The sequence below is a fragment of the Macaca fascicularis genome, chromosome 19 (genome assembly GCF_037993035.2).
Source record: "Macaca fascicularis isolate 582-1 chromosome 19, T2T-MFA8v1.1".
NCBI classification, from domain to species: Eukaryota; Metazoa; Chordata; class Mammalia; order Primates; family Cercopithecidae; genus Macaca; species Macaca fascicularis.
This window is the reverse complement of record NC_088393.1, coordinates 18372820-18619902: the sequence shown is the minus strand read 5'-3', so window position 1 is coordinate 18619902 and position 247083 is coordinate 18372820. Positions and strand designations below refer to the sequence as shown.

The following is a 247083-nucleotide window of genomic DNA, read 5'->3' as shown; positions in this document are numbered from 1 at the left end:
TGAGGTCAAGAGTTCGAGACCAGCCTGGCCAACCAATGTGATGAAACCCCGTCTCTACTAAAAAATACAAAAACTAGCAGGGTGTGGTGGTGGACGCCTGTAATTCCAACTACTCAAGAGGCTGAGGCAGGAGAATTGAATCCAAGAGGCAGAGGTTGCAGTGAGTCGAGATTGCATCCCTGCACTCCAGTCTGGGTGACAGAGCAAGACTCTGTCTCAAAAAAAAAAAAAAAAAAAAAAAAAAAAAAAAAAAAAAAGAGAAGAAAAGAAAGAAAAAGAAATCCGTAATAGAAATGCTAGAAGGTTAGAAGGTTTCAGTCATGTCCCCAAAAGGCTCCAGTCTGGGTGAGACAGAGGACAGAGGAGGATAAGGACATCCCCAGCCCTGCGGGTTCAGGGACAGGAGGGAGGTGGGGGCAATAGGGGCTCCCAGAGGGGGCAACCTGGCAGGAGGAGGGGCAGAGGGAGTGACAGCAGGGGTTTGGGCCGCTGTGGAGCCAGAGGCAGGGGGAAATGGGACGTCAGGGGCAGAGGTCTTTAGTGGATGACTGGCTTTGAGAGCTTCTGGGTCGTCATGTTTAGAAGGGGTGGAGTCCAGGTGAAGAGGGCAAGAACCACACCCCAGGGGAACAGGAGCTCCCCAGGGAGGTCCCACACCCTGAAGCCCCACCTACGCCTCGCCCCTGCACAGTCCCGCACTCCGCCAGCAGGGGGCGCACGCCCAGGTGCAAGGAGCTGGCACCTGGGCACACGCCTGGCCACACACCTGTGCAGAGCCGGTGGCAGGCCCTCCCGGCACAGGAATGGCGTGCCCCCAGCTGCCGCCACTTCTGCTTTTGGTGCTGGTGCTGCCACTAAAAGCCGATGCGAGTAACACTAGCAGTACTCCCTACACAGGTAAGAGTTGGTAAAAGGGAGGCTCAGCTTCCAGAAAGCAGAAGGGTGGGGGTGGGGGACGCACAGCCCAGTCACACACCTGGCTTCTGGACCCCTCCCTCAGGCCACGCTGGTCCGCCAGCACTCCGGGGAAGGCTGGCCTTTCCCCCAGAAACAAACGGAGCAGCTGTGAGGACAGATGAGGCACCGCTGCTCCCAAGCCCTGGGGCTGTGGGTTCTGCAACTCCAGTGAGCCCTGAACCGGCTGGAGGCTACAGACGGCCTCACACCTACTTTGAGGCTCCTTTTCAAATCTATTCCTTTTAGCCTATCCGCAAAGGGAGAATGGCGGAGACCTCAGGGCCGTGGGTGTTCCAGGGAACAGGGACTCACTTCCTGGTTGTCAAACATCTGTGGTTCCCATGAGAAGTTCTTCTGGGTGTCTGACTTAATTCCCTCTTGCTGTGCTATAAGACAGTGCCTAGGATGGAGGGGAGGAGCCTTGAACTTCTTGCATTCCCTTTTTCTGCCCTTTACCTGCCACTGTGTCGTCACTCTCTCTGACTGGTGTCCTACCCCCCAGACCTGTAATAGCAGAGCAGAGGCCACCATGGCTGAAATGCTCATTGTAGGGAACGGTTTCATTCAGAAGGCACCACTTGTATTCCCATTTCACAGCTCAGGAAACTGAGGCTCAGTCCAGCTTCTCCCAGACTCAGGTTAGAACTGGTTGACTTGGCTCCTGTGAGCCTCCCAGTCTAGGAGTCTCTGGGAAAAGCAAACACCCAGCACAGTGCCTAGAAACAGCTTTATTTTTACCTTCTGGTCAACTCTTCAGCAGCTCACCAGTGCCTACTCAGTGCCAGGCACTCAGCAGGGCTTGTGTCCTCCAACTCTTCCTTTTTTAAGTCCACAGCTTTTCCTCAGTTCACTAAGCACTCAGCTCCCCAGAATTCTGACTTGGCTTGGAGTCCACTATGGCCTCTGAATCTTCTTCATTTCAGCAGAAACAGAGGACGCAGTTCCTTGAGGGGCCTTCTGCCCACCTCCCCAGTCACCTCAGGCCAGACCCTCTGCTATTCTGAGCCTCAGTTTCTCATCTGTCAAATGGGAATGAAGTCCAGCCCGAGTTCCATGCCTCTTCTAGACTCAGCTGTCATCCCCACAGGTCCTGGGGGGCTACATAGAGATCCGGGGAGGGCAGCATGTGGACCCAGCACCCTCTCAGGGCCAGTGTTGAGTGTTACTTCCGCATTTTTGCTGCCTGGGGTGAGTCAAGGAGGAAGCACCAAGTTTGGCCCAGAGCAGAGTGGATGGGTGGGGCAGAGAGTTGATGAATGAACTTGTACACACCTAAGAGGCCTAGATACCTGGAACTGGGTGCGAAGTCATTGTGGGAGGTGGCTCATGAACTATTTACCCGCCCTCGGCCTGGTCCCTGGACTCCATGCCTGGGATGGGATGGGAGCCAGGAAGTGGTTGGACTACCATGCGGGAGGGTGGGTTCCAGAGACATGTTCCCAGTGCCTGTGTCTTTGTGTCTGCCATCAAAGTTGAGGTTAGCCTAGGGGTACCTGGGGGAAATTAGGGCTGATCCTCTCTGAGCTCATAGGTAGATCTTTATAGTTGAGTGTCACAGTACGCCCACTAGGTTGCTATTCTATTGTGGTTTTTTTTTTTTTTGAGACGGAGTCTTGCTCTGTCACCCAGGCTGGAGTGCAGTGGTGCCATCTCCGCTCACTGAAAGCTCTGCCTCCTGAGTTCACTCCATTCTCCTGCCTCAGCCTCCCGAGTAGCTGGGACTACAGGTGCCCGCCACCACGCCTGGCTAATTTTTTGTATTTTTAGTAGAGACAGGAGTTTCACCATGTTAGCCAGGATGGTCTTGATCTCCTGACCTTGTGATCTGCCCACCTCAGCCTCCCAAAGCGCTCGGATTACAGGTGTGAGCCACTGCACCCGGCCTTTTTTTTTTTTTTTTAAAGAGATGGGGTCTTGCTCTGTTGCCCAGACTGGAGTTCAGCAGCATGATCATGGCTTACTGCAGCCTTGAACTCCTGGACTCAAGCGATCCTCCTACTTCAACCTCCTGAGTAGCTAGGACTAGGCATGTACTACCATGCCTGGCTAATTTTTGTTTTATTTTTTTGTAGAGACAGGGTCTCGTTATGTCTCCCAGGCGGGAGTGCAGTGGTGCAATCATGGTGCACTACAGCCTTGAATTCCTGGGGTCAGGAGATCCTCCCGCCTCAGCCTCTCCAGTAGCTGGGAGCACCTGGCTTGTGTACACCCACTACGAACCTGACTGATGAACTGTCAGAGGCACCAACTCCACATGATTTCCATTTTACAGAAAAGAAAACTGAGTCCCAGAAAATGTAAAGGAGCTGCCCAGCGCTGCCTGGGATGCAGTCACTGCCCATATCCAAAGGGCTTCTAGAGATCTGAGCCAAGAGGAACGCTGATCTGCCCTTGAACCCGGGCTGTGGGACTTCAGACAAGGAGCATGAATTTGAGGGGGAGCCTCAGTATCCCACTGAGCGCTCACATGGTGTCCTAAATCTTTCAGGTCTCCCTATGACCTGGGCAAATAAATGAATTAAAAATAAAAATAAAAAGACTGGGCACGATTGCTTATGCCTGTAATCCCAGCACTTTGGGAGGCCAAGGCAGGTGAATCACCTGAGTTCAGGAGTTCGAGACCAATCTGGCCAGCACAGTGAAACTAAAAATGCAAAAGTTAGCCAGGCGTGGAGGCTGAGGCAGGAGCATTGCTTGTACCCAGGAGGTGGAAGTTGCAGTGAGCCGAGATCGCGTCACTGCTCTCCAGTCTGGGTGACAGAGCGAGACTCCATCTCAAAAGAGAAAAAAGAAAAAAAGAGAGAGAGAGAGACTCGCTATGTTGCCCAGGCTGGTCTCTAATTCCTGGGTTCAAGTGATGCTCTCACCTTGACATCTCAACTTGCTGGAATTACAGGCGTGAGCCACCGCGCCTGGCTTCCAATGATGTTTTTCTTTTTCAGGTACGACCTCAGAGAACAGTATGGAGACATCATCTCTCAGCTCTCTGACTTCTTCTCCCTTCACCCCCAACACCCTCAGTTCGGGGGAACCCCCCAAAACCTACTCCAGCCCCCTGAGTTTGGAGACAGGCTCCATCACCCACCTCAGCCCCTCAAGTTCAGGGGCAACCCCTCCCATCCAGTCCAGCCCGGGTTCCACAGAGTCAAGGATGATTCCCTCCTCCTCACAACCAGAGACAACCACGCACCCTAGTTCTGGTTTCCCCAATGCAGAGCTCACCCCCTCTTCCCATTCCACCCTCCCCAGTTCCGAATCCCTGACCCCGCACTGGAGCCCCACTTCCCACAGCCCCGGAACAGAGCCCTTGACCTCCACTGACCAGACCTTGGAGCCCCCTGGCCCAGGTAAGTATTAAGAGATTTGGGTGTTTGTAGGGAGGTGGCGGGTGTAACAGACTGCAGTTTGGGAACTGACCACTAGGGGGAGGTACAGCCCCGAGAATGCTTTAGGAAGGGCTTGCTATCTCTGCTCCATTGTCTAAAGCCCTTCACGCTCTGAGCATTTATTAAGTGCCTGGTGTATGTCGGGGCTGGGCACGCAGCGATGGGCAAAGAGAGAAACTAATACTTGCTGTGGTGGAGAGACAGGTTATACATTATGTATTTGGGCCTGGGCAAAATAGCAGGACTTTGTCTCTACAAAAAAATCTAAAAATGGCTGGGCGCGGTGGCTCACCCCCGTAATCCCAACACTTTGGGAGGCCAAGGAGGGTATATCACGAGATCAAGAGTTCAAGACCAGCCTGGCTTGGTGAAACCCCGTCTCTACTAAAACTACAAAAATTAGCCAGGCGCGGTGGCAGACGCCTGTAATCTCAGCTACTTGGGAGGTTGAGGCAGGAGAATCGCTTGAATTCAGGCGGCAGAGGCTGCAGTGAGCTGAAATCGCGCCACTGCACTCTAGCCTGGGCTGCAGAGCGAGACTCCGTCTCAATAAATACATAAATAAATATAAAAACAAACGAATAAACAAATGGCTTGGCGTGGTGCCTCACATCTGTAATCCCAGCACTTTGGGAGACCAAGGCAGGCGGATCACCTGAGGTCAGGATTTCAAGACCAGCCTGGCCAACATGGTGAAACCCCATTTCTACTAAAAATACAAAAATTAGCCAGGCATGGTGGCGGGTGCCTGTAATCCAGGCTACTTGGGAGGCTGAGGCAGGAAAATTGTTTGAACCCAGGAGATGGAGGTTGGAGTGAGCCAACATTGCACCACTGCACTCCATCCTGGGAGACAGAGCAAGACTCCGTCTTGGAGGGAAAAAAACAAAAACAAAAAACAAACTCCGTCTCAAAAATAAATAAATAAATAAATAAAATAAAATTTAAAAATTAGGCTGGGCTCAGTGGCTCACACGTGTAATCCCAGCACTTTGGGAGGCCGAGGCGGATGGATCACCTGAGTCAATGAGTTCAAGACCAGCCTGGGCAACATGGCAAAACCTCATCTCTACTAAATATACAAAAATTAGCTGGATGGTAGTCTCAGCTCCTGGGAGGCTGAGGTAGGAGGATCACTAGATCCTGGGAGATGGAGGTTGCAGTACACTGAGATAACGCCACTGCACTCTAGCCTGTGTGACAGAGCAAGACCCTGTCTCAATTAAAAAAAAAAAAAAAGGGTCAGGCATGGTGGTGCATGCCTGTAATCCTTGCTACTCGGGAGGCTGAGGTGGGAGTATCACTTGAGCCCAGGAGATCGAGGCTGCAGTGAGCTGTGATCGCACTACTGCACTCTAACCTGGGTGACAGAGTGAGACCCTGTCTCTAAAATAAATGATTAAAAAGTGGCAGCCTCAACTGGAAAGGGAAGAGAGTTCAGCTTCCTGAGAACAGATTTAAAAGGCTCTGGGGCCGGGCGCGGTGGCTCAAGCCTGTAATCCCAGCACTTTGGGAGGCCGAGACGGGCGGATCACAAGGTCAGGAGATCGAGACCATCCTGGTTAACACGGTGAAACCCCGTCTCTACTAAAAAAATACAAAAAACTAGCCGGGCGAGGTGGCAGGCGCCTGTAGTCCCAGCTACTCGGGAGGCCGAGGCAGGAGAATGGCGTGAACCCGGGAGGCGGAGCTTGCAGTGAGCTGAGATCCGGCCACTGCACTCCAGCCTGGGTGACAGAGCGAGACTCCGTCTCAAAAAAAAAATAAAAATAAAATAAAAATAAAAATAAAAAAAATAAAAGGCTCTGGGCCCTGGTGGGTGTCTTAGGCTTGGGGGCAATAGGGCCCAGGGCTGACTCTGAGCTCCTTCCCGCAGCTCCAGGTGACACTGGGCCCCCTGAGTTACACAGGAACCCGGGTGTGGTGGTGGTCGTGTGTTTGCTGGTGTCTCTTTTGCTCATCGGGTCTGTGGTCACGGCTGTGAGGTTCTGTCACCGGGATGAGTCCACATTCGAGAAGCTGGACGAGGTGTCCATGGTAAGGTAGGGGCTGGGCTGGGGGCTCAGCCCTGGGGCCAAGGTAGGGTTGGGGGAGCTGCCCTCCCAAGCAGGACCAGCCTGGGCTGTAGAGCCCATTGGTGTCTGAATGCCTCCCTGTGTGTTCCTTCCTCAGGGATCCATGAATGACAGATTGTCCTTTGCCCACCACCTCCAGGAGTGAGCCCTGAGGAGCCAACAGAGATGTGGGCGTGGATGGGGCTGGGGTGCCTGGGGAGGAGCAGAACCTGAGGAAATAAACCCCCTACCATTCATCCAAGGCCTCCTGAGTTATGGATTCGTGTGACAAACATTAGCTGAGCACCTACTATGTGCTGGGCTCTGTGCTGGAGTCACAGTGGGGACCATGTCTTTACTCTCAGGGGAGCCACAGACTCAAGGCAGGGACAGATAAGAATCAGGAGATCACTTGGCTGAGCGTGGTGGTTCACACCTGTATGCCAGCACTTTGGGAGGCTGAGGCAGGCAGATCTCCTGACCTCAGGAGTTTGAGACTAGCCTGGATAACATGGTGAAACTCTGTCTCTACTAAAAATACAAAAATTAGCTGAGTATGGTGGCAGGTGCCTGTAATCCCAGCTACTCAGGAGGCTGAGGCAGAGAATCGCTTCAACCCCAGGAGGCAGAGGTTGCAGTGAGCTGAGATCACCCCACTGCACTCCAGCCTGGGCAACAGAGCAAGACTCCATCTAAAAAAATAAAAAGAAGAAGAATCAGGAGATCACATGAGATCTTTGCAGGTGGCACAGAAGGCCATGGAGTCACAGACTGAGACTGTGGCCAAACCACAAGGGCTGCGGTGGCCAAACCACAAGGGTTGTGGTGTCCAGGTTTGCTGAGAAGGTAGGGAGGCCTCTTTGAGGAGGTAACTTTTTTTTTTCTTCGAGATGGGATCTTGCTCTGTTGCCCAGGCTGGAGTGCAATGGTGCAATCTCGGCTTACTGCAGCCTCAACCTCCCAGGCTCAAGTGATCCTCCTGCCTCAGCCTCCTGAGTAGCTGGGACTACAGGGGGACAGTATGCCTGGCTAATTAAAAAAAAAAAAAAATTGGGGCCAGGTGTGGTGGCTTATGCCTGTAATCCTGGTACTTTGGAAGGCCAGGTAGGTGGATCATTTGAGGTCAGGAGTTCAAGACCAGCCTGGCCAACATGGTGAAACCCCATCTTTACTAAAAACACAAAAATTGCCTGGTGTGGTGGTGGGCGCCTGTAATCCCAGCTACTAGGGAGGATGAGGCAGGAGAATTGCTTGAGCCTGGGAGGCAGAGGTTGCGGTGAGCCGAGATTGCACTGCTGCACTCCAGTCGAGGCAACAGAGTAAGACTCTGTCTCAAAACAAACAAACAAAACTTGGAAGCTGGGCATGGTGGCTTACCACTGTAATCCCAGTACTTTGAGAAGCTGAGGTGGGCAAATTGCTTGACCTTGGTAGTTTGAGATCAGATGGGGCAATGTGGCAGAACTCCATCTCTTTCTCTTTTTTTCTTTCTTTCTTTCTTTTTTTTTTTGAGATGAAGTCTCGCTGTCGCACCCAGGCTGGAGTGCAATGGCGCAATCTCGGCTCACTGCAAGCTCCGCCTCCTGGGTTCACGCCATTTTCCTGCCTCAGCCTCCCAAGAAGCTGGGACTACAGGTGCCTGTCACCACATTCAGCTAATTTTTTTGTATTTTTAGTAGAGACGGGGTTTCACCATGTTCGCCAGGATGGTCTCAATCTCCTGACCTCGTGATCCGCCTGCCTCGGCCTCCCAAAGTGCTATGATTACAGGCGTGAGCCACCGCGCCCGGCCTCTTTTTTTCTTTTTTGAGAGTTTCCCTCTGTCACCTAGGCTGGAGTGCAGTAGTGCAATCTTGGCTCACTGTAGCCTCTGACTCCTGGGTTCAAGCCATTCTTTTTTTTTTTTTTTTTTTTGAGACGGAGTCTCGCTCTGTCGCCCAGGCTGGAGTACAGTGGCGCAATCTCGGCTCACTGCAAGCTCCACCTCCCAGGTTCATGCCATTCTCCTGCCTCAGCCTCCCGAGTAGCTGGGACTACAGGCGCCTGCCACCACTCCCGGCTAATTTTTTGTATTTTTTTTAGTAGAGACGGGGTTTCACCATGGTCTCGATCTCCTGACCTCGTGATCCGCCCATCTCGGCCTCCCAAAGTGCTGGGATTACAGGCGTGGGCCACCATGCCCGGCCTTTTTTTCTTTTCTTTTTTTAATGAGACGGAGTCTCACTCTTGTTGCCCACGCTGGAGTGCAGTGGCGCGATCTCGGCTCACTGCAACCTCTGCCTCCCGGGTTCAAACGGTTCTCCTGCCTCAGCCTCCCAAGTAGCTGGGATTACAGGCACCTGCCACCACACCCAGCTAATTTTTTTGTATTTTTAGTAGAAACGGGGTTTCACCATGTTGGTCAGGCTGGTCTCAAACTCCAGACCTCAGGTGACCCATCCACCTTGGCCTCCCAAAGTGCTGGGATTACAGGCATGAGCCACAGCGCCTGGCCCCAAGTCATTCTTGTGCCTCAGCCTCCTGAGTAGCTGGGACTACAGGTATGCGCCACCATGCCCAGTTAATTTTTGTATTTTTACCGTATTAGCCAGGCTAATATGGTAACGTGGTCTTGAACTCCTGGCCTCAAGTGATTCACCCATCTCAGCCTCCCAAAGTGTTGGGATTACAGGCGTGAGCCACTGTGCCCACGCCCTGTCCAGACTTTTTTATCAGAAGGGGGACACGGAGGCTCAGTGCTGGGTGTCAGTTGTGTGCCTTGTCCTGGGAGGTGCCCCCAAGCCGTCTCCCCGACTCCAGCCTGGAGCTGCCCCCGAAATGGACATTCAGAGAGGCCACGGGGTCCAGGTCACCCAGCACAGAGGGGCAAACGCTGGCTTGAGGCTGGGTCATGCTTTGATATCTTTGGAGGGGAGACGCTGTCGGGGCCTCCTGGGCAGCTGGCGATGCTGGGGAAACATTAACTCACAGCAGCTCTGGAGGCCAACAGTCCCACACATCAGCCCCTTTCCCCTGGCCACAGCCCCCTCCCACCTCCCACCCCACCCATCACCCTCCTGGGGGCCCCATTTCTAGCTGCATCTGCAGCCCCAACAGTTTGTGGATAGGGGGTCAACCAGAGAGGGTCTTTGGTCTGCCTTGGGCGGCACAGTGCAGTGGGCAGCTTTCGTGGAGCCCCCAAGCTCCCTAGGTTACACTCCACGGGCTCTGCTTGGAAGCACATATACTAGACCCTAAGTTGATAAAATCCCCCCATTCCCAGAGCTGCTGGTCCCCTACCACCGTCTTCCTTTGCGCACCCCCCGCCGTCATATGCAAACACATGAACAATTAAACTTAACACCTCTCAGGCGGGGCGCGGTGGCTCACACCTGTAATTCCAGCACTTTGGGAGGCTGAGGCGGGTAGATCACAAGGTCAGGAGTTCGAGACCAGCCTGACTAATATGGTGAAACTCCATCTCTACTAAAAAAAAAAAGAAAATACAAAAATTAGCTGGGCGTGGTGGCAGGCACCTGTAATCTCAGCTACTCAGGAGGCTGAGGCAGGAGAATCACATGAACCTGGGGGGCAGAGCTTGCAGTCAGCCAAGATCGTGCCACTGCACTCCAGCCTGGGTGACAGAGTGAGACTGTCTCAAAATAAATAAATAAATAAATAAACTAAACACCTCTTACCCAGCCTCCTTACTCCTACGCCTCCCTTCCCTCCTTTCCCACCTCCTTCCTCTGCCCTCCCCCACCCCTCCCCCTCCACACCCGGTGACCCTCTTGGCCACTCTCTCTTGCCCCCTCAGGCCCTCTTGGACACTCTGCCCTCCACCCACTGGGAGCCTCACCCAAGGAAAGTGTGTGGGTTATGTCCTGGCCTGGTGCCCAGACAGTTAAGGGGCTCCGCTGAGTGGGTGTTGGGGGAGCCTTGGACCTCCCTCTTGGCCAGGTCAGGTTCTCCTCTCCTTCCCTCACTCCCCGGGAGGTCATGGGACCCAGCAGTGGTGGTGAGTGCCAGACCTACCCGGGCCTTGTGTAGCAAGCTTATGTGAGCTTGAGGGGTTCTCAGGAGAGGGGCCGGGGTCTCGTAATCCCCCTGAAGCCATCAAAGCCGCTCTGGGAGTTGAATGTGTCTCCCATGGGTCTGGGGCCAGGAGACCTTGTTTCGCCGGTCCTGATGCCCCCACCCAGGCTGCTGAACCTGGACGGGTGTGGGGAGGGGCTTTGGGTACCTGGCTGCTGTCCCTGGATAGGGATCACAGCAAGGTCCGGGTGGGTTCCTCACGCTGGTGCCTGTGGTGTGGTCCATGCCGCCTTGATTTAATGTCCTTGGGATTCAAGGGAGGGTGCAGAGAGTGTGGGAGTGAGCTGCTGTCTAGGGGAGCTAGACTAGGGAATGTCCCACAGGGCCGTACCTGGGCTCCCAGGGGTCTGGAGGTCTCACAACCATCTCCGCAGGGCCAGAGACGCCGGCAGCATGAGGCACAGCCGGACAGCACTCTCCTTTCTGCCGAGCAAGGTGAGTAGTGGGTAGGGGTGGCCCAGGCCATGGGGGAGGAGATCCCAGAGACCCACTACTCAGAAACACCCAGAGCTGGCCAGGCGCGGTGGCTCACGCCTGCAATCCTAGCACTTTGGGAGACCAAGGCAGGCAGATAACTTGAGGTCAGGAGTTCAAGACCAACCTGACCAACATGGAGGAACCCCATCTCTACTAGACATACAAAAAGATTAGCCGGGCATGGTGGCTCATGCCTGTAGTCCAGCTACTGGGAGGCTGAGGCAGGAGAATCGCTTGAACCTGGGAGGTGGAGGTTGCGGTGAGCCAAGATCGTGCCACTGCACTCCAGCCTGGGAGACAGAGCAAGACTCCGTCCCATGCCCCCACCCCACCAAAAAAGGAAACATGTAGAGCTGCTTGGGGACCAACTCACAGGGGCCCACTGAAGCCCAGAGAGGGCCACCAGGGAATTGGGGACCTGATCCAAGTGTCCAGCCCAGCGCTGTGGCCACTGCTTTTGGGAGCAGGAGACCCCTTGTGCCTAGACACAAGGTTTTGACTCACCCAAGAAAAGGGGACCTGGCTACCCCCAGGCCAGGGCAGTGGGTTATGAGGCCACAACTTCGGATCACGGCCAATGCCCCTATTCTGGGAAACTGAGCCAAGAGAAAAACCCTGCAGGGGCTGGATTCAAATTCCAGGTCTGTCACCTGAGTGGCTGGTAACCTCTCTAGGACTCAGTGGTTTCTGTTGTTGTTTTGTTTTGTTTTTTAGACAGGGTCTCACTCTGTCGCCCAGGCTGGAGTGCAGTGATGTGATCTCTGCTCTCTGCAACCTCCGCTTCCCGGGTTTAAGTGATTCTCCTCCCTCAGCTTCCTGAGTAGCTGGAGTTACAGGCACAAGTCTCCACGCCCAGCTGATTTTTGTAGTTTTAGTAGAGACGGGTTTCTCCATGTTGGCCAGGCTGGTCTTGAACCCCTGACCTTAAGTGATCCACTCACTTCGGCCTCCCAAAGTGCTGGGATTACAGGCATAAGCCACCACACCTGGCCAGAACTCAGCGCTTTTTTGTGTTAAAAAACTGGGCTAGGCCGGGCGCGGTGGCTCAAGCCTGTAATCCCAGCACTTTGGGAGGCCGAGGCGGGTGGATCACGAGGTCAGGAGATCGAGACTATCCTGGCTAACACGGTGAAACCCCATCTCTACTAAAAATACAAAAAATTAGCCGGGCGTGGTGGCGGGCGCCTGTAGTCCCAGCTACTTGGGAGGCTGAGGCAGGAGAATGGCGTGAACCAAGGGGGCGGAGCTTGCAGTGAGCCGAGATCGCGCCACTGCACTCCAGCCTGGGAGACACAGCGAGACTCCGTCTCAAAAAAAAAAAAAAAAAGAAAAAAACTGGGCGAACATTGTGTGGAATGAGGGTGCTCAGGGTGAGCCTCAGGTAGGGCAGGCAAGGCTGCATATGCCTTAATGTTTATTTATCCACACTCCAGCCATCTGCAGAAGAGGAGAGGAAAAGGGCAGTCTGGGCGCGGTGGCTCACACCTGTAATCTCAGTGCTTTGGGAGGCTGAGGCAGGCGGATCATTTGAGCCCAGGAGTTCAAGACCATCCTAGGTAACATAGTAAGCCCGTATCGCTACAAAAAAAAAAAAAAAAAAAAAAGAAAGAAAGAAAAAAATTAGCCAGGCATGGTGGTGTATGCCTGAGGTCCCGGTTACTTGGGAGGCTGAGGTAGGAGGACTGTTTGAGCATGGGAGGTCGAGGCTGCAGTGAACTGTGATCATGCCACTGCACTCCAGCCTGGGAGACTAAATGAGATCCTGTCTCAAAAACAAACAAACAAACAAAAAAAGGCCAGACGGAGTGGCTCATGCCTGTAATCTCGGCACTTTGGGAGGCCAAGGCAGGCGGATTGCCAGATTGCTTGAGGTCGGGAGTTTGAGACCAGCCTGGCCAACATAGCAAAACCCCATCTCTACTAAAAGTACAAAACTTAGCCAGGTGTGGTAGCAGGTGCCTGCAATCCCAGCTACTCAGGAGGCTGAGGCAGGAGAATTACTTGAACCTGGGAGGCAGAGGAAGTGAGAGGCCCCAAAATGACAGGGCTCATGAGACAGATGTTAAGCCAAGAAAAAAGAGAAAATGTGGGGGTGGGTGAGGGCTCATGAGACTGCCCAGGCTGGGCAGGAAGGACTTCTCTGGGGAGTTGACATTTTAGCTGAAGAATGGATAAAAGCAAGCAACCAGCCATTTCAAGAACTGGGGGAAGGATGTTCCTGGCAGAGGGCACAGTATGTGCAAAGGCCCTGAGGCAGGTTTAAGGAACTGTGAAGGAGGCTGGTGGGTGAGGCACGGTGAGCCAAGGGAAATGGAGGGAGGTGAGAGTTGGTGGTAGGCAGGGGCCAGGACACACTAGGTCCTGGGGGTTGAGCGAAGGGGGTGTGGATTTTGTTCTAGGGGTGCTAGGAGCTACAGGAGGGTTGGGAACAGGCAAGGGACAGATTTAGGGTGTTTCTTAGAGGAGGAACTTGGGGTCAAGGCCAGGGGCAGCATGCTGCGGAGTCCCGCTGATGGTGGAGCTCTAGGCCACGCGCTGTGGCTCACGCTTGTAATCCAAGCACTTTGGAAGGCTGAGGCGGGTGGATCATCTGAGATCAAGAGTTCAAGACCAGCCTGGCCAACGTGGTGAAACCCCATCTCTACTAAAAATACAAAAATTAGCCTGGCGTGGTGGCGGGTGCCTGTAATCCCAGCTACTTGGGAGGCTGAGGCAGGAGGATCACTTGAACCCGGGAGGCAGAGGTTGCAGTGAACCAAGATCACGTCACTGCACTCCAGCCTGATGACAGAATAAGACTCTGTCTCAAAGAAAAGAAAAGAAAAGAAAAGAAACTAGCTGGGCATGGTGGCGGGTGCCTGTAATCCCACCTACTCGGGAGGCTGAGGCAGTAGAATCGTTTGAACCTGGGAGGTGAAGTTTGCAGTGAGCTGAAATTGCGCCACTGCACTCCAGCCTGGGCGACACAGCGAGACTCCGTCTCAAAAAAATAATGATAATAATAAATAAATAAAGTAAGGACCTTCCGATGGCCTCTCCCACACTCAGCTCACAGCATCAGTCATTTCGCCTGCACATGGCACCCGCTGTGTGCCAGGCCCCATGCTGAGTGTGTAGGACACAGAACTGAAGTGACAGGTCCCGAAATGACAGGGCTCATGAGGCAAGAAAAGAAGAAAATGCGGGGGTGGCTGAGCGCTCATGAGACTGCTGGAGCTGGGCAGGAGGGCCTTCTCCGGGGAGTTGACATTTTAGCTGAAGTATGAATAAGAACAAGCAGTTAGCCATTTCAACAGCGGGGGGAAGGGTGTTCCTGGCAGATGGCGCAGCACGTGCAAAGGCCCCGAGGCAGGTTTAAGAAACAGCAAAGAAGCCAGGCACAGTGGCTTACACATGGAATCCCAGCACTTTGGGAGGCTGAGGTGGGTGGATCACCTGAGGACAGCAGTTAGAGACCAGCCTCGCCAACATGGAGAAACGCTCTCTCTACTAAAAATACAAAAAATAAGCTGGGTGTTGTGACAGGCACCTGTAATCCTAGCTACTTGGGAGGCTGAAGCAGGAGAATTGGTTGAACCCAGGAGGTGGAGGTTGCAGTGAGCCAAGATTGTGCCCCTGCACTCCAGCCTGGGCAACAAAGCTAGACTCTGTCTAAAACAAACAAACAAAACACCAACAACAAGCTGGGCGCGGTGGCTTATGCTTGTAATCCCAACACTTTGGGAGGCCGAGGCAGGTGGATCATGAGGTCAAGAGATCGAGACCATCCTGGCCAACATGGTGAAACCGTGTCTCTACTACAAATACAAAAAATTAGCAGTGCATGGTGGCGCATGCCTGCAGTCCCAGCTACTCGGGAGGCTGAGGCAGGAAGGTCACCTGAACTTGTGAGGCAGAGGTTGCATTGAACCAATATCGCGCCACTGCACTCCAGCCTGGGCAACAGAGCGAGACTCCATCTCAACAGAAAAAGAAAAAGAAAAAAAAAGGCTGGTCACTCTGGCTCATGCCTGTAATCCCAGCAGTGTGGGAGGCTGGGCAGGTGGATCACCTGAGGTCGTGAGTTTGAGACCAGCCCGACCAACATGGAGAAACCCCATCTCTACTAACAATACAAAATTACCTGGGTGTGGTAGTGCATGACTGTAATCCCAGCTATTCGGGAGGCTGAGGCAGGAGGATCGCTTGAATCCGGGAGGTGGAGGTTGTGGTGAGCCAAGATTGCATCATTGTACTCCAGGCTGGGTGACAAGAGCGAAACTCTGTCTCAAAAAACAAAACAAAACAAACAAACAAAAAACCAAAATAACAACGACAAAAAACAACAAAAGGGAGCTCTCAGCTGGGGGTGGTGGTGCCTGCCTATAATCTCAGAACTTTGGGAGGCTGAGGTGGGAGGATTGCTTGAGCCCAGGGGGCCCAGGCTGCAGTGAGCTGTGACTGCGCCACTGCACTCCAGCCTGGGTGACAGAGTGAGACTTTGTCTCAAAAATAAAAAATGAGGCCCGGCGCAGTGGCTCAAGCCTGTAATCCCAGCACTTTGGGAGGCCGAGACAGGCGGATCACGAGGTCAGGAGATCGAGACCATCCTGGCTAACACGGTGAAACCCCGTCTCTACTAAAAAATACAAAAAAACTAGCTGGGCGAGGTGGTGGGCGCCTGTAGTCCTGGCTACTCGAGAGGCTGAGGCAGGAGAATGGCGTAAACCCGGGAGACGGAGCTTGCAGTGAGCTGAGATCCGGCCACTGCACTCCAGCCTGGGCGACAGAGCGAGACTCTGTCTCAAAAAAATAAATAAATAAATAAATAAAAAATAAAAATAAAAATAAAAAATAAAAAATGAAAAATCAGGAGTGGCAGGTTGATGTGTGCTGCAGCCGAGACCAGAGGACAACCCCCTATTCCCCATCCCTGGTTCCTGGGAGACCCATCCTTACCCCCACCCCACTCCAGATGGGGGAGGGATAGCCAGCTGGGTCCCAGGAATCAGGGCTCTCGGGAGCAGCCCCACATCTCACCAACAGCCAGATGCTGGCAACTGCCCCCAGACCTGTTAGGTCTATTTCACCTTCAAATGAGCCAAGTCCCCCATAATTCCAGATCCAAACATTCAGCTGCCTCCACTGGCACCCTCTGGGACTCGTGATGCTCCAGCGAAATTGGAACCCACCCACAGCCTGGTGATTTCCCCTCAATTTTCCCCATGCAAGTAATGGCAGCCCCATTCCCCAGGTAACTGTGTGACTCCTGGCTTTCTGAAAAACAAATAATCATGCTTAATAATCACCAGTCACGGCTGGGTGTGGTGGCTCACGCCTGTAATCCTAGCACTTTGGGAGGCCTAGGTGGGTGGATCACCTGATGTCAGGAGTTTGAGACCAGCCTGGCTAACATGGCAAAATCCCATCTCTACTAAAAATACAAAAATTAATTGGGCATGGTGGTGGGCGCCTGTAATCCCAGCTACTTGGGAGACGGAGGCAGGAGAATTGCTTGAAAATGAGAGGCAGAGGTTGCAGTGAGATTGCGCCATTACTCTCCAGCCTGGACGACAACAGCGAAACTCTGTCTCAAAAAAAAAAAAAAAAAAAAATCACCAGACACCCTTGAATCTTCTGTTTCTCACACCCTGTGACTATGACCTGTCCTTCAGCCCCCAAAACATATCTCAGATCCACTCACAGGCCCCGCTCTGGTCCATATCTCACCTGGACACTGTTCTAGCCTCTGCCCCAGGGACAGGCCCTGCTCCCCAAGTCGGCCACAGGAGGTTTCCTATAATCCCCAAGTAAATCACATTCCTCAAAGCCTCAACATTCTCCCAGAATCAAATCCCAAGTCCTCACCCAGCCCCTGAAGCAACGAACTTCCCTCCACTCTGGCCCTTGGCTCACAGCTGCCATTCTTTTTTTTTTTTTTTGAGATGAAAGTCTTGCTCTGTGGCCCAGGCTGGAGTGCAGCGGTGCAATCTTGGCTCACTGTAACCTCTACTTCCCTGATTCAAGCAATTCCCCTGCATCAGCCTCCCGAGTAGCTGGGATTACAGCCCCATGCCACCACACCTGGCTACTTTGTATTTTTAGTAGAGACAGGGTTTCACCATGCTAGCCAGGTTGGTCTCGAACTCCTGACCTCAGGCAATCCACCCGCCTCAGCCTCCCAAAATGCTGGGATTACAGATGTGAGCCACTGGGCCTGGCTCTTTTTTTTTTTTTTTTTTTTTTTTGAGATGGAGTCTCCCTTTGTCACCCAGGCTGGAGTGCAATGGTGCAGTCTCGGCTCACTGTAGCCTCCGCCTCCCAGTCTTAAACAATTATCTTGCCTCAGCCTCCCGAGTAGCTGGGCTTACAGGCACGCAACACCATACCCAGGTAATTTTTGTATTTTTATAGAGACAGGGGTTTCATCATGTTGGCCAGGCTGGTCTCGAACTCCTGACCTCAGGCAATCTGCCCGCCTCAGCCTCCCAAAGTGCTGGGATTACAGGCATGAGCCACTGCACCTGGTTTACCAACTCCTGTTCCTTAAATCTACCAACTTTTTGCCACTTCCGGGCCTTCGCAAGTGCTGTTCCTTCTGCCTGTTATTCTTTTCCCCTAACTTTCTCCTGGCTGGCTCATTCTCCTCTTTCAGGTCTTGCCTCAAAGTCACCTGCTCAGAAAATTCCCTAACTCATGCCAGCAACATTATCCACTCCCTCATTCCCAGGCCCTTGTCCAGTTTTCTTTTCTTTCTAACACGAGGTGAATTATTTTTTTACATTTGTTCAATGAATACATGAACAAATAGAAATGTGTGCAGGGAGTTCTCCCATCTGGAACCTTGTTTTCCCAGCAGGAAAATGGGCAGACAAGCTCGGCTTCCATGGCTCAAGCCTGGAATCCCAGCACGTTGGGAGGCTGAGGCTTGTGGATCACTTGAGCCCAGGGTTTCAAGACCAGCCTGGGCAGCATAGTGAGATCCTGTCTCTACAAATAATACAAAAATTACCTGGGAGTTGTGGTGTGTGCCTGTAGTCTCAGTTACTTGGGAGGCTGAGGTTGGAGGATCCTTGAGCTTGGGAGGTCGAAGCTGCAGTGAGTTAAGACTGCACCACTGCATACTCCAGCCTGGGTGACAGAGAAAGACCCTGTCTTGGCTGGGCGCGGTGGCTCATGCCTGTAATCCCAGCACTTTGGGAGGCCGAGGCAGGCGGATCATGAGGTTAGGAGATCGAGACCATCGTGGCTAACACGGTGAAACCATGTCTCTACTAAAAATACAAAAAAATTAGCTGGGTGTGGTGGCGGGTGCGTGTAGTCCCAGCTACTCGGGAGGCTGAGGCAGGAGAATGGTGTGAACCCGGGAGGCGGAGCTTACAGTGAGCTGAGATTGCGCCACTGCCCTCCAGCCTGGGAGACACAGAGACTCCATCTCAAGAAAGAAAGAAAGAAAGAGAGAGAGAGAGAGAGAGAGAGAAAGAGGAAGGAAGGAACGGGAAGGAAGGAAGGAAGGAAGGAAGGAAGGAAGGAAGGAAGGAAGGAAGGAAGGAAGGAAGGAAGGAAGGAAGGAGAGAGAAAGGAAAATGAGCAGCTGACATCTCAGGGGCCTCCCATCTGGGAGGTGCTAACTGTTCCCTCACACTCCACCGTCTTCCTTCCCGACACACCCTCCCAGCTACCAGAGCACTTACATTTCTGCCTTCAAATTCAGGTGCCCCTGGGAGAGGGTGGGGACGAATTGTGCTCAGATGTGGGGACCAGTCCTAGAAGGATGAGGTCTGAGCGGGACTCAAGCCCCCAGCTGTATGACTCCCAGCAAGCAGGTCATTTTCTCTCCAAGCTTTGATGTCTTCCTCCGCAACACAAGAGTCAGAGGATCCCCTACTCATAGGCAAGGAAATGAGTTATGCTGCATCCCCTACACACACAGAAGTTCAAGTTCAACTCACATCCATTCTCCTCACCCTCTTCCTCCCACCCCGCTTTGCCCTGGCTCTGGTCCTGATTAGTGGCATGGTCTTGGACCTCAGTTTCCCCATTTTTTTTGAGACCTAGTCTTGCTCCGTCACCAGGCTGGAGTGCAGTGGCATGATCTGGGCTCACTGCAACCTCTACCTCCCGGTTTCAAGCAATTCTCCTGTCTCAGCCTCCCGAATAGCTGGGACTACAGGTGCGCACCACCAGCCCAGCTAATTTTTGTATTTTCAGTAGAGATGGGGTTTCAGCATGTTGGCTGGTCTCGATCTCTTGACCTCGTGATCCACCCACTTCAGCCTCCCAAAGTGCTGAAGTTCTGGGATTATAGGCGTGAACCACCGTGCCCAGCCCCATTTTTTTTTTTTTTTTTTTTTGACAGAGTTTCCCTCTGTAACCCAGGCTGAAGAGCGGTGGTGCAATCATAGCTCACTGCAGTCTCAACCTCCTGGGCTCAAGCGATCCTCCTGCTTCAGCCTCCTTGGGAGCTGGAACTACAGGCACATGTACCACTACACCTGGCTAATTTTTTTTTTTTTGAGACGGAGTCTTGCTCTGTCGCCCAGGCTGGAGTGCAGTGGCCGGATCTCAGCTCACTGCAAGCTCTGCCTCCCGGGTTCAAGCCATTCTCCTGCCTCAGCTTCCCGAGTAGCTGGGACTACAGGCGCCCGCCACCTCGCCCGGCTAGTTTTTTGTATTTTTTAGTAGAGACGGGGTTTCACCGTGTTAGGCAGGATGGTCTCGATCTCCTGACGTTGTGATCCACCCGTCTCGGCCTCCCAAAGTGCTGGGATTACAGGCTTGAGCCACCGCGCCCGGCTACACCTGGCTAATTTTAAAAATGTTTTGTAGGGACAGGGTGCCCAGGCTGGTTTTTGAACTCACTTTTGGCCTCAGCCTCACAAAGTGCTGGGACTACAGGCATTAGCCACCACGTCTGGCAGTTTCCCAGCTTTTTGATTTTTATTTTTACTTTTTTATTTTTTGAGATGGGGACTACGTGCCTGTGGTCCCAGCTACTCGGGAGGCTGAGGCAGGAGAGTCACTTGAACCCAGTAGGCAGAGGTTGCAGTGAGTGGAGACCACACCATTGCACTCCAGCCTGAGTGCTGTTGCCCAGATCTGGTGCCCAGATCGTTCCACTGCAACCTCCACCTCCTGGGTTCAAACAATTCTTCCTCAGCCTCCCAAGTAGCTGGGATTACAGGTGCAAAGCGCCATGCTTGGCTAATTTTTGTATTTTTAGTAGAGACAGGGTTTTGCCATGTTGGTCAGGCTGGTCTTGAACTCCTGACCTTAAGCGATCTGCCTGCCTCAGCCTCCCAAAGTGCTGGGATTACAGGCGTGAGCCACCGCACCTGGCCAGTTTCCCAGTTTTAATGCTCAGTCTGGTGGTGGAGATAGGCTCATTGGTGAGGCTCAGGAGTACAGCAGGGGAAGGCTGGGCCATCTCTTTGAACCCCAACTCTCCCCATCTCCACATTTGTCTTCTCTGATTCCCTTACCCCAAAGCTGTGAGTTCCAGTTTCGTGCCCCATTCTGGGGTCAGCACTGCGGACAGCACACAGCCTGTGTCTGGCGCACGTGGGTCCCATTGTTCTATCATCAACACCTCTGAGGTATCATACCCCTTTCATCTCCATTTCCCAGATGCTCAAACTGAGGCCCCCTTGCCCTAGACCACGTGGCCTGGATTGAACCCAGATCTGTTGCGCTGAAGAGCTCACTCCCAAAGCATCTGTTCAGCCTGATTCTGCCTGTTCTTAAAATGTATCCAGCATTTATCCAGAGCCTGCTGGGAAACAGCATCTCATTTAATTTCTCATTCAGTCCTTCCTTCAAGGAACTCGGCACTGAAGCTCAGAATTGCATTTAGTTATGAACTGCAACCCTGGGCTCTAGTTTCTTAACCTCTGAGCCTTCATTTCCTCTTTCGTTAAATGGAAATAATGGTGCTAAATGGCTTCATTATGCCTTCATGAGCCCATCCACCTACTATTGGAACCGCATTTATATAGAGTGATTGTGCAGAAAATGTTAGCCATTAGTACTATCGTTATTATTCATTTGCTTATTTACTGCATGTTTTACTGTTTTACTTTTTTTTTTTTTTTGAGACAGAGTCTTGCTCTGTCACCCAGGCTGGAGTGAATGGTGTGGTCTCCGCTCACTGCAACCTCCACCTCCCGGGTTCAAGTGATTCTCCTGCCTCAGCCTCTTGAGTTGCTGGGACTACAGGTACGTGCCACTACACCCAGCTAACTTTCATATTTTTAGTAGAGACAGGGTTTCACTATGTTGGCCAGGCTGGTCTCGAACTCCTGACCTCGTGATCCACCTGGCTTGGCCTCCCAAAGTGTTGGGATTACAGGCATAAGCCACCGTGCCCAGCCTTACTTTTATATTTTAATAAATAAGATATTGGGATCTCAAATGTAAGAAAAAAATTAATGTATGATAGAATATCATTATGGTGCATAGCATTATAATAAATAGCATTATATAGCATATGTTATAAAAATAAACATACTCTTTTATTTATTTTTATTTTTAGAGACAGGGTCTCAGCTGGGCACAGTGGCTCATGCCTGTAATCCCCACACTTTGGGAGGCTAAGGTGGGCAGATCACTTGAGGTCAGGAGTTCGAGACCAGCCTGGCCAACACTGTGAAAACCCCTCTCTAATAAAAATACAAAAAAATTAGCCAGGCCTGGTGGCAGGCACCTATAATCCCAGCTACTCAGGAGGCTGAGGCAGGAGAATCACTTGAACCCGGGAGGCGGAGGTTGCAGTAAGGCAAGATTGTTCCAGTGCACTCCAATGTGGTTGACAGAGTGAGACTCCATCTCAAAGAAAAAGAGAGAGAGAGAGAGAGAGAGAGAGAGAGAGAGAGAGAGAGAGAGATGCAGGGTCTCACTCTGCCACCCAAACTAAAGTACAGTGGCATGATCTTGTCTCACTACAGCCTTGACCTTCTGGGCTGAAGCAGTCCTCCCACCTCAGCCTCCTGAGTAGCTGAGGTTACAGGCATACACCACAATGCCTGGCTAATCTTGTTTATTTTTTGTAGAGATAGGGTCTCACTATGTTACTCAGGCTTGTCAAGGACTCCTGGAGTCAAACGACCCTTTCAAAGTATTGGGATTACTGGCGTGAGCCACCGTGCCCTACTGAGCATGCTATTATTAGTTAATAAATAAATATTTCTGCAATGTCCACTGTGGACCAGGCCCTTTTTTTTTTTTTTTTTTTTTTTTTTTTTGAGACGGAGTCTCACTCTGTCACCCAGGCTGGAGTGCAGGGGCCCGATCTCGGCTCACTACAATCTCCACCTCCCGGATTCATGCCATTCTCCTGCCTCAGCCTCTCGCGTTGCTGGGACCACAGGCGCCCGCCACCACGCCTGGCTAATGTTTTTGTATTTTTAGTAGAGATGGCGTTTCACCGTGTTAGCCAGGATGGTCTCAATCTCCTGACCTCGTGATCTACCTGCCTCGGCCTCCCAAAGTGCTGAGATTACAGGCGTGAGCCACCGCGCCCAGCTGGACCAGGCACTATTTATTTATTTATATCTTTTATTTTTATTTTTATTTATTTATTTAGTGTTTTGAGATGGAGTTTCGCTCTTGTTGCCCAGACTGGAGTGCAATGGCATGATCTCAACTCACCGCAACCTCTGCCTCTGAGGTTCAAGCTATTCTCCTGCCTCAGCCTCCCTAGTAGCTGGGATTATAGGCATGTGCCACCACGCCTAGCCAATTTTGTATTTTTAGTAAAGACAGTATTTCTCCATGTTGGTCAGGCTGGTCTAGAACTCCCGACCTCAGGTGATCCACTCGCCTCGGCCTCCCAAAGTGCTGGGATTACATGTGTGAGCCACCACGCCTGGCCTATTTTTTTATATTTGAGATGGAATTTCGCTCTTGTTGCCCAGGCTGGAGTGCAATGGCACAGTCTCTGCTCCGCCTCCCAGGTTCAAACGATTCTTCTGCTTCAGCCTCTTGAGTAGCTGGAATTACAGGCATGCACCACCACGCCCAGCTAATGTATTTTTCGTAGAGGTGGGGTTTCTCCATGTTGGTCAAGCTGGTCTCAAACTCCCGAACTCAGGTGATCCACCTGCCTTGGTCTCCCAAAGTGCTGGGATTACAGGCATGAGCCACACAGCACCTGGCCTGGACTAGGCACTATTTATATACCCCCACGTTTGAGATCCCTACTTCACGGATGAGGAAACTGAGACTCAGAGACGTTAAGTTCCCTCAGGAGAGTGGGATTGAGACACAGCTCTCTAGGCCAGTTCAGGTGTCTGGGTGAGGGCATTTCAGGGTCCTAGAGAGGTCCCGTGACCAAGAACTTGCTCACGTCTTTCTGGTTTCTTCCAGTGGATCTGGGAGTTGGTGGATTCTGGCTTGGCCCCTTTGAGCCTCCGTTGGTGGTGGTATCATCCGGAGAGGCTTCTCGGGGACCCCATTGCTGCCATCGCTGCCGAGTCGCCTTGTGCCACCTGGAGAAGTCGAGCCCGGTACCCATGTGGTGTTCACCACCAAGGCTCAAGGGACAGAGAAAAGACAGAGTGGTCCCAGGTAGGTGAGAAGGCTGATGGGGATTAAAGGGGCCGGCCCCAGGAGAGGAAGAGCAGTTCGTCCATCTGAACCCTTCTTGACCTCATCCAGAAAGCATTTATTAAGTTAGCACCCACTGTGTGCCAGGCCCTGTACTGGGCACACAGTAGGCACACAGCCATGCACAAGGAGGTGCCCATAGGCTGATGGTGGAGACAGATCATACCAGAGACAGGACAAAGTCATCATGCCGTGATGGAGAAGACCAGAGGAGCCCAGAGGAGGCTCCTGACCCCGCATGGAGGGGGCTCAGGGAGGACTACCTGGAGGAAGAGGCATTTAAACTTAGCCTGAGGGCCTGGGTGTGGTGGCTGATGCCTGTAATCCCAGCACTTTGGGAGGCCGAGGCCGGTCCATCACTTGAGATCAGGAGTTCGAGACCAGCCTGGCCAACATGGTGAAACCCTGTCTCTACTAAAAATACAAAAATTAGTTGTGGTGCACACCTGTAGTCCCAGCTACTCAGGAGCAGAATTGTTTGAACCCGGGAGGTGGAGGTTGCAGTGAGCCAAGATTGCACCACTGCACTCCAGCCTGGGTGACAGAGCAAGACACCATCTTAAAAAAATAAAAACAGACTGGGCGTGGTGACTCACACCTGTAATCCCAGCACTTTGGGAGGCCGAGGCGAGTGGATCATGAAGTCAGGAGATCGAGACCATCCTCGCTAACACGGTGAAACCCCGTTTCTACTAAAAATACAAAAAAATTAGCCAGGTATGATGGCGGGTGCCTGTAGTCCCAGCTACTCGGGATACTGAGACAGGAGAATGGCATGAACCAGGGAGGCGGAGCTTGCAATGAGCTGAGATCGCACCACTGCACTCCAGCCTGAGCAGCCGAGCAAGACTCTGTCTCAAAACAAACAAAACAAAACAAAACAAACAAACAAACAAAAAAACAGTAAAACAAATCCTTAGCCTGAGGGATGAAGAGAAGTCAACCAGTGGGAGTGCAGGGAAGGGCATTCCAAGCAGAAGTAAAGCCTCAGACTCAAGAGGATCAGGAGTGTGAGGAGCTGAAAACAGATCAGTGTGGCTGGAGGGTGGGAGGGGAGCCCCGGGAAGTGGGCAGGAGCTGAAACCACACACAAGACCTCATGGGGTACCCTGGAGAGTAAGAGGTGTGTTTTCCAGAGAGACAGTTGGTCAATATTGGCATTTTAAAAATTCCCTGTGGTTGCTGTCGGGGAACATTGACTGTCAGGGATAGGAGCGGAAGGAGACCAAGGAGACTAGGAAGGAGCCTTGGGCAGGAGATACTGGTGCTTGGACCAGGGTGGGAGCCATGGGCTGGAGAGAAGTGAGGAGATTTGGATGACATTTACAAAGTAGACACACCACCAGGGCTGGGTGCGGTGGCTCACGCCTGTAATCCCAGCACTTTTGGAGGCCGAGGCGGGTGGATTTCCTGAGGTCAGGAGCTCGAGACCAGCCTGGACAACATGGTGAAACTGTGTCTCTACTAAAAATACAAAAATTAGCTGGGTGTGGTCATGGGTGCTTGTAATCCCAGCTGCTTGGGAGACTGAGGCAGGATAATCACTTGAACCTGGGAGGCAGAGGTTGCAGTGAGCCGAGATTGCACCATTGCACTCCAGCCTGGGCAACACAGACTCTGTGTCAAACAAACAAACCAACTAGATACACCAGTTGTTGGTGGATGCTAGCAGGAGCTGGGGAGAGGGGGCATTGGTATGCACAGCTCCTGGTCTCAGACTCTTTATATCTGGCATCACTTTTAGTCCTCGCAATGATGCCGAGAGTCACAGACACCATTATTATCCCTCTTTTCCAGAATATTAAAAAAAAAAAAAAAGGCTTTGGGTGGGGAAGTGACAGAGCCAGCCAGTGACCATGTACCTCACCAGTGAGCCAAGTTGTCTCCCACAGTCAGTTCTTGGGGGTGGTGTAGGGGTGGAGAACAGGGACTGAACCACAGAAGCATAAAACAGAGAGGGAGTCATTTGTCATGCGTCACACAGCAAGACATGATGGTACTGGGCTTGAATTCAGTCTTTCTGACATCCTGGTCTAAACATTTTCCTTTTCTCCAGGCTGGGGACATGGCTGGGGTCACTGGGAGATGGTCTCCATGGGGAAGACCCTGTAGAGTGCTTCTGAGACTTCCAAAATCATCGAGGCTCTTCCCAAATCTGCTGCAGTAAGTGGCACCCTAATGGCCCCAAATTACTCCTTGCCCAAGCCCAGACCCCACAGGAGGCCTCCACCGAGTCATGACCCTGGGACTATGAAATCTTACCTCTTTCTGCACCACACTCACCGGCCCAGCCCTGCTGCTGTTCGTGCCTACTTCAGTTAACTATGATGGAAAATGTTCTTACCCATCCTTGCACTTCCCAGGAAATTACCCCTGAGACTAAGATGCCTGGTGGGTGGGGACTTGAGTTTCCAGAACTGGGAGGGAGGGGCAGGCCTGGGGTTTGAGGGCAGGAATCGTGGCTGTGAGGTGGGGCCTGGGACTTTCTCAGGGCGAATGAGATCCTGCCATTTCCGCTGAGGGTCTGAGTGTTGCTGCGGCTTTAAAAGCATGAGAGTCTCAGAGATACTCCTGCCTGTCCTGAGCTTCCACAAAAGGTGGGTTTTCTGCCAGTCCTCCCCCAACTGAGCTGCACCATGGCTTTGGGGTGGGGAGGGTCTTAGAAGCAGAACTAGAATATTTCTTAGAGAGACCTGACTTCCCCTCTTTGCCCATCCCTACTGGTAGCTGTTTGGAGCTCCAGCCAGAGGTAGCCTCTGTGTGCCCATCCCAGACATGGGAGGCCCCGTCACAGCCTTGCCAATTTCCCTGTCCTTCTCAGATCCCTGCCTGGCATGGGTGGGGGTTTTAGGGCTCCAAAGAGACCCCTTCTGGGGCTGAACCGCGGAGCCTACCTTCATGGGCTTGGCAGAAAGACCGCTATCTGTACGTACCTCCAAAGACCAGACCCTTGACTCTGCTTCCAGACTCCTTGTTGCCATTGTTGCTGGGGAAGGTTGAGGGCCCGTCACTGCTCAGGTTTCAGCACCTCCTGGGCGGATGACGCCCTGGTCTGGGGGGTGCTTCTGAACCCCTATCTCCCTCCCCTTCCCTCAGCACCATCAGGTCGCGGACAGCTCCTCGCCGTCTCATCCACCCACAGCCCCTAAAGCTACCTTTTTCTCTTTCAGCACGGTGCGAGGGACAGCGTCTCGGCCCTGGGGGTCTCCTGAGACCCTGTCTCCCTGCTCTCCATTTAGCAGCGATCAGTGGACAATTTCTGTCTTCTCCACTCCAAGTCCTTGTCTTGGTTCTTTCCCATGCAGCGCTAGAGGGAACGGCAGACGGTTCTCAGGGCTGGGGTGGGGGGTCTCTTCAGCCCCTAGCTTCAACACCCCTCGCCACGTTATTTTTCCCTGTTCTACCCTTCAGCACCATCTGGGCATCGACAGCTCCTCGGCTTCGGCCCCACCTTGAGCCCCCGTTCCACCTTCTCCCGATTCAGCACCTCCGGCGCGGACAGCTCCTCGCTGTCGCCTCCACTCCCGGCCCTGGGCCGGACCCGAGAGCAGACGCTCCTCGGCGCCCGCTCACGGGGACGACTCCTGCTCCCTGCTATCCCAAACCCCTTTCTCTGGCCATGGAGACCCTGGGGGTCAGCGAAGGGGCAGAGGTGTGCAGCAGGTTGAGTCGCTCTCGCGGCCGCCACAGCATGACCAGAGCCCCAAAGCACCTGTGGCGGCAACCCCGGCGCCCCATCCGCATCCAACAGCGCTTCTATTCGGATCCGGACAAGTCCGCGGGCCGCCGCGAGCGGGACCTGAGCCCGCGGCCAGGGCTGGGGAAGTCGCGGCTTTCCTGGCCCATTTCCTCCTGCAGGCGGTAGGTGGCCGGGGCACGGGCCTCCTGCAGCGCGGGGGAGGGGCGCGCGGGGCCTGGCGGGAGTGGGGGAGGGTCCTTGCTTCTCCAGGGGGCGGGGGTCTCTGCTGCTTGGTTGAGGCTGGCGCTTGGAAGGAAAAAGCTATTTCTACGTAGGGGTGGAGCTGAGGGTGCTGGTGTCATCATGGCTTGTGGGTCTGTGTGACCGGGTGTGCCCACGTGCGGTTGGGACCGAAAGACTCTGTGCGTGTGTGTGCGCGCGCGCTCGCGCGTGAGACTGGGGTGACCAGATGTGTTTGGGGTGCTCCTGTGCCTACATGCTTGGATATGATTCCATGTGTCCCAGGTAGTTGTGGGTGTGCCGGTGTGTCTCCCCTTGTGGTGCCTGTTGGTGTGTGACTGACTGTGACTGTCCTTGCGCTAACACGGCTGGGGGTCCGAAGGTTTTCAGGATTGTGGAATGTCCACAGGCCTGTGGGGGAGGTTTGTGATCACCTCAAGCACCCGAGGTAACCCTAGGGTGCTTGGATATAAACACACACACACACACACGTTTTGATTTTTGAGACAGAGTCTCATTCTGTCGCCCAGGTAGAAGTGCAGTGTCTTGATCACGGCTCACTGCAACCTCTGCCTCCCAGGCTCAAGCTATCCTCCCACCTCAGTCTCCAGTAGCTGGGACTACAGGGGCATATTACCACGCCTGGCTAATTTTTGTATTTTTTGCTAGAGATGGGGTTTTGCCATGTTGCCCAAGCTGGTCTTGAATTCTTGGCCTCAAGTGATCCTCCTGCCTTAGTCTCTCAAAGTACTAGGATTACATGTGTAAACCACTGCACTCAGCCTATTTCATATATTATAGATATATAAGGGCCAGGGCAGGCTGCCACCAGTGTTGCGGGGAGGAGCCTCCTCTTGCTACCTCCTCCGCCCCCGCTCCATCACCCCACCCGGCTCCCCTGTAGGAGGAAGGGAAGTCCCTTGGGAAGCTTGTGCACCGGAGGTTTCTTTCGTTTAAGGAGGGGCTGCTTCTCCTGTTTTGTGTAAGCTGAGTGGGGTGGGGTTAGGACAGAGACAGAAGAAGAGACTCATGGAAAAATAATGTAGAATCCTCAGGAGACCTGACATAAGGGTCTCCAGCTACCAGGTGGAGGCTCCAGGGCCAGGGAGGAGGGTCCAGGAACTCCAAGCCCTCCTTAGGTTGGAGGGAGAGCCAAGTCAGTGGGACCAGCGTCCCAGGTTTCAGTCCAGGCTGGGTGGCCTTGAAAGTGTTGCTTCCCCACCCTGGAGCTTGGCTTTCTCGCGTTCTGGTGCATAGATCCCCTAGGGGCCACTGGCTTCTGACTCCATCAGCAAGCCTGGCTTCTCGCCCCCAGCCTGGCCCTCCAGCATCTTGGGAGGCATCTCAGGTAGATGGTTCCCACAGCCCAGAGGGGTTGGAGCTGTTCTCAGGTGACCCAGGAGCCCCTTCTCCCGCCCCGGCTTCTAGCTCCTGCTGCCCCATCCCTTCTGGTGACTCATGATTTTCCATTTTCAAGAAAGAACAAACAGAGCCTTGGTATGAGCTCTTCTGGGGGAAGCCCCCGCTTGGCTCTGGGAGGCAGGAGCGGTGGATTGGGTGTCCCTGTGCACGTGTGTGTGTGCACACACATGTCGTTCTGCGCATCATGTGCACTGCAGTCACACATATGTGGGTGTGCATGCATGTGGCCCACTGTGCTTCTCTGTGCTGATATGCGAAGGGTTCACCCCAGGGGGAAGCCCAGAGAAACTGAGTTCAAGGCCAGGCCCCAAGGCCAACCTGCTGTGTGGTGTTGAGCAAGCGGTGGTGCCTCCCAGAGCCTCAGCGTCCTCATCAGTGAGATGAACATTCTGCGCCTGAGCCTGGTACACATTGGGTCCCCAGCTTGTGGCTCTTTTCACAACCCTAGAAACTGTTGGAGGACTGTGCTTCCCCAGAGCCTCAGATGGATCACAGGGGTATGGGAGGGTCCAAGCATTTCGTTCAGAAGGCATTTAAGCACTTAATGGGTGGAAGGCCCTGTGTTGGAGACACAACCATGGACAAGAAGCTGTGTCCCCTAAGGCTTATGGTGGAGACACTCACACCAAGTGGAGAAGGCACAGGGTGATGGAGAAAGATCAGAGAACAAGCACAGAGGAGGCTCCAGACTCAGCAGTGGGGTGGGAGTCAGGGAGGACTGCTTGGGATAAGTAACATTTAAGCTTAGCCTGCAGGAGAAAAGAGGTCAGCCAGGGTGAGTGCAAGAAGGGCGTTCTAAGTAGAAGGAAAAGAATGTGCAAAGCCTCAGACTCAAAAAGATCAGGTGTGTGAGGAGCTGAAAACGTATCACTGTGGCTGGAGGATGGAAGGAGAGGCTCTCTGTTTATGCTACAAGCATTTATTTATTTATTTATTATTTTTTAGACGGCGTCTCTCACTCTGTTGCCCAGGCTGGGTGCAGTGGCACAACCTTGCCTCACTGCAACCTCTGCCTCCTGGGTTCAAGCGAGTCTCCTACCTCAGCCTCCCCAGTAGCTGGGATTACAGGTGTTCACCACCACACCTGGCTAATATTTGTATTTTTAGTAGAGACAACATTTCACCATGTTGGCCAGACTGGTCTCAGACTCTTGATCTCAAGTGATCCACACACCTTGGCCTCCCAGAGTGTGGGATTACAGGCAAGAGCCACCACATCTGGCCGCTACAAGCGTTTATTGAGCATCTACTAAGTGCCAAGTACTGAGAGAACAGCAGGGAACAAAGCAGACCTGGCCTTGCTCTCCAGGGACTCACAGGCAAATAATCATGACAATAAATGTGAAGTTGTACCCATGGCTGGAGGGTGCTCTGAGGCACTTACCTGGCTAGTCAGGGAGGACTTCTCGGAGGAGGTGACTCTCTGACTGTAACCCAAAAGACAAAGCATCAGCAGGCGGCAAGCATTTCAGGTAAGCGCCATGGGGTGGAAATAAGCCTGGCTGATTCAGGCAACAGTGAGGAGTGGGGAGAGACTGGAACAGCGTAAGCCTAGAGAAGTGAGGCGGGAATGGGCCACATGGGACCTCTGGGGAGGTGTGAATTCAGATCTGAGGGCAATGGGGGATCATGGGAGGGTCCGGAGCAAAGGAGTGTGTGATTTGACTCATGTGAGCATCTACACATGCGACTTGGCCCCCACCCTCCTCGTTCTGCTTGACTTCTCCATGGGGACTTGGGCAAGTTATCTTCCCTCTCCACGTCTCAGTTTACTTATCTGTAAAATGGGCAAAAACACCCATTAAAAAAACTCTCTGGGGCCACCTGGTGGCCGTGGGGAAAAGTGCCTGCCCAGAGAAGGGACATTCAAATGGGGGAAATTGAGGCAGTAGCGTGCTAAAGGCATCAGAGTGGGCGTGGTGGCTCACACCTGTAATCCCAGTACTTTGGGAGACTGAGGTGGGAGGATCACCTGAGGTCAGGAGTTCAAGACCAGCCTGGCCAACATGGTGAAACCCTGTCTCTACTATAAATACGAAAATTAGCTCCGCATGGCAGCAGATGCCTGTAATCCCGGCTACTCAGGAAGTTGAGGCAGAAGAACCGCTTGAACCTGGGAGGCAGAGGTTACAGTGAGCCAAGATCGCGCCACTGAACTCCACCCTGGGTGACAGAGTGAAACTGTGTCTCAAAAAAGTAAGGCCAGGGACAGTGGCTCACACCTGTAATCCCAGCACTTTGGGAGTCCGAGGCAGGTGGATCACTTGAAGTCAGGAGTTCAAGACCAGCATGACCAACATGGTGAAACCCCATCTCTACTAAATACCAAAAAAAAAAAAAAAAAAAAAAAAAAAAAAAAAAAATTTAGCTGGGCATGGTGGCACATGCCTGTAATCCCAGCTACTTGGGAGGCTAAGGCAAGAGAATTGCTTGAGCCCAGGAAGTGGAGGTTTCAGTGAGCCGAGATTGCCCCATTGCACTCCAGCCTGGGCAACAGGAGTAAAACTCTGTCTCAAAAATAATAATAATAATAAATTAAATTAAATTAAAAATAAAAATAGGCCGGGTGCGGTGGCTCAAGCCTGTAATCCCAGCTCTTTGGGAGGCCGAGAAGGGTGGATCACGAGGTCAGGAGATCGAGACCATCCTGGCTAACACGGTGAAACCCCGTCTTTACTAAAAAAATACAAAAAAGTAGCCGGGCGCGGTGGCGGGCGCCTGTAGTCCCAGCTACTCGGGAGGCTGAGGCAGGAGAATGTCGTAAACTCGGGAGGCAGAGCTTGCAGTGAGCCGAAATCTGGCCACTGCACTCCAGCCTGGGCAACAGAGCGAGACTCCGTCTCAAAAAAAAAAAAAATAAAATAAAATAAAATAAAAAAATAAAAAAATAAAAATAAAGGCACCAGAGACTACTGGGCACCTCTACAGGTCATGCAGTCATGCAGGGATGGAGTCAGGATGGGGGTGCTTCTGTCCAAACCTCTTTCAGCTTTTGTCCCTTACCCAGCGGGGCTTGGAGAGCCTCCCAGGGTCAGGTAGGAGCCAGACTCTGAATGCTGAGTTCTGGCTCTGTGGCCACCCCTTGCTGTGACTCTTTCTCCATCCAAACAGCTATTAATTAACACCTTCTTGTTAGCACTGTTAATAAAATATTTAAAATTAAATCTATGAATGAAACATTAATAGTAAAACTATTGATAAAATATTAATGTACGAGTCGTCCCTGGGACTACAGTGGGGATGAAGTGAGTTAAGACATCCAGTGCGGGAGAACCCAGGCTGGGAAGAACAGCGCCTGTCCGGGTTCAAATGACCCCAGTCTTGCACCTTATGGCTGTGTGTCCTTGGGCAAATGACTGTGCCTCTCTATGCCTCAGTAGCCCCATCCTCGAAATGGGAACAGTAGTCCACATTTTGCAGGTTTCGTCTGAAAATCCAATGATTTTTCCCTTCACTGCTGTTGGCTGAGTGCTGCACGTTTTTGAGGCACTCAGTTTATATCATTTTGTTTAGTCTTAGCCTCCTATTTTATATCTGTGACTTTGGGGGAGGGGCTGAATCTCTGTGCCTTGGTTTCTCCTTGGGGACATGTAACTATTGTCACGTCTCTCACAGTGGCGGGGAGGTGGTGTCAAGACTGCTCAGACCTTGGCTCCAGTGTCCCCACTAGGACAATCCTAGCAGCCTCTGTCCCCTAGGGATGGCTATAATTAGGTCTGGCCCCAGCAGCCACGATGGTATTTTTGTCTTGGGGACAGCGAGGTCTGGTTCCCACCAGGTGTCTGGTTGCAAGGCTGTGGGGGTTAGGGGGGCTTCCTGGCCAGATACCTGAGGCTCTCTGTCTTTCTGGGCTGTGTGTCTCCTCCTCTGAGCCTCTGTTTTCTCATCTGTAGAATGGGGAGAATCTCATGTATCTGGCCTTAGCATGGTTGCCTCAGGATCTCCTATAGGAGCCCTGATCAATGGGCTTCTCTAGGACTGCCAGAAACGTGGGTACCATGTCTGGGGACACCAAGACTGAGGCAGCCCCCCCAGGGGGAAGGCCCAGGCTGAGAGCCAGAGGTCATTCCACAGCAAGGGGCATGGTCAGGCCTCAGTTGCTGGGAGGTCCCTTGGGCCTCTGCCCGTGAATGGTTGTTTCTAGGTCCCTCCTCCTTGTGTGACACATGCTAAGCCTTGGTTTCCTTTTCTGTAGAGTGGAACAGGGCCAGCCTGACTCTAGCATTCCAATGGTAGAGCACCTGGTACAGACTCTGGGAATCCTCCCAGACACTGACCAGAGGCCCCCCCAAGTCCTGGGACAGTGAGGTCCTCCCAGGGCAGGGGTGTGCGGCTGAGGCTTCACAGGACGGAAGACTTGGCAGAGGTGGTGTGCGGATGTTTGTCTAGGAGGAGACAGCAGGAGAGGCAAAGGCATCCAGAGACAGGGCCTGGGGAATGTCAGAGCAGGTGGGGGATCACGTGGGGACTCGTGTGGAGGGGTGCTGGGAGAGGGGACCTGAGTTTGAGTCTCGCTGCCCTGCAACAAAGACCCATGCCTGTGACCGCTTCCATGGAAGCCTCAGTTTCCCCACTTGGCAAAGGATTAAGGGTTTGTAGTTTCTGGTGGGCCGTTGGGTGGCACTGGGCCTCAGTTTCTCCATCTGGAAAATGGGTAGAGGAGGATTAGAAACATTGAGTGGGATCGGACATTGGCAAACTCTATACCTTGGTGACAACCTCATAATGGAAGGTAGGGCAGCTGTTTCTCTGGGCACCTTGCTTTCTGACTCCCTCATTCTACACTTTTTAGCAGTTATTGGCCCAGCAAGCTGCACTAACCAGGGGCATGCAGAGGAAGGCTGAGTAAGATCCAGGCTCTGAGATCTTAGGGGCAGCCCCCCTAAAGAAGTGCAGTTGGGCCAGGCGCAATGGCTCACACCTGTAAGCCCAGCACTTTGCGAGGCTGAGGCAGAAGGATCACTTGAGTCCGGGAGTTCGAGACCAGCCTGGGCAACATAAGGAGACCCCCCCCATCTCTCCAGAAAATACATTAACCCGGGCGTAGTGGTGTGCATCTGTAGTCTCAGCTACTCGGGAGGCTGAGGTAGGAGGATCCCTTGAGCCCAGGAGGTTGAGGCTGCAGTGAGCTAGGACTGTGCCACTGCACTCCAACTTAGGCAACACATGGAGATCCTGTCTCAAAAAAAAAAAAAAAAAAAAAAAGAAAAGAAAAAGAAAGGAGCGGAGAGTTGCGTCTGACTCTGTGCCTCGGTTTCCCCGTTTGTCTCGGGGGTCGTCAGGGAGCCGCCCGTCGCGAGGCGGGGCGGATGCGCCCTTTGCCCCCTCCCCGCTGGGCCCCGCCCCCGCAGCTGTCCAGAAAAGGTCCCGCGCAGCCGGCGCTCGGTCCAGCCTCCACGCGGTCCTGGCGATGCAGGGCCCCCCCGCGCCCGCCCCGGCCCCGGGGCCCAGCTCCCCTCGGGGATCCCCGCGCGGCTCCCCCGGGCTCTTCAGGAAGCTTTTGGTGAATCAGAGCATCCGCCTGCAGCGGCGTTTCACGGTGGCCCATCCGCTGTGGTGAGGCGGGACAGAGGGCCTGGCGGGGTCACCGGGACGCCCGGTGTGGAGGTGGGAAGGGCAGGGACAGGGACAAGGGCAGGGACAGCTGGGGCCAGGGCCGGAGTCAGGGCATGGACGCTCTGCCTCTCCCTCGCTTTCTCTGTATCTCTCTCCCCCTACCCTACCCTACTTTTGTCTCGCAGTTGGTGACTCTGTCTATCTCTGTCTCTGTCTGTCTCCACCCGCCGCCTGGATATAGGCCCAGGGGACCAGCCGTCTGTCTCCTTCCAGCTGTGAGGCCCAGAGTGGGACGGGCTGAGGCTCACGTCTCCTCCTGACCCTCGCCGGCCTAGGGCAGGCAGGCTGTGCGTCCTGGCAATGGGAGGAAGGGGAAGGGGCACTTCTCCCCTTGGCGCCCCCTTCCACCACCATTCCGTCCCAGTGCCAGCAAAGAGATGCCCTGGGGGCCTCACAATGAACTCTGGGTGTCCACGGAGGAAGACCTGAATTGAGGGGGTTTTCGAGGCAGGGCGTTCGGGAGTCCCAGGATGAGCGCGCGCCCGTGCCCCGCAGCTGCTTGCGCTGCATCCTCGAAGCACTCGGTCCACCCCTCCTCTGGGTTCAAATCCCTGCCTTTCCAGAAACGACTGTGACCTCGTGGGGAGGGGTGGGGGCGAGGCTGGGGTCCGGAGTGGGGCTTGTGGGCGCCGACTGTGACTGGCATCCTGCGCTCGGTCCGCGCCGAATTGGCACCCACTTGGTAAGTCTGGCATCCAAAGGCTGAGAGGGGAGGGAGGTCCCTCTGCAAGGTCATAGCTGGGGTTGGAGGGAGAAGGCATGATCGTGGTTCCTGGTGGTTTCATTTCAGCCAGGGAGTGGGGGAGTGGGGGTTCTGTGTCCTGGAGAGCGACCTCGGGGCACCGAACACGAGGGAAGCACGGTCACTTCTGAAGGCGCTGGAGAGAGCGCAAGGACGTCGAGGACGCGTCACGGGTACCCAGAAGTGAGGATGAACGAGGGCGGGCCCCGCGCAGGCCGGACCCGAACCCAAGTCCGAGCCTCTCAGGCTCAGTTTACCCCCCTGGCCAATGGGCAGCCGCGCCGTTCCCACAGCCGGGGGGCCCTACCCCCGCGCCGCCCGCGTCATGGAACCACAGCCTGACCCCGCCGCTCCTGGCTAAGTTTAGAGCAGAAAGAAAAACAGCCTCCCCCGCCCCAAGAAAACTCGGGCCCAGCTCTTAACCCTCTGCGCCCGGGATCCGGATTTGCACACCCTGTGGCCGCTCCTGGCCTCAGTTTCCCTATTTGTCCATAGACGCGCTTTTCTGGAACCCTTGGGGAGAGGCGAGAGGGGTAGGGGGCCGCAACCCGCATGCCTGCCCCTCGAGGGGCAGATTTGGGGTATCCGCCGCCTCCAGCCCTCCCCTAAGAGCGTCTCCCATTGCGCCACAGCGCCCACGGCGCACCCCAAACCGGCCAGGGAAGGGTTAAGAAGCCCCGCCCCTTCGGCTGGCCGGGGGATCATCCCAGTCCCGCTAAACCCGCTGGAGTCGGACGGAACTGGCCGAGCGCGGCCGGTCTTAGTCGGAGATGCCCGAACTAGCCCCCGTGTAGCCGGACGTGACCGAACATGCCCGACCCGGCCCGAGCGTCACCCGGACTTGTTCGAAGCAGACCGAGCGTAACCGGACTTAGACGAACAAGATCGAACTTATCCGAACTCTCCCGCGCTTAATCGGACGTAGCCGAATTCTCCCGAACTCATCAAACAAACTCTTCGGGACGAAGTCCACTTCGATGTGATCAGACCCAATTCAGACCCGGTCATACTTGACCAAATGCTGCCGAATCCCTCACCTCTACCCAGATCTGAGCCTACGCGGGGGTGCTGACCCAGCCCGTGGACGGGGATAGGGTGACCTTTGACCCAAAAGTCATGGCCGGGACCAGCTGGACGCTGGCCCTCGGCCGGGAGCTGCGAGTCTCGGGCGGTCCCCGTTGTCTTCCTGTCGGTGCTGCTTCCGCCCGCCCTTCTTGAAAACCCTACCCCCAGATCACCACCTTCTCTTGGGCCTCAGTACTTGCCCTACGCCCTTTCTCTGACCTGTGACCCCAAAGAGGAGGGGCTAGAGGGTGTGGCCAGAGGGAAAGACAGGGTTTGAGGATAGAACGGGACAAGTAGTGTGGAGAAGGAGGAGAGTGCTCCGGGCAGAGGGCACGGCCTGTGCAAAGACCCGGAGGTGCAAGAGAACAGGCGGAAGGTTCAGGCTGAAGATGAAGTGGAGGAGTGGGGGAGCCTAGGGCAGGACCTGGTTAACTGGGGGCGTGGTCGACGGCCGTGGGGCGGAGCCTTATGGGCTGAGGGTGGAGCCTGGAACGCTGGGGGCGTGGCAGGTGGCCAAGGGTGTGGTCAAGTTGGCTGGGAGTAGGGTCTCTCTAGACTAAGGCGCACGCAGGAGCTAGGCAGAACCCCGGCCTTCTCCAGGTAGAAGAGTCCAAGAAGCTGTTTCCAGTCCACGTGTTCACCATGTGAGCTAGATCTCAGTTTGTCCCTTTGCAATATGGTCATCCTGTCGCAGTCGTTGGATGTTCGGTTGTAACTCCCTCAAAGAGCTCTTGGGCGGTGGCTCACGCCTGTAATCCCTGCACTTTGGGAGGCCGAGGCGGGCGGATCATGAGGTCAGGAGATCGAGACCATCCTGGCTAACACGGTGAAACCCCGTCTCTACTAAAATACAAAAAAATTAGCCGGGTGCGGTGGCGGGCGCCTGTAGTCCCAGCTACTCGGGAGGCTGAGGCAGGAGAATGGCGTGAACCCAGGAGGCGGAGCTTGCAGTGAGCCGAGATCCTGCCACTGCACTCCAGCCTGGGCGACCGAGTGAAGACTCCGCCTCAAAAAAAAAAAAAAAAGAGCTCTTGGGGATGGGCTACATTACGCACATGTTAGAAACAGGGGAGGCCGGGTGCAGTGGCTCATGCCTGTAATCTCAGTACTTTGGAAGGCCCAGGCAGGCAGATCACGAGGTCAGGAGTTCAAGAGCAGCCTGGCCAACATGATGAAACCCCATGTCTAGTAAAAATACAAAAATTAGCCGGGCGTGGTGGTGCGCACCTGTAATCCCAGCTACTTGGGAGGCTGAGGCAAGAGAATTGCGTGAACCCGAGAGGCGGAGGTTACAGTGAGCTGCGATTGTGCCCCCACTGCACTCCAGCGTGGATAACTGCACTCCAGCTCTGGCAACAGAGTGATACTTCATCTCAAAAACCCCCCAAAAAACAGAATGAAAAGAAACAGGGGAAGCCTGGTGCAGTGGCTCACTCCTGTAATCCCAGCACTTTGGGAGGCGGAGGTGGCAGGATTATTTGAGGCCAGAAGTTCAAGACCAGCCTGGGCAAAATAGTGAGACCTGGTCTCTACAAAAAATTTAAAAATTACCCGGGTGTTGGGGCGTGCTCCTGTAGTCTCAGCTACTCAGGAGGTTGAGGCTGGAGGATGGCTTGAGCTTAGGAGATTGAGGCTGCAGTGAGCTAGGATCATACCACTGCACTGCAGCCTGGGTGACAGAGTTGGGCCCTGTCAAAAAAAAAAAAAAAAAGAAAAGGAAAGAAAAGAAAGAAAGAAAGAAAGAGCGAGAGAGAGAGAGAAAGAAAGAATGAGAAAGAGAAAAAAGAAAGAGAGAAAAATAAAAGACACAGGGTGGTTGAGGTCCAGAGAAAGTCAGTACCTGTCTATGACCACACAGCCACTTTGAGGAAGATCTGGAACTGAGGTCCTGGAGTCCAGTGTAGACTCGAAGACCAAAGTGTGAGGGGTGCAGTTTCCTGAGGGTGCAGCTGGGGTCAGGTGAACAAGCTGGAAACCACACTTGCCTGACTGCCAAGTAGCCTCAGGGAGGATGCACCAGACAAGGTGGCCACGACCCGGCACCCAATTGTCATGACCCTCGTCTCTGACCATGTCTTCTCTCCTTTCAGCTTTGACCTGGAAAATGGGCTCTCATGCGGGAGGAGGGCCCTGGACCCTCAGTCCAGCCCTGGGCTGGGCCGGGTCATGCAGGCTCCAGTCCCGCACACCCAGCGGCGCGAGTCCTTCCTGTACCGCTCAGATAGTGACTATGAACTCTCACCCAAGGCCGTGTCTCGGAACTCCTCTGTGGCCAGCGACCTGTGAGTCTGGGGCTGGTGGAATGACACCTCCTCTACGCTCCCTCCTTCCTTTGTTCCTCTATTCAGCAAGTTCCTTCAAGTAGCCATTTAAGGAAGGTTTTGAAGTTCAGGTAGGAGTTTGCCAGGTAGCTCATTTATTCAATCAAGTGTGTAGAGAACTCGGCCTTTTGCTGGGGTGGGGGTGGTAATCCAAAAACATTAAGGTCGGCCGGGCACGGTGGCTCACGCCTGTAATCCCAGCACTTTGGGAGGCCGAGGTCGGCGGATCACTTGAGGTCAGGAGTTCAGGACCAGCCTAGCTAACATGGTGAAACCCCGTCACTATTAAAAAATACAAAAATTAGCCAGGTGTGGTGGTGCGTGCCTGTAGTCCCAGCTACTCAGGAGGCTGAGGCACAAGAATCGCTTGAACCCAGGAGGTGAAGGTTGTAGTGAGCCGAGATGGTACCACTGCACTCCAGCCTGGGCGAAAGAGCAAGACTATGCCTCAAAAAACAAACACATTAAGGCTAATTAGCAGCAAATAAAGAAATACTTTGACCTTCCTAGTGGGCATAATGAAAAGGGAAATACCTCCTTGCCCCTGGGACTCAGTTTCCCCATTTATGAGATGCCGATAAAGTGAGTGAATGGTTGGAGGGGCTGTGGTGGGTCTCAGGGAGAGTCGCATGAAGGGAGCCCAGGGACTAAGAAGGCGCCCGGAGGAGAAGTCCTGAGAACAGGAACCCCTCAGCTGAGGGTATATGGTGTGGGTAAAAGCTGGAAGATGGGAGAGGACTCTTCCTCATGGCACGTCTCCTCGCAGACATGGAGAGGACATGATTGTGACGCCCTTTGCCCAGGTGGGTGTCCCCCGCCCTCTCTGCCCTGACCCCCTCCGGATCTGGCCTCTCCTTCCCACCGCCTACCACCTCCTCCCAACAGGTCCTGGCCAGTCTGCGGACGGTTCGGAGCAACGTGGCGGCCCTTGCCCGCCTGCAATGCCTAGGAGCAGCCAAGTAGGTAGAGGGCGGGGCGGGGCGGGGGCGGGGCCGGCAGAGACAAGGTGGGCGGGGCGGGGCGGGGCAAGCAGACGACGGAGGCGGGGCCTGGCGGAAAGCGGGCTGCAAATTGAGGCTGGGACTCCGGCGCCTAAGGGTGGGCTTGAGGGGCGGGGCCTGGAGGACTTGGGGGCGGAGCGAGATGGGCGGAGCAGCCACGCCTGAGGCTGCTGTACCGCAGGCAGGGACCCGTCGGAAACCCTTCATCCAGCAATCAGCCCCCTCCGCCTGCAGGTAAAGTACCTGTTCCTTCCCTCCCCTGCTGAGGACAGCTGGGAGCTTCCTTTCCGTAGTGACCTCCCCAGTCCATGAGCCCTTAGACTGGGGCTAATTGTAGCCCCGCCCCTGCAAAAACAAACAATAACGCCCTCGGGGATGGACCCCACCACACCCATATTACAGATGAGGAGGCTGAGGCCCAGAGAGCTCATGGTCACACAGCCACTCGGGGGACAGATCTGGAACTTGGGTCCAGGAGTCCTGGGTGGCCCCCGTGGGAACAGTTTCAGGGTCCAGATGCAGAGACGAAAGCGTGAGAGGCGTGGGGTCCCTGAGCGGGGGTGGGGCAGGCCCCTGACTGCCTCGGCTCCCAGAGGACACGGGGCAGAAGCTGGCATTGGAGACGCTAGACGAGCTGGACTGGTGCCTGGATCAGTTGGAGACGCTGCAGACCCGGCACTCGGTGGGGGAGATGGCCTCCAACAAGGTGAGGTGGGGCAGATCGCTGAGCTTACCTGCCTCGGCCCACGGTACCCCATCATCACTGTCTTCACGTTCCGTCCGCCCCAGTTCAAGCGGATCCTAAACCGGGAGTTGACCCACCTGTCCGAAACCAGCCGCTCCGGGAACCAGGTGTCCGAGTACATCTCCCGGACCTTCCTGGGTGAGCTTTGTTGAGTCACTGCCTGGACGATATTATAGGAGTACTAAGAAGAAAGACAAAGAAATATTTCTATTATAGACCTCAGTCCGGGGGAGATACAGCCTGACACAGACACATTCAGCCCCATGAGTCAGGGCTGGATCAGAGAGAGGAACAAGGGGAACTTCCAGGGGCAGGGGACATTAAAGCTAGGGTTTTGAAGCATGAGTAGAAATTTGCCTAGGAGGAGATGGAGGGAACCAGACACCAGCTTGGGAGATGGAAAGGACACTAGGCTGTTAGGGGGGAAATGCTGAGCCCCAGGCACCACGGGGCCATGCCTAGCAGAAGAGTTTACTGAAATCAGCTGTGAACAGAGGAGAGGGGTACCTACAGAGGGGTACAGGGGTACCTCTTGCTACAGGCAAGACGGGATTTTTTTTTTTTTTTTTTTTTTTGATATAGTTTCACTTTGTTGCTCAGGCAGGAGTGCAGTGGTGCAATCTCAGCCACTGCAACCTCTGCCTCCTGGGTTCAAGCAATTCTCCTGCCTCAGCCTCCCGAGTAGCTGGGGTTACAGGTGCCCGCCACCATACCTGGCTAATTTTTGTATTTTTAGTAGTGATGGGGTTTCACCATATTGCTCAGACTGGTCTTGAACTCCTGACCTCAAGTGATCCGCCCACCTCGACCTCCCAAAGCACTGAGATTACAGGTGTGAGCCACCGCATCCGGCCGACAGGGTCTTTACCCCGAACTTACTTTGGTTCCTGTATAAAGGGGAATAGGTTGATTTCCTATTCAGGTTCTGAGGCCAGGCCCCAACAGGTGAAATTGGCTTCTGTAAGCCTCACCCTGGCCCATCTGCAGACCAGCAGACTGAGGTGGAGCTGCCCAAAGTGACCGCTGAGGAGGCCCCGCAACCCATGTCCCGGATCAGTGGCCTACATGGGCTCTGCCATGGTGCCAGCCTCTCCTCAGCCACTGTCCCACGCTTTGGGGTCCAGACTGACCAGGAGGAACAGCTGGCCAAGGTGGGTCCTCAACCACAATGCCAAGATCAAGAAACAGGCAGGCTCTGTCTGCCTGTTTGCCCACCTATATACTGGGCAGTTGGGGCTCACTGTGGAACCTGGGGTGGGAGGATGGAGGCTCTAGAGTCTGGGGAAGTTGGGCTGGGGTTAATTAAGTCCTTCACATCTTAGGAGCTAGAAGACACCAACAGGTGGGGACTTGACGTGTTCAAGGTGGCGGAGCTAAGTGGGAACCGGCCCCTTACAGCTATCATATTCAGCATTTTTCAGGTACCTACCCTGCCCTTGGCTTCCAAGGAAAAACTCCTGGGGTTTCCTTCACCACTTCCTACCCTAGACCTCTGGGACACTCATTTTTGAAATCCTTTCTGACATTTCTGAAGGGGATAATTTGAGCAGGGTATTGAAGGCTGAATAGGAGTTCACGCAGATGAACAGTTCATTGTCCAGAAGCCTCAGCCCTGGCCCCTCGCCCTGAAGAGGAGAGAAATCTGGAGAGAAGAGCTGGACACAGACATCCCCAGTCCTGTAGGGTCAGGGATGGACCACCAAAGAACACAGAGTGGAGGAGTTCAGGAGAGCAGGGAGGGTGTCTCAGAGGAGTGGGTGCTTGAGGCATGGATAGGAGTTCAGAAGAGAGGAGTAGGAACAGCGTGTGCTGCAGCCCCAAGACCAAGGCCCTGAGGCCAGGATCTGTGATGGACCAGGAGCGGGACCTGCTGAAGACATTCCAGATCCCAGCAGACACACTGGCCACCTACCTGCTGATGCTGGAGGGTCACTACCATGCCGATGTGGCCTATCACAACAGCCTACATGCCGCCGATGTGGCCCAGTCCACGCATGTGCTGCTGGCTACACCTGCCCTGGAGGTACTGCGCTAGGACTGCAGGCAGGCGGGCGGGTGCAGGGCCCAGAGAACCCGCCCCTCATCACCTGTGCTCTCTGCCTGCTCAGGCTGTGTTCACAGACTTGGAAATCCTGGCTGCCCTCTTCGCAAGCGCCATCCATGATGTGGACCATCCTGGCGTCTCCAACCAGTTTCTGATTAACACCAGTAAGTAGGAGTGGGAAGTGGGTGCAGGAGGTGAGGCAGACCCCGCCTCCACCCTGTCTACCAGGTGATCTCAGGGGGTTCCCATCTATCCTGAGCCCAGTCTCCCTGTCTATGAAATGACTATCACAGTCTTCCCTCCCTTCAGGGGCTTGGAGCAGGTCTGGGTGCACAGTAGGTGCTCAATAAATGACAGAATAATGATAAGGTCTTTATTTATTTATTTGTTTATTTATTTATTTATTTATTTGAGACGGAGTCTTGCTCAGACGCCCAGGCTGGAGTGCGGCGGCGCGATCTCGGCTCACTGCAAGCTCCGCCTCCCGGGTTCACGCCATTCTCCTGCCTCAGCCTCCCGAGTAGCTGGGACTACAGGCGCCCGCCACCTCGCCCGGCTAATTTTTTTGTATTTTTAGTAGAGACGGGGTTTCACCGTGTTAGCCAGGATGGTCTTGATATCCTGACCTCGTGATCCACCCGCCTCGGCCTCCCAAAATGCTGGGATTACAGGCGTGAGCCACCGCGCCCGGCCTATTTTTTATTTTTTGGGACGGAGTCTCCCTTTGTCACTCAGGTTGGAGTGCAGTGGCGCGATCTCGGCTCACTGCAAGCTCTGCCTCCCGGGTTCACGCCATTCTCCTGCCTCAGCCTCCTGAGTAGCTGGGACTACAGGCGCCGGCCACCGCGCCTGGCTAATTTTTTGTATTTTTAGTAGAGACGGGGTTTCACCGTGATCTCAATCTCCTGACCTTGTGATCTGCCCGCCTTGGCCTCCCAAAGTGCTGGGATTACAGGCGTGAGCCACCGCGCCCGGCCTATTTATTTATTTTTTAAGACAGGGTCTTGCTCTGTCACCCAGGCTGGAGTGCAGTGGTGCGATTTCGGCTCTCTGCAACCTCTACATCCCAGGTTCAAGCGATTCTCTAGCCTCAGACTCCCGGAGTAGCTGGGATTACAGGTGCGCGCTACCATGCCCGGCTAAATTTTGTATTTTTCATAGATACAAGGTTTCGCTATGTTGCCCAGGCTGGTTTCAAACTCCTGGTGTCAAGAGATCTGCCTGCCTCGGCCTCCCAAAGTGCTGGGATTACAGTCATAAGTCACCACGCCTGGCCATTTCCACCAAGATCTTAAAGTTTAGGATCGTATGAGGAATCTGAAAAACTCGGTCGACAGGCAATTATTGGGCACCTTCTGTGTATAAGCCCTGGAATGCTGGGGGTGAGAGTGGAGGCCCCTCACTCAAAGGGCCTAGAGTCCAATTAGACAAAGACTCAGTTGTTTATTTAACCAGCACTGAGGGACTGGGCATCATGGCTCACACCTGTAATCCCAACACTGTGGGAGGCCGAGACGGGAGGATTGCTTGAGTTCAGGAGTTCGAGACCAGCCTGGGCAATACAGTGAGACCCTGTCTCTCCAAAAAATAAAAAAAAAAATTAGCCAAGTGTGGTGGCACACACCTGTAATCCCAATTACTCAGGAGGCTGAGATGGGAGGATCACTTGAGGCCGGGAGGTTGAGGCTGCAGGGAGCCGTGATTGCACCACTGTGCTCCAGCCTGGGTGACAGCAAGACCCTGTCTCTAAAAAAGAAACAAACAAACAAAAAAACATTACTGAGTACTCACTGTCTCTGGCCATAGTGGGTCCGTGAGGAGCCTTCCCAGTCTTGGGTAGGCAGAGCCAAACACAGATACCCCTGGCCCTGCAGTCAGGGAAGGGTCAGGGACATGGATGGTTTCTTACAGGAGGGCATGCTAGAGTTGGGCCTTCAATGCATGGGTAGGAATTTGCTAAGGATTTCCGAAAGCTGCTTTTGGGTAGAGTGGGTGGGGCGGGTGGATCTTGGGGCTCTCAGTCCCATATCCCCGCAGACTCAGAGCTGGCGCTTATGTACAATGATGCTTCCGTGCTGGAGAACCACCACCTGGCTGTGGGCTTCAAGCTGCTGCAGGCAAAGAACTGCGATATCTTCCAGAACCTCAGCACCAAGCAGCGATTGAGTCTGCGCAGGATGGTCATTGACATGGTGAGGCTAGGGCAGTAATAGGGGAGGGAGGGGTAGAGGGGAGGGGGGCATCCTTCTCATCTGCCAACAGCAGGGTGGGGTAATATTAGCATGGCCGGAGGTTCATCCAGACCTAGGCATGTCCTCACTCTGAGTCTGAGCTTCCTCGTCTGTGAAATGGAACAGTGGGGCCAGGAGCGGTGGCTCATGCCTGTAATCCTAGCACTTTGGGAAGCAGAGGCAGGCAGGTCATGAGTTCGAGACCAGCCTGGCCAACATGGTGAAACCTCGTCTCTACTAAAAATACAGAAATTAGCTGGGCGTGGTGGTGCACACCTGTAATCCCAGCTACTTGGCAGGCTGAGGCAGGAGAATTGCTAGAACCCAGGAGGCAGAGGCTGCAGTGAGCTAGTGAGCTGAGATCGTGCCACTGCACTTCAGCGTCAGCAACAGAGTGAGACTCCATCTCAAAAAAAAAAAGGGACAGTAACTGCCCAAACCCCAGGCCCTCTGCTGGGCTCAGCAGATCCTGGCTGTACGCAGGTGATATGGAAACTGTTTCTGGAGTCTCAAGTGCAACTTTGCTGAGCCTTAAATTTGGCCTATCTGGGTTGGGCACCGGCTCACGCCTGTAATCTCAGCATTTTGGGAGGCTGAAACGGGCAGATCACTTGAGGTCAAGAGTTCGAGACCAGCCTGACAAACATGGTGAAACCCCCGTCTCTACTAAAAATACCAAAATTAGCCAGGCGTGGTGGTGGGCACCTGTGATCCCAGTTACTTGGGAGGCTAAGGCAGGAGAGTCGCTTGAACCCAGGAGGTGGAGGTCGCAGTGAGCTGAGATTGCACCACGGCACTCCAGCCTCAGTAACAGAGTGAGACTCTGTCTCAAAAAAAGGAAAAATCATTAAGCAGCCAGGCACGGTGGCTCAGGCCTGTAATCCCAGCACTTTGGGAGGCTGAGGCAGGTGGATCATGAGGTCAAGAGATCAAGACCATCCTGGCCAACATGGTGAAACCCCGTCTCTACTAAAAATACAAAAATTAGCCAGGCGTGGTGGCACGCGCCTGTAATCCCAGATACTCAGGAGGCTGAGTCAGGAGAATCACCTGAACTTGGGAGGTGGAGGTTGCAGTGAGTGGAGATAGCGCCACTGCACTCCAGCCTGGCGACACAGCAAGATTCCGTCTCAAAAAAAAAAAAAAAAAAAAAAAAATTAAGCACATCTGTCCATTTGATTTTTTTTTTTTAAGTAGGGGCACATCAGTAGGTTTTGGGGTCTCATGCCCCATTAATGCACTTAACAAGCATTTATTGAGCACCTATTATGTGCTTGATCTGTGCAAAGACAGTTCCGGCCTTTATGAAATTCATGATCTGTAGGGCAGATGGCCACAGAGGTGGTAGCTGTGACTAGGGACCTGCAGGCAGAGCGGTGAGGAGGGAGGTTCAAGGTGCTTTCAGAGCCCAGACCAGCCAAAGAGATCAGAGAGGGGTTCCTGGAGAGGGAACATTAAAGCCAGGATGTGCAGAATGAGGAAGACTACGGGATGGGGAACTGTGTTCCCAGGGGTGGGAACCACATGTGAGGACTACAGGTGCGCACCTCCATGCCCAGCTAATTTTTGTATTTTTAGTAGAGATGAGGTTTCACCATGTTGGCCAGGCTGGTCTCGAACTCCTGACCTCATGATCCACCCGCCTCGGCCTCCCAAAGTTCTGGGATTACAGGCGTGAGCCACTGCGCCTGGTGGTCATTCTGGTTTTTAAACAGCTGTGCCCAGAGTTAAAAACAGCCCTCCAAGGCTGGGCATGGTGGATCACGCCTGTAATCCCAGCACTTTGGGAGGCCACGGCAGGTGGATCACGAGGTCAGTAGATCGAGACCATCCTGGCTAACATGGTGAAACCCCATCTCTACTAAAAATACAAAAAATTATCTGGGCACAGTGACACGCACCTGTAATCACAGCTACTCGGGAGGCTGAAGCAGGAGAATCACTTGAACCCAGGAGGCAGAGGTTGCAGTGAGCTGAGATCACAACACTGCACTTCAACCTGGGTGACAGAGCAAGACTCCATCTCACAAAAATAAAATAAAATAAAATAAAAAAAATAAATAAAATAAAATAAAATGGAAAGAAAAAAGAAAGAAATAGCTCTCCAGGGCACATGGCAGCCACATGGAAGTTTAAGGGGTATGAAGTCACATCCCTCCCCACAGTGAGCTGCAAACTCCCTTGCAGCTTTGGACAAGGTCCTCCAGCTGCCAGAGGCCCTCAACCTCCTCGGTCTCACCTCCATCTCTCTTGAGCTCACTTCTTCCAGCCACAACCACCCCTTCTAGGTTCCTCTTATGTACGCAACTCTTCCAGTCCCTTTGCACAGACCTCATCCTCCACGCTGTCCTCAGGTACAACTCACCTTAGCACGTAAGCAGCCCTGTGGGATCAGAATTGGGGTTGGAGGAGGCTGGAAGGGTCAACAGAGGCATCCTAGAGGATGGATTATTTGAAAAGGGTTTTGAGGGATGAGTAGGAGTTGGGAAGTGGCATTCCAGGCAGAAGGAAAAATCTGGCTAAAGATCTGGAGACTGTATTGGTTCTAGGGTTTGCTGTGACTCACTGAATGCCTACCTGACCCACCCACCCCACAGGTGGATTTCATTGATTACATTGCCCACCCACTGTGGGAGACCTGGGCTCACAAGTCCCAGACGCACAGGTTTGGTCACCTCCCCCCACACCCTGTCACACATGTAGAATTCATGGCCAACCCAAACAACCTCCCAGAAGGGGCCCCTGACTGAGCCCCTCTTGTCAGCAGGGTTTGCAGTGAATGCAGTTCCATCCTCCCATTTCACAGATGAGTATGCTGAGGCCCAGAAGGCTGATGCTGAGCCGGAGTGGCGTCTGGGAGTTGGGAGTGAGGGTCAGGGTGGGCAGGGTCCTTGCACCTGTCACCTTCCCTTGCCTGCCCCCAGGTGCTGGCCACAGACATGTCCAAACACATGAACCTCCTGGCCGACCTCAAGACCATGGTGGAGACCAAGAAGGTGACAAGCCTCGGCGTCCTCCTCCTGGACAACTATTCCGACCGAATCCAGGTGTGTAGCTGGGCGGGCCCCGGGGCCTCCTTTTTATATTTTGGTTTTACTTTAAAAACAATTTTAGGCCGTGCATGGTGGCTCACGCCTGTAATCCCAGCACTTTGGGAGGCCGAGGCGGGCGGATCACGAGGTCAGGAGATCGAGACCATCCTGGCTAACACGGTGAAACCCCGTCTCTACTAAAAAATACAAAAAAAACTAGCCGGGCGAGGTGGCGGGCGCCTATAGTCCCAGCTACTCGGGAGGCTGAGGCAGGAGAATGGTGTGAACCCGGGAGGCGGAGCTTGCAGTGAGCTGAGATCCGGCCACCGCACTCCAGCCTGGGTGACAGAGCGAGACTCTGTCTCAAAAAAAAAAAAAAAAAAAAAAAAAAAAAAAAAAAATTTTAGCTAGGCCTCTTACACATTTAGTTTGAGTGAAGGCTGAAGGCAGTGGCTCACACCTGTAATCCTAACACTTTGGGAGGTTAAGGCGTGAGGATTGCTTGAGGTCAGGAGTTAGAGGCTGCAGTGAGGTGTGATTGCACCATTGTACTCTGGTCTGGGCAACAGAGTGAGACCCTGTCTCTTAAAAGAAAAAAAAAAAAAAGAAATTAAAAAAAGAAGCCTGTCTCAGAGGCTCACACCTGTAATCCTGGCACTTTGAGAGGCTGAGATGGGTGGATCGCTTGAGCTCAGGAGTTCAAGACCAGCCTGGGCAACACCCTGTCTCTACAAAAATACAAAAATTAGCCGGGCATGGTGGCGCATGCCTATAGTTCCAGTTACTCGGGAGGCTGGGGTGGGAGGATCATTTGAGCCTGGGAGGCAGAGGTTGCAGTGAGCCAAGATCTCGCCACTGCACTCCAGCCAGGGTCACAGAGTGAGATCCCATCTCATTTAAAAAAAAAAAAAATTTGGAGGGGACTCCATTTTCGCAATTCTCATTTAGCTTCATTTATGAAGTGCTGACTGTATGCCAAACTTGAAGAAATGTCAAGAGTCGCATGCCTATGCCTAAACCACTTCTTCAGGTCTCAAGCCTCAGTTTCCCCACCTGTAAGATGAATGTGTCCATGGCACCAAGCCTGTCTGTGGGGGTGCCAGGTCCAGATGTGGCTGGGCCCCTCCAGTGCCCTCCCGAGCCTTGCTCTCTGTAGGTTTTGCAGAATCTGGTGCACTGCGCTGACCTGAGCAACCCCACCAAGCCGCTGCCCCTGTACCGCCAGTGGACAGACCGTATCATGGCCGAGTTCTTCCATCAGGGAGACCGCGAGCGTGAGTCGGGCCTGGACATCAGTCCCATGTGTGACAAGCACACGGCCTCAGTGGAGAAGTCCCAGGTTGGCAGGGGACTGGGCTGAGCCGGTAGACACTGGGAGAGAGTAAAAGGGAGGGGCTGAGCCAAACCCATGAGCCCTGGCTTGGCCCTGGCTGGCTAGCCAGAGAGTGTGTCCTAAGGGTGCTGTCTGGGCCGAGTTAGACCTGGGATCCATTCTCTCTGGGCTTCAGGGAGAGGGACATGCACTTCTGGGATTTGGAAACATCTATTCTGGGTGACATGCGGGACCCTGGAGGGGCTTCCAGTCTGGGGGACATGTACATTCAGCCCTGTGGGGTCAGGGTTGGGGTTGGAGGAGACCAGAAGGGTTAAGGGAGGCATTCTAGACAGTGAGTTATTTGAAAAGGGTTTTGAAGGATGGGTAGGAGTTGGGAAGCGGCATTCCAGGCAGAGGGAACAACTTGGCTAAAGATCTGGAGGTTGGATTGAGTCTAGGGTTCACTGTGACTCACCAAATGCCTACCTGCCCAACCCCCCGCCACAGGTGGGTTTCATTGACTACATTGCCCACCCACTGTGGGAGACTTGGGCTGACCTGGTCCACCCAGACGCACAGGACCTGCTGGACACGCTGGAGGACAATCGAGAGTGGTACCAGAGCAAGATCCCCCGAAGTCCCTCAGACCTCACCAACCCTGAGTGGGGCGGGCCTGACAGATTCCAGTTTGAGCTGACTCTGGAGGAGGCAGAGGAAGAGGATGAGGAGGAGGAAGAGGACGGAAAGAGAGAGCTTTAGACAAAGACGCCTTGAAGTTGCCTGACACTGAACTCCTGTCCCCGGAAGCTGGCCCAGACCCTGGGGACTTACCCCTAGACAACCAGAGGACTTAGGGCCAGCCCTGCGTGAACTGCAGGGGCAATGGATGGTGAATCCCTTTGGCTCTTGGCAGGCAGACTTTCCAGGAAGTGGCTCCATGTGGCTTTTGCTTCACTTTCCCACCCATTGAGGGAGACAATCAAGTTCTTAGTCATAGGTGGCTCTCAGGGTCTAATTGGAGGCACCTGGCTGGGGTCCACTCTGACCCCGGACTTACCTAAAAGAGCTCTCCAAGGGGCAGCCTCTTATAATGCCCTTGGGATCTTTCTCCTGGGCTTCTATCCCTGCGAGGAGAGGTGCTGTCTGCTAGAGCCTCTAGCCCACCCTCTCCAGTGGTCACTCTTGAGCCACATCTGTCACTTAATTATTTCCTTCTTTGTCAAATATGTATTGCCCATCTACTTCATACCAGCTTTATGCCTCTGTAGTAGCCCTGCACAAGGGGTGGGGGAGTCAGGAGACCATCCCAAAGGCATCTCACCATCTTCCCTTACCAAGCAGCTCTCTGCAAGAGCATGGAAATGTGAGTGGGGAAATTTTCAGCACCAAAGCTTCATTCATACCCAATTTTGTTTCTGAAACTGTGGTAGGGGGCAGGAAGAGGAGCAGAAAAGAGGGGCTGGGCAAGGCATGGTGGCTCATGCCTGTAATCCCGGCACTTTGGGAAGCTGAGGTGGGAGGATCACTTGAGCTCAGGAGTTTGAGACCAGCCTGGGCAACATAGCAAGACCCCCATCTCTGAAAAAAAAATTAGCCAGGCATGGCGGTGTGCACCTGTAGTCCCAGCTACTCAGAAGGTTGAGACAAAGAGGATCGCTTGAGCCCAGGAGTTGGAGGCTGAAGAGAGCTATGATTGTATCACTGCACTCCAGCCTGGGCAGCACAGCAAGATCCTGTCTAAAAGAAAAAAAAAAGACTGGGCGCAGTGGTTCACGCCTGTAGTCCCAGCACTTTGGGAGGCCAAGGAGGGTGGATCATGCAGTTGGGAGATCAAGACCATCCTGGCTAACACGGTGAAACGCTGTGTCTACTAAAAATATAAAAAATTAGCCGGGCATTGTGGCGGGCGCCTGTAGTCCCAGCTACTGGGGAGGCTGAGGCAGGAGAATGGCATGAACCCCAGAGGCAGAGCTTGCAGTGAGCTGAGATGGCGCCACTGCACTCCAGCCTGGGCGACAGAGTGACACTCTGTCTCAAAAAATAAATATATAAATAAAAATAAAATTAAAAAAAGAAAAGAGAAGGAAAGGAAAGACAGGGGGGCTCTGAGACTGAGCACGGTGGCCCATGCCTGTAATCCCAGCACTTTGGGAGGCTGAGGTGGGTGGATCACCTGAGGTTAGGAGTTTGAGACCAGTCTGGCCAACATGGTGAAACCCCATCTCTACTAAAAATACAAAAATTAGCTGGGCGTGGTGATGGGCACCCGTAATCTCAGCTACTTGGGAGGCTGAGGCAGGAGAATCGCTTGAACTCAGATGGTGGAGGTTGAAGTGAGCCGAGAGCGTGCCACTGCACTCCAGCCTGGGCAATAGAGCAAGACTCTGTCTCAAAAAAAAAAAAAAAGAAAAAGTCGCCAGGCCAGGTGGCTCACGCCTGCCTGTAATCCTAGCACTTTGGGAGGCTGAGTGGGGGTGGATCGCCTGAGGTCAGGAGTTTGAGATCGGCCTGGCCAACATAGTGAAACTCTGTCTCTACTAAAAATACACAAAATTAGAGGCCAGGCGCGGTGGCTCACACCTGTAATCCCAGAACTTTGGGAGGCTGAGGCGGGTGGATCACGAGGTCAGGAGTTCAAGACCAGCCTGGCCAACACGGTGAAACCCCATCTCTACTAAAAATACAAAAATTAGCTGGGCGTGGTGGTGGGCGCCTGTAATCCCAGCTACTTGAGAGGCTGAGGCAGGAGAATCGTTTGAATCTGGGAGGTGGAGGTTGTGGTGAGCCGAGGTCATGTCATTGCACTCCAGCCTGGGCGACAACAACAAAAAGAGGGGGCTCTGTGCCAACATGTCTCTGAAGATTGATTTAACCTATGCACCAGTTGTTGCTTTAAGTTGCTGTATTTTCTGTCTTCGGTGTCTCTGGATGTAGGAGCCCCCTGCTTTCTCTGTCCTCAGAACTCCATGCTGGGTCCCCCACATGTTTCTCCTTCCCTAGGACAGCAACAAAAACACACAATTTTCCCCTCCCTAGCGGGTCTCCAAGTCTCCTGATTCCTGAAACTGCCTCAGACTCCCCCTAGAGGGAGGGAGGCCCCTGAGGCTTTCTTGCCATCATAGCCCCTTCTGGGCCTCCGTTTCCCCTCTGTAACCTGATCCTAGTACTTGGATAAACTCCGGTTGGGGGTGGGGAGTTGTCTGTTACCTACCTGAAATATCCTAGACATTTGGGGTACTGAGCATTTATCTGGGGTTAAATAAAATCTTTACATCTTAAGACATTCGATTGACCAAATTGAGCGTCCTGGCCATTTCACTGATGGGGAAACTGAGGCACAGAGCGGTCCTCTTGCCAGCACAAAGTCAAGCATCTGGGCGCCCAATATTAGCCAGCGGCGCCCCCTGGTGGCGCGCGTGGGAGACACGGCGGGGCGCCCTTCTCCGCGGTTGGCGGGTGGGTTGGAGGGGTGGCATCCTCCCGCCCTGATGGTCCCACTTAGGGCACCTCGCCGGGAAGAGCTCGTCCTGCTGGTCGGGACTCCGAGCGTACTGGGAACACCATACCCAAGCCTAGGGTTCGATCCCCGCCTCCGGAAGCCTTAGTATCCATCCCTACCCTCTGCCTCCCTCTTCGCGTGCCTGAATATTTATACAAGATGCAGGCGTCATCACAGCCGCCCTCGGCTTCCAGAGCAGCTGGCTTCGTTCGTAAATATTATAACCACTCAGAATTCATCATCATCACAGTTAATGATAAAATTCCATAGTGCCAGAACTAAAAGTCATCCGGGTTCACGAACTTGGTGCATTTCCTTCCAGACTTTTAAAAGGCAGAGATTTAGGGAATTTTTTTCCCAAGATTTTTCCCCCAGTCCCCTTACAAAGTAATACGTGTTCGTTGTAGAAAATTTGGGAATAATGGAAATGTATAAAGAAGGAAATAAAATTCTGCTGTATCTCCACCCATAGATTATCTGCAGTATTTTGCCTTATTTCCCTCCATTTTTTCTACATCTGTTATAAGATATTCATATTTCTTTTCTTTCTTTTCTTTCTTTCTCTCTCTTTTCTTTTTCTTTTTTATTTTTATTTATTTATTTATTTTTTTTGAGACGGAGTCTCGCTCTGCCGCCCAGGCTGGAGTGCTGTGGCCGGATCTCAGCTCACTGCAGGCTCCGCCTCCCGGGTTCACGCAATTCTCCTGCCTCAGCCTCCCCAGTAGCTGGGACTACAGGCGCCCGCCACCTCGCCCGGCTAGTTTTTTGTATTTTTTAGTAGAGACGGGGTTTCACCGTATCAGCCAGGATGGTCTCGATCTCCTGACCTCGTGATCCGCCCGCCTCGGCCTCCCAAAGTGCTGGGATTACAGGCTTGAGCCACCGCGCCCGGCCATTCTTTTTTATTTTTTTAGGTGGAGTATATTTAGTAGAAACGGGGTTTTAGCATGTTGACCAGGCTGGTCTTGAACTTCTGACCTCAGGTGATCCACCCGCTCGGCCTCCCGAAGTGCTGGGATTACAGGCGTGAGCCACCATGCCTGGTCCCCCACTGGGTTTTAAGTTAGTGTCTTCTTCCCCAAGAAGTCGTCCCTGGACCCGTATCTGGGATACTTTTTTTTTTTAATTTTTTTTTTTTTTTTTCTTGAGACAGAGTCTCCCTGTTATCACCCAGGCTGGTGTGCAGTGGTGGTGTGATCTCAGCTCACTGCAACCTCCGCCTCCCTGGTTCATGCGATTCTCATGCCTGAGCCTCCCAAGCAGCCTCCTGGGACAGGCACCAGCACACCAGGCTAATTTTTGTATTTTTAGCAGAGATGGGGTTTCACCATGTTGGCCAGGCTGGTCTCGAACTCCTGACCTCAAGGTCAAGAAGTGATCCTCCTGCCTCGGCCTCCCAAGGTGCTGATATTACAGGTATAAGCCACCGCGCCTGGCCAGATTTTTATTTTTATTTGTCTAGTGTAGACGATAGGGTGGGGCCATGGGGAGGCCTCTGGACTTTCCTCTGAGTGGGGCCGGCCTGGAAGCCCAGCCCCTTCTCCCACCAGCTGTGTCTCTCCTGCCACACAGAAAATGCCCCAAGCCCACAGCCCCTCCTCCAGCTCAACCATTTCTAATTCCAGAGCCCAGTGCTGCTCTGGATAATCAAGGGCTTGCATTCTTTTTAAATTTAAATTAAGTAATTATTTTTTTTCTCTCTTTTTTTTTTTTGAGACAGAGTCTCGCTCTGTCGCCCAGGCTGGAGTGCAGTGGCCGGATCTCAGCTCACTGCAAGCTCCGCCTCCCGGGTTCACGCCATTCTCCTGCCTCAGCCTCCCGAGTAGCTGGGACTACAGACGCCCGCCACCTCGCCCGGCTAGTTTTTTGTATTTTTTAGTAGAGACGGGGTTTCACCGTGTCAGCCAGGATGGTCTCGATCTCCTGACCTCGTGATCCGCCCGTCTCGGCCTCCCAAAGTGCTGGGATTACAGGCTTGAGCCACCGCGCCCGGCCGTAATTAATTTTTTGAGACAGGGTCTCACTCTGTCGTCCAGGCTGGAGTGCAGTGGCGCGATACGGTTTCCTACAGCCTCGACCTCCTGGGCTCAAGTGATCTTCCTACTTCAGCCTCGGGAGTAGCTGGGACCACAAGCACGCGACACCACACCCAGCTGATTTTTAAATTTTTTGTAGAGACGGGGCCTCCCTATGTTACCCAGGCTGGTTTCCAATTCCTGGGCTCAAGCGATCCTCCCGCCTTGGTCTCCCAAAGTGGTGGGATTACAGGCGTGAGCCGCCTCACCCGGCTATTTTTACTTTAAAATACTACGTCAGTGACAGAAGCTTTTGCACATTCTCGTGGCTCACTTTTCTCTTCCTGGGGAAAAAAAGGAAGGAGGTATTTCCGAGAGAACCACCCATGTAGGAAGCGTGCCTTTGGGCGATCAGGGAGCTGAGTAGCCTAAAACCTCCTCCCCTCCAACGAGGCCGCAGGCAAGGGCTTGGAGGAGCTGCCCTGGAACCCCCCACAGAGCACGGACTACCGCGTGGGCGCGGAGGGCGGGGAGAATGGGAGGTGGATTTCTTTTTATTTTCTTTTTTGTTTTTCTGAATTTTCCCAATCTCTCCGCAGTGGATTCGTGATACTTTTATAGTCCGAGTGGGGGAGGAGGGAGCCAACTTGTTACCCTAAAAAGAAAAAAAATAAATTTCCCAAATGCAAACGGTGCGGGGACATGGGGTTGGGCGTCCCAGTACTTCCAGGGCGTTGGGGGCGGGCTGGGGACGGGGTTGGCGGCGGCTGGGCCTCGAGGCGCTAAGTTATTCTGGTCTCTCCGCGCCTCCGCAGCTGGCGAGCTTTTTATAAACAGGACGAGTCACCCCCAACACACACACACTCCAGCCCCGCCTACTGGGAGGTGTGGGGAGAGAATCTAGGGGATCAGGACTCTCCAGGGGGCCACACACCCCTGGAGGGTTTGAAAGCTGGAGTAGAGGGCGCAGGAGACCCAAAGTAGGGGCTGGGGTTTCGGGCTCCTGCCCCCTCCCCAAATTCTGACTTCTTTCCCTGAAGATTTGGAGGAATAAACGATGGACCATCTTAGCTCCCAAAAGGCTCCATTTGCTTTCCCAGGATGGAGGGAGGGGCGTCTCCCAGCCCCCGGGTCTTTGAACCCAAGCATTGAAGGGCTGGAGGCTTCGGCTGGTGCCCTCCCTGTTTCCCGGGGCATTTACCGCAGGCTTTAAGGGGTTTCCAGGACAGGTCGCTTCTCTGTCCCTGCTAAACCTTTTCTTCGAATTTTCCTCTTGATGACGGGGCGCAGGGAGGGGAGGGGTTCCCAGAGAGTCCGTCAGCCCCTTCCTCCTTTTCTGGGAATGGTGGGGAGAGGTGGCTCTCTTGACGTCTACTTCTTTCTTTTCAAACCTCAGAAACGGGGGAGGGGTGGAGTCTTTGCTAGCCCCTCCCTCAGTGGGGGTCTTACGCCTCGGGAATGGGACAGGGGTCCTTCTTGACCCCTGTTTATTCTTTTGTATTATTTTGAACCCCATTTGTGTGAGGGCATAAAACATCTCTTGGGCCTCGGTTTTTCTTTTCTGCAATTGGGAGTCAGGGGCATTTACCAGGTGTCACAGCACCTTGGACAAGACGGTGGCCTCAAGAGTCCCTACCTGGGGTGGGCGCGGGCGGGTAAGGGAACCGCCCCTCGAAGACCGGGGCTCAGCCAAGGCCTCAGCCTCTCGACCCTTCAATCGCCCAGATGCCACCATTGGACAGGAGGAGGGAGTAGACAATCGTTGATTGGCTACTCCGCCCGTCGCTCGAGGGCTTAAGCCAGTGAGAGAACGCTGAGGGGCCCCGCCTCCCCGAGGCGGACGAGAGGCGGAGTCGGCCGCCGCGCCGCTCCCGCCCCTACTGGATGCAAACTCTAGGCCCCGCCCCATTTGCGCGTCAATCTGCGCAGGAGCCCCGCCCCATCTGGCTCCGCGTGCGTCAATGGGCCACATCTCTACGCGTGGCTCCGCCTCCGGATGGCGTCACGGGCTTATCTACATGTGAGGCCCCGCCCCTCCCTTTGCAGGACGTCACCGAGGACTGCAGGGGCCTGAGCCGCTGCCGCCGCCGCCACCGCCACCGCACAGCCAGCCCCACATCAACGCACAGGGGGCCCTGTCACCGCCACCGCCAAAAAAGTCACTGCCGCTAGGGTCGCCGTTGCATCGGTTCAGGGCAAGGTGAGCTCCTGCGCGGCCGGGTGTGCTCAGATTCCAAGCACCTGCATAACCTTCATTTGACTGATGGGTTGACTAGGGTTGAATGAGGGGAAGGATGCGGCGGTCGCGAGGCTAGGAATGGGTAGGGCCTGGGCGCCCCACTCCTGTCTGATCCTCACCTCTAACCCCCCCAACCCCCCTGCTCTGCGGCGGAGGGGGAGGGGAGGCGAGCTCCTTGCGGGAAGCTGTGCGCGCGGGAGGCTTTTGCGTGCGCGTGCGCGTGGTGTGCACACGCGTGTGCGCGCCTGCCTGTGTCAGCAGGTCTGTGTGTACCCTTGCGTGTGTACCTGGATATGCTCGTGTGACCCCGTGGGGGTCTGGGCCTAAGTGTGTGCGTGTTGCATGCGCGTGGAGAAAGACGTGTGGACCGCCTGTGCATGCATGGCCCGTGCATACAAGCACGGGGATCCGTGTCCGTGTGGGTGATGTGCACACCCTGCATGGGTGGAGGGGCCTGTGCTCACGGGTGGTTTGCACATTTCTATAGGCGAGTCGGTGTGCAAACAGGTGTCTACTTTGTCCTGTGCATTCCAGTGCGTTCACACACTCCTGTATGTACGGATGAGCGTGTTTGAGGCTGTGTGCACGTGAGCGTGTGCTTGCCCCGCCTGTATCATGTGATGCAGCGGCCTTGGCCGGAGCTTTCCGGCCTGGAGGTTTGGGGGAAGCGGGGGCTGCAGATGCGCGTCCTCGAGGGACCATGCACGCAGTGCACGTGGGGTATTGCGGCCGGGTTCTGAGGACCATGAAAGATTGATGGGGGGCGGAGCCAGCTGCAGTCATCCCCTCTGGGCTCAGCCCTGGGTTTAGGGTTACAGCCCCACCGGGGGCACAGGCCTTTTGGAGGGGGCTGCTGGAGTGTCCCCATCGGCGACTCTTTGAGCCCCTCCTCCGAAACGTCCAGGATTTCAAGGTCACAGGCTGCCCTCTGCTGGGGGCACCACCAATTAATACTGGGGTTCCTGATGGGATAAGGGTGTTCTCCATATTCTGGCCGTTTTCTGGAGCCCTCACCATCCTCTGCCTGGGCTTGAGCACATGAGGATGGAGAGAGCCCCCCTCACGGCTCTCCTACACCCGGTATCCCCAGATGGCATCCGCCACAGATTCACGCTATGGGCAGAAGGAGTCCTCGGATCAGAACTTCGACTACATGTTCAAGATTCTCATCATCGGCAACAGCAGCGTGGGCAAGACGTCCTTCCTCTTCCGCTATGCTGACGACTCGTTCACGCCTGCCTTCGTCAGCACCGTGGGCATCGACTTCAAGGTCAAGACCATCTATCGCAACGACAAGAGGATCAAGCTGCAGATCTGGGTGGGTCCCAGCTGGAGGGCTCCCGCCCGGCTCCGTCTGATTCCTGTCCTTGGAAAAGCAGCCCCAGCCTTGTCTGTCTCTTTCCTGACTGGAGTCATTCACTTACACACTGGGCATTTATCAGGTGCCCACTATATACCAGGGGCAGAAACAGACAGCAACTGTGTTCTCCCATAAGCGCCTAATCCTTGTCCCTCAGTTTCCCCATCTTCAAGTTCTTCCATGTATGAGGTTTCAGCTGGATCTTGGTCCCCATTCTCTTTTTTTGTTTGTTTTTTGAGACAGGGTGGTCTTACTCTGTCATCTAAGCTGGAATGCAGTTGCGTGATTACGGCTTTCTGCAGCCTCGACTTTCCAGGCTCAAGCCATTCTTCCACCTAAGCCTCTTGAGGAGCTAGGACCACAGGCGCCTACCACCACGCCTGCTAATTTTTTTCTTTTTTGCAGGGTTTGGCTATGTCTGCCCAGGCTGGTCTTGAACTCCTAGGCTCAAGCGATCCTCCCACCTCAGCCTCTCAAAGTACTAGGATTACAGGCATGAGCCGCCCCACCTGGCCTTGTTAGTTTTAAGAGACAGAGCCTCACTCTGTTGCCCAGGCTGGATTTGAACTCCTGGGCTCAAGCAATCCTCCTGCCTTAGCTTCCCTAGTAGCTGGGAGTACAGGCAAGTGTCACTGAGTCTGGCTTCCTTTAGTTTTTAAACCTACAGCTATATTCTCTCTATCTTCGTTTGGCTTGATTTTTCTCCTTGGTCCTTGTCACTTTCCAATATAGGATACATTTACACTATTCTTTTCTCTCTCTCTTTTTTTTTTTTTTTTTTTTTTGAGACGGAGTCATGCTCTGTCGCCCAGGCTGGAGTGCAGTGGCCGGATCTCAGCTCACTGCAAGCTCCGCCTCCCGGGTTCACGCCATTCTCCTGCCTCAGCCTCCCAAGTAGCTGGGACTACAGGCGCCCGCCACTTCGCCCGGCTAGTTTTTTGTATTTTTTAGTAGAGACGGGGTTTCACCGTGTTAGCCAGGATGGTCTCGATCTCCTGACCTCGTGATCCGCCCGTCTCGGCCTCCCAAAGTGCTGGGATTACAGGCTTGAGCCACCGCGCCTGGCCCTCTCTCTTTTTTTTTAAACGGAGTCTCGCTCTGTCGCCCAGGCTGGAGTGCAATGGCATGATCTCTGCTCACTGCAACCTCCGCCTCCTGGGTTCAAGCGATTCTCCTGCCTCAGCCTCCTGAGTAGCTGGGATTACAGGCACCTGCTACCATACCCAACTAATTTTTGTTTTTTTAGTAGAGATGGGGTTTCACCATGTTGGTCAGGCTGGTCTCAAACCCCTGACCTTGTGATCCACCTGCCTCGGACTCCCAGAGTGCTGGGATTACAGGTGTGAGCCACTGCGCCCAGTTTACACCGTTATTTTCTATTTCCCACACTGGGTGTCACTTAGCAAGGGCAGGAATTTCTGCCCATCTTGTTAACAACTGTGTCCCCAGTGTCCAGTTCAGGGTATGGCAAAGATCAGTGCCCAGTCCATGTTTGTTTGTTTGTTTTTTGAGACAGAGTTTTTGCTCTGTCACCCAGGCTGGAGTGCAGTAGCGCAATCTTGGCTCACTGAAACCTCCGCCTCCCGGGTTCAAGCGATTCTCCTGCCTCAGCCTCCTGAGTAGCTGGGATTACAGGGGCTCACCACCACGCCCAGCCAATTTTTTTTTTTTTTTTCAGTAGAGACAGGGTTTCACCATGTTGGCCAGGCTGGTCTCAATCCCTGACCTCAGGTGATCCACCCACCTTGGCCTCCCAAAGTGCTAGGATTACAGGTGTGAGCCACCGCTGCACCTGGCCCCCTGTTTGTTTTTTTGAGACAGGGTTTCACTCTGTCACTAGGCTGAACTGCAGTGGTGCAATCTCACCTTACTACAACCTCTGCCTCCTGGGCTCAAGTAACCCTCTCACCTGAGTCTCCTGAGTAGTTGGGACTACAGGTGTGAGCCACCACACCCTGTTCATTTTTGTATTTTTTGTAGAGTTGGGGTCTCGCTATGTTGCCCAGGCTGGTCTGGAACTCCTGGGTTCAAACCATCTGCCCAACTCAGCCTCCCATAGTGCTGGGATTACAGGTGTGAGCCACAGGACCTGGCACGGTAAATGTTTGTTGAATGACTCTGTAGAATAATGGAGCAATCATATATTCCGAGCACTGGTGACCTAACCTGCTCTTCCTAACACTTTGTGCCTCTGGGCAAGCTCCTACTCCTCCCAGGGGGCTGAACTGGATGATATCAGAGCTCATTTCCTCTCCCAGGGCCTTATGTGTGGGTCTTCTCTGACCTTCATCTCTTCCTCCCTAGGACACAGCAGGGCAAGAGCGGTACCGGACCATCACCACCGCCTACTACCGGGGCGCTATGGGCTTCATTCTCATGTATGACATCACCAATGAGGAGTCCTTCAATGCAGTGCAGGACTGGTGAGTGCATCCCACTTGCTCTTTTTTTTTTTTTTTTTTTTTTTTTTTTTCTTTTCTTTGAGAGAGGGTTTTATTCTGTCACCCAGGCTGGAGTGCAGTGGCATTATCAGGGCTCATTGCAGCCTCGACCTCCTGGGCTCAAGTAATCCTCCTGTCTCAGCCTCCCAAGTAGCTGGGACTACAGGTGCATACCACCACACCTGGCTCATTTTTTGTATTTTTAATTGAGATGGGATTTCGTCATGTTGCCCAGGCTGGTCTTGAACTCCTTGGCTCAAGTGATCTGCCCACCTTGGCCTCCCAAAGTGCTGGGATGATGGTCATGAGCCATCGCTTCTGGCCTTGCACACTCATTCTGGGGCCATTGTCTCTGAGCCAAACTTTCTTCAAAAAATAACAAATAAGGCCGGGCGCGGTGGCTCAAGCCTGTAATCCCAGCACTTTGGGAGGCCGAGACGGGCGGATCACGAGGTCAGGAGATTGAGACCATCCTGGCTAACACAGTGAAACCCCGTCTCTACTAAAAAAAATACAAAAAACTAGCCGGGCGAGGTGGCGGGCGCCTGTAGTCCCAGCTACTCGGGAGGCTGAGGCAGGAGAATGGCGTAAACCCAGGAGGCGGAGCTTGCAGTGAGCTGAGATCCAGCCACAGCACTCCAGCCTGGGCGACAGAGTGAGACTCCGTCTCAACAACAACAACAACAAAAATAACAAATAAAAGGTAGGAGTCTGGGAAGGATTTCAAATGGAAAAGTAAAACTATAACCATGTAGAAAAAAATATCTGCAAGCGCAGGGTGGAGAATATAGAGACTATAAGGAGAGTTGGCATGGCCGGGCGCGGTGGCTCACACCTGTAATCCCAGCACTTTGGGAGACTAAGGCAGGTGGATCACCTGAGGTCAGGAGTTCAAGACCAGCCTGACCAAAATGGAGAAACCCCATCTCTACTAAAAATGCAAACATTAGCGGGGTAGTGCATGCCTGTAATCCCAGCTACTTGGGAGCCTGAGGCAGGAGAATCGCTCAAACCCAGGAGGCAGAGGTTGCAGTGAGCCAAGATTGCGCCATTGCACTCCAGCCTGGGCAACAAGAGCAAAACTCTGTCTCCAAAAAAAAAAAAAAAAAAGGAGAGTTGGCATAGGTTAGAGGTTGCAAACATTTCAATTTTCTGCTCAGAAGTAATAACTGTTTTGTTTTTTTTTCTAGAAATAATAACTTAAAAAAAAATTTCTAGGCTGGGCACAGTGGCTCACACCTGTAATCCCAGCACCTTGGGAGGCCGAGGTGGGTGGATCTTGAGCTCAGGAGTTCTAGACCATCCTGGCCAACATAGTGAAACCCTGTCTCTACTAAAAGCACAAAAAATTACCCAAACGTGGTGGCTCATGCCTGTAGTCCCAGCTATTTGGGAGGGTGAGGCAGAAGAATCACTTGAACCTGGGAGGCAGAGGTTGCAGTGAGCCTAGATCGCACCACTGCACTCCAGCCTAGGCAACAGAGCAAGACTCTATCTCAAAAAAAGAAAATTTCTGGGCTGGGTGGCTCATGCCTATAATTCCAACACTTTGAGAAGTCAAGGCAGACAGATACTCCAGCCTGGGCAACAGAGCCAGACTCTATCTAAAAAAAAAACAACACAAAACACAAAAGCAATAATGGGTCAATGGGGGCTGGAGTGGGGTGAACGAGGGGCACATGGGGGAAAAGCATGGTGGGGAGGATGGAGGGCCAAGCTTCAGGGTCTTTCTCCCTCGGACAAGGACACGGGTTCCACACCAGCCCGTCAGGGTGGAGCTGGGATCCTCCAAGCAATAACCTGTCCCCCTCTGGCTGCATCCTATAGGTCCACCCAGATCAAGACCTACTCGTGGGACAATGCCCAGGTGCTGCTGGTAGGAAACAAGTGTGATATGGAGGATGAGCGGGTGGTGTCATCAGAACGTGGCCGGCAGCTAGCTGACCACCTTGGTGAGTGCCCAGCTGGGCCAGAGACCCACAAGGCTAGAAAAAGGACACTAAGAGAGGGGAGGGCTCACACCCAAGGTCTTACAGCTAAGCCAGGTAATTCACACTTTCTGCAAACTAGCCTTCATCCAGGAGCCATTTGTGTCGGATCTTGAGGGATGTGTAGGAGTTCACCATGCAGAAAGTTTAAGGATTGATTCTGACACTCATTGTCCAACGCTTTGTTGGGTGTTGCTGGGCTCTAGAGGCATCTAGGGAGGCCTCAAGGGACCCCTGAGGTGGAGGGAGGGACCTGGATGAGAGGAGCCCATGAGAGGAGCCAGGCTTCCTGGAGTGGTGGGCAGTGGACTCTAGAGCTTGGAAGAAGGTCTTTCAGGCAGAGGAAGTAGCTTGGGCAAAGGCTTGCGGTGAGAAAGATCCTGTGTGTTTTGGTGATAATTTCACAAGACTGAAACATGAGGGTCAGCTGGAGGAAATGTAGCCGATCAGAGAGGGCCTCAACCATATGCTGAGAGGCTGGGACTCTTTGGAGGGCAATAGGGAGCCACAGAGGGTGTGTGAGCAGGGGGAGGTCACGGCTGGATTTGAGTGTCTGAGGCTTCCAGGGCCAGTCTATGGTGCTGGGCTGGACGCTGCAGGGCATGTCTTGCCAGGTCCTAAGGACAACGAGACACAGTTTTCGGAAGGAAGGGCAGGAGGCCAGGTGCACTGGCTCACGCCTATAATCCCAGCACTTTGAGAGGTGGAGGTGGAGGATTACTTGAGCCCAGGAGGTCGAAACTGCAGTGAGCTATGATCACGCCACCATACTCCATCCTGGGCAACACAGCAAGGCCCTGTCTCAAAAAAAAAAAAAAAAAAAAAAAAAAAAGCAGGAAATGCAGAGCTGACCCAGTTCAACGTTGCTTCTCTGTGGGATTTGTCAGTACCTTCAATAAGCTACTTGGCACTGGGAATCTCCAGTGTTTCCTTTCCTCAGAGAAGCATCTCTGGGAGTTGGCATAGGGCGTGGCCAGGGTCCTCATCTCTGCCTTCCCTGACCACAGGGTTCGAGTTCTTTGAGGCCAGCGCCAAGGACAACATCAACGTCAAGCAGACCTTTGAGCGCCTGGTGGACGTCATCTGCGAGAAGATGTCCGAGTCATTGGACACGGCAGACCCTGCGGTCACAGGCGCCAAGCAGGGCCCACAGCTCAGTGACCAGCAGGTGCCACCTCACCAGGACTGCGCCTGCTGAGAGCCACCCCACCCCCTTTCCCCTCTTTCCCGTCTTCCCCACCTTCCCCCAACTACCTGGGCCTGACCTGGCCCCTACCAGCCATGGGCACAAGACCCCTACTCCTGACTTAGCCCGTCACCCTTATTTATTATTGTAGCTATTTATTTATTTATCGAAGATGTCCCCCAGGGGCCCGGGCTCCCCTGCCCACCCCAAGCCCTGCCCATCCTGTACATATAGCCCTTTCCCCACTCAGCCGTGGTGTCTCGTGGCCCTGTGAACTCACCACTCACCCTCCTGAACCCCCTCGCCTTTTTTTTAAATTCACCCCCAACCACAGTTGTCAGTTGTGAAGAGGGGGCCAGATGACACCCTAGAGCAGGCTGATCGGGCAACGGGAGGTGGCCAGGCCTGCCAGTCCCTCGGCTCTGCCGCGGTGGGCCGAGGCCGCTGTTGGGGGTTTCCCTGTGCGGACCATGGGGGTCAGAGTCTGGCCTGCCGGGCTCCTCTCCCCCAGTTTTCTCTTTTGGTGGGGGGCTGTGCTGTGGGTATTCACCACCCTGGGACCCCTCCCCCTACCCACCAGACCTGTTCTGACCTCATGAGTGTCAAACGTGCCCCCCAGTTCCTTAGGAGATGTCAAGACAACACTACACACACCCAATAAAGCGAATGGACCACGTGTGTTCCTGTGAGCACCGGGCCCTGCCCACCCTGGTTTTGACCATCCACAGCATTTTCTTTTGTTATTTTTATTTTTCAATATAAATAGAGACAGGGTCTTGCTATGTTGCCCAGGCTGGCCTCGAACACCTGGCCTCAAGCAATCCTTCCACCTCAGCCTCTCGAAGGGCTGAGATTACAGGTGTGAGCCACTGCGCCCAGCCAGCAGTTTCAATTACATTACAGAGATAATTTAATGGCATTTCCATAGTTCACGACCAGGGAAGGAAACACAGAGGCTGCCCGGCCCTGCCTGAAACTTTTGGGGGCCGACTCCAGGCCTGAGCCTGCTCTGAGGGGATCGGCCACATCCCCGCCTTAGTCCCAGGACCTGAGGGAGCTCTGGATCGGTGGCTTGGCCCAGAGCCAGGTGGACGGCAGTGTTGAGGGGTTGGGGCTTGGGACTGGTTGGCAGGGTGAGCCCCGTGCTGAGTCCCAAGTGGGACATCTTGGTCACAGGTCGTATGAGGTTCCTGCTGAGAAGGGCTAGGGGATGATCATCCATCTTCACGGGTGTGTTCCAGTTGGGGAAACTGAGTCCCAGAAGTGCGCTTGGGAAGGACGGCTCAGCCCAATGCCCGGGAGCTGGAGTGGCGCTGGGACGTGGCCCAGGACCCGAGCTCGCTGCAGGGGCCCATTCCCCTTCTGGTAGAGGGGATGGTCTGCCAGGAGTCAGTCTTGCATCTAGTCCCGGAGGTGGACAGTTCAGTCTGCTCGGGTGTCCAGGGCCACACAGCCTGGGGATGTCAGAGGAACTGGGCTCTGTCCACACAAGACAAGGCATCTGGTCAGAAGCCTGGCTCATCCCTCCTGGTCCCTCCTAACTGAGCCCTATCCTACCTGCCCTCGGGCCAGACGTCAGCCCTGCTCAACAGACATGGCAGGGACCTGGCTGAGGTCGCATCAGACAGCACAGAAGGGCTGGGTTTTGTTTTTTTTTTTGAAACGGAGTCTCGCTCTGTCACCTAGGCTGGAGTGCAGTGGCATGATCTCGGCTCACTGCAGCCTCTGCCTCCTGGGTTCAAGCGATTCTCCTGCCTCAGCCTCTCAAGTAACTGGGATTACAGGTGGGTACCACTAATTTTTTGTATTTTTAGTAGAGAAGGGGTTTCACCAGATTGCCCAGGCTGCTCTCGAACTCCCAATCTCAGGCAATCCACCCGCTTGGGCCTCCCAAAGCGCTGGGATTATAGGCATGAGCCATGGCGCCCAGCCGGGGCTGGGTCTTAACGGCTAGTGAGGAGCTCTCCACCAGCCCACTGTTGGGTAAAGGTTGCCTGGAGCACAGGGGACTCCCATTCTCCAGGGTGGCTGGCTACACTGCCACTTGTAGCTCACACGTGTAGCCCCCTGGGGAGTCCCCTGGGTGCCTGGTATGCCCTCCACACTCACCCGGTACTTCAAGTACGACAGGTACGTGTCCCAGCCCAGCGTCAGGCCGTTGATGTAGGTGACTCGAAATTGGGGGGGCACGAAGAGGAAGTTCACGAACTGTGCAGCAGGCCACACGCACCAGTCTGCCTGCGGGGAAAGGCGGGGAATGAGGGGCGGGGCCGGAGCTGGGTGGGCGCGGAGCGTCCATGAGGGGGCGAGGCCGGACAGGGGCAAGGGGCGGGTGCTCCCACCTTGTAGAATTCCCAGAACTTCTCCCGCAGCTCCTGGCAGCTCTCACCCACTGTCTGACCCTCCATGCAGCCAAGGCCTGGGAAGGAAACCAAGAAATCAGAGTGTTAGAGGCCAGGAAGTACTGTTGAGATGACAAGATGGGCTGACGATGGAGGGCGCGGGGTTGGGCCCCTGAGAGCCCGCGCCCCCCACCCCGGGCAGAGGGACAGGGACTTTCAGATGGGAAGGACAGAGAATTAGGGTAGCTGGTGTAGGGACAAAACAGAGCAAGTCAGTCCCAGTGAGAGACAGAAGTCATAAACATATAAACACGTGCCCCAAAGGAGACACACCCTGTAGTTGAGTCAGTTGTATTACTTTTCCATCACAGACCAGGAAGCCGGCCTGGGAGGTGGAGAATGAGAGACTCCTCTATTAATACTGCTGTCTTTACCGAGCCTAGGGCTGGCACCGTTGCACCTCATGAAGTCCAGCCTCAATTTCTCTTCGTTCAGGTCTTGGAGCCTTTGCATTAGCTGTTCCCTCTGCCCGCTGGTTCCCTTTTCACGTCTCGACTGAGTGTCATCCCCTTCTTTTTTTTTTTTTTTTTTTTTTTTTGAGACGGAGTCTCGCTCTGTCTCCCAGGCTGGAGTACAGTGGCCGGATCTCAGCTCACTGCAAGCTCCGCCTCCCGGGTTCCCGCCATTCTCCTGCCTCAGCCTCCTGAGTAGCTGGGACTACAGGCGCCCGCCACCTCGCCCGGCTAGTTTTTTGTATTTTTTTAGTAGAGACGGGGTTTCACCGTGTTAGCCAGGATGGTCTCGATCTCCCGACCTCGTGATCCGCCCGTGTCGGCCTCCCAAAGTGCTGGGATTACAGGCTTGAGCCACCGCGCCCGGCCCCCCTTCTTTTTTTTTTGTCTTTTTTTTTTTTTTTTTTTCCTTTTTTTGTGGAGAACAGGGTCTCGCTATATTACCCAGGCAGGTCTCGAACTCCTGGGCTCAAGCTATCCTCCCGCCTCTGCCTCCCTGAGAGCTGGGATTACAGGCGTGAGCCACCGCGCCCGGCCTTTCTTTTTTTTTTTTGTTGTTGTTTTTGTTTTTTGTTTCTTTTTGTCGTCCCCTTCTTTGGGAAATGCTCTCAACCTCCCGCCCAGGACGGCCCCAGCAGATACTGTAGGAGGGACGAGGTCCCTCTTACACTCGCCAGTGTTCACATCGGCCGAATCTGTCCCGTCCCCGCTGTGACCTGGCTCCTAGTTCGGGGCCACCCAAACAGGGGGCACATTGGAAATGCACCTCTGCATCCTTCTTAACACAAAGCTGGCTCCACCCCTCGCCACCTATGAGAGGCAAAGCCTAGGCTTAGGAGGCTCCTTACCCAAGAAGTACCAGACGCCCAGCAAGGGAGAGGCTACCAGCTGATCCACGAGGACCTTCTTGAGGACATTTGGGAAGCCTCGGAGGCCAGACGCAGGGAATAGACGGTCCAGCGACAAGTACCAGTAGTGCAGGAAGGGACCCATGCTGCAGCCCACCGCAAACATGCTCGCTATAAGAGTGTAAGTCAGGGGGCTGGGTTAGGCCGGCAAATTCTCCAGTCCACTCCCTCCCTCCCTGCCTAAGGCCTGGGTAAGCCCAATGCCATCCCGGAGCCTCAGCCTCACCGAGAAAACCGGAAGAGCCCACCCGTGCATTCTTCCACTACAAGCCCCACCAGCAGGCGGGGCTCCAGAGGCTCCTAGGTAGTGGGTAGAGACCCCCGGGGGTTGGGAGGTGATGAAGACCCAGGGCTGCGGGAGACAGACACCCGGAAGAGGCGCGGTCAGGGCAAGGGTCCTGCGGGGGACTGAGGCCACGGGTCAGGGGTCACGGCCAGCAGTCGGGTATCGGGATCAAAGGTCGCCCGGGGTGAAGGGCTAAGTAGCGTGGCGTCCTCACCGGAGCGCCGCGGGTCGAAAACCTGGCCGGGCCGGGCACGGATCTCCCATGACTGGCGCAGGCCATCACCGGCCGCCATGAGCGCGCCGCAGCCCAGCGTGTTGGTGACGAGCAGCGCGCGGCCCTGGAATAGAAGCTGCCCCGCGGATAACAGGCGGCGCAGACGGCGCCAGCCACCCCGCGCCATAGCCCTCGGGAGCCAAGGAATCCGCGCGCCGCTCTGCTCTCGCCGCGCCGACCAGTCGCGAGTCACAGTCGATCCCAAATTGCCCGCCCCTCCGGCATCCCGACCAATGCATAGGGATCTTCAGTCCGCAGGTCCGCCCTGAGCCGCGCCGCGTCCACCATTCGCAGGCAGCCTCGGAGCGCCACATTGCCCGCCCCGAAGCGTATTGACCAATAAAAGGCAGACGTTCTATCCCAAGGTCGATCTCCCAGTGACCGCCCGAGGTTCACGGACCAATCGGAAAAAAGAATTGCGTTACTTCCCGGATGCCGATTGGTAACGCTGCACTCCTGTTGCCCCGCCCCTTTCTGTGCCAGCCTATGGGAAACCGTCGCAGCTACCGAACAGCCCAGTATGGCCCTGGCCAATCGTAGACCGGTGTCACGCGGGCAAATCAGTGACCGTCGTCCCGCCTCCCGCTTTGAGGTTGGACAATCTTAGGAAGTTACAACGCCTTCTGGCCTGGTTGCCTTCCGTATTTCCGGATTCTCCTGGACTTAACCAAAAGGGATGTGATCTGTCACCAGGACAGCTACCGAGGTGGACTCCAATCCTGTAAAACACATTCATGGAACTTGGGGTGGGGTACAGTTCTGCTGCGGCTCAGCCCAGTTGGAGCCCGGTCCAGAAAATGACCTTGGGCCTGACCTTGACTGGTTCTCTTATCTCAGGTTCCGAATAATGATAGTAATTGAAGTGTTAGTCACTGTTCTGGGCATACGATTCACGTTGACTCCTTCCAAGCGAATTTGTGCTCTTGCAGAAACAATTGTATCCTAATTATACCGTTCCGTAGGGAAAAATGATTTTTTTCTTTTCTTTTCTTTTTTTTTTTTGAGACGGAGTCTGGCTCTGTCGTCCAGGCTGGAGTGCAGTCAGTGGCCAGATCTCAGCTCACTGCAAGCTCCGCCTCCCGGGTTTACGCCATTCTCCTGCCTCAGCCTCCTGAGTAGCTGGGACTACAGGCGCCCGCCACCTCGCCTGGCTAGTTTTTGTATTTTTTAGTAGAGACGGGGTTTCACCATGTTAGCCAGGATGGTCTCGATCTCCTGACCTCGTGATTCGCCCGTCTCGGCCTCCCAAAGTGCTGGGATTACAGGCTTGAGCCACTGCGCCTGGCCCATTTTTTTCTTTTCTTCTTTTTTTGAAATGGAGTCTTGCTCTGTCACCCAGGCTGGAGTGTAGTAGCACGATCTCCGCTCACTGCAACCTCCGCCTCCCGGGTTCAAGCGATTCTCGTGTCTCAGCCTCCCAAGCAGCTGAGATTACAGGTGTCGTGCGTGTCCATGTGAAGAGACCACCAAACAGGCTTTGTGTGAGCAACCTGCCTGTTTATTTCACCTGGGTGCAGGCAGGCTGAGTCCGAAAAGAGAGTCAGTGAAGGGAGATAAGGGTGGGGCTGTTTTATAGGATTTGGGTAGGTAAAGGAAAATTACAGTCAAAGGGGGTTTGTTCTCTGGTGGGCAGGAGTGGGGGTCACAAGGTGCTCAGTGGGGGAGCTTTTTGAACCAGGATGAGCCAGGAAAAGGAATTTCATAAGATAATATCATTGCTTAAGGCAAGGACCGGCCATTTTCACTTCTTTTGTGGTGGAATGTCATCAGTTAAGTTGAGGCAGGGCATTTGCACTTCTTTTGTGATCTTCAGTTACTTCAGGCCATCTGGGTGTAGACGTGCAAGACACAGGGGATGCAATGGCTTGGCTTGGGCTCAGAGGCCTGACAACAGGCACGGGCCACCACGACCAGCTAATTTTGTATTTTTGGTCTAGACAGCGGTTTTACCATGTTAGCCAGGCTGGTCTCGAACTCCTGACCTCAAGTGATCCACCCGCCTTAGCCTCCCAAAGTGCTGGGATGACAGGCATGAGCCACCGCAAGTGGCTTGAAAAATGATTTTCAATGGAAACCCCTATGCATTCTCTACTAGAGTAGCAAACTACTGCCTGTGGGTTGTTACCTGTTGAAGGTGTCCAGGTTCTTGGCACCTTGAACAAAGAATTGAACAAAGTGCACAAACAAAGCAAGGAAAGAATGAAGCTTAACAAAAGCAGAGATTTATTGAAAACGAAAGTACACTCCACAGGATGGGAGCCAGTGGAACATAGGGACTCGAGAACTGTTTAGGAATTTTCTGGGGTTTGGCCGGGCGCTGTGGCTCACGCCTATAATCCCAGCACTTTGGGAGGCTGAGGCGGGTGGATCACAAGGTCAGGAGATCTAGACCATCCTGGCTAATACGGTGAAACTCTGTCTCTACTGAAAATACCAAAAAAAAAAAAAAAAAAATTAACCGGGCGTGGTGGCGGACACCTGTGGTCCCAGCTACTCAAGAGGCTGAGGCAGGAGAATGGCGTGAACCCAGGAGGCGGAGGTTGCAGTGAGCCGAGATCATGCCACTGCACTCCAGCCTGGGCAACAGAGTGAGATTCCATCTCAAAAAAAAAAAAAAAAAAAAAACAAGGCTGGCACGGTGGCTCATGCCTGTAATCCCAGCACTTTGGGAGGCCGAGGTGGGCGGATCACAAGGTCAGGAGATTGAGACCATCCTGGCCAACATGGTGAAACCCTTGTCTCTACTATAAATACAAAAATTAGCTGGCTATGGCGTCAGATGCCTGTAATCCCAGCTACTCGGGAGGCTGAGGCAGGAGAATCACTTGAACCTCAGGAGGTGGAAGTTGCAATGAGTCGAGATCACACCACTGCACTCCAGCCTGGTGACAGAGCTAGACTCCATCTCAAAAAAAAAAGAGTAAGAAAAAGAAAAAACCTGATTAACTTCAGGTTACTTTTTTTGGTAAGTGTTAAAGCAGAGGGGACTTCCTTATTGGGCTAACTCAGGTAGACTAAAATCAATTTTTAGGAAAGACAGCCGGGCACAGTGGACCCTGCCTATAATACCAGCACCTTGGGAGGCTAAGGCAGGAGGATTGCTTGAGGCCAGGAGTTCAAGACTAGCCTGGGCAACTGGGCAGAACCTCATCTCTACAAAACAAATATTTTTTTAAAAAATAAAAAACTGATCTGTTTGCGATATGTCTGCTTCCTCAAAGTTTCAGTTTGATTATGTGGCACTTAGCACAAGTGACTCCATTCTTATTTCATCTGGTCTGTTGGCGCCTAGTGCAGGAGCTCAGTCCAAAACAGTGGTCTCCCATAGTTTTGTTTGACATTGATCTGAACATTTGGTAATCTATAAATGGATTACTGGTTGCTGAGAGACACTGGTGGATAAATTAAGAATTTATTGCCTGGGCACGGTGGCTCATGCCTGTAATCCCAGCACTTTGGGAGGCTGAGGCAGGTGGATCACTTGAGGTCAGGAATTTGAGGCCAGTCTGGCCAACATGGCAAAAACCTGTCTCTACGAAAAATACAAAAATTAGCTAGGTGTGGTGGTGCATGTCTGTAATCTGAGCTACTTGGAGGCTGAGGCAGGAGAATCGCTTGAACCTGGGAGGCAGAGGTTGCACTGAGCCGAGATCATGCCATTGCACTCCAGCCTGGGCAACAGAGCAAGATTTCATCTCAACAACAAACAAAAAAAAATTTATTGCTTGGCTGGGCTCAGTGCCTTATGCCTGTAATCCTACCATTTGGGACCTGGACGCGGGAGGATCACTTGAGGTTAGGAGTTGGAGATCAGCCTGGGCAACATGGTAAGACCAGGTAACATGGTAAGACCGGATAACAAAATCATCTGGGTACGGTGGTGCACACCTGTAGTCCCAGCTACTTGGGAGGCTGATGTGGAAGGATCGCTTGAGTCCCAGAGGCTGAGGATTCAGCTGGCTGAGATGGTGACACTGCACTCTGGCCTGGATGACAGAGCGAGACCCTGCCTCAAAAAGTAAAATAAAAAATAAAATTAAGAGAATTTATGGTACTGGGTGCAGTGAGTCATGGCTGTAATTCCAGCACTTTGGGAGGCCGAGGCAGGCGGATGACCTGATGTCAGGAGTTCGAGACCAGCCTGGCCAACAAAGTGAAATCCTGTCTCTACTAAAAATACAAAAATCAGCCAGGCATGATGGCAGGTGCCTGTAATCCCAGCTACTTGGGAGGCTGAGGCGGGAGAATCACTTGAGCCCGGGTGGCAAAGATTGCAGTGAGCCAAGTGTTAGGCAGGGATCTAGACCCGACATGGCAGCGCCACCTGGCATAGCAGGCCCTTTGTTAGAGACTTCCCTTCCTCTTTGAACACACCCGCAGACTTGCATACGTCAGAGGTTCCAGCTGGGCAACCACACTTCCCCATGACCTGCAGCTCACCTGCATTTCACAAGTTCGTAAACAGCAGTTTCGGTTAACAGTTTCCAAAGACCCCTTCCTCATGACCCTTACTCGACTCCTGCCCTAGTAGTTTCAAGACCCCCCAGGCTCTGTTTGTACAACCAGCTTCCCTACCTCTCGGGCTATAAAAAAGACCCTACCCTCCTCCCTCAGAGCGACTTCCTCGGCCCACACCTTTGGACCGAGGAACCTCGCCCACGAGTCCTAATAAAGGCTATTCTCACTGCCATTTGCCTTGTGTCTTCGTTCCCGGTTTGGCTCCAGCCTCAGTTTACCTTTACATTTGGTGCCGAAACCCGGGAGGAGACCCCTCCCCCAGACCCCTGCCGGGTTGGGCAGGCTCTCCTCCCCCTGAGCCAGGACCTTCTTTCCGAGCCAGGAGCCGTTTCACCAAATCCAAGACTCAATTCGATCACTGCTGGGTAAGTTTTCCCCCGTCCTGTAGGCCCCCTCTGGGAAGTCCCTGTCCAAAACACGTGGCCATGTCGGGGGCTCCCTCTGGTCAACTGTGACCTTGGCACCGGGGACAAGGAGACATCCAACCTCCCCGGAAGCTGCCGTACCCCGCACTCCGCGTGGCAGTAGGAGGACGCTCCCATTGCCTCCGGACTGCCTGTCTTAGGACCATGGGAACTACCCAGTCCAAACCAGACCGAAAATCCCCTCTGGGGTGCCTCTTGGCGAATCTCCAGACTTTAAGTCTCAGCCAAGACGTAAAACAAAAGCGGCTCATTTTCTTCTGCACAATAGCATGACCGCAGTGTAAATTGGATGATCAGTCTCAGTGGCCTGCAGAAGGCACTCTAGACTTTAACATCCTCATGGATCTGACCAACTTCTGCAAGAGACTAGGCAAATGGCACGAGATACCCTATGTTCAAGCCTTTTAGGACTTGCGTTCTCGCCCAGATCTCTGTGCCCAATGCTCGTTAGCTCAGGTTCAACTCGCAAAGTTTCTTCCCTTGAGCAAGGAGAGGGATGATTCCTCCTCTTTTTCTGAGCCTCCTGACAACCTATCCCGGCCACCCCTCCGGTCTCCCACCCAACCTCCTCCTTACCCTGACCCACCATTATCCCCGTCCTCGTCAACGCCTCCCCTCCCTTCCACCCCTCCTGTGCCCTTACCAAACCTGACAGATTCTGTCTCCCCTACCTCCACCTCCTCCCCTTCCTCGCCTGTCTCAGCCCATACTTGGTCCAGGACTGACCTCCTGTGTCCCTTGTGAGAGGTGGCAGGTGCCGAAGGAGTAGTCCAGGTCCATGTGCCATTTTCATTGGCAGATTTGTCTAAGGTTGAGGGGCGTGCAGGCTCCTTTTCGGCCAATCCTACTCATTATATCAAAGAGTTCAGGTATCTGTGCCAGGCATATGATCTCACCTGGCATGACCTCCATGTCGTTATGACCTCAACCCTGTCTCCTGAGGAGCAGGAGCGCATCCTAGCGGCAGCCAGGCAGCACACTAACCAGGTTCATTTAACTGACCCCGCGATGCCAGTTGGCACCGAGGCAGTGCCCTCGGCTGAGCCCTACTGGGACTACCAGGTAGGGCAGGCAGGCCGCCGCCACTGAGACATGATGGTTCAGTGCCTTCTTGCTGGCATGCAGGCAGCCTCTAACAAATCAGTCAGCTTTAACAAACTAAAAGAGGTAGTCCAATGTGCAGATGAAAATCCGGCCGTTTTTCTTAACTGGCTGACTGAGGCACTTATTTGGTACACCCGCCTTGACCCTGCCTCCCCTGCAGGAGGAACTGTGTTGGCCTCATATTTCATTTCTCAGTCAGCCCCTGATATCCAAAAAAAATTTTAAAAGGTGGAGGAAGGCCCTCAAACTCCCATCCAGGATTTAGTCAAACTGGCCTTCAAGGTCTACAACTCCAGGGAGGAAGCAGCTGAGGCCCAACGACAGGCCAGGCTAAAACAGAAGGTACAACTCCAAACCCAGGCCTTGGTAGCAGCCCTGAGGTCAGCCAGCTCCAGGAACTCCCAGAAAAGAGGTACTACCCGCACACTTTTGGTGCCTGCTTCAAGTGCGGCAACGATGGCCACTGGGCCAGGCAGTGCCCTAACCAAAGGAGCCAACTCACCCCTGTCCAAACTGTCGGCAGATGGGCCACTGGAAGTCAGACTGCCCTGACCTAAGGATGGTCGCTGCGCCTCCATGTGACGACCCTCCTCCAGGTATTGGAGGCGCCTTCCAGCTCCTCGACACCGATGAAGATTGAAGAGGCCTAGACTCGGGGACCCCTCTCACTCTCGCCGAGCCCAGGGTTATGCCCCAGGTAGCAGGTAAGTCCATCTCCTTCCTTATGGACACGGGGGCTACTTACTCTGTTTTGCCTTCCTTCAGTGGCCCCAGCCACCCCTCCACTGTCACAGTCATAGGAATTGACGGCACTCCCTCCACCTACCGCCAGACTCCTCCTCTGTCTTGCCGCCTGGATGGCTCCCTCTTCTCGCACTCATTTCTTATCATTCCTTCGTGCCCAGTCCCCTTGTTAGGACGAGATCTCCTCTCCAAGCTAGGGGCCTCAGTTCACTTCTGACCCAACCCCTCCCCACACCTCGCATTCCTCTTCCTCCTCTCACCTGACAAACCCCTCCAGGCTGACCCCCCACTCCTGTTTCCAGTCCCCATTAACCCTAAGGTGTGGGACACCTCCACCCCGATCATTGCCCAGCACCACACTCCGGTTCGCATCTGGCTAAAAGACCCTTCCAAGTTCCCCTCTAGACCCCAGTTCCCTATCTCCCTTGAACACCGACAAGGACTAAAACCCATCATTACACGCCTGCTCCGGCAGCACATTCTAGTTCCCGCCAACTCACCATGTAATACTCCTATCCTGCCTGTACGGAAAAGCTCTGGGGCCTATTGCCTCGTACAGGACCTACGCCTCATCAATGAGGCAGTAGTCCCTACCTTTCCAGTTGTTCCTAATCCATATATACTCCTCTCGTGCATTCCCCCTGACACCACTCATTTCACTGTCCTTGACCTGAAGGATGCCTTCTTTACCATCCCTCTACACCCAGACTGCCACTTTCTGTTTGCTTTCACATGGAAGGACCCAGACACTCATGTTTCTTCCCAGCTGACCTGGACTGTCTTGCCTCAAGGGTTCCGAGATAGCCCCCATTTTTTCAGACAAGCACTGGCACGGGACATCCTCCTCTGCCCCCTAACCCATAGCACCCTTCTACAATACTAGATAATCTATTACTATGTAGTCCTTCCTGGGAGTGCTCCCTTGCAGACACTGCTACACTTTTAAATTTTCTAGGTGACCGAGGTTATCGGGTTACCCTGGCTAAGGCTCAACTTTGCACCCCTACTGTCGCCTACCTAGGTATACTCCTCACACCCACTACGAAAAGCCTCACGGCAGATAGAATGAGCCTCATCAAAACTCTCCAGCCTCCTCAGGATGCAGAAGAGATCTTGTCCTTCCTAGGACTGGTAGGGTATTTCAGGCATTGGATTCCCAACTTCGGGGTCTTAGCCAAGCCCCTCTACCAGGCTGCCAAGGAGACACCCATTGGACCGCTGTCCGACCCCTCCTTAGTTGCCAACTCTTTCAAGAAGCTTCAGGACTGTCTCCTTTCTGCCCCTGCTCTCTCTCTCCCCAACCCCCTTCGGGCCTTTCATCTATTCACCGAGGAGTGCCAGAAGATAGCTACTGGCCTCCTAGCCCAGCCGGTTGGATCCACATACCAGGCTGTGGCCTATTTCTCCAAGCAGTTAGATCCCACAGTCCAGGGCTGGCAACCTTGTCTGCGAGTCCTGGCGGCTGCCACAGAACTTACCCAAGAGGCCCTCAAGCTTACCCTAGGGCATCCTCTCACAGTCTACTCTTCTCACCGACTGTCAGATCTCATCACACACGAGTGTCTCAGCCATCTCACTCCATCCCAGCTTCAACAGTTCCACCTGCTATTCATTGAAAACCCTCACATCACTCTCACCACCTCACCCCCTCTAAATCCTGCTACCCTCTTGCCCACTCTAGGATATTATTCCACCCCCGCACATTCCTGCCCAGAAGTTCTCACCACCCTGCCACCCGCCCGCCTTGGTCTTTCCGAACAGCCATTAGAACACCCAGACCGTACCCTGTTCGTAGATGGGAGTTCTGTCTTAACCCCCAATGGACGCCAACAGGCAGCATACGCTGTTGTAACAGCAACCCAAACGGTTGAAACCAGGCCCTTGCCTCTAGGCACCACCTCCCAGAAGGCTGAACTCACTGCCCTTACCCGTGCCTTACTTCTCTCCGAAGGATAGAGGGTTAATATCTATACAGACTCTAAATATGCTTACCCTATTGCACATACTCCCTCTATTCTCTGGCAAGAGCACGGGTTTCTTACCACCAAAGGGACGCCAGTAGTCAATGGACCACATATAAAGAGGTTGCTTGATGCTCTCCAGGCCCCCAAAGAGGTAGCCATCATCCACTGCAAAAGCCATCAGCATTCTAAGGACCCTGTGTTGCAAGGTAACAGCCTAGCTGACTCCACCGCACGGGCCACTGCCCTCACTTCCCCCGCTCCCCGAGCACCTTTACTCTTTCTTTCCCCCACATATTCCCCCGACTACTCTTCCCAGGAACTTCAAACCCTGATGGCCCACCCCAGTGTTACCCAAAACAAGGATGGGTGGGTGTTCATTGACAGCCGAATAGCGCTCCCTCAGACTCAGGCAGTACATATACTAACCGACATACACCGCTCTCGTCACATAGTACCCAAGGCTATGTATAACTTCCTAGAACCCATCTTTCACCTTCCCTCACTGCAGGCCCAAATTAAGAAAGTACATCAGCAATGTGCCACCTGTCCAGCCACTAACCCCCAAGGTAGGCTCAGACACCCAGGGCCTACTCATCAGCTAAGAGGCCACCAGCCAGGAGAAGATTGGCAACTTGATTTTACCCACATGCCCCGACATAAAAAATTTCGCTACCTGCTAACCTTAGCTGACACCTTCTCAGGATGGATTGAGGCTTTCCCCACCACTCGAGAGACTGCAGAAGTCGCGGCAACTATTCTCCTAGAGCACATCGTCCCCAGGTTCGGTCTCCCCATCCAATCAGACAATGGTCCGGCTTTAATTTCCAAACTCACCCAGCAGGTGGCAGCCGCACTCCAGATTACCTGGAAGCTCCACATTCCCTACCATCCGCAATCGTCTGGTAAGGTAGACGTTCCCATCTCCCTAGTCCCCAGCCTCACCCCGTACAGTGAAGCTGAGCTATCCTGTCTACTGTCCCTTGCCCTCCCCCGCCAGGCAAGGGCAGTATTCCTTCCGCTAATAATTGGAGTCTCTTTAGCTGCATCCCTCATGGCCTCTGGCCTTGGAACTGGAGCCTTAACTCATTCTGTCCGATCCTCTCAAGACCTTACGGCCCGATTACAAGTAGCAATCAAAGCTTCGGCAGAATCCCTGGCTTCCCTCCAATGACAGATCACCTCAGTTGCCCAGGTGGCAGCCCAGAATCGCAGGGCACTCGACCTCCTTATGGCTGACAAAGGCGGGACCTGTATGTTCCTTAATGAAGAATGCTGCTACTACATCAATGAGTCAGGACTAGTAGAAACCAAGCTCCTCACTCTAGAAAAAGTCCAAGAAGGACTCCACAAAAACCCTTAGGATTAGAGTCCCCATTCGGGTGGTGGCAGTTGTCCATGGCTGGCTGGGTCATACCCTTCCTAAGCCCCTTACTAATCATTGGCTTCTTTTTTTTTTTTTTTTTTTTTTTTGAGACAGAGTCTCTCTCTGTTGCAAGGTTGGAGTGCAGTGGCACAATCTTGGCTCACTGCAACCTCTGCCTCCCGGGTTCAAATGATTCTCCTGCCTCAGCCTCCTGAGAAGCTGGGCGCCTGCCACCACGCCCAGCTAATTTTTTTTGTATTTTTAGTAGAGACGGGGTTTCACCGTGTTGGCCAGGATGGTCTCGATCTCCTGACCTCGTGATCTGCCTGCCTCGGCCTCCCAAAGTGCTGGGATTACAGGCGTGAGCCACTGCGCCCAGCCATCATTGGCTTCTTACTACTCATAGCTCCCTGTATCCTCCGCTTCATCCAGGACCTCATGAAAGAAGTCTCCCAGGTCACTTTCAATCAGATGCTGCTCCACCCCTATACCCGAGTTCCGACCTCCAAAGAACGCCACGACGACCCATACCAGCAGGAAGCAGCCAGATGAACATGTCGCCCCTTTTTTCTTATTAGAAAGAGGTCAGAATGTTAGGCAGGGATCTAGACCCGACATGGCAGCACCACCTGGTGTAGCAGGCCCTTTGTTCGAGACTTCCCTTCCCCTTTGAACACACCCACAGACTTGCATACATCAGAGGTTTCAGCTGGGCAACCACACTCCCCCATGACCTGCATCTCACCTGCATTTCACAGGTTCGTAAACAGCAATTTCGGTTAACAGTTTCCAAAGACCCCTTCCTCATGACCCTTACTTGACTCCTGCCCTAGTAGTTTAAAGACCCCCCAGGCTCTGTTTGTACAACCAGCTTCCCTACCTCTCGGGCTATAAAAAGCCCCTACCCTCCTCCCTCAGCGCAACTTCCTCGGCCCACACCTTTGGACTGAGGAACCTCGCCCGTGAGTCCTAATAAAGGACTGCCATTTGCCTTGTGTCTTTGTTCCCGGTTCGGCTCCAGCCTCAGTTTACCTTTACACCAAGATCTTGCCGTTACACTCCAGCCTGGGTGACAGAGCCAGGCTCTGTCTCAAAAACAAAAAAACAAAAGAGACTTTATTGCTTTCCAGGAAGAACACCTTTTGATACCTGGCTGTGATTTTTATATGTTTCTGTTGATGGTGTTCAGGACATGTCACCCATAACATGCCATCCTACAACTTTGGCATATTGATATGGAGAATTTTGAGTTAAACACATTTGCAAACAGTAGATGCAAGAAGGGCTCTTATTTATTTATTTATTTATTTTTTTGAGATGGAGTCTCACTCTGTTGCCCAGGCTGGAGTGCAGTGGCACGATCTTGGCTCACTGCAACCTCCACCTCCTGGGTTCAAGTGCTTCTCTTGCCTCAGCCTTCCAAGTAGCTGAGATTACAGCCTTGCACCACCATGGCTGGCTAAATTTTGTATTTCTAGTAGAGACGGAGTTTCACCATGTTGGCCTGGCTGGTCTTGATCCCCTGACCTCAGTTATCTGCCCACCTTAGCCTCCCAAAATTCTAGGATTACAGGCGTGGACCACTGTGGCCGGCCCAGAAGGACTCTGTGATCTTCCCTTTTATTTTCTCTTTATTTTTGAGAAGGAATCTCACTCTGTTGCCCAGGCTGAAGTGTAGTGGCATGATCTCGGCTCACTGCAACCTCCGCCTCCTGGGTTGAAGTGATTCTCCTGCCTCAGCCTCCCAAGTAGCTAGGATTATGGGTGCCCGCCACCATGCCTGGCTAATTTTTGTATTTTTACTAGAGACGGGGTTTCACCATGTTGGCCAGGCTGGTCTTGAACTCCTGACCTCAGGTGATCCCCCAGCCTCCGCTTCACAAAGTACTGGGATTACAGGCATGAGCTACTGTGCCTGGCCAAAATTTTTAAAAAATTAGCCAGACGTGGTGGTGTGCAACTGTAGTCCCAACTACTTGGAAGGCTGAGACAGGAGGATTGCTTGGGCCTAAGAAGTCAAGGCTTCAGTGAGCTGTGATCACGTTACTGCACTCCAGCCTGGGTGACACAGCAAGACCCTGTCTCAAAACAAACACTTCGATCTAGTTACTTTTTTGGGTCTCCATTTTTCTCATGAGGGCTCCCATCTACAGTGAATAAGCTTTGTGTGCTATTGTTTTGTTAATCTGTCAGTCTGAGCCAGACACCAGAGAGAGGAGGAAAACTCTAGTCCTGCTACTGTTTCTGGTGACAAGGATGGGTTACAATTGGCTGGGAAAATCTGCTCCCTCTGAGGTCTGCAGGGGAGAAATCCTGGGACCTGACTAAGCCAATGCAAAGTAAGAATTCAACTGAACCCGGTGGCTCATGCCTGTAATCCCAGCTTTTTGGGAGGCTGAGGTCGGTGGATTACTTGAGGTCAGGAGATCAAGACCAGTCTGGACAACATGGTGAAACCCCATCTCTACCAAAAAATAGCAAAATTAGCTGGGTGTGGTAGTGTGTGCCTGTAGTCCCAGTTACTCAGGAGGCTGAGGCACGAGAATCACTTGAACCTGTGAGGCTGGGGTTGCAGTGAGCTGAGATAGCGCCACTCCACTCCAGCGTGGGCAACAGAGTGAGACTTTGTCTAAAAAAAAAAAAAAAAAAAAAAAAAAAGGCCACGTGGTGGCTCACACCTGTAATCCCCAGCACTTTGGGAGGCTAAGGCAGGCGGATCACGAAGTCAGGAGTTCGAGACCAGCCTGGCCAACATGGTGAAGCCCTGTCTCTATGAGACAGGAGAATCGCTTGAACCTGGGAAACAGCTGCAGTGAGCCGAGAAAGTGCCACTGCACTCCAGCCTGGGCAACAGAGCGAGATTCCATCTCAAAAAAAAAAAGTACGAATTTTTACCAGGCTGGGATTATGGCTCATGCCTGTGATCCCAGCACTTTGGGAGACTGAAGCAGGAGAATCTCTTGAGCTCAGGAGTTTGAGATCAGCCTGGGCAACATAGCAAGACCCCATCCCCACAAAAACTAAAAAAATTAGCTCAGCTTGGTGGTTCATGCCTGTAGTCCCAGCTACTCAGAAGTTTGAGGCAAAGAGGATTCTTGAGCCCAGGATTTGGAGACTGCAGTGATCTATGATTACATCACTGCACTCCAAGCTGGGCAACAGAACACGACTCTGTCTTTCAGGAAAAAGAAAAAAAAAAGGTGCTGTATAACACCACCAGCTCACCCTTGGATTCTTTCCTAGAAGAAGCCAAGAGCCCTCCTGGGCTAAGCCCAAAATTTGGGGCTCCCCTGCAATGGACTGAAACTGTGTTCTCAGAGGGCAATTAGGAAACCAGTTGGCAAGTGAAAAATTTTAATAGTCTTCATAAATGTTAGAACAAAGCTTTCATGATCTGAGTAGATAATCGTAACTCGTTTCATCTGGAGAGACAAATTGGATCTCACTTATTTATTTATTTATTTTTATTTATTTTTATTTTTTTGAGACTGAGTCTCGCTCTGTCCCCCAGGCTGGAGTGCAGTGGCGTGATCTCGGCTCACTGCAAGCTCCGCCTCCCAGGTTCACGCCATTCTCCTGCCTCAGCCTCCCGAGTAGCTAGGACTACAGGTGCCCACCACCACACCTGGCCAATTTTTTGTATTTTTAGTAGAGATGGGGTTTCACCGTGTTAGCCAGGATAGTCTCGATCTCCTGACCCTGTGATCCACCCACCTCGTCCTCCCAAAGTGCTGGGATTACAGGCATGAGCCACCGTGCTGGGCCTTATTTATTTATTTATTTATTTATTTATTTATTTATTTATTTATATTTTTTGAGATTGAGTCTCACTCGGTTACCCAGACTGAGTGCAGTGGCACGATCTCGGCTCCCTGCAACCTCTGCCTCCCGTATTCAAGTGATTCTCCTGCCTCAGCCTCCCGAGTAGCTGGGTTTACAGGCATGTGCCACAACACCTGGCTAGTTTTGTGTTTTTGGTAGCAACAAGTTTTCTCTATGTTGGTCAGGCTGGTCTCGAACTCCCAACCTCAGGTGATCAGCCCTCCTTGACCTCCCAAAGTACTGGGATTATGGGCGTGAACCAATGTGCCTGGCTAATTTTTGTATTTTTAGTAGAGATGGGGCTTCTCCTTGTTGCCAAGGCTGCTCTCGAACTCCCTGGCCTCAAATGATCTGCCCGCCTCAGCCTCTCAAAGTGCTAGGATTACAGGCGTGAGCCACCGTGCCCGGCTCCACCATTTTTTTTAAACTAGTGAGTTTTGTATTATCACACCTGTCTCATAGCTATAATTTTAAAATGAAAGCTCTAAGATATCTGACTGCACCTATTTATGTTTATATGTGTATGTTATAGGTGTGTAACACTTTCTCCCTCTTGATGGAATTCCTAAAGATTAACTTGTGAAGGAGCTCTATTTCATTGACTTTAGAAAACCACATTCGCTTATGTAAATTAAGACTAGTCAAACAGGCTTATGTTATTTTTAGACGTTGAAGATTATAGAAGTGTAAACTGTAAAACTGTAAATTAAACCTGAGAACAATACATGCAATAAAAATGAATTGCTTGGCCAGGTGGTGGCTCAGCTATGTCATCCCAGCACTTTGGGAGGCTGCTGGAGGCGGGTCATTTGAAGCCAGGAGTTCAGGAACAGCCTGGGCAACATGGCAAAACTCCATCTCTGCAAAAAAAACCCAAAAAACAAAAAAAAACCCAAAAATTTACTGTGCGTGCTGGCTCGTGGCTCTCGCCTATAGTCCCAGCTATTCGGGAGGCTGAGGCAGGAGGATCGCCTGAGCCTTGGAGGCGGAGGTTGCAATGAGCCGTGATCACATTACTGCACTCCAGCCAGGCTGACAGAACAAGACCCTGTCTCAAAAAATACATAAATTTGTACAAAGTGAATTGAGGGTGGGCACGGTGGCTCATGCCTGTAATCCCAGCACTCTGGGGGGCCAAGGCGGGCAGATTGCTTGCATCCAGGAGTTTGAGACCAGCCTGGGTAACACAGTGAAAACCTGTCTCTACTAAAAATATAGAAAATTAGCTGAGTGTTGTGGCTCGCACCTGTTGTTCCAGCTACTCGGGAGGCTGAGGTGGGAGGATCACTTGAGCCATGGAGGCAGAGGTTGCAGTGAGCTGTGATGTTACCCCACTGCACTCCAGTCTGGGTGACAGAGTGAGACCCTGTCTGAAAAAAAAAAAAAAAAAAAAAGGTGACTTGCTTAATGGATGTCAAGCCTGACAGTAAATTAATTTTAAAAAGTAAAGGAGAGACCCATATGTGGGTTTGTTTTTTTTCTTTTTTGGTTGCTTGGATGGTTATTTTTTGAGACAAGGTTTTACTCTGTTGCCCAGGCTGGAGTGCAGTGGCATGATCTCAGCTCACTGCAGCCTCCCAGGTTCAAGTGGTTCTCACGCCTCAGTCTCCCAAGTAGCTAGGATTACAGGTGTGAGCCACCATGCTCGGCTAATTTTTTTTTTTTTGGAGATGGAGTTTTGCTCTTGTTGCCCAGGCTCAAGTGCACTGGCGTGATCTCGGCTCACTGCAACCTCTGCCTCCCAAATTCAAGCGATTCTGCTGCCTCAGCCTCCCGAGTAGCTGGGATTAGAGGCACTCGCCACCACATCTGGCGAATGTTGTATTTTTAATGGAGATGGGGTTTCTCCATGTTGGTCAGGCTGGTCTTGAACTCCCGACCTCAGGTGATCCACCTGCCTCAGCCTCCAAAGTCCTGGGATTACAGGTGTGAGCCACCATGCCCGGCCACTTTTTGTGTTTTTTATAGAGATGGGATCTCATTATGTTGGCCAGGCTGGTCTTGAACTCCTGGCCTCCAGTGATCCCCCCCACCATGGCCTCCCAAAGTACTGGGATTACAGGTGTGAGCCATGGTGCTGGGCCCCCTATGTTTAATTTTTTTGGTTCTTTGTTTCTTTGATTTTTGATACTTGATTTGTCAACAAGAAAAGTAACTTAAGATGATGGTGATTTTTTCAATGTTTCTTGACATGTTCATGAGTAATTAAGCATAATTGTTGAACACAAGTTAAATGAAAGTGAGATGAAAGCTTATAAATAAGCTTTTCAACAATAATTATGTTTTATAATATGCCTGCTTAAATATTGTTTTCAAAATCTTTTTGTAAATGTGTACTTTGGGGTGGGGTGCAGTGGCTCACGCCTGTAATCCCAGCACTTTGAGAGGCCAAGGTGGGTGGATCACGAGGTCAGGAGTTCAAGACCAGCCTGGCCAAAATGGTGAAACTCTGTCTCTACTAAAAATATAAAAATCACCTGGGTGTGGTGGCGTGTGCCTATAATCCCAGATACTCGGGAGGCTGAGGCAAGAGTAATACTTGAACCTGGGAGGCAGAGGTTGCAGTGAGCCAAGATCGTGCCACTGCACTCCAGCCTGTAGTCCCAGTGACTTAAGAGGCTGAGGCAGGTGGACTGCTTGAGTCCAGGAGGTCATGGCTGCGGTAAGCTGTGATTGTGCCACTGAACTGCAGCCTGGGCAACAGAGCCAGATCCCGTCGAGTAGGAAAGGAAGAGCTGGGCGCAGTGGCTCACGCCTGTAATCCCAGCACTTTTGGAGGCCAAGGTGGGCAGATCGCTTGACCCCAGGACTTTGAGACCAGTTTGAGCAACATGGCGAAACCCCGTCTCCACTACCAATACAAAAATTAGTCAGGTGTGGCTGGGTGCGGTGGCTCACGCCTGTAATCCCAGCACTTTAGGAGGCCGAGGCGGGTGGATCATGAGGTCAGGAGATCAAGAGCATCCTGGATAACACGGTGAAACTCCATCTCTACTAAAAATACAAAAAATTAGCCGGATGTGGTAGCACCCGCCTGTAGTCCCAGCTACTCTGGTTGAGCCCAGAAGGGAGACGCTTCAGTGAGCTGAGATCGCACCACTGCTTTCCAGCACGGGTGACAGAGCAAGACTCTGTCTCCAGAAAGAAAAAAAAAAAAAAAAGGAAGGAAGGAAAGTGAGGGTGGGGAGACAGAGAAAGAAAGAAGAAATGCTCATTAAATGCCTGATGGCTCGCACCATTTAGAGATCTGACTTAGATAGGTTCCCAACTCCCTCCTAAGCCACCCCCTTCTAAAATGAGACACAAGGGCGGGCACACTGGCTCATGCTTGTAATCCCAGCACTTTGGGAGGCCAAGGTAGACAGATCACTTGAGGTTGGGAGTTCGAGACCAGCCTGGCCAACATGGCGAAACCCCATCTCTACTAAAAATACAAAATTAGCCGGGCATGGTGGCGCATGCCTGTAATCCCAGCTACTCAGGAGGCTGAGGCAAGAGAATTGCTTGAACTCCGGAGGTGGAGGTTGTGGTGAGCCGAGACCACAGTCGCACCATTGCACTCCAGCCTGGGCAAGAATAGCAAAATTCTGTCTCAAAAAAATAAATAAAATAAAATAAAATAAGACACAAGTGTGTAACCAAGCTAACCTATTCTCAGGACAAAGATACTGATTCGACAATATTTGGCATAGTGTGCTTACATTTATTCCTTTCTATTTGTTCTAATCTGTCTTTTTCTACCCCTTCTATGGATATCTTACTTCAGAACTTCTACCCTGAATTTCTGTCCACTACCCACCAATTCAGCCAGGGAATGAGGAAGTTCAGGATATGCCACCTCAAAACATGCCACCTTTGCTACTTGATGATTTTTATTTATTTGTTTATTTATTTTGAGATGGGGGTCTCACTCTGTTGCCCAGGCTGGAGAGCAGTGGCATGATCTCGGCTCACTGCAACCCCTGCCACCTGGGTTCAAGCCATTCTCCCATCTCAGCCTCTGGAGTAGCTGGCATTACAGGTGTGCACCACCACGCCTGACTAACTTTTGTATTTTTTAGTACAGATGGGGTTTCGCCATATTCGCCAGGCTGGTCTCGAACTTCTGACCTCAGGTGATCTGCCTGCCTGGGCCTCCCAAAGTGCTGGGATTACAGGTGAGCCACCGCGTCCAGCCTAATTTTTGTATTTTTAGTGGCTAATTTTTGTATTTTTTAGTAGTGACGGGGTTTCACCATGTTGGCCAGGCTGGTCTTGAACTCCTGACTTCAAGTGATCTACCCACTTCAGCCTCCCAAAGTGCTGGGATTACAGGTGTGAGCCACCATATTCTTTTTCACTTTCCCTGTTCTACTCTTTGGAATCTAGTTACTAAATCCAGTTCACTATCAAGGTGGTTGTAGGGCCGGGCGCACTGGCTCACGTCTATAATCGCAGCACTTCAGGATCCTCAAGAAGGATCCTTGAGCCGAGGAGTTTGCGACCAGCCTGGGCAACACAGCTAGACCCCATCTCAAATTAAAGAGAAACAAAGGTATTTGTAGGGAGTGGAATTAAGCCTCACCTCTTTGAAGGAAGAATATATACATCTATGATTTGACCAGTCCATCAGCAGGAAATAATATAACACTGAACATGCTCTTTCCTTTCTTTTTCTTTTAAGAGGTAGAGTCTTGGCCCGGTGCGGTGGCTCACGCCTGTAATCCCAGCACTTTGGGAGGCCGAGACGGATGGATCATGAGGTCAGGAGTTCGAGACTAACCTGACCAGCATGGAGAAACCCCGTCTTTACTAAAAAGACAAAATTAGCTGGGCGTGGTGGCATGTGTCTGTAATCCCAGCTACTCAGGAGGTTGAGGCAGCAGAATCGCTTGAACCGGAGAGGCAGAGGTTGTGGGGAGCTGAATCACACATTTCCCTTCAGCCTGGGCAACAAGAGCGAAACTCCATCTCAGAAAAAAAAAAAAAAAAAAGAGGCAGAGTCTTGCTCTCTGGCCCAGGCTGCAGTGCAGTGGCGTAATTATGGCTCACTGCAGCCTTGACCTCCTGTGCTCAAGTGATCCTCCTGCCTCAGCCTCCCGAGTACCACAGTTGCTCACTGCCATGCCCCGCTAATTCCTTCTATTTTCATGTTTTGTAAAGACAGGGTCTTGCTCTGATGCCAACCAAAGCTGGTCTCAAACTCCTGTCCTCAAGCAATCCTCCTACCTCGACCTCCCAAAGCACTGCAATTATAGACATGAGCCACCTCGCCTGGCTACAACCAGTCACTTTTTTTTTTTTGAGACGGAGTTTTGCTCTTGTCGCCCAGGCTGGCGTGCAGTGGTGCAATCTCGGCTCACTGCAACCTCTGCCTGCTAGGTTCAAGCAATTCTCCTGCCTCAGCCTCCCGAGTAGCTGGGATTACAGGCATCCGCCACCATGCCCAGCTAGTTTTTCTATTTTCAGTAGAGAGGGGGTTTCGCCAGGCCTGGGGAAGGGGGAATGGCTGACTTATCAAATTAATTACACCATCCAGAAGGGTTTATTAAACTAGTTTTACTTTAGCACCGTTCTTAGTGGAGCAAGATTCGTGATTATGGGGTGGAATTTTGTGTATCTGGTCTTCATGGGATGCATAGAAATTTTCCAGTTGGTGAGAAGCAGGTGCCGAGGGTCCGGATCAGAAAAAAAGGCAGGAAGCCGGGTTCCCACTTGCCTTGCATCAGCTCTCCACAGCGCACCGGCCATCACTTGAAGCAGACACCCCTGAGGGAGTGGGTTGAGGGAGGGCAGATATCCGGCTTCTCACCCTGGAGGGGAAGGCCACAAGTTGGAGTCCCGGAAGCAGACCCTACCCCCACCACTTGAATCCCACTGCTCCCCTCCCAGCTTACCTGGTACAACTGGCAGACGAGGGTCAGGAGCTGGCTCTGATCTTCCAAGGGTTTCTGCACAAAGCAAGACAGAGGTCACACACTCCCAGCAGCTACCCCAACCCATGCACCCTGGTTCCAGCCCAGAAAGGGCTGCACGTGTTCCCAAGTCTGGCCCCCGCCTCCTGCCTCGCGAATCAGTGGCACACCTGTCCCAGCGGGGGTGGCTATCAATGTTTACCACTTCGAATTAATACATACATTTTTTTGCCTGATGGACTCCTACTCACTTTTCAAAACTCCAGCCCCAATGCCCCTTTTCCATATGCAAAGCCATCAAGTTTTGCTCTTGTCGCCCAGGCTGGAGTGCAGTGGCGCGATCTCGGCTCACTGCAAACTCTGTCTGGGCTCCTTTATCCCTGGTCCCTCTGTCTGGTCCATCCCTGACTCCATGGGACTATGAGTGTCAAGCTGAGGGCTAAAAAGATTCTTACCCCATTGACGGTGACCCAGGGCACATATTCGTGCGGTGGCTGAAGAGCATCTGTCCGCTGGGCATTGGCGTGCATGAGCTGCATGCCGCGGTCCCCCGTTGCACACTCCATGATAGTGTCTGGCGACAGCCCTGGGGCGTAGAGCTGCAGGCACTGGGTGGGTGGGGAGCAGGGGGTTGCCTCAGCTTCCTCCCCGTTATCTCAACGGTCCCCCCACCAGCCCTGAGTCAAGCCTGTTTCGTCACTGAGAAGAGGGTTGGCTTCACAGTGATGCGACAATGCCCACAAACAGCAGACGCTCAATACATGCTTGAGTGGAGGCCCCTGAGTCAGGGCTGAGGCTGCTCCTGCCTCCTAGCTCCCTTGTTTTCATCCCTAAGACCAGACCCACTGTCTCTGACCCCCATGGTATCTCACTTTACTCAGGGCCTCCACACAGGCTGATCCCTCTGCCAGGAACACCCTTCCTCCTCCGTCCACTGTCTCCTCAGTGCCCTCTCCTCCTTGCCACTCTCTCAGCCCTGATCTAACCCTGCAGGACTAGGGTATCGCTAGGTGAGGCCTCTTGGGTGACCCGGATTTTTTTTTTTTTTTTTTTTTGAGACGGAGTCTCGCTCTGTCGCCCAGGCTGGAGTGCAGTGGTGCGATCTCGGCTCACTGCAAGCTCTCCGCCTCCCGGGTTGACGGCATTCTTCTGCCTCAGCCTCCCGAGTAGCTGGGACCACAGGCGTCCGCCACCACACTCGGCTAATTTTCTGTATTTTTGGTAGAGACGGGGTTTCACTGTGTTAGCCAGGATGGTCTCGATCTCCTGACCTTGTGATCCGCCTGCCTCGGCCTCCCAAAGTGTTGGGGTTACAGACGTGAGCCACCATGTCTGGCCGGGTGACCCAGATGTTTGATGAATGAATAAATGATTGGAGCCGATGAGTCACTTCTCTGGAAGTCATTCTTCACAATCCCCTGAGGAAGTAGGTGGGGTCTGTCCTATCATCTCCACATCCTATCATCTGTGTCTCTGCACATTCCTGCTCATCCTTCCATGACCAGCTCAGAAATGCCTCCTCCAGTAAGTCCTCCGTGATCACTCATGCTCCTAAGAGACCTGCATTCATTCCCCTGATTCAGAGATGGAAGTTTCAAGAGGGGAGGCTGGGGCCAGGCGTGGTGGCTCACACCTGTAATCCTTTGGGAGGCTGGGACAGGAGGATTACTTGAGGTCAGGAGTTTGAGACCAGCCTGGCCAACATGGTGAACGCTGTCTCTACTAAAAATACAAAAATCAGCCGGGCATGGTGGTGCGCGCCTGTAGTCCCAGCTACTAGGGAAGCTGAGGTGGGAGGATCACTTAAACCGAGGAGACAGTGGTTGCAGTCAGCCAAGATCGCACCACTGCACTCCAGCCTGGGTGACAAAGCAAGACCCTGTTTAAAAAAAAAAAAAAAAAAACGGCCGGGCACAGAGCCAGTAGCTCATGCCTGTAATCCCAGCACTTTGGGAGGCCTAGGCGGGCGGATCACGAGGTCAAGAGTTCAAGACAAGCCTAACCAACATGGTAAAACCCTGTCTCTACTAAAAATACAAAAATTAGCCTGGTATGGTGGCACAGAACTGTAATCCCAGCTACTCAGGAGGCTGAGGCAGGAGAATCACTTGAACCCGGGAGGTGGAGGTTGCAGTGAACCGGGATTGTGCCACTGCACTGCAGCCTGGGTGACAGAGCGAGACTCCGTCTCAAGAAAAAAATAAATAAATAAATAAAATAAAGAAGGGTAGTTGTTTTCTTGGGCTGCACAGACAGCAGTGGTCAAGGCTAAGACTTGAATTTGAGTCTGCCTGGGTGTAGGGAAGGTTACCACCCTTGTCCCCCTCCTCGTGGGGAGTGAGGGGCGTCACTCACTAGTGGCAGACTTTTCTCCATGTCGTCAAACTCTTCCATGCAGACAATGGTCAGGAAGGCTAGATCCATGTCAAGCATATCCAACAGGCAGGCCTGGGGTTTGGAGAGGGGACAGGAGAGGGCATGAAGAGGGCCCAGGGTACCCTGACACCCTCTCGTAATAATCACCAGTACCCACCCAGGAGATAGGGAATAAAGATGTGATTAAATGGGAGCACACGAGGCAGAAGACAAAGCTGGTATCCTCATATTTACCTCCTGTACATCGGACGGTTTTCCCCCACCCCGGTGTGGGGCCCTGGGGATGCTCACCTCCACCTTGTTGAGTTTGCACTCCTCTTCTCCATGCTGGCACTTGAACTCCCATCTGCCGCTGACATTTTGTTCCTACAAGGCAGCAGGGTGAGAGCTGGCTGGCAGGCTGGGTCCCCTGCTCCCCTGCCCACGTGCCTCAGTTTCCCCAGCGCCCATGCACCTGTGCATTTCCGTAGGGCACCAGCGTGACATTGAGGATCTCCATGACCATCAGCCACGTTGGGAAAAGCTCTCGGACCAGGAAGGCGCGGCAGCCACCGCACAGTGCTTCATAGTAGAGGGTCACGTTGACAAGCGGTGCGTTGGACTTCTTGACAGGCCCCCGCAGGTATAGATTGCCCATCTGTGGATTAGGAAGGGGTGTGAGGCAGATGTAGCCCTGGGCAGTTCCCCACTTCTCTGAACCCCACTTGGTATTCTTGTAGAAAGGGGGCTGTCATAGGCAATTCATCTTGCACACCTTCCAGAACTTGCCAGGTGGAATCTTGACTTTGAGACTTTTTTTTTTTTTTTTTTTTGAGACAGCGTCTCTCTCTGTCGCCCAGGCTGGAGTGCACTGGCACCATCTTGGCTCACTGCAAGCTCCGCCTCCCGGGTTCACGCCATTGTCCTGCCTCAGCCTCCCAAGTAGCTGGGACTACAGTCCCGAGTAGCTGGGACTACAGGCGCCGGCCACTACACCCGGTTAATTTTTTTGTATTTTTAGTAGAGACGGGGTTTCACCGTATTAGCCTAGCCAGGATGGTCTCGATCCCCTGACCTCGTGATCCGCCCGCCTCGGCCTCCCAAAGTGCTGGGATTACAGGTGTGAGCCATCGCCTCCGGCCTTGGCCCATGCCCATTTCTTGCCACTCCACCAGGAGACTTTGACTCTGAGCTGAGCAAGGAACCCACGTGAACCCTTTCCAAGTCCGACCAAACAGAGGCGGCACCTAATAGGTGCTGACTTCCGGCTTCAGCTGAGGGGTGGCGGGCGGCCCGTGTCGCTGGATCCCTGAGCAAGTCGCTCAGCTTCTAGGGCATTTGCCTAATAGGTCCCAGAGACACGCAAGCCCTGCCCTGGCTGGAATGAATGCACCAGGGGTAGCAGCAAGAACGCATGCCGGTGGCCCTCGGCCAGCTGCTGAACTTGTGCCCTGGACCATAAAAGGAGACCCCAGCTCCTGCCCCAAAAGTACACAATAGGCGCTCAATGAACCCTTGGGCGGGACGAGGCGGTGGAAGCAACTGCGCGTCTCAGATGCGGGATGCGAAAGCGAAACGGCACGGAGGGACTCTGGCCGCAGTGCCGGGAAATGAACGGGGTTTTTCCAGTCGGGGCCCTGGTCTTCCCCTGTGAAGTCTGGGGAGAAAGAAGGAGCCGCCTGCCCCGACAGGGCGCCTGTCCCCTCCAGTCTGCCCGCCCTGTCGCCGTCCCTACCTTGTAGTTAACTGGCGGCCCATTCCCAAAGATGTCTAACGTTTGCAGAGGGGACGCCTGCACCGCTGCCGTGGGGTCGTCCAGCAGCAGCAGCAGCGGTGGCAGGAACAGCAGAAGTGGCGACAGGGACATCGCTGCGGGGCAAAAGTGTGGCGGCTGGGGCGGCTGCCTGGGAAATGAGCGCCTTTAACCAGGGGGTGGTCCCGCCCCTAACCCGGGCCTGCCTCCCGGTGCCCACGCCCCTGGGCCCCGAGCCAGCGTCCCTCCCTCCTCCACTCCTCCCTCTGGGTGTCCCACCCCCACCCCTGCCAGGTGCTGGGTCCCCAGTCACGAGGTCACTGGGCCCCTTGGCAATCAGCCCTGCCTAGGCATGTGAGCCCTGGCGCAAGAGGACCTTTAGGGGAGGTGAGGTGGGGCCTTTGAGATAGATACAAAGAGGCTGAGAGGAATGGTGGTGTGTCCATGCACTCCTAGACTTTCTGGGGGCGGCTAGGGGACTTGAGGCCTGGGACCCACTCTCAGAGTGGGCCTGTGATCTAACGGGGTGACGTCGGATGGAGGCTGGGGATGGGATGGAGGCTGGGGTGTTGGGGGAGTAACAAATGTTCAGCCCCCTGAGAGTGGGCAAGCCCTGTGTGGCCAGGTTCCCTCCCTCCAGCCTGGCCCGTGACCTCCCTCACGCCCAACCCCCACGTCCTGCCCCTTGATCCTTCCCCCTCAAGCTCCCGACCCCGATGCTCCAGACCCGGCTCCGTGGTCCCGTGGGACTGACTCAGGCTTGACCACAGCCATGCCAGAAAGCAGAAGCTGGCACAGGGGAGCGGCATGTCATTTCTCTAGGGTGCCCCCCCTCCAGTCCCACTTCCGACTTGGGGTGAAGAGAACTGGCCTTCCTTCTTTTCACCATCTAAGGCTTGTGGAGGGTGGGGGGCAACCTGGCCTTCAAGGGGCACCCATGGGGGAAAGCGGGGGCCTGTGCTGTCTGGGATAGGGGTGGGACGGCTTGGAGTCCGTCTGGCTTTGGATTTGAGTGACGGAGCCTTAGCTTTCCCTTCTGTGTAATGGGGAGAAGGATAAGGTTTGGGGAACAAGAGTCACCATGGAGGGCTCAGAGGCAGGTGGGGGGAGAGTTGTCCCAGGTTGGGGCTTCCGGGTGGCATGGTCAGGCCTTGGTGCCTACACAGGACAGTGGCCCCAGCAGTGAAGGCAGAGAGAATAGCCTGGAAAAAAGGCCCAGATGGAGGTTGGAGTGTTGGGGGAATAATTGAGACATTCAGACCCTGCAGGGCCTCACATTCAGGGCAAGACACACCGGATCCTAAGGAAGAAAATGTCCCAAAGACGGCTGGAAGATATAGCTGAGTCCCCAGCTGTGCCCCCTTCTAGCTGTGTGGGAGACCCCGACCACGCACACAGCAGCTGGTTTGGGAGCCGGAGTTTCCCTGAAGTCCCGGGGGCTGGATGGTCCCCAAGCCCATCCCTCAGACAACCAAACCGTTGGCAAAGCCCTTTTCCTTCTCAAAGCCTCCCCAGGACTCACCGCCTCAAGTCTGGTGCTTACCCTATGCCGGGTGGGATTGAAGAAATAACCATAAATATAATCGCTACAATTTTTCCAGTAGTTACCAGCCCAGCCCTATTGGAAGAAATGGTAAATGTAACCCCACAATGTATTGCTGTCTGGCTTGCTGCCAGGCATAGAGTGGGCCCGCAACCCATTTTATCATTGAACCCTCAGAAGCATCCAGTTGGGGCTGCGGGTAGGGGCTGCTGACTCCAGTTGGTAACAAATAAATGGCTGATCAGAGAGGGAAGGCTATCTTGCCAAGGCCACACAGCTAGTGGTTGAGTGTTTTTAGAAGCCACACAGGCAATTCTCTTCCACCCCGCTATGAAGATGGCAACCTTTCTCCTGTGAGAACCTAAGTAGTGAGAGGCACTATCTGGGCTGGAGTTATTTACGGGGTGTCTCCAGACAGGACACATAGCAGGGACAGTACCTGGCAAGGTTGGGGGGCTCTGAGACTAACGGAGGCAGCTCCTGTCCCAAGGTCCCAGCAGTAGACTGGGTCAGAGGGGAGGTTTGTTTACGCACTTGCCCCAGGTTCAGCCTTGTTGGGCCTTGAGAGGTGGCTGTACAGAACAGACAAGAACAGCAAGGCCCCAGGGTTGGGGAGGGCTGAAGGGACAAGGACATGGCAGTGGTGGTGTGGATTCTGGGTGTGATGGGAGGCTGGTAAACAGGAGTCCAGGTCAAAGATGCCATGAGGCCACACGTGGTGGCCCATGTGACTTGGGGAGGCTGAGGCAGGAGGATTGCTGGAGGCCAGGAGTTTGAAACTCACCTGGAAAAGGGTAAGATCTTTTTTTTTTTTTTTGAGACAGAGTCTCACTCTGTCACCCAGGCTGGAGTACAGTGGCACAACCTCGGTGCAGGGCTTGGTGCAGCGTCGACCTCCCAGGTTCAACCGATTCTCCTGTCTCAGCCTCCCAAGTAGCTGAGATTACAGGCACGTGCCACCAAGCCTGGCTAATTTTTTTAATTTTTTAAATTTTTAGTAGAGACCAGGTTTTGCCATGTTGGCCAGGTTGGTCTCAAACTCCTGACCTCAAGTGATCTGCCTACCTCGGCTTTCCCAAGTGCTGGAATTACAGGTGTGAGCTACTGTACTCGGCAAGATCTTGTTTTTTAAAAAATTTAAACACAATTAGCTGGACATGGTGACATGCACCCGTAATCCAGTGACTCAGAAGGCTGAGATGGGAGGACTGCTTGAGGCTGGAAACCAGGAGCTTGAGGCCGTGAGCCATGAGCGAGCCGTGTTCACACAACTGCGCTCCAGCCTGGGTGACAGAGCGAGACCTTGACTCTTTAAAAAGAAACACAAAAAACCCCACAGGGCTTCTGCTCAGCGTCTCCTGGGACCTGGCGGTCTGTGCACGGGAGGGGGTGAGGAGAGATCAGAGAAGAGCCTCCAGTGCTGGATGGAGGTGCTGACGCCTTGAGAACATCAAAGACACGGGAGACCCCTCCCTGTGGCATGGGAGGGTTGTGTCTTTTGACACCACTTGGCAATGAATGAGGAAGCTGTGGATCAGGGAGGGGATATGACTTTTCCAAGGACACAGCTGATGGCTGCGACAGGATTCAAGTTTGGGGGTGGTGGAGGGGAGCAGCTTGGACGCACTTGAGTGGCTGGATGGGGTCTGGGGTCCCCTGAGCAGTCGGGAGCTCAGGATTTGAATCTCTCTCCTGTAGGACCTTGGGCACTGCCTCAACTGCTCCGGGCTTGAGCAGCTAAACTGGGGGAGGGAGGGGTTGTCGGGTCTCAGAGGTGGCTTGGAGTTAAACCCATGGGCCCGACCTGCTGTGACCCCGTAAACACCACGGTCCCCGACACGCAGAGATGGTACTGAAGCCCAGTCACTGACAACAGAATCACCCACGACGTTTGATGTTTTATATCATATCAATAACAACGTACCGTACAAAACCTGCCTCCCAGCTCGCCGGGCAGGCAGTGTGGTGGCCAAGGGCAGCGTAGAAAACCAGGGCTCTTGTCCCAAAAGAGGAGAGGAAAGAGGGTTTTGCAGTCAAGGAAAAACAGAGTCAAAACCCAACATGATCGAAGAGAAGCCCTGAATCTGCATCAGGCGGAAGGGCCGTGGGCAGTGTCGCAACTTGGCCACTGCGGCGGCACCAGTACGGGGAGCTGTGATTCCTAGCGGGGGGGTTGGGACCAGCTCACGAGTTTGTTTATTTATTTTTTTGAGACGGAGGAGTCTCCCTCTGTTGCCCAGGCTGGAGTGCAGTGGCACGATCTCTGCTCACTGCAACCTCCATCTCCCGGGTTCAAGAGATTCTCGCGCCTCAGCCTTCCAAGTAGCTGGGATTACAGGCGCCCGCCACCAAACCCAGCTAATTTTCGTTATTTTAGTAGAGACGGGGTTTCGCCATTTTGGCCAGGCTGGTCTCCAACTCCTGACTTCAAAAGATCCGCCCGCCTTGGCCTCCCAAAGTGCTGGGATTACAGGCGTGAGCCAAAGCGCCCGGCCTGCGAGTTTAATTATTTTTTTAGGGGTGGGGGAACTTCTCGCAGTGGCCCCATTTGTGGGGATAACTCGGTGGCGGGTTTCACTTCGGGGTTTGGAGGGGAAGTTGGAGTCTGTGGGGCGGGTCCCGCCCGGCCCCGAACGTCACGGCCGAGGTTCTCGGAAGCAGCGGAGTGAAGTTCCTTCCTGCCCTGACCCCAGGTCTATGGCTTAAAAATCAGGGTGCCCAGGCTGGGGCCGCGCAGCCCAGGGGCCCTCTGTAAACATGGCAGGTGCAGCCAGAAGGGGCTTCCGGGGCCCCAGGGGACCTGCGGTGGGCAGGGCAGAGGGTCAGGGTGACCAGAGCCATGGAGAGGGCAATGCCCGGGGAACAGGGAGATATGGGGTCGGGGAGGCAGGACCCCCAACATGGAGAAAGACAAGGGCCGAGAGAGAGAGAGAGAGAGAGAGAGAGAGAGAGAGAGAGAGAGAGAGAGAGTAAAGGAGACAGGAGATCTGGAGAATGGGGGAGGGAAGGAGAGAGGGAGGGAAGGAGAGAAGGAAAGAGGGTGAGAGAACCCCAAACAAAAGCCAGAGCCATAGAAATGAAGACCCCTGGATGTGGCTGGTCTGGTCCGTGGCTCCTGCTGCCGCAGCGTCCGGTGCAGACGGGCCCAGGGGCGGCTCCGCTTGGGGGGGGTCCTCGGCGCTCAGCGGGCGGCAGGCGGCGGGCCGGGGCCCGGGGCGCGTACTGGGTGCGCCAGGGTGACGGTGAGCGCGTCGTTGTGCTGCACGAGCGAGGCGTGCTGGTAGTGCAGCACCAGCTCCTTCAGCGACCCGTACAGGTTGTAGGGCTCCGCGAAGCCGAAGCCGGTGGCCGTGCGGTAGATGACGCAGTGCTTGGTGTCTCCGTCCACCCTGTGGGGGCAAAGGAGAGGGCGGGTCGGGAGGCTGGCCTCCCCGCCAAGCTTTCCCCGCCCCAGGGCCGCGTGCTCCCCTGTGCCCGATGACCCCACCAGGGACTCCTCAAGGCCTGGCACGCGTCAGGCATTAAATGAGAGCTCTGGGAGGGACGCGGGGATCCCCAGCGCTACGGTCCACTCACACCACGGAGCAGGCGTAGCAGCCCCGCTGGCTGCTCTCGCGGATGAGGAAGGTGCCATCCCGCTTGCCACTCAGCATCTCCTCTGCCTGCGTGCGGTTGATCTTGCCCACGTACCAAGTGCGTTCCTCGTGGTGCGGAAGATCGTCCTCGTCCTCCATCAGCGCGTACTGGCTGGGGTCGGGGCGTGGCGGGGGATGGTGGGGAGGGCCCTGGTCACTCATCTGCCAACTTCCGAGGCTCCCCAGCTGCCTGGACAACTCTTCCTCCCTGGTGAACTCCTACTCATTCTTCAAAACCCACCCCAATGGCCCCCTCCTCTGGGAAACCCTCCCTGCCTCCTTCCAGGTGGTCACTCACTCCTCAGTCTCATTTTTGATCCCCAGCCACTCGTTGATTTTCTTCTGCCGGGCGCCTTTCTGGGTGAGCCACCTGAGAAGCAACAGGAGAAAGGTGGGCTTGTGCAGCTGTGTGGGTGCTGAGCCCACAGTGGGCCTGTCCTGTGGGAGGCAGGGTCTGGCTGAGAAGAGAGGGTTCTGGGTACAATATCTCCGGTTGCCACAAGAGGGCAGCGCTGACCTGGCTCAGGGCAGCCTGAACCCAGGGTGGCTCCCCCAGCTCTGCTGGGGAACCCTGACCCACACCCCTCATTTTTCTGTTTCTGTTAATGCTTGTGGAGCCCCCCAAGAAGATGCCAGCCCAGGCACCTCATCGTCACCAGAGGCTCACTCCAGCACTGCTGGCCTTTGCACAGGGCAGCTGTAGGTTCTGCAGCTCAGTCTCCCCAGCTGTAAAAGGCAAACTTTACAAAGGGCTTGGAAAGGACCAAATGAACTCATAACAAGCACGGTGCTTAGCATGGCACCTGGCATGCGACAGTGCCTCCCCTGAGGCTCAGGAGGGAGGTGGACACTCTGGCTGAGGTCTTCAGGAGGTTGGTGGGTGGAGGCAGGATTTGAACTGATTTGAACCCAGGACAGGGCTGCCGCAGCCACCCAGCGTGGTAGGATACACAGCAGGCGATTTTTTTTTTTTTTTTTTGAGGCAGAGTGTTGCTTTGTTGCCCAGGCTGAACTGCATTGGCGTAATCTCCGCTCACTGCAAACTCTGCCTCCCAGTTCAAGCGATTCTCCTGCCTCAGCCTCTTGAGTAACTGGGATTACAGGCGCACCCTGCCATGCCTGGCTGGTTTTTGTATTTTTTATTTTAGTAGAGATGGGGTTCCACCATGTTAGCCAGGCTGGCCTCAAACTCCTGGCCTCAAGTGATCCATCCGCCCGCCTTGGCCACCCAAAGTGCTGGGATTATAGGTGTGAGCCATCGCGCCCAGCCCAGCAGGAATTTTTGTAGAAAGCTCCCAGCTTTCCACGAAATGGAATGGGATAGGAGTGACGCTCCCATTGCACACACGTCTAAGCTGAGGCTGACCTATGGGAAAACTTTCAAGAGGCCCAGGAGGAACCGAGTTTTGGACCTGGTGGAGAGGAAGAGGGCTTGTGGAGAGATAAGGTGTCTTGGGGCCCAGGAAGGGCCACTTGGTGGAGAGGGAGAGACTGACACGCCTGGAGAGATCTCCAGGTGCCGCAGCAGTCATGGGGGAGCCGCCACTTACACGAGGTACTGGTCTCGGATCTTACGCAGCTGCATGAGGTCTGGCTTGAGGCTGTTCATGCGCTTGTCGATCTCCCGGTTGTCCGAGGCCTGGGCCCGCAGCTGCTGCTCCAGCTTCGTGCGGCTCTCGTGGATCTCGGCAATGCGGGACTTGAGCCGCTCAGAGTTAAGCAGGATCCTGTGGGAGGGGTGGGGTGGCGCAGAGGCCTCAGGGTTTTATCTCAGCCTCACTGCACCCTCAAACTCCTGGGCTCAGGTGACCCTCCCACCTCAGCCTCCCGAGTAGCTGGGACCACAGGTGTGCACCACCATGTTCAGCTAATAGTTTAATATTTTTTGTAGAGATAGGTTTTGCCGTGTTGCCCAGGCTGGTCTCAAACTCCTGGGCTCAGGCAATCCTCCCACCTTGGCCTCCCAAAGTGCCTGGAGTTGCAGGAATGAGCCACTGCACCTGCTCCAGGATTTTCTCAAGGACCTACTTTGCACCAGACTATGTGCTTCCAGTCTCTGAGCCTAAGCATATGCTCTTTCCTCTGATTCTCTTTCTTACAAAGTCCTATTCATCCTTCAAAACCCATTTCCTTTTTTTTTTTTTTAGAGACAGAGTCTCGCTCTGTCGCCCAGGCTGCAGTGCAGTGGCATGATCTCGCTCACTGCAAGCTCCGCCTCCCGGGTTCACGCCATTCTTCTGCCTCAGCCTCCTGAGTAGCTGGGACTACAGGCGCCCACCACCACGCCCAGCTAATTTTTTTTTTTTTGTATTTTAGTAGAGACGGGGTTTTACCGTGTTAGCCAGAATGGTCTCGATCTCCTGACCTCATGATCCGCCTGCCTCGGCCTCCCAAAGTGCTGGGATTACAGGCGTGAGCCGCCGCGCCCAGCCTAATTTTTGTATTTTTTTTTTTTTTTTTTTTTTGAGACGGAGTCTCGCTCTGTCGCCCAGGCTGGAGTGCAGTGGCCGGATCTCAGCTCACTGCAAGCTCCGCCTCCCGGGTTCGGGCCATTCTCCTGTCTCAGCCTCCTGAGTAGCTGGGACTACAGGCGCCCGCCACCTCGCCCGGCTAGTTTTTTGTATTTTTTAGTAGAGACGGGGTTTCACCGTGTTAGTCAGGATGGTCTCGATCTCCTGACCTAGTGATCCGCCCGTCTCGGCCTCCCAAAGTGCTGGGATTACAGGCTTGAGCCACCGCGCCCGGCCAATTTTTGTATTTTTAATAGAGATAGGATTTCACCATGTTGGCCAGGCAGGTCTCAAACTCCTGACTTCAGGAGATCCACCCACCTCAGCCTCCTAAAGTGCTGGGATTACAGGCCTGAGCCATCGCACCAGGCCCAAAGCCCATTTCAACAGACTACTCTTCACCTCCAGGTGGCTGGTCTCCTTCTACTTCCTTCCCTTCCCCGCTTGTACCACACCAGATCCAGGGTGGGGTGGGGCAGGGCAGAGGCGCCAGACTTACCTCTGCATCTCTTTCTCGTTGCCCTCACGCCGGAAGCGCTCCAGGTATTCCTTGCTGCACTTCTCTTGAGTCTGGCCCTGCTCTTCAAAGATCTTGATAGTCTCATTGAAGGCCTCAATCGCGGTACGCTTCATCTGCAGCTCCTGGAGGAGGGGGCGCAGCTCAGCACCTCCTGGGACTCCCCAAAAGGCCCTCGTGAGGGGTAAAGGCACATCTCAACTCTGATATGGAGACTGCTCAAGTTGGTCCCTCTATTGTAGTGTCATTCTTCTAACTCCTGCTGTACCAAATGAACTCCTATTCAGCCTTCAAAACCCCACCCCCCAAACCCTCTTCTTCTTTACATCCTCCTATAGGTATCCACAAACACCTGGACCTGTTAACACTGCTGGGAATGAATGAGAGATCTAGTTGCTACAGCTCACAGTGCTTCTTGGGGGAGACGCTGCACTAGGACTTTCCTTACATTGTCACATGGACCCTTCCAACAACTCCCAACAAAGTAACAACTATTAACAGGGAAACTGAGGCTCAGGGCCAAAGCCAATTCTGAAGTTACAGTGCTCCTAACTGATCCTGGACAGCTGTCTTGTCCATTTAGAGCCTCAGCTAACACATCAGTAAAAAGGGGACAGAGGCCAGGGCTGGTGGCGATTGCCTGTAATCCTAGCTACTTGGGAAGCTAAAGTGGGAGGATCTCTTGAACCCCGAGGAGTCTGAGGCCAGCCTGGGCAACATGGTGAGACCGCACCTCAAAATTCTTTTTTGTTTGAGATGGAGTCTCGTTCTTGTCACCCAGGCTGGAGCAGTGGTGTGATCTTGGCTTACTGCAACCTCTGCCTCTTGGGTTCAAGTGATTCTCCTGCCTCAGCCTTCCAAGTAGCTGGTATTACAGGTGTGCGCCACCATGCCTGGCTAATTTTTTTTTTTTTTTTTTGAGATGGAGTCTCGCTCTGTCCCAGGTTGGAGTGCAATGGTGTGATCTCGGCTCACTGCAACCTTCACCTCCTGGGTTCAAGCTATTCTCCTGCCTCAGCCTCTCAAGTAGCTGGGATTACAGGTGCATGCCACGATGCCTAATTTTTTGTATTTTTAGTAGAGATGGGGATTCACCATGTTGGCCAGACTGGTCTTGAACTCCTTACCTCATGATCCACCTGCCTCAGCCTCCCAAAGTGCTGGGATTACAGGTGTGAGCCACTGTACCTGGCCCAGCTAATTTTTTTTGTATTTTTGGCAGAGATGGGGTTTCACCATGTTGCCCAGGCTGGTCTCAAACGCCTGACCTCAGATGATCTCCCTGCCTCAGCCTCCCAAAGTGCTGGGATTACAGGCATGAGCCACTGTGCCCGGCCCATCTTTTAATTTTATTAATTTTTTTTTTTTTTTAAACTTTAGGAGGCGGAGGCAGCCAGATCACTTGAGGCCACCAGTTCAAGACCAGCCTGGCCAACACGGTGAAACCCCGTCTCTACTAAAAATACAAAAATTAGCCAGGCATGGTGGCATGTGCCTGTAGTCCCAGATACTCGGGAGGCTGAGGCAGGAGAATCGCTTGAACCAGGGAGGCTGAGGTTGCAGTGAGCCAAGATCATGCCACGGCACTCTAGCCTGGATGATAGAGCAAGACCCTGTTTCAAAAAAATAAATAAAAAAGAGGACAGAAAGAAAACCCTTAGGGTGCTAGGGAGGACTGAGGAATTCCCAGCTGTTCCATCTGAATCTATTCCCTCTTAACTTGCAAAAGAAGCTTATTAGCACAGTCCTGGAGTGACAAAACCTCTCGCTTAATTTTTATTTTATTTTAATTTTTTTAAGAGACAAAGTCTTGCTATGTTACCCAGGCTGGTCTTGAACTCCTAGGCTCAAGCTCAAGCGATCCTCCTGCCTCAGCCTCCTGAGTAGCTGGGATTAGAGGTGCACGCCCTGCACCTGGCATGATTTCATCTTGAATAACATCTTGGTTGAAGGGGACGGAAGTAATCAAGATCCATGGTTCCATTCTGCAGATGGGAAAACTGAGGCCCAGCCAGAGAGAGGCTCATCCTGGACACTCCCCAGGTCCTGGCTCAGCAACTCTTGTGAGGCTGGTTGGGCCCTTCTCATCTGTCCTTTTTTGGTTTTGTAAAAGCTCGTACACTTATTTATTTTTTATTTTAATTATTATTATTATTATTTTTTTTTTTTTGAGATGGAGTCCGGCTCTGTGGCCCAGGCTGGAGTGCAGTGGCACGATCTCGGCTCACTGCAAACTCCACCTCCCGGGTTCACGGCCTTCTCCTGTCTTAGCCTCCTGAGTAGCCGGGACTACAGGCGCCCGCCACCGCACCCGGCTAATTTTTTGTATTTTTTAGTAGAGAGGGGGTTTCACCGTGTTAGCCAGGATGGTCTTGATCTCCTGACCTTGTGATCCGCCTGTCTCGGCCTCCCAAAGTGCTGGGATTACAGGCGTAAGCCACCGCGCCCGGTCTATTATTTTATTTTTATTTATTTATTTTTTTTGAGACAGAGTCTCACTTAGTCGCCCAGGCTGGAGTGCAATGGCGCGATCTCGGCTCACTGCAAGCTCCGCCTCCCGGGTTCACGCCATTCTCCTGCCTCAGCCTCCCGAGTAGCTGGGACTACAGGCGCCCGCCGCCTCGCCCGGCTAATTTTTTGCATTTTTAGTAGAGACGGGGTTTCACCGTGTTAGCCAGGATGGTCTCGATCTCCTGACCTCGTGATCCGCCCGCCTTGGCCTCCCAAAGTGCTGGGATTACAGGCGTGAGCCACCGCGCCCGGCCTATTATTTTTTTTTAGACGGAGTTTTGCTCTTGTCACCCAGGCTGGAGTATAGTGGCATGATCTTGGCTCACTGCAATCTCTGCCTCCCAGGCTCAAGCAATTTTTCCTGCCTCAGCCTCCTGAGTAGCTGGGATTACAGGTGTTCGCCACTACGCCCAGCTAATTTTTGTATTTTTAGTAGAAACAGAGTTTCAACATGTTGGCCAAGTTGGTCTTGAACTCCTGACCTCAGGTATCCATCTCGGCCTCCCAGAGTGCTGGGATTACAGGTGTGAGCCACCTTGCCCAGCCTTGTACACTTAATTCTGTTTTTATTTGTTTTTAGAGACAAGGTCTTCCCCTGTCACCCAGGGTGGACTGCAGTTGTGTGATCACAGCTCACTGCAGCCTCAAACTCCCAGGCTCAAGGGATCCTACCACCTCAGCCTCCTGAGTAGCTGGGAGTAGAAGCGTGCATCACCACACCCAGTTAATTTTTAAATTTTTTTGTAGAGGGGTCTCCCTATGTTGCCTAGAATGATCTTGAACTCCTGGGCTCAAGTGATCCTCCTGTCTCAGCCTCCCAAGTGCACAGATGTGAGCCACTGTGCCTGGCCTTATTTCTATGTTTTTAGAACAGCCCTTGGTGCTAAGTGCCTGCTCTGTGACCTGCAACCGGATGTTCATCCTCAAGGCCTCTGGGGTTGGTCGTCCTGCTCTCGGCCTTGCCACTGCCCCTCTATGCCTTGGTTTCCCTCATGTGCGGGGCCTGGAGTACCTGGGAGGTCCGTGTGTACTCTTCATAGAGCTGGTCATACTCGCGGCTCTTGTCCTGGTACTGCTGGTGATAGACCTTGAGCTGGGCGCCCACCGCCTCCACGCTGTCCTCCTTGACGATCTGGTCCTGGAGATACATGGGGGAATCAGGGGAGATGCATGGCCTGGTTGGGTCTTTCTAGGAAACTGAGGCCTGGGGCCGGCCAAGTGCTACCCTCCCTGGCTCCCAGGTCAGCACGGACCTGCTGGTATTTGGACACAGGGTAGAGGAGCCGTGTGTCCAGCTTGGCGTTGTACTGGGCCAGCGACTCGTGGCGGTAGTGATTGATGAGGTCCACGACGGAGCAGAAGGTGAGTGGCTCTGAGAAGCCGTAGTGCCCATCTCGGTGGAAGACCTTGATCAGTTTATTGTTCCCGCCTTTCCTGGTGTAGGAGAGGGGGTGTTGGCACCCAGTGGGACCCAGCACCTGACCCTCAATCCCCATCCCCCCTTTTTTTTTTGAGACGGAGTCTTGCTCTGTTGTCCAAGCCACAGTGCAGTGGTGCAATCTCGGCTCACTGCAACCTCCGCTCCCGGGTTCAAGCGATTCTCCTGCCTCAGCCTCCCAAGTAGCTGGGATTACAAGCGTCCACCACCATGCCCGGCTAATTTTTTTATTTTTTAGTAGAGACAGGGTTTCACCATGTTGGCCAGGCTGGTCTTAAACTCCTGACCTCAGGTGATCTGCCAGCCTCAGCCTCCCAAAGTGCTGGGATTACAGGTGTGAGCCACCGCATCCAGCTCCCCATCCTTGAAACCGCACATGTCCCATCATCCCTCTGAACTCCCAGTCTCCATGACCTGTGACCCCCGGCTATCCTTGCAGGGACAGGCCCCCACCTGAGGGTCAGCGTGTACTCGCCCTGGATCTTGCTGGAAGCATCTCGGACTAGGAAGGTGCCATCGGGAGTGTCCCGGAGTTTCTCGTTCACCTCCTCCCTGTGGGGACATCCAACATTGGGATTGCTGAGCTACCTGGAGACCCTGATTGACCTGTGACACTTCCTTGGTCCCTGACCCCCTGCCAGCAACCTACCTTGAAATGTCCCCCCAGTACCACTCGGCATCCTGCAGGGAGGGTGGACTCCCTCCATTCGCCAGGCCTGCAGGGGCCAGCTTTGCCTTGGGGGGTTTAGGCGGCAGCGCTGAGGGACAGGAAAACAAATGCATCCTGAGCACTGACTGGATACTGTGGCTGCCTCCCACTGCGACCGGCCTGCTGACACCGGCGGCATCCAGGAATCAGCAATCACGGCCCTCAACGGGAAGAAATGACAGCAATATAGGGGACTCACCTGGAGGCGCAACCTCCTGCTCTTCCAAGTGTTCCTGAAGCAGCTTCTCCACCAGCAGTGCCGGGAAGTCAGGACTGGGCTCACTCCTTAGGGGGAAGGGGAGTGCGGTGAGGGCTGGGTGGGGCCTGTCTGCCCACACATGTGCACAGGCGTTTGCACGCCTGGGGATATATACGAGACGGTATGTGCAGGGGGGAGGAGGAGATGATACAGGCACAAGTGCGAGGCCAGCTCCCTCATAGCTGTATGCAGTAAGTGCTCCATAAATCCTCACACAAAGGCGAGCAAGAGAGTAGTACTGGAGCTACAATGAGCAGAAGGGAAGGTGCAGGCTCCACCCACATGCTTCGGGACTAGGCCCCTTCACCTTCTGTCTCATGACTCAGGAGCCCAGGTGCCCTCTCCGTCATCACAAGAACGCAGCTTCTCACTCACTCTGGACCCCCTCCCCTCCCTTCTTAGGGTCCAGACGCTGCTCACTCTGGCCATGCCCCGCCCACCCCATCCCAAACTCCACCCCTGCTCGCTCCGGCTGCGCCCCGCCCCTCACCCGTCGGGAGCGCCCCCTGGCGGCGGCGAGGACGGCGGCGGCGCGCGCAGCAGCAGCGGCCCAAAGGTGGCGCCCAGGGCCCGGACCGCGGGACCCAGGGCCGGGGCGCGGCGGGCCACGCGGCCCAGGTGCTGGAGCAGGAAGCGCAGCGTGAGCGCGCGGTGCAGCGGCAGCGTCGGTGGCTCCAGCGCCGGCCCCACAGGCCCCGCGGCCTCTGCGGACAGATGGCCAGGGCAGGGTGAGCCGGGCCTGGGCCCTCCCGCCCGCTACAGGTCCCTCCTTCCCCTGGGCTCATCGCCAGGCTCACCCCGCAGGGCTCTGCGCGCCTCAGCCGAGGCCTCGGGGGTCACGAGCGGTGCGGGCAGTGCCAGAAGGAAGCTCTTAATGCCGTCAGCCAAGGCGGTCACGTCCCACTGGTCCACGTCGCTCAGGGTCCAGTCTGCGGGTGCAGTGGGGGGGGGACATGTCCAACTCACGTATACTGCGGCCCCCAGGCTCCCCCCCACCCCGTTGAGGCTCCCCTTCACCTGTACGCGGTGTGGGCAGCTCCGGCCGGTAGTGAGATTCGCTGTCCAGCCCTGGGGGTGAGGGGAACAGGCGAGTCAGCTCTCAAATGCTGCCCCAACCCCCTTGAAGCCTGGGCTGGCCGCTCAAATCCCCTGCAGTCTCGCTTTGCCGCCCAGAGATAAGGGCATGGGAGGGGTGCGGAGGGAGAGCTGTGAGAGGGCACAGCACATGCAGTGGCCTGGTCGTGTTCACCTTCCCATCTTCCCTTAGGAGTCACTCTGTGCCCTAGTCAACACAGAGGCCCAGGGCATCCATGCTCAGCCTGTTTCCATGCAGCATGAGCTTGGAGGCCCTGTGAGGGCATGAGTCGCCTGTCACTAGAGGTAAGCAAGCAGAATCCAGGGGCTGCAGCCAGACTGGAACTCACCTGTCCTTTCAATGGCCTCCACAAGCTTCACCAGAAGAGGGGGCGCCACATCGGGTGGGGAGAACTGTTCAGGCAAGTCGGGGAGTGTGAGGCCTGGTGGGGGAAGAAGGGAGGGTGGCCTGTTGGTGGGGTTCCTGGAAGGAGCCCAGCCCCTCTCTTGGCCGGCTGGACCTCAGCTAGGGCAGTTTGAGGCAGGGCCCAGCTCAGGCAAGTGCCTGGCACCTTGACTGCCATCTGCAGGAGGCTGTAAGACCTTGGGTAGAGGGGCTAGGAGAGGGCAGAGTTGATGGGACACAATTTTCTGGGTTAAAATACCAGGAGTTCACACAACTTCACAGAACAGGTGGACTGCGCTGAATAATGTCCCCAAAAAGGTATGTCCAAGTCCTCATCCCTGGTACCTGTGACCTTATTTGGAAATAGGTCTTTGCAGGTGTAAGGAAAGCAAGGATCTGTACATGAGACCAGCCTGGCATTAGGGTGGGCACTAAACCCACTGGCTGATGTCCTTGTAATAACAGAAAGCCGGCCAGGATGGGGCTCATGCCTGCAATCCCAGCACTTTGGGAGGCCGAGGTGGGTGGATCACCTGAGGCCAGGAGTTCGAACCAGCCTGACCAACATGGCGAACCCCTGTCTCTACTAAAATCAGAAAAATTAGCCGGGCGTGGTGGTGGGTGCCTGTAATCCCAGCTACTCAGGAGGTTGAGGCAGGAGAATCGCTTGAACCCGGGAGGTGGAGGTTACAGTGAGCCAAGACTGCACCACTGCACTCCAGCCTGGGCGACAGAGCAAAACTCTGTTTCAAAAATAAATCAAGGCCGGGCGTGGTGGCTCAAGCCTGTAATCCCAGCACTTTGGGAGGCCGAGATGGGTGGATCACGAGGTCAGGATATCGAGACCAGCCTGGTTAACATGGTGAAACCCCGTCTCTACTAAAAAAAATACAAAAAACTAGCCGGGCGTGGTGGCGGGCGCCTGTAGTCCCAGCTACTCGGGAGGCTGAGGCAGGAGAATGGTGTGAACCCGGCAGGCGGAGCTTGCAGTGAGCTGAGATCCGGCCACTGCACTCCAGCCTGGGCTACAGAGCGAGACTCCGTCTCAAAAATCAATCAATCAATCAATCAATAGGCCGGGCGCGGTGGCTCACGCCTGTAATCCTGGTACTTTGGGAGGCTGAGACCAGCAGGTCACTCGCTTGAGGTTAAGAGTTCAAGACCAGCCGGGCGCGGTGGCTCACGCCTGTAATCCCAGCACTTTGGGAGGCCGAGGCGGGCGGATCACAAGGTCAGGAGATCGAGACCACGGTGAAACCCCGTCTCTACTAAAAATACAAAAAATTAGCCGGGCGCGGTGGCAGGCGCCTGTAGTCCCAGCTACTCAGGAGGCTGAGGCAGGAGAATGGCGTAAACCCAGGAGGCGGAGCTTGCAGTGAGCCGAGATCGCACCACTGCACTCCAGCCTGGGCGACAGAGCGAGACTCCGTCTCAAAAAAAAAAAAAAAAAAAAAGAGTTCAAGACCAGTCTGGCCAACATGGTGAAACCCCATCTCTACTAAAAATACAAAAAAAAAAAAAAAAGCCAGGTGTGGTGGTGCACGCCTGTAATCCCAGCCACTCAGGAGGCTGAAGCAGGTGAATTGCTTGAACCCAGGAGGCGGAGGTTGCAGTGAGCCAAGATCACATCACAGCACTCCAGTCTGGGTGACAGAGTGAGATTCTGTCTCAAAAAAAAAAAAAAAAAGAAAAAGAAAAAGAGAAAGCCAAGGCAGAGATTGGAATAATCAACCCATGCATGAGACGAATGAATGCCTGGAGGCACCAGTAGCTGGAAGGAAGGAAACTTCAGAGGGGGCACGACCCTGATTTTGGACTTCCAGCCTCCAGAAACCTGACAGAATAAGTTTCTGTTGTGGCGGGGTGCAGTGGCTCATGTCTGTAATCTCAACACTTTGGGAGGCCAAGGTGGGAGGATCGTTTGAGTCCAGGAGTTCAAGACCAGCCTGGGCAACAGAGTGAGACCCTATCTCTTAAATAAAAAAAAAGAGGCCAGGAGCGGTGGCTCACTCCTGTAATCCCAGCGCTCTGGGAGGCCGAGGTGAGCATATCACTTGTGGTCAGGAGTTTGAGACCAGTCTGACCAACATGGTGAAACCCTGTCTCTACTAGAAATACAAAAATTAGCCAGGCGTGGTGGCGCGTGCCTGTAATCCCAGCTACTTGGGAGATTGAGGCAGGATAATCAGCATCCGGGAGGTGGAGGTTGCAGTGAGCGGAGATTGTGCCATTGCACTCCAGCCTGGGCGACGAGCGAAACTCCATCTTAAAAACAACAACAACCAAAAAAACGAGGAGGTTGAGGCAAGAGGATAGCTTGGGGCCAGGAGTTCAAGGCTGCAGTGAGCTAGGATTGCGCCACTGCACTCCAACCTGGGTGGCAGAGCAAGAACCAGTCTCAAAAAAAATGAGAGGCAATGTCATTGGCCCACTTTTCTTTTTTTTTTTTTTGAGATGGAGTCTCGCTCTGTCACCCAGGCTGGAGTGCAGTGGCCAGATGTCAGCTCTCTGCAAGCTCCGCCTCCCGGGTTTACGCCATTCTCCTGCCTCAGCCTCCCTAGTAGCTGGGACTACAGGCGCCCGCCACCTCGCCCGGCTAGTTTTTTGTGTTTTTTAGTAGAGACGGGGTTTCACTGTGTTAGCCAGGATGGTCTCGATCTCCTGACCTCATGATCCGCCCGTCTCGGCCTCCCAAAGTGCTGGGATTACAGGCTTGAGCCACCGCGCCCGGCCCCACGTTTCATTTGAAGGAACTGAGGCCCAGAGAGGGCAGGTCCTGTGGCCAAGATTGCACAGCAGGTTGTGGCAGAGCCCAAACCTGCTATATGACTTTCAGTGGCTGCCGCAAAAAAATTACCAAGTAGGTGGCTTCAAACAAGGGAAATGTATTTATTAATTAATTTTGTTTTGTTTTGTTTTGAGATGGAGTCTTGCTCTGTCGCCCAGGCTGGTGTGCAGTGGCATGATCTTGGATCACTGCAAGCTCCATCTCCCGGGTTCAAGCGATTCTTGTGCCTTACCCTCCCAAGTAGCTGGAATTATAGGTGGGTGCCACCATGCCTGGCTAATTTTCGTGTTATTTTAGTAGAGATGGGGTTTCACCATGACCAGGCTGGTCTGGAACTCCTGACCTCAAGTGATCCTCTCACCTTGGCCTCCCAAAGTGTTGGGATTATGGGCGTGAGCCGCTGTGCCCAGCCCGCTTCTCCCTTCTTGATGCAAACAAAAAAGTGGATGAAAGGAAAGAAAAGGAAAATATACCAGCCTGGGTCAGAACAGCTTCCTTCCAAGGACCATGACCCGTTTTCTTAATCATTTTGCTTCTAAAAAATTATTTTCTCCAGAAGTTAAAATTTAGAAAAGAAAGAAAATTACTGCTCCCCTTTTGGAAAACCGAAACCCCTCCCAGCGGGTGCCGGCGGCATCCTGGGCCCAGCCCCCTCCCAGCCCTGGCTTCCCAGCTCTACAGGGCCTTTTGTGTGCAGCATCCCCGCCTCAGCAGCACGCTGTCTGCCACCATTGGACGCTGCTCTGGCCCTCGGCGGGGACGCCCTGGCACACAGCAGGGGCAAGCTGGGGCCTGTGAGGCCTCCCTGAGTGATGGGCCAGGTGGCGCCTCAAGCTGGAGAAAGGCCCAGCTGCAGTGAAAACGCCAAAAAAAAAAAAAGGGACAAGGGGAGAGGAGGTGGGTGACATTCTGGCCGGTGGGTTGGGAAACTCAACCCTGAGAGTGGCCTGGGATCAGTTTGCAGAATGGGGAGGGGGTTCCCATCAGAACTGCATCAGCCCGACTTCATAGGTGAGGAATTGTGGCTCAGAGGGGCTGCAACCTCCCCCGTGGGTGCACAGCCAGGTGGGGCTCAGGTGACTTCACATTTCCGAGGGGTTGGGTCCCAGCATCCCCAGGGACCAGCCCTCCTGTTTCCAGCTGAGGAAACTGAGGCCTCGAGGGGGCGGGTTCTGGCCGAGGTCACATAACCCTGGAAGATTCAGAGGGTGGGGCTGGGCAGCCGCCCCACGTGGGGCCGTGTATGGTGGCTGGACAGAGGCCAGGCAGAGGAGGGAGGTGGCTGTTACCAGGGGGAGAGGCAGATTCTGGCTGGGAGCCCGGACGGGGCCACCTCCTGCTCCTTCAGGCCGAGGCAGGACGCAGATCTGGACCCTAGAGATACCAGATGCCGGAGGCCGGGGCCAGTGTCACACCACCTCGGCACCCCCTATTCCGCCCTGCGCTGAGGGACTCTGATTTGCCTTTGGGCAATGTCACCCTGGGACAAAGCAGACCTGGCACCTCCCGGGGCTTTGGCCTCCCTGGGTGACCAACTGGTTCCAAGTGCAGCATTTGATAGCCAGCCTTGCGCTCAGGCCTCCCGGTCTGCACATAGGGCCTTTTGCTGGGCTGCTGGGAGGGTCAGAGCAGACCCTGCTGGGCATGCAGTACCCCTCCGCCTCCTTCTTGCAACCGAGCCTCAGTTTCCCCGGCCAGAGCCCACACTCCCTGCCCATCAAACAGCAATCACTGAGTGGGCTTGGTGCCTCGATTCTCCACATCTGGCACATCCCTGGCAAGTGGCAATGGCCAAGGGTCTTTGGGGAGGGATGTGGGGTCCTCATACTCCACTGTGTTATGTGGCCTCAGCTGAACAGCCCACATCCCACTCTCCTTGTGGCTTCATTTTGGAAATCAGGGTCTCCAAAGGGGTTCTTCAAGGGACCCTGTCTGCAAAATGCAGGATGAAGCTAGGCTGAGCCTCTGAATCCTACTGAACACTCTCCATTGTCCTCAAAATCAATCCCACCAACTCCTTGAGGCCGGCGCACACTGCCCTCCCCTTCCTCCCTTCGGTCCTTCTGCTGGCCATTCCGGCCATTAGAGTTCTACTCTACAGGCTCTGCCCTCGCTGCCCTCACTGCCTGGAGTCTCCACTCTCGCATCTTTCCATGCAAGCCCCCTTCCTCATGGTATGTGTCACCTCCTAACACACTCTCATCCCTTCTTGAACCAGAAGCTCATGAGGGCAGGACCAGGCCTTGTGTCCACCGCTGAGCCTAGCACTTGACAGTAGCGAAGACATCTGTCAAATGACCAAATGTCCCTTTTCCTCCTTCCTTGGAGATCCCATTGCCTCACTGGACAGAAGAGGAGACCGAGGGTCCAAGGGGACCACCCCCCTTCTCCAGTGCCCCTGATTGCTGCTCACCTGGCTCAGGGGCCCCATCACGGGGCCTGGCGGGCAGTGGGCGGGGGCCCCGTGGGCGAGGGCCAGGCCGGGCCAGGGCCACGGGCCCCAGGAACTCGACGTAGGTGCCAGGGAAGTCACCTCGCTGCCGTGTGCGCTCGTTGAGGCCGGGCATCCAGCCCACGTTCTGTGGGCAGCGCTCGCCACCCTCGGCCACACCCAGTGCCTGCAAGGCCGCCCGGCTCACTACCAGCACATCGCCAGGCAGCAGCTCCAGGTCCTCTGGCCGCTCCCGGCGGAACGGGTACAGAGCGCGGTACTGGAAACCCTCAGGGCCCGCCATGGCCGCGTGGGTGGGGTGGGGTCTGGATGGTTAGGTGGCTGCTTGGAGTCCCACTGGCCCCATTGGCTGGAGCAGGGTTGGGAGGGTCCGCTGGGTTGGCTTGGGGTGCTGGGACCTCTATCTCCAGCAGTCACAGGCGACCACGGGGGCCGCTCATGCCTCGCTTCAAATTATTCCATGACCCTTACAAGGGCCACTCGTCGCTGGGTCCACCATTCGTCAACTGGTGGGAGGGGGTCGGTGGCGTGGTGTCAGGTCACTGGGCCACTGAGTCCTCCATCAGCAGGTGAGGCTGGGGCAGGCCGCTCACGCCCTCACATGGAGGGCCATGGGCGCCCAAGGGTGGCGGCTCTGCTGGCTGCACCAGACGAGGGAGCCAAGGGTGCAGGCTGCCACCATGCTCGGCCCGCCGAGGACGCCGACCTAGGGAGACAGGGATAGGGCAGCGTTAGCCAGGCCAACTCCTCTCACCCCCAACACGGAAATGGGCCCAAATCCTGATTTGGAATTCCCTGAATCACTGAGTGACCCTGAGGTCAGTCCCTCTCAGGGCCTCAGCTTCTCCATGTGTAAAATGGGTCTACTGACAGCCTTCCCTTGGAGCTGCTGGGAGTAGAACTCCCAAGAAACTGCCCCAGGTATACTACATGCTCAGTAAGTCAGTTTTTCTTTTTTTTTTCTTTTTTGAGACAAAGTCTTGCCCTGTCGCCCAGGCTGGAGTGCAGTGGCGTGATCTCAGCTCACTGCAACGTGTCTCCCAGGTTCAAGTGATTCTCTTGCCTCAGCCTCCCAAGTAGCATGCCACCACGCCCAGCTAATTTTTGTATTTTTAGTAGAGATGAGGTTTCACCATGTTGGCCAGGCTGGTCTTGAACTCCTGACCTCAAGTGATCCGCTCGCCTTGGCCTCCCAAAGTGCTGGGATTACAGGCATGAGCCACCTTGCCCAGCCTGTTTTTTTTCAACAGAGGTGGGGTCTTGCTATGTTGCCCAGGTTGGTCCCAAACTCCTGGGCTGAAGTAGTCCTCCCGCCTTTGCCTTCCAAAGTGTTGGGATTGCAGGCGTGAGCCACTGCACCCGGCCAGTAAACAAGCTTTTCATCGCCCCTGTTACAGAAGGGGAAACTGAGGCTCAGAGCAGGGAGGTGTCTAGGGCCGTGCGGTAGGACAGGAGGAAGCCAGGACTTACACCTAGATCTGCCGACTTCAAGGCCCAGTTGGACATGAGGGGGCAGCAGCCAGGTGGCCAGATACCCAGATGGCCAGATACCCAGGGTAGGGAGGACACAATGGGGCCCACTCCGGTTGCTTTGGGAGCTCCATGGAGGGGTCAGGCCAGCTGAACTAAGAGGTAGGGAAGGAAGTCCAGGAAGAGGCCCCTGCACAAGCAAAGGCCTACAGGTGAGTCCAAGCAAATGGACCTCCAGTCTCTGCAGAGGAGGAGTGAGTGGGCTGGCAGGTAGCTCCAGCCTGGGGCCCAGAGGAGGCGCAAAATGCAGATGGGGAGGTGCTTAGAGGGAACCTTAGCCCCAGGGAGGGACAGGGAGCCAGGAGAAGGTGGGGGTACTGCAGCTGAGGAGGAGGGGAGGCTGCCGGCCGCAGGGCATTGATCATTTCCCCAGGAGCCCCAGTCTGGGGAGGCAGAGATGGGCACAAATTCCCAGCCTAGCCCTGCAGGTTCAGACCTCCTGTGATGGACAGGGCTAGGGTGACGGATGGATGTGCTGTTCTGGAGAATGGATCATCACAGTGGATAGGAAGGTGCGCTGGGCATAGGGAACGGCACATGCAAAGGCTTGGCAGCGGGTAAGCTGCTTGTCAAGGATTCAAGGTGGCTATAAGGATAGGTGCTATCCACTAAGGGGCCCGAGTGTCAGGTGGAAGCTCTGAGCATCCTTCAGTCATGGGGAGCCCCAAGAGGTGTCCGCGCAGGGCGGAGGGGCGCCACATTCTCGGGTGCCCAACTTACCCACTCCCAGGTCTCTGTTACCCTCGTTCTACAGGTGGGGAAACTGAGGCCCCGAGAGGGGATGCCCAGGGAACCGCCTGGATCTGCCTGCCAGCCCGCCCCCACACCCCGGTGTGCGCGCCCCGGGAGCAGCGCTCCCCGAATCCGGGAGGCGGGAGGGGCGGGGCAGGCAGGGCTGGGGGCTCCGCGGGTGAAGGCAGGGCCTGCGCGCTCACACAGACGCGCACTTGGGTCTGCATGGACCCGACTACCCGGCTAGGGACCGGAAGTGGGATCGACCTTACCCCCGGCCCTCCTGCACCCTATCCTGCCCCGCACAATGCCTGGGCGCCCCTCGGTACTATTCGAAGCCCCATTCCAGGCAGGGCCTCCCTTCATTTGGGGCCGCAGCTCCAGTCCGGTATCTTGGACGCGGGGAATACCCCTATTCTGCCCCGACCGTCCCAGGGAGGCTGCACCGCTGCGGAACCGAGCCCGAGGCCCCCCCCTTGCCTGCGGCCCCCCCAGTTCCCGCGGGGCCCGACGCAGCCTGGCGCTTGCGTTCTGGCTTCCACCGGGGCCCCGCACTGTCCCCAGGCGCCCCGCGTTTAAGCACACTCCCAGCCGCCCCCGCCACGAGGGCCAGTCAGGACTCACCTGGTCGCGGCCGCCACCGCCGCCGCAGTCGCCGTCACACCAAACCGAGCCCGCCCCGTGGCTCCACCGCGGCCACCGTCGCCGCAGCCGCGGGATCCCCGCCTCTGCCGCCGCCACGGTTCCGAGCGGCCTGGCCCGCCCCCGGCGGAAATGCCCGAGCGTATTCGGGCCGGGCTGGTGAACGGAGGCCGAGGCGGAGTCTGAGGGGAGGGGGCACCCGAGTGTTTCCGGAAGTAACCGAACGTAATCCCGCGGGACTGGTGGACTAGAGGGAGCCCCGAGACAGCCGAGCATTTCCGGAGGTAGCCGAGTGCAATCGGGTCGGCGAAGGCTCCGAGGCTAGGCTCGGCTGAGCTCGGCAGGGCTTAGAGACGCCCGAGCACTTCCGGAAATGGCCGAACATTCTCTCCCGCTGGACTGGCACAACGGAGGCCGATCCCCGAGACCGCCGAGCGTTTCTGGAAATAACCGAATGCGCTCAATGCCCAGTGGAGGCCTTGGGAGTTTAGACTCAGAGGGACCGCCAGCTTATGGAAATTGCTGAAGCATAGATGGTTCCGAGGGCAAATGAGGCGTTCTCAAGCTCAGCAAACAGGGGGCACTGGACTGGGGAAAGGGCCTGCGGCAAAAAGCAGAGGTCCGAGACAGCCAGGGTTGAAGGAGTTTCCATGGCAACCCAGAGCGTCCGGAAACAGCCAACGATCTCGACCCCTACGGGCACTAGAACTTAGCGGACTTGAGCCCAGATGCCAGCTGTTTCCGGAAATAGCCGAACGCTCTCGGAGATGGGGGTGTAGCCAAGAAGATTTGCAAACCGGCTGAGCGCCCCGGAAGTAACGGATTGCTCTAGGGCTGGGCTGCGTTCGGCTACAGGAAGTTTTATGGCAGAGCGCAAGCTAAGACCAGGATAGAAAGGACGCGACGATTGCTTATTTTATTATTATTATTTTTTGAGACGGAGTTTCGCTCTCGTTGCACAGGCTGGAGTGTAGTGGCGCTTTCTCGGCTCGCCGCAACCTCCACCTCCAGAGTTCTAACGATTCTCCTGCCTCAGCCTCCCGAGTAGCTGGGATTACAGGCATGCGCCACCACGCCCGGCTAATTTTGTATTTTTAGTAGAGACGGGGTTTCTCCATGTTGGTCAGGCTGGTTTGGAACTCCTGACGTCAGGTGATCGGCCCGCCTCGGCCTTCCAAAGTGCTGGGATTACAGGCGTGAGCCACTGCGCACCGCCGCTTATTTATTTTATTAACATAGCTCAGGGCGTCCAGGAGGTCGAGGCTGCAGTGTGCCGTGATGGCGCCACTGTACTCCAACCTGGGTTACAGAGCGAGACCTTGTCTCAAAAACATAAAAATAAAAAACATAGGCCGGGAGTGGTGGCTCACGCCTGTAATCCCAGCACTTTGAGAGGCCGAGGCGGGCGGATCACGAGGTCAGGAGATCGAGACCATCCTGGCTAACACGGTGAAACCCCGTCTCTACCGAAAATATAAAAAATTAGTCGGGCGTGGTGGCGGGCGCCTGTAGTCCCAGCTACTCGGGAGGCTGAGGCAGGAGAATGGCGTGAACCCGGGAGGCGGAGCTTGCAGTGAGCAGAGATCGTGCCACTGCACTCCAGCCTGGGCGGCAGAGCGAGACTATGTCTCAAAAAACAAAACAAAACAAAAAAAACATAGCTCAGGGCCCAGATGTCTGGAGGAAGCTTTTAAGGGCAGAGCTATGATGGAGTACTCATAGGTAGCAGGAGGCCACTACCAGCGATGGCATCAGGAAGAATCTCAACAGCAAACGCCCAGGCAGCCCTCAAAACCCACTTGCAATGACTTTAAGCCATGGGTCTATTTCACTCCCCTCCCCTCCCCACTTTTCCCTTCCTCCTTTCTCAGCCTCACAAATCCAGACGTTGGAGCTCATCTTTGTAAATACGGGCTTTTATTCACTGCCAGCTCCAGGATGGAAGGAGGGGGTGAGTCATGCACAGCCTTGGTCTACCCTCCAACACTAGGCAGTGCTGGGCAGGGGACTCAGAAAGGGACGCAGAGTGGGCTGTTGATGTCTGGAAAGCTCCCTCACCAGAGTGCCCAGTGGGTCACACAGCATCATGGGGGATGAGCTGGGGCTGGAGTCGGCTGTATCTGACACCAGACCCTCCATTCAAGCTCCCTTGATGACAACGCCCACAACAGGGTCTGGCTGATGCTCCATTCTGCCACGACTCCTGCTGGGTGATCATTGGACAGGTTTCCGCCCCTCGCTGGGGTCTCAGCTGCTTTGTCTGTAAAACGGAGGTGATGATGCCACCTCCAGCCTTCTCAAGGCTGGCTGAGGGAGAAGCCACGTAAAAGCGCTTGGCACACAGTAGGTGCTTAATAAACAGTCAATGGGATTAGTCTTGTAAACACAAGGAAACTGAGGCACAGAGTGGGAAAGCCATTTTCCCAGAGCCACACAGTGAAGCTGAAATTCAAACTCGAGCCTCAACTGGGTTTTCTTGCTTGAACTTCATCCCAGAGAGGCTCTGACATATGGAGGGAACCCCTAACAGGTGTTTCAGATACATCACGGCCAAGGGCTCACTCTGCTGGGCCTCAAACACACGGCATCTTGTCCAGGGTAGACTAGACAAAGTGAGGCCGAGGCAGAGCCTGAGGGGAGGGGACACCGACTGTTTCCGGAAGTAGCTGAACATAATCCCGCAGGACTGGCATACTGGAGTGTGCCCCGAGACAGCTGAGCATTTCCGGAGGCTGCCTTGGCAGTGCCAGGTGAGGCCTATGCCTTCCTTTATCAGTGCCCACCTTTGGAGCAGATGACCCCTCTGCCCAGATCCGGTGAACACCTATTCATCCATCAAAGCCCCAGCTCCCACATCCCTTCTCCAGGCTGAAGCCAGGGGGATTGGAGGCAGACTCTATATATATAGAGTAGGCACTGCCTGGGGATGGCAGCTATGACGGTGGGAAGTGGCCTTCAGAATCCAGTCCATCGTTGGGATTACATTGTTTTGTGGGTGAGGGGAATCGTTTACAGACACTCCAGGTTGTATCCAAACTGGGCTAGTACAGGTGACTTCAACTCAATCCCCTCAAATGGGTGGGTGTGGGGAAGGGAATGAGACCAGGTAACATAAAACACTTAAAAAGTACAGAAAAACTAGAAAACACACACACAGATGACTTGTCCAAAGTGCTTCCTTCTCAGCCCAGAGGGCAGGGCCTGCAAACAGGGTCCCAGGTGCCTGGGGCAAGACCTGGCGGCCGCCTGCAGGGGGCGGCTCAGTCTGGCTATCGCTTATAAAAAGTAATAAATTAGGCTGGGCCCAGTGGTTCACGCCTGTAATCCCAGCACTTTGGGAGGCCGAGGTGGGCAAATCATGAGGTCAGGAGTTCAAGACCAGCCTGACCAACATGGTGAAACCCCCGTCTGTACTACAAATACAAAAAATTAGCTGGGCATAGTGGCGGGCGCCTGTAATCCCAGCTATTTGGGAGGCTGAGGCAGGAGAATCGCTTGAACCTGGGAGGCGGAGGTTGCAGTGCACCGAGATCACGCCACTGCACTCCAGCCCAGGCAACAGAGTGAGACTCCATCTCAAAAAAAAAAAAAAAAAAAAAAAAAACCGAAAAAAAAAGTAATAAATTAGTTGCAGGGATTTGCTGCTATTTACAAAGCTACCCTTATCCCCCATTCCTGCCCCATCCAGCCCCCTGATTGACACCAGAACACAAGGGAAGTGATATCTCCACCTCCCAGCAAGGACCAAGATGGCTTCTTGCTTTCTGGGTGTCAGGCTGGTGGCTCGGTCCCCATCCAGGCGTGACTTTACAGAAAAAACATTGCACAAGGAAACGTGTGACTTTGAGGCCAGGGAGAGACCTGGCAGGGGGATCAGTCTCTCCCGGTGGGCCCGAGAGCTACTGGCACAGCTTCCTCGCCCTCCACGGCAATCTGTGGCACTGAGGCGGGCAGCCCAGTGGCCTCCTCCTGCGGCTCATCGAAGCTAACCTCCTGCACGGCCTCCTGCTTCTTGAAGGAGTCTCGGCGCTCGGACAGGTGCAGCCGTCGCATGACCACGAGCTCGGCTTCTGGCCCACGACTGCGCCGCCCTGCCTCCCCATCCAGCCGCTCCCCTGTGCCCAGCTTGTCAGCTGACTGGCCTCGGCGCAGCCGCGGGGATCGGGCAGGTGCGGGTGGGTGCCCGGGCAGGGGTGAGGGCGAGCGGGGTGGGGGTGCAGAGATGGGCGGGCAGGCCAGCGGGGAGGGTGGGATGCTGCTGGTGGACTTGCGACGGCCCGTCTTGGGGCGGGGTGGCCCAAGCTTGGCAGCCAGGCCATGCAGGGAGCTGGGGCGGGTGTGGCCGGCAGCAGCTGGGGAGGCGGGGCTGCTGGAGCTCGGGGATGCGCTGGGTGGGGATGCAGTGGTATCTGTGGGTGATAAGTATAGGTCAGGGCTGCTGGCCTCAATGTCCCCAGTCCGGAAGTGGAGCTGTGGGACTGATGAAAACTGCTAAAGCCCACATCCTTCCATGTGGCCACCCATCACGCCTGGTTGTTTTTGTTTTTGAGACAGGGTCTTGCTCTGTTGCCCCGGCTGTAGTGCACTGGCTCAATCATAGCCTCAGCCTCCTGGGCTGAAGCGATCCTCACAACTCAGCCTCCTGAGTAGCTGGGACAACAGGTGTACACCACCATGGCTGGCTAATTTTTTTTTTTTTTAATAGAGTCTCGCTCTGTCACCCAGGCTAGCGTGCAGTGGCGTGATCTTGGCTCACTGCAACCTTCACCTCCCAGGTTCAAGTGATTCTCATACCTCTGTCCCCTAAGTAACTGGGACTACAGGCATGTGCCACCATGCCTGGCTAATTTTTGTATTTTTAGTAGAGTTGGGGTTTCTCCATGTTGGCCAGGCTGGTCTCGAACTCCCGACCTCAAGTGATCCGCCTGCTTTGGCTTCCCAAAGTGCTGGGATTACAGGCGTGAGCCATCATGGCTGGTTCATACCAGACTTTTCTGCCTCCTGCTCAGGGTTGTTTCCTTGGCCTAGCCCTGGTGAACTACTTACCCATCAAAGCCCCAGCTCCTACTCCCCCTCCTCCAGAAAGCCTTCTCTGTATCCCTTCTGGTTTTTTTTCCCTTTTGTTTGAGACGGGGTCTCAGTCTGTTGCCCAGGCTGGTGCAATCATGGCTCACTGCAGCCTTGACCTCCTGGGCTCAAGTGATCCTCCCATCTCAGCCTCCACAGTAGCTGGGACCACAGGTGTGCACCACCACACCCACCTATTTTTTTTTTTTTTGAGACAGAGTCTCGCTCTGTCGCCCAGGCTGGAGTGCAGTGGCCGGATCTCAGCTCACTGCAAGCTCTGCCTCCTGGGTTTATGCCATTCTCCTGCCTCAGCCTCCTCAGTAGCTGGGACTACAGGCGCCCGCCACCTCGCCCGGCTAGTTTTTTGTATTTTTTTGGTAGAGACAGGGTTTCACCATGTTAGCCAGGATGGTCTCGATCTCCTGACCTCGTGATCTGCCTGTCTCAGCCTCCCAAAGTGCTGGGATTATAGGCTTGAGCCACCGCGCCTGGCCTTTTTTTTTTGAGATGGAGTTTCACTCTTGTTGCCCAGGCTGGAGTGTAATGGCACGATCTCAGCTTGCTGCAACCTCTGCCTCCCGGGTTTAAGTGATTCTCCTGCCTCAGCCTCCCTAGTCGCTGGGATTACAGGCATGTGCCACCACACCCAGCTAATTTTGTATTTTTAGTAGAGACAGGGTTTCTCCATGTTGGCCAGGCTGGTCTCGAACTCCCGACCTCAGGTGATCCACCTGCCTCAGCCTCCCAAAGTGCTGGGATTACAGGTGTGAGCTACCGCGCCCGGCCTCACACCCACCTAATTTGTTAATGTTTTGTACAGATGGGGTCTCCCTGTGTTGCCCAGGCTGGTCTCAAACTCCTGAGCTCAGTGATCCTCCTGCCTCGGGCTCCCAAAGTGTTGGGATTACAGGCGTGAGCCTCCGTGCCCAGCCTCTTCTCAGTTTTCCCACCCTCCTGTCTAGTCCCATTTGTCCATGATGTTTCCTCTGCTGGGCACATCCTTCCCTGGCACCTGCACTCATCTCTGAGTACTTCCAGGTTCCCTGCTAGACACCAGGATTCTGGAAGATGTTCCTTCTGGTCATATCTTTCCCTACATCGCGTCATTCCATCCCCCATTCCATCCTCCAAACCCCTTCCTCCCTCCTGGGGCCCACCAGCCCTTGCCCCCAGGGTAGCCGGGGCGGCAGGGGGCGGGTGGGGGGGTGTACCCACCTGCTGGGACATCAGGGGCTGGGCTTCGGCAGGGAGTGGTGGGGCTGGGGGAGAGGCTGTGGGTGGGCGAGCCAGGGAGGCTCTCGCTGGATGACAGTGAGTGGTGGAGTCCGGAGGAGAAGCTGCGGCTGGTGTGAAGCACGGAGGTCTGCTTGGAGATCTTCTTGAAGAGCGACTTCCGCCTGGGGTAAGAAAATTGGAGGCTTCAGAACCCCTGCTCCTGACCAGGCACGGTGGCTCACACCTGTAAGCTACTTAGGGGACTGAGGCAGGAGAGTCGCTTGAACCCGAGAGGTGGAGGTTGCAGTGAGCCAAGATCATACCACTGTACTCCAGCCTGGGCGACAGAGCAAGACTCCATCTCAAAAAAAAAAAAAAAAGAAAAGAAAAAAAGAACCCCTGTCCCCAGGGCGTGCCCCGTGTACCGCTCCCTGGTGGCCACTGGCGCGCACCGGTCCTGGGTCTCCCGCCGACGGCTCCGCTTGCTCCTGCGCGCCATGCGGCCCTTGGCCACATTCTTCCGTGCGGGGCCCACCTTGATGGAGGTGTTCTCCAGGGCCGTGGTCCGCAGGGATATCTTGTTGCCGCTCTGTGGGAGGGATGGTGAGGGGTTGCCTCGGTGCCTCTCCCAGGGCCCAGCACTTGCCAGGCAGCTGCTATGTCCCCTTCACTCTGGGCACCAGCTAGGACCCACCACCCTAACATCCATTCATCTAGCCAGCCAGTGACCTACCCATTATATCTGGTCAAACAATGGCCCAGGGAGCACCACCCCTCCTGCCAAGATCCTTCCCTCTGTAGTCAACGCCCATCAAAGCCTGCCCTCTTCACTCTCCACCCTCCCGGGGTCTGTCACCCACCTAGCTGGTATCCACCCATTAACCACCCCAACATCTCTCCATCCCCCAATCACTCACCTAAGGGCCCATGAGTTATTAGGCCAAAGACACCTGCCCACTGTCCGTCTATCCAATGAACCACCCATGCAGCTGCCCACATGAGAGCCCTCTTTTTTTTTCAGAACCAGGGTCTCACTGTCTCCCAGACTGGAGTGCAGTGTGGCACGATCACGGCTCACTATGGCCTCGACTTCCTGGGCCCAAGCGATGCTCCCACCTCAGGCTCCCAAGTGCCTGGGACTATAGGCGTGTGCCACCATGCCCAGCTCATTTTATTTTTTAATATTTTGCAGAGATGGGGTCTCGCTCTGTTGCCCAGGCTGGTCTCAAAGTCCTGAGCTCAAGCGATCCTCCCACCTTGGCCTCCCAAAGTGCTGGGATTACAGGCATGTGCCACCACGCCCGGCCCTTCCTCCTGTCTTGAGCCCATCTCCTACCTCCAGGCTTCAGGCCAGAGGGAGGAACAGATGTAAGGGTACCCAGGGAGAAAGGAGGGCTTCTTGGAGGAGGAGTTCTGAGGGGTGATGTTGGGGGCTGAAGAAGGACACGTGTTCTGGGGAGAAGGAAGTGGGTGTGCCAGGCCTGGAGTTGACATTGAATGTAGGGTTGTGTGTCTGGGTGGGGAGAACCACAGGGAACCAGCAGCTGTGGCCAAGGGGTGCCGGGGAGCCCTGAGGGTGGGCAGTGGGGGCGCCTCACCTTCAGCAGCAGCTCCACGACGTCCATGTGCACCAGCCCCAGCACCGACTCCCCGTTGATGTGGGTGATGAGGTCCCCGGCCCGCAGGCCAGCCTCCTGGGCGGGGCTTCCATCCTCCACACTCTGGGGGCAGACAGGGGAACAGTGGGGTTAATGGCCTGGGCCCCACATCTGGAGACCCCAGCCCAGGCTGGGTCTGCTGTGAGACCCCAGCAAGCTGCTGCCTCTTGTGTTGCCTCCGTTTCCCTGATCCTGGGGAATTCCTACTCACCCATCAAAGCCCCAGCTCCTATGCCCCCTCCTCCAGAAAGCCCTCTCTGTCTGTTCAGGGAGCAACCAATAAGGAGGGCATGCCCCGATGCCCCTGGGCTGGGGGAGGGAGGATAACACGCCCAGTGCGTCCCCATATGGAGCTGGGAGGTTAATGTCACTTGGGATCTGTGAGCCTCCATCCATCCATCCCTGTCTCTCTCATCCAACCTCCTCCCTACCAACTGACAGGGACCAAGATGAACTTGGTGGCACCAGCTCTGTCTCCCTAATCCTGCCAGGCTCCAAAATGCAGCTCTGAGAAGGGGCGCGACCGGGCAGAGTCAGACTAGAACCCGGGTCCCTGCCATTCCCACTCGGCACTCACCCAGACGACGTGGTGCACAGCGTAGACGTCGCTATCACCCATGTAGACGCGGATTGCCCGCAGGCTGAAGCCGTACTTCTTGCCGGAGCTGTGGATGACGATGGGGGGCCGCAGGTTGCCACACACGGGGGACGGGTCTCGGCTCGGCGAGGAGTCACGGGACGACGGGTTCGAGGACAGAGAGCGCGGGGACAGGGGGCTCATGAGGGGGCCGCCGCTGCCATCATCTGCAGGGGGTTAGGGAGGGGGTCACCCATTCCCTCGCAGGTCTCCCCTGGGGCCCCCTCTTTCCTACCCTGGCCGCTTTGCTATTGCTTCAATGTCCCAAGCATGGTCGCCCCATCAGGCCTTTGCACGTGCAGTGCTCTCTACTGGGAATGCCATCCCCCCAGCTCTCCCTGTGTCCTGTTCCTCCTCCCCTTTCCTGGGGCTCATCCCCAGCCTCCCCTACTCAGGATAGGCTCCCACTCTGTAGGTTAAAATGGGTGCGGACAGACAAAGGTGAGAGTGGGCCTTGGGCATTACCTGCCGTGATGATGAGGGACAGGGCAGAGACAGAGGCCGACTTGGGCACACGGCCCCCACCGCCGCCACCACTGCCACCGCTGGAGGAGGCTCTGGACTTCTCAGGGGCTGGGTCTCTTGGGCCCCCAAGGCGGCGGCCCCGGCCGGCATCCAGAGGCCTCGGTGTGGAGTGTCGGGCGCCGATGCTGTTGCTCCGTAGGCGGGCGTGGCTGAGGGCAGCTGTGTCGGCTAGAGGGTCAGCAGGGTCAGCCGGGAGCCCCTCAAACTCACCACGTGGTCCTAAAGAGACCTTAAGGCCCTTCCTCCCTGGTTGCTATTTACACAGGCCAGACTCCTGGCCTTTGCTCGTGCAGTTCCCTCGTCCCGCACACCATTCCCAAATTATTCTCTATGCAAAAGTCTTCAAGCCCCCTCTTCCAGGAAGCCTTCCTCCACACCCATTTAGACCCTTAGTTCCCCCATCTTGGGAGCTAGGGGTCCCATCCCGACTCTATGAAGCTGGGGGCATTACCCTAGACTGGGGTTCCTTGGAGGCTGGAGATCTCTCTGGGACCCTGGCTTCTCCTCTCTTAAAGCCTTTGTTGGCTCTGGAGAACTCCTACTCATCCTTGAAAACCCATCTCAAATAGCCCCTCCTCTGGGAAACTTCCATGACATCATCCCTCTTACTCAGGGTCCCACTTACCGGAAAGGCTCGAGGGCTTGGGCATCACTGGGGTGGCTGCTGGGGGTGGGTCAGGCTCCCCTAGAATGAAGACAGGCCTCTTGGGGCCTGCAGGGGCCGGGCCTGCCGCCTCATCCTCTGATGAGAAGGCAAACTTGGGCATTGTGTCCAGGCTGATGGTATTCAGGAGAGATGGGCTGGGACCTCGCTCGGGCTGGGACGAAGATGACTGACAGGAGGATCCAGAGGATGTCCAGGACCTCAGCCTGCAGGGAGGAAGAGCCTGGGTCACCCCTGCCAGGCACCTGCACCCAGTATACTCAGCCACCTTTCATGGCCACATCTTAATTCTCAGTCTGCAGTCGGGGCAGTTTGCATAGACAAGTTCCCTCTGTCTGCACTGTCCTCTCTGTCCACCTGGAGACTTCTCAGTCACCTTTTTTTTTTTTTTAAAGACAGGGTCTTGCTCTGTCACCCAGGCTGAAGTGCAGTGGTGCAATGTCAGCTCACTACAACCACTGCCTCCAGGGCTCAAGAGATTCTCCTGCCTCAGCCTCCCAAGTAGCTGGGATTACAGGTGCCTGCCACCACACTGGGCTAATTTTTGTATTTTTAGTAGAGACGGGGTTACACCATATTGGCCAGACTGGTCTTGAATTCCTGAGCTCAAGTGACCCGCCTGCCTCAGGCTCCCAAAAGTGCTGGGATTACAGGTATGAGCCACTGTACCTGGCCTCGTATTCAACTTTTAAAACCCAGCTTCCAGGCTGGCTGCAGTGGCTGACACCTATAATTCCAGCACTTTGGGAGGCTGAGACAGGAGGATTGTTTGAGGCCAGGAGTTTCAGACAGGCCGGGCAACATAAGGAGATTTTATCTCTATAATTTTTTTTTTTTTGAGACAGAGTCTCACTCTGTCGCCCAGGCTGGAGTCCAGTGGCATGATCTTGGCTCACTGTAACCTCCGTCTCCCAGGTTCAAGCAATTCTCGTGCCTCAGCCTCCCAAGTAGCTGGGATTACAGGCGTGCACCACTAAGCCCAGCTAATTTCTTTGTATTTTTAGTAGAGACGGGGTTTCACCATGTTGACCAGGTTGGTCTTGAACTCCTGACCTCAGGTGATCCACCCACCTCGGCCTCCCAAAGTGTTGGGATTACAGGCGTGAGCCACTGCACCCGGCCTACAAAAAATTGTTTAAAAAATTAGCCGGGTGCCGTGGTGCACGCCTGTAGTCCCAGTTACTTGAGAGGATCTCTTGAGCCCAGGAGTTTGAGGCTGCAGTGAGCTATGATCATGGCACTGCACTCCAGTGTGGGAGACAGAGTGAGAACCAGTCTCTTAAAAAAAGAAAAAAAACAAGTCCAGCTTCCAACACCCATCCTCTGGCAGACATTGACTATTTCTGTTGGGTCTGAGCTTTGAAGGATGAACAGGAGTTACTAAGCAAAGGGCATTCTGGACAGAAGGAAAAGTGTGCCTATCAGCATGATGGTGCACAGCTGTTTTATGTTTGCATGGTGAGGAACACAGAGTCAAAGGGAGCAAGGTTGTCAGGGACCTGATAGGTTGGTCAAGATGTTTGACCCTTTTCTACTTGGCCACTAGGAAGCTCCCTTTGCATCAGATTTTGTGTCTCTAACTCCCAGCAGGCTTGGAAGCTGGATCTGCCTACACTTCCCCAGGCCACCTACCGGATGTCAGCACTCAGCCGGCGGCCATAGTCCACCTCGCTGCGCTCCCATCCCTCCTCCCGGTCTTCACTGAAGCTCCTTTCAGCGAAGGTAGGAGTGGGCTGGACGGCCAGGAACTCAGAGCTGCTGTAGACCTGGGAGGCAAGACAAAAGAATGTTAAGCCAGGTGCGGTGGCTCATGCCTATAATCCCAGCACTTTCAGAGGCCCAGCCGGGAGGATCACTTGAGCCCAGGAGTTTGAGACCAGCCTGGGCAACATAGCAAAACCCTGTCTCAAAAAAAGAAAAAAGAAAAAAAGAAAGAAACCCAAACAAAAAAACCAGTAAAAACAAAGGTGGCAAGAAAGCTGGCTTAGACTGGGTGTGGTGGCTCATGCCTGTAATCCTAGCACTTTGGGAGGCTGAGGTGGGTGGATCACTTGAGGTCAGGCGTTCAAGACCAGCCTGGCCAACATGGTGAAACCCGTCTGTTCTAAAAATACAAAAATTAGCTGGGTGTGGTGGCGCATGCCTGTAGTCCCAGCCTCTTGGGAGGGTGAGGCAGGAGAATGGCTTGAACCTGAAAGGCAGAGGTTGCAGTGAGCCGAGATCGTGCCACGGCACTCTAGCCTGGGAGACAGAACGAGACTCTGTTTCAAAAAAAAAAAAAAGCTGGCTTAGTTGAGTGATTCCTACGTGCCAGGTGCTTCAGTATGAGTCACTTCCCTAAATCCTCACTCCCCACATCCCTAAAAGAGCATAGACTTTAGCCCATTGTACAGATGGAAAAACTGAGGCTCAGGGGCCAGGCTACCAGGCTGGGTTTTTGCTGCTGACTAGAAAGTCCTGCCTGGGGCCCAGGCCTAAAGCAGAGTGGAGTGTTTTTTGATCAAATCATAAACAAAGTAGGGAATGTGAGTTAAGCTCATGAGGTTATAAAATAACACCCAGGGCCAGGCTCGGTGGTTCATGCCTTTAATCCCAGGGCTTCGGGAGGCTGAGGTGGGCGGATTGCTTGAGGACAGGAGTTTGAGACCAGCCTGGCCAACATGGTGAAACCCTGTTGCTACTAAAAATACAAAAATTAGCCGGGTGTGGTGGCGTGCACCTGTAATCCCAGCTACTTGGGAGGCTGAGGCAGGAGAATGGCTTGAACCCAGAAGGTGGAGGTTGCAGTGAGCTGAGATTGCACCCTTGCACTCCAGCCTGGGCAAGAGAGAAAGACTCCATCTCAATAAATAGATAAATAAGTAAATAAAATAAAAGAACACCCAGCATGGCACATGTATTCACAAAGTGGAATAGACCCAAACTTGCATCAAAGGATGGGTGGATAAACAATGTGTTCCATCCATACGATGGAATATTACGCAGCCATAAAAAGGAAGCAAACACTGGTCCACACGGCAGCAGGGATGAGCCTTGAGTACACGATGCTGAGTAAGAGAAGCCAGACACAAAAGGCCACATAGTATGAGATCCCATTGATATGAAATGCCTGGAACAGGCAAATCCATAAAGATGGAAGCTGAAGGAGGATGAATGGGGAGTGGTTGCTAATGGCTACAAATTATTTTTTTGGGGGAATCAAATGTTTGAAAGCTAGATAGAGGTGATGGTTGCACAACATTGTGAACGTGCTGAATGCCACGAAATTGTACACTTTATTTTACTTTATTATTATTCTTTTTTGAGACATAGTCTCGCTCTGTCGCCCAGGCTGGAGTGCAGGAGTGTGATCTTAGCTTACTGCAGCCTCCACCTCCAGGGTTCAGGCAATTCTCTTGCCTCAGCCTCCCGAGTAGCTGGGGTTACAGGCACCCACCACCACGCCCAGCTACTTTTTGTGTTTTTAGCCGAGACAGGGCTTCACCATGTTAGTCAGGCTGCTCTCGAACTCCTGACCTCAAGTGATCCACCCACCTCTGAAATTGTACGCTTTAAAATGGCTAAAACAAAAGCATAAAAAAGAAAAAGAAAAAAAAAAAAAAAAAGCCGGGCATGGTGGCTCACGCCTGTAATCTCAGCACTTTGGGAGGCCGAGGTGGGCAGATCATAAGGTCAGGAGATCGAGACCATCCTGACTAACACAGTGAAACCCTGTCTCTACTAAAAATACAAATAAATTAGCCAGGCCTGGTGGCAGGCGCCTGTAGTCCCAGCTACTCAGGAGGCTGAGGCAGGAGAATGGGGTGAACCCGGGAGGCGGAGCTTGCAGTGAGCCGAGATCGCGCCACTGTACTCCAGCCTGGGTGACAGAGCGAGACTCCGTCTCAGGGAAAAAAAAAAAAAAAAAAAAAGGAAAGAAAAAAATGAAACAAAATGGCTAAAATGGTATATTTTGTTATGTGTATTTTACCATACTAAAAAAAAAATAAAAAAAAACAAGGTCGGGCATGATGGCTCATGCCTGTAATCCCAGCGCTTTAGGAGGCCGAGGTGGGCAGATCATGAGGTTAAGAGTTTGAGACCAGCCTGGCCAACATGGTGAAACCCCAATCTCTACTAAAAATACAAAAAATTTACCAGGTGCAGTGGCTCATGCCTGTAATCCCAGCATTTTGGGAGGCCGAGGCAGGAGGATAGCCTGAGGTCAGGAGTTTGAGACCAGCCTGGCCAACATGGTGAAACCCTGTCTGTACTAAAAATACGAAAAATTAGCCGGGCGTGGTGGCAGGTGCCTGTAATCCCAGCTACTCAGGAGGCTGAGGCAGGAGAATTGCTTCAACCCAGGAGGCAGAGGTTGCAGTGAGCCGAGACCGCGCCATTGCACTCCAGCCTGGGCGACACAGCGAGACTCAATCTCAAACAAAACAAAACAAAACAAAAAAGCAATACAATTCCTAGCACTTTGGGAGGCCGAGGTGGGAGGAACACTTAAGCCCAGGAGTTTGAGACCAGCCTGGGCAGCATAGCGAGACCCCATCTCTACAGAACAAAACAAAACAAAACCAAAAAAACAGATATGAAAGCAAATAGACATCATGCAATGTTTCCCGAGCAGTGGCTCCCTCCGGGGCCCAGGCCCACCTTGCTGAACCGGTGGGAGCAGGAGGAGAACTGGGGGATCTCTGTGGATGATTCTTCATCATTGGTTTCGTCGTCCTCGGAGCCCAGGTGGCGGTAACGTTCCGAACGGGCTGTGGGAGGAAGAGGCACGTGCAGCACGCCTGATGCCCAGAGATGATCTCGAGGGCAGTGTGGCGATGTAGGGAGGGCATCTCAGGATAGGGTCACTGCCAGGGCAAAGGCTCTGAGGTAGGACAGTGTCTGGTGTGTTTAAGGACCACAGGAGGCTTGGGGGGCAGAGCAGATATCTGGGGATTAACACCAGCTGTGTCCCTAAAAAGTTGTGGGGCCGGGCGCAGTGGCTCACGCCTGTAATCCCAGCACGTTGGGAGGCCAGGGCGGGTGGATCACTTGAGGTCAGGAGTTCGAGACCAGCCTGGCCAACATGGTGAAACCCCATCTCTACTAAAAATACAAATATTAGCTGGGCAGTAGTGGTACGTGCCTGTAATCCCAGCTACTTGGGAGGCTGAGGCAGGAGAATCGCTTGAGCCTGGGAGGCGGAGGTTGTGGTGAGTCAAAATCGCACCACTGCACTCCAGCCTGGGTGACAGAGTGAGACTCCGTCTCAAAAAATAAATAATTAAAAAGTTGTGGGACCAATTAGCCAAGCATGGTGGCGGGCACCTGTAATCCCAGCTACTCGGGAGGCTGAGGCAGATAATTGCTTGAACCTGGGAGGCAGGTTTCAGTGAGCCGAGATCGCACCACTGCACTCCAGCCTGGGTGACAGAGCCAGACTCTGTCTCAAAAAAAAAAAAGCTGTGGGACCAGGGGTGGGAATTCCTATTTCTGAGCTTCAATGATTCCTTGAGATGGGTCACACAGAATTAAGTAAAATTGTGCATCTCTTTTTTTTTTTTTCTTTTTTGAGGCAGAGTTTTGCTCTTGTTGCCCAGGCTGGAGTACAATGGCACCATCTCAGCTCACCGCAACCTCCACCGCCCGGGTTCAAGCAATTCTCGTGCCTTAGCCTCCCAAATAGCTGGGATTACAGGCGCCCGCCACCATGCCTGCCTAATTTTTTGTATTTTTAGTAGAGATGGAGTTTCTCCATGTTGGTCAGGCTGGTCTTGAACTCCTGACCTCAGGTGATCTGCCCACCTTGACCTCCCAAAGTGCTGGGATTAAAGGCTTGGGCCACCGCACCTGGCCAAAATTGTGCATCTCAAACATAAAGGATGTTCCTCATTTTACAGAAGAGGAAACAGAAGCTCAGAGAAGACCTCTGACACGAAGCAAGTTCTGAAGGAGGGGCCGGACACTGAAGGGCAGGACCACCAAGTGGGGAGAGACAGTCATTCCTCAGAGCTCACCTACAGTGCCCCTGCAGGGACGCCTCCACTAAAGCTGCACGAGGCGCCCTACCCTCCTGGGTGACAGATGGGGCCCCATGCCTGGTCAGGGACGGACACCCAGGAGGCCCAATTTGCTGGGGAACCTCAGACCAAGGGTCTGCCACACTTGGTGCCTTGGTTTCTTCTGAAGCCTGAGGGATGCTGTGGCCTCCTGAGCCCAGACGCACAAGAAATCCAGCCAGGGGGCAGCCGACACATGCCTTAGATTCTTGGAAGGCTCAGAAGGTCGGAAGCTCCAGGTCTAGGGTGAGGTGCCAAGCTCGGGTGGAACGCCTGGCACACAGCCCTCTGCACCCAGGGATTGAAGGATGGCAGAGCCCCCCACCCCCGCCGGGGGGACCCCTCCTTACTGTCAAAGTAGCTGGTATCATCCTCGGCTTCGAGCTGGGGCACGAACTCGGCTTTGTGTCGGAGAAGCCCTGCCCAGTCCAGGGCCAGGAAAAAGGGGTGCTGCTTCACTTCATGGGTGCCACCTGCAGATATGCCCAGCTGAGCCCTGCGGGTCCTCGCCTCACCTGCCACAGGATGCCCACCACCCCCCACTGCCGATGCTGGACACAGGGTGGGGACAACACAGAACCAGAAAAATGGGCTGGGCACAGTGGCTCACGCCTATAATCCCAGCACTTTGGGAGGCCAAGAAGGGAGGATCACCTGAGGTCAGGAGTTCAAGACCAGCCTGGCCAACATGGCAAAACCCCGTCTCTACTAAAAATACAAAAATTAGCTGGGTGTGGTGGCGGGTGCCTGTATTCCCAGCTACTCGGGAGGCTGAGGCAAGAGAATCGCTTCAACCTGGGAGGTGGAGATTGCAGCAATGAGCCAAGATAGCACCACTGCACTCCGACCTGGGCAACGAAGCGAGACTCCATCTCAAAAAATAACAACAACAACAGAAAAAAAGAAAAGAAAAGAAAAAAAAGAATCAGAAAAATGGGAACAAAAATCCGCTGTCATTTAGGAGACAGGAGAGGGACCAAGTCGGGATTCAGACTCAGGCCAGCAGCCAAGCATGGTGGCTCATGCCTGTGATGCCAGTACTTTGGGAGGCTGAGGCAGGCAGATCACTTGAGGTCAGGAGTTTGAGACCAGCCCAGGCAACACGGTGAAATCTCGTCTCTACGAAAAGTACAAAAATTAGCCGGGCACGATGGCACATGCCTATGGTTCCAGCTACTCCAGAAGCTGAGGTAGGAGGATCACTTGAGCCTGGGAGGTGGAGGTTGCAGTGAGCCAAGATTGTGCAACTCCACTCCAGCCTGGGTGACAGAGTGAGATCTAATCTCAGAAAAATAAAAAAATAAAAAAGCACCCAGGCTGCCCAGGTTCCGAAGATTCTGTACTTCTCTCTGCTCCCATCTGGGACCACACCACCTAGAGAAAGCCCAGGGCCTTACGAGGGCCTCCTTCCTGGGCTTCTCCCACTTGTTTCTGATCCACGGAGCAGGTGATGATCCCCAACCTTGGACTCAACCATCTCCCATAGCGAAGCTTCACTCATGAACAGGAGCCACAGTGGCCACGTGACGGGTGGCTGCATGAGTCTCAAAAGGTCCCTTAATGATTAACCAGGTGGCTGGGAAAACTGGGACAGTGGGATCTTCCGGGTTGGGCCTTTGACACAGGTCCTGGTGACTTCACAGCCTCACATACTTATTCAGGCTCAGTGCTCCTTGTGGGCACCAGACCCAGCTACTTCCTATTCTTTCCAAGGTCTTCTGATAGTTCCTGGAGACCTCCTATGTACCCTTCAAAACCCCAGCTGCAAACCCCCTCCTCCATGCAGCTTCCCAAGTAGAACTCTTGTCTACCCCAGGCACTATCCCTCCCCCTGTTTCCTGGGTCCCAGGGCCTGAAGGAGCCACCCACCTGGGTTCTCCCCCACACTACATACCAGTGCCTAGACGGTCCAGTGGGCTCTGCCGGAGCAACCTGGTGATGAGGTCCTGGGCGTCCGCTGGAAGGGCCTCGTCTCCCTCTGGCCACATGATCTCATCTAAAATGAGGGAGGGAGGGAGAAGGCAGGGGTACCCCTTTCTAGTACCATCCACCATTTCCCCTCACTTCACTGTACTCCAAGCCACTGGCCTCCTCTGCCCCTTCAATGTGCCAGGCTCAGTACCCACTGACAGCCTTTGCCATGGCTGTGCCCTGTGCTCAGAGCTACTTTCCCTTTTCTGTCTCTATGGCTTCCTCTCATTCTCAGGTTCTTGCAGGTCTCTGCTCCCATGTCACTTCTTTTTTTTTTATTTTTTGAGATGGAGTCTCGCTCTGTCGCCCAGGCTGGAGTGCAGTGGCACAATCTCAGCTCACTGCAACCTCCGCCTCCTGGGTTCACGTGATTCTCTTGCCTCAGCCTCCCAAGTAGCTGGGATTACAGGTGCCCGCCACTACGCTCGGCTAATTTTTGTATTTTTAGTAGAGATGGGGTTTCATGTTGTCCAGGTCTTGAACTCCTGGCCTTATATGATCCTCCCGCCTCAGCCTCCCAAAGTGCTGGAATTACAGGTGTGAGCCACCATGCCCAGCCTCACATGTCATTTCAGTGAAGACTCCATGACCCCATAATTAATCCAGCCATCCGTCTCACTCAGCACCCCGCCGCCTCCCCACCTGGCATCCAACTCCCTCCCATCTTCCTGCTTCTCTCGCTGACATGCGGGTGGAGGACCACTGCCCAGAGCTCTGGTGGGGCTGCAGCTCAAACCCGGGCCCGTGGAGGAAACGCACCGCTGACCACCTGACCGAAGAGTTCCTCGGGGGTGTCTCCAAAGAAAGGCACGCAGCCCACCAGAAACTCATAGAGGACGACGCCCATGGCCCACCAGTCCACTGGCTTCCCATAGCCCTGGCGGAAGATCACCTCGGGGGCTATGTACTCCGGTGTTCCACACACCTAGGCCAGGCAGAATGGGGAAACTGAGACCAGCCCCCAGCCCGAGAGAGGCCCCAGGAGAGAGGAGGCAGCGTCCCAGGGCTTCCCACCCACCTGCCCACCCACCTGCTTGTCTATGAACTCTCGGGCGTCCTTCTCGATGTGGCCCTCGTAGAGGTTGGTGGCCATGCTCATGAGGCCGATCTTGGACAGGCCAAAGTCCGTGAGCTTGATGTGGCCAAGCGAGGTGATGAGCAGGCTGTGGGCAGGCAAGGAATCTGCTCAGGGCTGGGGAGCCAGGGTGCCTGGCCACTCCTGCCCTAGACCTTGGCTCCACCTGAGATGGGCGGAGCTCTGCCTCCAATTCCTGGGCCCTAGGGATCCTCCTGATCCTCCTGCTCATCCTCCTGATCCTCCTGCTCAGCCTCCCAAGTAGCTGGAACTACAGGTGCACACCACCACACCCAGCTGTGTTTTTTTTTTTTTTTTTTTTTTTTTGTAGATCTGAGGTCTTGCTATGTTGCCCAGGCTGGTCTTGAATTGCTGGCCCCAAGCAATCCTCTCACCTTTGAAAGTGCTGGCATGACAGGTGTGAGCCAGCATGCCTGGTCTCTACTGTGTGTGTGTATATGTGTATGTGTATATATGTGTGTGTGTGTGTGTATGTGTGTATATATGTGTATATATATATATTTTTGGAAATAGCTTTGCTCTGTCGCCCAGGCTGGAGTGCAGTGGCACGATCTCGGCTCACTGCACCCTCCATCTCCCAGGTACAAGTGATTCTTCTGCCTCAGCCTCTCAAGTAGCTAAGGTTACAGACACACGCCACCACACCCGGCTAGCTACTACATATTTTTGTTCATGCATCCATTATCTTAACAAACTAAACACTCTGTAAGCAACCACTGTTTACATCCCCTATTGAAAAATGAACATATCTCGAGCTCCTGATGTATACAAAAGCATTTCCATGCACTTTGTGAATGAATGCATTTTCTTTTTTGGATACAGGGTCTGTCACCTAGGCTGGAAGTGCAGTGGCACAGTTGCAGCTCACTGCAGCCTCAGCCTCCCAGCTCAATCAATTCTCCTGCCTCAGCCTCCTGAGTAGCTGAGACAACAGGCACATGCCACCATGCCTGGCTAGTTGTTCCAAGTCTTGCTTGGTCACCCAGACGGGAGTGCAATGGCATGACCTCAGCTCACTGCAACCTCCACCTCCCAAGTTCAAGTGATTCTCCTGTCTCAGCCTCCCGAGTAGCTGGGATTACAGGCACCCACCATCATGCCCGGCTAATTTTTGTATTTTTGTAGAGACAGGGTTTCACCATATTGGCCAGGTTGGTCTTGAACTCCTCACCTCAGGTGATGCGCCCGCCTCAGCCTCTTGAAGTGTTGATGTTACAGGCATGAGCCACCGGGCCCGGCTGCCGGGTTAGTTTTTACAATTTTCTTGTACAGATGGGGTCTCACTATGTTGCCCAGACTTGTCTCAAAATCCTGGGCTTGGCCGGGCACAGTGGCTCATGCCTGTAATCCCAGCACTTTGGGAGGCCGAGGCGGGTGGATCACAAGGTCATGAGATTGAGACCATCCTAGCCAACATGGTGAAATCCCATCTCTACTAAAAATACAAAAAATTAGCCGGGCGTGGTGGTGGGCGCCTGTAGTCCCAGCTACTTGGGAGGCTGAGGCGGGAGAATGCCGTGAACCCGGGAGGTGGAGCTTGCAGTGAGCCGAGATTGCTCCACTGCATTCCAGCCTGGGTGACACAGCGAGACTCCATCTCAAAAAAATAACAAATAAATAAAATCCTGGGCTCAAGCAGTGCTGCTGCCTCAGCCTCCCAAAGGGTTGGGATTACAGGCATGAGACACAGCACTCAGCCTGGATGAACTTTTTTTTTTTTGAGACAGAGTTTCGCTCTTTTTGCCCAGGCTGGAGCGCAATGGCGCAATCTCAGTTCACCGCAACCTCTGCCTCCCGGGTTCAAGCGATTCTCCTGCCTTAGCCTCCTGAGTAGCTGGGATTACAGCCATGCACCACCATGCCTGGCTAATTTTGTATTTTTAGTCGAGGCAGGGTTTCTCCATGGTGGTCAGGCTGATTTTGAACTCCTGATCTCAGTTGATCCGCCTGCCTCGGCCTCTCAAAGTGCTGGGATTACAGGCGTAAGCCACCGTGCCTGGCGAGGGAACTCATTTTTAAAACTCTCGCGCATGTACAGTATACACTGCTAGTTAGGTTTTCCTGTGGACTTAAATATATAAATGTTTCACTACATCACAGAGTCTTACGCACCAGCTGTATGAAGTCGCGTTTCCGTGCACCTTCTGGGTGCATCTGCCACTTAAAAATACATTCCAGGCCGGGCGCGGTGGCTCAAGCCTGTAATCCCAGCACTTTGGGAGGCCGAGACGGGCGGATCACGAGGTCAGGAGATCGAGACCATCCTGGCGAACATGGTGAAACCCCGTCTCTACTAAAAAATATAAAAAACTAGCCGGGCGTGGTGGCGGGCGCCTGTAGTCCCAGCTACTCGGGAGGCTGAGGCAGGAGAATGGCATGAACCCGGGAGGCGGAGCTTGCAGTGAGCCGAGATCGCGCCACTGTACTCCAGCCTGGGCGACAGAGTGAGACTCCGTCTCAAAAAAAAAAAAAAAAAAAAAAAAATACATTCCAGAGAATTCACTGTGTATAACCATCATTTAATGAACTATGTAGTCAGTACCTCCTGTTTGCGCCAGCTCTGTAAAGAAACAATTCTGGGCCAGGGGTGCTGGCTCATGCCTGTAATCCCAGCACTTTGGGAGGCCAAGGCAGGTGAATTAGCTAAGATCAGGAGTTCGAGACCAGTCTGACCAACATGGCAAAACCCCGTCTCTACTAAAAATACAAAATTAGGCCAGGCACGGTGGCTCACGACTGTAATCCCAGCACTTTGGGAAGCCAAGGCTGGCGGATCACAAGGTCAGGAGATCCAGACCATCCTGGCCAACATGGCGAAACCCCGTCGCTACTAAAAATGCAAAAATTAGCTGGGCCTGGTGGCGCATGCCTGTAATCCCAGCTACTTGGAAGGCTGAGGCAAGAGAATCGCTTGAACCAGGGAGTCTGAGGTTGCAGTGAGCCAAGATCGCACCACGGCACTCCAACCTAGTGACAGAGCAAGACTCCGTCTCAAAAAAAAAAAAAAAAAAATTAGTGGAGTATGGTGGCACATGCCTATAATCCCAGCTACTTGGGAGGCTGAGGCAGGAATACTGCTTGAACCCAGAAGGTAGAGGTTGCGGTGAGCCAAGATTGTGCCACTGTACTCCAGCCTGGGCGACAGAGACTGACCCTGTCTCAAAAAAATAAATAAAAAAATAAATAAAATAAAGTGTTCTGGGCCAGGTACACAGTCATTGCCTAATAACTGTTCTTCTGCCTATTTTGTACACACCTGGTGCCTAACAAGTACATGCCAACCAAGAAATTGTGATATAGAAACCCAACATTAGTGTCTAAGGAGTTATTCATACTTGAGTTCCTTAGAGCATCGAGCACAGGCTCAGGTACACAGCAGGTGCCAAATACATGTCTGTTTTCTAAGCCACTTGCCAACTGCAAAATGCCCTGAAAACATGCAAGGCGCTGTTTTTTTTAGATGGAGTCTCGCTCTGTCGCCCAAGCTGGGGTGCAGTGGCACAATCTTGGCTCACCGCAACCTCCGCCTCCTGGGTTCAAGCAATTCTCCTGTCTCAGCCTCCCGAGTAGCTGGGACTACAGGTGCGCACTACCACTCCCAGCTAATTTTCATATTTTTAGTAGAGACAAAGTTTAACTATGTTGGCCAGGCTGGTCTTGAACTTCTGACCTCAGGTGATCGTCCCGCCTCGGCCTCCCAAAGTGCTGGGATTACAGGTATGAGCCGCTAAGCCTGGGCTACATGCCACGCATGTATGTGAGAAACGTCAGTTCTTGCCTCATATCTCGAGGACACTTGATAAACGGGTATTCCTTTTCCCTGTACACAGGAGGCACTCAATAAATGCAGAGGAGAAAATCATACAGGGGTTTCAAAGCAGGTGGCCCTGTGTCTCCCACTTGCCCATAGAGGGTCTGCCATGCAGTAGGTGCTTACTACATACTAGAATAACATAAACATCCTAAGGCTCTCAGTAAACACGTTCTCTTCCTTGCTTTCCTGCACTAATTTACAGCAGGTGCTCAAGACATGCATGGTCACTGTGTTTACATCTAAGGTCTTGCAAATTGCATAATCCTGTTCTGTGTATGTAGCTGGTGTCTTATAAGTGCATGTTCTCTCCCCTTGTGCTGCAGCAGCTCTGGGTGCGCAGCCCCTTCTCCTATATACAGTGTGTGCATCCTAAGTGCACATCCTCTCCCCTTGATTGGCAGCACCTCCATAAGTGCACCGGCCTTCCCCTGCATACAGCAGACGCCTATTAAGTGTCTCCTCTCCTCTCCTCTGTACACACAAGATGTTCATCATGCGCTCATTCCCTGCCTTCTTGTCAGGAGGTGCCAACAGAGCTCAGGCTTCCAAAGGGTCCTGGGATCCACCTCAGAGGCTCCGCCCCTGATCCTCTCAGGCCCCGCCGTGATCTGCTCTGGCCCCGCCCAGATCCTCTCTGGCCCCGCCCTCCCCCAGGCCCCGCTCATGCTAGCTCAGCTCACTTGTCTGGTTTGAGGTCACGGTGCACGATGCCGTAGTTGTGCAGGTACTCGAGCGCCAACACCGTCTCGGCGAAGTACAGGCGGGCCATGTCCACGGGCAGCGGGCCCATGTTCTTCAAGAGCGTGGCGCAGTCGCCGCCTGGGAGAGGGGCGGATATAGTCATGAGGCCCAGGCCAGCGCCTCGCCCCCGCCCCCAGATTATGCCCAATGGCTACGCATCTTCCTCACTTTACCGCCTGCAAAGCGTCCCCAGTTTGTTCTGTCTCAGCGGAGAGGGTCAGGGCAGAGGAAAGGGGCGGACCCTACCTTCATTTATTATTTATTATTTATTTATTTATTTATTTATTCATTTATTTTTTTTGAGACGGAGTCTCGCTCTGTTGCCCAGGCTGGAGTGCAGTGGCGCGATCTCGGCTCACCGCAACCTCCACCTCCCGGGTTCAAGCGAGTCTCCTGCCTCAGCCTCCAGAGTAGCTGGGATTACAGGCGCACACCACCACACCCAGCTAATTTTTGTATTCTTAGTAGAGAAGGGGTTTCACTATGTTGGCCAGGATGGTCTTGATCTCTTGACCTCGTGATCCACCTGCTTTGGCCTCCCAAAGTGCTGAGATTACAAGCGTGAGCCACCGCGCCCTGCCTTGGCCTCCCAAAGTGCTGAGATTACAAGCGTGAGCCACGGCGCCCAGCCTATTTTTTAAATGTTTATTTATTTTATTGAGACAGAGCCTCACTCTGTCGCCCAGGCTAGAGTGCAGTGGCACAGTGTCGGCCCACTGCAACCTCCGCCTCCAGAGTTCAAGCCAATCTCCTGCTTCAGCCTCCCGAGTAGCTGGGACTATAGGCGTGAAGAGGGGTTTCGCCATGTTGCTCAGGCTGGTCTCGAAGTCCTGACCCAAGGGATCAGCCCACTTCGGCCTCCCAAAGTGCTGGGACTACAGGCGTGAGCCAGCGTGCCAAGCTGAGACCCTGCCTTCTGATTCTCCCCAGCAGGGCAACAAGTACTGCATGGTCTCTTTCCCTGTACACAGCTGGTGTTTCCTAAGTGCAGGTTTGCTCTCTAACCTGGGAGTACTCTGGTAATAGTGCTTTACCTGCCTGAACCATACATCTCCCTGCCTTCACTTCTGGCCTCCAGGCCTCTGCCCATCAGTTCCCCCAACCTAGGATGGCCACCCTCCTCTTGCCTCCAGGGTCCCATCCTCACACACTCCTGTCTGGGCTCCCCCAGCCGTGAACCCCCATCGCTGGGGTCCCTACCCCAGACTGGGGTTCCTGAGGGTTCCCCAAAGCAGGGTGAGATCTCATATAGAGAACAGAACAGACCTCAACTTGGTCTAAAAATTTTCTCCCAGGCATGGAGGGGTGAGCTCCCCATCGCTGGAGGCATGCAAGCCCCAGTGACCGTACCTTCCACATATTCCATGACCATACACAGGTGGCGCCGGGTCTCAAAGGAGCAGAACATGCTGACCACAAAGGGGTTCTCGGCAAAGGTGAGAATGTCACGTTCCACAAAGACCTGCTGGATCTGGTTACGCAGGATCAAGTTCTGTTTGTTGATCTTCTTGATGGCAAAGCGCTGCCGCGTGTCACGGTGCCGCACCAGGTAGACAGCCCTGGGGACAGGGGGCCAGGCTTGCTGGGACCAGAGATCGAGGCCCCAGCAGGCACTGCAGTTCAGCTTGAGCCCAGATCCCAACCTGCCTGGCCTTTGCCTGTGCTGTGCCCTCTGCCTGGGCCACCCTTTCTTCTTACCTGGTCTCCCTCCCAGAGCAGCCACCCTTGGGTTTAAGCTGCCATTGCTGGGGGTCATATAAATGGGCTGCACATGGCCCTTGTATATTGGCCTCTAGGCTGTATGTTTCTTTTATTTTTATTTTATCTTATTTTACGTTTTTAGAGATAGCGCCTCACTCTGTTGCCCAGGCTGGAGCGCAGTCATGAGATCATGGCTCACCATAGTCTTGACCACCCGCCCCACGCAGGCTCAAATGATCCTCCCACATCAGAAGCCTGGCTAATGTTTACATGTTTTGTAAAGATGGCGTCTCGCTATGTTGCAGAGGCTAGTCTCAAACTCCTGGTCTCAAGTGACCTTCCCACCTTGGCCTTCCAAAGTGCTGGGATTATAGGTGAGAGCCACTGCACCTGGCTGCTTGTGTCTTTCTTTCTTTCTCTCTCTCTCTCTCTCTCTCTTTCTTTTTAGACGGTCTCACTCTGTCACCCAGGCTGGAGTGCAGTGGGGCGATCTCGGCTCACTGCAACCTCTGCCTCCTGGGTTCAGGTGATCCTCCAACTTCAGCCTCCCAAGTAGCTGGAATTACAGGCATGTGCCATTATGCCCAGCTAATTATTCTATTTTTAGTAGAGATGGGGTTTTGCCATGTTGCCCAGGCTGGTCTCGAACTCCTAGCCTCAAGCGATCCTCCTACCTCGGCCTCCCAAAGTGCCTCCGCACCCAGTTCAGCTCTTTTAAAAGCCTGCTAGCACCAAGCTCAAATTTTTAACCATCCATTTGTTTTACACACAGCCCAAATAAGCAAAATTTTAGCCACTGAGAGCCTGTTTGCTTTGCAGACTCATGAAACTGCACCCACTATCTCTGAGTCATGGATAAGATGAACTTTGTGGATTTCAAGACCCTAAGCTGCTACCGCCCCGCAGGACTCTGACCCAGAGACTCCGTGCCTGTGCTGTTGAACAACATCACTTAGACACGTAAGCCCTCTCTCTGATTCCCGTCTCCCCGGGGAGTTCCCTTGCCGGCCTCTCCCTCTCGATGGTGACTCCTGGAACCTCAGCCTCCAAAGGGCTTATGCTGTGCGGGACTTCCCTTGTATGCAAGCCTGCCATTCAAAGTAGCACCTAAATAAAACCCACTGCGTGCTACTCCCACTGGGTGGGCATCTATTTCCTTGATCAGCCCCCAAGCTCCTAGAACGCCCTACACCTGGGGCAGGTAAAGGCCTGGCTCGTGGACAGAGCACACGTGAGGCCGTAACCTCACTATGGCGTGCCTCCACTTCCCCCTCCAGGCCTCAGGTGCCCTCTCTGCCAATTCAGGGGTGAATGTGTGAGCCCTGCTAGGGTGGGAGGGGTATGCAGGAGCTGCCTGGGCCTCAACCATCCCCTCAGGCATCTGTGAAATGGGTCTATGCAGGACTCAGGGACTCACCCATAGGCTCCGTTGCTAATGAGTTTGATGGTCTCAAAGTCGCTTTCGCATGGCTTCCTCCGTGACTGGCCGACCAGGGCGCGGCTCTGGGGGACGGGAAGGGCTCAGGGTCCCGTCCCACTGCAGAGCTGGCCAGGCTTCTCCCGCCCCCAATCCCAAACCACTGGTCCTGGTGCCTGATGCTACCTCCTCCCCTGTCCAAACTTCTCCAACTCAGCTTCTGACTTTCTGTCCTTTTTTGCTCACAGCTGTGCCCTCCTCCTGGAAAACTCTTATACATCCTGCAAAACTCACCTTTCCGGTGCCCCTCCAGCACTGCCCCCACCCAACTTCCAAGGCGTGACAGTCCCACCTGCTGTCACCTTGCCTCCAAAGTCACCGATGCTAATTAAGCTACATGCAAGACCTCGGCAAACCCAGCCCTTTCTGCGGGTGCCTGGTCCACTCTGGAAAGAACAAGATGGGCGGGGGCCCCCCAGCCTCTGCTACTCACCTCTGGGGACTCAGGTGCTGGGGGCTGTTCTTCTTCAAGGTGACTCAGTGGCACCATCTCTGCAAGATGAGGGAGGAGCCTCAGCTGGGGCCTCCCCGCCTCACCCTGCATCACCCAGCAATTTCCTGAGGCCTCTAGATTTCTCACCCCCGGCTGGGGATGCGGTGCCTCCTCTTTCCAGCTCCCATGACACTGTCATGAAGCCACACCGGGGAGGCTGGATGAAGCAATGACTGAGGAACCTTCTAGAAGGGCCAGTGGGCTGCCCTGGCTCTGAAGTGCTCAGTTATGATCAAACTCAGGCTCTGAGCCTTGAGCCTGTGAACACGGAATGTGACGCAGGCCCCCTGGGTGTCAGCTCGTAACATCTTCCTCAGCTCAGGATGCAGCCCAGGTGGAGGGTCCAGTATGTTCTTGCCCCAGGCCTTGGCAGAAGGGCAGCCCCTAGCGAATGCCTGGCAAACATGGTCCAGTCACAGACCACATGTGATCTGGCCTTAGGTACACCTGGGTTTGATTCCCTGCTCAGCCTTATCTGCCTGGAGCTTCAGTTTCCCCAGTTTTATTTTTTATTAGTATGATTATTTAATTTAATTTATTTATTTATTAGAGATGGAGTCTCGCTCTGTCACCCAGGCTGGAGTGCAGTAGTGTGATCTCGGCTCACTGCAACCTCCGCCTCTTAGGTTCAAATGATTCTCCTGTCTCAGCCTCCCAAGTTGCTGGGATTACAGGTGTGTGCCACCACGCCCAGCTACTTTTATATTTATATTTTTATTTTTTTGAGACAAAGGCTCGCCCTGTCTGGAATGCAATGTTGCGATCTCGGCTCACTGCAACCTCTGCCTCCAGGGTTCAAATGATTCTCCTGCCTCAGCCTCCCCAGTAGCTGAAATTACAGGCGCACGCCACCACACTTGGCTAATTTTTGTATCTTTAGTAGAGACGGGGTTTCTCCATGTTGGTCAGACTGGTCTCGAACTCGCAACCTCAGGTGATCCGCCCACCTCGGCCTCCCAAAATGCTGGGATTACAGGTATGAGCCACTGTGCCCGGCCTAATTTTTGTATTTTTAGTAGAGACAGGGTTTTACCACGTTGGCCAGGTTCGTCTCAAACTCCTGACCTCAGGTGATCTACCCGCCTTGGCCTCCCAAAGTGCTGGGATTACAGGCGTGAGCTACCGCACCAGGCCAAGTATGATTATTTCAGAGACAGGCTTTGCTCTGTCACCCAGGCCGGAGTGCAGTGGTGCCATCACGACTTACTGCAGCCTCAGCCTCCTAAACTCAAGCGATCCTCCCACCTCAGCCTCTCAAGTAGGTGGGACTACAGGCATTCACCACCACACCTGGCTAATTTTTAAAAATACTTTTTGTAGAGTTGGGGTCTTGCTATGTTGCCCAGGCTGGAGTGCAGTGGTGCAATCATAGCTCGCTGCAGCCTCAAATCCCTGGACTAAAGCAATCTTCCCACTTTAGTCCCGCAAGTAGCTAGGACTACAGGCATGTGCCATCACACCTGGCTAATTGTTTTGTTTTTTTTAATAGAGACAGAGTCTCACTATGTTGCCCAAGCTGGTCTCAAACTCCTGGCTTCAAGTGATCCTCCTGCCTTGGCCTCCCAAAGTGCTGGGATTACAAGTGTGAGCTACCATGCCTGGCTTCCCCAGCTTTAAATGGGGACAGTGGCAGCTCAGTCCCACTCCAGGTATGGTCCAATCTCAGGGTCTCTGCCTATGCTGTTACCCTTGCCTGTTTCACTCTTTCCCTTGGATCTGCAACCTGATCACGTCCTGCCCTCCAGGCCTCAGTTTGAACACTACCTCCTCCCAGAGCCTCCCCTGGCTACTGCTGGACCGGGCTAGGTCCAAGTTTAATGCTACAGCTTTTGCTTCCTCTTATCCTGGCTATTTGTGGAAATGTTGTTTTGTTTTGTTTTGTTTCCCTTTTTGAGACAGGGTCTGGCTTTGTCACCCAGGCTGGAGGACAGTGCTGTGATCATAGCTCACTGCAGTCACAACCTGCCAAGCTCAAGCGATCGTCCCACCTTAGCCTCCTGAGTAGCTGGGACTACAGGCACACACTACTACACCCAGCTACATCTTTTTTTTTTTTTTTTTTTTTTTTTTAAATGTAGGCTCACTCTGTCGCCCAGGCTGGAGTGTAGTGGTGCGATGTTGGCTCACTGCAACCTCTGTCTCCTGAATTCAAGCGATTCTCTTGCCTCAGCCTCCCAAGTAGCTGGGATTTACAGGCACCTGCCACCACACCCGGCTAATACTTGTTTTTAGTAGAGATGGAGTTTCCCCATGTTGGCCAGGCTAGTCTTGAACTCCTGAGCTCAAGTAATCCGCCCACTTCAGTCTCATGAAGTGCTGCGATTATGGGATTACAGGCGTGAGCCACTGCACCTGGCTGGCTGTGGGAGTTTTTTTTTTTGTTTTGTTTTATTTTGAGACAGAGTCCCGCCTGTCGCCTAGGCTGGAATGCAGTGGTGTGATCTCGGCTCACTGCAACCTCCACCTCCAGGGTTCAAATGTTTCTCCTGCCTCAGCCTCCCCAGTAGCTGGGATTACAGGCACACACCACCACACCTGGCTAATTTTTGTATCCTTAGTAGAGACAGGGTTTCACCATGTTGTCCAGGCTGGTCTTGAACTCCTGACCTTGTGATCCACCCACCTTGGCCTCCCAAAAGTGCTAGGATTACAGGCATGAGCCACCGCGCCCGGCCGGCTGTGAGAGTTTTTGACCGTCTTCTTCTATTTTTTTTTTTTTTTTTTTTGAGACAGAGTCTCGCTCTGTCACCCAGGCTGGAGTGCAGTAGCACGATCTCGGCTCACTGCAAGCTCTGCCTCCCGGGTTCATGCCATTCTCCTGCCTCAGCCTCCCGAGTAGCTGGGACTACAGGTGCCCACCACCGTGCCTGGCTAATTTTTTGTATTTTTTTAGTAGAGACGGGGTTTCACCGTGTTAGCCAGGATGGTCTCGATCTCCTGACCTCAGGTGATCCACCCGCCTCGGCCTCCCAAAGTGCTGGGATTACAGGCGTGAGCCACTGCGCCCGGCCCCAACTGTCTTCTTCTTACCTACGGGTTGTCCTGTTTGACTCCAAGTCCACTTTCTGGGCCATAATAAAGGCCACAGAAATTAATAAAGCCATTTGTAAATTTGCAGGACAAAGGGAAGGCCACTGCTAACACTGGTCCCCAGGCTTCCCGGCCATCTTAATGTGGCATTTGAGGACACTGAGGCCCCTGGGCCCCAAAAGATCAGTGGGTCTCAGCAATTCCCACAGGCGACCAAAGAGCAAGGTCACAGAGAGACAAAGAACAGTGTGGTGGTTCTGGAATCGGATGGGCCTGGGTTTGAATCCTGGCTTCATCTGCTCTTTTCTTTTTTTTGAGACAGGTCTCGCTCTGTCGCCCAGGTTGGAGTGCGGTGGTGCGATCTCAGCTCACTGCAACCTCCATCTCCTAAGTTCAAGCAATTCTTGTGCCTCAGCCTCCCGAGTAGCTGGGATTACAGGCATGCGCCACCACACTTAGCTAATTTTTGTATTTTTAGTAGAGAGGGGGTTTCACCATGTTGACCAGGCTGGTCTCGAACTCCTGGCCTCAAGTGATCTGCCCGCCTCAGCCTCCCAAAGTGCTGGTATTAAAGGTGTGAGCCACCGTGCCTGGCCTCCATCCGGCCTTTCCCAGCCTTGGTTTCCTCTTCCCATCCCAGCTTACCCTCCAGGGGGTCCTTGGCCAGGCCCAGCTGCCCAATGATGTACTGTGGAAGGTCAGTCTTAATGCCTTGGCCCTCCCGCGCATGGCCCTCAGCCGCCTCCAGCAGGTGGTAAAACTCCTCAGGGTCAAACTCCTAGGGGCACAGGAGGGCTGGTCACCCGGGGCTTGGTTCCACCTGCAGGCCTCTGCACATGCTGTTCCCTCTGCCTAGAGCACCCTTCCCAGCTCACCCCCTGGGTCTCCGCTCCCGATCCCTCCTCAGGGAAGCCCATGCTAGCCCGACAGCACCCTGCGTTCCTCTCAAAGCCCTACACGATGGCAACTGTCACTTGTATCTCAGCAGGACTGTCGTGGTCCCAATCTCAGTTCTGCCCGGATCCCAAGTTGGCTGTACAAGAATAAACTTACCAGACACTCCAGCAGCCGAGCTGGCCGCGAGATGATGATTAGCAGTTTCCGGACAAGCTGGACAATGAAGCTGACCTCCTCACTGTCCGAGCGCTCATGGGCCTGGGGGAGGTGGGTCGTGGCATCACCCAGAGGTCCTCAGCACCATCTGGCCCGGGGACCCCCTTCGCTCCACGTCCCACTGCATGCAAAACCTCAACATGCGAGAAACCACGCACATCCTGCAGAAGCCGCTCCAGCTTCTCCTGCATCTCTAGGAAGTAGCGGGAGGTGACGAGGTTCTCGCCAGACTTGGCCAGGCAGTCTCGGGCCAGCTCGACGATCTGGTGGTGGATGAAGCCCAAGACGCCATCAGCCAGCGCCAGCCGGGCGCCAGGCGCGTAGGCCGTCAGGAACTCCTGCAGACGGCCCTCCATCTGTGCTGTGGCCTGGGTGGGGTGAGACGGGGCGACCTGGTCAAGGGTGGGGCTGGAGTGACACGCACAGAAGGGGGCAGGAGAGGCATGGTTGGGGAGAGAGGAGATGGGGCGATGGGGGCGATGGGGGCGATGGGGGCGATGGGGTGGGAGGGCTGGGGCAGGAGGAACAACATGTTTCAGTGGAAGGGGAGGGAAAGACAGAAATGAACAGACTGGCAAGGGGGACACAGCCAGGAAGACAGAGTTCCATGGAGGGACAGCAATGTGGAGAGAAGCGCAGGGGCTGGTCCAGCCGCCAGGCGCTGCCCACCTTGGGGAACCTCTCCCGGTACACATGGTTCATCATGACAATCTCATTGTCGAAGGTCCCCGTTGCGCGGCCCGGGCTGAAAGGAAGACAGCTGGCTTGTGATATGGGACCTCAGACCAACCCCAGGGGAGGATGTCGGGGCTCTGAGCCAGGGTTGAGGGACAAGAATCAGAGGCTAGGGTGGAGGAGGAGCCACAACTTGGGCCTCCACACCAGCCCAGGGAGGGGCCGGGGCTAGGGCCAGAGGTCGAGGCCCACCTGAGGCTGCGAGAGCGGGGGCGGAGGCGGGGTGACCGGCCGCCTTCCTCATCAAGCACGTTCTCTGAGCTGCGGAAGTGCTTGGACAGGAAGTGCAGCTCGTCTGGCGTCGGCTGGAAGGGAAGCTGGTGGAGACGTTCCCGGGAGGATGAGCTTGACTGGTAGAGAGTGGTGGGGATTAGAGTCATGAGTTCACTGTCAGTGGTGTGGCCAGGACCCCAGCATCACCCCTCAAGGGCCAGGCTGTCTGCTGGTCATCAGATGGCCATCAGATGGTAACATTCTTTCTCCTGTCTAGTTCCTATGCATCCCTCAAAACCCTAGCTCTGATGCCCCCTCCTCCAGGAAGTCCTCCCTGTCTGTACCCCTGGGCAGCCCCAAGTCCCCCTCTGGCCAGGCCCTGATCCCATAGGCTGGGGATATCTGTATCTCCCCGACTGGGGTCTATTTTGGGGCCAAGGCTGGGTCTTCTCAGGGGACCCTGCATTTTCCAGAATGGGGCATGCATGGAGGAAGTAGCTAGTATGGTTGCTGACCACACAACTACCCAACACCTAGAAGAAAACACACAAAGATGTGTCCCCCCGCAACCCGGCATCTGCCTGTCCGTCTGCCAAGGTGGGGCTATGGGTACCGAGAGGGTGGAGCTGGGTGTGTTGGTTCCATAGCCGGAAGATGGGAGAGACGCGAGGGACCATCTTCTGCCGTCTGCCCTGGAGAGGGGAACAAGAACAGATGGAAGGAAAGCCTGGCCCCTGTGGTTTGTGGGGACTAAGAGCAGACACTGTGGCCAGCCAGCATATTCCGGCCCTGTTGTAGGAAGGATCTCCTGAAAATAACCAAGAACCGAGACGCAGGCTGGCCAAATCCACTGCACGCTCTCTCTCTCTTCAGGTACCTACCTCTTCCAGAAAGCCCCCCGTGACTCCAGCTGCCACTGTGTCCCCTGTCAAAGCTTCAACCTCTGAGCTGTAGCTTCTGGGGCACACATTGGCCACCCCCTACCAAACGGAGGACTCCCCAGGGGCTCAGGGCCAGTCGCCCATTTGCAACCATGCCCTCAGCCTGCAGCGCAGAGCATACACACAGCAGGTGCTTAATGAACGTTGTTGTATGAATAAATAAATGAAATGCAAGCGTCTGGCACATGACAGGCACTCAATCAGCTCTTGTTAAGTGAATGAATGAATGATTTCTTTAGTGAGTTAATGATTCTTAGGGCTATATCCCCCCATGACCACCCACCCCCTGGGCTGGTTGAAATTACCTGTCTGTGCGTGGGATGTGGCTGCAAGATGGCATGCATTTGTCAGGGATGGGAGCCAGAGGGGGAGACCACCACCAGATGGGCCAGGGGAGGGGAAAAGGTGAATGAAATGAATGAGGGGCCAGGTCTAGCCCCCGAGCACGTGCCCCTGCCCAACCCCTGCCCGTGGTGCCCACACTGTCTCCCAAAGCTGGCAATCACTCACCTCCGGGCAAAGGGGAAATTGAGGGCAGAGACAGCCGAGAAATTCCGAGGACTATCCAAGGGGCTGCTGCCTGCTGAGGAGGAGGTGGGAAAACTGAGTCAGCGGGGCAGAGGCAGGACACAGCACCCGCTGGCTGCTCCCACACTCACCCGTTGGGACTGACAGTGGCGACAGGGGGCGGGAGAGGGTCGGGGAGGGCGTTCCTACCACCAAGCTCTTGCGGTTCCCGCTGCGGCAGCTGTGGGGGGAAAAGGGGACAGGGTAGGTGGCTGCCCAGGGCCCTGCACTAAGCCACCTGCCCAGCCTAAATCACACAGGCAGCCCGTTCTGGAGAAGGATGGGATGTTGGACATGGCCACTCCCACTCTGCCCCCAGGTGGGTTCCCCCATGGCCCTTAGCCAGGTCTTTAAGGCCCAGGAGAGAGTCACCCCTTGACTAACATTCCTTATTATTGAAACTACTGCTGGCCAGGCATGGTGGCTCATGCCTATAACCCCAGTGCTTCGGGAGGCCAAGGTGGGAGGATCCTCTGAAGCTAGGAGTTCAAGACCAGCCTGGGCAATATAGCGAGACCTCGTCTCTATACAAAATTTAAAAATTAGCTGGCTGTGGTGATGCACGCCTGTAGTCCCAGCTACTCAGGAGGCTGAGGCAAGAGGATTGCTTGAGCCTCAGGAGGTCAAGGCTGCAGTAAGCCATGATCGTGCCATGGCACTCCAGCCTAGGTGACAGAACAAGGCCCTCTCTCTTAAAAAAACAAAAACAAGGCTGGGCACAGTGGCTCATCCCTGTAATCCCAGTACTTTGGGAGGCCAAGGTGGGTGGATCACCTGAGATCAGGAGTTTGAGACCAGCCTGACCAACACAGAGGAACCCTGTCTCTACTAAAAATACAAAATTAGCTGGGCATGGTGATGCATGCCTGTAATCCCAGCTACTTGGGAGGCTGAGGCAGGAGAATCGCTTGAACCCGAGAGGTGGAGGTTGTGGTGAGCCCAGATCGCACCATCGCACTCCAGCCTGGGCAACAAGAGTGAAACTTCGTCTCAAAAAAACGAAACAAAACAAAACACCCAAAAATTAGACAGGTGTGGTAGTGCACACTTGTAATCCCAGCTACTGAGGAGGTTGGGGCAGAGAATCGCTTGAACCCAGGAGGTGGAGGTTGCGGTGAGTTGAGATAGTGCCATTGCACTCCAGCCTGGGTGACATGAGTGAAACTTCGTCTCAAAAACAGTAACAAAAACAAACACAAACTATTGGCAGTGTTGTTATTAACAGCAATGGCATGAAGTGCTTCTAGCCTGATGGTGGACACTACATATGGCCAGGAGCCCCCGGCCCAGCTTTTCACGGTTCTGTGTTACAGTCCCACCCCCACACCTTTCCCTGTACCATGGCTACTGCCAGCAGCACCAGCAAATCACGTGGACCAACCACACCCTGGAGCCCAGATATGGGCTGAGACACCCCATTCTATACACCCCTCCTGAAGCCCCTGCTCCCATCTCTTGACAACCCTCCTTCTTCCCAAGATGCCCCTAAAATGCCAATGGGACTCAACTAGAAACCCTAAATGCAGTCTCTTTCACAGTCCTGCCTGTTCTGCTGAACTTTTGCCCACATGTTGTCCTCTTTCCATCCCAGTTCCCTTCTGGCCACCAGATACCTGGCCCAGGTCTCTGACACCCTGCCTGGCCTCTTCTCCCACCTGAGCCCTGGCCTCAGCCCACACCTTGACAGAAGGAAGTTGGGAGTGACACCATCTCCCGCCCCACCAGAGCAGTCGCCCGGCAACAGCTCTGTTCCACCAGAGCATCAGCCCACACACCCCAAGCCGCCAACACAGCTCAGCGGTGGGAGAACCTCGCGGGGAGGGAGAGATGAAGTCTCGGGGCCTCTGAGGTGCAGAAATGGGGTCCCAGGCAGAATGCTCAGAGCAGGTCAATGCATGGGAGAACAAGCATACGATCATCAAAGGACACAGGTGACAAGGTGGACAGGGAGAAGAGGCCCAGCCTGTCTACGTCTCCACATATGGCTGCCCCTTGAGCCTCAGTTTCCCCATCTCTACCTTGAAGGATGAAACCTACTACATCCAGTGCTCAGCTCTGGGCCAGACTCGGGTACATACGCTGTTGTCTTTGCCTACACAAGGCTCACAGGGCCTGGCTCACGCTGGGAGGGCAGGCAATGCTTCCTGAGTGAATTACATCCCCAACATGTGCCAAGCCCAACAAGCCCCAGAGTTGGGAGCGACCAGCTGAGCCCATTTCCCAGACTGGGAAACTGAAGCCACAGATGTCAAGAGTCACAGCGATTGTCTCCCAGCCTGAGCTGCAGAAGCAAAAGTGAAACCTGCAGGTTTCTGCAAAACTTCCTGCCAACCCCTCAATGCATGCTCACCTGGCTGTCTCCGCATCCTCTCCCAGCCCCTCACCTGGTTCCTCGCCCCCACACTGCACCGCCAGCACCCTCCCTCCCCGATCCTGCTGTATCACTTGCTGCTTCCAAAAGCATTTGGGAAAAACACTGAGTTGCCCTCCCTCCTGTTCTTGGGCGAGGTCTTCTTGAAAACACGGCCAAGGGTGAGGCCTCAAAGGACAACCAAGCATCATCTGTTCACTTCCCAAGCATCTATGCAGGGCTGACTCTTTGTTCAACTCTTCCTGGAGGAGATCCAGGACCTCGAGAAGTTGTCATTTGAGAACCATCCTCTTGGTACCCAGGACACAACAGAGAGAATGTGGCAGAAAGCAGGGGCCTGAAGCCAGCCTCCTGCACCTCATCCCTCTGGTACCCATATCCCCCCTCCAGTGCTCCCCATGATCTTGGAGGGAAGTTTAAGCCCTGGACTCAGCATTCAAGGTCTTTTGGTAGCTAGTCCCACCACCCAGACTTTGCCCCAGTCCAGCACCAATGAAAAACCCAAGCACAGAGAGGTTAAGGAGCTACTTGAGGTCACACAGCCTGGTAGTGGCTGAGTCGAAATTTGAACCCAGGTCCGGTAGAATCCACAGCCCTCATTTATCCTCTCTGCTTTTCAAAAGAGGAAACTGAGACTCCAAGAGAGATAAGGCTTTGGAGGGGGTTAAACTCAATTATCTGGACTCCTGACACCCCACCCAAATGCCAGCCTCGTGCAGTAAATATTTGCTTCTGAGCCAACATTTCTGCTGAATGGGCCCCCAGGGACAGATCAGCCTCAGTTTTTCCAAGAAGTTTCTCCCTGGTTCTGCACAGCCCTGGACACCTGGGTTCAAATCCTAGCTCAGTCTCAACTCACTCCTGTCTGTAACCACCCCAGCTGCGACGGTGGCGGACAGACACCCCAGTACAGGGAACGAGGGGCGAAAGGAGGGTGCCAGGGACCCCAGGGGACACCTCGATCCACAGGCGTCCTCCCCCCTTCCCACTGCTGCCACAGACAGCCACTCGCCGTGGTCCCCGCCACGCGGCCAGGACACACTTCTGGCAACTCCTGTTTGCTCGGCCGGCCGCCGAGCCTTCGCCGGCGCCGTGCCCCCTACCTCTTGGAGCGCTGCAGCAGCGCGCCTTTGGCCAGGCGGCTGCGATGGCCGGGAGCCGCCACCGCCGTCCAGTAGCTGGGGTCGGACATGCTGCTTCCCTTTGTGCCGCCGCCGCCGCCCGAGGCCGGGAAGGCGCGGGGGCGCAGCCGGCGGCGGCGGGGCGCGAACCTCGGCGGTGGGATCGGCCCCGGGAGCCCGGCGGAGCCGGACAGGGAGGGGGGCGCACAGGGCTGCGGGGTTGGGGGGGCGGCGAGAAGGAAGCGCGCGCCCCCGAGCGCGGCCTGGAACTCCGCCCAGGCGAGTGCGGGGGCGGGGCCGTTGGGGGCGGGGCCTGCCGGAAGGCGGAGCGAGCGACGCGGAAGCGAGGCCCTGGGACCCGCGTGCGGGCGAGTGGGCGGGGCGCTGCCATGGCCGCGGGCGGAGAGGCGGAGCGTTGCTAGGGCCGCGGGCGGCTGAGGCCGGGCGTTGCTACGACCGCGGGCGGCGGGGGCGGGGAGTTGGCAGCACCTTAACCTCGAGCCAGGGATAGGCATTTTGGCTCCTTTCTGCTAAACTGTAAATCTAATTACTCCCTCCTTTTCCTCTCTCCCGGGGCACTGACCCCTTCTCAGTGCGGCACCCAAGACCCACCCAGCGTCCTGGCCTGGCTCATGCTACCACGCCCACCCTGGCCCCACTGCTTGGAATCTAGCTTGGCAAGACAGCGTCCTCTCCTCTGAAAAACCCGCTTTCGTGTCTGTCTGGCTCTGTTTTCCCCAGGTTGGGGACTCCTTGGGGTCCCAGCAGCTCCCAGCACCGGAATGGCACAGAGGGTGTGTTTGGCAAATTGAGTCGGGGCGTCTGACATGCTCTGCTTCTGTGTGGCGGGAAGGGCCATCAGCCCTGCCTCAATTAGGAATAAGCCACCTGATTAAACTCCAGCCTCAGTCTCCTCAACTGTGAAATTGGAGGAAAACTGGACTGACAGTGAGGATTACACAAATCAGATGTAAGGGGGCGCTTCCAAGGGCACCTGGTATATGTTCCATATCTATATATAATTTATAAACGATAGCATCAGGCTAACTTCCAGGCCTCTGTTTCCCCATGCATAACATCCCCCGTATTGAAAATCTGAGACACAGAGCCTGGTACAGGGCTGAGGGTACAGTATGTGTTCACTATGGAAGCCACTATGGAAGCAGAAGTGTCTCCCACTGTAGGGACTGAATTAATGCTTCCTCCTGTCATGACAGCCCAGGCAAGTCAGGGGCAGTGTCATCATGAGGGGTGCCCCTTCCTGGGCCCCAGGACACTTTGGGACCCAGTCCAGGCCCGATGCTGGAGCCCGGGCTTCATATCTAAAGAGACGATTTTTTTTCTTTCTTTTGAGACAGAGTTTCGCTCTACTTGCCCAGGCTGGAATGCAATGGCGCAATCTTAGCTCACTGCAGCCTCTGCCTCCCGGGTTCAAGCGATTCTCCTGCGTCAGCCTCCCAATTAGCTGGGATCACAGGCGTGAGCCACCATACCCAGCCTCCATCCTGCTTTCCCAGCCTTGGTTTAAAACCAGCCTGGGTGAGGCCAAGTGTGGTGGAGTGCAGTGGCGCCATGTCAGCTCACTGCAACCCCTGCCTTCCTGGGTTCAAGCGATTCTCCTGTCTCAGCCTTCCGAGTAGCTGGCATTACAGGTGTGCACCACCACGCCCAGCTAATTTTTTGTATTTTTAGTAGAAACGGAGTTTCACCATGTTGGCCAGGCAACTCAAACTCCTGACCTCAGGTGATCTGCCCGCCTTGGCCTCCCAAAGTGCCAGCATTACAGGTGTGAGCCCCCGTGCCCAGCCAACAGGAAACAATTCAATGAGCAAGATAATTTCGGCTGGGCCTGGTGGCTCATGCCTGTAATCCCAGCACTTTGGGAGGCCAAAGCGGGTGGATCACCTGAGGTCAGGAGTTTGAGATCAGCCTGGCCAACATGGTGAAGTCCAGTCTTACTAAAGATACAAAATTAGCCGGGTGTGGTGGCACGTGCCTATAATCCCAACTACTTGGGAGGCTGAAGCAGGAGAATTGCTTGAACCCAGGAGGTGAAGGTTGCAGTGAGCTGAGGTAGCGCTATTGCACTCCAGCCTGGGCAACACGAGCAAAACTCTATCTCAAAAAAAATAAATAAATAAAAATATGAAAGAAATAGCTGGGCATGGTGGCACGTGCCTGTATTCCCAGGTGCTCAGGAGGCTGAGGCAGGAGAATCACTTGTACCCAGGAGGTGGTGGTTGCAGTGGACTGAGATCTCACCAGTGCACTCCAGCCTGGGTGACAGAGCGAGACTCCGTCTCAAAAAAAAGAAAAAAAAAAAAAAAAAAAAGAAAAAGATAATTTCAAACACCAAGGCTGAGAAGGGAAAAGAAAGGACAGAACACTGCAAGGGGCGACTTTAGCCATAAGGCCTCTCAGAGGAGGTAACACTGCAGCCAGCCAGAAATGGAGGAGGAAGGAGCTGGCTATGCAGAAAGCGTATCCCAGGCAAAGGGCACAGCTCTCTGAGGCAGCACTGAGGGCAAAATGCCAGAGGGGCTGACCACATGAGCGTTGTGGGCTGCAGGGAAGAGTGCAATTTTATTGTAGGAGCAATGGGGAGCCATGGAGGGTGCTTGAGCAGAGAAGGGGTGTGATCTGGACTATGTTTGTAAACCCCCTTGTGTCTGTTATGGGGAGCAGACTGTTGGGGGACAGGAATGAAGGTAGCAGGAGGCCAGTAAGGGGCTGGGACAATGTCTGGGAGGGGAATATTGAAGCTATGGGGAACAATGGGTGGGTTTGGGAGTGTTGAGACAAGGGGAGATGGTGGTTTTGAGACCACCAGAGATGGTAATGAGGATGGGAGTGGTCACCTATGACCCCCAGGTATGCAGCCTAAGCCTCCTGTGGGCTACAGATTCTCCTGAGTCTGGCTGGGGACCCAAGTGGGGATGGGACCACAGTCTCCACTTGCTGTCACTACGTGCTGAGCCACCCCATATGCACGGGGACACACCTTTGCATACACACACACGGCGCTGCCCCCTCGTCCCCAGCCACAGCTACACCCAGTAACACTTACACACCCCCTATTACATACACCCACTGCCCTGACATCTGTAGCAGGGAGAGAACCTTCTCTCATGCTCACTTGGCCTCAGTTTCCCCCTCTGCAAAACAGGGCTGCAGCTGACAATCCAGAGAGCCTGCTGCCACGGTGAAGGCCTTCTATGAAAGGCTGGCTGAGCCACTGATCTCTGGTGTCAGTCCACTGCTCCTCAGATCATGCCCTTGCCCTGCTCACAAACCCTCCATGGCTCCCTATTGCTCTTACAGCAAAACCGCATTCCCGGGTGAATCCCTCTCCCAGGGGTCATATCCTAGCCCTGTCCCTGACAAACTCTGTGACAGTGACATTTGACTCTCCCTGCCTGTGCTCTGACTGTAAATGCCAAAGTCTCAGGTAGATATACAGACACCCCTCTTCACCAGCCCCTTTTTTAGTGGGACTACCCCAGCGCTTCCCACCTGCCCATACATCTGTGCCCCTCCCAGCACCACACTCTATGGCTCCTAGTGCCCTAGGTAGAAAATCCACATTCTTCCTGCCCTTGGCATTTGAGGCTCCAGAAGGAATGTGTGTCTAACGATGCTGTTCCTGCCTGGAACAGCCACTTTGTCTATGAGCGCCCAACTCATCGCCTTCTTCAACACCACCCCCAACCCCCAATGCCATCACCACCACAAGGACAGCCCTCCCAGATACTGCCCATTCATCTAAGCCACATGCATTAACTGAGCACCTGCTGTATACACCCTGGGCCTGCCCTGAGGCTACAACATGACCAGGACAGATAAGGTATGGTCCCAGAGAGGCTGTCAAACCTCTGGGTGAGAAAAATAACTGGATAATCACACAAGACAATATGGAAATTGAATCTCTGGGGTTGGCTATGTGCCGTGGCTCATGCCTGTAATTCCAACACTTTAGGAGGCTGAGATGGGCAGATCGCTTGAACTCAGGAGTTTGAGACCAGTCTGGCCAACATGGTGAAACCCCGTCTCTACTAAAAATACAAAATTGGCCGGGCGCGGTGGCTCACGCCTGTAATCCCAGCACTTTGGGAGGCCAAGGCGGGCGGATCACGAGGTCAGGAGATCGAGACCATCCTGGCTAACACGGTGAAACCCCACTTCTACTACAAATGCAAAAAATTAGCCGGGCGAGGCGGCGGGCGCCTGTAGTCCCAGCTACTCGGGAGGCTGAGACAGGAGAATGGCGTGAACCCGGAAGGTGGAGCTTGCAGTGAGCCGAGATCGCGCCATTGCACTCCAGCCTGGGCAACTAAGCGAGACTCTGTCTCAAAAAAAAAAAAAAAAAAAAAAAAAATTAGCCAGGTGTGGTGGCACATGCCTATAATCCCAGCTACTTGGGAGGCTGAGGCAGGAGAACTGCTTGAACCCAGGAGGTGGAGGTTGCAGTGAGCTGAGATATCGCACTACTGCACTCCAGCCTGGGTGGCAGAGCAAGACTGTCTCAAAAAAAAAAAAAAAAAAGAAACAAAGAAACAAAGAAAATCCCTGAGGTCTGGATAGGGAAATGGACAGGTGTAATGCATGTTATACTCCATGTTTGTGGGGCCTGGAAGGAGGGGGTGGTTGGGGAAGGCTTCCCATCTGAGGCTGAGGCCTTGATGAGGATGTGACGGAATAAAAAAGGAGGGAATGGAGTTCTGGGCAGTGGGGACAGCAGGTGCAAAAGCCCTGAGGCTGGACCAGCCTGCATTCTGGAGGATCAGCCCAGGAAGCCATGTGGCTGGAGCCAAGTGAGCAGTGGGGAGATGGATAGAGTGGAGGCAGGGAAGTTACAAGGCCAAGCACGATGGCTCACGCCTGTAATCCCAGCACTGTGAGAAGCCAAGGCGGGTGGATCACCTGAAGTCAGGAGTTCGAGACCAGCCTGGCCAACATGGTGAAACCCCATCTCTACTAAAAATACAAAAAATTAGCCGGGAGTGGTGGCAGACATCTGTAATCCCAGCTACTCACGAGCCTGAGGCAGGAGAATCACTTGAATCCGGGAGGCGGAGGTTGCAGTGAGCCAAGATCGTGCCACTTCACTGCAGCCTTTGCAACAAGAAGAAAACTCTGTCTCAAACAAACCAATAAAACATCCAAATGTTAGCTGGGTGTGGTGGTGCATGCCTGTAATCCCAGCTACTCAAGAGGGTGAGGCAGGAGACTCGCTTGAACCCAGGAGGCGGAGGTTGCAGTGAGCAGAGATCACACCACTGCATCCCAGCCTGGGCAACAAAGCGAGACTGTCTCACACACAGACACACACACACACACACACACACACAAAAGAGGCAGAGGAGTTGCAGAGGCTGGATCCTGTTGGGACAATTATGAGCTTATTCCTAGGATGCTTGGAACACATGGCAGGCAGGGACCCATTTCCCTGCCAGGGACCCATTCCCCCTGGCAGGCCCAAGGCAATGTGGCTCTGCTGCCCCCTGGTGGTGAGTCAGGTAGCCTGGTGGGCTTTCTCAGCCCCAGACACTTCCTCCTTTCCCTCCCAGTTAAAACTGGTCAAATCTGCTCAGTGGCCTCCAATCCAAGGGTCCCTCCCTTCATCACATCCTCACGTGGGATGGAAGCCAAGGATTTAGACAGAGTCAGATCTGGCCTGAAACCTTCCTAGGATGCTCCCAATAACACATTCTGAGGTCCTGTGCCCCCGTTTTCTTCATAAATGGGGGTGATGGCAGTCTCTGCTTCCCATTGGATGCCTCAACTTGGTCCTGGATGTTGTCCTAGCCACCTCCTTCTCTCTGGCCACTCCATTCCTGGCCCCAGCAGACCTTTCTCCCCTCAAGGCAGCCACAGAGGCTTAAAAAATATTTCGGGGGGGTGCAGAGTGGCTTATGCCTGTAATCCTAGCACTTTTGGAAGCCAAGGCAGGTGGATCACCTGAGGTCAAGAGTTCAAGACCAGCCTGGCCAATATAGTGAAACCCCACCTCTACTAAAAATACAAACATTAGGCCAGGCATGGTGGTTCAGGCTTATAATCCTAGCACTTTGAGAGGCCAAGGCGGGAGAATCACTTGCGGTCAGGAGTTTGAGACCAGCCTAGCCAACATGGTGAAACCCCATCTCTACTGAAAATACAAAAATCAGCTGGGAGTGTTGGCATGTACCTGTAACCCCAGCTACTAGGTAGGCTGAGGCAGGAGAATCACTTGAACCCAGGAGGCGGAGGTTGCAGTGAGCCGAGATGGCACCACTCAACTCCAGCCTGGACAACAGAGCAAGACCCCTTCTCAAACAAATAAATAAACAAACAAAAAATTAGCTGGGCATAGAGGCACACCGGTAGTCTCAGCTACTCGGAGGCTGAAGCAGGAGAATCACTTGAACCCAAGAGGCTGAGGTTGCAGTGAGCCGAGATCGTGCCACTGCAGTCCAACCTGGGCGACAAAGTGAGACTCTGTCTCAAAAAACAAAAACAAAAACCCCACCACTTCAGTCCTGCCACAGGACATTTGCATATGCAGTACCCACTGCCTGGTGCCAATCTTCCTTTAGCTGTGCCCAGGCCTTGGCTCAAACATCACCTCCCCAGGAGGTCCCTGTCTGAATGTATCTTGTTTATCCATTCGTTTTATCACTGAATTCCCCAAGCGGACTGAGAAGCCATTGATGGAGGGACTATGTTTTCTTTATAGCAATGCCTTTAGCGCCTGGATCTCAGTAGGTATCTCATAGTGCTTGGTGCCCGAATGAAGCTACCTCCCTGTTGCCCAGCACGCAAATGTGGGCTCCATATTGTTCTTTCTTCTCCCCATTAAAGGTCTGTGGATGGCCTGCCGTGTGGCTTATACCTGTAATCCCAGCACTTTGGGAGGCTGAGGCAGGTGGATCACTTGAGATCAGGGGTTTGTAACCAGCCTGGCCAGCATGGTGAAACCCCATCTCTACTAAAATACAAAAGTTAGCTGGATGTGGTGGTAGGTGCTTGTAGTCCCAGTTACTTGGGAGGCTACAGCAGGAAAATTGCTTGAACCCGGGAGGTGGAGGTTGCAGTAAGCTGAGATTGCGCCACTGCACTCCAGCCTAGGGGACAGAACAAGACTCTACCTAAAAAAAAAAAAGGCTGTGAAAAGATTTAAGCAGCTCATTCATACTGAAGTGTAAATGGTTGATGGACCACATAATTCTAATAGACACCATTGACCTCACATCTGTCCCTCCCTAAATGTCCCCACTCCAAACCATCAGAGGAGCTCACAAAACTCCCTCCTGTCCTGAAACCTGGCCAGTCACAGAGTCAACCAACTGGCCAGTCAAACCCTCAACAGACCTGGTGGCAAAACTGTCCCTGACGCTTGGCCCCCAGAGGACGGACTGAATCAGAAAAACCGGCATCTCCTCTCTAAGTCTCAGTTTTCTTAATTGGGAAGTGGGGATCAGGAAGGGCTTATGGAGCCCTCAGTCATGCTGGTTCTTTTCTCCCAGCGCCACTTAGGTTAAGCTCAATTCACAGCACTCTCGTTGGTGGCCTCTCAGCCTTGGGTGTGCGTGTGTGTTTAGAGGGAGGAGCTTTCTCCCTGAGGTCACCACCCAGGAGTCCAGGCCGATTCAGCAGGGAGTGCCCTGAGCAGCTTGGGAATCCGGCACCTGTCTTGGGAAAGTCCTTGGGCAACAGCTTAAGTTCTTCCCTTCGCTTGGCCACCTGTCAGATGCTGGCCTGGCTGAAAATGGAATTTTCCCATTAACCCCCTAGAACAGATCGCAGTGCCATTATGCGGAGGGGTAAACTGAGGTCCAGAGAGGTGGTCACCAACCTACAGTACCTTAGGGAGAGTGATGATTCTGGCGGGTTTCCAAGGCTCTGGGGTGCCAGGGCGATGTCTGCGACCCGCCCACTGGTGCTGTCACTTACCTCCAGGGGTGCAGGCCCAAGGAGGGGCTACAGGGGCTGCAGGGGCTGCTGGGACCCAGCAGGGACGGGCTCTGGCTGCTCGGAGACAGACTGCAAAGAAAGAGGCCGGGGACGGTGAACCTGGTGGCCGCCCCTTCGCGTGGCCGAATCCGGATCTCCGGATGGCGGCTGTGGTTCCCTCAGGGAGTAGGGGCCCAAGACCGGGGATTCTGGGTTCAGCTCAGGCCGTGAGGGCGGGGCCAGACCGATGGCCCGGGAGGACTCCCCGGAGGCGGCGGTGCGTTTCTGGGCGACACGAACAGATACGTGGGGGGAGGGTGGTTGTCATCCTGTCCTCCCTGCACCACCCCACACCCCCGCCCTGCCCCACACTCACTCGAGGGTCAGCGCCGGGATGTGCAGCTTGTCCCTACGGGACTTCATGCCGAGGCCGAAGCCGCGTCTGTGCGGCCGGGTATCGACGCCCCCTTGGTGGCCCCCGGAAGCCCTAATCGTGGCGCGATCGGACCGACGGACGGACACACGGACGCAGGGACAGACGCCTGGCGGGTGCGGCGGACTAGACGCGGGGGCTGGGCCGCTGGGGGCCGGGCTGGCTCCGCCTCGGGGCGGGGCTCGGAGCTCCGCACCTGCGCGCAGGCCGAGCCCAGCAGCGAGGGTCGCGCAGCCGGATGGCGGAGCCGCGGGTGCCGCCCCGTCTGCTGCAGGGACGCCGAGGCCGCCGGGTCGGGAGCCCCCGAGCTGCGTCCCGGAAGGGAAGGGCGGTCACTGGCTCCGCGGTCGGCGCGATTGCTCCATGGCCTGACCCCGCCTCTCCCCGCCCTGGCCGGGCCTCAGCCCTTGCCCCAGCCCTGGGGCTCTCTGGGAGCCACGATCTGAGCGCAGTCCGTTCCAGCTCCCCAACCCCGCATCCCGGCCAGCCGCTCGGCACTGAGGTCCTAACCTGCTCGGGTCTCCGCATCCCCGCGCACACTAGAGGCTCTGACCACACCTCCAGTCCCTGGCTTCCAGCTGTTCCCTCTGCCAGGAAGGTCGTCCCCCTCACCCATATATGAGTCCAGCCCCACCAGCCCCTTCTCCGCCAAGCTGTCCCTGCACCGCCACCAGCACCAGGCGCCGCCAGCCCTGTCCTCCCTCTCTCTCAGCGGAAACCCCACGGTCTGGGGGTGTCTGTGTCTCACTCTGGCCCTCTAGAGGCCCCAGTGGACCCAGTGGGGCACAGGGAAGGTGGCAGGGAGTGGACATCCCTTGTGGAGTCTTTGGCTCTGTCCTGCCCCAAAGTCCAGGACTTTACCCTCTGCAGTCCTCATTGATTGACGGTCCACAGCTTGGGCCAACACTGCCCACAGCTTGGGCCAAGGTTGGAAACAGTGCCCGCTCTCAGGGCAATGTCCGAGTCCCCCGGCAACCCCCAACCACTGGGGCCTTCAAGCACCTCCCCACCAACTGCATCATCCCCACTGGAACAGGAGCAGATGGCCTGGGCTTGGGGGCCACTCTGACCCCATTCCCAGGACCTCCTCCTTCTCCTGTCCTTCCACCTCACCTCCACTCACCCCACTCAGCTACCCTTGTCTTCATGCTGTTCTTCTAATGCCAAGTGTGCTGGCACCCCAGAAACTTTGCCCACGCTGTTCCTGCTGCCTGGAATGCCATTCTCCCCAGACTTCCCCCTGCCAGCTCCTCCTCTTCTTCCAGATCTAAGCTCAAGGGTCACTTTCTGCAAGAGGCCACAGATCTTCAGGATAAAACCACCCCCAGCATCTCTGTCTCTTTCTCTGATTAATCTCTCTCCTGCATACAAAACTTCAACCCTTACTCTGAGATTGAATTGTCTGTATCCCCTCTGCCTTCAGCAGGGCCCAATGTACAGTAGGTGCTCAAAAAAATGTTCGTTGAGTGATTCCCACCCCCAACTCAGGCAAAAGCAGCCCCCAAAGATAGGGTGTCCACACTCACACACTTCCAGACCACTAGCTTAAGGTAAACCCCTCCCCACCCCCGGGCTTTGGTTTCTTTCATCTGTAAATGAATGAAGGCATTGAACAAAAATGTTCTCTAAGCTTTGGGGATAAAAAACAGTAACCTAGACTGGGCATGGTGGCTCATGCCTATAATCCCAGCACTTTGGAAGGTTGAGGTAGGCAGATCGCTTGAGTCCAGGAGTTTGAGACCAGCCTGGGCAACAGAGTGAGACCCTGTCTCTACTAAACATACAGATCGGGTGTGGAGGCTCGCGTCTGTAGTCCCAGCTACTCTTAAGGCTGAGGCAGGAGACTCTCTTTTTTTTTTTTTTTTGAGACGGAGTCTTGCTCTGTCGCCCAGGCTGGAGTGCAGTGGCCAGATCTCAGCTCACTGCAAGCTCCGCCTCCCAGGTTCACGCCATTCTCCTGCCTCCACCTCCCGAGTAGCTGGGACTACAGGTGCCCGCCACCACGCCCGGCTAATTTTTTGTATTTTTTAGTAGAGACGGGGTTTCACCGTGTTAGCCAGGATGGTCTCGATCTCCTGACCTCAGGTGATCCGCCCGTCTCGGCCTCCCAAAGTGCTGGGATTACAGGCTTGAGCCACCGCGCCCGGCCAGGAGACTCTCTTAAACCCAGGAGGCAGTCGTCGCAGTGAGCCAAGATCACACTACTGTACTCCAGCCTGGGTGACAGAGCGAGACCCCGTCTCAAAAACAAAACAAAACAAAAAAGCCTACAGGAACACTGATGTGACCCCAAGAGAGATGATTTTTTTATTTTCTTTTTTTTAGACAGAGTCTCACTCTGTCGCCCAGGTTGAAGTACAGCGGCGGTTGCTCGTTTCACTGCAACCTCCACCTCCTGAGTTCAAGCGAATCTCCCGCCTCAGCCTCCTAAGTAGCTGGGATTACAAGCGTGCACTACCATGCCTGGCTCATTTTTTTGTATTTTTAGTAGAGACGGGGTTTCACCATGTTGGCCAGGCCGGTCTCGAACTTCTGGCTTCAAGTGATCCGCCTGCCTCAGCCTTCCAAAGTGCTGGGATTACAGGCGTGAGCCACCATGTCCAGCTGAGAGATGATTTTGTGCTAGTGTTCCCCAAAAGGAAGTGAGTTCCCCATCATGGGAGGCATTCAAGCCAGTTCTAATACACTTCAGTTGAAATTCAACATGCAGACTCTGGATTCCAGACAAGTTTCTCCCGTTCCCAGCTGAGTGCCCTTAAGCTGGTGATGAAACCCCTTTGCACCTCAGCTTCCTCATTTGCAAACTGGCATGGCCTCCCATGTGTGTGGCGAGAGGCCAGGTGCTTGTGAAGCACTTTGCAAACACGAGGGCAAGAATGAACATGAGACGTGTTACTGTAATTATTAAATACATTCACAATTCAGTGGCTGTTGCTGAAATATCCACTTCCAGGACCATCAGGGCCCACCCAGCCCACCAGCCCCAGGTGAACTCACCCACGTCCCCGGCGTGGCAGGCTCAGCTCCTTCTGCAATGAGACAGAAATGGAGAACATTCTCAGAGAGACTAGCCCTCAGAACAGCTGGCCTTTGATGCACCCCCACAATCCCCAATCCCCTGCCCCAACCAATGTGTCTACACACTGGGCTCAGCCCTGCCTCAGGGCCTTTGCACTAGCTGTATGCTCTCTCAGAATGGCCTTCCCTCCCTTCCGGCCCTAATTAACTACAGCTCATACTCCAGGTCTGAACTCAACATCCCTTTTTCCTGGAGGCCCCCCAGATTCACAATTTAATTCCCCACCCGGCTCCTACCATACCTGCATTAAAAATTATTTTAGGCTGGGTACGGTGGTTCACACCTGTGATTTCAGTACTTTGGGAGGCGAAAGCAGGAGGGTTGTTTGAGCCCAGAAGTTTAAGCTAGACTGGGCAACATAGCGAGACTCCATCTCTACAAAAATTTTTTTAAAAATTAGCCAGACTAGGCTGGGTGTGGTGGCTCGTGCCTGTAATTCTGGTATTTTGGGAGGCCAAGGCAGATGGATCACTTGAGTTCAGGAGTTTGAAACTAGCCTGGGCAACATAGTGAAACCCTGTCTCTACAAAAAATAAAAAAATAGGCCGGGCGCAGTGGCTCAAGCCTGTAATCCCAGCACTTTGGGAGGCCGAGACGGGTGGATCACAAGGTCAGGAGATCGAGACCATCCTGGCTAACACGGCGAAACCCTGTCTCTACTAAAAACACAAAAAACTAGCCAGGAGCGGTGGCGGGCGCCTGTAGTCCCAGCTACTTGGGAGGCTGAGGCAGGAGAATGGCGGGAACCCGGGAGGCGGAGCTTGCAGTGAGCTGAGATCCGGCCACTGCACTCCAGCCTGGGCGACAGAGCGAGACTCCGTCTCAAAAAAATAAATAAATAAATAAATAAATAAATAAATAAATAAAAAATAAAGGCCGGGCGCGGGTGGCTCACGCCTGTAATCCCAGCACTTTGGGAGGCCGAGGCGGGCGGATCACAAGGTCAGGAGATCGAGACCACGGTGAAACCCCGTCTCTACTAAAAATACAAAAAATTAGCCGGGCGTGGTTGTGGGCGCCTGTAGTCCCAGCTACTCGGGAGGCTGAGGCAGGAGAATGGCGTGAACTCGGGAGGCGGAGCTTGCAGTGAGCTGAGATCCGGCCGCTGCACTCCAGCCTGGGCGACAGAGCGAGACTCCGTCTCAAAAATAAAAAAAATAAAATAAATAAAATAAAATAAAAAAATAAAAAAATAAAAAGTGAAAATTTAGCTAGTCATGGTGGCTCGAGCTTGTACTCCCAGCTACTTGGGTGGCTGAGGTGGGAGGATTGCTTGAGCCCTGTCTCAAAAAAAAAAAAAAGGCCTGGCCGGCCAGGCGCAGCGGCTCACACCTGTAATCCCAGAGCTTTGGGAGGCCGAGGTGGGTGGATCACCTGAGGTGGGGAGTTCAAGACCAGCCTGGCCAACATGGTGAAACCCCATCTCTACTAAAAATACAAAATTAGCCAGGCATGGTGGTGGGCGCCTGTAATCCCAGCTACTTGGGAGGCTGAGGCAGGAGAATCACTTGAACCTGGGAGGCGGAGGTTGCAGTGAGCCAAGATTGCACCATTGCACTCCAGCCTGGGCAATAAGAGCGAAACTCTGTCTCAAAAATAAATAAATAACTAAATAAATAAATAAATAAATAAATAAATAAATACGAAGGGCTGAGTGCGGTGGCTCACGCCTGTAATCCCAGTACTTTCGGAGGCCAAGGCAGGCAGATCACGAAGTCAAGAGATCGAGACCATCCTGGCCAACATGGTGAAACCCTGTCTCTACTAAAAATACAAAAATTAGCTGGGCGTGGTGTCACACACCTGTAGTCCCAGCTACTCGGGAGGATCTGAACCTGGGAGGCAGAGGTTGCAGTGAGCTGAGATTGTGCCATTGCACTCCAGCCTGACAACAATGCGAGATTCCATCTCAAAAAAGAAAAAAAAAAATTAGCCAGGTATGGTGTCCCACGCCTGTAATCCCAGCTGCTCAGGAGACTGAGGTGGGAGGATTGCTTGACCCCAGGAGTTGGAGGTTGCAGTGAACTATAATAACACCATTGCACTCTAGTCTGGGTGACAGAGCAAGACCCTATGTCTAAAAATAACAATAATAATTTTATTAAAAATTACAAATTAGTTTTATTTATGAAGAAGTATGTCAGTAGTGGCTAAAAACTAATAATCTGTTGAGAAAATAGAGATTCCTGAGTTGTCCTATCCCTGTCCTATCTCAGATGTCCCTCTCCTCCTGGGTCTAGGTCTGAACACCATTCTCTTCTCACTTGCTGCAAAGTCTATGCAGGTTTGAGCCCTGGGTACCAGTGGGGGCGTGGAGAGTACGGCTGACGGGTGACTCCCTTTTGAAGACCGTTTTAGAGCTCAGCAAGCCGATCTGCACTCTCGGTGCCCTCACCACATGCAGGATAGAAAGCCTTGAGCTTGTGTTCCACTGTGACCTCATAGTCCATCCTCAGACATGGTCTGCCCAAGAGGGTTTTGTTTTGTTTTGTTTTTTGAGACAGAGTTTTTCTCTTGTTGCTCAGGCTGGAGTGCAATGACGCAATCTCGGCTCGATACAACCACTGTCTCCCAGGTTCAAGCGATTCTCCTGCCTCAGCCTCCCGAGTAGCTAGGCCTTTTTTTTTTTTTTTTTCCTTTTTTTTAGTAGACACAATGTTTCACCACATTGTTCAGGCTGGTCTCGAACTCCTGACCTCAGGTGATCCACCCACTTTGGCCTCCCAAAATGCTGGGATTACAAAATGCTGGGATTACAGGCATAAGCCACCATGCCCAGCCAAAAAAAGTTTTTTCTGTGGTTGTTTTTTTAGATGGTGTCTCACTCTGTCACCCAGGCTGGACTGCAGTGGTACAATCTTGGCTCACTGAAACCTCTGCCTCTTGGGTTCAAGTGATTCCCCTGACTCAGCCTCCCGAGTAGCTGGGGTTACAGGTGTGCGCCAGCATGCCCGGATAATTTTTGTATATTTAGCAGAGACGAGGTTTCACTATTTTGCCCAGGCTGGCCTCGAACTCCTGACCTCAAGTGATCCACCGGCCTTAGCCTCCCAAAGGGCTAGGATTACAGCGTGAGTCATTGCACCTGGCCAATCAAGAGGATTTTTAAATTCTCAAAATGCCATGTGGCACAAGTTTAGAATCTGGGGACACCCAGACCTGGGTTCAGTTCAATTCTCTGCTTCTTCCTGGCCATGCAAGTTATTTGTATGCCCCCGTGCCTCGGTTTCCCCATCTGTAATCTGGAGATGACATCAGGAGGGTTCTGGGTTAATCACGATCAGCCATTACTATTGCTGCTGTTGTGAGCTGTTGTACTATCGCTGAGTTCAGCAAGGGACTATGGAAGCTATCATAATACCTGATGAATGTCCTTGCATTTACTGAGCCACCTACTGTGAACCACGGGCAGGGGCTGTTTTACTGGCAGAGAAACTTAGGTGCAGAGGAAAGCCGGCTGCCCACATCTCTTAGTGGAGTGAGAGGCAGGAAACTGGGTCTCAGGACACCCTCCCTCCACACACATCAGGGCGGCCACGCTGGGGACACACGACTATTTTTACTTTGGTGGGCTCCAGGCTGCCCACGTCCTGATCTGGGTGTTCGCCATGGCAACCAGTGACGCCATCGGCCCCCACAGCCAATTGGAGGGGGCCGGAAGCTGCTGGGCTGCTGGATGACCCAGCTGGGAGGGCAAGGTCTCCCGGGAGAAGTGGGGAAGGGTTGCAGGGGTGTGGTGTCACCCCAGGCCTGACTTCAGCTGCTCTGCGCTCAGAAAACCAAGCTGTCACGATGGGAGGAGAATAATCTACCACTCGGAGGTCTCCCTGACTGCTTGAATACGTCTGAGGATAACTCACTATGTTGAGTTCAAGCAGTCACAGTGATGGAACCATCACCACCATCATCGTGGCCATTAGGGTCTCGTTCTGGCCCTTCTAATAGCTGTGGGACTTTTTGTTTGTTTGTTTGTTTTTGAGACAGTATCTCGCTGTGTCGCCCAGACTGGAATGCAGTGGTGCAATCTTGGCTCACTGTAACCTCCGCCTCCCAAGTAGCTGGGATTATGGGCATGTGCCACCACACCCAGCTAATTTTTGTATTTTTTGTAGAGATGAGGTTTCACCATGTTGCCCAGGCTGGTCTTGAACTCCTGGTCTCAAGTGATCCACCTGCCTTGGCCTCCCAAAGTGCTGGGATTATAGGCATGAGCCACTGCACCCGCCAGTTGTGGGATCTTATACCACTTCCTCCACTACCCCACGTGAAACAGGGAGGGATTTGAACCCTGGTGGGGGGTCCCACTTGCACCCCATCCAGCACACAGTCCTAGATTCCCAGTTTGCCTCCCCCACTCCTGCACTGTGTGACCCGATGAGTGACTTAACCCCTCTGTGCCTCAGTTTCCTCATTTGGAAAATGGCCCAGTGACATAGGGTCCCTGGAGGAATCAACGAGTAGCAAGCTCAGGGCCTGGTGCTGGGGGAGACTTTGATGGATGGGAGTCAAGACAGTGATCAAGAGGTGAATAATAACCACCCGTTGAGAGTTGTTTCCAAAAGACAAAAAGATGTGAAGATTTTTCTTGTGGTTGTTTTTTTTTTTTGTTTGTTTTTGTTTTTGAGATGAAGTCTTGCCCTGTCGCCCAGCATAGAGTGCAATGGCACGATCTTGGCTCACTGCAACCTCTGCCTCCCGGGTTCAAGCGATTCTCCTGCCTCAGCCTCCCAAGTAGCTGGGATTACAGGTGCCCACCACTACACCTGGCGAATTTCATATTTTTAGTAGAGATGGGATTTCACCATGTTGGCCAGGCTGGTCTTGACCTCCTGACCTCGCGTGGTCCTCCCACCTTGGCCTCCCAAAATGCTGCATTACAGGCATGAGCCACTGTGCCCGGCTTGAAGATGTTTTTTTGAAAGTGGCAGAGAGAGGTGAGGCAAAATCGGCAGCTCCCTGCAAAGGCTCCCGGGGAAGCTGGACTACACGGAACTCTCCTGGCACCATTCCCGGACCCTTCAGTCCCCACACCATCTGCTTCCACCCACAGCCCCCTCTGTGCCTGCTGTTCCCCTGGGAGTGGCTCCTACCCAGAGGAGTGGAGGTTGGGGAGGCCCCGACCCCCTGAAACTGCCCATTAAAGGTAATATTTATGGTATCCCCGTCTGTGCTTGCCCAGGCTGGGGGATGCTGCCTCCCCCACAAGCTTTAGCCCCACCTGAGGAAATTCCAGTTTGGAGAAGACATAGCAGAGCAGGAGCACCTCCATACTGGAGGGATTAAGAGAGAGACCCAAAGTGGCTGGGTGCTGTGGCTCACGCCTGTAATCCCAGAGGCTGAGGCAGGAGGATCACTTAAGATCAAGAGTTTGAGACGGGTGCAGTGGCTCACGCCTGTAATCCTAGCACTTTGGGAGGCCGAGGTGGGTGGATCACAAGGTCAGGAGTTCAAGATCAGCCTAGCCAACATAGTGAAACCCCGTCTCTACTAAAAATACAAAAATTAGCTGGGCGTGGTGGCATGCACCTGTAGTCCCAGCTACTCGGGAGGCTGAGGCAGGAGAATTGCTTGAACCCGGAAGGCGGAGGTTGCAGTAAGCCGAGACCATACCATTGCATTCCAACCTGGGTGACAGAGTGAGACGCCGTCTCAAAAAAAAAAAAAAAAAAAAGTTTGAGGCTATCCTGGCCAACATGGTGAAATACCATCTCTACTAAAAAATACAAAAATTAAATTAGTCAGGTGTGGTGGCATTCGCCTCTAATCCAGCTACTCAGGAGGCTGAGGCAGGGAGAATCACTTGTACCAGGTGACAGAGGCTGCAGTGAGCCGAGATCGCGCCACTGCACTCCAGCCTGGGCGACAGGGCAAGATACTATCTGAAAAAAAAAGAGACTCGAGGCCGGGCGCGGTGGCTCAAGCCTGTAATCCCAGCACTTTGGGAGGCCGAGATGGGCGGATCACGAGGTCAGGAGATCGAGACCATCCTGGCTAACACGGTGAAACCCCGTCTCTACTAAGAAATACAAAAAATAGCCGGGCGAGGTGGCAGTGCCTGTAGTCCCAGCTACTCGGGAGGCTGAGGCCGGAGAATGGCGTGAACCCGGGAGGCAGAGCTTGCAGTGAGCTGAGATCCGGCCACTGCACTCCAGCCTGGGCTACAGAGCGAGACTCCGTCTCAAAAAAAAAAAAAAAAAAAAAAAAAAAAGAGACTCGAAGGGAGAAGAGGGGTTGGAGGCACGCAGAGAGGAGAGCTAAGGGGCTTCCTGGAGTAGAAGGCGTTGGACAAAGCCAGTAGGCACATGGAAAACACCAGTCCATGCCCAGCAAACAGTACGTGCAAACGGAGCACTCGGCCTGCTGGGTACCAAGCCCCGTTGAAAGTTCAATGCCCCTGAAGTGAAATGGGAGAGAAGTCAGCATGGACCACATGGCACAAGCCCCAGGGCTTCCTGGAGGAGGAGGAGGAGGAGGAGGAGGAGGAGGAGGAGGAGGAGGGGGAAAATAAATGGAAGCGGGCCATGAGAAAGCAGGATCACCTTTGAGGGCTGAACCTAAGGGAGCCACCCCAGTAGTGGCAGAGACAAAGTCCAGATACAGGCTCTAACCACCTTCTCTGCCAGGGGATGCTCTGTTTGTGGGACCTGGTGTTTTGAAATTCGGTCATGTGTAAAGCAAAAGTCCAAGTGGGAGATGATAAATGTAATAAGCTAATAGTAGTAGTAGTAATATCAGCTCACGTTACCCGGTGCCTGCACACGTTATGCGTGAGGCTGAGTTTAACCCAAACTGGGAAGGTCTCCACCTCCTCCCTGGACGCAGGGCTGTCGCAAACTGGCCGCCCGCGGACCAGGTCAGATCCTTTTTCAGACCTCTCCCGCACACAGCCAACAGCACGCCCCACATTGTCACCACCGGAGAGGATGCCCTGGGCTATCCGTCTGGACTGGCCAGTCAGCACCCTTCTGTGAATGGACTCTTTGGCCTTTGGCCTCCAGGAAATCTGATTGGCTCTCATCAGCGATCTGCCCCCTGATTGGCTGGGATGCTCCTGGACCATTAACAAGGTTTCCAGTCAAAAAAGACCCCAAACTGCAGCACTTTTCAGGTGCCAGATTGTTTAGAATTTCTCTGGCTTCCTGGTGGGTACTTCCCTCTTTGGGCCTCAGTTTCCTCCTCTGAAAAATGGAACTAATAAAAGCACTGACCACTCGGGCTGTTAGGAGAATTGAATGCATGAGAGGACTTAGCATGTTAATATGAACAGTTATTATCACTTTACTATTATTTTATTATTATTTTAATCTTCTCCCACTTGGACCTTTATTTTTATTCTTGAGATAGGATCTCGTGGTCATGGCTCACTACAGCCTCAAACTCCTGGGCTCAAGAGATCCTTCTTGGCTGGGCACGGTGGCTCACGCCTGTAATTCCAGCACTTTGGGAGGCCAAGGTGGGCGGATCACCTGAGGTCAGGAGTTTGAGACGAGCCTGGCCAACATGTTGAAACCCTGTCTCTACTAAAAATACAAAAATTAGCAGGGCGTGGTGACATGTGCCTGTAATCCCAGCTACTCGGGAGGCTGAGGCAGGGAGAATTACTTGAACCCGGGAGGTTGAGGTTGCAGTGAGCTGAGATTGCTCCACTGGACTCCAGCCTGGGTAACAGAGCAAGATTCCTTCAAAAAAAAAAAAAGAAAAAGAAAAAGAAAAAAGAAAAAAAAGAGAGAGATCCTTGGATCCTTCTGCCTCAGCCTCCTGAGCAGCTGGGACTACAGTCATGAGCCACCACACCTGGTACACTTAGAGTTTCATTCCATGCTCCTTCCTGGCTTCCTGACCTTTTTGATTCCCCGGCTCCTGTTCCTAGCCCTCCAGAGGAGTGTTTCCAGCCCCTCAATATGGGTATGCCCTCTCCTGCTCCAGCACCTTCCATACATAGCTCCCCATCACCCTAGGGGGAAAGTCTAACCGCTTCAAAATCAGCACTGAAGGCCCTGGAAGCGTTAAGTCCTGGCCATCAGCCTCTAGTGCTAAGATATAGGTTCAAGTTCTTGTTTCCCCATATAAACAGGTAAGAAAGGCTACATGACTCTGGGCCTTTGCACGTACTGTGGCCTCTGCCCAAATGCCCTCATTTCGTCGGAATCCGTGCTCATCCCTCCACCTTCGCGGATGGATGCCTGTGCTGGGTTGGTCTGGAGAGGAAGCCGGAACTGCTTGGGTTCAAATCCTGTCTGACTCTGTCACCTACACTTTGTGAAACCCGGACAGTGTCTATGCTTCTCTGAACATCAGTTTCCCCTTTTGTAACATAGAACTTATCATCAGGAAATGTTTGACCCCCCCATGGAACAGGCCCCACTTCCTGACGTCAGCAGCACCCCCATTCGCCTACCCGGAGGCGGTTTCTCTATTTTAAGAGGCTGCGGGCGGGTTGGCATCTAACTGGGGCTGGAGGCGGGGCTGCCCCCCCCCAACACCACGCTGCTCGCCAATCCCGCCCCGCCCCCTCCTTTCCGCCCAAGTCCCCCACTCTTGCCTCTGGCCTCAGTGCTTCCAGTTCTGCCCCACCCCCGCGCGGCCAGAGACCGGGTGTCTCCGATCTGCAGTTCAGCCCGTGCCTTCCCTGACCACTCCCGACCTGGCTTCCCATCACCTGCAGAGTTCGCAGTCCCGCAGCTACCGGTGCGGCTCCAGGTTGGAGACCCGCCGGCCCCATTCCTCTCACCCCCTCAACCCGCCCGGAGCTAACCTCAGTCCACGACGCCCACCACACCTGCTCAGTCCTCCCTGGGTACCAGCTTCTGTCAACCTCTTTCATTTCCCTAAATACCGCCCCCCCGCTGCAATGCCCCGCCACCCTTGACTGCCTCCTCTAACCCAGGGCTCCCAGCAATGTCTGGGTCAGGCGCCTCCTTCACTTGCGGTGAGTCCCTTATCACAACTGACCACTCCGTGGGGTCACCGCTGCTCTGGCGTCTACCTTCCGGAACAGGTTGGGGTTTCTAGGAGGGCAGCTCCAGAGTTGCAGAACACTCTACTGCCTGTCCAGAGCCAGGCATACAGCAGGCGCCCCATAAATGTTCGTTGGGTAAGTGCTGAATCCCAGGTTCCCTACCTGAAAACTTGGTGGCTTCTTAAGGGTGTGGTCTAAGTCCCAGAGGAAAATGGCCAAATCTTAATTCTCGTTTTTCATTTCTTATGACGGGGAAACTGAGGCCCAGAGAAGTCAAGGGGTGGCTGTCCGGGGTCATGTAGCCCGTGTGTGGCTTCAAACTTAGGCTTCTGCTGTCCCCGACGCCGTCCTGATGACACAGCCTCCCAAACATGAACTCGGTAAAAGGAGGACCCTGTGGCCCGTTGGAACACTGAGGCCCGGAGAAGCAAGAGTGCCCTCCCCCCAGGTCACACTGCTGGTTGGCAGCGCCTTGTGCCCTAAGACAGCTGGTTGAGGGCGCAGGATCGAATCCCAGCTAGGCGACCTCTGGAGAGTGGCTTTTTGGGACTAGAACCTCAGTTTCCTTATTCTGACAAATGGGCGCCTGACAGCCCAGGTCGTCGTAGGGCTGAACTGAAGGGGGTACTGCGGTGCAGCGACGACCCAAGGAGGTATTAATACATATGAACTAATATTAATACATCGCTAGTAATAGGACTAAAACAACCATGAACATATGGTGAGTTCTCTGGCTGCTGTTGCTAGCATTATTATTAGAACAGCTGGTGGGGAGGGGCAGAGCCCTCAGCCTCTTCCTCCCACGCCATCGCTTGGAGCCTCTGTTTCCCTAGATGTCCAAGGGGGACACCTTCCCCCTACCCACCAGGAGAAAAAGCACTTTGAGAAGCGGGTGGTCAAAAAGAAGCGATCTGAGCGTTCCCCGCCTTCTGCCTCAGTTTCCCTACAGCCCGCGAAGGCCCCGCCCCCCGCCCCCCCCCCCCCGCACCTTTCAGGCCGCGTCCACTTGGCCGCGCCCTCCGCCTCCCGCCCGCCCGCGCAGGGCCCTCACCTGGAGCCCGCGGCGCCGCAGGAGGCTCGACTCGTCCATGGCCCGGGAGTCCGCGCCGCCAGGCCCGCCCCCGGCCCCGCCTCGGCCTGCCAGGCCCCGCCGCCGGGTGCCATTGGCCGGGCCGGTCAGCTGACGAGGCCTGGCCCCGCCCCTCCCGGGCGCCCGACCACAGGGCCCCGCCCCCACTGGGCGAGTTGGCCCCGCCCCTTCAGCAGAGCCCAGAAGTAAATATTTTACAATGAATCCTCTCAGAAGTAAGGGAGCATCATTCAGCCCCATTTTGCAGATGAAGAAACTGAGGCTAAGAGAGGTTAATCAACGTGCCCAGCGCATTGGCCGGGCGCAGTGGCTCACGCCTGTATTCCAGCACTTTGAGAGGCCGAGGTGGGCAGATCACTTGAGGTCAGGAATGATCTGGCCAACATGGTGAAACCCTGTCTCTACTTAAAAAAAAAAAAAAAAAAAAAAAAATTGCTTGGGCGTGGTGGCGCGCGCCTGTAGTCCCAGCTACTCAGAAGACTGAGGCAGGAGAATCTTTTGAATCCAGGAGGCAGAGGTTACAGTGAGCCGGGATAGCGCCGCTGCACTCCAGCCTGGGTGACAGAGAGAGACTCTATCTCAAAAACAAAAACAAGACAACAACAAAAAAAGTGCCCAGTACACACAACAGAACGGGTTCTAGGGTGAGGCAAGTGAGGATCTCACCCCTGTGCAAAATTTAAGGGGGCCCCAAAAAACTCAGCCATCAAGAGAAATAATATTTTAAAAACATAAAATTAATGAAAACATTTATGATGAACAAAACATCAAAACTTTTATTTTTTATCTTATTTTTAGAGACGGGGATCTCACTATGTTGCCCAGGCTAGTCTTGAACTCCTGGCCTCAAATGATCCTTCTGCCTAGGCCTCCCAAAGTGTTGAGATTATAGGTGTGAGATTATAGGTGTATGGCCAAAACACCAAAACTTTTTTTTTTTAATTTATGAGACGAGTCTCGCCGTGACACCCAGACTAGAGTGCAGTGACATGATCTCGGCAACCCCTGCCTCCTTGGTTTGAGCTATTCTCATGCCTCAGCCTCCCTAGTAGCTGGGACTACAGGTGCCCACCACCACACCAGACTGGCTTGTTTTTTTTTTTGGATTTTTAGTAGAGATGGGGTCTCACCATGTTGGCCAAGCTGGTCTCGAACTCCTGACTTCAGGTGATCCACCCACCTTAGCCTCCCAAAGTGCTGGGATTACAGGCCAAAGAGTTTTAGTGTTTTGCCTGGCCAAAACACTAAAACTCTTAAGACATGATCAGACCCTTGTTCTTGCACCACTCAGCCTCATTTGCCTCCCTTTAATCCTGGCCCTGGTGCCAATAAAACTTTACTTACAAAAACAGGTAGCTGCTGCAGTTGTCAGTTTCTTTTTTGAGGATGATTGCCTTTCTGCCCTAAATGTCTCATAAGCACCACCTCTCGCAGATATTTGAAGATAATTGTTCTACTCCATTTTACAGAAGGGGAAACTGAGGCTGAGAAAAGCCCAAAGTCCCAAAATAGCGCCCACATTAAAAAAAAAAAAAATTTTTTTTTTTGAGACAGGGTCTTGCTCTGTCCCCCAGGCTGGAGTGCTGTGGTGCAATCTTGTCTCACTGCAGCCTCAACCTCCCGGGTTCAAGCGATCTTCCCGCCTCAGCCCCCATATCCCAGCTCCCAGAGTAGGTGGGACCACAGGCGCATGCCACCATGCCCGGCTAATTTTTGCATTTTTTTTTGTAGAGACGGAGTACTGCCATATTTCCCATGCTGGTCTCGAACTCCTGGCCTCAAGTGATGCTCCTGCGTCAGCCTCCCAAAGCGCTGGGACTACAGGCATCAGCCACCGTGCCTGGCTTAGCACCTGCATTTTTTATTTCCCTGCGACTCGCACTTTCTCTGCAGCCGCAGTTGTCTTCAGCTGCCCCACTGTTCAGTTTGGACACTGGAGTATGTTTTCAGGCTCGAAGAGACCCTAGGAAGGATCACTGGGCCCGATTGTCCATGAGGTACTGTAGAGTTGCATCAAGTTATGATGGCCAGATTGAGCAAATAAAAATACAGGATCCCAGGGAAAACTTGTTTTTCTCATATAATTTTAAAAATTGACATAAAATTCACATACCATAAAATCCACGCTTTTAAAGTGTGCAATTCAGTGTTTTAAGCATACTCACCATCACCACGATCTAATTCCAGGACATTTGTATCATCCCCGAAAGAAACCCTGTACCTATTAGCAGCCAGTCCTCATTCCCCCTCCCTCAGTCCCTGGCAACCACCAATCTGCTTCCCGTTCTATGAATTTTCCTGTTCTGGATAGTTCATAAAAATGAAAACATATGGCCGGGCGCGGTGGCTCAAGCCTGTAATCCCAGCACTTTGGGAGGCCGAGGCGGGTGGATCACGAGGTCAGGAGATCAAGACCATCCTGGCTAACACGGTGAAACCCCGTCTCTACTAAAAATACAAAAAACTAGCCGGGCGTGGTGGCGGGCGCCTGTAGTCCCAGCTACTCGGAGGCTGAGGCAGGAGAATAGTGTGAACCTGGGAGGCGGAGCTTGCAGTGAGCCGAGATCGCGCCACTGCACTCCAGCCTGGGTGACACAGCGCGAGACTCCGTCTCAAAAAAAAAAAAAAAAAAAAAAAGAAAACATATAACATGTGGCCTTATGTGTCTGGCTTCTCTCAGCATCATGCTTTCAAGATGTGGCAAATATCAGTACTTCATTCAGTTTCATGGCCAAATAATATTCCATTGCGTATATGTACACGTACATTTTGCTGATCCACTCATTTGTTGGTGGTCACTTGGATTTTTTCACTTTTTGGTAGTTATTCTGAATAGAGCTGCTATGAACTTTGGCGTACAATGTTTTGCATAGATTTTTTTTTTTTTGATATGAAGTGTTGCTCTGATGCCCAGGCTGGAGTGCAGTGGCGCGATCTTGGCTCACTGCAACCTCTGCCTCCCAGGTTCAATTGATTCTCCTGCCTCAGCCTTCTGAGTAACTGGGATTACAGACACCCGCCACCACTCACAGCTAATTTTTGCATTTTTAGTAGAGACGGGGTTTCACCGTGTTGGTCAGGCTGGTCTCGAACTCCTGACCTTCAAGTGATCCACCCACCTTGGCCTCCCAAAGTGCTAGGATTACAGGGTCTTGCTCTTTCGCCTAGGCTGGAGCGTGGAGTAGCTGAGACTACAGGCACACGCCACCATGCCCAGCTAAATTTTTGTAGAGACAGGGTTTCGCCATGTCTCAAACTCCTGGGCTCAAGCGATCCTCCTGCCTTGGCTTCCCGAAGTGCTGGGATTACAGGCATGAGCCACCACTCCCAGCAACTCTATGTTTTAAATTTGTAAAAGACAACCAGGCTGTTTTCCAAAGCAAACACCCAGTTAAATTTAAATTTCCATAAACAATGAATGTTTTTCAGTATAAGTATGCCCCCTTCAGTACTTGGGACATAGTTATATTAAAAAACAATGTGTTGGCCGGGTTTGGTGGCTCATGTCTGTAATCCCAGCACTTTGGGAGGCTGAGGTGGGTGGATCATCTGAGGTCAGGAGTTTGAGACCAGCCTGGGCAACATGGTGAAACCGTGTGGGAACCTGCTGGAGAGAGCCACCAGAGAGGTCTCTACTAAAACTACAAAAATTAACTGGGAGTAATGGGGCACACCTGTAATCCCAGCTACTCGGGAGCCTGAGGCAGGAGAATCACTTGAATCCAGGAGGCAGAGGTTGCAGTGAGCTGAGATAGTGCCACTGTACTCCAGCCTGGGTGACAGAGCGAGACTCTGCCTCAAACAAAACAAAACAACACACAAACCAATATGTTGGTTGTCTGAAATTCCAATTTAACTGGGAATTTAACTTAAATGTTATTTAATGAATAATGACTATAAGCGAGTTTGTTAAATGAATGAATAGATTTTCTCCTGGAAAACTCCTATACAGCCTTCAACACCCTCCTTAGATGACCCCTCAGGGGCATCAGGGTCTCTTGGCCACATAGAGGGAAGCTCCCCACTCCTCAGGCTGAAGGTCCCTGAGAAGGCAGAAACCAATGGGCGTGGGGAAGTCCTGTGTTTTATCTGACAATCCTACACTAAGTGAACTTCAGGCTGTAGCTTGCACACCCCAAGTGATGGGAAGCTCATGTCCTACAATGGCCAATTGTTCTGACTCTGGTCAGCTCTGCCTCAAAGTTCTCCCTTAGTCCAGCCTGGGGTGGACACGTAACCCAGAGTCGTTTATCCACCTCAGCCACTGTGATAGGTTCAAGGTGGACATGTGACCCAAGCTCAGCCTATCAGAGCCCTCCCTGGGGCTTTGAACGGAATCCTGGGGAAAGAGAGGTTCCCTGAACCAGGGTTGGGTTGGGCATGTGGGAACCTGCTGGAGAGAGCCACCAGAGAGGTCTCAAATCCGCTGCTCCTTCTGGAGAACTCCTACACAGAACTGCCTCCCGAACAACCCCTTAATAGGCAAGAAGGACTGCTTACTTAGTGACTGACTGACTGGACTGACTGAATGAATGAATGCAGTTTTTCTATGGTCAACACACACACACACACACACACAGACACATACACACACACACACACATATTTTGAGACAGAGTCTCGCTCCGTTTCCCAGGCTGGGGTGCAGTGGCGCGATCTCGGCTCACTGCAACCTCCGCCTCCAGGATTCAAGCAATTCTCCTGCCTCAGCCTCCGAAGTAGCTGGGATTACAGGCACCCACCACCACACCCGGCTAATTTTCGTATTTTCAGTAGAGACAGAGTTTCACCATGTTTGCCAGGCTGGTCTCAAACTCCTGACCTCAGGCGATCCGTCCGCCTCGGCCTCTCAAAATGCTGGGATTACAGGCGTGAGTCACCACACCCAGCCTAACATCTATATGTTCTTCAAAACCCACTTCAAATTCTCTTTGAGAAGCATCAGAGGACCTTGTATTGAATGAGCAAATACATTTTATTCTTGTGAGTTTCTATGCACCCATCAAAACTCTCCTCACATGTCTCTGTAAGGGATATCGGGAGGTGTGGTGGTTGAATGAATTTTTTTCTTGTTAACCTCCTGTGTCTTCCTTAAAACATCCTCTTATCTGTTCAGGAGCCGTGGCTCATGCCTGTAATCCCAGCACTTTGGGAGGCTGAGGTGGGAGGATCACTTGAGACGAGGAGTTTGAGACCAGCCTAGGCGACATAGTGAGATCACATTTCCTTTTTTCTTTTTTCTGTCTTTCTTTTTTTTTTTTTAGACGGAGTTTTGCTCTTGTCTCCCAGGCTGGAGTTCAGTGGCACAATCTCAGCTCACTGCAACCTCTGCCTACCGGGTTCAAGTGATTCTCCTGCCTCCATCTCCTGAGTAGCTAAGATTACAGGTGCGTGCCATCATGCCTGGCTAATTTTGTATTTTTATTTTATTATTATTATTATTTTAATTTGTACTTTTTTTTTTTTTTTTTTTTTTTGAGATGGAGTCTGGCTCTGTCGCCCAGGCTGGAGTGCAGTGGCCGGATCTCAGCTCACTGCAAGCTCCGCCTCCCGGGTTTACACCATTCTCCTGCCTCAGCCTCCGGAGTAGCTGGGACTACAGGCGCCCGCCACCTCGCCCGGCTAGTTTTTTTGTATTTTTTAGTAGAGACGGGGTTTCACCGTGTTCGCCAGGATGGTCTCAATCTCCTGACCTCGTGATCCGCCCGTCTCGGCCTCCCAAAGTGCTGGGATTACAGGCTTGAGCCACCGCGCCCGGCCTATTTGTACTTTTTTTGAGACAGAGTCTGGCTGTGTCACCCAGGCTGGAGTGCAGTGGCCGGATCTCAGCTAACTGCAAGCTCCGCCTCCTGGGTTGAAGGCATTCTCCTGCCTCAGCCTCCCGAGTAGCTGGGACTACAGGCGACCGCCACCTCGCCCGGCTAGTTTTTTGTATTTTTCAGTAGAGACGGGGTTTCACCGTGTTAGCCAGGATGGTCTCGATCTCCTGACCTCAGGTGATCCGCCTACCTCGGTCTCCCAAAGTGCTGGGATTACAGGCGTGAGCCACTGCTCCCGGCCGTGAGACCACATTTCTACCAAAAACTTAAAAAATAATAATAAAAAAAATTTGGCTGGGCGCGGTGGCTCAAGCCTGTAATCCCAGCACTTTGGGAGGCCGAGAAGGGCGGATCACCAGGTCAGGAGATAGAGACCATCCTGGCTAACACGGTGAAACCCCATCTCTATTAAAAAATACAAAAAACTAGCCGGGCAAGGTGGCAGGCACCTGTAGTCCCAGCTACTCGGGAGGTTGAGGCAGGAGAATGGCGTAAACCCGGGAGGCAGAGCTTGCAGTGAGCCGAGATCCGGCCACTGCACTCCAGCCTGGGCAACAGAGCGAGACTGTCTCAAAAAAAAAAAAAAAATTGAAAATAATAACTGGATGGTTGGGGGTGGTGGCTTATACCTGTAATCCCAGCCCTTTGGGAGGCTGAAGCTGGCAGATCACTTAAGGTCAGGGATTTGAGACCAGCCTGGCCAACACGGTGAAACCCCGTCTCTACTACAAATACAAAAATTAGCTGGGCATGGTGGTACACGTCTATAATCCCAGCTACTAGGAGGCTGAGACAAAAGAATTGCTTAAACCCAGGAGGCAGAGGTTACAGTGAGCTGAAATCGCACCACTGCACTCCAGCCTGGGTGACAGAGCAAGACTCTGTCTCAAAAGTAAAAAGAAAAAGAAAAAGATATAAAAGCAGGGCATGGTGGCATAGGCCTGTGTCTCCACTATATCGGAGGCTGAGGTGGGAGGATAGCTTGAACCTGGGAGGTTGAGGCTGCAGTGAGCTATGATTGTGTCACTGCACTCCAGCCTGGGTAAGAGAGTGAGACCCTGTCTCAAAGAAAAATAATAATTAAACATCCTCAAATGATCCCCCAGAGGCATTAGAAAGTTTGATTGAATGATGAAAATTGTTCTTGTTGATGAGTGATGCCTACGAGTTTGTTAAATGAACAAATGTATTTTCTGCTGGCTAACTCCTATGTATCCTTCAACACCCTCTTTAGATGATCCTCAGCAGCATTAGGGTATCTTGGCCACATGGAGGGACGCTTGGCCCTCCTCCTCCGGCTGAAGGTCTCTCTCCCTGAGAAGAAGGCGGAAGCTGAGGAGGTGGGGAAGTGCTGTGGTTCCTCCCATCATGTTTTCCGGGGCCCCCGTGACTCGATCTTTCCTGTTTCACCCTCCCCCGAGTCTGTGGGGCATCTGAAAGTGGGGCAGCCCTGGGAGCTTATCTCAGATGAACTTCTGGGGCAGCTGGGTGGGGCCATAAGGGGCCCACAGGGCCTCCTGGCAAGCCTAGAGAGGAAGGGAAGGAGGTGGGCATGCCAAGATGTGGCAAGGGGAAGGTGGGATGTGGCGAACTTCAGAGGGAGTGTCAGGTTGTGACTTCAATAAGGGGAGAAATACCACTTCACCTTTGTGTGGGGTACCCCACCAGCTCACACATCTGCCATGGCTCCCTACTGCCCTCGGAGAAAGCCAGGCCCTTTAGCCTGGCACTCGAGGCCCCAGCCTGTCACCCTACAGAACCCCAGATCCACTGTGTCCATCTTGGTGGTCCCCAAAGCACCTCCTCTGGACTTTTGGCTCTGCTGTGGCCCCTGCTAGAGATGCCCTGTAATTCTATAAATACTAGCTCAAGTGTCCTTCCTCCAGGCAGCCCTCCCTGCTCTACTTTAGGGCACCCGGCCTTCATCTGTCCCTGATCCCAAGGGGCTGGGGCGTCTGTGTCCAGCTTTTCACCTCCCCAGCCCTGTATCTCCCTCCCTCGATGTTTTTCCAGCAGCTGCCAGGCAGAGGCCACTGGGGAACAACAATGACTAATCACACTGGCCAGCGGGTGGACAGCGCTCACTGCGAGCCAAGCCCTCCTGCATACTCACAACAGCCCATTTTGCAGGTGGGAAAGATGAGGCCTGGGAGGGCCAAGCTCTGTGGGGGTTGGGGAAGCCCTGAGGCATGGTCTCCACTGTGGAAGGGGCAAAAGTGTACTCCACAAGGGGTGGTTTGAATCCATCTCTTCATCTCCAGCTGGGGCCTCAGGTGGTCTGAGTGCCCCTGGACTCAGTTTCCCAATCTGTGAAATGGGGCAAGTGAGGGACTCTCCGGGAATTGGTGGAGTCGGGAGGGTCTCAGGATGGTCAGGAGGGGGCCGTGACTTTCCTCTGATCTCTACCTGTTTCCTCCACCTTTCTTGTTATTTTTTGACGCAAAAAATAACAAAAATTATTTTTATTTTTTGAGCCCAGCCTGGGCTCTGTGGCCCAGGCTGGAGTGCAGTGGCGCAATTAGAGCTCACTGTACTCCCGACCTCCCTGGCTTAAGCTTCAGTCTTCCAAGTAGCTGGGGCTCCAGGTGCCTGCCACCAGGCCCAGCAAATTATTTTTTGTAGAGATAAGGTCTCACTATGTTGCCCAGGCTGCTCTTGAACTTCTAGCCTACAGTGATCCTCCTGCCTTGGCCTCCCAAAGTGCTGGATTACAGGCATAATCCACCCTGCCTGGGCTCCTCCATCTTTATGTATCTCTCTATCTCTGTCCTTTCTCTGTCTCTGCCCCTCCCCCAGGCCTCACATATCCATCCCCCAGCAGACCCTGGCCTGGGCCCTGGGGCCAGAGAAGGCTGTTCTGTATGGGGTCACAGGGTCCCCGTCCCCAGTGTGCCAGGCCCAGGACACTGAGTCTTTGTCCCCAACTCGCTGACCTCATAGCCTGCTGGGCGCCTGACCCTGGCCAGCTCAGCTGCCCCTAGGGGCCAGGCTTCTTGAAGGAGGGACCTCCTCCCAGGAGGCTGAATTGTGTGGTGCGACCCTGGCCGCTTGGGCCTCAGTTTCCACAGATGCTCACCCCCTAGAAGAGACCCTCCCCCTCTCCCTCCTCAGTGCCCCTGGACTCTAATAATATTTCTTTTTTCTGCAGATGCGTCTCGCATAACCTAAAATTGATCTTTTATTTGTTTTTGAGAAACAGTGTCACTCTCTCACCCAGGCTGGAGTGCAGTGGCGTGATCTTGGCTCACTGCAGCCTCTGTCCCCCTGGTTCAAGCGATTCTCCTGCCTCAGCCTCCCGAGTAGCTAGGATTACAGGCGCCTGCCATCACGCCCGGCTAATTTTTGTATTTTTAGTAGAGACTGAGTTTCACTATGTTGTCCAGGCTGGTCTCGAACTCCTGACCTCAAATGATCCACCTGGCTTGGCCTCCCAAAGTGCTGGGATTGCAGGAGTGAGCCACCGTGCCCAGGCCGGAAATTCATCACTTTAAAGCAAACGATTCAGTGACATTTAGCACATTCACAGTGTTGTGCAACCACCACCTCTATCTGGTTCCAGAACATTTGCATCACCCCAAAAGGAAACCCCGCATACATCACCAGTCACTTCTCACTCCCGCCTCCCCCCAGCCCCTGACAACCGCTCAGCTACTGTCTGCCTCTGTACATTTGCCTATTTTGGATGTTTTATATAAGTGGAATCATACAATGTGTGCCTTTCCTGTCCATCTTCATCCACCCAGCATGATCGGGTTTTTTTGTGTGTGGCTTTTTTTTTTTTTTTTTTTTTTTTTTTTTGATACGGAGTCTCACTCTGTCACCCAGGCTGGAGTGCAGTGGTGTGATCTTGGCTCACTGCAACCTCTGCCTCCCAGGTTCAAGTTTTTCTCTCTGCCTCAACCTCCCAAGTAGTTGGGATTACAGGCACATGCCACCACACCCGGCTAATTTTTGTATTTTTAGTAGAGACAGGATTTCACCTTGTTGACCAGGCTGGTCCTGAACTCCTGACCTCAGGTGATCCGCCCACCCCGGCCTCTCAAAGTGTTGGGATTACAGACGCGAACCACCTCGCCCAGCCCAGCATAATGTTTTTGAGGGTTCATCCACGCGGTAGCTTGGATCAGAGCTTCTCCACTGACATTTAGAGGCTTTGCTGACAGTGGGGAGGGAGGGGCAGGAAATGAAATACTCAGAGGCTAAGAAATGGAACATGGGCGGTGGCTCATGCCTGTAATCCCAGCACTTTGGGAGGCCGAGGTGGACGGATCACGAGGTCAGAAGATCGAGACTATCCTGGCTAACACGGTGAAACCCCGTCTCTACTAAAAAATACAAAAAACTAGCCGGGCGAGATGGCGGGCGCCTGTAGTCCCAGCTACTTGGGAGGCTGAGGCAGGAGAATGGAATGAACCCAGAGGCAGAGCTTGCAGTGAGCCGAGATCACGCCACTGCACTCCAGCCTGGGCGACAGAGCCAGACTCCGTCTCAAAGAAAAAACAAAAAAAGAAATGGAACATGGGGGAAAAACTAAGTTGCATGTCTTAAATTTTTTTTTTCTTTTTCTTTTTTTTTTTAGAGGCAGGATCTTTCTCTGTTACCCAGGCTGTAGTGCAATGGCATGATCATGATTCACTGAAGCCTCAACCTCCTGGGTTCAAGCCATTCTCCCACCTCAGCCTTCCAAGCAGCTGAGAATACAGATGCATGCCACCACGCCTGGCTAAGTTTTTATTTTTATTTTTTTATTTTATTTTATTTTATTTTTTTGAGACGGAGTCTCGCTCTGCCGCCCAGGCTGGAGTGCAGTGACTGGATCTCAGCTCACTGCAAGCTCCGCCTCCCGGGTTCACGCCATTCTCCTGCCTCAGCCTCCCGAGTAGCTGGGACTACAGGTGCCTGCCACTTCGCCCGGCTAGTTTTTCGTATTTTTCAGTAGAGACGGGGTTTCACCGTGTTAGCCAGGATGGTCTTGATCTCCTGACCTCGCGATCCGCCCGTCTCGGCCTCCCAAAGTGCTGGGATTACAGGCTTGAGCCACCGCACCCGGCCGAGTTTTTATTATATCTATATACATATATAGATTTTTTTTTCTTTTCTTTTTTTTTTTTTTTTTTTTTTGAGACATAGTCTTACTCTGTTGCCCAGGCTGGAGTGCAGTGGTGCGATCTCAGCTCACTGCAACCTCCACCTCCTATGTTCAAGCGATTCTCCTGCCTCAGCCTCCTGAGTAGCTGGGATTACAGGTGCCCGCCACCACACCTGGCTAATTATTGTATTTTTAGTAGAGACAGGGTTTCACCATGTTGGTCAGGATGCTCTAGATCCCCTGACCTCGTGATCCACCCACCTCGGCCTCCTCTGCCTTCTGGAATTACAGGCGTGAGCCACTGCGTCTGGCCTTTTTATTTTTTATAGAGGTGGGGTCTTGCCATGTTGTTCTGGCTAGTCCCAAACTCCTGGGTTCAAGTGATACTCCCACCTCAACCTCTTGAAGTGCTGGGATTAGAGGGGTGAGTCCAGGTGCACAAAACTGGAGCTTGGCATATGGGGAGGTGGGCATTTTGGGGGGCCAGTAGCCAGCATGCTGCAAGCTCTTTGTAACAATTTGTTGGAAGGATGAACTCAGGCCATCCAAGAACATTGCCCTCCTTCAGCTCTTGAGTCTCAGACTCAGAAGTTGGCGAGCCACTCGGTGCAGTGGCTCACGCCTGTGATCCCAGCGCTTTGGGAGGCCAAGACGGATGGATCATTTGAACCCAGGAGTTTGAGACCAGCCTGGGCAACATGGCAAAACCCCCTCTCTAAAAAAAAAAAAAAAAAAAAAAAAAAAAAAAAAAGCAAAAATTAGCTGGGCATGGTGGTGCATGCCTGTAGTCCCAGTTCCTGGGGAGGCTGAGGTAGGAGGATGGCCTGAGCCTGGGGAGGTTGATGTTGCAGTGAGCCGTGATTGGGCCACTGCATTCCAGCCTGGGTCACAGATCAAGACTCTATCTCAAAAGAAGGAAAAAAAGAATTTGGCAGCCGGGCACGGTAGCTCACGCCTGTCATCCCAGCACTTTGGGAGGCTGAGGCAGGAGGATCACTTGGGGTCAGGAGTTAGAGACCAGCCTGGCCAGCATGGTGAAACCCCATCTCTACCAAAAATACAAAAATTAACCGGGTGTTGTGCCAGTTGCCTGTAATTCCAGCTACTCGGGAGGCTGAGGCAGGAGAATCGCTTGAACCCGGGAAGTGGAAGTTGCAGTGAGTGGAGATCATGCCACCACACTCCAGCCTGGGTGACAGAGCAGGGCTGCATCTCAAAAAAAAAAAAAAAAAAAAAATCGGCTAGAGAGGGCCAGGGACCTGGTCAAGTGCGTAGAACTACAGGTGGCCCATGGGGCTGGCATCTGGGTGTTCAGTTCAGGTCTGGGGCCAGCAGGGCAGAACCCCTAGAACCCTGACTTGCTCCAAAGGTGAGTCTGTGGCCACCACCATCACCACCACCACGAAGCTGACTTCCTGGGTTTCTCTTTCGCTTTGACTTGCACTAGGGATGGGCTGTGACACTCACTTTTTTTTTTTTTTTTTTTTTTTTTTGGTCTTTTTCCCTTGTTCAGCTTCAATGTGTTCCGGAGTGGGGACGGGGTGGCTGAACCTCGCAGGTGGCAGAGAGGCTCCCCTGGGGCTGTGGGGCTCTGCGTGGATCCAATGGGGCCGCTGGTGACCTGGGTGGTCCCCCTCCTCCTCCTCTTCCTGCGATCCAGGCAGGGTGGTGAGTCCCCCGACCCTGGCACGGCAGCTCGTCTTGCCGGGGGGAGACACGTGTATGTGTGGAGAGCTGTGGGCCTGCTGTGTGGGTTGGTTTCATCTCTCTGTGCCTCAGTCTTTCCTGCTGTCAAATGGGAGATGGGTAGTCATGGCTTCTGGGATCGAACTTAGACATCTTTCCTCCGATCTTGATTTTTCTCTTCTGTGAAATGCACTAAATCTTTTCCACCACCTCCCTGAGTTCAGTGAGAAAAAAAACTAAGGAAGGAATGAATGAAAAGCAAGTATGTATCTAATAGGTATACATGGTATAGTATCTTATGTATGTCGTTTACAATAGATAGACATACATAATATAATGTATACAGTTGTCTCCGTATTTATGGGGCAATGGTTCCAGGACCCTCTGCAGATACCAAAATCCAAGGATGCTTAAGTTCCTGATATAAAATGGTGAAGTATTTGCATATAACCTATGCACATCCTTCCATATACCCTTTTTATTTATTTATTGAGATAGGGTCTCACTCTGTTGCCCAGGCTGGAGTGCAGTGACCTGATCATAGCTCGCTGCATCCTTGACCACCTGGGCTCAAGTGATCCTCCTGCCTTAGCTCCTTGAGCAGCTGGAACTGCAGGCGCACACTACTGTGCCAGGTTAATTTTTTTGGCGCGTACTTTTTACAGAGACAGGGTCCCAGTGGCTGAAGGAGGTCGCTGCCTCCTGGAGAAATGTTATAAATTATTGCCCCAACTGCTAGTGGGCCAAGTGTGCTTGCCTGGGCCAGCCCTGGCAGGCCTCTCCTTGCCATGCACCCTCTACTGTCTCTCCCCATGCTGGCTTCAGACACTGGTGCCACCCCAGGCACACCCCCACTTCTCTCTGCCCTCCAGACTGTTGGTCTTACTGTTCTTTCCTGCTGGGGGGACCTCCTGAGAGTATCTCCCAAATATGCATCTCAACCTCTGAGGACTAAAGGACGGTGGATGAATGGATAGACAGGTGGATGGGTGGGTAAATGATGGATGGATGAATTAATAAATACATGGATGGTTGGATGAATGGATGGATGGACGGATGGATGGATGGATGGATGGATGGATGGATGGATGTGTGGCTGGTTGGATATATCAGTAGGTAGATAAATGGATGGATGGGTGGGTGTATGGATGAATGAATACATGGATGTATGGATGGATAGATGGGTGAGTAGATGGATAGATGGACGGTTGGGTGAATGGATACTGGACGAATGAATGCATGGATGCATGGGTGAATACACGGATGGATGGGTGAATGGGTGGATGGTGGGGTGGATGGATGAATGGATGGATGAATACATGGATGGATGGATGAATGGATGGATAAATGGGTGGATGGTGGGGTGGATGGATGGATTAATACATGGATGGATGGATGGATGGGTGGATGGATGGTGGGGTGGATGAATGAATGGATTAATATGTGGATGGATGGATGGATGGTGGGGTGGATGGATGGATGAATGGGTAGATAGGTAGATGGATGAATGAATACATGGATTGACCGATAGATGGATGGGTAGATGGGTGGATGGATGGATGAATACATGGAGGGATGAATACATGGGTAGATGGGTGGATGGGTGGATGGTGGGGTGGATGGATGGATGGGTAGATGGGTGGATGGATTAATGAATACATGGATGATTGGATAGATGGATGGGTAGATGGGTGAATGGATGGATGAGTACATGGATGTATGGATGGGTAGGTGGGTGGGTGGGTGGGTGGATGGATGGATGGATGGATGGTTGGATGCATGAATTCATGGGTGGATGGATGGGTAGATGGTGGATAGACGAATAAATACATGGATGGATGGGTAGATGGGTGGATGAATACATGGGCAGATGGATGGATGAGTGGTGGTAGGTGGGTGCATAGATGGGAAGGTGGGTGGGAGGGAGAGCTGATGATCACTTGGGTGTAGACCCCAAGGCCGAGCCCTTCTCCCCACACAGTGCAAGGCCAGGGATGTCATTATGTCTTCATTGCCTTTGCAGCTGCCTGCGGAACCAGTGAGTGCTGTTTTCAGGACCCACCATATTCGGATGCAGACTCAGGTTCGGAGCAGTTCCTCATTGTTGGATGAGGATTATGTAGGGCTCTACCTGACCCCATCCACAGCAGCCCTTCCCATGGCCTCTGCCACCCGGCCGAAGACCCAGCCCCGCCTGTGGTCTTGGGAGCCCCCACCCCACTACCTGCTGGCCCATTCTCAACAGGTTCAAGGTGCCCTGGAGCAACCAGCTGCCTCTCTGAACCTCATCACTTCCCTAGCACGGTCTCAGGGCTGGTGTCTATGTCCGTTCAGATTGGTCGGTACATGGGAGAAAGTACCTTTTAAGCATTTTGAAGCCCCCCCCCCAATAAATTATTGGAACATTTATTTTATTTTATTATTTTATTTTTTTATTTGTTTGTTTTTTCTTTTTGAGACGGAGTCTCGCTCTGTCGCCCAGGCTGGAGTGCAATGGCATGATCTGGATCCACTGCAAGCTCTGCCTCCGGGGTTCACGCCATTCTCCTGCCTCAGCCTCCTGAGTAGCTGGGACTACAGATGCCCACCACCACACCCGGCTAATTTTTTTGTATTGTTTTTAGTAGAGACGGGGTTTCACCATGTTAGCCAGGATGGTCTCGATCTCCTGACCTCATGATCCACCCGCCTCAGCCTCCCAAAGTGCTGGGTGCTCACAGGCATGAGCCACCTCGCCTGGCCTATTTATTTATTTTTGAGACAGAGTCTTGTTTTGCTGCCCAGGTGGGAGTGCAGTGGCCTGATTTCAGCTCACTGCAGCCTCCACCTCCCAGGTTCAAGCCATTCTCCGGCCTCAGCCTCCCAAGTAGTTGGGAATACAGGTGCCTGCCACCACAACCAGCTAATTTTTGTATTTTTAGTAGAGACGAGGTTTCACCATGTTGCCCAGGCTGGTCTCGAACTCCTGACCTCAGGTGATCCACCCGCCCCAGTCTCCTAAAGTGCTGGGATTCCAGACATGAGCCATCACGCCCAGACATAGTGTTGGAACATTTATGCTCATAATGCACCCTGCAAAGGGTCTGACACTGAGCAGACACACCGTCCATTCTCTTGTTTGATAACGATTTACTGAGCACCTTCTATGTGCGCACATGGATCTAGACATAGGGGGCTGTGAGCTCAACTGACTTCCCAAGACCACAGCCTAGTGGAAGAGATAGACAACAGGCAAACACATGTCTATACTGCATGTGATGATGTGTTTTGAAGAACCAGAGGAGGGAAGCTGGGGCCCAGGGCACCCCCCCCAAAAAAAAAACAACACCAGAAGGAGGGTGAGGAATAGAGAGGGAGGTGGCAGGACCTCTTTGAGGCCTCTTTGAGGACGAGTTCGAAGGCTGAGGATTCCGAATAGGTTGAGGCGAGAGATGGCGGGAGATGAGGTAGGAAGGACGCAGGGAGGGTTTAGGCTGAGGTGACACTGAAAGATGTAAGCATCACAAAGATTTGTCCTGGGCACAAAGACCCCTCCAGACTCTGGTCTGTTCCCAAGCCTACAGGATGTCTTCCAGGCTCAGCCTCGGGCCCTAGGGACCTGAGCTGCTATCGGATATCCAGCGCTGGTTACGAGTGCTCCTGGCAGTATGAGGGTCCCACAGCTGGGGTCAGCCACTTCCTGCGGTGCTGGTGAGGACCCCTCTACCATTCCTAAACCCTCACCCACCATCCCACTCTTGCTCCAACCCCCTCTGGTGCCCCTACTCTCGGATGCGTGATCTTGGCTGGGTCAACACTCCTTCCTGGGCTTCTGTTTCTCATCTAAGAAGAGAGGGTTGGAGGATTGTGGTGGGGGGTGGTCAGTGAGGGTAGGCATCCCAGGGTGGGTGGCCATGAGGGTCTCTTTAGTCCTTTTTTCTTTACCCTTTCACTTATCCATCCATCCATCTATCCATCTATCCATCCATCCATCCACCCACCCATCCATCCATCCATCCTTCCATCCATCCATCCATCCATCCATCCATCCATCCTTCCATCCATCCATCCTTCCTTCCATCCATCCTTCCATCCATCCATCCATCCATCCATCCATCCATCCATCCATCCATCCATCCCTCCCTCCCTCCCTCCCTCCTTCCATCCATCCATCCATCCATCCATCTACTTACTTGTTTCTTTTTTCTCTTTTTGAGACGGAGTCTTGCTCTGTTGCCCAGGCTGGAGTGCAGTGGCATGATCTCAGCTCATGGCAACCTCTGCCTCCCGAGTTACAGTGATTCTCCTGCCTCAGCCTCCTGAGTAGCTGGGACTGTAGGCACACGCCACCGTGCCTGCTAATTTTTATATTTTTGTATTTTTTAGTAGAGACAGGGTCTCACCATGTTGGCCAGGCTGGTCTTGAACTCCTGCACTCCAGCCTGGGCGACAGAACGTGACTCCATCTCCAAACAAACAAACAAACAAACACCCATAAAATGATGCCGGGATTTGATGCACAAAGTCGGCTGTGGGGTCCACCAGGACCCCAGACTCGGCACTGACACGCTCCTTCCTGCTGCAGCCTTAGCTCTGGGCGCTGTTGCTACTTCGCCACAGGCTCAGCCACCAGGCTGCAGTTCTCCGACCAGGCCGGGGTGTCTGTGCTGCACACCGTCACGCTCTGGGTGGAATCCTGGGCCAGGAACCGGACAGAGAAATCTCCTGAGGTGACCCTGCAGCTCTACAAGTCAGGTTAGCACCTTGTTCTCCCCGCTGTCCCTTTTATACCCAGAGGCCATCAGGCTGCAAGGCTGGAGCTGGAGGGGAATTCCTGGCCCCTGGCAAGGGACTTGATACTACTAGCCATTGTCACTTCATGTAGTGTCACACAAACACTATTGTGACAAAGCAGTCTTTCATGGTCCTCTTACCAATCCCCTATTCCTGGGCACTAAGGCTGCTTCTGGTTTCTCTCTGCTGTCCATAATGCTACCAGGAGCTGCTTGGGTTCTGAATATCTGTTCTCATGACTCAACACCATGTATTTGTCCGGGCGCGGTGGCTCTCGCCTGTAATCCCAGCACTTTGGGAGGCTGAGGTGGGCGGATCACGAGGTAGAGAGATAGACACCATCCTGGCCAACATGGTTAAACTCCATCTCTACTAACAATACAAAAATTAGCCAGGTGCAGGCCACGCACGCCTGTAGTCCCAGCTACTGGGGAGGCTGAGGCAGGAGAATCATTTGAACCCAGGAGGCAGAGGTTGCAGTGAGCTGATATTGAGCCACTGGACGCCAGCCTGGCGACAGAGCGGGACTCCATCTAAAAAACAATAGCAACGCACACAAAAAAGGCAAAACATTTGCCTGGTGTGGTGGCACGTGCCTGCAATCCCAGCTACCCAGGAGGCTGGGGCAGGAGAACGGCTTGAATCTGGGAGGCAGAGGTTACAGTGAGCCGAGATCACACCACTGTACTCTAGCCTGGGTGACAGAGCAAGACGCTGTCTCAAAAAAAAAAAAAAAAAAAAAAAAAAAAAAAAAAAAAAAAAAGAAAATAAAAGAATGAAGGAAATCATGTCATTTGCCACAACATGGACAAAGCTGGAGGACATTATGCTGCGTGAAGTTAGCCAGGCACAGAAACAAAAATATTGCATGATCTCACTTACATGTATAATCTTTAAAAAAAAAAAAGGTCGAATATCTAGACACCAAAAGTAGAACCGTGGTTACCGGGGATGGGGAGAAGGAGGAAATGGGGGAGATGTAGGTCAAAGGAATAAAATTGGCTGTTACGCAGCATAAATAAGTCTAGAGTTCCAATGTACAGTAGAGAACTATAATTAAAAATAGCATATTGTATATTGAAAATTTGCTACAATAACAGATTTTAGGGCTAGGTGCAGTGGTTCACGCCTGTAATCCTAGCACTTCGGGAGGCCAAGGTGGGAGGATCACCTGAAGTCAGGAGTTCGAGACCAGCCTGACCAACATGGTGAAACTCCGTCTCTACTAAAAATACAAAAATTGGCCGGGTGTGGTGGTGGGACCTGTAATTCCAGCTACTTGGGAGGCTAAGGCAGGAGAATCGCTTGAACCTGGGGGATGAAGGTTACAGTGAACCAAGATCATGCCACTGTACTCCAGCCTGGGTGACAGAGTGAGACTCTGTCTCAAAAAAAAAAAAAAAAAAATTAGGTGCTCTCATCACACACCAAAAAAGTAATTATGGAAGGTGATGGATATGTATATATATATATATATTTAAGAGATGGGGTCTTGCTATGCTGGCCAGGGTGGTCTTAAACTCCTGGGCTCAAATGATCCTCCTGCCTTGGCCTCCCGAAGTGTTTGGAGTATAGGCGTGGGCCCCTGTGCCTGGCCATGGATATGTTACATTGCTTACTGTAGTAATCATTTCACTATGGATAGGTACATCAAACCATCATACCTCTTAAATTTATACAATGATATAATAAAGAATCAGGCAGGGTATGGCCACAGTGCAGCAAGACTAATTTATGCTAATTTATGTCTCTCCTTAGGTCAGGTTCCTTGAAATGGATCTAAAAACTAAGTACAATTTCCCTGAGAGTTCTTAAAAAAAAAAAAAAAAAAAAAAAAGAATTGGCTGGGCACAGTGGCTCATGCCTGTAATCCCAGCACTTTGGGAGGCCGAGGCGGGCAGATCACCCTCAAAAGCAGGCACTTTTGTGAATTGCTTGTCAGAATCAATTATCCTCTGCCAAGCAATTCACAAAAGTACCTGTCTCTTCACAGCCTTGCCAGCAATGGGTGTTAATATTTTAAAGATATATTCACTAGCAGGATCCTGTGTATCAATCTTTATGAAAAATTATTTATTTATTTTTAAATTTTAATTTAATTTAATTTTATTTATTTATTTTTTTGAGACAGAGTCTTGCTCTGTCACCCAGGCTGGAGGGCAGTGGTGCGATCTCGTCTAACTACAACCTCCGCCTCCCGGGTTCAAGTGACTCTCCTGCCTCAGCCTCCCGAGTAGCTGGGACTACAGGCGCTGCCACCTCGCCCGGCTAGTTTTTTGTATTTTTTTTAGTAGAGACGGGGTTTCACCGTGTTCGCCAGGATGGTCTTGATCTCCTGACCTCGTGATCCGCCCGTCTCGGCCTCCCAAAGTGCTGGGATTACAGGCTTGAGCCACCGCGCCCGGCCCTATTTGTTGATTTTTTAGAGACAAGGTCTCCCTCTGTCTCCTAGACTGGAGTGCAGTGGTGCGATCAGGGCTCACTTCAGTCTCAACCTCCTAGGCTCAAGTGATCCTCCCATCTCACTCTCCTAAGTAGCTGGAACCACAGTCATGAACTACCATGCCCGGCTAATTTTTATGTAGAGATGGGGGGTCTCCCTATGTTGCCCAGGTTGGTCTCGAACTCCTGGACTCAAGTGATCTTCCTGCCTTGGCCTCCCAAAATGCTGGAATTACAGGATGAGCCACCATATGTGGCTTGTGTATAAATCTTGACTCTTTGAATCATAGTATACCAGGCTTAGCTGGGACCTGCAAGGTGTTCGCTAATTCATATTTAGGGATTCAGTTGCTTACCCTGGACCGGGTAGATTTTCAGGGCCCATTAACTGACATACGTGTGGGCTGCCCCTCGCCAATCCTTGCCTCTGCTTCCAGTTAAATATAAGCCTCCTCTGGGAGACATCAAGGTGTCCAAGTTGGCTGGGCAGCTGCGTATGGAGTGGGAGACCCCGGATAACCAGGTTGGTGCTGAGGTGCAGTTCCGGCACCGGACGCCCAGCAGCTCATGGAAGTTGGTGAGTTTATTTCCCAAGTCCAGGGTGGACACGGGCCTCTCCAGGGCACCTTCACCCTCAAATCAGTCTCACCATCACTGCGTCTGTCCCCGCTCCCAACCAACCCCCACTCTAGCCCCTCAGGTGGTTTCTTCTTTTTCTTTTTTCTTTTTTTTTGAGACGGAGCCTTGCTCTGTCGCTAAGGCTGGAGTGCAGTGGCACTCAGCTCACTGCAACCTCCACCTCCCAGATTCAAGCGATTGTCCTGTGTCAGCCTCCCGAGTAGCTGGGATTACAGGCATGCACTGCCACCACGCGCAGCTAATTTTTGTATTTTTAGTAGAGACGGGATTTCGCCATGTGGGCCAGGCTGGTTTCAAACTCCTGACCTCAGGTCATCTGCCCACCTTGGCCTTCCAAAGTGCTGGGATTACAGGCAAGAGCCACTGCGCCTGGCTCCCACTAAAATGTTTTAAAATAATTTTTTTCTTTTGGAATAATCTTCAATTTTCAGAAATGTTACTTTATAAACTAGTGCAGAGAACGCCCGTATACCCCTTACCCAAACTCCTCTAAATGTTAATATCTTATATAAACTCCAGGCATTATTTGAATGTCACCAATTTTTCCAGGAATGTCTTTTTTCTGTTCCCAGATTCAATCCAGGATCCCACATTGTGTTTAGTAAAAATAATTATTAATTTTTAAAATTTAGTTATAATAATTTTTTACTGCTTTATATGTTTCTAAAGAAGGTTTGAACCTAGAGAAAGTTCTCTAGTAATTAACTATAGAAATAATCCCTGAAGGTATAGTCTTTAATTTAAAAAAATTTAGCCAGGTGTGGTGGCTCACACCTGTAATCCCAGCACTTTGGGAGGCCGAGTTGGGGTGGGATTGCTTGAGGCTAGGAGTTTGAGACCAGCCTGGGCAACATGGCGAAACCCTGTCTCTACCAAAAATGCAAAAATTAGCCAGGTGTGATGGTGCGTGCCTGTAGTCCCAACTACTCAGGAGGCTGAGGCAGGAGGATCACGGAACCCTGGGAGGTTGAGGCTTCAGTGAGCCATAATTACACCACTGCATTCCAGTCTAGATGACAGAGTGAGACCCTGTCTCAGATAAATAAGTAAATAAATAAATAATTGTAAAACAGCAAATATTTTTCAGCATTAAAATGCAAAACAATATATGAATACATTCTTATTCTAGGGCGACTGCGGACCTCAGGATGATGATACTGGTGAGAATAATAATAGTAATGACAACAACAGCTGCAACAAGTTGGCATTAATTGAGCTCCTACTGTATGCCAGGTCCAATGCTGAATTTTTTGTATGCCTCTTACCCTGCCTCATAGTTCAGTATTGGATTATTTCCATATTCCAAGTGGGGAAACAAATCAAGACTTGCAGGGGGTGAGAAGCCTTTGGCCAAGGTCATGACCCAAGGGATGGCCATGGCCAGGACTTGAACTGAGGGCAGGGATGTATGTGGGTGATCCTGGAGGCCCTAAGAGGACAGGGCCTGGCCTGCTTCTGCTGAGCCCCCAGGACCCAGCACATGGCTCTGTACACAGTTGGAGCTCGATAAGTGCATGATGGCTAAGTGACTGGTGCCAAGTCCTGGACAATTCTTACAGCCTGATGTTTGACCTGCTTCTCCCCAGAGTCCTGCCTCTGTCCCCTGGAGATGAATGTGGCCCAGGAATTCCAGCTCCGACGACGGCGGCTGGGGAGCCAGGGGAGTTCCTGGAGCAAGTGGAGCAGCCCTGTGTGTGTTCCCCCTGGTAAGATCACTCTGGGCACAGGAACAGGGGCAAGTGTTAGAAATAAGGCAGCAGCTGGAGGTGGTGGTGCACCCTGTAGTTCGAGCTACTCAGAAGTCTGAGGCGGGAGGATCACTTGAGGCCAGTGATCTGAGACCAGCCTGGGCAACATAGTGAGACCCCATCTCTAAAAAATAAAATAAAATGGGGCCGCGCGTGGTGGCTGATGCCTGTAATCCCAGCTTCTAGGGAGGCTGAGGCAGGAGAATCGCTTGAACCCGGGAGGTGGAGGTTGCATTGATCGGAGATCGCGCCACTGCACTCCAGCCTGGGCAACAGGGCCAGACTCTGTCTCAAAAAGTAAAATAATAATAATAATAATAATAATATAATAATAATAATAAGATGGAAAAAGAAATAAGGCAGCAGGTATTGGAAACGAGGTGGTAAGTGTTAGAAATAAGGCAGAGGGAGAAAGGGGTGTTCAAACCCTGACAATGTGGCATCTGGTCTTGCTGCACTCACTTTAGGGTTTTTTGTTTTGTTTTAAGACAGTGTCTTGCTCTGTCACCCAGGCTGGAGTGCAGTGGTGCAATCTTGGTTCACTGCAACCTCCGCCTCCCGGGTTCAAGTGATTCTCCTGCCTTAGCCTCCCAGGTAGGACTACAGGTGACCGCACCCTCACCCAGTTGATTTTTTTTATTTTTAGTAGAGATGGGGTTTAACCATGCTGGCCCAGCTGGTCTCGAACTCCTGGCCTCAAGTGATCGTCCCGCCTTGGTCTCACAAAGCGCTGGAATTCCAGGCATGAGCCACTGCACTCCACCCACTACAGAGCTTTATCAAGTGAGAATCATCGGGCTGAACCTCACAGTGTCTCAAGGACAATGTCACCTGCAGGTGGCAGGGTGTACTAAATGGCTGCTGCCCTGACCCTGGGCAACAGGGAAATGAGTGAGAGGGTTTCAAATCATGCAGAAAGGCCTGGTGCTGTGGTTTATGCCTGTAATCCTAGCACTGTGGGAGGTCGAGGCCTGAGGATTGTTTGAGGCCAGGAGTTTGAGACAAGCCTGGGAATCAAAACGAGACCCTGTCTCTAGTCTATAAAATAACAGCAACAACAAAACCATGCGGAGTAATATATTTGCATTCAAAGAGAAACTTAGAGGCCAGGCGAGGTGGCTCATGCCTATAATTCCAGCAGCTTGGGAGGCCGAGGCAAGCAGATCACAAGGTCAGGAGTTCGAGAACAGCCTGACCAACATGGTGAAACCCCGTCTCTACTAAAAATAAAAAATTAGCCAGGCGTGGTGGTGCACGCCTGTAGTCCCAGTTACTCGGAATGCTGAGGCAGGAGAATCGCTTGAAACCGGGAGGCAGAGGTTGCAGTGAGCCAAGATCGCACCACTGCACTCCAGCCTGGGCGGTAGGAAACAAACGAACAAACAAACAAACAAAAAACCTTAGACAACATGAAATTACAGGTGGCAGTTATCCCTGGGGATGCGAACGGTGTTAATTTTTCTTCCTCCAGTTTTTTCTCTTTCCTGCAATTTGGGGCAGCAAGGGATTCTCACTTTGTGAATGTGGAGAATCCATCATTTACAAAGAAAACATCCATCAGTCTTTCTCTCCTTCCAATTCGTCTGGTTGGTTTGGTTCTGATTGCAGAAAATCCCCCACAGCCTCAGGTGAGATTCTCAGTGGAGCAGCTGGGCCGGGATGGGAGGAGGCGGCTGACCCTGAAAGAGCAGGTAACGGGGCTATCACAGGGCTGTGGGGTGGCCTGGGATGGGGAGCAGGAGGCAAAAGGCTGGAGGCTGATGAGCAAGTGGGAGATGGAGGGGGAAGAGAAGTAGAGGTGGCAGTGAGTGGGCAGATTGTGGGTTTAACTCCGAAGGTCATAGGGAGCCATGGAGTGTGTGTGAGCAGGGGAGGGACATGACTGGATTCAGATGTTCACAGGCTTTCCCTGGCTCCCGTGTGAGAAACAGAGTGTGTGGGAATTGCACAGAAGCCAGAAGGCCAGGAAGGAGACAATGATGACTGCATTTGCCTGGGTAGCAGGTTATTGCTTTAAGTCCCAAAACAGGCTGGGGGCGGTGGCTCACGCCTGTAATCCCAGCACTTTGGGAGGCCGAGGCGGGCGGATCATGAGGTCAGGAGATCGAGACCATCCTGGCAAACACGGTGAAACCCCGTCTCTACTAAAAATACAAAAAAAAAAAAAAAAAAAAAAAAAAATTAGCCGAGCATGGTGGGGGGCGCCTGTAGTCCCAGCTTCTCGGGAGGCTGAGGCATGAGAATGGCGTGAATCCCGGAGGCGGCAGAGCTTGCAGTGAGCTGAGATTGCGCCACTGCACTCCAACCTGGGCGACAGAGTGAGACTCTGTCTCAAAAAAAAAAAAAAAAGTCCCAAAACAACCCATTAAGTGCAGTCTGATTAGCCCCATTTTACAGAGAGGGAAACTGAGGCACAGAGGGACTATTTCTGTTGAGACAAAACTGGCAAATATTCCACTCATTGACTTTACCATAGTCGTCTTAGCCAGGTCCCTAATGGGCTGTTACTATAAGGCTGTAGCAAAAATCCTTTACTTCCTATGTTCCTCTAACTCAAATTCCTTTCCTAAGGAAAAATGTTCTGCTTGAGGTAACTGGGTTAAAAGATGGAAACATTTTTTTTTCCTGAATGTCAGTGGGTTTTGTCAATTTCTCACTTCCCCCAAGCTAGATGTGTGCGGGCGGTGAATGGCTGTCTCACAGCAGCTTTGCCAGCATTGAGGTTTATTATTTTCTTAATTTTTGATGTGTGTTATCGACTGTGGCCTTTGGCCAAGTCTGTCCTCGTAGGCTGTGTCCTGCTGTCTCCCTATGGGATGATGAATGTGATCAGGTCCCCACGAGCTGTCTTTCATACTCCTGACAGCCAACCCAGCTGGAGCTTCCAGAAGGCTGTCAAGGGCCGGCGCCTGGAGCGGAGGTCACCTACCAACTGCAGCTCCACATGCTGTCCTGCCCGTGTAAGGCCAAGGCCACCAGGACCCTGCCCCTGGAGAAAATGCCCTATCTCTCGGGTGCTGCCTACAATGTGGCTGTCATCTCCTCGAACCGATTTGGTCCTGGCCCAAACCAGACGTGGCACATTCCTGCTGACACCCACACAGGTGCCTCCTCTGGGTGGGGAGGGCAGTATGAGGGCCCCTCAGAGCTGAGCACCTACTCTGAGCCTCAGCTAGACCAGGGTGAGAGGAGTGAAGCAGAAAATTTTAAAGCAGTGCCTAATTTAGGGGTATATCAAAAATTCAGTAATCAGCCGAGTGCAGTGGCTCATGCCTGTAATCCCCATGCTTTCGGAGGCCAAGGCAGGCGGATCATTTTTAGTAGAGATGGGGTTTCACCACGTTGGCCAGGCTGGTCTTGAACTCCTGACCTCAGGTGATCTGCCTGCCTTGGCCTCCCAAAGCACTGGGACTACAAGCGTGAGCCACCATGCCAGCCTAATTTTTGTATTAAAAAGTAGAGATGGAGTTTCACCATGTTGCCCAGGCTGGTGATCCACCTGCCTCAGCCTCTCAAAGTGCTGGGATTACAGATGTGAGCCACCGTGACCGACCTACTATTATTATTATTTTTGAGCTAGGTTCTCTCTGTTGGCAGACTAGAGTGCAATCATGGCTCACTGCAGCCATGAACTCCCAGACTCAAGTGATCCTTCCGCCTCAGCCTCCAGAGTAGCTGGGACTACAGACGTGCACCACCACACCTGGTTAATTTTTTTTTTTTTTTTTTTTTTTTGGAGACGGAGTCTCGCTCTGCCGCCCAGGCTGGAGTGCAGTGGCCGGATCTCAGCTCACTGCAAGCTCCGCCTCCCGGGTTTACGCCATTCTCCTGCCTCAGCCTCCCGAGTAGCTGGGACTACAGGCGCCCGCCACCTCGCCCGGCTAGTTTTTTGTATTTTTTAGTAGAGACGGGGTTTCACCATGTTAGCCAGGATGGTCTCGATCTCCCGACCTCGTGATCCGCCCGTCTCGGCCTCCCAAAGTGCTGGGATTACAGGCTTGAGCCACCGCGCCCGGCCCACCTGGTTAATTTTTAATTTTTATTTTTTGTAGAGACAGGTCTCCCTATGTTGCCCAGGCTGGTCTCGAACTCCTGGGCTCAAGCGATCCACCCATCTCCACCTCCCAAAGTGCTAGGATTACAGGTGTGAGCTGCCACATCCAGCCTGGTCCCATATCATAGTGAAATGGTGCCTGTAAAATTCTCAGCATTGGCTTGGCACATGCAGTCGGTACTCAATAAACGGCTGTTGCTATCCCCAGAATTGCAAGCAGTATCCGTCTCTGACATTCGTGCAGACACCCTGGCGGGAGGGAGTGGGAGAGATTTGCCCAGGGACTGAGTGGGTGTGTGCTCGTGCTTCTGAGTTTGGCATGAGACCACCAGTGGGGCCAGTCAGGCCGGGGAGCCTGGTCTTGCATCTCACTCTCCGCCCAGGCGAGGCAAGCGGTAGGCGGCCAGGTATCTGCCGCAGCCGGAGACGCCTACAAGGCTGGAGGTGGGTGTAATGGCAGTACAGGAAGCCCTCATGGTGAATATCCTGGCAAGGAGACAGCAGTTAGGCTGGAGGAGGACTCAGCTCATTCAAACACCATCTGCTGACTGGATGCGGCGGATCACGCCTGTATCCCAGCACTTTGGGAGGCCAAGGCAGGTGGATCACTGGAGGTCAGGAGTTTGAGACCAGCCTGGGCAACACGGTGAAACCCCGCCTCCACCAAAAAAAAAAAAAAAAAAAAATTAGCCGGGCATGGTGGCACGTGCCTGTAGTCCCAGCTACTCGCGAGGCTGAGGCAGGAGAGTCGTTTGAACCCGGGAGGAGGAGGTTGCAGGGAGCTGAGATCATGCCACTGCACTCCAGCCTGGGCGACAGAGCAAGACTCCGTCTCCAAAGAAAAAAAACAAAAAAAAACAAACGCCATCTGCTACCCTCTTTGTGCGTGACTCCCCAGGCAGCCTCCAGTGCAGGGAAACAGCCAAACACAGACACCCTGGCCTGTAGGGTCAGAGGTATAGACGAAAGGGTGGGAGAGAGGCTGCAGGAGCCAGAGAAGGGGGCTGGGGAGAGGGACGGCAACTGTCTGATGGGTCTCTCCCTTCTCCTTCCAGAACCAGTGGCTCTGAATATCAGCGTCGGAACCAACGGAACCACTATGTATTGGCCAGCCCGGGCTCAGAGCACGACGTACTGCATTGAATGGCAGCCCGTGGGCCAGGAAGGAAGCCTTGCCACCTGCAACCTGACTGCGCCGCAAGACCCGGATCCGGCTGGAATGGGTAATGGCCTGGAATGGCCTGCCTCTGCTCCTCCTCTGTGCCCTCCCTTTTAGCTCCTGGTGGGTTCAAACCTGCAGGGAAGGCACATAGCGGGTGTCTAAGGCCCAGAGAGGTGTTGCTGCTTACTCGAGATCACACAGAGGTAGGGACAGGGTGAGGTTCGGAGCCTCTCACCCATATGGGTCTGGAACCTCCTGCTGGCATCCTGAGCTCAGTTCCAGGCAGATTGCACACCTGCAGGTAATGAATCTCACATCCTAAGGTGTTTGTTAAATATTCAACTGCGCCAGGGAAGGTGGCAGTTCGTGAGATGCTGGTGGCAAATTAATGAGTCTTTAGGGAAAGAGGGGACTGTGAGGCTCAGGTAGCCTCTCACTCTCCTGCTTCCTGCTCTGGGCCTTGCCAGAGCCCCAGAAAGCCTCAACCTCAGCCTGTTCCTTGAGGAATTCACAGCCTGAGGAGACAGAACTGGACACGGAACCCCTGACCCCACTGGCCTGGCAAGGTGGCTAACGCCTGTAATCCCAGCACTTTGGGAGGCTGAGACAGGTGGATCACCTGAGGTCAGGAGTTCGAGACCAGCCTGGCCAACATGGAGAAACCCTGTCTCTACAAAAAATATAAAAATTAGGCAGGCATGGTGGTACACATCTGTAATCCCAGCTGCTCAGGAGGCTGAGGCAGGAGAATACCTTGAACCCGGGAGGTGGAGATTGCAGTGAGTCAAGATCGCGCTATTGCACTCAAGCCTGGTTAACAGAGCAAAACTCCGCCTCAAAAAAAAAAAGAAGCCCTGGTTCCATGGAGTAAGGGCTGGGTTAGAGGAGGATGGGGATGGGGTTGGGGGCATTGCACAGAGAGGAGATCCTGGAGGAGGGGATATTGGTGCAAGGGCTTTGAAGCATGAGTAGGAGTTTTCTGGGGGTTCCTGGCAGCTGGCACAGCCAATGCAAAGGTGCAGAGGTGGGAACACAATCTACTGAATGGCCTGGTCTTTGCTTATCCTTCCAGCAACCTACAGCTGGAGTCGAGAGTCTGGGGCAATGGGGCAGGAAAAGTGTTACCACATTACTATCTTTGCCTCTGCGCACCCAAAGAAGCTCACCTTGTGGTCTACGGTCCTGTCCACCTACCACTTTGGGGGCAATGGTAAGTGACCCAAACCTGCAGGTTTACATTATTTTTTCTTTTTAAATAATTAAGAAAAAGAATAGAGGCTGGGCGTGGTGACTCACACATGTAATCCCAGCACTTTGGGAGGCCAAGGTGGGTGGATCACCTGAGGTCAGGAGTTTGAAACCAGCCTGGCCAACATGGTGAAACACTGTCTCTACTAAAAATACAAAAATTAGGCCGGGCGCGGTGGCTCAAGCCTGTAATCCCAGCACTTTGGGAGGCCGAGACGGGCGGATCACGAGGTCAGAAGATCGAGACCATCCTGGCTAATACGGTGAAACCCCGTCTCTACTAAAAAATGCAAAAAACTAGCCGGGCGAGGTGGTAGGCGCCTGTAGTCCCAGCTACTCGGGAGGCTGAGGCAGGAGAATGGCGTAAGTCGGGGGGCGGAGCTTGCAGTGAGCTGAGATCCGGCCACTGCACTCCAGCCTGGGCGACAGAGCGAGACTCCATCTCAAAAAAATAAATAAATAAAAATAAAATAAAATAAATAAATAATAAATAAATAAATAAAAATACAAAAATTAGCCAGGTGTGGTGGTGGGTGCCTGTAATCCCAGCTTCTCGGGAGGCTGAGGCAGGAGAATTGCTTGAACCCATGAGGCAGAGGTTGCAGTGAGCCAAAATCGTGCCACTGTACTCCAGCCTGGGCGACAGAGCAAGAATCTGTCTCAAAATAAATAAATAAAGTAAAATAGAGACAGGGTCTCGCTGTGTTGCCCAAGTTGGTCTCAAACTCCTGGACTAAAGCGATCCTCCCACCTTGGTCTCCTGAAGTGCTGGGATTACAGGTGTGAGCCACTGCACTCAGCCACCTGCAGGTTTATCTCTATGGAGGATTCAGCAGGAACTTTCAGTGTCAGGAGAAGAGAATGAACATTTAGAGGCACCTGCAGCACATCAGGCCAGACATACGGAGGTCAGCTCAGTGGACAGCAAAGACATTCTGAGTGGCATTGTTCATATTTTTCTTTTTTTGGAGACAGAGTCTTGCTCTATTTCCTAGGCTGGAATGCAGTGGCACAATCATAGCTCACTGCAGCCTCGAACTCCTGGGATCAAGTGATCTTCCCACCTCGGCCTCCTGAGTAGCTGGGACTACAGGCATATGCCACCATGGATGGCAAATTTTTTTCTTTCTGTAGAGACAGGCTCTCACTATGTTGCCCAGGCTGGTCTTCTGGTCTTGAACTCCTGGGTTCAAGAGATCCACCAACCTCAGCCTCCCAAAGTGCTGAGATCACAGGTGTGAGCCATTCTGTCTGGCTTAACAGCATCGTCCTTTTTTTTTTTTTTTTTTTTGAGACAGAGTCTTGCCATGTTGCCCAGGCTGGAGTGCAATGGTGGCACAATCTTGGCTCACTACAACCTCCGCCTCCCGGGTTCAAGCAATTCTCCCGCCTCAGCCTCCCGAGTAGTTGGGATTATAGATGTGCGCTACCATGCCTGGCTAATTTTTTGTATCTTTAGTAGAGACGGGGTTTCAGCCTGTTGGCCAGGCTGGTCTCAAACTCCTAATCTCGTGATCCACCTGCCTTGGCCTCCCAAAGTGCTGGGATTACAGGTGTGAGCCACTGCACCCGGCCAGCATTGTCCATTTTATAGATAGGAAAACTGAGGCCCAGGGAAGGAAAATGACAGTGACTGAGTGGCAGAACCAGAATTAAAACCCAGCCCACCTGACTCTGTGGCCAATGCTACCCCCGTCTCTGGACAGTGGGAGGCTGGGCATTCAGGAAGTGCTCAACCAGCACTCCTTTTTTTTTTTTTTTTTTTGAGACAGAGTCTCACTCTCTGACCCAGGCTGGAGTGCAGTGGCACAATCTTGGCTCACTGAAACCTCTGCCTCCTGGGTTCAAGCGATTCTCCTGAATCAGCCTCCCAAGTAGCTGGGATTACAGGCGCCCACCACCACGCCTGGCTAATTTTTGTAGTTTTAGTAGAAACAGGGTTTCACCATGTTGCTCAGGCTGGTCTCAAACTCCTAACCTTAAGTGAGCTGCCCTCCTTGGCCTCCCAAAGTCCTGGGATTACAGGCATAAGTCGCCATGGCGGGCTTTGTTTTTTTTTTTTTGTTTGTTTAGTTTTTTAAGACAGGGTCTTGCTCTGTCGCCCAGGCTGGAATGCAGTGGGCGACATCTAGGCTCACTGCAACCTCTGCCTCCTGGGCTCAAGTGATTCTCCTGACTCAGTCTCCTGAGTAGCTGGGATTACAGGTGCCCGCCACCATGCCTGGCTAATTTTAGTATTTTTAGTAGAGAAGGGGTTTGCCATATTGGCCAGGCTGGTCTCGAACTCCTGGCCTCAAATGACTCACCCACCTCGGCCTCCCAAAGTACCGGGATTACAGGCGCGAGTCATTGTGCCAGGCCTCGACCAGCACTCTTGGCGTTTACTATGACAATGGTACTGGTTGCAGCCTCAGCAGCTGGGACACCGCACCACGTCTCGGTGAAGAATCATAGCTTGGACTCAGTGTCCGTGGACTGGGCACCATCCCTGCTGAGCACCTGTCCCGGCGTCCTAAAGGAGTATGTTGTCCGCTGCCGAGATGAAGACAGCAACCAGGTGTCAGGTACGTGAGGCAGTGCAGATGTGGCTCGGGTAAGAAGGGAGGATCCTAGCCTGAGATCTCCTTTGCTGTGTGACCCTGGGCACCTTGCTGTCCCTCTCTGAGCCTTGGTTATCAGACCCTTAAAACAAGAGAATTGTCCGGGCGCGGTAGCTCGTGCTTGTAATCCCAGCACTTTGAGAGGCCAAGGGGGGTCAATCAGCTGAGGTCAGGAGTTGGAGACCAGCCTGACCAACTTGGAGAAACCCCGTCTCTCCTAAAAATATAAAATTAGGCCAGGCGTGGTGGCTCAAGCCTGTAATCCCAGCACTTTGGGAGGCTGAGACGGGCGGATCACGAGGTCAGGAGATCGAGACCATCCTGGCTAACACGGTGAAACCCCGTCTCTAATAAAAAATACAAAAAACTAGCCGGGCGAGGTGGTGGGCGCCTGTAGTCCCAGCTACTCAGGAGGCTGAGGCAGGAGAATGGCGTAAACCTGGGAGACGGAGCTTGCAGTGAGCTGAGATCCGGCCACTGCACTCCGGTCTGGGCGACAGAGCGAGACTCCGCCTCAAAAAAAAAAAAAAAAAAAAAAATATATATATATATATAAAATTAGCCGGGTATGGTGGTTCATGCCTGTAATCCCAGCTACTTGGGAGGCTGAGGCAGGAGAATCACTTGAACCCGGGAGGCAGAGATTGCAGTGAGCCGAGATTGCACCGCTGCACTCCGGCCTGGGCAACAGAGTGAGAACTCTGTCTCAAAAAAACAAAAACAAAAACAAACAAAAAACAAAAACAAGAGAATTATACTTCAGGTTTTTTTTTTTAATTTAATTTAATTTTTTTTATATCCGCCCGTCTTGGCCTCCCAAAGTGCCAGGATTACAGATGTGAGCCACCGTGCCTGGTCTTTTTTTTTTTTAAATTTTATAGCCAGGGACTCACTCTGTGCCCAGGCTGGAGTGCAGTGGTGCCATCATAGCTCACTGCAGCCTCAACCTCCTGGGCTCAAGCGATCCTCCCACCTCAGCCTCCCTAGTAGCTGGAAACAGAGGTACACACCACCATGCACAGTTAATATTTTATTTTTTGTAGAAACAAGGTCTTGCTATATTGCCCAGGCTGGGGTTTTTTTCTTTTTTTTTCTTTTCGAGAGGGAGTCTGGCTCTGTCACCCAGGCTGGAGTGCAGTGGCACAATCTCAGCTCACTACAACCTCCGCCTCCCGGGTTCAGGCAATTCTCCCGCCTCAGCCTCCCAAGTAGCTGGGATTACAGGCACCTGCCACCATGCCTGGCTAATTTTTGTATTTTTAGCAGAGACGGGGTTTCACCGTGTTGACCAGGCTGATCTCGAGCTCTTGACCTCAGGTGAACCACCCGCCTTGGCCTCCCAAAGTGCTGGGATTACAGGTGTGAGCCACCATGTCCGGCCTCGCCCAGGCTGGTTGCAAACTTCTGACCTCAAACTATCCTCCCACCTTGGCCTCCCAAAGTGCTGGGATTAGTCATGAGCCACTGCACCCAGCTGAACTTGAGGGTCTTGATCACCCCTTGCAGACCCTGGAGAAGGCTGGGTGGGCACCAGCCAAGAGCTTACGGTGTGTTGGGTTCATCCATGGGAGGCTGCCCCTCACATGTAGCAGCAGCTGGACTCTCATCAGGCAGGGATGACTGTCTCCATGCCACAGATGAGGAAACCGAGGCCTGGAGGGGGGATCTGATGAGGGACAGGAAAGCCCACAAAATGGGGTCTAGCTGGGAGGGTTCTTGACTTTCCCCAGGAAAGAGTTCAAGCGCACGTCGGTGGTGTTAGAAACTTTTACTGAAGTGGCCATGTACGGCAGCAGCAGAAGTCCCGCTCCTTGCAGAGCGGGAACACCCCACAGGCAGGGTAGTTACCTCTCATATTTATACCCGCTTTTAATTATATGCAAATGAAAGGTCAGTTTATGCAGAAATATCTAGGATGAGGGTGGTAACTTCCGCGTTGTGGGATCATTGCCATGGACAGGGGTGGTAATTTCTGGGTGTTGCCATGGTAATGGTAAACTGACATGGCACACTTGTGGGCGTGTCTTATGGAAAGCCCAGGACCTGTTTTAGCTAGTCCTCAATTTGGTCCTGTGTCCAAGCCCTGCCTCCAGGAGTCCCAGGACTCAGGGTTGCCTCTCCCACTGCAGAGCATCCTGTGCAGCCCACAGAGACCCAAGTAACCCTCAGTGACCTGCGGGCTGGTGTAGCCTACACAGTGCAGGTGCGAGCAGACACGGCGTGGCTGAGGGGTGCCTGGAGCCAGCCCCAGCGCTTCAGCATCAGTGAGTGGAGGGGGTGGGACCCAGTTATTTGCACTGCGCTTCCCATAATGATCTTAGCAGCCCTGCCCTCACCCTCATTCCCTCCATGGCTCCCTACTGCCCTCAGGAGAAAGCAGCAGCTCAACCTGTTCCCATTGCCTTCTCTTGCAGCTTCCTCTCACACTCCAGGAGCCTTGCCCATGCAGGCCCTTCCCTCCCTCCTGCCTGGAATGTTTGTTTTCCCCACGGTCCAACTCCTATTCATCCTTCAAAACTCAGCTCAAAAGTTCCCTCCTCCAGCAAGCCTTCTCTGCCTCCTTCTGGCCATGCCCTTGTCTACAACTGTCCCTCCTCCCTGGTCTGACACCGTGGGTTGGGGGTAGATGTGTCAAAGTATCTGGGGGCTCTTGGGGAGGAGGGAGGTGCAGGAATCTGTTCATTGAGCAAGAAATAAATCAATGCAAAAATAAGGAGGATGCAGGCGAAGCCTGGTGCGGTGGCTCACGCCTGTAATCCCAGCACTTTGGGAGGCTGAGGCTGGAGGATTGCTTGAGCCCAGGAGTTCAAGACCAGCCTGGGCAACATGGTGAGACCTCATCTCTACAAAAAAATATTTTAAAAATAGTGGGGTGTGGTGGTACACACCTGTAGTCTCAGCTACTCAGGAGGCTGAGGTGGGAGGATGGCTTGAGCCCAGGAATTCAAGGTTGCAGTGAGCCGTGACCGCACCACTGCACTCTGGCCTGGGCAACGGAGCAAGACCCTGTCTCAAAAGAAAAAAAAAAAAAAAAGAAGAAGAAGAAGAAGGAGAAAGGAGAAGAAGAGGAAGAGGAAGAGAAGAAGAGGGAGGAGGAGAAGGAGGAGAAGGAAGAGAACAACACAGGCTCTGTTGTCTGGGGTGCATGGTTATAAGAGATTCAGAGATCAAATGATCACTGTACATGCCACGGTGTCCTTTCAGTTCCAAGAGAACCAACTGGAACCCAGAGAACAAAAGAGTCAGGGTTGGTGTGGGGCAGGCAGGCCTGGGTCCAGGGGCAGCCACATGTGCCCTATGTGTAGGCTCTTGGAATTACGGAGTCTTTTTTTTGTTTTGAGACAGATTTTCACTCTTGTTGCCCAGGCTGGAGTGCAATGATGCGATCTCGGCTCACTGAAACCTCTGCCTCCTGGGTTCAAGAGATTCTTCTGTCTCAGCCTCCCGAGTAGCTGGGATTACAGGCACCCACCACCACACCCGGCTAATTTTTGTATTTTTAGTAGAGATGGGTTTCACCATATTGGTCAGGCTGGTCTCAAACTCCTGACCTCAGGTGATCTGCCCGCCTTGGCCTCCCAAAGTGCTGGGGTAATAGGCATGAGTCACTGTGCCCGGCCTGGAATTACAGAGTCTTGAACACTTCCTGCATTCCAGGCCTTTATTCCTTGACAGCTACTGGGCAGGTGGGTTCTGTGGTCTCCCAGTGAGAAGCCTGTGGCATGTGCACCAGGGTCAGCAGCAAGTTCATGGAGAAACCGGGCCCTCCCAGCTCCTTCCCTGAGGAAGAGGCAGGAGGTAGCCCTCTGCCAACCCACGCTCTCCCACCCCAGAAGTGCAGGTTTCTGATTGGTTCATCTTCTTCGCCTCCCTGGGGAGCTTCCTGAGCATCCTTCTCGTGGGCGTCCTTGGCTACCTTGGCCTGAACAGGTAATTGACACCTCTTACTGTTACCATAGCAATGGTAATGATGCCAGGCAGGGGAGCCCCAAAGTGGAGCTTAGCCCACTGATTGGGTTCTTGGCTCCGCCTAGGAAAGAATTCAAGGGCAAGCCAGAGGTAGAAGAAAACAGCTTTACTGAAGAAGCAGTTATAGCTCCGTGACTGCCTCTGCAGAGCACGGCTTCCCTGTAGGCGGAGAGTAGCCACTGAGAGCGGTTTTGCAGTCAGATTTATACTTACTTTTAATTGCATACAGATTAAGAGCGCAGTTTATGCAAAATTTCTTTTTCTTTTTTCTTTTATTTTCTTTTGTTGTTGTTGTTGTTTTGAGGTGGAGTCTTACTCTGTCACCCAGGCTAGAGTGCAGTGGCATGATCTTGGCTCACTGCAACCTCCTCTTCCCAGGTTCAAGCCATTCTCATGCCTCAGCCTTCCAAGTAGCTGGGACTACAGGTGCATGCTGTCACACCCAGCTATTTCTTTTGTATTTTTAGTAGATACAGGGTTTCACCATGTTGGCCAGGCTGGTCTTGAACTCCTGACCTCAAGTGATCCTATGCAGAAATTTCTAGGGAAAGGTAGTAAGTTTTGGGTCCTTGGGTCATTCCCATGGAAAGGGGCGGTGACACTGGTGGGCATGTCTGATTGAAAGCTGCTTTCAAGCCGGGCGCAGCGGCTCATGCCTGTAATCCCAGCACTTTGGGGGGCTGAGGCAGGCAGATCGATTTAGGCCACAAATTGGACACCAGTCTGGCCAACATGGCGAAACCTGTCTTTACTAAAGATACAAAAATTAGCCGGGTGTGGTGGCACGTATTTGTAATCTCAGCTACTCGGGAGGCTGAGGCAGGAGAATCAGTTGAACCCAAGAGGCAGAGGTTGCAGTGAGCCGAGATCGCGCCACTGCACTCCAGCCTGGGCAACAGAGTGAGACTCCATCTCCAAAAAAAAAAAAAAATGCTCAGCTCCTCTCACCGTCCCCCTTTCCTCTTCAGGGCCACACGGCACCTGTGCCCGCCGCTGCCCACACCCTGTGCCAGCTCCGCCATTCAGTTCCCTGCAGGGAAGGAGGTAAGGACTCCTTTTCTAATCCTAAGTCTTTTTATTGGGTGCACACGCTGGACAAGGGTCACCCATTAGCTCATTTTATTCTCCCCCAATCCATCAAGGTAAGGACTCCAAAACCAGTGCTCCAAACCCCTTCCCATTTTAAAGACAGGCAAGCAGAGGTACATTTCCTGGCACTAGAAACAGAACTCAAAGTGGCTTTATTATAAAGGGCACCTGATGGAAAAATCCTAAGGGAGTGGGCTTCTAGATATGGCTGAATCCAGCGACTGGGGTCTATCTCGGAGCTGCCCATTCAGAGTTCTCCCCCAGGCATGCTGAGCCTTCTCTGATTGGAAGCAGAGTGTCCATTCTCCCCATTACCTAGGGCAACAGTCTCAGGGCCATCACTGATTGGTCCAGCTTGGTTCACAGGCTCTTCCCTGAGCCTATGGCTGGAACCAGAGGGTTAGGGAAGGGTCTGATGGGTGGGCTGGCCAGGGTCACATGACCAGTGCTAGAGCTGAGGTGGGGCCACTGCACTGTCAGCCACACCATCTGTGAAAAGAGGGGAGGGAAATTTCCCAAAGAGAGAAGGAAGTGCTCTTCCTAAGAGGGGCTGAATGGGGGTCAGTGAGGCAGAGTTCATCCTCAAATTGGTCTCAGGATATATATATATATATATATTTCTTTTTTTATGGAGTCTTGCAATGTCACCCAGCCTGGAGTGCAGTGGCACCATCTCGGCTCACTGCAACCTCTGCCTCCTGGGTTCAAATGATTCTCCTGCCTCAGCCTCCCAAGTAGCTGGAATTACAGGCGTGCACAACAAAGCTCAGCTAATTTTGGTATTTTTAGTAGCGATAGGGTTTGGCCATGTTTGCCAGGCTGGTCTCAAACTGCTGACCTCAAGTGATCCACCCGCCTCAACCTCCCAAAGTGCGAGGATGACAGGTGTGAGCCAGTGCGCCCATCCAGGTCTCAGGATTTTAGAGAATTTAGCCAGCAGAGACCCGGTCCGTTCCATCCTGCTGTGGATAGGAAGTAGAACTCTGCCCTACCCTCCCTCTGCAGACTTGGCAGTGGATCAACCCAGTGGACTTCCAGGAAGAGGCATCCCTGCAGGAGGCCCTGGTGGTGGAGATGTCCTGGGACAAAGGCGAGAGGACTGAGCTTCTTGAGAAGGCAGAGCTACCTGAGGGTGCCCCTGAGCTGGCCCTGGATACACAGCTGTCCTTGGAGGATGGAGACAGGTGCAAGGCCAAGGTCCTGAGGCCCAGTGGGCCAGACGGTCAGGGGTGCAACCCTGCCCGGGGGTGAGGGGCTAGATGTCCATCCCTCCTGGAAGATCAGGGCCTGGAGGCTTGAAGGAGAAACGGGAACATCCACTTTGTCTTACAGACAGGAAGAGCGACTATCTCAATCACAACGGCTGGTTATTAAGCACTTATGGCATACCCAGCCCATTCCATCCACTCACATGATTCCCTACCAAATTCCCACAACCACCCCCTGAAAGGAACCATAACTGTTGTATTTTACAGATGTGATCACTGAGGCTCAGAGAGGGTGAGTGACTCGCCTGAGGCTACGCAGCACACACAGGAGTCAAATTTGGACCCAGATAACCCAGAGCTCCTCCAGGCTCTAGTGCACCTGCCTCCTGTCTGCCCGGCACCTGTTGCCACGCATCCTGTGGGGGAACCCTAGATGCTGCCATGAAATAGAAGCTGCTGCACCCTGCTGGGCCTGGCATCCGTGGAGCAGGAGCAGACCCTGCCATTGACCTGTTCTGGAGTAGAATAGACTGGGAATGGGGGCAAAGGGGACTCAGATGGATCCCCGGACCCTGGGCTGGGCATCCACCCCCAGGAGCACTGGATGGGGAGTCTGGACTCAAGGGCTCCCTGCAGCATTGTGGGGTCTTGTAGCTCGGAGGATCCAGGCATATGGGGGAAGGGGACTGTAAACATTGTGGAAAAAATGATGGTCCTCCCATCCCATCCCCACCCCTCTATAAAATGGGGGTGATGACAATGACCTTACACAGCTGTTCAAAATCATCGTAAATGAGCCTCCTATTGGGTATTTTTTCCCGTTTGAAGCTCGAATGTCCTCAGAATCTCAAAGCACGAGCCTTTGAGTTCATTCATTCATTCATTCATTCCACATATATTTATTAATCTCTTCCTCTGGGTCTCCTCCAGGAGCACCTAATCTGGGGGAGACAGAGCCGGATGAGAGCTGGGAACCCTGCTAAGCTGGGACTGAGCAGGGGAAGGGACGGCCTAGGGGGAGTGGAGCAGCCGGGTGCTCCCGTAACAGGAACCGTGGTTTGCCCCTACGCTCCTTCCTCTTCACGCCCAGCAACTCACAGCAGGACCCTTGCCCCCCTTACACACCCTGAATCCTCCCTCTTTCTGCCCACGCTCTGCAGCCGCCTCCCCCTGATCTCCACTGCGGTCTGAGCCGAGGTGTTGGGGGGCTCCTGAAATCCCACCCCAGTCCCGGCGATTAGCAAGTAGTCTCAGATTCCCCCCATGGCCACCAGGTGGCAACAGCGGCGCGCGTTTCCCCGGCCGGACCCGCCCTGCCTCCTCCTACGGTGTTTGTTAAACAGACTTTTCCGGTTTCAGAGGAGTGGGATTAAAGCCCAGAACTACTGAATTTTGTGGCAAAAAAAGGATGAGACCTCTCGGGGAGAGACCTCTTGCAGCCAGTAGGGCCAGGAGGCAAGAGTCCCAGGCCCCGACCCTTTGGTGGGGGGACTTCCGTTTCCCCATGGATGCATCCAGATGGGGAAACAGAGGCCTGGGCTCCCGTGCCCTAGCCACAAAGTGGTTGCTCAGAGCTTTGCAGATGCCCCCCGCCCCGCTCCGGATCTGCCACATCCCAGCTTCTGCTCAAGCCGTTCCCTCCACCAGGCTTGCTCTCCCTTGAGCGTTTATCTTCCTTTTTTTTTTTTTTCTTTTTGAGACGGAGTTTCGCTCTTGTTGCCCAAGCTGGAGTGCAATGGCACAATCTTGGTTCACTGCAACCTCCGCCTCCCGGGTTCAAGTGATTCTCCTGCCTCAGCCTCCCAAGTAGCTGGGATTACAGGTGCCCGCCACCATGACCAGCTAAAAATTTTTTGTGTTTTTAGTAGAAATGGAGTTTCACCATGTTGGCCAGGCTCATCTCGAACTGCAGACCTCAAGATCCACCCGCCTTGGCCTCCCAAAGTGCTGGGATTGCAGGTGTGAGCCCTGGAGGCCCCTGGAGTTGGCCGCAAACCCACCCCTATGCACAGTCTCTTGGATGCGAGAAGTAGGAGACAGGCAATGTTTATTGTGTAGCAGCTGGGACTTTTGCCAGAGTGCATGGGGAAAATGCTCACCCTGCTTCCGCTAGTGGGAGGCTGAGCTGGACAGAGGGAAGCCTGGAGCTTGGAGCCTCTTTCCTTCCCACCGTAGGGACGCCTGCCTGAGAGAGGAGTCTGCAGGGAAGACAGCAGCACTGAGATGAAGCATTGGTTCCTGGATCCAGCCTTACCTGAAACCCAGTATTTTCCATCTGGTTCCTCTTTTTTAAAAAATATTTACCGGGCACAGTGGCTCATGCCTGTAATCCCAGCACTTTGGGAGGCCGAGGCAGGCAGATCACGAGGTCAGCAGATTGAGACCATCCTGGCTAACATGGTGAAACCCCGTCTCTACTAAAAATGAAATATTAGCCAGGCGTGGTGGTGGGCACCTGTAGTACCAGCTACTCGGGAGGCTGAGGCAGGAGAATGGTGTGAACCCGGGAGGCAGAGCTTGCAGTGAGCCAAGATGGTGCCACTGCACTCCAGTGTAGGTGACAGAGCGAGACTCTGTATCAAAAAAATATATAAATATAAATAAATAAATAAATAAATATTTTAGACTGGGCGCAGCGGCTCATGCCTGTAATCCCAGCACTTTGGGAGGCCGAGGCAGGTGGATCACCTGAGGTCAGGAGTTTGAGACCAGCCTGGCCAACATGGCGAAACCCTGTCTCTACTAAAAATACAAAAATTAGCCGGGTATGGTGGCAAGCGCCTATAATCCCAGCTACTTGGGAGGCTGAAGCGGGAGAATCGCTTGAATCTGGAAGGTGGTGGTTGCAGTGAGCCGAGATTGTGCCACAGCACTCCAGCCTGGGCGACAGAGTGAGACTCGGTCTCAAAAATAAATAAATAAATAGATATTTTATTTTTATTTTTTATTTATTATTTATTTTTTGAGACAGGGTCTCACTCTGTTGCCCAGGCTGGAATGCAGTAGCGCCATCTTGGCTCACTGCAACCTCCACCTCCTGGGATCGAGTGATCCTCCAGCCTCAACCTCAGGCTCGAGCCACCCCGCCCAGCTAATTTTTTTGTATTTTTTGTGGAGACGGGGTTTTGTCATGTTGCCCAGGCTGGTCTCAAACTGCTGAGCTCAAATGATCCACCTGCCTTGGCCTCCCAAAGTGCTGGGATTACAGGCATGAGCCACTGCACCCGGCCTCAGTTCCCTGTTTTGATGAAGCCACTTTGAGTCCTTCTTCTGCCCCTAGAAAATGACCAACTGGAGGTTCTTTCTGGGCCTCTGCTTGCCCATCTATAAAATACGAAGGGGTGGCCGGGCGCGGTGGCTCAAGCCTGTAATCCCAGCACTTTGGGAGGCCGAGACGGGCGGATCACGAGGTCAGGAGATCGAGACCATCCTGACTAACACGGTGAAACCCCGTCTCTACTAAAAAATACAAAAAAAAAAAAAAAAAATACGAAGGGGTTTGGAGTCCTTTTCTCAATGGGTTCAGCAAGTTTGTTTAGCAGGGCCCTGGCCTGGTAAATATTGAGCAAGGGCTGCTATACAACTATTACTCCAGGGCTCCTCAGAGCAGCCATGCCTCAGCTTCTCCCAGCAGCTCCGGGGGTCAGGACGATGTTAGCCCCCATTTCACAGCTCAGTTTCATTCATTCATTTAAGAAATCAGGGTCGGGCGCGGTGGCTCATCCCTGTAATCCCAGCACTTTGGGAGGCCAAGGCGGGCTGATCGCTTAAGCTCAGGAGTTCGAGGCCAGCCTGGCCAACCTGGTGAAACCCCGTCTCTACTGAAAATACAAAAATTAGCCAGGTTTGGTGGCACACGCCTGTAGTCTCAGCTACTTGGGAGGCTGAGGGCTGAGGTGGGAGAATCACCTGAGCCTGGGGAGGTCAAGGTTGCAGTGAGCTGAGATGATGCCACTGGACTCCAGCCTGGGTGACAAAGTGAGACCCTGTCTCAAAAAAAAAAAAGTCAGCATCGAGTGCCTACTGTATAACAGGCCCCATCTTGCACAAATCAGGATCTTCTTGATCATGAGGGACTCTTACCTGGGTGGGAAGGCGGACACTAATCTAATGATCACACAGAGAGTTATGAGAAACCGTAAGAGTGACGAGTGGGGATGTGAGGAGTAGGGAGTGAGGGAAGGCTTCCTGGAGGAGGCAATGCTGGACTACGGTGGTAAAGAGGGGCCAGAAGAGGGAATGCAAAGGCCCTGAGGTGGCTAGTGGGGAAGGGATGGGGGATGGGGGAAGAGGTTGTTGCCCACGTGAGGCTGGGAGCGTATGGGCCAGAGTTGTTTTTTTTCTTTTGAGATGGGGTCTCGTTCTCTCACCCAGGCTGGAGTGCAGTGGCGTGACCACAGCGCACTGCTGCCTCGACCTCTCGGGATCAACTGTTTCTCCTTCCTTAGCCTCCTGTGTAGCTAGAACCACAGGCATGTGCCACCACACTCAGCTTAGTTTATTTGATTATTTGTAGAGATAGAGTTTCACCATATTTCCCAGGCTGGTCTCTTACTCCTAGGCTCAAGTGATCCTCCTGTCTTGGCCTCTCAACGTGCTGGGATTACAGGCATGAGCCACTGCACCCGTGGGCTAGGGTTTTCTTCTTAGGTTGTGGGGTCCTGGAGCTGGAGAGTCAGGGCCTGACTGGTGAGATGTTCAGAGTTTATTCTGGCTGCGGTTCAGCTGGAAGTAAGTGATTCATCTTGTGAGCCTCAGTTTTCCGGTCCATAAAATGGATGTGGTCAGGCAGCCTCTCCAGAGCCTCTGCCCCTCTTCCCACCTCCCTTCCTCTGTCTCTGTCTTTCCTGATCCATCTTTTCCCTTCTCCACGGCTCCCACCTATAGGTGGGAAGCCTGTCTCCATCAGGGAGATAGGCTGCCTCAGTTTACCTCCCCAGGTACCTTCCTTCTCGATCTCTCCAGTAGCCTCTGGGTGTGGTCAGAAACAGATGTTGTCTCTGCCTCTGCCCTTGAGCCAGGATGGGACTGAGGTGTCAGAGGTTTCTGGGGACCATGGGCTGCAGGAGATGACCCCTGGACTCAGGGTAGCTCCTGGCCTGGCCCCTGATACTTTATTATCTGTGCCCAGATGCCAAGCCTTCTGCCCAGGAAGCCCCTTCTTTTTTTTTTTTTTTGAGACGGAGTCCCGCTCTGTCGCCCGGGCTGGAGTGCAGTGGCGCGATCTCGGCTCACTGCAAGCTCCGCCTCCCGGGTTCACGCCATTCTCCTGCCTCAGCCTCCCGAGTAGCTGGGACTACAGGCGCCCGCCACCTCGCCCGGCTAATTTTTTTTTTTTTTTTTGTATTTTTTTAGTAGAGACCGGGTTTCACCGTGTTAGCCAGGATAGTCTCGATCTCCTGACCTTGTGATCCGCCCGTCTCGGCCTCCCAAAGTGCTGGGATTACAGGCTTGAGCCACCGCGCCCGGCCAAGAAGCCCCTTCTTCCAAATCTGCCCTCTGCCCATTTCTCTCTCTCTTTTTAACTCATTTCTTTCTTTAAAAAAAAAAAAATTTAAAGTAGAGACAGTCTTGCTATGTTGTCCAGACTGGTCTTGAACTCCTGGGCTCAAGGGATCCTCCTGTCTCAGCCTCCCAAAGTGCTGAGATTACAGGCACGAGCCACTGAGCCCAGACTTACTCCCTTCTTTTTTTTTTTTTTTTTTTTTTTTTTTTAAGATGGAATCTCACGCTGTCGCCCAGGAGGCTGGAGTGCAGTGGCGCCATCTCGGCTCACTGCAACCCCGCCTCCTGGGTTCAAGCAATTCTTCTGCCTCAGCCTCCTGAGTAGCTGGGACTACAGGCACCCACCACCATGCATGTATGGCTAATTTTTGTATTTTTGCTAGGGACAGAGTTTCACCATGTTGGCCAGGCTGGTCTCAAACTCCTGACCTCAGTCAATCTGCCCACCTCGGCCTCCCAAAGTGCTGGGATTGCAGTCGTGAGTCACCGCGCCCAGCCATTCCTCCTTTTTAAAGATACATTCACACACCATACAATTCACCAACTTAAAGTGTACAGTTGACACGCTTGCAATCCCAGCATTTTGAGAAGCCAAGGCGGGAGGATCACTTGAGCCCAAGAGGTTGAGGCTGCGGTGAACCATAATTGTACCACTGCACTCCAGCCTGGGTGACAGAGTGAGACCCTGTCTCAAAAAAAAAAAGTACAATTCAGTGGTTTTTGTACAATCACAGGTTCTAGAACATTTTCATCTCCCCAAAAAGAAAACCTCGTTCCATAGTAGCCACTCCCCATTCCCCTCCCCTAGCCCCTGGCAGCCACTAATCTGCTTCCTGTCTCTATGGATTTGCCTGTTCTGGGCATTTCATATCAATGAAATCATACAATATGTGGCCTTTTTGTCTGTTCTTTTGTGAAAGAAACTCAGATGTTTTTGAAACCCATCCTCGTTATAGTGTGTGTCAGGGTTTCATTCTTTTTGATGGCTGAATAGCATTCCATTGTGTGGATGTGTCACTATTCATTTATCCACTCCGCCATCGATGGACATTTGGGTGGTTTCCATTTTCTGGCTATTGTGGATAGTGGAGCTCTGAGCATTTGTGTACAAATTTTGGCATAAACACCTGTTTTCAGTTTTCTCCGTATATATCTAGGAGTAGAATCACAGGGTCACATGGTAACTCTGTGTTTAACTTCTGGAGGATCTGCCAACCTTTTCCACACGTCAGCTGTACCATTTCACATTCCCTCCAGCAAGGCATGAGGGTTCAAATTTCTCCACATCCTCATCAACACTTGCTATTTTCCTTTTTATTTTTTCTTTTTGAGACAGGATCTCGCTCTGTCACTCAGGCTGCAGTGCAGTGGCGTGATCTCGGATCACTGCAACCTCTGCCTCCCGGGTTCAAGTGATCATCCTCGTGCCTCAGCTTCCCAAGTAGCTGGGATTACAAACTCTTGCCACCAAGCCTGGCTAATTTTTGTATGTTTAGTAGAGACGGAGTTTCACTATGTTGGCCAGGCTGTTCTGGAACTCCTGAGCTCAAGTAACCCGCCCACCTCAGCCTCCCAAAGTGTTGGGATTACAGGTGTGAGCCACTGAGCCTGGCCACCTTTTTCTTATCGTTCTCCTTCTCCTCCTTCTCCTTTTCCTCCTCCTCCTCCTTCTTTTTTGATGATGTCTTGCTCTGTTGCCAAGGCTGGAGTGCAGTGGCGCTATCTTGGCTCACCACAATCTCCGCCTCCCAGATTCAAGAGATTCTCCTGCCTCAGCCTCCGGGTAGCTGGGATTACAGGTGTTAGCCACCATGCCTGGCGAATTTTTGTATTTTTAGTAGATACGAGGTTTCACCATGTTGGCCAGGCTGGTCTTGAACTCCTGACCTTGAGTGATCTGCCCGCTTCAGCCTTCCAAAGTGCTGGGATTACAGGTGTGAGCCACTGTGTCCGGCCTCTCTTAATAATGGCCTTTGCAGAAGAAAAGTCTTACATTGCATGGAGTCGGGTTGATCTATTTTCCTTTGCTGGCTTGTGCTTTGGGTGCGCTACTTAAGTATCCTCCTGATCTTGATAAACCCCTCTTGCGGGCACCTCTCCCATCCTCCCCGCCCCCAGCCCCCACCTCTGGCCTGTCCCTCCCCCCTCCTCCCCTCCTCCTCTCCCCACCTCCCGCCCCAGTTTGGGGCAGTGGCCTGTGGCTCCGTCCCCGAATCGGAGGCCTCCATCAATGTTTAATAACTGAGCGGACGGAGCCTTGGCGGAGACGGAGACACCCCGCCCGGCACCATGCACTACGCGTCCCCACGGGCCGTGCCGCGATCACGCAGGGCCCCGCTTTCCAGGTGGGGAAACTGAGGCACCGGAAGATTGAGATGGGGACGCGACGTGCCTGGTCCCAGTGGTCGGGGCCACGGCCGGGCTCCCTCCCCGAGTCCTCCCCACCTTCCCTGGCCTGGAGCTGCTCCTGGCTCCGGTCCCCGCCCTGGCCTGACCCTGCCAGCAGGAACGGTCTGCTCCCCCGTGCGGTTCCTGCCGAAACCAAAATACCCAGGAGGAGGGGGAAAAAAACACCCGCCAGGCGGGCCGGGGGTGGGGGAGGGAGAGAGGGGCGGGTTTCTCCTCCGGGTTGGAGACTGAAGGGGCCAGGGATCACACAGTCGACAAACGTCTCAAGGGTCCAGCCGAGTCCTGGCTCTGCCTCCAACTAGTTGTGCAGCCAGGGCTTCTCTGAGCCTCAGTTTCCCCATCGGTGCAATGGGGTAGTTAACCCCCCGGGGGGCCTATGAGAGGTGAGAGGGAGCTAGGTGAAGGAGGTGCCCAACCCTCCAAGATATCATCACCTTTAATAATATTAAACCTTATGTGCTGGGATCAGGAGCTCCAGCCAGGGGCTCCTCTGGCTGGGGAGGAGGGCCCTCTTCTCCCAGTGGCTGGTCCTGTACCCCTAACCTCTTTTTTTTTTTTTTTTTTCCTTAACCAACTGAACAGCAGTGATCTTTATTTTATTTTATTATTATTTTGAGACGGAGTTTTGCTCTCCTTTCCCGGGCTGAAGTGCAATGGTGCAATCTCGGCTCACTGCAACCTCTACCTCCCGGGTTCAAGAGATTCTCCTGCCTCAGCCTCCCAAGTTGCTGTGATTACAGGTGCCCACCACCATTCCTGGCTAATTTTCATTTTGTTTTATTTTGAGATTCTGTCTCTGTCTGTCACCCAGGCTGGAGTGCAGCGGTGTGATCATAGTTCACTGCAGCCTCCTGGGCTCAAGCAATCCCCCCACCTCAGCCTCCCAAGTAGCTGAGACTGCAGGTGTGTGCCACCAAGCCCAGCGAATTTTTGAATTTTTTGTAGAAAGAGCACTCACTCTGCTGCTCAGGCTGGTCTCAAATTCCTGGCCTCAAGCAGTCCTCCCATCTCTGCCTCCCAAAGTGCTGGGATTACAAACATGAGACACTGTGCCCCGGCCCCACCAGCAGCTTCCTATTTCCTTCCTCCCTCCCTGTCTCTCCTTATCTCTCATGTCTCATCTTCCTGTCTTTCTCTGTCTGTCTCTATTTCTCTGTCTTGCCTTTTTTTTTTTTTTTTTTTTGACAGAGTCTCTATTGCCCAGGCTGGAGTGCCATGCGCGATCTCGGCTCACTGCAACCTCCGCCTCCCAGGTTAAAGTGATTCTCCTGCATCAGCCTCCCAAGTAGCTGAGATTACAGGCGTGCACCACTGCACTAGGCTAATTTTTGTATTTTTAGTAGAGATGGTGTTTTACCACGTTGGTCAGGCTAATCTTGAACCCCTGGCCTCAGGTGATCCAACCTCCTCGGCCTCCCAAAGTGCTGGGATTATAGGAATGAGCTACCATGCCTGGCTTGTTTTGCCTCTTTTTGTCTCTCTCCCTGTGCCTCTCTCTCTCTCTCTTTGTCTCTTGTCTCTCTGTCTCTCTCCTTGTCTCTTTCTATGCCATCTTTTTTTTTTTCTTTTTCTTTTTGTAGAGATAAGGGTCTCATTATGTTGCCCAGGCTGATCTCTAATTCCTGGCCTCCAGCAATCCTTGCCCCTCAGCTTCCCAAAATATTTGTGTCATCTTTCTATCTTTGTCTATCTCATTTCTCATCTGTCTCCCTGTCTGTCTCTTTGTCTCATCTCTCTGTCTCACTTTTGTCTCTTTCTCTCTATCTCTGTCTCCCTGTCTCTCTTTCCCTTTTTCTCTGTGTCTCTGTCTCTCTGTGTCATCTCTCTCTGTCTCTGTTTCACGTGTCTCTGTCTCTCCCTGTCTATCTTTCTGTGTCTCTATCTCTCACTGCCTCCGTCTCTCTTTGTTTCTCTGTTTCTTTGTCTCTTTTTATTTTTGGAGACAGAGTCTCACTCTGTGGTCCAGGCTGGAGGGCAGTGGTGCAATCTCTGCTCACTGCAACCTCTGTTTCCCAGTTCAAATGATTCTCCTCCCTCAGCTTCCCAAGTAGCTGGGATTACAGGTCCCCCACCATCATGCCTGGCTAATTTTTGTATTTTTGTAGACACGGGGTTTCACCATGTTGGTCAGGCTGGTCTCGAACTCCTGACCTCAAGTGATCCACCTGCCTCGGCCTCCCAAAAGTGCTGGGATTACAGGCGTGAGCCATTGTGCCCGGCCCCACTTCCATTTTTAGGTGGGGAAATAGGGCCTTGTTCCCGAACAGTCTCGTGCAGGTGTCCCAGCCCCAGTGGCTTCATGGTCACCCTGGTCCAGCTGCTGGGCTCTGTGGCTCTCCAGCTATCCTGGGCCTCCCATTCTAGGAGCCTGTCCCATAAATGGTCAGCCCAGAAAGTTCCACCCCGACATACTGGACGGTGACACCCCCACCTCCCAGAGCTGGTTTTGCAGCAGGCAGTCTGACGGGAAGCCCAGGCCACGTCCCCGTGGTGTTGGCTGCTGCCTGGTGCAAGCCAGGAATGGGGACCGGAGGTGACGTTTAGGGCGAGGCTTTGGGCTCAGGTTTTTTTTCTTTTCTTTTTTTGGTATATAAACTACTCGTTTTTTTGAGACGGAGTCTTGCTCTGTCGCCCAGGCTGGAGTGCAGTGGCCAGATCTCAGCAACGTCTGCCTTCCGAGTTCAAGAGATTCTCCTGCCTCAGCCTCCAGAGTAGCTGGGTCTACAGGCGTGTGCCACCACACCTGGCTAATTATTTGTATTTTTAGTAGAGACGGGGTTTCACCGTGTTAGCAGGATGGTCTCGATCTCCTGACCTCATGATCCGCCCACCTCGGCCTCCCAAAGTGCTGGGATTACAGGCGTGAGCCACCGCGCCCGGCCATAAACTACTAACTGACAAGGCCTACAGACTTATTTCTTCTTAGACACACCCACGGTACGTGTATGGCCACGGCAGCCAGTGGTCTTGGCGTGCTGGCTTCAGACACGAAGGCCCCAAAAGTGGTGCAGCCCTCTGTGGGCCCGAATTTTCTTCAGTCGCTCCAGGTCTTCACGGAGCTTGTTGTCCAGACCATTGGCTAGGACCTGGCTATGTTTTCCATCCTTTACATCCTTCTGTCTGTTCAAGAGCCAGTCTGGGATCTTGTACTGCTGTGGATTCTGCATAGTGGTGATCACCCATTCCACGTCATCCTCCGTGAGTCTCCCGCCCTCTTGGTGAGGTCAATGTCTGCTTTGGTCAACACCACATGAGCGTATCTTCCATCCACACCCTTAATGGCAGTGATAGCAAAGGCTATTTTCTGCCATCCATTGATGTTGGTGTTGAGTACTTGCAAAATATGCTGGAACTTTTCAGGGATCACTAGAGACACGGTGGCATGCTCTGGGGCTCCATGCCAGGCACCAGGCTCAGATTTGGGGTCTGGAAGCCCCACATTGCCCTCATCCTCTCTGGCTTTCGTCATGGGGGTGGGGGGGTGTGAAGAGGAAGGGACCCAGGCCCTTGGCATGAGGTTCCCTTCTTCAGGAAGCCCCCCACCTCCTGGATCCCCCTCCTGGGGACCCCCAGCCCTGGGTACCTCCCTCCAGCCTAGCCTTGACCCCGTGGGAACCAGAATATCTCTATCCAGCCTGGACCTTCCCAAGCTGGTGCCTCGAGCATCGCCCCAAATAAGGCAGGCACCTGGAGGTGGCCAGGAATGAATGAACATGAATGAGCAAATGAATCATATATAATCTTACAAACTCAGAAACGTAAGGCCATACGAATAGAAATCTGGCCAAGGTTGGTGGCTCAAGGCTGTAATCCCAGAACTTTCGGAGGCGGAGGCTGTAGGATTGCTTGAGCCCAGGAGTTCAAGACTAGCCTGCGCAACATAGTGAGATCCTTTCTCTACAAAAAATTGAAAAAAATGTGGCTGGGCACGGTGGCAGGTGCCTGCAGTCCCAGCTACTCAGGGAGGCTGAGGTAGGAGGATCGCTTGAGTCCAGGAGCTTGAGACTGCCATGAGCTATGATCATGCCAATGCACTCCAGTCTGGGTGATATAGTGAGACCCTGTTTCTAGAAAATAAATAAATAAGTTTTGTTTGTTCATTTGTTTGTGATGAAGTCTTGCTCTGTTGTCCAGGCTGGAGTGCAGTGGCAAGATCTCAGCTCACTGTAACTTCTACCTCCTGGGTTCAACCGATTTCTCCTGCCTCAGCCTCTATAGTAGCTGAGATCACAGGCATGCGCCACCACACCTGGCTAATTTTTGCATTTTTAGTAGAGACGAGGTTTCGCCATGTTGTCTAGACTGGTCTTGAACTCCTGACCTCAAATGATCTGCCCACCTCGGCCTCCCAAAGTGCTGGGATTACAGGCATGAGCCACCGCGCCTGGACGATAAATAAGTATTTTTTTTTTAATTAAAAAAATGCCTAAACCTGGATTTTTAGCATGTTGCAGGGGGCTCCCACCCAAGTCGAAGTTCTCAGAAGCTGGGAACTGAATAATGCATCTCGGGGTGGAATGTTTGATGACCCCCAGTAGCGTGCCATCTCAAGAGCAGGGGTCTAGTGTCAAGGCTCGGGGTTCTAATCCTGCCTCTGCTGCTAGTCAACCTGGAAAACCACTTCGCCTATATGAGCCTCAGTTTCCCCATCTGTAAAACAGGGTTGGTACCCATGTCTTGGGATTTGGGGGTTAGTAAATGAATCTGTGGGAAGCTGAGTCAGGCCTATCGGCGTCCGTAGGTGGAAGAGCCTCTTCCCTCTGACAGGGAGGGGAATTATAGAGATAAAATCAAAGACAGGCCGGGGGCGGTGGCTCACGCCTGTAATCCCAGCACTTTGGGAGGCCAAGACAGGCAGATCACTTGAGGTCAGGGGTTCAAGATCAGCCTGGCCAACATGGCGAAACCCCGTCTCTACTAAAAATACAAAAATTAACTGGGCATGCTGGTGTGCATCTGTAATTCCAGCTACTCTGGAGGCTGAGGCAGTAGAATTACTTGAACATGGGAGGTGGAGGTTGCAGTGAGCCGGGATCGTGCCACTGTGCCTCAGCCTGGGTGACAGAGTGAGACTCTGTCTCAAAAAAAAAAAAGGAAAAACAGAGATGGAAGGTCAGGTTGCATCAGGCAGAAGCTGGCAACCCCTGTGACTCAGGGAGGTGCGGGGGCTCCCTCCTGGTCCCTGGCCACCTCTGAGCGTCCCACCGGTTTCTTCCAGTTTTCCCTTTACTGAGATCCCTCTGCCCCCAGAGTCTCAGTCTCCTCCCTTCAGAGATGGGCTCACGCTGGCGCCCCTAAATCTTCTTCTTCCACTCATCCACCATCAAAATTGCTCCCACATCCGATTCCTTCTAATGAAGGTCCTTCTCCCTGGTCCAGACTATCCTTGCATCTTAGGACCAGCACAGGCACCCCTCTGTGGTCTCCTCGCTTCTCCCTTTATCCCCCAGAGATACCCCACCCTGGTATCCTGAGTCCAACTAGTCCTTCTTCTGTCTAGAAACCTCCACGGCTCCTACCTTCCTCAGAGCAAAAGCCAGAGCTCTCCCCCAGACCTCAAAGCCCTGCTTGGTCTCACTGCACCATTGCCTCTTCCCTACAACCCTGCTTAATCGACTTAGGCCACCTCAGCCTCCTCCAAGATCCTCCAGTGAGTCAGACAGGCTCCTGCCTCGGGGCCTGTCCAAGGGCTGTGCTTTCCCGGGGACCATCTTCCCATAGACGCCCATATGTCTCCCCCACCTCCTTTGGGTCTCGGTTCAAATATCATCGTCAATCACACTCTCTCTCTCCCTCCTCTGCCATCAAGAATTTGTATCTTGGCCAGGTGTGGTGGCTATGCCTGTAATCCCAGCACTTTGGGAGGCTGAGGTGGGCGAATCACTTGAGGTCAGGAGTTCAAGACCAGCCTGGCCAACATGGTGAAACCTCATCTCTACTGAAAGTACAAAAGTTAACTGCGTGGTGGTGGGAGCCTGTAGTCCCAGCTACCAATCCCAGCTACTTGGGAGGCTGAGGCAGAAGAATCACTTCAGCCTGGGAGGTGGAGGTTGCAGTGAGCCGAGACTGTGCCACTGCACTCCAACCTGGGCAACAGAATGAGATTCCATCTAAAAAAATAATAATAATAATTTGTATCTCATTCATGGTGGTGTCTCCGGCTCCTCTACACAGCTGGGGTTTAATGAGTGTGCTCACAGATAATTATACGCTGATAATACCAGATGCCTGCTGTGCTGTAGGCCCTGGGCTGTGGTCTGGGGACACAGCTGGGGAAAATTGAGAGCAATCTCGTCCTTGTGGGACTCATGGTCTGGGGACAAAGGTGGGACCCAGAGGACATTATGCACCTGAAGCGATGCATCTGTAATGTGGAATCAGGTGTTGAAAAGTGCGATGAATAAAGTAGAATACGTGACCAGATGCAGCAGGGGGAGCGCGTTGCCTGATCAGGCAGTCCTGGAATAGACGACATTTGGGGCCCAGGCCTGAATGAAGAGAGGGACATGCCCCTTTGCAGCAGCTCCGATGGCCATGTGTTTCTCACTGGTTCACAGATAAGGAAACTGAGGCTCAGAGAGGTGAAGTCACTTGTCCAGCATCCCCAAATCCAAACTCCCCAGCCAGGAGCCTGCAATCCCCTTTCCGCATGGTGCCCGGTTGCTGATGAGCAAACCAAAGTCCAGAGCAGCGCCGCCACGCCCCAAGGTCTCCCGGGAAGCTACTCTGCCCTCCTCCACCCTCCCTCTCCTCCCCCGCGCAGCTTTACTGGGGGACTTTCTCACAGGGAGGAAACAGCGACAGCTGGTTTCACAAGTAGGTGGCCCAAGCCACAGACGGGTTTCGGTTTGCAAACAGCTTCTGGCTCTGACTGCCTGCCGCTGGGCTGAGCAAACCCAGAGGTAAGAGACCCGTATCAATCCATAAGAGGAAATGGGCAATCAATCTGTCAGCTCAGGGTCTGGCTCGTGGGCAGCAGGGCCAGGGGATGGGGGTGCACTGAACCCTCATCTCCACTTAGTCTTGTCTTTTTTTTTTTTTTTTTTTGAGAGAGAATCTCACTCTGTCGCCCAGGCTGGAGAACAGTGGCATGATCTCAGCTCACTGCAACCTCTGCCTCCCGGGTTCAAGCTCACTGCAGCCTCAGCCTCCAAAGTAGCTAGGACTATAGGCACACACCACCATGCTTGGCTATTTTTTGCATTTTTAGCAGAGACAGGGTTTCACCATGTTGCCCAGGCTGGTATCAAACTCCTGGCCTCAAGTGATCCGCCTGCCTCAGCCTCCCAAAGTGCCAGGATTACAGGCATCAGCCACCGCGCCCGGCCACCACTTTTTTTTTTTTTTGAGACAGAGTCTCACTCCATCGCCCAGGCTGGAGTGCAGTGGCACAATCTCGACTCACTGCAACCTCCGCCTCCCAGGTTCAAGTGACTCTCCTGCCTCAGCCTCCTGAGTAGCTGGGATTACAGGCATGTACCACTATGCCCAGCTAATTTTTGTATTTTTGGTAGTGACAGGATTTTGCCACGTTGGCCAGGCTGGTCTCGAACCCCTGACCTCAGCCAAACCACCCTCCTCGGCCTCCCAAAGTGCTGGGATTATAGGCTTCAGCCACAGTGCCCCGCCCTTCACTTAGTCTTAATCACCCATCCAATCAACAACTGATGCTTATTTTATGCTTTGCTGTATTCCTGCATTTTATTATTCTCCCAGCAAGCATATACTAAGTGTTTAGTGTGTACCAGCTATTAGCTCATTTAAACATCTCAAACCACTGGAAAGAATCAACCTTGGCAATTATCTTGATTTCAGACTTCTCTCCAAAATTGGGAGAGAATAAATTTCTGTTGTCTGGAGCCGCCCAGGTTGTGCAAATTTGTTACATTAGCCCCAGGAAACTTAGACAGTCCCCTCTCCAACCCCAAGTATAAACTCCCCTGTCCTCCTGCAGGTCCTCCAGGTCTGAGAGGGTAGTGCCTACCTCCTGCACTCTGGCCAGGAGCAGGAAGGTGTGTGTTTCTCTTTGGGGATTTCTGGAGCATGTGGGTTGTAGACTCAGAGACACTTGGAAACTCCAGAGGTTTTTCCCAAGTGTCAGCACTATTCACCCTCCCCCAGCCATTTGTGAGTTTCTCATGAATGTATCTTGGGAAACACTTGGCATTGGTGGATTTTGTAGCTTTTGACAATCAAATGGTGTCTACCTGGTGTTTTAATTTGTATCTTCCTGATCCCCAATAGATGATCATCTCCTTGCCATCTCATGTGCCACTTGCCACATGAAGATTTCCTCCTTCATGAAATCTTACTCTGTGTTCTTTGTGGTGTTCATTATAGGAATTCTTTTTTTTTTTTTGAGACGGAGTCTTGCTCTGTCGCCCAGGCTGGAGTGCAGTGGCCCGATCTCAGCTCACTGCAAGCTCCGCCTCCCGGGTTTGCGCCATTCTTCTGCCTCAGCCTCCCGAGTAGCTGGGACTACAGGCGCCCGCCACCTCACCCAGCTAGTTTTTTGTATATTTTAGTAGAGACGGGGTTTCACCGTGTTAGCCAGGATGGTCTCGATCTCCTGACCTCGTGATCCGCCCGTCTTGGCCTCCCAAAGTGCTGGGATTACAGGCTTGAGCCACTGCGCCCGGCCAGGAATTCTTTATATATGTTTGATAGTATTCCTCCATCTGTTGAGTATATTGCAAATATCTTCCCCTAATTTGTCACTTATCTTTTTGTTTTGTTTTGAGACCGCATCTTGCTCTGTCATCCAGGCTGGAGTGCAGTGGCATAATTTCAGTTCACTGCACTCTCCGCCTCCCAGGTTCAAGCGATTCTCCTGCCTCAGCCACCTGAGTAGCTGGGATTACAGGTGCCTGCCATCTTGCCTGGCTAATTTTTGTATTTTTGGTAGAGATGGGGTTTCACCATGTTGGCCAGGCTGATCCTGAACTGCTGACCTCAGGTGATTCACCCACCTTAGCCTCCCAAAGTGCTGGGATTACAGGCATGAGCCACTGCGCCTGGCTGTCATTATAGGAATTCTTTATGTAGGTTTGATAGTATTCCTCCATCTGTTGAGTATATTGCAAATATCTTCCCCTAATTTGTAACTAGTCTTTTTGTTTTGTTTTGAGGTGAAAACTCCCTCTGTGGCCCAGCTGGAGTGCAGTGGTGTGATCTTGGCTCACTGCAACCTCCACCTCCCAGATTCAAGAGATTCTCCTGCTTCAGCCTCCCAAGTAGCTGGGATTACAGGTGTCCGCCACCACGCCCAGCTAATGTTTGTATTTTTAGTAGAGATGGGGTTTCACCATGTTGGCCATGCTGGTCTCAAACTGCTGACCTCAAGAGATCTGCCTGCCTCAGCCAAAGTGCTGGGATTACAGGGGTAAGCCACTGCCCCTGGCACCTGGCCTTTTTTTTCTTTTTCTTTTTCTTTTTTGAGACAGGGTCTCACTCTATGGCCCAAGCTGGAGTGCAGTGGCATGATCACAGCTCACTGCGGCCTCAAACTCCTGTGCTCAAGCAATTCTCCTGCCTCAGCCTCCTGAGTAGTTGAGATTACAGGCACACACTACCATGCCTAGCTAATTTTTTAATTTGTAGAGATGGGGTCTCCCTATGTTGCCCAGTCTGGTCTCAAACTCCTAGGCTCAAATGATCCTCTCGGCCTCTCAAAATGTTGGGATTACAGGCATGAGGCACCAAGGCTTGCCCTCGAGTTCACCTCTATTTTCTTTTTTTCTTTTTTTTTTTTTTTTGAGACGGAGTCTCGCTCTGTCGCCCAGGCTGGAGTGCAGTGGCCGGACCTCAGCTCACTGCAAGCTCCGCCTCCCGGGTTCCCGCCATTCTCCTGCCTCAGCCTCCCGAGTAGCTGGGACCACAGGCGCCCGCCACCTCGCCCGGCTAGTTTTTTTTTGTATTTTTAGTAGAGACGGGGTTTCACTGTATTAGCCAGGATGGTCTCGATCTCCTGACCTCGCGATCTGCCCGTCTCGGCCTCCCAAAGTGCTGGGATTACAGGCTTCAGCCACCGCGCCCGGCTTCACCTCTATTTTCTACCAAGACATTAAAGCTTTCTTTTGGGCCAGGCACAGTGGCTCATGCCTGTAATCTCAGCACTTTGGGAGGCTGAGGCAGGAGAATCACTTGAGACCAGGAGTTCAAGACTAGCCTGTGCAACATAGCAAGACAGCAAGATCTTGATCTAGAGACAGCAAGATCCTGTCTCTACAAAAAAATTTAAAAAGAATAGTCAGGCGTGGTAATGTGCACCTGTAAGTCTGAGGCTGCAGTGAGTTATGATCATGCCACTGTACTCCAGTCTGGGTGACAAAGCAAGACCCTGTCTAAAAAAATAAAATAAAAAGGTTAATTTTGTTATATTTTTGTGTGTAACTCCTTAACCCATGTGGATTTTTGTTTTGCATATGGTGTGAAGTAGAGAACCAATATTGTTTTCAACATGGTCTCCCATTTCCCAGATCCTTTTATGGGATAGCCTCCCCTCCCCACTGCTGGGACAGACTCTCTCCTTCTTGAAGCAAAATTCCTGACCTGCATAGGGCTGTCTGTGGGCATTTAATTCTAATCCATTGGTCAATGTGTTTCTTTCTGTGCCAGTATTTTGCTGACTTAATTACAGGCTTTGCCATGGGTTCCAATATCTGGTATGTCAGGTAGGACCGCCCTGTTCTTCTGCAGTAATGCCCCAAGTATTTGCAACCCTCTGCTGCTCCAGTTAAATGTTTCGATTATCATATTGAGTTCCAGGGAAAGCTGTGACATGACTTTAATTGGGATTGTGTTGAAACGACAGAGGGGGAAATTAATTTAATGTGTTTATTCTCTCACAGCTTTGGAAGCTAGAAGTCTGAAATCAAGGTATCTGCAAGATTAGTTCCTTCTGGTGGGTTGGGACTATTAAATGAGTTAATCTGCATCTGTATGAGCCTCAGCCTTCCTGTCCATGAACATGGTATGCCGTCTCTTTAGGCTTAGTAGTCTCTCTCTGCGTTTTGTGTGTGTGTGTTTTCTGGGAGAAGGAGACACTAAGTCTTTATTGGGAAGAATGTCCATCCACCTTCCCTCACTGCAGATGATGAGACATACTCAGTGTTAGGGTACAACGGCAGGTTTTAGCTGGTACTTCTTTTCCAAAGCAAGTGGCAGTCAACAACCCCTCAAGTAGTGGTAGCAATCTGTAAACTAGGTTTCAGATTTTTTGGGTGCTATCAGGGAGAGAAGCAGATCTGGCTGGATCCCTCCGGAGTTCTCCTTCTCCATGTCCCCCTCCGGAGTTTTCCTTCTCTATGTCCCATCCCAAGGGAATGTCAGCGTTGGCAGTGGCACAGTGAGTCCATTCAGGACACTCAGAATGTTACAGAATGGCTTTCAAACATTGCCCTTGAAGCTGAAGCCAAAGATGGCATCCACCCCCAGCCCATACAGCTCATTGATCAGTGTGGGCTCTGGGGGCACTTCACCAGGAAAAAGAATGACCCTTTCCTGATGGTGGGTCACCAGTATAGTGTAGAGTGGCTTGTTGGGTCTTTTGGGGTCAAAGATGATTGGCTGGTGACCAAAATGTTTGGGATGTCAAGCACAGAGCAGGCTCCCTTCTCCATTATTCCCTGGGCCACGGATGATTGGGACAGCAGCAGGGGCCCTGGACATGGATATGGGAGGATATGCCTTGGCAATGACGTTGAACAGCTGAGCCCAGCCAGTTCTGTAAGTTGGGCCATGCTGGTACTCATGAAGCAACTCCTCATGCATGGCCTGGGCCCCCTCCTGGTGCAGGAATTTCACTGCTCTGCTTGCCATGACCTCCGAGTTCCTAGAGCCAGTGGAGTTAAGCCACTGTGGCCCCCAGCAGGTGGGTCCTGGACATCCATCTTGCATCATTAATCTCTCTTAATACAGTTTGTGTCTGTTTCCCTACAGGGTTGAAAACACTTTTTGATTCCTTTATTCCTCTTTCTTTCCTTTTTTTTTTTTCTTTTGAGACGGAGTCTCGCTCTGTTGCCCAGGCTGGAGTGCAGTGGCACGATCTCGGCTCACTGCAAGCTCTGCCTCCCGGGTTTACGCCATTCTCCTGCCTCAGCCTCCTGAGTAGCTGGGACTATAGGCGCCCGCCATCACGCCCAGCTAATTTTTTATATTTTTGGTAGAGACAGGTTTCACCGTGTTAACCAGGGTGGGCTTGATCTCCTGACCTTGTGATCCATCCGCCTCAGCCTCCCAGAGTGCTGGGATTACAGGCGTGAGCCACCGCACCTGGCCTTTATTTATTTATTTATTTTTTCTTAGATGGAGTCTCACTCTGTCACCCAGCCTGGAGTGCAGCAGCACAATCTCTTCTTTCTTGATGCAGGGCTCTGTCCTGAGCTTCCACAGCACCAGATGATTTCTTCTCCACTATATTCCTGATTCTACTAGATTTTCTCGATTTTCTCACACCTGGTATTTCTTCCTTTTTTTTTCACTCTGTCTCCCAGGCTGGAGTGCAGTGGCGCAATCATGGCTCACTGCAGCCTCCACCTCCTAGGTTCAGGCTATTCTCCTGCCTCAGCCTCCTGAGTAGTTGGGATTACAAGTGCATGCCACCACGCCTGGCTAATTTTTTTTTTTTGAGACGGAGTCTCGCTTTGTCACCCAGACTGGAATGCAGTGGTGCTATCTCAGCTCACTGCAATCTCTGCCTCCTAGGTTCAAGTGATTCTCCTGCCTCAGCCTCTGGAGTAGCTGAAAGTACAGGCACCCACCACCATGCCCAGCTAATTTTTGTATTTTTAGTAGAGACAGGGTTTCACTATGTTGGCCAGGCTGGTCTCGAACTCCTGACCTCAGGCGATCCACCCGCCTCAGCCTCCCAAAGTGCTGGGATTACAGGGGTGAGCCACGGCGCCCGGCTCTATTTTGTAGTTTTGTAGCGACGAGGTTTTGCCATGTGGCCCAGGCTGGTCTCGAACTCCTAGGCTCAAATGATCCTCCCACTCGGCCTCCCAAAGTGCTGAGATTATAGGTGTGGGCCACTGCGCTGCACCCAGCTCCCTTAGGGCCACATTGCTGAGTCCCCAGGGGGGTTCCTCTGCGTCTCTTTGCCTGAGCCACCAGCTCCCCAACTGGGACCCTGAGTCCAGCTTCCAAGTGACCCTGGGAGAGCATGGTATTGGGATCAAGACCACAGGATGCCACCCTGGGCTCCTCGCTCCCAAGATTTTTCTAGAATCTAAGCAGCCCCAGGACTGCTTAGGGGCAGACGTGCAATGGGATGTGACCAGGAACTGGCAGATCCTGGGACATTGCTGCTACTGCCTCGCTGCGGTGGCCGGGAAGTGCTTGATGATTAGCAGTTGGCCATTTGGATGATGACAATGTGTCAGAGTGAGACTTTAGGTTGGCTCACACCAGCGTAAACAAGTGAAGGCAGCTGAGAAGACAGAAGACACTAAATCCAACCTGGGACTTATTTCTCCTGCTCTGACAATGCCCACTGCACCAGGCCCAACCCACCCTGTCCTCACAATGACCCCATGCGCAAGGGGGTGATGAACCTTGCATTCAAGTGGGAGGATCACTTGAGCCCAGGAGTTCGAGACCAGCCTGGGCAACATGGCGAAACCTCGTCGCTACAAAATTGTACAGATGAGGAAACTGAGGTACACATGTGTGTGTTTCAGACTGATGGGCGGCATGGCTCACACCTGTAATCCCAGCACTTTGGGAGGCTGAGGCAGGAGGATTGCATGAGCCCACGAGTTCAAGACCAGCCTGGGCAACATAGCAAGATCCCATCTCTACCAAAAAATAAATAAATGAAAAGAATCATTTTATCCAGATTGATAGTTCTAGGGCTGTTACGCATGGAACCGGAGCCATGGTGCCTGATTCAGTATGGCTGTAACCGCCATACTATCTCCGCTTCTAAACTGACTGCTTTATGGCTGGATCCTCAAGCGATCCTCCTGCCTCAGCCTCCCAAAGTGCTGGGATTACAGGTGTGAGCCATGCTGCCCATCAGTCTGAGACATACAGATGCGTGCCTCAGTTTCCTCATCTGTACAATTGGGAGGCTGCAGTGAGCCATGATTGCGCCACTGCCCTCCAGTCTGGGTGACAGACTGAGATGCTGTCTCGATAATAAATAAATAAATGGACTGTTTTCTCCTTTTTTTTCTGTGTTTCTTTAATGGTGTGGTCACATATGTTTCATGAATGCTTTGAATCTAGCAAGTTAACACTTATAACTTAAAACACAGATGTGTTTTGTTTTGAAGCAAGAAAAAGAACATGGGCCGGGCGCGGTGGCTCAAGCCTGTAATCCCAGCACTTTGGGAGGCCGAGACGGGCGGATCACGAGGTCAGGAGATCGAGACCATCCTGGGTAACACAGTGAAACCCCGTCTCTACTAAAAATACAAAAACTTAGCCGGGCGAGGTGGCAGGCGCCTGTAGTCCCAGCTACTCGGGAGGCTGAGGCAGGAGAATGGCGGGAACCCGGGAGGCGGAGCTTGCAGTGAGCTGAGATCCGGCCACTGCACTCCAGCCTGGGTGACAGAGCGAGACTCCGTCTCAAAAAAAAAAAAAAAAAAGAAAGAAAAAGAACATGAACAGACACATCTGGATAGCTAGGGTATGTAGCAAGAGACCACTATTCATCCTTCCAGAGCTGGAACTAATAACACGAGTTTTCCAAAACAGAAGACTTTGTATAAACCATTTGAATTTTTTTATTTTTTTTATTTTTATTATTATTATTTTTTTTTTTAGACAGAGTTTCGCTCTGTCACCCAGGCTGGAGTGCAATAGAGCGATCTCGGCTCGCTGCAACCTCCACCTCCTGGGTTCAAGCGATCCTCCTGCCTCAGCCTCCCAGGTAGCTGGTAGGACAGGTGCCCACCACCATGCCCGGCTAATTTTTGTATTTTTAGTAGAGACGGAGTTTCACCATGACGGCCAGGCTGGTCTCAAACTCCTGACTTTAGGTGCCTCGGCCTCCCAAAGTGCTGGGATTACAGGCGTGAGCCACTGCACCCGGCCTTCTTTTTTTCTCTTGAGACAGTTTCAGTCCGTTGCCCAGGCTGGAGTGCAGTGGCACCATCATGGCTCACTGCAGGCTCAGCTTTCCGGGCTCAAGTGATGCTTCCACCTCAGCCTCCCAAGTAGCTGTGACTAAAGGCCTAGTCACAAGAACCATTCTGTAACATTTCAGTGTCCACCACCACGACTGGTTAATTAAAAAAAATTTTTTTTGTAGAGACGAGGGGTCTCCCTATGTTGCCCAGGCTGGTCTCAAACTCCTGACCTTAGGTGATCCACCTGCCTCGGCCTCCCAAAGTGCTGGGTTTACAGGCGTGAACCACTACTCCCAGCCTGGATTTTATTCTTATGTTACTTTTTTTTCTCACATTCTCAAAATAAAATATTAAATACATAAATCTTGAGTCAAGTGTATTAAGGTATAACTTATATCCAATAAAGTACAGGTGAATGAGTTTTGTTTTGTTTTTTTGAGACAGAGTCTCACTCTGTCACCCAGGCTGGAGTGCAGTCATGTGATCTCGGCTCACTGCAACCCCTGCCTCCCAGGTTCAAGCAATTCTCCTGCCTCAGCCTCCCAAGACGCTGGGATTACAGGCACATGCCACCATGTACAGCTGATTTGGGTATTTTCAGTAGAGATGGGATTTCACCATGTTGCCCAGGCTGGTCTCGAACTCCTGACCTCAAGTGATCCTCCCACCTCGGCCTCTCAAAGTGCTGTGATTACAGGCATGAACCATGGTGCCCAGCCAAGCGCATTTTTCCTTATGGGGATAACAGTGAGTTTCAGACAGTTACATACACAATGGGGGTGTGGGAATAAATAAAAGTGAGGGACCTTCCTGCAACAAGCCCCCAGGGCTGAGCTCAGAGGAGCCCCAGCAGCCTGAGATGCAAGGTTGGCTAAAGTCCCATTTCATGGCCAGTGCTACTGAGGCTAGAGACAAATGACCCGGTGGGCTCAAATCTGGCCATGGATGCTAGACCTCCATCTTCTCACCTCAAAAGCAAGGATAAGGCCAGGCACAGTGGCTCACGCTTATAATCTCAACACTTTGAGAAGGCGAGGCAGGAGGATCACTTGAGCCCAGGAATTTAAGACCAGCCTGGGCAACATGGCAAGATCCCATCTGTTTAAAAAAAAAAAAAAGGCCGGGCGCGGTGGCTCAAGCCTGTAATCCCAGCACTTTGGGAGGCCGAGACGGGCGGATCACGAGGTCAGGAGATCGAGACCATCCTGGCTAACACAGTGAAACCCCGTCTCTACTAAAAATACAAAAACTTAGCCGGGCGAGGTGGCAGGCGCCTGTAGTCCCAGCTACTCGGGAGGCTGAGGCAGGAGAATGGCGTGAACCCGGGAGGCGGAGCTTGCAGTGAGCTGAGATCCGGCCACTGCACTCCAGCCTGGGTGACAGAGCGAGACTCCGTCTCAAAAAAAAAATAAAATAAAATAAAAAAAAAGTGGCTGGGCACGGTGGCTCAAGCCTGTAATCCCAGCACTTTGGGAGGCCGAGACGGGCAGATCACGAGGTCAGGAGATCGAGACCATCCTTGCTAACACGGTGAAACCCCGTCTCTACTAAAAATTACAAAAAACGGCCAGGCGCGGTGGCTCAAGCCTGTAATCCCACCACTTTGGGAGGCCGAGACGGGCGGATCACAAGGTCAGGAGATCGAGACCATCCTGGCTAACACGGTGAAACCCCATCTCTACTAAAAAATACAAAAAACTAGCCGGGCGAGGTGGCGAGCGCCTGTAGTCCCGGCTACTTGGGAGGCTGAGGCAGGAGAATGCCATAAACCCGGGAGGCAGAGCTTGCAGTGAGCTGAGATCCGGCTACTGCACTCCAGCCTGGGAGACAGAGCGAGACTCCGTCTCAACAACAACAACAACAACAACAACAACAACAACAACAACAACAAAAAGGTTTTAGCCTTGCATGGTGACATACACCTATAGTCCCAGCTACTTGAGAGGCTAGGGCAGGAGGATCACTTGCACCTGGGAAGTCCAGGTTGCAGTGAGCCACGATCGTACCACTGCACTCCAGCCTGGGAGACAGAACAAGATCTGGTCTTTAAAAAAAAAAAAAAAAAAAGTAAGAATAAAAGAGAAAGGTGAAGGCCAGACGCAGTGGCTCATGCCTGTAACCCCAGCATTTTGGGAGGCTGAGGCGGGCTGATCACTTGAGGCCAGGAGTTCAATACCAGCCTGGCCAACATGGTGAAACCCTGTCTCTACTAAAAACACAAAAATTAGCCAGGCATGGTGGTGTGTGCCTGTAATCCAAGCTACTTAGGAGGCTGAGGCAGGAGAATCATTTGAATCCAGGAGGTGAAGGTTGCAGCAAGCGAAGATCACGCCACTGCACTCCAGCCTGGGCAACAGAGAGAGACTCTGTCTCAAATAATAATAACAACAATAATAATAATAATAAGTAAGGATAAAAGGGAAAAGGTGGTGTTCATGGGTCACCAGGAGTCCTCAGCAAGCAGTTTTGTCCCTCTGGACCTTTGTTTTCCTGTCTGTAAAATGGGGATGTTTACAGAATCAGCCTGGTGGGGCTTTTGTTGCTATGACTGTCATCCCAGTCCTGGTTCTTGGTCCTGAGTGGGCTCAGCCAGGTGACCCGAAGCTCTGTTTTCTGCTTCCCCGCCCCGCCCAGCAGCCCGAGGCCAAGTCTCGTTCCTCTTGCTCTGCAATGTGGAAGAGGAGGATATACCCGGCCAGCAGCTCAGGAAATTCCAGGGCAGAGGTGGTGTCTGGTTCTGCAGCCTCACTGATCATCCTGCCTCTGCCTAGGCCGAGAATGCAGTGGGACCTTGCGTCCTTTCCCCCAGAGTGGGCAGTGACGATGCCACATCCGCCTGACTTGCCAGGTGATCCAGGCCATCCCAAACTTACCTTCAGCCTCATCAACTGTGAGCTGGCAAATTGTGAAGACAGGTGGAGGTGGCATGAAGACAGCCCCTGAAATCATCACAATGCCTCCCACCCAGGGCCTTAGCACATGCTGTGCCCTCTACCTGGGATGCTCTGTCTCCTGCTTGTAGCTACGAAACCTCTGCCTTCAGGACTCAATAAGGAATCACCTCCACCAGGAAGCCCTCTTGGATTGACCCCACAATTCATTCATTTGAATAAATGGGGACAGGGTCCTGGTAATGAGCATCTCCCTTTGGTAGGTCTTGTCTAGGTTATATATATATTTAGAGAAAATGTCTTGGCCGGTTGTGGTGGCTCACACACCTGGAATTCCAGCACTTTGGGAGGCTGAGGCAGGTGGATCACTTGAGGTCAGAAGTTCAAGACCAGCCTGCCCAATATGGTGAAACCCCATCTGTACTAAAAATACAAAAATCAGCCAGGTATGGTGGCACATGCCTATAATCTCAGCCACTCGGGAGGCTGAGGCAGGAGAATCATTTGAACCTAGGAAGCAGAGGTGGCAATGAGCCAAGATGGCACCACTGTACTCCAGCCTGGGCGACAGAACAAGACTCTGTCTAAAAAAAAAAAAAAAAAAGACAGAGACAAAGTCTTGTTCTGTCATCCAGGCTGGAATGCAGTGGTGCGATCATGGCTCACTGCAGCCTTGACCTCCTGTGCTCAAGGGATTCTCCTGCCTCAGCCTCCCGAGTTTGGGGCTATAGGCATGCACCACCATGCCTGGCTAAATTTTAAATTTCTAAGTTTTTTTTTTGTGATGAGGGAGGCTTCATCACAGGGGGACCAGGCTTAGCAAATACACATCCAGGCACCCCGTTAACTTTGAATTTCAGAGAAACAACTGTCTTAGTCAGCTTTCTGCTTTGCAATAACAGAATACCACAGGCTGGGTAATCTATAAACAACTGAAGTTTATTTGGCTTGTGGTTCTGGAGGCTGGGAAGTCCAAGATTGGGCCATATCCGCTGAGGGCCTCCTTGCTGTGTTATGAAGTGTTATAGGCATCACGTGGTAAGAGAAACACGTTAGAGAGCAAGGGAAGCCCCAAACAGCCTCTTCTTTTCTTTTCTTTTTTGTCAGACGGAGTCTTGCTCTGTTGCCCAGGCTGGAGTGCGGTGGTATGATCTTGGCTCACTGCAACCTCTGCCTCCTGGGTTCAAGCTAGTCTCCTGCCTCAGCCCCCTGAGTAGCTGGGATTACAGGTGTGTGCCACCATGCCTGGCTAATTTTTTGTATTTTTAGTAGAGACAGGGTTTCACCGTGTTAACCAGGATGGTCTCGATTTCCTGACCTTGTGATCTGCCTGCCTCAGTCTCCCAAAGTGCTGGGATTACAGGCATGAGCCACAGCACTTGGCCAGCCTTTTCTTTTACATTTTTATTTATTTTTACATTAAAATATTTTAAAGACAAGTTATTACCCTCTTGCCCAGGCTGGAGTGCAGTGGTGCAATCTCAGCTCACTGCAGCTTTGATTTCCTCCCGGGCTCAAGCAATCCCCCTGCCTCAGCCTCTTGAGTAGCTGGGACCATAGGCCCATACCACCACACCCAGCTAATTTTGTTCTTTTTTTTTTTTTTTTTTTTTTTTTTTTTTGAGGCGGAGTCTTGCTCTGTCGCCCAGGCTGGAGTGCAGTGGCCGGATCTCAGCTCACTGCAAGCTCCGCCTCCCGGGTTCACGCCATTCTCCTGCCTCAGTCTCCCGAGTAGCTGGGACTACAGGCGCCCGCCACCTCGCCCGGCTAGTTTTTTATATTTTTTAGTAGAGATGGGCTTTCACCGTGTTAGCCAGGATGGTCTCGATCTCCTGACCTCGTGATCCGCCCGTCTCGGCCTCCCAAAGTGCTGGGATTACAGGCTTGAGCCACCGCGCCCGGCCATTTTGTTCTTTTTTGTAGAGATGGGGTCTCACTATACATATATATATAATATATATAATACATATACATGTATCTATATGTATGATATATATTTTCATATATTATACATATATTTTAGAGACATGTATTTGTCTCTAAAACAGAGACAGGGTCTTGCTCTGTCTCTCAGGCTGGGGTGCAGTGGTGCAATCATAGCTCACTGCAGACTTCAACTCCTGGGCTCAAGTGATCCTCCTGCCTCAGCCTCCTGAGTACCTGGGACTACAGGTGCATACCACCACACTGAGCTAATTTTTAAATTTTTTGTAGAGACGGACTCTCACTATGTTGCCCAGGCTATTCTCAAACCCCTGGGCTCAAGTGAGCCTCCTGCCTTGCACTGAGGTTACTGGTGTGAGCCACTGTGTTCATCTCAATCTCACTTTTTTTTTTTTTTTTTGAAACGGAGTCTCGTCCTGTCACCCAGGCTGGAGTGCAGTAGCACGATCTCGGCTCACTGCAACCTCTGCCGCCCTGGCTCAGACAATTTTCCTGTCTCAGTTTCCTGAGTAACTAAGATTAAAGGCATGTGCCACCATACCACGGTAATTTTTTTTTTTTTTTTTTTGAGACGGAGTCTTGCTCTGTCACCCAGGCTGGAGTGCAGTGGCCGGATCTCAGCTCACTGCAAGCTCCTCCTCTCGGGTTCACGCCATTCTCCTGCCTCAGCCTCCCGAGTAGCTGGGACTACAGGCACCCGCCACTTCGCCCGGCTAGTTTTTTTTGTATTTTTTAGTAGAGATGGGGTTTCACCGTGTTAGCCAGGATGGTCTCGATCTCCTGACCTCGTGATCCACCCGTCTCGGCCTCCCAAAGTGCTGGGATTACAGGCTTGAGCCACCGCGCCCGGCCTTTTTTTTTTTTTTTTAGAGACGGAGTCTCGCTCAGTCGCCCAGGCTGGAATGCAGTGGCGCGATCTCGGCTCACTGCAAGCTCCACCTCCCGGGTTCACGCCATTCTCCTGCCTCAGCCTCCCAAATAGCTGGGACTACAGGTGCCCATCGCCACGCCCGGCTAAGTTTTTGCATTTTTAGTAGAGACGGGGTTTTACCGTGTTAGCCAGGATGGTCTCGATCTCCTGACCTTGTGATCTGCCCGCCTCGCCCTCCCAAAGTGCTGGGATTACAGGTGTGAGCCAGCGCGCCTGGCCAATTTTTGTTTTTTTAGTAGAGGTGGGGTTTCACCATGTTGGCCAAGCTGGTCTTGAACTCCTGACCTCAGGTGATCTGCTTGCCTTGGCCTCCCAAAGTGCTGGGATTACAGGCATAAGCCACCGTGCCCCGCCTCCTATCTCACTTTTTCTTTTCTTTCTTTTTTTTTGAGACAGAGTCTCACTCTATCCCCCAGGCTGGAGTGTAATGGCGCGATCTTGGCTCACTGCAACCTCTGCCTCCTAGGTTCAAGCAATTCTCCTGCCTCAGCTTCCCAAGTAGCTGGGATTACAGGAATCTGCCACTGCACCCAGCTAATTTTTGTATTTTTAGTAGAGTCGGGGTTTCACCATGTTGGCCAAGCTGTTCTCAAACTCCTGACCTCAAGTGATCCGCCTGCCTCAGCCTCTCAAAGTGCTACCATCATAGGTGTGAGCCACTGCGCCCGGCCTCCAATCTCACTTTTATAACAAATCCATTCCCACAATGACGAACCCACTCCAGAGATCAATTCACCTCTTAAAGGCCCCACCTCTCAATGCTATTGCTTTGAGGATTAAGTTTCAAACATACGAACTTTGGGGGACCATACAAACCACAGCAACAACCCATAATATTTTTTTTTTAGTGTAAGTATATCCCGAATGTTACATGGGATATACTTATACTAAAACCAAATTCAATATTGATCTGAACATCACATTTAGCCAAGTAGCCTATATTTTATCTGGCAACCTAGCTTCCTCATCATGCACATTTTATAGATGAGGTGGCAGAGGCCCAGAGAGGTTAAGTAACGTGCCTAAGGCAGCACAGCCAGGGATGAGCAGGAGATGGGTCCCAGAGCCTTCAGGGTTGCCTCATTCCCCACCCTGGCTAGAGGTGGCTGCAGGAAAGAAGTCCAGTTTGCCAGGACCTCAGTACCCTGTAAACACCTGGAGAGGTTCCAGTCCCATCTGCCATCTGGATTTGGGTATCTGGAAGTGGGACTGACTCATCCCTTGTAAACAGCCGGTCTTCTGTCACTGTAAACAGCTGGCATCTGGAGACACTGTCACAGTGCCCAACTCGCAGTGTGACTTCTCCATGACCCGATACTTTGCCATCAGCCTGTCACTCGATACTTAGTAAACAGTGTCCTGAGAGCGGACAGTAGTTGGTGGTTAGCGGTGCGGTCCCGAGGCCCCCAGGCAGGGTTGGACTTAAACCCAGGTCCTGACACCTGATTAGCCATCAGTGCTTGCTGTGTTCTGATACTTTGTAAAAAAAGATTAATCCTGATACTTGCTACCTGTCAATGATCAAATGCTATTAGCCATAAACCTGTCCTCATATTTTATCAGCTGGTAACTTTAAACAAAGTTCTGAGACTCTGTAAACACAAATCATGACACTTATGATCCATCGGGGTTGGCAAACTTCAGCTTTAACCATGAACCCAAAACAGTATTCACTTTTTTTTCCTTTTTTTTTTTTTTAAGACAGAGTCTCACTCTGTCACCCAGACTGGAGTGCAACAGCGTAATCTCGGCTCACTGCAACCTCTGCCTCCCAGGTTCAAGCGAATCTCCCACCTCAGCCTCCCGAGTAGCTGGGACCACACCCAGATAATTATTGTATTTTCAGTAGAGACGGGGTTTCACCATGTTGGCCAGGCTGGTCTAGAACTCCTGACCTCAAGTGATCTGCCTGCCCCAGCCTCCCAAAGTGCTGCTGGGATTACAGGTGTGAGCTACCATTCCCAGTTCCTTTTTTTTTTTTTTGAGATGGGTTTCACTCTTGTCTCCTAGACTGGAGTGCAGTGTCTCGATCTCAGCTCATTGCAACCTCCACTTCCTGGGTTCAAGCCATTTTCCCGCCTCAGCTTCTGGAGTAGCTGGGATTACAGGTGCCTGCCACCACGCCTGGCTAATTTGTTTTTGTTTTTGTTTTTGTATTTTTAGTGGAGACAGGGTTTCACCATGTTGGCCAGGCTGGTCTCCATGGCTGGCCCTGGCTCCCTCCTTTTTTTAGAGACAAGATCTCTCTCAGTCACCCAAGCTAGAGTGCAGTAGTGGGATCATAGCTCACTGCAGCTTCGAACTCCCAGGCTTAAGTGATCCTCCCACCTCGGTCTACTGAATAGCTGAGACTACAGGCATCCCAGCTAATTTTTAAAACTTTTTGTAAGGATGGGGGGGGTCTCCCTTTGTTGCCCAGGCTGGTCTTGAAATCCTGACCTCAAATGGTCCTCTCACTTCAGCTTCTCCAAGCACTGGGATTACATGCGAGAACCACCGTGCCTGGCCTATGTTTTAAAATGACTGAAAAACTACTGGAGGAAGACTATTTCATGACAGGTGAAAATTACATGAAATTCACACTTCAGTGTCCATGAACAAAGTTTTCCTGGGATACGGCCATGCTCACTTATTTGTGTACTGTGTATGAATGCTTTCAAAGAGCAGCAGAGTAGAGTAATTGCAAAAGAGACTGTGTAGCTGGCAAAGCTTCAAATATTTCCTATCTGGCCCTTTATAGAAAATGTTTGCCAATTCCTGATCTAAGCTCTTGGGCAGTCACTGTTCTTTATATTGAATTTAATACCCTGTTAATAGTCAATGGTCCACAGTGTTCACATGCAATGCAAACTGTGAGTCTTTTTACTTTGTAAAAGTCACATCCTAGGCCAGGCATGGTGGCTCACTCCTGTAATCCCAGCCCTTTGGGAGGCCAAGGTGGGTGGATCACCTGAGGTCAGGAGCTCGAGACCAGCCTAACATGGAGAAACCCTGTCTCTACTAAAAATACAAAATTAGACGGGCGTGGTGGCACATGCCTGTAATCCCAGCTACTCGGGAGGCTGAAGCAGGAGAATCGCTTGAACCCGGGAGGTGGAGGTTGCAGCGAGCTGAGATTGCGCCATTGCACGCCAGCCTGGGCAACAAGAGTGAAACTCTGTCTCAAAAAACAAAACAAACAAACAAACAAAGTCATATCCTAATGGGTGTGGTGGCTCATGCCTATAATCCAGCACAGTGGGAGGCAGAGTGGGAGGAATTGTTTGAGTCCAGGAGTTCGAGACCAGGCTGGTCAACATGATGAGCCTTGTCGCTACAAAAAATTAAAAAAAAAAAAAAAACTTAGCCAGGCGTGGTGCTGTGTGCCTGTAGTCTCAGCTACTTGGGAGGCTGAGGTGGGAGGATCGCATGAGCCCAGAGGTCAAGGCTGCAGTGAGCCATGATTGTACCACTGCACTCCAACTTGGGCGACAGAGTGAGAACCCATCTCTACAAAAAATAAATAAATTAGCTGAGTGTGGTAGTGTGCGTAGTCCCAGCTACTCGGGGGGCTGAGGGGGGAGGATCGCTTGAGCCCGGAGGTTGAGGCTGCAGTGAACCATGATTGCACCACTGTACTCCGGCCTGGGTGAAAAAGCCAGACACTGTCTCTTAACAACAACAACAAAAGACATATTCCACCTGATGTTCTCACATAATTAATGCAACAAACATTTGGTTTCTGACAGCAGTTAGTGTGTCCTGGGACTGTGTCAATGGTCAACACTGGGAAACATAACCAAGATGAGACCCAAAGAGTGACTGAGAATTAGACAAAGGAAAAAAGATCTTGCCACACTCAGGCTGGACTGTGACTGCTGAGTTGAGGAGCCGGACTTTCCCCTGAGGGTAATAGGGAGCCATGGAGGGTGTGTGAGCAGAGGAGGGACATGCTCAACCTAGACAGAGGGACGGGATTGCTTCTGGCCTTGGACATCCCTTCTGTGCAATGGGCTGAGGTGGCCAAAATAAAGACCTTTCCAGGCCTGGGGTCTGGAAGGAAAGGGCACTTGGAGTTGTGATGTTAGGACTTCGTGGGAGAAGCCAGTGTGCAAATAACTGAGCAGGGACTTCTGTTCCTCCCCTGCCAAGCAGGCTCCAGGGGCTGCTCACACAGTGTGACCTGGGGCCAGGAGGCTACGGATGAGGCCAGAAGACTCCTCCTTTTTTTTTTTTTTTTTTTTTTTTTTTTTTTGAGACTGAGTCTGGCTCTGTCGCCCAGGCTGGAGTGCAGTGGCCGAATCTCAGCTCACTGCAAGCTCCGCCTCCCGGGTTCCCGCCATTCTCCTGCCTCAGCCTCCGGAGTAGCTGGGACCACAGGCGCCCGCCACCTTGCCCGGCTAGTTTTTTGTATTTTTTAGTAGAGACGGGGTTTTACCGTGTTAGCCAGGATGGTCTCGATCTCCTGACCTTGTGATCCGCCCGTCTCAGCCTCCCAAAGTGCTGGGATTACAGGCTTGAGCCACCGTGCCCGGCTCAGAAGACTCCTCTTTAGGAGCCCAGGACCAGTGGCTCAGGGTCTCACTTCGAGCTTCATTAATCCATCATATACTAACTGAGCAGTTACTGAGGGAGGGCCCTTGTCTTCCACCTCCCCATTCCCGGCTCTCTGCATCTTGTGCAGGCTCCACACTCTCATTTATCACAGTGCATTTATTTTTATATTATTTCTTTATTTTAGAGATAGGGTCCCATCCTGCTGGGGTGCAGCGGTGCAATCACGGCTCACTGCAGCCTCAACTTTCTGGGCTCAAGCATTCCTTCCACCTCAGTCTCCCCAGTAGCTAGGATACAGGTATGTGCCACCATGCCTGGCTAATTTTTTTTTTTTTTTTTTAGTAGAGATGGGGCTTCACCACGTTGCTCAGGCTGGTCTCAAAATCCTGGCCTCAAGCGATCCTCCCATCTCAGCCTCCCAAAGCGCTTTATACAGGTGTCAGCCACCACACCCAGCCAGGAAATTTATTGAGCACCTACTGCATGCTATGACCCGCCTACTTGGAGCTCCCAGTACAGAGGGGAGGTGGAAGACAGGCTGTGATCCTGTCAATACATTGTAATTACAAACCGTGAGAAGGGCAAGGCAAGGAATTAAAAGGAACTGAGAGACAGAATAGGGCTGCTTTTGTGAAAGAGGTGAAAGGGGCTGAGCACGGTGGTTCACGCCTGTCATCCCAGTACTTTGGGAGGCCAGGGTGGGTGGATCACTGGAGGTCAGGAGTTCGAGACTAGCCTGGCCAACCCGTTGAAACCCCGTCTGTACTAAAAACACAAAAATTAGCTGGGTGTGGTGGCACATGCCTGTAGTCCCAGCTACTTGGGGGACTGAGGCAGAAGAATTGCTTGAACCTGGGAGGCAGACGCTGCAGTGAGCCAAGATCATGCCACTGCGCTCCACAAAAATTAAAAAAAAAAAAAAAAAAAGAAGACGAAGTGGAAAGGTCTCAAAGGAGGGAATTATTAAACTGACATCTTCAGGAAGAGAAAGTGCAAGCTTTGTAATGAGCGAGGGGAAGAGCTATCTGGGCAGAAAGAACAACACGTAGAAAGGCCCTGAGGTGCTGGGTGCGATGGCTCATGCCTGTAATCCCAGCGCTTTGGGAGGCCAAGGCGGGCAGATCACCTGAGGTTGGGAGTTCAAGACCAGCCTGTCCAACATGGAGAACAACCATCTCTACTAAAAACACAAAATTAGCTGCATGTGGTGGCACATGCCTGTAATCCCAACTACTTGGGAGGCTGAGGCAGGAGAATCGCTTGAACCCTGGAGGCAGAGGTTGCAGTGAGCCGAGATCACGCCATTGCACTCCAGCCTGGGCAACAAGAGCAAAACTCTGTCTCAAAAAAAAAAAAAAAGGGCCCTGAGGTGACAATGAACCTGTTGTAGACCAGTCGTGGTGGCTCACTCCTGTAATCCCAGCACTTTGGGAAACTGAGGCAGGAGGATCGCATTTTGAGATCAGCCCTGGAAACACAGGGAAACCTATGTTTCTACAAAAATAAAAATAATAACAAAATAAAATTACAGACATGGTGGTTTATGCCTGTAATCCCAGCACTTTGGGAAACTGAGGCAGGATGATCACTTGAGTTCCAGAGTTTGAGACCAGCCTGGCCAACATGGTGAAACCCTGTCTCTACCAAAAATATAAAAAATTGGCCAGATGTGGTGGTGCATGCCTGTAATCCCAGCTACTCTGGAGGCTGAGGCAGGAGAATCACTTGAACCTGGGAGGCAGAGGTTGCAGGGAGCCAAGATCTTGCCACTGCACTCCAGCCTGGGTGACAGAATGAGACTCCATCTAAAAAAAAAAAAAAAATAGTTAGCCGGGCATGGTAGCTTGTGTCTGTGGTCCCCGATGGTTGGGAGGCTGAAGCAGGAGGACCACTTGAGCCTGGGAGGTCGAGGCTGCAGTGAGATATGATTGCACCACTGCACTCCAGTCTGGGCAACAGAGTGAGACTGTCTCAAAAAAAAAAAAAAAAAAAAAAGGGGGGCCGCTGCTCATGTCTGTGATCTCAGTGCTTTTGGAGCTGAGACAGGAGGATTGCTTGAGTTCAGGGGTTTGAGACCAGCCTGGGCAACAGATTCCGTGTCTAAAAAAATACAAAAATTAGCTGGGTGTGTGGTGGTCGACCCAGCTACTCAGGAGGATGAGATGGAAGGATAGCTTGAGCCTAGGAGGTTGAGACCACAGTGAGCTATCAGGGCACCACTGCACTCCAGCCTGGACAACAGAGCAAGACCCTGTCTCAAAATAAATAAATAAATAAATAAAGCCAACATCAGCAGCTGAATCAGGGCTGATCCGGGGTTTCAGAGGCCTTGGGGCCACCATACAGGTTCTGCCGGCCCAAATCAGTCCCAGCACACACCAGCCGCCGCTGCTGACCGTCACACAGGCTTAATACTTAGACTCAGACTCAAAAGTGCCCCAATCAAGCCACTGTCTGCTTCCCACATTGGCTGAGATCCACGGATCCATGTTCTAGCACAGGCAACGGGTGTCTGCGCACATGCCTCTGGGCAACGCCACGGGTGGCCCAACACACACACACACAGGCACACGCAGGCGGGTCCAGCTGTATTCCAGGCCGCCTGCAAACACGCAAACACACACGTGCCTGCCCACACCGCCGCAGCACGCGCAGAGACTCAGGAAGCGCAGCAGGGGGCTCCCACGAGAGCCAGTTTCCTGTTTTCAAAGAGGCTGGGAACTGCTAACGGCATGTTCCAGACAAGCCTACCCCTCACCCGCTGCCTCAGCACCCCTATGCTACCCCACAGACGCTGCACCCACTCTGTGTGCAGTCCTTACCCTGACATACAGCGAAGTCAAGCTCCAGATGACGAAACTGAGG

General features: G+C 53.2%; 8 protein-coding genes, 1 long non-coding RNA gene and 1 pseudogene across 65 annotated transcripts; 4 read left to right on the top strand and 6 right to left on the bottom strand.

The window, feature by feature from the left end:
* Positions 1-760: 760 nt before the first annotated feature.
* On the top strand, positions 761-6654 carry CIST1 (colon, intestine and stomach enriched 1). The gene is made up of 4 exons (XM_005588430.4): positions 761-897; positions 3900-4304; positions 6220-6380; positions 6516-6654. Exons 1-4 carry the CDS (start codon positions 804-806, stop codon positions 6561-6563), a joined length of 708 nt encoding a protein of 235 aa, XP_005588487.3. The 5' UTR covers positions 761-803; the 3' UTR covers positions 6564-6654.
* A 19402-nt stretch (positions 6655-26056) lies between these two features.
* PDE4C (phosphodiesterase 4C) lies at positions 26057-50229 on the top strand. 3 transcript variants are annotated; one of them, XM_045380633.3, is made up of 16 exons: positions 26057-26127; positions 26701-27391; positions 38385-38576; positions 39382-39418; positions 39501-39574; positions 39798-39850; positions 40210-40322; positions 40406-40499; positions 41349-41512; positions 41684-41782; positions 42220-42384; positions 42470-42569; positions 44443-44597; positions 47561-47683; positions 48825-49007; positions 49491-50229. In XM_045380633.3, exons 2-16 carry the CDS (start codon positions 27150-27152, stop codon positions 49740-49742), a joined length of 2046 nt encoding a protein of 681 aa, XP_045236568.3. In that variant the 5' UTR covers positions 26057-26127; positions 26701-27149; the 3' UTR covers positions 49743-50229. The 3 variants fall into 3 exon arrangements, with proteins under 3 accessions (XP_045236568.3, XP_073882501.1, XP_073882502.1); XM_074026400.1 differs by having other exon boundaries at positions 41307-41512; XM_074026401.1 differs by lacking the exons at positions 26057-26127; positions 26701-27391 and adding an exon at positions 34259-34427.
* Positions 50230-55033: 4804 nt separating this feature from the next.
* LOC135968441 (uncharacterized) lies at positions 55034-55884 on the bottom strand. Its single transcript, XR_010583245.2, has 2 exons — positions 55699-55884; positions 55034-55152 (listed from the first exon to the last, which is right to left on the bottom strand). It is a non-coding gene; the product is annotated as an uncharacterized lncRNA (long non-coding RNA).
* A 655-nt stretch (positions 55885-56539) lies between these two features.
* On the top strand, positions 56540-64436 carry RAB3A (RAB3A, member RAS oncogene family). Its single transcript, XM_045380632.2, has 5 exons — positions 56540-56697; positions 57827-58054; positions 60401-60519; positions 62365-62489; positions 63533-64436. Exons 2-5 carry the CDS (start codon positions 57827-57829, stop codon positions 63721-63723), a joined length of 663 nt encoding a protein of 220 aa, XP_045236567.1. The 5' UTR covers positions 56540-56697; the 3' UTR covers positions 63724-64436.
* Positions 64437-64441: 5 nt separating this feature from the next.
* On the bottom strand, positions 64442-68224 carry MPV17L2 (MPV17 mitochondrial inner membrane protein like 2). The gene is made up of 5 exons (XM_005588428.4): positions 67974-68224; positions 67414-67584; positions 66054-66130; positions 65821-65949; positions 64442-65190 (listed from the first exon to the last, which is right to left on the bottom strand). Exons 1-5 carry the CDS (start codon positions 68158-68160, stop codon positions 65134-65136), a joined length of 621 nt encoding a protein of 206 aa, XP_005588485.1. The 5' UTR covers positions 68161-68224; the 3' UTR covers positions 64442-65133.
* Positions 68225-87496: 19272 nt separating this feature from the next.
* Positions 87497-92118, bottom strand: IFI30 (IFI30 lysosomal thiol reductase). Its single transcript, XM_005588426.4, has 7 exons — positions 91958-92118; positions 90698-90880; positions 90535-90609; positions 90223-90315; positions 88323-88475; positions 87850-87903; positions 87497-87765 (listed from the first exon to the last, which is right to left on the bottom strand). Exons 1-7 carry the CDS (start codon positions 92087-92089, stop codon positions 87703-87705), a joined length of 753 nt encoding a protein of 250 aa, XP_005588483.3. The 5' UTR covers positions 92090-92118; the 3' UTR covers positions 87497-87702.
* Positions 92119-95404: 3286 nt separating this feature from the next.
* Positions 95405-114809, bottom strand: PIK3R2 (phosphoinositide-3-kinase regulatory subunit 2). The gene is made up of 16 exons (XM_045380631.2): positions 114704-114809; positions 111779-112523; positions 106522-106614; positions 106115-106165; positions 105895-106026; positions 105588-105801; positions 105038-105123; positions 104779-104887; positions 104583-104681; positions 103945-104125; positions 103704-103829; positions 100163-100305; positions 98704-98880; positions 97452-97523; positions 97095-97265; positions 95405-96907 (listed from the first exon to the last, which is right to left on the bottom strand). Exons 2-16 carry the CDS (start codon positions 112098-112100, stop codon positions 96700-96702), a joined length of 2184 nt encoding a protein of 727 aa, XP_045236566.1. The 5' UTR covers positions 112101-112523; positions 114704-114809; the 3' UTR covers positions 95405-96699.
* A 1812-nt stretch (positions 114810-116621) lies between these two features.
* MAST3 (microtubule associated serine/threonine kinase 3) lies at positions 116622-173497 on the bottom strand. Of its 50 annotated transcripts, none has more exons than XM_005588417.4 (29): positions 173364-173417; positions 163272-163303; positions 148510-148598; positions 148361-148433; positions 148156-148176; positions 147523-147601; positions 146889-147046; positions 146631-146706; positions 146120-146329; positions 145902-146003; positions 145494-145626; positions 141759-141817; positions 141266-141351; positions 139498-139706; positions 138087-138225; positions 133527-133659; positions 133256-133421; positions 132420-132521; positions 130876-130998; positions 129129-129238; positions 126120-126253; positions 124449-124693; positions 123764-123991; positions 123239-123465; positions 122602-122724; positions 121429-121592; positions 121004-121185; positions 118712-119130; positions 116622-116981 (listed from the first exon to the last, which is right to left on the bottom strand). In XM_005588417.4, exons 1-29 carry the CDS (start codon positions 173400-173402, stop codon positions 116796-116798), a joined length of 4047 nt encoding a protein of 1348 aa, XP_005588474.3. In that variant the 5' UTR covers positions 173403-173417; the 3' UTR covers positions 116622-116795. The 50 variants fall into 50 exon arrangements, with proteins under 50 accessions (XP_005588474.3, XP_015296073.3, XP_015296067.3 ...); XM_015440587.3 differs by having other exon boundaries at positions 148361-148430; XM_015440581.3 differs by lacking the exons at positions 163272-163303; positions 173364-173417 and adding exons at positions 159842-159931; positions 160218-160406.
* Positions 173498-185827: 12330 nt separating this feature from the next.
* On the top strand, positions 185828-211724 carry IL12RB1 (interleukin 12 receptor subunit beta 1). Of its 6 annotated transcripts, none has more exons than XM_015440862.4 (17): positions 185828-185978; positions 188020-188079; positions 189572-189686; positions 190561-190730; positions 193649-193788; positions 194980-195010; positions 195437-195556; positions 197207-197289; positions 198465-198702; positions 200708-200875; positions 201887-202024; positions 204471-204626; positions 206792-206926; positions 208496-208592; positions 209600-209675; positions 210726-210904; positions 211196-211724. In XM_015440862.4, exons 1-17 carry the CDS (start codon positions 185915-185917, stop codon positions 211206-211208), a joined length of 1983 nt encoding a protein of 660 aa, XP_015296348.3. In that variant the 5' UTR covers positions 185828-185914; the 3' UTR covers positions 211209-211724. The 6 variants fall into 6 exon arrangements, with proteins under 6 accessions (XP_015296348.3, XP_015296347.3, XP_073882468.1 ...); XM_015440861.4 differs by having other exon boundaries at positions 210726-210917; XM_074026367.1 differs by lacking the exon at positions 194980-195010.
* A 9889-nt stretch (positions 211725-221613) lies between these two features.
* Positions 221614-222695, bottom strand: LOC141409219 (small ribosomal subunit protein uS13-like; annotated as a pseudogene).
* Between the last annotated feature and the right edge of the window lie 24388 nt (positions 222696-247083).

Coding starts and splice junctions, on each gene's coding strand:
- CIST1 (XM_005588430.4), top strand. CDS start 804: ATGGCGTGCCCCCAGCTGCCGCCACTTCTGCTTTTGGTGCTGGTGCTG. Junction 898..3,899: donor TAGCAGTACTCCCTACACAG/GTAAGAGTTGGT, acceptor TTTCTTTTTCAG/GTACGACCTCAGAGAACAGT. Junction 4,305..6,219: donor CTTGGAGCCCCCTGGCCCAG/GTAAGTATTAAG, acceptor TCCTTCCCGCAG/CTCCAGGTGACACTGGGCCC.
- PDE4C (XM_074026400.1), top strand. CDS start 27,150: ATGGAGACCCTGGGGGTCAGCGAAGGGGCAGAGGTGTGCAGCAGGTTG. Junction 39,575..39,797: donor CAATGCCTAGGAGCAGCCAA/GTAGGTAGAGGG, acceptor GCTGTACCGCAG/GCAGGGACCCGTCGGAAACC. Junction 44,598..47,560: donor GCAGGATGGTCATTGACATG/GTGAGGCTAGGG, acceptor GCCTGCCCCCAG/GTGCTGGCCACAGACATGTC.
- RAB3A (XM_045380632.2), top strand. CDS start 57,827: ATGGCATCCGCCACAGATTCACGCTATGGGCAGAAGGAGTCCTCGGAT. Junction 58,055..60,400: donor GGATCAAGCTGCAGATCTGG/GTGGGTCCCAGC, acceptor CTTCCTCCCTAG/GACACAGCAGGGCAAGAGCG. Junction 62,490..63,532: donor GCAGCTAGCTGACCACCTTG/GTGAGTGCCCAG, acceptor CCCTGACCACAG/GGTTCGAGTTCTTTGAGGCC.
- MPV17L2 (XM_005588428.4), bottom strand. CDS start 68,160: ATGGCGCGGGGTGGCTGGCGCCGTCTGCGCCGCCTGTTATCCGCGGGG. Junction 67,585..67,973: donor TTTCGACCCGCGGCGCTCCG/GTGAGGACGCCA, acceptor ACACTCTTATAG/CGAGCATGTTTGCGGTGGGC. Junction 66,131..67,413: donor GGGCGTCTGGTACTTCTTGG/GTAAGGAGCCTC, acceptor TTTCCTTCCCAG/GCCTTGGCTGCATGGAGGGT.
- IFI30 (XM_005588426.4), bottom strand. CDS start 92,089: ATGTCCCTGTCGCCACTTCTGCTGTTCCTGCCACCGCTGCTGCTGCTG. Junction 87,904..88,322: donor CCTGGGTCACCGTCAATGGG/GTAAGAATCTTT, acceptor TGCTTTGTGCAG/AAACCCTTGGAAGATCAGAG. Junction 87,766..87,849: donor TCGTCTGCCAGTTGTACCAG/GTAAGCTGGGAG, acceptor CTTCCCCTCCAG/GGTGAGAAGCCGGATATCTG.
- PIK3R2 (XM_045380631.2), bottom strand. CDS start 112,100: ATGGCGGGCCCTGAGGGTTTCCAGTACCGCGCTCTGTACCCGTTCCGC. Junction 106,027..106,114: donor GCTGCCCACACCGCGTACAG/GTGAAGGGGAGC, acceptor CTGCACCCGCAG/ACTGGACCCTGAGCGACGTG. Junction 105,124..105,587: donor CCAGGGGGCGCTCCCGACGG/GTGAGGGGCGGG, acceptor CTTCCCCCTAAG/GAGTGAGCCCAGTCCTGACT.
- MAST3 (XM_065535220.1), bottom strand. CDS start 152,300: ATGGCAGCGCCCCGCCCACTCGCCCGCACGCGGGTCCCAGGGCCTCGC. Junction 148,177..148,360: donor AATTTCCCCTTTGCCCGGAG/GTGAGTGATTGC, acceptor GCCATCTTGCAG/CCACATCCCACGCACAGACA. Junction 138,226..139,497: donor GGTCATGGAATATGTGGAAG/GTACGGTCACTG, acceptor CCCCTCTCCCAG/GCGGCGACTGCGCCACGCTC.
- IL12RB1 (XM_015440859.4), top strand. CDS start 185,915: ATGGGGCCGCTGGTGACCTGGGTGGTCCCCCTCCTCCTCCTCTTCCTG. Junction 189,687..190,560: donor AGCCACTTCCTGCGGTGCTG/GTGAGGACCCCT, acceptor TTCCTGCTGCAG/CCTTAGCTCTGGGCGCTGTT. Junction 197,290..198,464: donor GGCTGACCCTGAAAGAGCAG/GTAACGGGGCTA, acceptor TACTCCTGACAG/CCAACCCAGCTGGAGCTTCC.